This window comes from Diceros bicornis, chromosome 35, assembly GCF_020826845.1.
Source record: "Diceros bicornis minor isolate mBicDic1 chromosome 35, mDicBic1.mat.cur, whole genome shotgun sequence".
Lineage (NCBI taxonomy): Eukaryota > Metazoa > Chordata > Mammalia > Perissodactyla > Rhinocerotidae > Diceros > Diceros bicornis.
The window spans coordinates 2,254,209-2,542,566 of NC_080774.1; the positions used below are offsets into that span (position 1 = coordinate 2,254,209).

General features: G+C 46.8%; 2 protein-coding genes across 2 annotated transcripts; one reads left to right on the top strand and one right to left on the bottom strand.

Annotated features, from left to right (window-relative positions):
- Positions 1-91,383: 91,383 nt before the first annotated feature.
- Positions 91,384-204,551, top strand: RIMBP2 (RIMS binding protein 2). The gene is made up of 21 exons (XM_058531230.1): positions 91,384-91,493; positions 100,698-100,820; positions 127,736-127,840; positions 137,103-137,153; positions 149,309-149,513; positions 153,822-153,967; positions 155,277-155,353; positions 159,135-159,244; positions 161,639-162,448; positions 165,719-165,870; positions 167,245-167,706; positions 170,053-170,196; positions 173,165-173,323; positions 176,415-177,125; positions 178,662-178,779; positions 185,070-185,254; positions 186,554-186,722; positions 195,722-195,825; positions 197,071-197,142; positions 201,832-201,966; positions 204,090-204,551. The coding sequence occupies exons 3-21, from the start codon at positions 127,739-127,741 to the stop codon at positions 204,276-204,278; spliced, it is 4,101 nt and encodes a 1,366-aa protein (XP_058387213.1). The 5' UTR covers positions 91,384-91,493; positions 100,698-100,820; positions 127,736-127,738; the 3' UTR covers positions 204,279-204,551.
- Positions 204,552-215,707: 11,156 nt separating this feature from the next.
- PIWIL1 (piwi like RNA-mediated gene silencing 1) lies at positions 215,708-242,309 on the bottom strand. The gene is made up of 20 exons (XM_058532264.1): positions 242,232-242,309; positions 241,519-241,630; positions 237,136-237,261; positions 236,429-236,643; positions 236,039-236,160; positions 234,881-234,961; positions 234,011-234,208; positions 233,476-233,587; positions 229,041-229,167; positions 228,689-228,806; positions 228,029-228,143; positions 226,694-226,881; positions 226,260-226,332; positions 224,066-224,266; positions 223,845-223,948; positions 222,606-222,676; positions 222,294-222,447; positions 218,366-218,491; positions 216,025-216,172; positions 215,708-215,874 (listed from the first exon to the last, which is right to left on the bottom strand). The coding sequence occupies exons 1-20, from the start codon at positions 242,307-242,309 to the stop codon at positions 215,758-215,760; spliced, it is 2,586 nt and encodes an 861-aa protein (XP_058388247.1). The 3' UTR covers positions 215,708-215,757.
- Positions 242,310-288,358: the final 46,049 nt, after the last annotated feature.

The window sequence follows — 288,358 nt, forward strand, 5'->3', positions numbered from 1 at the left end:
ATAAGTAAACAGTCTTCCAGCTTGAAGCCGAGCACAAACATCGGAGGCCCGGAGAGGCTGGCGGCCACGGGGAGAGGGAGTGGGTGCTGCCTGGGGGGCCAAGACGCGTCCTCCTGATTCACTAGAGCACTGAGCCCTCGCATCTTGTAAGTACCTGCTTCTGGGGATGGGCAGAGTCTGGTGGGTTAAGGAGCTATGGCTCAGATGCAGAGGCAGGAAAAGCCACCTCCTGTATGTACCTGGCTCGAGGATGGAGAACTGCCCTTACAGACTGAGATGGGAAGAGGTACTTTGCAGCCTTGGAGTTTGTGATAACTCGTGGTTCCAAAGCCTTTGGGTCTTAGTTGTGGCTGAGATGACGTTGCTACCCTGTGGGTGTTTAGCGCTGAATTTGCTCAGGAGGGATCCTCTGCATCAAGGGTCAGTTCGTGGCTAAACTGTGAGCAGGAATCTCGCAGGATGACGTGGCTCAGGACGAAGGCAGCAGAGTTCCACTTGCTGCAGGGTGGGAGTTCCATGATTTCTCCGTTCAACCTCACCGCCTCAGGGAATCCCTGTCCAGTCTGAAACTGAGTTCGTTTTTGCTCGTTTAAGCATCACATAATTGGCATGAAAACAGCACATATTCAAGTTCTGATGTCTCCGGTAGAAATTTTCACTCTTGCTTTACATTCCATTTTTGGACAGCATCTGCCAATTCCTTAAGTCCAGCTAAAGACCAGGTTTAAAATTGTGAAAGTTTTAGATGAACGTAGTTAGATAATGAAGATAATTGTAGCAGTTTTATTTTATATAAGTCCAATATTGGCTGAAATAATATATGTGAAAATGTCAGGCGGCTCATGCTGGCCATAAGACCAGTGCATTCTTTTTTATTGTTTCAATGTAGGGAGAACCTTGTAGTAAATAGATAGATAAACAGAGCTGAGTGTGTTACTAACATTAAGTGGTCAGCACGGGATCTTCCCTCACGACAGGAGAATTTATTTTGTACTCCGTGAAGAACACGTTTACAGGGCGGAGCAGGTGGGCAGTGTTTTCTGTTGCTTGGCGTTTGATGGCTGCAGTAAAACGAGCATCAATGAATCGTGGCTTTTCCTTCCCTGTCTGCCCAAACAGCTCTGTTAATTAAAACTTTGTACAAAGTGTTAGCTGAGTTCTCTATTCAGTTTTACTTCAGAGCCATTAGAGTTGGTTATGCACATCCCCTCAAAGGCACTATCTTGTTGGACCAGTTTTGAACTAATAATAATCATACTTCACATGTAACCCTACAGAGTAGCTCTTCATGCTTTACAATCATTAACAAGCTCTCCAGTCGGCCTGGTGTGATGGAGAGATTTGTGAGCCACTTGGCCCCTTTTAAGAGCGGACAGGAGAAGGGAGGCAGAGAGAAAAGGATGGAAGGTGGTTGAGGAAGCACAGCCCCAGAGCCCGGAGAAATGAAGGAAGAAAAGATAAGTAAGAAAATTTACTTACTCTATGCAGAGACCACTGAAATTCTCTACAAGCTTTGGGAGACTAGGAATATTGTCCTACCTAAAAATCTTTTTCTCTTTTATAGAATTAGGAAATATTTTCCTAACTTGCAAATTATCATGATTTCCTGTATTCTTATTTTTCATATCATCCTTAACTGCTTCTCTGAGACAACACGATCCCTTAGAGGGACAAAACAGGAAGTGGGTTGGTGGCCGCAAGGTCTTGGGTGATTTGCATTACGAGGAGGTGGTTCACACACATGAGGGGCTTCTGCTGGGTGGGGCTCTAGAGGGAGGTCTCTAGGTCAGACACACTTTTTGTTCTGCCCATTTGATTGTGTGCAGAGACCTCCCCAGGGCTTTCATTGTTTACAGCTGTCATTCCCACAATGTAGTAGGTGGACCAGTGGGGTTACATCAAATGATTTTACGAGTTGTATAGGTTTTTTTTAAAGAAAGGTGTTGTTATTTGATAGCTCTTTGTTTCACGTAATTTAAAGAGAAGACCTACACATATCAAGTGGGTTAATGTAATAGTGTAAGATCTCCTTTGAAACAAGATTCGTATGTGAGGACTTTCAGTGAGTTCCCAAAGTAGACAGAACAGGCCTTCTTTTGAGCTCCGACTGTATTTTTAAGTTTCAAGTGCGTGCACGTAATTAAAAGTCAACAGTGCCTACAGGTGTGTAATAAAACCAGCAACTCTTGCCTCGTCTTCCTTCCACTGCCCAGTCCCTCTAACCCACTTTTAACACTTCCAAGTGGTTTCTTCTTTAAATTACCTCAATAATCCTGAATAATATGCCTACACTGCTATTTCTGACTTGTCTATTCTCATAAATCAAAAATAGCACTTTCTGTGATGGTGGATAAGTAGTTCTCAAGCAGGGGAGATTTTGCCCCCAGGAGTCATGTCTGGAGACATTTTTGTTTGTCACAACTTGGGGTGGGGGGTGTGCTACTGGCATCTGGTTGCTACTAGCAGGGATGCTGCTACACATCCTACAATGCACAGGACAGTGCCCACATTAAAGAATTATCCAGGCCCAAATGTCAGTAGTGCTGAGGTTCAGAAGTTCTGTGGCAGATGATGATTTTGCTTTCTCAGACCCCACCCCCCGACCTATGCATATAGTTAAATTGTTACTTTAGTTAAGTCGGTAATTAGTGTTTAACTTGTTATGTATAAATTGTCAACTGTAGAACCAGTTAGTTGACTGTGATTACATTTCTTTCCCTGTACAGATTTTTACTTTTCCTGGAGTTATTGATTGCCTCATTTTCCATTGTGCCATTTGCAATCCACATACTGAAAATTCTTTCCCAGCTCTTTATCATATCAAAAACTTTTCTCACATCTCCGTTTTCACTAGATACTGTACTCATAAAACCCTCTGTCTTCTTGCTCCAATCTGACTACTCTAGATCTGAGGCCCAGCTGTCACCCTGGAGTTTTTCTCTGCCACTAGGATCTACTGTTTCTTGGATTCTGTGGCTTTCTCTTTTAGGTTTTTTCCTCTTATTTTACTGCAGCATATTCTCCAGTCATTTCCTGAGAATGAATACATTGGAGGTAAATTTTGTCTTTGCACGTGTGGCGATATCTCCTCTTTGCTATCCCGCTTGATCAACTGCTTGTTTGGGTGTAGGATCTTAAGCTGGAAATAATATTCAATCAGAATTTTAAAGGCATTCTGCTAGCTTCCAAGACTGCTGCTGAGAAGTCTGATGCTCTAACTCATTTTGTTCCTTTTTAAAATTCCACATCATTTTTTGTTACTGGAAGTATTGAGGGTCTTCTCTTTATCATTCATCTTCTCAAATCTCCCGATGCTCTTGGTGTGGTCTCTTCACGCATTTTGCAGAGCACTCATGAGATCCTTTAATCTAGAAAACTTTCTTATATTTTCCTGACAATTTCCTTCTCTACATTTTCTCCTTCTGGAAATTATTGGGAAAAGTTGGACCTCCTCGATTGATCTTTAAAATCTTTTTTCTTTCTTTTATATTTCTTATCACTTTGGGAGATTTCCTTGACTCTATCTTTCACACCTGCCATTTACATTAAATTTCATCTTAGCAACTACTCTTTTCATCCACAAGATTCTTTTTGTCCATCGCTGGTCCTTTCATAGCATCTTGTTCTCTTCCCCTTTGTAGAGATTCTTTGGGTCGCCTGCACCATCTCTCTTTCTTCTGGGTTTTATTTTTGGTTTTACTCTTCCGCGTTGGAGGTTTTTTAATGTAGTGAGGAATCCTTGGATGGTTGGTTGGTTTTAGAGCAAGGTCTTGACAGCCTGGTGGTTGTCTGTGGGGCTTGTATGGGGTGGGCTCACTCTGGGGTGACCACAGGGAACTGAACACTTGGTGGTGGAGGCTCCTGTTGTCACTACATGGAGTCTTTGCCTTGGATTATTGTCTTCTACCAACATGGTGTTTCCAGTCTCCTGCCTGGTTTGAGGGCTGGGCGGGGAAATGCCCAATTACCTACACTGTGCACGTGGGGCTGGGGAGCAACCTCCACAGGCAGGCCCTGCCGATTTCTGTTTTCAACATGCTGCTGGGAGCTCCACCTGCTGCCTCTGCATCCTGAGCGCTGTCATTAACCATCTCCAGGAAGCAAACCTCCAATCTCCTGTCTAGACATCTTCCCCTCGCATCTCCGCTGCACATCATTCTAAATCTTATTAAAGTCTACCTTGAATTAAAATTATACATGAACGTTCCGGCTTCCCCGTCAGACTGTGGGTCCTGGAAGGACTCGATCTTATTTATGCTTGGGTCTAACGACTGCCAGGAACTTCACAGGTCTTCAGAAGATGGCTGCTCTATTGAACCAAATTGAATTTTGGTCATGCAGACTGTTTTCCAGGCTAAAGCCCGCCTTGCCGTTTGTTCTCCCACTCGCCCATGACGGCTGCTTTGAACAGTGGACACTTGGGAGCTTTTGTATGAAATCTAAGATAATTCAAATGATCACCTTATTCTGTGATTCTAAGAAGTTTAAAAACATTTTATTAACAAACAAAGAGAGAAGTAAAACAACTTCTGATATTTTGATTGTTTATGTTAACTGGAAGGTCTACTGAAATCCAGGAATTTCTGTTTTTAAATATTTGGCGGCAAGATGGGAATTCTCTGAGAGTTCGCGGCGTGCTCATTGGTTTTTATATTGATTTTTATTAATTAATTTGACGTATAGTAACACTTCTCATAATCCACCGGGCCTCAGTTACGTTTGTATGATTAAGGATGTGTCCAAAGCAAGCCTGGATGTTGACATGTGGTCTCCATCGTGTCCCCCATTGTCATAGCCAAATGCATGTCACAATTATACAAAGAGGGATAATCAGCCCCACTCACATCCAGGAATTTGGAATTCTACTCAAAGAGTCACGGAAGCTTCATGTCAGGGTATGCAGGTATTTTTGCATTCTTCTACACCAGGAAATTTGGTTGAAGAACAGTGGAAAGAACACTGTCAGGCTGGGAAGACTATGAGTTCAGTCTTGGCTCTGTCACCCTCGTAGCCTGAGGCACTACGAACTGGAACATGAGAGCATGTTCTCTGACCTCCCCTGCGTCTTAGGCATAGAGGAAGGTGAAAGAGACAGAGAAGCCAACTTAGAAGCCGTTCTTTTGTGACAGAAGATTGTAAGCTTCTTTCTACAGTTCAGAAATGACCCATCGTACCTGAAGCCTGTGGGTCCAGAAGACGCATTTGGTCAGACCCGACCTTTGGAAGACCCACCCACCCCAGAATTTCTTACCTCGTGTCCTGAGACCAGAACCCAGCAGTGGAACTCTGTGGTAAGTTGTCCTTTCTTCCTTCTGAGGTCCCGTCCTCCTGTGTCAGTCAGGGGCAGTGTCCATCTTCTCATCGTTTAGTGGTCTATTTAAGAGATGTTTATCAGAGCCAACTGTATGTCAATTAGTTGGGGAGGGCAGGTGGCGAACAAAGCAAGTGTCTGTACTTCGTGGAGAGACCGGTGCCATGGGAGGAATGGCGGTGCCAAGGCACTGAGGCAGGAAAGAGCTTGATGTGTGAAACGCGGTTGTCTGGACAGATGGGGAGAGGTGGACAGGGGCAGCTCATGCAGGCCCTTAGAGGCTGTGTTGCGATGTTGATTTTAAATCTTAGGAGCAATGGCCAGCCGGTAGTGACAGATGTTAGGTAGGAGAGCAGCATGATCAAATTTTCCTTCTAAAAAGATCACCCCAGATTCTGAGTACAGATGGAGGCAAGTAGAGATGGAGAATTAGGAGGCCACCCTGTAGTCCAGACGAGTGGCAGTGGTGGCTTGGACCAGGGTTAGTGGTGGAAGTGAAGGACCTTAGAGAGATTCTAAGTGAGTTTGGGCAGAAGGATCTGCCAGTCACTGTGATGGACTGGGCTGGAGAGGGGCAGAAGCATGACAGGCATGGCTTTCATATTCTTAAGAGGGACACCAGTGGAGGGCAAGTGCGATTTCCTAAGACGAGAAAGATTGAAAGAGAATCAGATTTGTGGGAAGATTCAGATTCAATTTTGCACTGAAACTCGGTTTTTAGTTTGAGTTGCACCTAAACATAGGGAGAAATTAGCAGTGGGGTGGCTACGTGGAGAGTTCAGGAGAGAAATCTGGGCTGGCTCGCTCACTCCTTTGTGCGAAGTTTGGTTTGAGGGCTCCTGTGCGGAGGCATGATCTGAACACAGGGCAGAAATTCTCAACACGTGATCATGGGATGGTTGTAGGTGGTAAGGATAATAGCTGCTTCTTTCTGCCAAAGATTTTCATGTGGCGGGTGGCTGGCCGGGTGCTGGTGGCTAGTCAAGCATTTTGAGCATGAAGCAGAAGATGAACCAGCTGGACCTCTGGTGCCCCTGCCTGGGCTTGGCATTGGAGGTTGCTCCTGATGGAAACAAATGGGTCTGAATCTCATAATCCAGTCAACATGATGGTGGGGGTAGTGGTGGTGATGGAGGTGGTGGTGGTGATCATGGTGGGGTTGGTGATGGTGGTGGTGGTGATCATGGTGGGGTTGGTGATGGTGGTGGTGGTGATCATGGTGGGGTTGGTGATGGTGGTGCTGGTGATCATGGTGGTGATGGTGATGGTGGTGGTGGTGATCATGGTGGTGATGGTGATGGTGGTGGTGGTGGCGGTGATGATGGAGGTGATGGAGATAGTGGTGATCATGGTGGTGATGGTGATGGTGGTGATGGTGGTAGTGATGGTGACAGTGGTGATGGAGGCGGTGGTGGTAGGAATGGGCCCAGCCAGAATGTGTTCCGCAGACTTAAATTCACACCCAATCGTGTGATTTCTTTCTTATGTGTTCATTTTCCCTGGCAGGAGGCAGAACGAGTCTGTATGTGAAACTCAGCTGGTTCAGATATAGGGTATATGCTTGTAACCATTCGTTTTCCATCGCTATACAGCTGAAAAAAAAATCATTATTTAATTAGTAAAGGCAGGGTCCTTAGAGGTGGGGAGATGCCTGGAAAATTTTCCAAAACCCTTTATCTGTCGTCACTTTCAATGTAACAGTATCAGTTCTTCAATGGATCTCATTTATAGAAGAAGTGTTTATCTGCATGCTCTCAGCAGACAAACTGCGTCATTAAGAGCCCTTTCAAAGAGGATACATCTCAACTGAGTGATGCGGGTTATTATTTGTGTGTTTTTTTCAAGTTCATTTTTCTACATGGCCTGTGGGACCCAGAAGTTACTCTGTTCTCTTAGGGGTAACAGGCAGGTTATTTCGAGAACTTATTACTTGATTTTGTTTATTCTGGCCGTTCTGGGGTTGAGAGCTACCAAGAGGAGTGATCTGCGTGCGTGTGAATCTCTCCTATATTCGGAATGGGCTCATTTTTTTTTTTTTTTGATAGATTGTTGGCTGCTTGGAAGTGCAGATGCATCATTAAGTTATTGCATGAAATTTAGCTCTTGTTCTCACTTTGGAAGGGAGTGGAACGATTGAATTATTCCACCACGAAGGGAAAGCAATTAGAAACTAGATCCTCATTGCTTACCGAAACAGGAGGTCCAGCCAGTGAGTCCCAGAGGGGCTGCAGGTCCGACTGGAGGAGGCAGTTCTCTGAAAGCACCCGCCATCTGGAGGGAGTTAGAACCCCCTTAAACGCACCTTCACCATTGTTAAGGTGCAAGCTCTCCGAGGGCAACGTATGCATAAATCTGTAATGATCATTATTCTCAGCATGACTGCAACCATCCCTTGAGACGAGGGCCAAGGCCCCGCTGTGTAAACAAAACATTAACATTTTTATTCATAGACCCAAGTTGGAGAAATTGTCTCATTAACAACATGTTCACAGAGGTGGTGAACATGTAGGAGCATCTTTAAAATCATTTTCCTTTGTCAGATTTCAAGGGCAATAGATGCTCCTTGATGTCACATCAAGCATAGGTGTATAGAGTAAAAGGTTAAAGTCCGCCCGTGTAATTTTCCCATTCCTAGTCCCCATCAACCATCAGTATCACCAGACTGATGTTTCCTTTCAGAATTCTTAGACTTTTCCCCACGCTTATGTAAATACACATGCAAACACAAGGCCTGGATCCACAGAGGCACATGCGTATACAAACCTGGGATGGGCATGTATGTGTGTGTGCACATTCATGTGTGTGTGTGTCCAAGCACGGAATACACTGCTCTGCCACTTTTAAAGTTCATTTTTCATTACTCAGGCAGTGAATTGATATAGTCAGTTTGTAAAAACTTGAGTGTCTTTGTCTCCCTTCCACCAAGCCAACCGCGGTCATCAGTTTGATCCTTCTGGACCTTCTTCTATATATTTATGTGTGTGTGTGTGTGTGTGTGTGTGTGTGTGTGTGTGTATAGACGGCCTAACAGCCTGACTTTGTACGTTGTAGGTGCTCAGTCAATATTTGTGGGAACCAGGAATCACTGACCCTGGCAGGAGATGGACCGACAGGATCTTGGCATGTTGGCTCGCACCATCTGTTCTTCCACTGCCCCCTTAGATGAGTGTCCCCACCTCCCGGGGTTCCTGCCTCCTGGGGTTGGCAGGAGTGAACTCTTTACTCAACGCCGTGAGCTCTTGGAACGGATTGCACCCAAGCCGTGGGTAGGGTCAGAGAGAGATTTTGTCGTCTCTGCTGCTGTGGAGAATTTGTGACTGTCAGCCTGCTGAAGGCATTGCCTAAATCCATCAACCAACCCAATATTTCCAGAGTGTTCTACAGGCCACAAAATAGACAGACCCAATCAACAAAACCCTGATAAGGTCATACAGTTACTAGAAAAAAACCAGAGTTATTTATTATAAAAAATTATAACTACACATTAACCCACGGTTTCATGATAGTGACGTAAAACCCGGTCACCTGAAACCTCAGATGCAACATTGTGAGTGGCCGGCGGTTCCTGTGCTCCAGGCCAGGCCCCAGGCGACCCTCAGACAGAGCCGCCGCCTGGTTCCGTTCCGGCCTCACTTGTGGTCGAGGCCCCAGCGCAGACTGTCTCAGCATAATATCATTTGTGCGGAAATGTCTGTCCAAATGGCTCTTAACGTCATTACTCTTCACGACTAACACAATTATGTATTTTACATTCCATTCTGTTTCTTTCTTTCTTTTTTTTTTTTTTTTGAAAGCAGACAAGTCAAAACGGAATGGGCTCTGTTAATGTCGAAGGCTTGGTGCCGGTTACAGTCAGTGGTCATCGGTGATGTCCTGGGCCTGTCGGGAAGCACATGTGGTACTGCTGTGCCGACTGCACCACGGGGCCTGACGCAGCGACGGCTCTCTGTCCTCCTGCAAGGGCAGTGAAAGCAGAGAAAGTGCAGATGTGTTTGTCAAGGGCTTCAGGAACTGCTGTGAAACTCAGCCTTCAGCTGTGGCCTATGGGTCTTGATAGCATCTGTTTCACTCTGGTCTCTTGGCAAATCCAGACCCTAGAATTTGTTTTCCTGCTTCTTTTGTCCTGCAGAATAGAGAAATGAGGCTGCTGATGTGGCCGTCCTCTCAGAAAGGCCTTTGGGGCCTGCTCTGCTCTATCTGTTGTATTTGTCAAGGCCCTGTAGCTTGTAGATGACAGAAAACCAGCTCAAACTAGTTTAAGCAAAAAGGAGAGTTTATTGACTGGTGTAATTGAAGAGAGAGTAGATTCTGGCTTCGGGAATGGTTTGATCCAGGAGCTCAAACAATGTTTTGGGAATCTTAGTCAATTTCCTCTGTATTGGCTTTAGTTTTAATCAGAATCTCTTAATCACGCACTTATAGTTCCCAGTCCTGATGCTGTTTCCCTACTGTCTTGACACATTTATGGTAAGGCTCAAAAAGGCAGGCAGAACTTCATAGTATCTTTGCTTGGGCTCCGTATTTTTTACTCATGGGAAGGATCCACCCAAAGTCTGCCACCTTCACACTCACCGGTCAGAAGACCCATTTGCTGAAAGCTTGTGATTAGGAACAAGAGTTTTCAAGTTCATCTAAGGTTATTCCCCATGTAAGAATGACCATGTTCCCAGGAGACTGGTGTAAAAAGATGAACTCATCGTTCACTGTGAGACCACCTCTTCCTCCTCACAGAGGTGTGTTTTTGTGTTTGCAAACCTCTCCGTCCAGCCAGATCTCAAGGCGTGTTGCTTGTCTGCCCAGTGCTAACATAACCATTCCACGGTATGTGAGTGGGGTCCCAGCCTCACCACGGGATCCATGTGCTCACCAGGCTGTACAGGGTGGTTCACTCTGGATCACTTAGAGGTCTTTTATGAGTTGAATTGTGTTCCCCCTAAAATGTTGGGAGTCTAACCCCAGGTACCTCAGAACGTGACCTTATCTGGAGACAGGGTCTTTACAGAGGTAATCAAGTCAAAATGAGGTCACTAGCATGGAACCTAATCTAGCATGACTGGTGTCCTTATACAAGGGGACGTCTAGACAAGCACACAGGGAGAAGGCCGTGTGAAGTTGGAGGCAGAGATCGGGAGCGATGCTTCTATAGCCAAGACATGCCAAGGATGTCCCAGGAGCTGGGAGAGGCCCAGAGCAGATCCTCCCTCACAGCCTTGAAGGAGCCGACCTGCAGACACCTTGATCTGGGACTTCCAGCCTCTGGAACCGTGAGACAATACACTTCTGTTGTGTTCTTGGCCTGGTGTGTGGTCCTTTGTAACGGCGGCCCTAGCAAACTGATACAAGGTCTTTGGATGCAAACAGCAGAACCTAATTCCGGCTGTCTGGAGAAGAGGAATTCTCTATGAGAATCAAGGGGAAGGGGAAGGACCTAGGAATGAGGGAGCAGATATTAATGGATGGGCCTCAGGATGACCTGGCCAGGATGAATCTGCTCCAACCACTGGTTTGTGTCTTTGAGTCCCTGTGCTCAAGATTAAATTCAAGGGACGGATTGTTCAACTGGCCTGACTTGGTCTCGTTCTCACCCTGCGGCCGGAGAAGGGGGGGGCACCCTGCTTGCCCTTCTCACCAGACCACATCTGGGTGCGTTGGACGGAAGAACGGTGAGGGCAGCCCCTACAGTCCCTGTGCCCTGTGGTTGCCAGATCCGGGAGCCTCTTTCTTTCTCCTCTCCTACGTCAAGTCCTTGTGCCGGTGGGCACACTCCAGTGAAACGCTGCCGTGCCACGTGCTGCCGTGAGCGGGGTCCTCGGTGCCTCCAGGAGCCCGGTGGGGAGGACAGTTCTCTCCCACGTGTCCCTTTGTCTTCTCCTGGGTGCGAAGAGTCAAGGACGGCGTGCTGTCTGCAGGGCCGTCTCCTTACCGACCCTGTCCAGGCACAGCGTCCAGTGTCCAGCCTTTGGGCGATTTGGACCCGCTGTCCAGTCAGGGTTTGTCCTTGTCACCAATTAGTAACCAGGCAACAGAGCATTTGCCGCTGGCAGATGCTATCAGCAGAGAGCAGCCAGCTGCCTGGTACACATGGGAGGAGGAGATTGATAAGGGAACATTACCACTGGCGGGACTTAATTTTTAACCAGTGGCCGTGGAATAAGTCTGGTTCCCATGACGACATGGCTTTGTTAGATTAAGGATACATGCTAATCAGTCACTACGTCAGGAAGAAAAAGTGCTCGCTCGTTGCCTGTTTTCCATGAAAATGTCCCAGGCCCCCTAGTCCAGATCTGTGGCTTTCCAACATCTCCACTTGACGTGTCTCCCCGCTTGACCAGTGTGGATGACCCACACACAGAAGCTCCACTCTGCAGCCTGGGGAGCTTTAGGTTTCTTTGAATTTGAAGGGTCTGTTTCCCAAGGAACTAAGAAATCGATAACGACACAGTAGGTAAAGGGCACCGTTATTTCGGTCCTGGAAGAGAGGAGGGAACAAGAGGTCTCGGTCAGGAGCTGCAGCAACTGGTTTTGTAAAGCACTGATCTTATTTCATAGCACCGGGCATGACCTGGAGCCACGTTTATCTGTTTGTCTGTCTGCGGTCTGTGTGACCCTCTGTAATATACACTTCACGAGGGCAGGATTTTGCCTTATTTATTCAGTATTCCCAGCACCTAGAGTGTTTCTCTGACACATAGGAAGTTGAATAAATGATTGCATAATTGAATGAATAAATGAATGAATGAATACTAACATATTAGAAAAACATATTTTTTTCCAGTTTTGCCTATTTGGTGCCATAATTCAAAGGTAGCTTCCTGCAAAGTAATTTTTTTTTTTTTTGTGAGGAAGATCAGCCCTGTGCTAACATCTGCCAATCCTCCTCTTTTTGCTGAGGAAGACTGGCCCTGGGCTAACACCCATGCCCATCTTCCTCCACTTTATATGGGACGCCGCCACAGCATGGCTTGCCAAGCGGTGCGTCAGTGCGCGCCCGGGATCTGAACCGGTGAACCCTGGGCCGCCAAAGCGGAGCACGTGCACCTAACTGCTTGTGCCACTGGGCCGGCCCCCAAAGTAATTTTTTTTAAACATAGAAACTTCATCAGCAAGAAAGCTGTTCACTTCTGGCTGTTGGACAAAGACCCGTCTCTGATGAGAGTCTGGGGTGGAGATTCAGGCCTTCTTTCTGTTTCTCTCTCCCTCCTTCCCTCCCCCTCTTTCCAGGTGGGCTGTGACTTACATTATTAGCAAGATCACTATATAATTGGATAAGACCGAAAGATCTCTTGTCCATCCTTTCCATGCATGGTCTTCTATTTGTTTCTGTTGCTAGAATTTTGACTTCAAGGTTATTTACACTACAAAGCTGTAAGGAAATATTTCCATCTCGACGCTTTTGAAGAAGGCATTTTGCCTGAATTTCTGTTTGAAACTCTGTTGGCCTCCAGGTTGTTTGTTTAGCTGTGGCCTTGCAGGATAAACAGCCGCCAGGCCCCCGGGAGTGGGGCCCCCCCGCAGAAAGGAGGCCACCCAGGCCTGTTGAGATGACAGAGCGGGAGCCCCTCCCTCCAGCTGCACAGACCCTGCCCCAGGGAAGTTGAGGCGGGAGAAACCTAAGAACAAGGAGGCCCGATCTTTACCACCGGGAGAGGGTGGGAGGCTCCTGGGTCCCTGGTCACTGTGCCCAGAAATCTGTCCTGCTTTGGGGAGACCGTCCTACCCTCACGAGAACAGAAACTTGGGAAACTCTGTACCCATTTTAGTTACACCGCATTTTGTCAAAAACAATAGAAAACCCATTCAAATGGGCTTAAATAGGAAGGAATACTTGGGAGGCAAAGGAGAGGGGAGTTGGGATGTCATGTACACTTCAGGTGAGGCAGGTCTGGACGTGTCACCCATGTGTCCAGCTCGTTTCTCTCTCTCCTTCCTGCCTTCTAAAGTGTGGGCTTTGTGTCTGACTGACTTTCCTAGTAGTTGCAAGATGGTAGCTGTAATGAGTTAAATTTTGTCCCCCCAAAAGATATGTTCAAATCCTAACCCTTGGTACCTGTGACTGTAACTTTATTCAGAATTAGAGTCTTCGCCAATGTAACGAAGATGTGAGTTAAAATGAGGTCTTACTGGGTTAGGGTAGGCCCTAAAGCCAAGGACTGATATCTTTATAAGAAGGCCATGTGACGACGTGGAGACATGGTGTCTTTCTCTGTTCAAATGGTTAATACAGATAAGATGAACTTCTGAGGTTCAAAGGATAGTATATTAGTCCCGACTCCTTTGGTTTCAAGTTAATGAACAGTCAACTCAGTCTGGCTTAAGCAAAACAGGATATTTATTGAAAGAAGGACTTCAGGCATGGATGGATCCAGAGGCTGAAGCAATGTCTCTTTCTGTTTCCTAAGCTACCTTTCCCTTGTACCAGCTTCATCTCGGCAGGCTCTCTCCACCTGGTGGCCACCAGCAGCTCTAAGCTAACCTCTTTCCCAGCAACCTAAGCGGGAAGGAAGGGTGCTGCCTCTTCCTGATAGTTCAACAGAAATCTCGAGATTGTCTCTGATGGGACCAACTTGGCAATCAACCTGAGACATAGTCTGTTCCTTGAGCAGTTATTTGGCTGAGGACAGATGACACTTTGGCCAGGCCTGGATTGAGTAGGAGAGCAGTAATTTCCTGAGGGAAATTGGAATATTAGAACTGGAAGAATGGGGAATGATGCAGAGAAAACCAAAACAGATTCTTCATAGAGATAAAGACACTATGGGCCAGCGTGATCAAGGAGGGCTTCCTGGAGGAGGGGGACCAGAGCTGGGCCCTGGAAGAGAGTTTGGATTCATAGAAGAGGCAGAGGGAACAATTTAATTAGTCAAACTTTATCCAGCGCTTCTGCTCTGTGTACTGTGGAATATTTAGGGATGAGTCAGACGCGATCTAGCTGCTCAAAGACTTTGATATTGTGAGTTCAGGAAAGTGGTAACTTGCCATGCCAGCCGGCACAGGCAGAGGGGAGCAGCAAACATTGTCGTTATGACATTAGAGCAGGGGGTTGGACACCTGTGGTCTGGAAGACAAACAACTGTGTTATTTGCTTCACAAATATTTATCTGTGAGAGTCACCACCTTCCTGGATTTTGCCCCATCTGCTTAGTAACGTTACCATCACTTATCATATTATTATGTTCTCTTTAAATTGATGTACTAAGTCTATTTGAAAAAGAAACTTTATGTCACTACATTAAGTGGAAACTCCTGCTAGAAATAGAAGGTTAAAAGCAGTAGTAAAAATAAATACAAGGAAAACAACACTGTTATTCAAACCCAGCTAGATTCTGGGGACTACCCGAGGCTTCAAACCTGAGCTCGCTCACACTTACTCCAAAAGGGAGATGACCATGTGAGACAGAGGTGTAAATACATTTAACACAAGTGGAGCCTTTCTCATCGGAAAAAATAAAGAGTGAGAAAGAATATTAAGTTGATGATGATTATGTGATTTACAAATCAATGACTAGTGAAGTGCCTGCCAGGTCTGTACCTGAAAACATCGCGGGTGCCATGAAGGACCGTCCTGGGCCCCTACTTGGGAAGCTTGGGGGGTTGGAAAGCAGTGGAAGGTGAATTCACCTATGTGACGTTCTGACCAGCAGGTGTGAGTGGAAGTGCTTGGAAAGCTGTGTCTGTCAGGATCCAGGAGAAAGCAGACGCCACACTGCAGGAGTGACCGGGAGGATTTGGGGGACTGTCGCAGCCGTGAGGGTGGGCTCAGGGGCCACGAGGAGGGATACAGCCCCAGGGCCTGGCGACGTGGGGAAGCTGTTACCACCTGGGCTCTGGGGCCAGTGGGGCAGCCATAAATATCCCAGCTTCTCACCACCTCATCCGCCAAAGAACCTCAGGAATGAAGGGCGAAGGGCAGAGCAGAAAGGAGCAGAGGCTGCATCTGCAACACAGAGAGAGAACGTCCACCACAGAACCCTGCCTTTCCAAGTAAAGAGACGGGCCTCACAGAGAAAGCCCTCCCCTCTGCCTTTCCTTTCCTCCTGGCTGGAATGTAGACGCGGGAATCTCCCGACCCACCTCCCGGGGACGCCCCAGCCCAGCTCGGGGACTATTTAGTTGGTCTGACTTAGTCTGAAGGCACTGGCTGACATGGAACATGCTTGCTTCCTGCTGCTCAGGCTTCCAAGACGGTCTTTGCTCCAATTCAGGATCACCCCTGTTTGAAGGTCAAAGACCATTAACAAGAAGAGGAAAGCCCAAAGATCAGTAAACACCTGTCGTCAGGGAGACAGAAATTAGATGAACAACGTAAACAGACGGACGAAACACTCTCTCCTAACAGAACAACGTCACACGTTGCTCTGCAGCAAAATTGAAGAGCGATCACTCCCCGTGCTGGCAAGCATGTAAGGGCTAGGACAGCCCAGGCGTGACCGTAGGAAGGCCAAGACCTAGAGTCTGCTTAGACAGCGAGCTGTCAGAGGCATAAATTAAAAGAACATACACATATTTTGACCCAGAAATGTCTAGAAATGGATTCCATACAGTATAAACCATAAGAATATATGCACAGGATCTGTATTATTGCCCTGTAGAGGCAATAAAAAAATAAAAACAAACACTTGAATGTCTTTTAATATAATGTTGAATAAAACTGCAGTGTATCCACAATGTTATATGTCAATGATACCTCAATAAAGCTGGGAAAAATTTTTCTTAAATTGTGGTGTATGCATACCATGGACTGCCACAGAGTAATTAAAAATATTTAGAGACATGAAAAATGTACATGGCATGCTTTTAAGTGAGTAAAACGAGTTATATGTATACATACACACATAGGAAATTCCCGTTTTTAATAAACCAGCCAACAAAACCCAAAAGGATCTAAATGTGGGCATAGAGTTGCTTGCATTTGATTATATGGTGGGGAGAAAAGTGTGGAGGCAGACACATTGGTTATCTGGGCATATGGAGTGTGACGTAGGAATTCTGGAGGGGAGAACTGAGGGAAAAAAATGCCTAATAAATAGAAGAAGCACCATTTTTCATGAACAGTGACAGGCATCTCCCCGTGGTGATGGATGCAGGTTTCAGTCCTCGGCCAACACGCCTGTAAGACCCAAGTAATCCGTCCAGATGAACCAGGTGGAGAAGCTGCCCCCTTAGATGCCCTGGCCCTTCTGCTCCAGGAGGGAAGTGCTTCAGGCAAAAGCATTTGCTTTCTCACCTGTGACAGGCACGGATCCCTGTGCCCAGCAGGAGAGTGAAGCGGTCGGGTGCACACACTCACACAAACATTTTGAATTTTTAAAGAAACCTACAGACTGGTGCTGTGTCCAAGAGCAAAGGACATCTTCTGTTACAGGCGCTATTCTTTCTGCACGTGTCCCAGGTGGGAGCTGTCCAAGGTACCTGTTCCATGCCCATCGTCTGAAGAGGACCAGACACACACACGCGCGCACACACACACGCACACACACACAGACTCTGTCTCTCTCTGGCTGTCCCCTTCTCCCCCTCCCCTTCCCCCTCACCTCCACACCCTCCTCTCTTTTCTTCCTCCTTCCCTCCCCTCTCCTCCTCTCTCCCTCCCCCTCCTCCTCGCTCCCTCCCCCTCCTCCTGTCGGTCCCTCTCTCCTTCTCTCCCTCTCCCTCTCTGTCTCCCCAGTTTGTCCCTCTGTCCCCTCCCTGCCCTCTCTGGCTCTTGCCATCTTCAGCAGGGCACAGGACTCGGGCTGGTGCACAGTCACCTGAATCTCAACCACAACAGCATGTACCGAGTGCCTACTCTTCTGTCCTCAAAACCGCCTACAGACGGGTACTATTGTTAAACACATTCAACATCTGAGGAAACTGAGGCACAGAACAGTCCACTCAACCAATCAACAAATGTCTACCAAGCGCCCACTCTGTGCCAGGACTATCCCAGGCAGCAGTGCACGAGACAGAGGTCAAGGACCCCCAGCCCAGTCCATCTAGAGAGGAGCCTGCAGCCGGCGGGAAGACACGAATGTCCCGAGCTGGTCAGCATGGCGCTCGGCGCTCCTGCCCCAGGCCAGGACAGCTCTCCTGTCACGTCTCTGTGAGGAGCCCGCAGAGGGCTTGGCTGGAGGGGAAACAGGACCCAGAGGAGCAGACAAAGAAAGGGCAGCTTGATTTCCAGCATGGAAGCCACGAGAGCTTGGCTAAAGCCCGTCCAAGAAGGACAGTTAGTGCCAGCCTGGACAGACAGCTGGTGCCCCGGACACCGTGTCAGCCTCCAGCCTAAGCTGGGTGCAGGGGCCCCACTCCTCCTCGCAGCGCCCATGGCTCAGATGCCCCATCCCATCTCCTCTTTTTCTAGGACCCCAAGCTCATATCTCACGGCCACCTGTGCTGAGCCCCCCTGTGGGCCAGGCCTGGCACTGAGACCTTCCCAGGCTTCACTGGTTGAACTCTCACAAACAAGTCTCTAAGACTGATGCCAAAAATCCCATCCTGATTAAACATACAGCGACGTGAAGGCTTAGGGAAACAAAGCACAGGCCCACGTCCGACAGCTGGTAAGTGATGAAACCAGGATTTGAACCCATATCTGTCTGCGTCCAAATGGCACATCTCCCTTCACTGGACTGCAATTTTCCCTAGCAAACACTGCTCTAGGGGTAGAGCTTTGAATAAAAGCTCTGGTCACACTAGCTCTAAGGACACGCCAGTTTCATCTCTCAGCAGAAATGACAAGTAGGCTTCATCCTGTGTCAGCTTTGTTTAATGCTGAGGCTGCCAAGAGCACGGCATTGAGAAGGACGCAGAGGCTGTGACCAGGCTTGGCAGAAAAGGGTGCATGGAGAACCAGTGTTGTGTGCCAAGGGTGAGAGGTCAGTAGTGTCATGTGTGTTGGTTAGCATATCTTAGGGTCCAAAGAGCAATGAAAGGGCTTCAGGTAGGGCTGGATCAAGTGGCTCCCATGATTTGACTCAGTTTCTTTCCATGGGTCTGGGCTGCCTTCCTTGGAGTTGGCTTCAATATCTGACTCCCCCACATGATTCCAAGCTAGCTGCTAATTGTTCCAGATGTTTTAAGCTTTCTTATCCACATCTGGCAGGAAATGGAATATCTTTATGGCAGCATGGCAACAACATTCCCAAAAGTCGCTCTGATTGGACCAGCTGAGGCCACACATATAGATCTGAAGGTGGCCAGTGGGAGAGAATGCACCAAACAGCGGGCCAAGGTCACACGCTCTATCGCTAGAGTCGGGGTAGAGTCATCTTCCTCTGAGCCTTGTGAATCGAGAAACTGGAGGGAATGATGGAAGGGGAGTGTGGACAGGCTCCCGACACGCCTCCACCATGCTCTGTATGTGACATCTCTCCCTTGGAGGCTCAGCCCTCCGTTCCAGAGAACACGGGCACGAGCCAGAACGCCTCCTGTCCCCTTTGTGTGAACTGATGTTGGTGAAGACAGAACCCAGGAGACACCCTCTCCCTCTCTGGTTACATCCTCTCTGATTCCACGTCTCTACCTCTGCAGATAAAGGGGGCTGCTGCCGGGAAGCACCTTCCAAAGTCCCTATAAGACTGATCTCCGTATTGTTCATCTGACTGGGGCCCAGCCCGAGGGGTGAGATGAAGCACCCAGGACATCCAGCTTCTATATATTTTCTTAAAAGGGCAATTAACACGTGTAACATTTTAACTCAATTTTCTCCAAGAAGGACTTTCTGGGTTGATCTGATTACACAAGGGTGGAATGTAGTTAAGGGGAAGCGCTGATTACATAAGAGGCGTAAACGATTCTTTAGACAACCTATGAAGCCCATCGCTGATAAGTTGTGTGCAAACAACTGCTGACTCGGGGCCTGGAGAACGTCATCAACTCTTCATCTGTGGAGTTGCCTGGGGCTGCGTGTTAGGAGAGTTACACTTCTTAAATATCTTAGAGCTGGAGAAGGGTCAGAAATCTGCAGATCAGTTGATACGTCCAAATTTCTCTAACCATTGGATGACATCTCCAAGTTGCCCAGACAAGTAAGCTATTCTTGCTCTGCTGAAACAATTTGATTCGTGTGCCTCCTGTTAACTCAGAACTTGGGTCCATCTGCGGGCCTTTGAGGACTGGAGGCTCTCTGCTCTGAATGTCGGAGCACTGACACTGAAGCGACCTGCTCACACGGCCAGGAGCCCTCTCTGCTCACTTCACTGACCCTCCAGCTGAGACGAGAAGGAAAGGCTTCAAACGCTCACCCTCCATTCTCGCTGATCTGTCATCAGCCTGACTTTTGAACAGGAGGACGTTGCCCATTCTTTGAAACCAAGGGCCTGGTTTATTTCTCAGGGGCGTTTCCCCTTTGGTACAACTGCCGCAGAAGACAGAAAGAATTCCACATGGATTCTACTGAAAAGATTCATTCTTTGGTCTTTGCCTGTGATGAGAGCCAGAAGATTTATCTGAGAGGAAGGCAAGGGAGCGATGGGTGTGAGCGGCCTTGTGTCAGTTCACTCACAGCGTGTGTGTGAGGAGCCTCGAGCAGGCGGGACCGCAGACCAGAGGGGGTCGGAGGCTCTGGTAATGATCAGGTGTGAAGTGGGGAAGGGAAGGGCTCTGTGCTGTAGGTGGCAGTCTCAGACCTGCGAGCTGTGGCCTTGACTCTGAAGGGGCCTGAGTCCAGAGCTAAGGCCCTTCCAGGGGGGAGCCTGGGGTGACGCTGGCCCTGTCTGGTTAACGGGGCAGCCTGTCGTTTACAGACAGAACCACTCTCGGACAACCTTCTCCAGGTCTCTCCTGATCTTCATTTGCCACTTCCTCTAAAGTCTTTCCACCGTAGTCTTAACAGTCCCGTCAAAACGGTGCCTTAAAAATTATTTTAAAAACACCATTCTTTCACAATGTGCGGGAGTAGCCACTGTTCCTCGTCTTCTTCCAACCTGCGGTTGTGTTTTGGGGTAGAATGAGTGAGCCTAGGAGGGAGAGAGAGAGAAAGTGCACACCGCGTGCATGCGAACCACCCGTGTGGTGGCGGTGGGGCTGGGGTCAGGAGTCTTCGGATGCCGTGGTGGAGACGTAACGAGTGAAGAAGGCTCGGTGTGAATATTGAGAGGGGGTCTGCCGCAAGCTGGAGAGCACGTACTCTCCCCAAAGGCATTTGATGCCTCCTGATGTAGAAAACAAGATGACAATCCAAGTTTAAAATATTGACATGTTCTTTATTAAAAACTGCATGGAAGAAGGACACGGGCGAGGTCCCTGACTGGCCAGAGCTGGGGGTCAGCTGGCTGAGCCGACAGCGCTCTGCTGTGAGCGGGGCCCATGACGCGTGACTTGGTTCCTTGTCCTAATCTGCACGTGCACTGGACGTGCAGGTGGAGCCGGAGACTGAAACATGGCTCTTGGCTGGGAGCCCCGGGGTGTGCGCAAGAGAGCTCGCTCCGCAGGCCGAGGCTGCCGTCCTGGGAGAGGCCTGCTGGAAAGGCCAGCCCTCGGGTGGGGTCTGGGATCTGGAATTTCAAGAGGGTTCCCACCTTTCCCCAGCTGATGAGGGTGCTGGCTGTGTCCAGACTGTCTGCACAGACCATGTCGTTCGTGCTGACTGCCTGCTTCCTTCTGGGGTCAGGAATTTTGGATGAGCCCAGAAGAGGTGCCAACGTGACCAGCCCCAATAAAACCCTGGGCACTGGGTCTCTAATGAGCATCTCTAATGTGAAGGGTGACCACACTTCACAGGTGCTCTCACAGTTTAATGCTGGGGCATTAAGTGTGTCCTTTGTGACTCCCCTGGGAGGGGAATCTGGAGGCCTGGGCCTGCTTCCCCCAGACCTCGTCCCCACACATTCCCCTTTGCTGACTGTGCTCCGTGTCCCTTCCTATAATAAGTCACGGTCGTGAGCACGACTAGACCGTGTGCCGAGTCTGTGATTCCTGCCGGCGAATCTCTGCCCCCAGTTCACCCCGACACAGGGCTGCTTCTCCTTCGCTGAGAAGCCAGGTCAAACCCTTTCTGGATTGGGCATTTGTACGTAGCAGAGCAGCTGGCACGCCGTGACCTGCCCACCGTGACCCGAAGGTTTGCCAAAACCAAGTAAATATAAGAGATGGAGAAAAAAGGTGGAACCTTATAAAAAAACCAAAATAATTTTAAAAAGTCATTTAAGTACAGATGAGAAAAATATCCTTTCCCTGGCCAGCTGACACACGCTGGCCACGGACCACTGGTTTTTAGCTGTGGAAGAGTGAGGCTGATGGCACCCACAGGTGAGGGTCAGTTCTCCAATCTGGGCAGGCCCACGGGTCATCCCAAGCAGATGCTCTCTGCACAGGCCTCTTCTCTGGCCCAGGGTGACCACACACCGTGCCCAGCTGTGCAGCATGGCACGCCCCCACCTGCCCTATCAGGCTGTCTCCGGAAGGCTGGTGCGCATCTAGATGGCCTCAGTCCCATGGCCTCTTTTGGGAGGGGCTCACGACCCCTGAACTCTCCAGGAGTTGGTCCTCAGAGGATGCACTGGACCTGTTTCAGGTACAAACAGCAGCCAATCACAGTTTCCCCGGCTTCCTACTTCCAGGAGCCTTCCTTCTGTCTGGAGTCGTCTCTCGGAGGCGCCCTGCAGGACAGAGAACTTTTCAATGAGGGCATTTAAGTAGCTCCTTGATAGGCAGTGGGTGGACGCGCATTCTGTGTCCCGCTTGCCAGGCGTCAGCTCTTCATAAAGTGTACACTGACAGCATTTCAAGCAAGAATACAAGACTTTCTGTCCGGTGTGTGCCAGGGCTGGAATAGAGCTGTTTGAGGAGAAAGTGATCAGATTGCAGTAACAGATGAAGGGCCTTCTAAATCAAGACTGTGGAAACCTTCTGAACTTTCCACAGCCCTCGCTGCCACAGTAAATCCTGTCTGTAGGAGGTGGCTTCACTGCCAGCACGGTTAATATCTGCAATTTATACCTGCAGTGAAGGTCTGTAAGCGGCAGCCAGCATCTTCCAGCCGAGGACCAGAAGGCAGCACTGATGATAAATAAAGCTCCATGATGCTCAGTCTTCCAGTGGAGAGAAAGATGAGGGGCCAAGAAAACAGCCCTGTGATTTATTGTGTGTCACGCTGCAGCCCAGAGAGAGCGAGGGAGGGAGGCCACCATAAATGCAGGAGGAGACAGCGGCTCTTGAGAGCCGAGCGCTGATGCTGGGTTCCTGGAGAAGCTGGCACAGAGCGAGCACTGGATGAGAGATGGAGATGGAGCTCCAGGAAGCCCGGGCGTGCCTGGACCTCTGGTGCTGAGCAGCGATGCTGGCAGAGTCCCCGAGACGCTGGTGGAGTGGAGGATCAGCCCCGAGGCTGAGTCCGGGCTCTACCCCTACAAGCTGTGCGGCTGGAGGCACGTCACCCCTAGCCTCTAGTTTCCTGGCCTGTGAAACACGGTGTTTGGATTTATGAGTCGATCATACTGGAGCCTATAGAAATGAGTGAACTCGGAAACCATCATTGGTCAACTAGAACTTCTGACAAATGCGTGTTTCTGAAGCATCATAGGTGTCCCAACGCAGGTGGGAGGTTGACACTGAATTTAAAGGAGGAAAACTTTTTTTTTATGAGTCACAAAATGTTCATTGTTAATCTCTTGTAGATTGCCAGGAAATATTACTTTGTTTTTACACTTTTGTGCTTGCTTATCAAAGAGACAGATGTTTATTGATTAAAAAACCTAAGTAGAGTCATGCGTCACTTAATGGGGACACGTTCTGAGAAATGCATCGTTAGGTGATTTCATCGTTGTGCGAACATCACAGAGTGTATTTACACACACCTAGATGGTACAGCCTCCTACACACCTAGGCTCTGTGGTACTGATCTCATGGGAGCACCGTCATACATTTGGTCTGTTGTTGACTGAAACGTTGTGATGCAGAGCATGACTGTATATATGAGCATGCAGAACCTTTTAAAAGTTATACAATTTGGGTCCACATAAGATGGCATGGACCCTCCCTGCTAAGTACCCTGGAAACAAAGCCCGAGGCACCGCAGCAGAGCCCTGAAGGGTAGAAGCAGCAAGGTGAGCTGGTTAGGGAAGTCAGGACTGGAGGAACAAGATAACAGCAGAGCATTTTACGTTCCCCATGTTTTCTCACCTCCAGTCTAGAAACAGAGGCAGCCAGACAGGCTCATTCCTCCCACAGACGGGACGGGGGTCCCTGTGACAGTACCAGGTGAGCCCTGCAACATAATCTGGGGGCATTGACGGGAGTCCTGAACAATGAGTGGCCAGGGGTCCCACCCAACAAGAGTCTAGGCTTGGGGAAGCCTCTTTATCCTGCAGAGCTGGGACTGCCTTCCCCATCCCAGGGGGACCCAGCCACACCAAGTGGCCCGGCCCAGAAGGTGTCTTTGACCTCTCAGGGTTGAAACTTCCCTGAAATGCCCAGAGACAGCAGAGTAGCCAGGAGACGGCTTTTGAACAGCTGGGTGGGTTGTGCACTGCACGACTCCAGGTCACAGAGGATGATGTAAATGGTGCCCACAGCTGTGTTGTTGGCACCCTGCCCAGTGTCCATCCTCTCCTCCTTGGTGCCCACTGTAGGCTCACCCCCTCCACTGTTGTCTACAGTTTTATTCAATTATTTATCCAGGTACCAGGCCCACCCCCTGGAGAAACCAAAGAGTTTTCTAGAGGCTCTTTCTGCCAGATTTTTCCCTTTTCCTGCCCTGGTCCTGAGGCGGGGGAGATTGGACATGTAAGCCTGACCAATCAGTGCTCTCTCCTAGAATTCTGAGTCTTTGTTGAGTGAAGCAAGGAAAAACGAAAGAGTGGGAGCATACTCATTTCAATGATGAGTTCCAGGTTGGGGGATAGGAACTATCTGGAGTTCCTTCCCCAAGACTGCCTGGGGCAGCCCGACCTTCCTGAGCCTGGTCCTCCAACCTTCCTTTTATTCCCTCCGTATATCCACATCCTTCCTGTAAACTCCCTCGTTGGTTGTCGGCCATGGTTGTCCTCTGTTGCTGGTGCCCAGCGCAGAACCCAAGCCTGGAAGAACGATGGAGGAACGATGCTTCCCTTTGGTCAGAGTTGAGAGAAGAGCGCGGAAAAGGCCCCTAATTTACACTTGGCTGAGTGACCAGCATTCCCGGGGCTCCCCGGGAAGACTGCCCTGTGCATCTGACCAGCAGCGTGCTCCTCCTGGGGCGTCCCTGTGTCTGTCTCACCCTCGGGCTGAGTGGAGAGCAGTCGTCTCTAAGGATGACATAAGGAGGGGGTGTTTTCATACCTCTCTCAAAGAAACTCACAGGAGACGGTCGAAGCATCATGAATGAGCTGTGTCTTCATGTGGGGTGTGTGGAAACACGGTCCCGGGTGTGGAAACGCTGCAGAAATCCTGTGAAGGGAAGCTACAAACACCCGGGAAGTGACAGTTCGCTGGGGCTGTGGGTGGCAAACCTGAGGAAATCTACCAAGCAGGGGGCCCAGTCTATTAAATATAGTCCTGATCAGCCCGTTGAGCTGTAATCCTCGCACGTCCAGTCATCTGTAGACTCCTTCTCCCTCTAGCAGGAGCATTGTCTAACTCCATCAGCAGTTTTCGGATGCTCAGGTTCAGGTCGAACACTCTGTACATGGTTATTACAGGATTTCAAGTGCGTCCACATATAGAAATTAAACTTGAATAAGGAGTGCTTTCAACAACTTGGGCTCCTGAGTCACGACAAGCCATATTTACATTAAAAAATTCGAGTTGTCATGGTTGGTTGGAATATTTCTTGTAGCCTTTAAATGTTTTACTTTATTTATTTTTGACTTTGCTTAAACAAAAGCCATCCTCTGGCATCAGGACAAAGGTCTGCACACGTCGTAATCTGAAAGTGAGAGGAAGGTTCTAGAATGTCTCCAGTTCGTAGTCTCTAGCTTGGTCGGAAAATGTACATTTTGCGAAGTGCAGGCCTTCAGACAGGGTTGGACGAGAGCCTCTGTTAGTTTCGCTGTAGTAGACGGACGAGCACTGAGAGGGGCTCTGCAGAACCCTTTCTGGAAGGTCCCTGCTCAGCCTCTGCCTCCCCAGACTATACTTCTCCCCACGTCCCCACCCTGGTGCTGTCACGGCCGTTTCTTGGACAGAGTCGGGAAACCAATCGGATGCATGAATGCCTTCCCCTGCACCATGCTTACATCTCTGGAGTCGGTGCTTCTTTCTATGACCTATTCTGGGCGTTAGTGGTGGAAAAACAGGGAGATGGTGGGATCCCGGGAATGCAATGTTCTCAGTGCTGTTTTTAATGAAGAAAAGTACAGAGAAGAAAAGAATACACATGTGCAGTTCCCATCACACAGAATCTCCGGGCCAGTGTTTTACCAGATTTGCTTCCAGGTATTTTCATTGTTCATACTTTCAACAAGTTGCTCTTTCCTTCTTAACTTTCTCTCATGAAAAATTTCAAGCATTTTGAGAAATTGGAAGAATAGTACCATGAACACTCACATGCACACCACTTAGATCCAATCATTTAAAAACTGTATCATATTTGCTGCCTGCCCATCTATCAATCTATCATCCATCTATTTTTTACTGAACTATTTCAAAGTCACACATATTGTACCACTGCATCATTTCAGCTTGCATCATCTAAAAATTAGGTTATTTCCTACATAACTACAATATTATTATTATACCTAAAAATTCACAGTAATTCCCCAATATCATCCACTACCCAGGCCACATTCAAAATTTTTCAGTTGTCCCTAGGATTTGTTTTCTTTCTTTTTTTGGTGAGGAAGATTGGCCTTGAGCTGACATCTGTGCCAATCTTCCTCTATTTTTTTGTACGCAGGATGCTGCCACAGCATGGCTTGACAAGCGGTGCACAGGTCTGCACCTGGGATCCAAACCTGTGAACCCTGGGCTGCCGAAGTGGAGTGTGTGAACTTAATCACTATACAACCGGGCCGGCCCCCTTAGGATACTTTTGTACTTTGTTATTTTTGTTGAACCAGGATCCAATCAAGCTCCACATATTACATCTGCTGCCGTGTCTTCTTAGTCACTTTTAGTTGAGAACACCTTTTCCCCGCATCACTGATTTATTGACGAGACCAACTCAATCGTACATATTGCCCTTTAAAAAGAAAATCAAGCATTATAAATAAGGCTAAATTCCTCTTTAATTTATAGAATCTACCCAATACCACCTCAAACCCCAGAAGCATCTATTATATTATTAGGATATTGTATATCCTACCAAGTTTTTATTGATTGATTGATTGATTGATTGATTTTATGGAGTGGGGTTTATTTTATTTTGTTTTATTTTTTTTGTGAGGAAGATCAGCCCTGAGCTAACATCCATGCCAATCCTCCTCTTTTTGCTGAGGAAGACCGGTCCTGAGCCAACATCTATTGCCAATCCTCCTCCTTTTTTTCCCCTTTTTCTCCCCAAAGCCCCAGTAGATAGTTGTATGTCATAGTTGCACATCCTGCTAGTTGCTGTATGTGGGACGCGGCCTCAGCATGGCCGGAGAAGTGGTGCATCAGTGTGCGCCCAGGATCCGAACCTGGGCCGCCAGTAGCGGAGCTCGTGCTCTTAACCACTAGGCCATGGGGCTGGTCCCCCTACCAAGTTTTTAAATGTAATTTTACACATATCTATGTCCCTGTATATCTATATCCATCTGTCTATTGTCTTAGAAAATACATGAGGTTTTTAATGTAGATTTTTTCGTAACTATATCCCAGGGGGCGCAGGATTCCATATCTTGCTGACCTCACTCTGCATTATGTTTGGAAGATGTATTTGGGTTGGTGAACTTTCCTTATCCATTTCTCCATGGATTTTTCCCATTTTCTGTGATGGACATTCTTATACCTGCTTCCTCGAGTACGCATGTGAGTGAATCCCATTGAAATTACTTGCTTGTAGGACACGCACACTTTTAATTTAGTAGATTCTCCCAACTGCCCCCACTGGGGTAGACCAGTTTACACACTCGCCAGCACTGTGTGAACAGACACGCTTCCCTACCTTGTCAACACCGGATAGGGTCAGATTTGTGGGTTTTTGCACATCTGATGGGAACCTATTGTTGGACTCTGCATATCTTTCATTGTTAGTGAGATCCAACATATTTTCATGTGTTTATTAATAATTTGAATTTATCTTTTGCCCATTTATTTCCTTTTTTATATGTAAGATTTCTTGATATATTCTGAATGTGAACCAGGGTGTCGACTTTGGTTTTAAAATTACAAGATAGACGATTGGAAGTTGTATTCCTTTGCTGAATAATGCCACAGTTGAAAATTTCACCTGTGTAAATGAGAAATATGTCCTTCTCTTTTTTAGGGAGGTAAATTGCTCCTTACAATCTGCATGTAGGGTCAATTCTCACAGGTAAAAAAATATAATTGCAATAAGTCCATTTCGGAGCTGCTAAAATAACACTTCTCCATTCGTGCTAAGGGAACACCAAATTCCATTAAAATGGACGTATGTTCTTAACATGAGTTATTGTAATATAATGCAACCTAACCATTCCTTCACTAATTCTTCTCTCCTGTGGCCGTCTCCATCTGTTTGCTCGATTCTGTAATGGCTGCTACTTGCACATACTTAAGATGATGGTTACAAGTGTATGTTTACCACCTCAAAAAGTGAAGACAAGAAGTCAGTGGCAGCCCTGCCCAGGCTGCCTGGGAAGGGGGCACACACTCCAGGGGGGTGTCCCCTATGAAGCACACTCCACCTGTACAACAACAAGGGTGACCTCGTCTCCGGACATGTGCACACCATCCAAACCAGTCACTGGAGATGCAGGGAAATGCCTCAGAATGGAAGGAGACCATTACAGGACCCGTTCTCATGACTCCAAAGGGAGTGTCTGGGATACGACCAACCCACCTCATGATGCTGAATGTGCAGAACATCAGAAACGTCAGGGCTGAAGTGATGAAGGTAGATGAAGGTAGGTCAGAGTGTGAAGAGAGATGGAGAGGAGAATCCCTATTTCTTCATGTGCAAAATGGGAGCAATGTGAGACCAACCCTAGGATGGTTCTGATGATAATAAGAGTTAATATTTGGGATGTGCCTGGCACAAAGTCAGCATTATATAAATATTCCTTAAATAAAGAAAAAAATCTCTGGAGACCTGTCTTGGCCAGAGGCTATGGGGGAATAATAAAGAGCTGTCTCTTTAATCCTTCTCATTGACACTGCACTTAGCTGAAAGGATGCTGTAAGCTTCTATAGGGATTATATCACACTGATTTGCATACTAAACACATAGTAGCTGCTCAATTAAATGCTTAATTAATTAATGTGCTTCTCCAAAGAGTGGCTTTCTCAACAATGGGATCAAGTTCTCCTATCTTTCCCTTTGGAGACTCAAGACTGCCGAGCGTGTCTTTGAAGAAGCAGATCCATAACTGTATTCCTAGTTACATATGCATAAAGACCCCAGGATGAATTTAGAGTGACTTCAGAGATAAGCCTTCTATGCGTGTGGGAAGATAATTGCATTACAGAGCTCATAAACCTCTCCCCAAACACCGAGGCCTCTGGACGGGGCTAAATTATGCCCTGGAGCTCAGCATCACTGTCATAACGAAACTCAATTAAGGCATCAAGCTGGAAGCCAGACTGGAGAGTAAATTAATTTTTAATCCATGGACGTAGCTCGCTTTTCAGCATGATGGATGTGCCCCAATCCAGCAGCTGCCAATCCAACAAGCAATAAAAGAGATGATCACATCCACCAGTGAGTTTGCTCTCTCCCTCGCCAGCCTCCCCCGCCCCAGCATGAGTGGGTGGCCTCGTGGCTCTGGGCAGCCGATAGCATCTGTCCAGGGCCCCTCAAGGCCAGGAGTTCCGGGCACTTGGACCGATTCTGTTTAGCTGGTGATCTTGATGATTGCTGGTGCTTCTAGTTGGTTAAATCACATAGTGAATTAGCCTTGACAGTAGGGGGTTGACTGGATCCTAATCCTCAAACAGGCTCGTCCATGCAGCAAGGGCGTCGAGCGCCTGCCGTGAGTCGAGTGTGGCTTGTGGGAAATGTCTGGGTCAGGGTCCCGGCAGGAAATGGAGGGCCTCTCAGTTGGGATTCTGAAGAGACTCTAAGGACTATTTATAGACATGTGGGCACGGTTCAGAGAACCAGTAAGAGGTGGGAACGCGGCCGGGGTCTGGTCACGGCAGGGAGATGTGCTCACCTCTAAATTCGAAGGGGAGGAGGCAGCGTTATGACAGTTTGGTTGACCCCTGGAGCGAGGAGAGGGGTCGTCCGACAAGCTGTGGCCGCAGAAGGGGACACTGTTGCCAGGACTGTGCTAAAGCAGAGTGGGCTCAGGGGAATCAGTACTCTGACCTTTCTCCCTGTCCACCTGCTGATCTCCCGCTGGTGCCTCCTGTGGCTGCATCCAGCCGAGGGATGGAGCCCACAGTGGTCAGCCTGCACCCACCCCCAGGGTACAAGGCTGGGTGGAGAACGGAGTAGGGGGCAAATGGAGAATAATCAGCAGAGTAGGTCTATGCCATGAGTGAAACTAGGACCCTACCCTAGCAGATTTTATTCTCCAAAAATGGCTGTAAAAATATCGCCTGCTCTTCTGTACTGTGACCACTGGCTCCACATCAAGGGCTGGAGTGCGTCTCTCCAGCCCTCGGTTCTCAGCGGATCCTGCGGCTGCTTTGACCAACAGAACAGTGCAGAAGGGGCATTGTGCCGACTTGGGGTGTGGGGTCCAATTGGCTCAGTAGCTTCCATTTCCTGGAAGTACTTCCAGTTTCCTGGAATTGAGAAGTGCAACAACCATGAGTCCACGATGCTGTGAGCAGCTCAGGCCACGTGGGAAGCCCTGGAGGACAGTATTATTATAGAAAGAAAGAGAGGGGGAGAGAGAGAGGGAGGGAGACGGAGAAAGAGAGGGGGAGAGGGAGAGAAGGAGAGGGGGAGAGAGAAAGGGAGAAGGAGAGAGAGAAAGAGAGAGGGAGAGAAAGACCAGGACCGCCAAGGCCCCGGACACGTGAGTGAACAGGCTTCTCAGGAGCGGATCCACCACAACGCTTCCCCGTTGCCGTGTGGAAGAGACACGAACCACCCCTCTGAGCCCTTCCTGAATTCCTGAACCAAATAATCCTGAGCAAAAGAAGTGGTTCTTTTAAGCCCCAGTTTTGGGGCTGTTTGTAATGCAGCAACAGATACTGAAAACTACTCTCAGGACATTCGTGGAGCAGGAGTGAGGCACACAAGGGGGAGAGGCATTCTTTAAGCTGTCTTCTCTGTGTGCTTGTTAGCTTGATGGCTTTGCTTGTAACGCATGAACAAAAATACAATTTTTTCAAATTTGTCTTCCCTGTTTCAGGTATAGATTTGTGATCAAAATATGATAATACATTATTACAACATACATCGCTAGGAAGCCTATCATAGCAAATAAACTCCTTTTCTGCTTCCATGGATTTTAAAGAAATGTTTGCTCACCTTTCAGGTAAATGAGTATTCAGATGGACTGCTGTATAAAAGAATTACCTATGGATGTCTCAGTATTTTAAAAATTAACTCTGTATAGTTTTTATTTTAAGCACACTTTTAAGTTCCTTTCTCCAAATCAGGTGTGACTTTACTACTTTTACTTTTTGAATAATTGTTAAAAAACAAAGTGCACATATTTAAAGAGCATCATTTGAGACATGTTGATACACGTATGCATCCATGAAACCATCACCACCACCAGGAAAGTGGAGGAAGTTTCTTTCTGTTGCCACTTTGCTCAGATTTGTAATCAGAAATGGATGTCGTAATTTCTCAAATGCTTTCCTTGGTATCTATTTAGATGATTATATGATTTGCATTGTATTTTGTTACATTGATTGATTTTTCAAATGTTAAATTAACTTTCCTTCCCTGAGATAAACTCTATTTGGCTATGACGTGTTATCCTTTTAATATACATTCTCGGATTCAATTTGCTAAAACTTTGCTTCTAATGTTTGTGTTTATGGTTAAGAGGCATAGTGTCCTGTCTTTTTCTTGTAATGTCTTTGTCTGGTTTTGGTATCAAGGTAATGCTGGCCTCAGAGAATGAGTTGAGTAGTATTTCTTCCTCTTCAATTTTCTGGGAAGAGTTTGTGCAGAATTGGGATTATTTTGTCCTTAAATGTTTGTTGGAATTCCCCAGTGACACCACCTTTGGAGGTTTCTTTGTGGGAAGTCTTTACTACAAATTAAATTTCTTTGGTAAATATAGAGCTATTCAAATTATGTATTTCTTCTCGATGGACTTCGGTCATTTGTCTTTCACGGAATCTCTCCATTTAATCTAAGCTATTTTTTATTAAGATGTGTAGATTGGCTATATAGTTTGGGTATGTTTGAAAAATCTCAAGAGAGCAGGCTGAGGCTGACACGATGAGGAAGTTCCTGATGGCACAGGCATGCCAGTGTAATGTTAGGGGCTCTAAAATGTGCATCCGTTTTTCATTGAACAAACGTTTCCCGAGCACTCACTGTGTCCCAGGCATGGCTTCACTCACTGGGACCACAGCAGCAAATGACACAGAAGAGCAAATTGTTCTTGGCTCCTGCACTCTGCGTACCTGTGGGTTCACTCTTCATGGTTTTCCTGAAACGTGAGTGAGTGCTGCGGAATACGGTTGTGAACATGAGTTTTACAGCCCTGTCGTCTGGGTTCAAATCCCAGCCTTGTGGCTTATGGGCTGTGTACGGGTGGGCGAGGTACTCTGAGCCTGGTTTCCTTGCCTGTGAAATGGGGGGATATTAGCGCCCCTACTGGATTTTGTGAGCAATTGTATGAGGAAGTGCAAGTAATGCCGTTGGCATAGTGACTAGCACACAGTCAGTGCTCAATAAATGCAGGCTGTCGGCATTATCATCCTTTGCTTCTTTATAAGCAGAGTTTCATAGTGATTTCACTAGACACAAAAAAGGTAACTATGTGAGGTGATGGGTGTGTTCATTAGCTTCATCCTGGTGATCATTTCACAATGGATGCATGTATCAAAACATCAGGTTGTACACCTTAAATGGGTACAGTTTGTCCATTACACCTCCACAAAGCTAAACAAAACAAGCAAAGCCTCTTGGGAGGTGACCCCTGGGCTATGGCATTAGGAACGGGTGGGAACTGGCCAGGCAGGCAGAGAACAGTTGGGAAGAATATTCCCGGCAGAGGGGGCAGCACAGGAAAGAGCAGGTGCGCTCAAGGAGCCGAGACCGTACAGAGGGATTGGAGTCCATCCTGATGAAGCGGAGCCCTGGGGGGTTTTAAGCAGAAGGGTGAGATGACCTGATTGGTGTTTGAATCCCTCTGGCTACAGTGTGACAATGAAACCGAGAGGGCAAGAGCAGAAGCCACTGTTCTCCGCTTCTGGCAGCGTTGCAGCCAGAGTCCTCACAGCAGGCAGGCCCCCGTGTTCCCAAACTGCCACCTGGCAAGCCCGCTCCCTGGGGTGGATGTAACCCCACACACCCTGGCAGGTGTGGGTGTCACCCTTCCTCCATGCCCTCCCCATGACTGCCAGGGGGTCTCACACAGTAAAACGAACGCCGGCAGGCAGCACTGCTGTGAAAGCAGAGGGGGATGCGCTCGTTCCTTCCCTGTGTTCACAACCTCCCTGGCGCTGAGACTGACGGGAAAGTCTAGAGCTTCCAGAGAACTCCCACGGGCTGGCTGGGACAGGTGGGCGTCAAGAAGCCTGCTCTGACTCAACTGCACAGGTGGACTAGGACATTCTTAACCCATAAGTCACTAGCACAACCAGTTTGTTGCATGTGCTGGTCATCCAGTAGTGAAGCAATCACGCAAGAGCCTCACATTTCTCACGTGCCTTTTGAGGAGATGCTGGTGACGCCCAGCCGCACATCCCTGGGTCCAACACTGAGTTCACCCGCAGACACGGTGGAGACATCCTGTGTGTGCTGCCAGCCTCCGCCCCAAACACAGCCTCTTCCCCAGACACAGCCTCCTCCCCAGACACAGCCTCCGCCCTGCTTTCCTGCCTCCAGGCCTGTGGGAACCTGCTCGGCAGGTGCAGGGCAGCTAAGAAATGCCGAGACTCAGCACCTCTGTAGGGTTGCCAGATAAACTGCAGGATGCCCAGTTAAACTTGCATTTCAGAACAATGAGTAATTTTTAGTATCTCTGTAGTGGGTTGAATGGTGCTTCCCCACATGTAGGTCCATTCTCTTATGCCCAGAACCTGTGAAGGTGACCTTGGGAAAAAGGGTTTCTGCAGATGTAATTAAGTTGTGGATCTCTAGATGAGATCGCCCTGGAGTATCTGGGTGGGTCCTAGATCCAACAAAGTGTCCTTGTCAGAGACAAAGAGAAGGCCGTGTCCAGACAGAGGCAGAGGTTGGAGTGCTGATGGCTGGAGAAGTCGAGGAAGAATTCTCCCCTAGAGCCCCTGGAGGGAGCATGGCCTGCCGACACCCTGATTTCAGACTCCTGGCCTCCAGAACTGTGGGTGAACACATTTCTGTTGTTTTAAGCCACCAAGTTAGTGGTCATTTGTTATGGCAGCCCTAGGCCTTCTCAGAGATGTGACCGGTCATCTTGGGTTATAACAGGATTTTTATTCTCAGACATCCCCCGAAATACTTCAATTGTGGGTGCTCTGAGGTTCTCTTTTCTCCACTTTTCAACACTCCAGAAGAGTTGGCAAACTATGGACCAACTCCGGCCCACCACCTGTTTTTGTAAACAAAGTTTTATTGAGACACAGCCATGCCCATTCACTTCTGTATGATCTAGAGCTGCGTTTGCTCTATGGTGGCCGTTGGAGAAGTTGCGACAGAGACAGTCTCGCTTGCAAGATCTAAAAGTAAACCTGTTGCTTGCCCTTTTGCAGAAAAAGTTTGCTAACTGCTCTCTGTGGAGAATGGATTTTCTCTGATTCCCCCAGCCAAGGCGTGCTCTGTCCGTGTGAGAACGCGCGGGAGTCACTCTGGATTGTTCTGTCTATTAACCTCCTAATTCTTAAGTGAGTTTCTGGTTCTGTACTCAGGACCCAGGAAAATTAGGCTGAATTGATTTCTTTAGTAGCGGGAGCAAACTAACCCAATGAATAGGACCTGAAGCTATGTACCCTGGGGAGGAGTGAACCTTTCTCTCGCTTGAGGTCGAAATGTGTTGCTGTTGTTTGTTGATGCTGAGTGTTGGAATCTGCCCTCCATTTTCACCCAGGGAGGTTCATGTGCAACTTGCGCCCAGCACTACACCACAGCAGGGTGAGGATTGTTTTGCTAGTAAAATGGAAGGTGGAATCCTTGCAGTTCTAGCCTTTTCTGGATGGTTTTTAAAAATTGCATTGCGGAAACAGTGTCAGAGACAAACTAGAAGGTGGAATTTTCTGGCTGTTCCTCGTGAGAGGCGGTGTCCACAAGTTACACAGACCAGCTCTGTGCTCAAGAGAAATGCGAGGACCTCTGTCTGCAAACTTAGTGCAGGTGCAAACCTTTTATTTTTCTACCCTCATCTGTAATCCTTTAGCTGCACGATTTTCAACTTGATCTCCAGACAAAAAATGCCTGCTTTCCACTGACGAGCAAGGGCTGCAGGAAGGCCTGGAGTAGACTGGAAGTCTTAATGGTGCTGTGCTGGAATTATTTTTCCAGCAGGGGACCTGATGGCGAAGCAGAGAGACGAGGGAGGGCAGGAGCGCGCACTTGTTGCTGTGGGGCTGTGTGGCCTCTGTGCTCCTCACCAGGGAGTCCATCATCTGGCCTCCGGGGAAGATGGCGGCTAATTAGGAGCAATCATGTGTTGTCGGTCGGCGGATGGACTTAAGCTTCGGGGTTGTAGGGACAACGTTCTTCAGGGCGGGTTTCCGTCTCCCGGGTGTTTCGGGATGCACTGGGAGCGCCCATCATGACATGGCTTTTCCCTGGCGTATTCAAACGTGGACGTCCCCTTGTCCATTGGCGGGAGGATTGCCTTCCTGATGTAGAAACTTCGACATGGGACATCTTTTCATGAGTTTCCCTTTGAGATTTCTATCTTCGCATGCTTACTTGGCTTGTATCACAGCGTCAGAACTCCAGCCCCTCCCAGAAACCCACTTGAGAACAGCGGTTCCAAAACATGTCTGCACCTGGGGGCATCGAGACACTGATGCTGGATTTAGTTGGTCTGGGGTGTGGCCCGGGCTTTGGAAGTTTTGAAAAATTCCCCGGTGATTCCAAAGCGCAGATGAATTTGGGAACCATGGCTTGAAGGCAGCCTGGAATTTTCACAAGGTGTCAGTTTCTTCGTGGAGAGGAATGGAGCTGTGTGGGGCACTCCAACGCCTCATCCCCCCATTAGAGCACAGATAAGCCTTCCCTTCCAGCCTCCTCTCCCAGGCCTTCCCCCAGTGCTGGGCAGCAGAAGCAGAAGGGGGCGTTTTTATTCCCTCCTCCCCTGTTCCTCACTGGCCCCTGGAGCCCTGATAACGGGAGTGCACGCTGCTGGGCTGGGTCCTGGCTCTCTTCCTCGTTAGCTGCGCCATGTGGGCTGGTTGTCTGAACACCCCACACTTCAGTTCTCTCCTCTGAAAAGAGGAACAAGAATTGGACCGACCTGGCAGGGTTGTTACAAGGAGGAAATAAGATAAAACATGGGAACTGTTCTGCACACATGGTGTGCTCTCTGCCACTGTTAGCTGTTTCTATTATGTTGTTTTATAATTACTATCTCATATTATTATTATTACAATCACTATTATTAACCTCTGAGCTTTGATCGTAGTTAGGTGGAGGAAATAATGATATTTAGAAATATTTGTAATGAGATGGAGGGTCGGGCTACCGGGTTTTTAGAGACTTGACAGCATCAGTGCGTGAAGGTGAGGCCTCTCTGTCAGAGAAAACACAGCGATCAATCATCCGCTCAGAAAACCAGAAACTTTCGTTGTTGTGGAGTTGTATGAGTTCTTTACATATTTTGGAAATTAATCTCTTATCGGATGCATGATTTGCAAATATCTTCTCCCAATTGGTGGTTTGTCTTTTCTTTTTGTTGATGGCTTCCTTTGCTATACAGAAGCTTTTTAGTTTGATGTAGTCCCATTGTTTATTTTTTCTTTTGTTTCCCTTGCCTGAGGAGACATGATATTCAGAAAGATACCCAGATTGGTGGTTCCTATAGGGGAAGGGGGCAGGGGGAGTGCGAGAGGAGTAAAGGGGCGCATGTGTACACTGATGGGTGGAAACTAGACTTTTGGTGGTAAACATGATGCAGTCTACACAGAAGCCGAAATATAAAGACATACACCTGAAATTTGTGCAAAGTTATAAACCAATGTGATCTCAGTAAAATAAAAAATAATAATTTATTTTTAAATTATGCATGTCTGAGGGATGGAATGTGCATCGTGATCACACACGTGGGTCCTACAGCACTACTGCTCGTATCAGAGCCCACTCATCCACCTGCCAGCTGTGTGACGTTTGGCAAAATCCTTAAACCAGCGGTTCTCAAACTGGAGTGTGCGTTAGGGTGACCTGGAGGGCTGGTCACACCACGGATGGCTGCCCCTCTCCCCACAGGCTCTGACTCTGTGGGTCTGGGTGGGGCCGAGGATCTGCATCTCTGACAAGTTCCAGGCGATGCTGATGCTGCTCGTGCAGGGACCCCACTTTGAGGAGCGCTGACTTAAACTGTCTACGCTTCAGGGTCCTTGTCGATGAAACGAGGTTAACAGTAGGACTCGCCTTGTGCGAAGTGCTCACCCCGGTGCCCGGGATATTGTATGCGTTCTATAAAGGTTTATTATTATTACTGCACAGAAGAATTTGATATTTGAAATTGTTTTCATTTCAAATCAGCAGTGAAAGAAAGACCGCTCCACAAACGGAGCTGGGCTTGAGCACCCGTCTAATCGACTTGAGTAAAACACGCGATTAGATTCCCTCTCCAGACCTCACTGAGATAAATTCCAGATGGACTACAGACCTGATGGCGCAAAATAAAACCCTAAACCTATAAAAACGCTGGGAGAGTTTAGGGGCTTTTTCTAGAGAGGAAAGTGGGTATTGGGGATCTTGTACCAGGAGGAAAAGGAGCTGGGGGTGCTCAGGGCCCTTAACTGACCCCCAGCTGCATGCGGGGAGAAACTGGGGAGTCACAGACCTGACTTCCGGAAGCTCCTGGAGAGACGAACTGTAGGGTGATGAGGAATCAGCCACAGCCGGAGGCAGTTCACAGAGCGCCTGTTGAGGAGTCCGGAGGAAGGCGGGTCCGGGGCCTGGGGGTTTTCAGGATGGCCGGGGGGTTGGTGGGGTTCCAGTAAATGCAGAGGCACAGAGGGCAGTTGAGGTGGAGACAACCCTTGCAGAGGCAGGAATGCCAGGAGTGTTCGTGTGGGTGCCCAGCTCGCCTCAGTTTGCCCACAACTTCACTAGCTTTAGCGCCAAAAGTCCCACATCCAGGCACCCCCCGCAGTCCCAGGTAAACCAGGGCGATGGGTGACCTTAGTTCGTGGGCAGAAGCCCGCCCGCCCGGCTGGAGAGCACGGCGTTTGTCAGGGGCTGAGTGGCTGATGCACAGTCAGCTGGGTCCAGAGCCGTCCGGAGTTACTCGCCTGCGTTGAAGGAGCAGAAATGCACAGGCTCCGTCTGGTCTTGGGGCTGACACTTTCCTCCAGCTAAGAGGACCCCGGTTGGAGAAATGAGGGGCTTTGTTTGAGAAAGAGAAAGGATTCCTTGAGTGCAGAAATGAGTGCTTTTCACTGAGAGCAATTTCTTTTTTAAAAAATGAGTCTGTTTCCACTCATTTCAGCAGAAAGCAACACAAAACAGAACAAAGGTGTGTGTGTGTGCTTGTGAATGTGTGTGTGCGTGCACATGTGTAGGAAACTCTCGGTTAAGGAGATGACGTTACATTGCTGGCATTAATTGGGCTGTAGCCCCTGTCGGGGTCTTCCTGAGGGGGATCGTGTGTTTCCCTGTCAGTGTTGACTGCAGCCGGAGATCAGAGCATCGATTTTTCGATGACTGGTTAGCACATCCCATGTACGTACAGTCACCAAGCTTTCTTGGAGAGGACTTAGGACACAAGGCCAGGCTCCCAAGCGTGGAACCCAGTGCTCTGCACAGAAGTCTGGAGGGAATTAATTTCAGAAGGAATCCCTGATTCTATCTTTGCAAATCACCCCTGAGACTTGCAGGGACTGAGGCAGAATTTTAATCATGTTTGGGACACCAGTTTAATCAAAGCATATACTGAATACCTTCTGTGAGCTCGACTGGTGTGGTCATCTTGGTGGACCCATAGGGGAAGCTGTTCTTCACGGAACTTACTGTTTCATTCGGGCATGAAACAAGAAATTCATATGTTAAACAGGTGACAGAACAATACGGTGCATATCAGGTGACAAAACGAACATGCTGTGTATGGAGTGATGTGTCCCCAAATGCATTCAATCACGTGGTGTTCGAATGGCTCTCTCTTCTACTTTCCTGAAATCTTTCTGATTCTGAAAATGGGACGTCCCAGGTTGGTGCTAACGAGTCTTGCCCACCTCTCCAACAAGAGCCAATCTCCCTTTAGCTCCCGGGTGAAGGACACGTCTGGGGCACAGTAACCGGGGCAGACAGCAGGTTTAGCTAGGATCTAATAATGGTCGGTTTTTCTTGTATTTCTTTTTATGGTTACAGTTTAGAGTAAATGATACTGGTTCTCCATTTCAATGTAATGAAATCAAGTCTCCCTGAAAGTGAGTTTATTTGAGAAAGCATTAAAGGAAAGTGAATTGATTTAAATAAAAAATATTTTATTTAAATTGAGATGAACAGAATAGACGGCATGCAGATGTGGCACAGATAGGGAAGGGGAGCCTGCTTGCCTGAGGGCTGGGAAATACTGATACGGAGCTCAGAGCACGAGAAGAGACTGGAGCTGGGAGCGAGGAAAGGAGGGCTCCCTGGAGGAGGTGAGACTTGAGCTGGGTTTTGAAGATTGGAGAGGAGTTGGAATACTGGGCTAGAAAGGAGGAGAGACATCTCAGACAGGGGATGGGGGAACAACAGGGGCAAAGGCTTGGGACTAGGACTGGTGCTGGAATGTTCTGAGGGCTGAGGAACCTGGGCCCCTGGGTGGGAGGCACTAACGGGATTGTGTGGGAGGGAGAGGGTGAGACCACCTGTGCCTCCAAGAGCTGAAAATTATGCAGTGGGCAGTGCCAGCCGCCTGGTGTGAGACAGGACATGGGGACATGCTTCCCCCGTCTCTTCTCCTCTTAATTTACAAGTTCTCCTCAGGGCCAGCCACAGTTATGAAATATAATGATTTTGTAGGAGATGGTCTAGTGCACAGTCCCTGGCTGGTCCCTGAAAGTGCTTGTGGTCACTTTAATAACCACTTTCAAAATACTTTTAAGCTACCGAAACGCATTTCAGAAAGATTGAGGAAATCGATAATAGGAAACCAATCAGCCACTCTGACACTCTTTACTTTGGTCCATTTCCTCTTGGCCTTTTCTTATTGACACTTTTTTTTATTGTCTCAAGGTTTGCAAACTCAAAAGCCTATGTGAGCCGGGCCAAGAAGTGAAATGAGCGGACCAGGCGGGACGTGAGAGAATTGGCACAAATGCAGAGCAGCAGGGAGTGGTGGGGACTGTGGCCACCAAAGCCTGCCTTCCCTACAGAATTTTGTGGGCTTAGTGTTGCTACGTCTTTCTGAACCCAAGAGTGTGGCCCATGCTCAGGGCAACAGCTACAGCGGAAGACGGGATAGGTGGTCTTCCCAGGCAAGAAAAGAACAATACATCTCAGCCCAGCCTGACCAGATGGACCCAGAGAGGCCAAACCCGGGGCTGGAGCCAGCTGTGTCATCTTCAGCTTTTCACGAGATCATGCAGGAAGGGGCTGGGCCACCCTTGACTTCTTTTTGTATTCAGCTCTGTCCAAAATCTCCTATTCTGCCCACCCACCCTTAGCCGTATTTTTAGGCTTTTTTGACATGAAGATCTTTGCTTCCAGGCCCTGTACCCTCCCGACTGCAGTGGAAACACGCCATTTTGCAATCTCCTCCCTGGTGTGATTCATTTAGGACTCGGGCCTTCAATTGACGGCATGTGGTGCGTGCATATGCCTCTTGGCTCCGCGGCAGCCTCCTCCTGCTGCTCGTGGCAGCTTGTGCTAAAGAGCTCCCAACCATCTTCCCTGCCTGCCAGCTTAATCCCCGGCTCTCTCCACCTCCCAGACCCACTGAGACGCAGGCTTACCCACCACTTGGCTGGAAGACAAGGACAGTTTGGTCTGATTCTCTTTTTTGGGTGGTTGCTTTGGTCCTGCGTATGAGCAAGCGCGCACACACACGTGCACACACAGGGACCATCTGCTCCCTCCGAGGATGCACCTCCCGTGCAGCTCAGGGCTGGTGGGTGGGCTGCTCAAGGCTCCGAGGGCTGTGGGTGCCTGCTGAGACCTCGAACACAGGGGTGTGGGAGCCGCAGTGCAGGCCTCTCTCACCTAGCACTGAGGAGAAACACTCACGTCCCTGGACACGAAACTGCATTTTCTCCTTCTCTTTTGTTTTTCTGCCTCCCTCCCTCCCTTCCATTTTTCTTTCCATCCTCCCTCCCTTCCTTCCCTTTTTTTTGTCTCTGCTTTAGTCTGATGGTTGTAAACTATACATTTAAAGATACAGGAAGGTCAAAGAGTTGTCTCCTCACACTCAGGGTAAAATTCAAAGTTCTCCTGTTGTCTACAAGGCCCCGTGTGGCCTGCAGCCCTTCCTCCTGGACCGCATCTGCTCCCATCCCCTGCTATTCCCCGGGCCCACTGGCTTGTGCTCTTCTCCAGCAGACCAGGCACAGCCCACTTCACTGTCTCTGCACCTGAGGCTTCTTCTGTCTGACACACTCCTCCTCCTGCACACACCACATGGCTCGCTCCCTCATCCCGTTCCTTCCGCCTTGATTCAAGTGTCCAGGGGTGTTCTGGTGAACCATCTCCCCTGGGAAGAAACCCCCCACAAAACTCTGGTGTGTAGGGTTTGCCCATTTCTGTGGTATAAACACTTCCACCGGGATTGTTTTCAAGTTACCGGGTGACCTCGCTGAACACGGAGATGGGGAGAGGTGCGCAGCACTGGCTCCCGTGAGCTCACGTGAGCTGGCTCCAGCACAGCTCTGCTGGCCGCCCCTCCATCCGATGCACTCTCCATCTTCTTACTCCACTTGACGTTTATAGTACTTACCACCTCCTGGCATATTATATCGACTTGTTGCCTGTCTCCTCCCACCACGAGGACAGGGGCCTTGTGCGTTCTGTTCGTTGCTGGAGCCCCGGTGCCTGGAACGGTGCCTGGCTACTGCAGCCATCCAACTGCGAGCATGCAAGGAATGGTAAATAACCATTAAATACAAATACATACAGTGTAGCATGGTTTGTAGCAGTAAAAAAAGAGCCCTGAAAACATCTTGTGTTTTTATTGATAGGGGAGGGCTTCACCTTGATTGAAATTTCACGTGTGTTGCTCAGAGTTTTGGATAGTTGAAATCTATTCCCGTGTCAGTCTGGAAGAGTTAGATCGTGCTGCAGTAACAAACATTCCCCAACCTCAGACACTTATTTCCTGCTCAAGCTGCATGTCCATCCTGGGTTGGCAGGACTCTGCTCGCTGTTGTCCCTCAGGGACCCAGGCAGGTCTAGCAGCCACCGTCTAAACGCTGCTGGCTGCCCTGCCAGAGGCTGATGAGCCTGGAGCACTTGGCACCAGCCAAGTTCCTCAGGCCCAGAAGGGGGCACCTGCTGCTTCTGCTCACAACTCAGTGGTTGGAACCAGTCACATGATGCCACCCAACGCAGGGGTCCAGGGAGTTCAGTCTTCCCTCTGAGGGGAAGGAGAGGAAGGCTGGCCCCAGTCTCGGCCTGGACGACTGCCCCAGTCTCGAGACGGAAGTGTGCCTGTACGCGGGAGGTGGCATGAGAGCAGTATGGGAGGCCCAGGGTGAGGTGGGGCTGCCCATGGCTTCCAGGTGCCCTCTCTAGCGCCCAGGAGGAGAGTCACAGACCACCTGTCCATGCCTGCCTCATGCCCCAGCAGGCTGAATCCCCATGTGCTCTTGGTGGTGCAGCTTGTGAAAGATTTCTCACCTGAACCCCAGACATGAGAAAGCAACCACGGGGCTGGGCCTCAGACACCCGCAGTCTGAACTCAGAGGGGCGCACCTGTAAAGGCACATTCCACATGGAACAGTGCATACCCGTGTGCCACACACACACACACACACACACACACACACACTCGGAATTTACTTATGTAAAAAATAAAATGAGAGCAATAACAGAAATTCTTTGCAAGGAAATAATTGGCCCCAGAATTCCCTTATCTCTCTGGGAACAGAGCAAGATGCGAATTAGACTCTCTAGTGCAAGGATTTTCCTAAACCGACTGGGGGAGAGGCGTTCTTCCCTCTTTGTCTGCGTCTGGGGGTGGTGGCTCCCCCTTGGACGGTCCCTTGGGTGGTGAAGGGGAGAGAAACGCGCGGCTGCCACCCCGCAGGGGCGGCTGGTTCTTGGTTTTCAAAATGCTGCGTCTTGAGTGTTCTCTCCAAGCTGAAACAATGCAGGATGTAGGACGGGATTTCATTTTAATCCACTTGATGGATTTTTTTCCTCACTTTGGTGATTTCCTTGTTTGCTAGTTACGTTTAACTAGAAATCCTTTTGAAGGGAGAAAAATTAAAGCTTGACCTTGTTTCAGGAGCATCACCCTAGCACGGTGATAGTCCATTTAAATGAAAACTCACAGAAAGACGCAGACCCTGCTTGCCATTTCATTCCCTTCAGAAACGGCACTCTGTCTTCTCCTTTACTTCTGAATTCCACCCTGTGCCTGCAGAGACGTGGGCAGAGGCTGGAAAGAGAGCCGAGAGGGAGGCATACACGGGGGCGACTTGAGATGAAGGGGAATTTCTGCATCCAACGGTTGGCCCTGAGGCCTGGAGCAGCCCCAGGGAGGTTTCAAAATGACACACATCTCAAAGTTCTGCAGCATGGCAGCGCTGCCTGGATCCGCTTCCCGTGCTCCCTGCCGGCATCACCCCCACCACTCTCCACATCCGGTCCCCGACCGCTCCCCATCACTGGGGACCCGAAGCAGGTGCCTGCCCTCAGCAAAGCCCTGAGTCCCGCCACCTCTGTGCTCTGTCCTAGACCAGTTCTCCAGGTTCCGGAGAGAAGAGCAAGGAAGCAAAGGGGGAAAGAATTCTTTTAAGACCCACTACTAATGTCTGATTAGACCTGGATCATGGGAATCACTCACTTATTTATATGGTTCACCTAGATTTCCATTAAACACCACCCCCACCCCCACCCCCACCGACACAGTTATCTATCTTTAAAAGTATTAAGCCAATAATAAAGAACATTTTTAACTGAAAGAAATTATTTACCTCTGATCCTACCCCAAATCAACAATTGATACTGCTTTATCATCTTCTCTGTGCTCTTTTTCATATATGTATATATTCATATACATATGTGTATATATATATATATTTTTTTTTTCTCTTCTGACAAAGCTGTTGCCACAGAGTGCCTACAGTTTGTTCTCGCCAGTTTCTTAGGATTTGGCACCTGCCTCGTCCATGCTCTGACTGTGTCTGGAGGTGCTGGATTCCTTTAATGGATCCACTGGCTAGGTCCCTGTTGGCCCCCGAGGAAGAAGAGCGTTGGTGCGTGGCCACATCTGCTGTGGTCCTTCCCGTGCTCTGGGTGAGAAGGACATCTGGGCAGGGATTCGGGATTTCTCACCACTCACTTTCACACCATCCCATGCCACTCCCACCACCAGCTTCCGCCTCACTCCGAATTGCCCCTTGCTTCACAGACAAAGCCCCTCGGCCACCTCCCTAGCATGTGGAAAATGACTGCAGTTGATTTCTATTTCAAATAGCGTTTTTTCGCAGTCTCTGCTGCACAGTCAACTCTAAGCTCCACAAAGGCAGGGGCTCTGCCTGTTTCCCCCCATTTTTGTGTTCCCAGGGTCTACAACAGCGCCCAACACAGTAGACACTCAGCAAGTATTTGCTGACTCCATTATCAATTTCTCTACCCACTTAAAAAATCCTGGCTGCTATTAACTATTACTATACCCATTTAATTGCTGCTGTTATTTTTATTATGTGACTGTTGATTTTTCCTAATGATCATTGTAATAATGAAAGTGAACTGAGGGCTTAAAAAGGGCCAGACGCTGTACTGAACACGGTCCTTATCTCACTGAACTCTTGTAACTAACTCTATGTGGTAGGAACTCTCCGAGGGAGGAACGAGGACGAGGGCAGGTAAGAGACCTTTCTAAGGTCACTCACAGGACAACTGTAAGAGCTGGTGCTTCAGTTCAAGTCTCTCTCGAATGCCAGGGTCCAATCTCTTGATTCTTACATTATGCTCTTTCTTGTCTCATGCCGTACTTCTGCAGGCGTTGACATATCCGCATCTTTCTCCTTTCTAACATTTATCCCGTTAAGAGGTTTTAACTTTCAGGTTTTAATGAGTTATGGAGAGAAGGAAGAACAAGAGTGTCTTTCCACCAGGCAAACCCTTGCGTTCTCTCCACAGGGTCTGGATTTTAGAGACTATTGAGATACGTCATTTTGAGGCAGACGTGGTGGTGTTCTCTTCCGGCAGAGTTGTGAGTAAAATGAATTTGTGCACAGCAAGATTGGTGTTCAATGAGCTCATTATTTATATGCACCCTTGCATAGGTTCCATGCCCAGTTAATACGGATTGGATTTCTGTCCACGTTGGAGATCACCGGCTGTCGGTTCTGCGGGTCAGTCCTGGCTTGTTGAAGAGAGTCGGTGGAACGCAGTGAGCTGTTGGGGGCAGAGCAAGGACGGAGGAGCAGAGGCACGGGGATTCCGTTAGTTAGGTGGCCAGAGAGAAATGCTCTGTTCTCTAAACTATTGAAGGTCTACTTTTCTCCGGAAGGCTCCTTTTGAAGGTCTCTGTGTGTGTTAGATGCCTGTCCTGTAGGTTTGATCAAGGGCATTCCACCTCACTGATGGCATGGGAAGAACCAGATGAGGCTGTTCCAGGTGTCCAGAGGGTTGGCGTGTTCCAGGCCAGCAGTGTGCTGACCGCCTAGTAGATGCTCTCAATGCTTCTTCATTTCATCCCGTGTGAATAGGAGTCTATTCATGGACCTGAAGACAATCATAGAACACACAGGGCACCTGCCCAAGCTCCTGTGTGGGGGTCGCAAGGGAAGTAGACGGCAACTGATGTTCTTGTCATTAATAGATGCTCAGACATTTGGTCTCGCTGTGTGAGAAGGGCATGTGGCATTTTGGAAGTCGACTCTAGGAATTTCTATGTTTTTTCTCGTTGGAGAACCCCCTACTGTCTGGAAATAGTTTTTATACCTCTGCAAATACCTGTTTGGCACTCAGGTAATTCTGCCCACCCAATAGGATCTGGCTGGAAGAAAGAGCTTGCAAAATAGGTTGTATCAAATCATTTATATAAGAAATGTGACTACGGGGTTGGGGAACTGGAAGTGTTTTCAATAGAGCTTTCAAAGCAAAGCATTTAGCTTTAAGCACCTGGGACGAAGCATGCATGTCAAGTTCACAAACGGTCTGTTAGTGTGACAGGTACTCTGATTGTGACTGGAGTCTTGGGGGCTGCTGAGTTCGTCGCTCCATTGCTTCTGAGTTTCCCTCGAGGGGCATGTCATCCTCACCTGGTATTAGAAATACCTGGTATTAGGAATTAGGATCAAAGGGCTGAGTGTCTGGCTCACGACAGTTTTCCACTCTCTCGACTCTCCAGGGTCCGTGTGGGTACCATGAAATCCTGTCCACTTGCAGAAGCTGATGTGAGCAGAGACACCGCTGATGGAAGCCTGGCTATCAGATTCGGGGTCCTGGGAATTTACTGTTTAGAACTGATGGTGTTTGGGGAGGTGCAGCCCTCTGGACAGTTCTCAAACTCCTGTTGCAGGACACCCCTGAGACGTCCTGTTTCCCCTCTTGCAAGGTTGGCTGTTGAACTGTGCTTTGGATGTTAGGAGAGACCCCACCATCCTTCCAATAAATTTACCTTCTAGCTTACGATAGCCCAAGGCTTCTATCACTTACAACCGAATAAACCTTTACTAAGGGGCAAGAGAGGGAGAGCCGGGTGTTAGATTTCAAATCGCTGGGAAATCTTTGGGAAGAAACACGGCAGATGATGCTTCTGTGACAGCGCTTCTCATTTTCCCTCCTTGACACATGGCAGATGATGTTGACAAGATGGCTCCAAGGCACAGGGAAGAGAGACTGAGGCTTGTTTGAAAGACACAGGTGTGTCACTAGGGGTCGAGCCAGGAGACAGAGAGCACGTCAATTCTTTCAACAGAGCGAATTTTGTATAAATATGCAGAACTGTTAGTGGGGTAATAGAGAACTGAGAAGGCAGAAAGGGGGCTGCTGAGCGGCTGACCCCCTAAGGCTGGGTTATTGACCCTCACAGCCATGGTGGGCGGGACCCAGAGCACAGGGAGGGATGCCGGCTGGCTGTCCTTGGTGTCTCTGAGGGGCATAACGATGCAGCTACTGGAACAATCTGCCTCTTTCCAGTGGAGTGCCTGCGCAGGGACACAGCGACAGGAAACCTAAGGGACGCCTCCTTCCCCTCCTCCGTCCTTCCCGTCTCCCTGGTGCCCCCTACTGGCAGAGCAGGACAGGGGGCAGAGGGCTGATGGACTTGAGCGAGAGACAACGTGTGTCCCCCCCCCCCCCCCCCCCCCCCCCCCCCGTGAAGGACATCAGAGTGCAAATGAATGGCAATTGTAATATAGCAACATTGTAAACCCTAATTTATAAGAAAAGCAACAAATTAATCAGTGTCAGTGTGCTTTATCAGTAGTAACATCTTTGTTGTGGGACAAGTGGCCTTCCTCACAATGGTACGCCTGTGTGTCAGACCCCGTGCCTGAAAACCTCAGGTCGGGAAACACATCTTTGTGTCTTTAAATCACTGTTGTTTCTTGTGAATCGACGGGGAATAATTCTATGAATACACTCATCACAAAATTTTCTACAGTTTAGATATTTCAAAAGTTCCCCTTGTTATGAAGAATTTTAGTTTTCCCGGGCTGTATTTTGTGATTCTGCCTTTCCCAGAGTGAACCACAGTTCACATAAGCAAGTTACATCTGGTCACAGCTCTTTATACCAACTATCCTCACTTCTCTTAGTCTCTTTACTGCCCCCCGCACCCCGCCCTCCCTGCGCCTAAAGGTATTTCCTATTCTCTCCCTCCCGTCCTGCACACTTAACCCCACCCTAACTCCCCACATTGCAGGTGTCCTGTGTAGTGTAGGCGGGTCACAGGTTTAACCCTCTTTACTGATGACAAATTCCACCGCATAGGTCTCTTTAGGAGCTGGACAGAAAGCACCTTATCTCCAATACAGGTTTTCAGATTTTTATCGCTCCTTGTTGAGAGTGAAAGCAATAGTATTTAAAAGATAATTGAATATGGCAGTGGAGTGGTTCCTCCTGCCCACTTTTCCAGCAACGTTGGAATATTGTGTGGCTGCAACCCAGAAATAAGTGATTTCTATTTATTTCATTAACTTTCTTTTTCATATTAGCTTTTGTGCTGCTTTGTGAACAAGCGTGGCTCCAATAAATAAGAAGATCTACAAAGTAAGCCCCCACACATGTTTTGGAGCCAAAAAAATTCAGAGAGAGGAGAAACGGGTGGGCTCCGTAGCTGGGCTATTAGCAGGAAGCACCGAGTTAATGGGGTGCTATTCTACAAATACCAGGAAAATGGGGGATGGCTTCGTATTTTTCTAAGATGAGACTGACGCATCATCCACATGTTTATCTATTTAATTTACAAATATGTATCAATCCCCAATTCTTTTCTGAGCTCTGCTGTAGGGGCGGGAATCCAGCAGAAAAACAGAACGCCGTGCCTCCTCACAGAACGCACATTCTAGTGGGGACAGACAGATAATAATAAAACATAATTAAAAAGCAAGAGAATGGAACTGCTGGGTCATATGATAATTCTGTTTATGAACCTCCAAACTGTTTCCACGGCAGCTGCACCATTTCACACGCCCGCCAGCCACGTACGAGGGTTCCAGTTTCTCCACATCCTTGCCAACACTTGTAATTTTCCGTTTTTTTAATTATTGCCATCTCAGTGGGTGTGAAGTGGTATCTCATTGTGGTTTTGATTTGCAAATTTCACTAATGACTAAGGATGTTGAGCATCTTCTCATATGCTTGTTGGCCATTTATTGTACTAAACGCCACTGAATTGTTCACTTTGAAATGGGTAATTTTATGTGAATCTCACTTCAATTAAAAAGTGTTTTAAAAAAGTAAAAGGTGTTGCATGCTTTAACGGGAAATGCTTTGGGAGAAAATACAGTGTTAAGGGGACTGGGGACATGAGACGGGGAGCACATGGCTGGGAGGAAGCTTGAAATTTTTTTTAAAGGTGGTCGGAGTGGCCTCAGTGAAGAGACAGAATATGAGCAAAGACTTGAAGGGTGAAGGAATTAGCCAAATGGATATCTAGGAGAAGAGCTTCCCAGGTAGAGAGGACGGCAGTGCAAAGGCCCTGAGGCAAGGACTGCCCGGCATGCTTTAAGAACAGCAGGTGTGGCTGAAGCAGAGTGAGCAAAGGGGCAAGGTAGCAGGAAATGAGGTCCGAGGAGTCAGATCATACAGCGTCTTGTGGGCCTGGGGAGGACTTAGGCTTTTCTACATAATTGCAGCGGAAAACCATTGCAGGGTTGTGAATGGAAGAACGATGTAAGCTGACTTACAATCGAAAGGATCACTAGCTGCTGAGTCGGTGGAGGAAAGATGGCATTGCAACAACGCAGGAGAGATGGTGCTGGGACACCCGCCCCAATTACTCGTCAATCTTCATATGGGGTGACGTAACCCTGGGTTTGGAACAGCTGACCTGCTTGAATGAACAGCATGGAGGGTTTAAGTAAACATCATGGAAAAAATAATTGCGCCTAAATCAAGCCCCTGCTGCAATAAAGGGTATTTGTTTCTCCTTTCAAAGGATATTAACATTAAAAATGAAAGCTCCCAACACAGTCTCCATTATGAGTTACCACTTTCATATTTTATTCCCTGTGTGGTTTGACTACTCATTCCTCTGAACGACTTCATTAACAATTGGAGATGAATCCCAAACCTTTTCCTATTAACTTTTGATCTGGAAATTCAGCTCCCCTGACATTCAGACGCGCATTTGATCTTTCCTTCCGTTTTGTATTTGAGCCAATTTATAGCTGCTTCACGTTCAAGCTAATTATTGGACTTCGAACTTGAGACGCCACCCAGATATCTCGACGAGCAAAAGACTCGGCAAGACGCAGGAGCAGGTTTCAAGTGTCTGGCCGTTCACTTATTTGTGAAAGAAAAATGTAGACCGGTTTAAAGGGCGATGGAAATACGAAATTGACAGGGTGGGTCGTTTTGTGTCACTTAACACTTAAGACTTTTGAACGGTTTCTGAAAAGCCCTTTTAGATTTTGAACTGCATACAGCATAACAAATGTATCTCAACAGATACATTTTATGCAGCGTGCACGGCTTCCAGCTTCCAGTTTAGTCCTGGAGATTAGATGAGGCAAGTCAGAGGCTGTCTCCCCGAGCCGTCAGTCCCGCCGAGTCATGCTGTCAGAGATTTCTGTTTAGATTTTATTAAATACACAGGGAGTTACTCCTAGCTCAATGATTTTCCACTGCCTTTCACATTCCCTTCGCTCTTGAAGGTGCCCCGTGGAATTCTGACAAGCTGTCAGACACAGACAACTCCTCTAGAGTTGACAGGACACTTGGTCACCTTTTAACATCCATTTTCCCCTGATTCCTACCAAACAGACCTCTGTTTTTTTCAGGTATCCACCGCTTTTCCCAGGCGGCCCATGTGCCTCAGGGTCACAGACCCACCCTGCAGCCAGCATCCAGCTCCGCTGGTCTTGAGGAGCCCTCAAGTGGTCCTGGACAGGGTGTGATACAGTCACAAGGTGTAGGTGGCTTCTAGAAAAGGTGTGCCTTTCTCCTGCGTGAGCTCCAAGAGGTACCCTCCTCTGGCTTCCCTTGGGTGTGGTCACGCAGAGATAACTAGACCTGCTGAACCATCTGGATTGCAGCCGAGGGTGATGCGGTACGTGGGAGAGGAGAAGCCAGTGCTCCAGGGGACCCGGGATCAAGTCAGCTGCAGGCTGCTCCACGGGGACTTGCCGTCACGTGAGCTCGTGGTTTTCCTGTTCAATTAAGCTGCTTTGAATTGTTTTTCTGTTTCTTGTAGATTTTGTAGAACTATTGTTCCTTGTGGATAAGGCACTCCACGTTTCTTGGAGGATGACTTTGAAGTAATTTGACAAATTTCAATGTTAGGTTAGACGCAAATGTTTCATTTGCCGACAATTAGGAAGTAAATGGGCTAAAAGAGGAGACGTAAAATTTAACAAGGTTTACAAACTGACGGTGTATCTGGTCTACCTGTCTTCTTTCACGCTTCATTTCACGGATCAAAGACTGCCACTTTCCTAGAGTCTGATCGTTTTTCAGTTGTCTTCTGCACTTTTCTATATTTTTAAAATTTTCTACAGGGAACATCTATTACTATATTGATCAGAAAAAGTTATTAATAAAAGACAAATTCAGATAAATTTAAGACACTTTTCAAACTTTGGAGAAAGGAAGATTGTGTTCTAAAGTCTGTTTAACAGACATATAGAACAAGGGGTTGTGTGGGTGCATTTTAGGTTTAAAATTAAAACAGGATAAAAACCTTATTAGAATTGCCTCCACTGCTCCCTGAAATATTTTGTTATATTTGGCAAACGCTCACCCTTAACTGAGAATGAGGTTTGAGAGGTATTTCAGAGCTACCCAATATCCACATATTTTTAATGGTCTGTTTTGAATTATAAAAATCTGTTTTCTGCATTCGATTTTCTGTAAAAATCACAACTGATACCACAGGAGGCACCAGCCCTAGGCTCTCTGCATCAAGGAGTGAAGGCTTCAAACAACTGCAATGAAGAGGAAAGTGGATGTTAGGTTTGGGAGACCTTGTTCCTATTGGGCTGGTTCCCAAATAGCTGTTTATTCCATCCTTCTCTTTTGACCTCATTGACCTGGGCCTGGCTGGCGGCCCCAAATATGTTCAGTTAACCCCTGATTTGAGACCTCAAAGAAATTAATGAAGACCTAAAATATGCCAGGCTTTGGGAAAAGAAGTGCCTTGGTATATTCATTTGCTAGGGTGCTATACCATGAAGTATTGCCAACTGGGGGGCTTAAATAACGGCAATTTTCTCTCCTGCTTCTGGAGGCTGGAATTCCAAGATCAGGCATTGGCTGGTTTGATTCCTTCTGAGGCTGTGAGGGAGAACTGGTTCCACTCGTCTCTCCAGCATCTGGGGGCTGTTGGCCGTCCTTCATATTCCTCATCTTATAGACGCATCACCCCCATCTCTGCCTCCATCTTCACACGGCGTTCTTCTTGTGTGTGTCTGTGTCTAAATTTCCCCTTTTATAAGGACACTAGTCATCTTGGGTTAGGGTTCACCCTCCTCCAGGATGACCTCAATACAACCTGAATAATTATATCTGCAACGGCCCTGTTCCCAGGTAACGTCACATGCTGAGGTCCGGAAGTTTAGGAAGGATTTCAACATATGAATTTGGGAGGCACTATTCAACCCATAACACTTGGTTACCAGGAAATTTCCATATGGGCACAGGGTGGGAAAGTGATGAAGCACCCCTGGCAGAGTCTAGAAGGTTGGTTTACACCCGTTGAACACACTTCTTCCAGAAGGGGTTTTACGTTTGGTGGAAAGAAGTGTACTTTACGCGTTGCTCTCATAATCATTAAGCTGGATCATAGAAAGGAGAAGTTGACAGTGGAAGGAGTGACTGTGGCTGTAGATTAGACCCCGTGGTTCTCAAAGGAGGGAGTGGAGGGAAGGGAGGCGATTCTGCCCCCAGAGGACATCAGGCAGAGTCTGGAGATGGTCTTGGTTGTCCTTCTGGGTGGTTGGGGGTGCTGCTGGCATCTGGTGGACGAGGGCCAGTGACGGTGCTGAACGCCCTGCCCTGCGCCTGACAGGACCCCACAACAAAGAACTAGCCAGCCCAAATGTCGATAGTGCCAAGGTTGAGAAAACCTGATTAGCCCCTTCCTCCCCTAAAAATTGAATCTGCAATGAAGTCAAAAAAGGAGATGAAGTTAAGGGAGGAGGGCTTTGATAAGAATGATAGCCTGGAATCTAGAACATATGAGTTCTTCCACACGGTCACTGAACATAATGGGGAAAATAGAAATTCTACGTTGCAACTTTCTAGCTCCATCTATGAGAGCTGTAATTCCCACTTCTTGGATTAAACAAACCTGATTTTGGCATGGTGCTGTATCTGAATTCCGGAGCTTTGTGTAACAGCTGTGTGCCCTTAAGCAAATTACTCCTTCTCTCTAAGCCTCAGTTTCCCTCTCCATACAGTGGGTGCGATGCTAGTGATAAAGGCTAACATTTCATGAGTGTTTCCCACGTTCTAAGTGCTCACCGTAGATTTCCATACAGAGACTATCTGTAAGCAACCCCCTGAGGGAAGTATTACTATTCTTCACTTTACAATTGAAAATGTGAAGCATAGAGCAGTGAAGTAACTTGCTCAGGGTCATCTCGTGAGAAAGCAGCAGAGCTGGTGCATGTCCACCGACGGGGTGAATGGATAAAGGAAATGTGGTGTATATACTATGGAATAGTATTCAGCCGTGAGAAAGAAGGAATCCTGCCATTTGCAACAACGTGAATGTACCTTGAGGGCATTATGCTAAGTGAGATAAGTCAGACAGAGCAAGACAAATACTGTATGACTCACTTATATGTGGAATCTAAGAAAAAAAAAAAAAAAAGCCAAATTCTTAGAAACAGAGAGTTGACTGGTGGTTGCCAGGGCTGTGGGGTGACAGAAATAGGGAGATGTTGGTCAAAGGTGCAAACTTCCAGGTATACTATGAGTAAGTTCTGAGGATCTACTGAACAGCAGGGTGATTATTGTTAACAATACAGTGTTGCATACTTGAAAGTTGCTACAAGAGTAGATCTTAAATGTTCTCATCACAAAAAAAAGGTAATAATGTGAGGGGATGGAGGTGTTAACTAGCCTTATTGTGGTAATCATTTCACAATGTAGACACGTATCAAATTATCACATTGTATACCTTAAACTTATACAACGTTATATGCCAATTATATCTCATTAAAGCTGAGGGGAAGAAAAGAAAGCAATGGAACTGAAATTTGAATCCTTGCTAACTCCCGGCTACTCTGACTTCCAAGCCAGAATCCTTGGTCACTACAGCCCGTGGCCTCAGAGCTGCGAGGATGGAAGGACCTCCTGTAAACCCGGCACTTGCCAAGGGCCCAGCACGCAGTCTGCCGATGAGTGGGGATCGTGGTTGTTAGAGACGCCTGGTTCTAGCTCACTTGACAATCTCAATTTCATGACCAAGTAAATAAATTATTTGAAAAAATACAGTGTTAACAGTAAAATGCTATTTAACATCATTTCAGCAGGAAAAATACTCGTGTGGAAGCTTGTTAGAAATGCAGAATCACAGGCTCCTCCCCAGACCTACTAGACCAGATTCTGCCTGTTCGCAGAGAGATTCAAGTGCCCGTTGGAACCTGGAAGGTCCCCGGGGAAGCCCTCCTGAGAAAGGCTGCCTGCTCTTTGGACGGGAGCCCAGCGCAGCACGTTAAACCTCGAGCTGACTTCACTTCTGCTCCCCTCTCTCCTCTCTGACTCTCCCTCCTGGGCTAACATCACGACTTCTCCTTGGGCCCCCGGGGCTAGCCCTGAGCTACATCGCAGCGCCTGCTCACGAACACTGGGCCTGCCCTGGTGGAAGGTGCCGGTGGCTGCTTTCTGTCCCCATCACTGGGAGGAGGAGAACAAGCACACTTAATCTCAGGATGTGGGAAAGTGGGGCCCCACCCCGGCAGCTGTGTTTGTTTGCAGAAAGAGGTGTGTTTGTTGGTGATCACAAAATATTATGATCCCATATGTCCAAACTGATCGTAACTGTGGAAACGTTTATTTTCAGATATATCTGTGGTGCTAATGGCTCCCGTGTCATTAGTGAGCTATTCTCCCGGAGACAATGAGGGAGGATTCGATGGACTTGGCCAGCTGAAAAACACTCAAGAGCAGCCCCAGGACAATTCAGCCTGCCCTTGCAGAGTTGTGTTTGTCCCACTGCCGGGTGAACAGAATCACATCATCGTTGTCGTTAACAGTAATAACAACAGCTAGTACCGACTGAGCATTTACTCTGCTCTGACCCAATTCTGAGCTCTCTCTTCAGCACGTATTTACACCTGTTTATTTATTTCTCACAGCAACCTGACGAGGCAGATGCCATTATCACCCTCACTTTTCAGACGAGGAAACTGAGTCACGGGGGCTTAAGAGCTTGCTCAAAGCCAGCTACTGAGAGGGCAGTGGCAGAAAGAAGGAGGCAGCTGGACTCCAGCCCCCATGATTTGTCCCCAGATGCAGGTGGGGTGATGATCAAGGTCACGGTACTGTCCACAGATAGCTCCAGGAGCAAAAATGATGAAAAATTTTTTTTTATCAGTCTCTCAGGGTAGCTGTTTAATCCCCTATTGCTCCGTAATAAGTTACCCCCAAACCAGTGACTTAAAACAGCACTCGTTTATTGTCTCACAGTTTCTGAGGGTCAAGAATCCAGGCGCAGCTTACCTGGGGCCTCTGCTCAGGGCCTACCTGAGTTTGCAGTCCAGGTGCATCATTGGGGGCTGCAGGCATCCCACAGAGGAGCGTCTGCCCCCCCAGTTCATCCTACTGGGTGAGATCCACTTCCCAGTATACTCACCTGGCCGTGGGCAGGGCAGGAGGTCACCTCCAAGCTTGCTCACCTGGCTGTTGCAGGCTCAGATCCTTGCTGGCTGTTGGATGGGGACATCCGTGTGGACCTCTCCATAAAGCAATTCACAACATGACAGCTGGTTTTCCCCAGAGAGTGGGCCCAAAGAGAGAGAGAACCAGAGGTCCCCAGGACGGAAGCCACAGTCTTAACGACCTAGTCTTGGAAGTAGTATGCCATCAATAGTGGAACTGGTAAATAAAGAGGTATATTGACACAATTTTGTATTAAAAAAATCAGAGAGAGTTAATGAGCTACATCCCCCCACTTTATACCCCTCTGTTAGTTAACAGAGACTGCCCTCTCTTTGAAACAAGGAGATGTGAGACTCTGGAAGGAAGAAGTCTGGGAAGGCTCTCACTGCTGCCCCAGGACTGTGATACCACCTGGAAGTGGAAATCACACACACAGCAGGGGCCTTGGCTTCTGACACTTAAACTTCTTGAATGACACCCCAGACCTGGCTTCACCCCACGTCCTCAGGACCTGCCTCTTCACGAGGCACTTTTATAGTGAAGGCTCTTCAGTCTGCAGTGCGGATGGCTTGGGTGGCAGGACACCATTGTAGAGTCATCTGTCCAGTTCTGGGTGGCAGGGGGATCTTCTACCCCCGGCTGCCCGGTCCTCTCGGGGCCGGGGTGCATGAGCGCCTCCCCCCAGGCACTCGTGCCCTGGCGGCAGCTGACCCCATGCACGTCCTCTTTCACGCTGTAGGACCAGCTGCTGCCAAAGATGGAAAGTTTTCTCTTAAAATCCAGTAACAAAAACGAACACCTTTGCTGTGTGAGTGGCCCAGGCTGAGGGCCGTGTGGAATCCTGACTTACAGGTGACCAAGTCCATCCCCATTTGATCAGTTAAAAGTTCTCCTGGTCCTATCCTGGAAAGCCAGAGGAGGGTGCACAGGAAGTCATTTCTTGTGTCCCGGCCATTGCTCTCCAAACTCCTTGGTGACAGAAGGTGCATTTTGGTTAGTCCCACCTGCAGCTGCCTCAGCCCCCCGAAGTCTCGAGTCATCGCCGGGGAGGCAGATGCGTGGTGGGGACCAGGAGCAGGCGCAGCGTCTGGCTGCCAGGTTTACATCTCATTCCATCCACCAGTGTGCGACATTGGGCGAGGGGCCACTCTAGGAGCCTCGGTTTCCCCATTCATCAAATTTGGATAAAATAGTGCCCTCCTTAGGGTGTCTTGTGGACCTAAATAGATATGTGTAAGAGGCTCAGAACAGGACCTACTTCTAGGTTCAGTACTTGTCAGTTATGGTTCCTGCTTCTCCAACCAGACAGAGGGTAGACAGGAGAACTTGCCATCTCTTCCGCAGGTGGAGAGAAAGGGACCGTTGAAAATATTCTCTCTGTATCTTTGTGGGGATATTTTAGATAATGAAGTGGGCACTTTAGTGTTCTGAGGAAGTGTAAGTACACTCCGTTTCATGTTCTCTAATTCAAACCTTCTAATCCGAGCTGGCTTTGCCCACAGAGCACACAGGTGCAGTTTATGGTCCGTGGTGCCTTTCTCCTGCCTGCCTCCCGCCCTGATCCACAGCTTTCCTGACTGTATTTTCACAGACAGGCTGATGGATATGTACCGGTTTGCTGGGGCTGCCATAACAAAGTCCCACAAAGTGCGCGACTTAAACAACAGGAATCTACTGTCTCACAGTCTGGAGGCCAGAAGTCTGAGATCAGGTGTCGGCAGGGCTGGTTCCTCCTGAGGCTGTGAGGGAGCATCTGTGCCAGGCCTCTCTCCAGCTTCTCCGCTGGTGTTGCTGGTGATCTCTAGCATTCCTTGGCTTGTAGATGCATCACCGCACTCTCTGCCTTCATGGTCATGTGGCCTTTGGTGCATCTGTGTCTGTGTTTGAATCTCCCCTTTCTATAAGGACAGCAGCCATATCAGATTAGGCCAACCCTACTTCAGTGTGACCTCATCTTGACTTAACTAATTACGTCTGCAATGACCCCATTTAAAAATAGGATCACATTCTCAGCTTCTGCAGGTTAGGACTTCAACATTTGAATTTTGGGGTACACGATTCAACTCACAAGACGATATGGCTGTCTCATGTGGATCAGCACGCTGAGACTCACAGAGGGGAAAGGATTTCTTAGCTTTGTCCCTCGAGGCCCAGGATGCTGGCTCACTCTCCCCAGCCTCGACTCTGGCATTCTCCCCTTCCCCCTGCTGACCTACTCCCCACCCTTCTCCATCCTGTCCTGTGACCCCGGGGGGCTGATCCTCTGCACTGCCCCACCCGGGCTCCTTTCCTCTGCCTTCCAGCGGGTTTGGCTGATGGGAGGCACCCTCGAGATTGAAGGGCTGGGGAGAGAGAGGTTGGGAATTTCCTCCCCTCTCCTTTCCTTCCTGGGGGCAGTGTTTCTGGCAGCGCTGCATTCTCCCCCCACGGTTCCTGCTCATCCCCTTGTCCCTTCAGGTGCAGGGGTGGTAACGGCTTCTGAGCACGGTGCGGAGCATCCTTTGTTGGGCTCTCCTCTACCCACATTCTTCTATACAGTTCCTCCCTTAACTCATCAGTGTCCCGGCTGGAGGAGCCATCTGTTTCCAGACAGTACCCTGATTGATTTCGCTTCCTAAGTTCCAATCATTTGTCTTAGACACACGGTAAGAGAAAAATGATGCAAATAGCTAGGAGGATTACAGCTCTCCAGGGCTTCCTGGAAAGCACCCCAATCCACTGGCCATGAATTTATCCTGTGCAAGCAATGCAAAGAAGAGGCCTTGGGTGCATCGCTTCTCATCCCTTAACCTGTTAATGAAGATCCAGCCAGACAGAGTGCATACAGAGCCCGCAAGGGCAGTCCTACTGTGGTGGGATTTAAAATAAACAACCCTACTTTAAAGCATAGAACCTCTCACAGCGGGGAACCCAAGTACGGCAGGCCTGGAACCCCAGTCAGAATGGAACACAACGCTGTTGATTCTGTTCATTTTCTCTCCTCCTTTCCAAAGTACAAGGGGGCAGAGAAACTCACCTGTGGTGCCACGCCGTTGCCATGACAACCACTAAGGTTGCTGATGGTGCAGCTTCCTCTCTGTGCGCGGCGATGAGCCCGGCCCGCCGAAATGTATTTCTGCGAGCTGGCCTGCCGGGTCGCCTTTGTGATTATTGCTCACAATGGAACCAGATGATTATTAAGTTTTTGCCAGACACGGAGCGTTATTTTCAAGGTCTCAGACAACCTCCCTCCTCTGGTTTATGCGACTGGCTTTTGCATGAGCAGTTTCATGTCTTTGCTGTTTTATATAGAAATTCCTCCAAGGTCAAAGTCACAAAAACATCATAAAAATGCCTCCTGTGAGTCAGAGGCGAGGCCGCTGTTGAATAGCTCACCCTCCTTCCCACCACCACCCAGACAGACCCCTTGGTAAATTTTAAGACATTTAAGTTTTTTTTCTGGGAAATTGATATATTTACACTTTTGAGAGTTGCCACTTCATATATTTTCCTGTAGTATAATCATATCTCTGTCCTCAAATGAAATGCAGTGGTGTGTGCTCAGAGCTGCATTTATGATCCTTGAGTTCATTAAATGGAATCAACTTCAGAGGCTCAGATATACATATTAAAGGTCATTTGTGTCCAGGACAGAAAGTGGTGCGTAATGTGAAACCCACGCTGTCCCTTATTTTGTCTAACAGCTGTCATAACCAGAAGCTGAGATGGGCTTTTGGAAATTTTTTTTTCCTGCTAGCCCTTTATGTTGAATCTGATCAACAGAAGCTGTTTCCAGATTTATCTTAACAGAGGCAGGAGTTAGCCGAGGGAGCCAATAGAGGGTAGTGGTCAAGTGTTCAGACTCTGGTGCCAGGCTCCCTGGGTTCAAGTCCCAGTGTGTGACCTTGGGCAAGCCATTTAGCCTGTCTTGTGTCATTTTTCTCTCTATAAGATGGAGGGAGTGATGACACTTACCTCGTAGAGTCATGTGATCCTTGGCTAAAGTAATGTATATGAAATGTTCAGAACAGCACGTGATAAATGAATTTAAATATTTGTTAAATGAATAAAATAAACATTTAAGAATTCTGTTCAACTGTGCCTTCGCTGACAACTTCCCTCATTTTTAGTTTTATTCTTTAGCCTAAGTGACTGTCATTGAATCCTGAGAGTGATGTTAATGTGGTCACTTTAGGAGGACTGTATATTATGTCCATTTTTATAATCTCAGACATGAGATTTCACATCTTGTTTATATTTTTTCTCTACCAGTTTTTGGGGGCTCAGGAGAGTCACTAAAGATACTTGAATGATGGGACAGAAAGATAATAACTTCTAGCATTTTTCTGAGCACTTGCTGTTTGCTAGGCATTGTAGCAAGCCTTTAATCCGAATTATGTCATTCAGGCCCCAGAGAAGGCCTATGAGGTGAGTAGGAACCGAGGAAACTAAAGTTCACAGGGGTTGTGACCCAAGAGGGTACAGCCAGTGAGTGGTGGGATGGGGATTTGAAACTGGAATTACTGTATCTGCTCCCAGAGTCCCTGTCATTTGTTATTACACGTATTTCCTCTGTTTTGGGTCTATATTCAACTCTCTGCTCCCCAAGAGCAATGGGTTAACAGACTGTTACCTGTTTATACGCTAAACTCAGAACATGGCTGGCCCACAATAACTGTTTGCTGGATGTATGAATGGGTATTGATCCCTTAACCCCTTGGAACTTTTACCATGACCTCATAAATCTGGAGTCCTTAAATCCCACACATTGCCAATACTCTTAGATTCCACCACCAACCAAGTGAGTTTAAGTATAGTTTCCTCACAGCTTCTCCATCCTGATATTGAGTTTGGGGAGAGAGAGATTTTAGATCAGCTCCCAGAACTGCCATTTGGTAGCTCTATGACTTTAGTCAAGTCATGTAACCCCTAACATTCAAATTCTACACATTAAAATGGGAATAATCATCATAATAATACTTGTCTTTTAAGATTGTTGTAAATGTTAAAGAGAAAATGTAGGTAATGTGTTCAACACAGCGTTTGGCACACAGAGGCATTCAATAAGTGTTAATTATTATACTATTAATGTTAATTATATTTTATCAAACCCTCTTTGGTGTCGAGCTAGCCAAATATATGTTGCCCTTTGTTTTTCTCCATGTTTTCCCTGAATCCGTTCTGTACCTTTTACCCAGAGAGAACTCTTGCTGCAGAATGGAATGGCCCTGGCCATCTTGCAATCAGCACCTTGGACAGTGCACGAGGCTCAGTCCAGCTTGGGGTACACAACCTCACTTTCCTAATCAGTTTCAATGACCAGTGCAGACAAAAGAGGAACATGATACTTTTTATCACTAATTTGTCTACTGATTTTTATACTAAACTGGAAGAATCAACAAGTAGATTTGTTATGAAAATATGACCTTGCTATATTAATTCTTAGTGTCAGGACTAATGTTGCCCATTTCCTTATCAGCTTACCAACGGCTTTTAATATGTCATATTTTAGTAGAGTACTATTTTGTAAAAGAATGCTCTCGCTATTGTTTTAGCCATTATCTTCATTGCCATTCTTATGTCTCATTATATTTTAGACACAAATCTTGTCCTAACTTACTGCAGTTGTGTAATTGTCTTGGAAAATATATTAATATGCTAATTTTATTTTCATGAATTTATTTACTTATCAAGTCACTTTTGGAAAGAAGAGATAATTTGTGTTAAAGGAAGCACTGCTTATGTGATTGCCGTATCAAAGGAATCTTTTTTTTTTTCCTGAGCCTGTGTACATTGCCCACTCCCTCCTTCCCCAACTAACCAAAATTATCCCAGAGAATGTGGACTTCATGAGTTCTCAGTTGTTATTCTTTCATTTATTAGAAGCTTTCTTATTGATTTTATGTCACTGCCCTGCCTTAGCATCATGCCAGTGAACACATCTTTATAGGTGTTGAAGAAATTGTTAGTACAAGCAACCCATTATCCAGTTTAACCCAATGCCTTGGAAACAACTTTAACAGTGGTTTCATGATTCATGTGGTTAATGTGGGATGTAGTTCTGTCAGTCAAAATGTTTTCCTTTAAGCTTGTAATTCATAGTTTATTGCTAACATTAAGTGAAATTGCTAGACTGTTTGGTGTTTTGGTGTTTTAATATATGAATAAAATTCTGTAGGATAACGGGAAAGTCCCTTTGTGGAAAAGAATTGCCTTTAACTGGAAATCTTACTTGAAGCATGCTCTAGGTCTCTGCAGCCCTAGAGGTACCCACAGGAGTGCGTATGTACTGAGGACCTGCTCAATTTTCTCTGGTCCCTTTTTCCCTTACTACATTTAGGAATTTTCTTTTGTCAAGAATACATACTTCTGTGAATTGGACACAGACGACTAATCACAAGGGCTGTCTTCACCCCTACAGTTCACTATTGCTGTAGCAGTCCTTGCCAAAGCAATAAGAGAAGAAAAAACAATTAAGAAATATAAGAATTTGTAAGGAAGAATAAAATTATTATTTGCATTCTGCTATTTTTTTAAAATTTTTTGTTTATTGCAGTTAAATTGGTTTATAACATTGTATAAATTTCAGGTGTACATCATTATACTTCTATTTCTGCATAGATTACATCATGTTCACCACCCAAATACTAATTACAACCCATCACCACACACACGTGCCGAATGATCCCTTTCACCCTCCTCCCTCCCCCCTTCCCCTCTGGTAACCACCAATCCAATCTCTTTCTCTACGTGTTTCTTTATTGTTGTTATTATCTACTACTTAATGAAGGAAATCATACAGTATTTGACCTTCTCCCTCTGACTTATTTCACTTTGCATAATACCCTCAATGTCCATCCATGTTGTCACAAATGGCTGGATTTCATCATTTCTTATGGCTGAGTAGTATTCCATTGTGTATATATGCCACATCTTCTTTATCCATTCGTCCCTTGATGGGCACTTAGGTTGCTTCCAAGTCTTGGCTATTGTGAATAATGCTGCAACGAACACAGGGATGCATGTATCTTTACACATTGGTGTTTTCAAGTTCTTTGGATAAATACCCAGCAGTGGAATAGCTGGATCATATGGTAGCTCTATCCTTGATTTTTTGAGGAATCTCCATACTGTTTTCCATAGGGGCTGCACAAGTTTGCACTCCCACCAGCACTGTATGAGAGTTCCCTTCTCTCCCCATCCTCTCCAACACATATTGTTTCCTGTCTTGTTAATTATAGCCATTCCGACGGGCGTGAGGTGATATCTCATTGTAGTTTTGATTTGCATTTCCCTGATAGTTAATGATTTTGAACATCTTTTCATGTGTCTGTTGGCCATCTGTCTATCTTCTTTGGAGAAATGTCTGTTCAGGTCTTTTGCCCATTTTTTAATTGGGTTGGTAGTTTTTCTGTTGTTTAGATGCATGAGTTCTTTATATATTTTGGAGATTAAGCCCTCATCAGATGTATGGTTTGCAAATATCTTCTCCCAATAGTTAGGTTGTCTTTTCGTTTTGTTGATGGTTTCCTTTGCTGTGCAGAAGCTTTTTAGTTTAATGTAGTCCCATTTGTTTATTTTTTCTATTGTTTCTCTTGCCTGGTCAGACATGGTGCTTGAAAATATGTTGCTAAGACTGATGTCGAAGAGTGTACTGCCTATGTTTTCTTCTAGAAGTTTCATAGTTTCAGGTCTTACATTCAAGTCTTTAATCCATTTGGAGTTAATTTTTGTGTATGGTGTAATGTAAGGGTCTACTTTCATTTTTTTGCATGTGGCTATCCAGTTTTCCCAACACCATTTGTTGAAGTGCCTTTCTTTTCTCCATTGTATGTTCTTGGCTCCTTTGTCAAAGATTAGCTGTCCATAGATGTGTGGGTTTATTTCTGGGCTTTCGATTCTATTCCATTGATCTGTGTGTCTGTTTTTGTGCCAGTACCATGCTGTTTTGGTTACTATAGCTTTGTAGTATATTTTGAAATCAGGGAGTGTGATACCTCCAGCTTTGTTCTTTTTTCTCAGGATTCCTTTAGCTATTCGAGGTCTTTTGTTGTTCTATATAAATTTTAGGATTCTTTGTTCTATTTCTGTGAAAAATGTTGTTGGAACTTTGATAGGGGTTGCATTGAATCTATAGATTGCTTTAGGAAGTATGGGCATCTTAACTATGTTAATTCTTCCAATACTAGAGCACGGAATATCTTTCCATTTCTTTGTGACTTCAATTTCTTTCAGCAATGTTTTATAGTTTTCAGTGTACAGCTCTTTCACCTCTTTGGTTAAGTTTATTCCTAGGCATTTTATTCTTTTTGTTGCAATTGTAAATGGGATGGTATTCTTAATTTCTCTTTCTGCTACTTCGTTGTTAGTGTATAGAAATGCAACTGATTTTTGTATGTTGATTTTGTATCCTGCAACTTTACTGTATTCATTTATTACTTCTAAAAGTTTTCTGGTGGATTCTTTAGGGTTTTCTATATATAAAATCATGTCATCTGCAAATAGTGACAGTTTCACTTCTTCCTTTCCAATTTGGATCCCTTTTATTTCTTTTTCTTGCCTGACTACTCTGGCTAGGACTTCCAGTACGATGTTAAATAGGAGTGGTGAGAGTGGGCATCCTTGTCTGGTTCCTGTTCTTAGAGGGTTAGCTTTCTGTTTTTCACCATTGAGGATGATATTAGCTGTGGGTTTGTCATATATGGCCTTTATTATGTTGAGGTACTTTCCTTCTATACCCATTTTATTCACAGTTTTTATCATAAATGGATGCTGTATCTTGTCAAATGCTTTCTCTGCATCTATTGAGATGATCATGTGATTTTTATTCTTCATTTTATTAATGTGGTGTATTACGTTGATTGATTTGCAAATGTTGAACCTTCCCTGCATACCTGGAATAAATCCCACTTGATCATGGTGTATAATCTTTTTAATGTATTGTTGTATGCGATTTGCTAGTATTTTGTTGAGGATTTTTGCATCGGTGTTCATCAGTGATATTGGCCTGTAGTTTTCTTTTTTTGTGTTGTCCTTGTCTGGTTTTGGTATCAGGGTAATGTCGGCTTCGTAGAATGAGTTAGGGATCTTACCCCCCTCCTCAATTTTTTGGAAGCGTTTGAGAAGGATAGGTATTAAGTCTTCTTTGAATGTTTGGTAGAATTCAGCAGGGAAGCCGTCTGGTCCTGGACTTTTATTTTTGGGGAGGTTTGTGATTACTGTTTCGATCTCCTTACTGGTAATTGGTCTATTCAAATTCTCTACTTCTTCTTGATCCAGTTTTGGAAGGTTGTATGATTCTAAGAATTTATCCATTTCTTCCAGATTGTCAAATTGATTGGCATATAGCTTTTCATGGTATTCTCTCATAATCTTTTGTATTTCTGAGGTGTCTGTTGTAATTTCTCCTCTTTCATTTCTGATTTTACTTATTTGTGCCTTCTCTCTATTTTTCTTGGTGAGTCTAGCTAAAGGTTTGTCAATTTTGGTGATCTTTTCAAAGAACTAGCTCTTGGTTTTATTAATTTTTTCTATTGTTTTTTTAGTCTCTATTTCATTTATTTCTGCTCTGATTTTTATTATTTCCCTTCTTCTACTGATTTTGGGCTTTGTTTGTTCTTCTTTCTCCAGTTCCTTTAGGTGCATTGTTACATTGTTTATTTAAGATTTTTCTTATTTATTGAGATAGGCCTATATTGCTATAAACTTCCCTCTCAGAACTGCTTTTGCTGTATCCCATAAATTCTGGCATGTCATATTTTCATTTTCATTTGTCTCCAGGTGTTTTTTGATTTCTTCTTTGATTTCTTTGTTAACCTAGTCGTTGTTCAGTAGCATTTTGTTTAATCTCCAAGTATTTGTGGCTTTTCTGATTTTCTTCCTATAGTTGATTTCCAGTTTCATACCATTGTGGTCAGAAAAGATGCTTGGTATTATTTCAATCTTCTTAAATTTATGGAGACTTGTTTTGTGGCCTAATATGTGATCAGTCCTGGAGAATGTTCCACGTGCATTTGAGAAGAATGTGTATTCTTCGGTTTTTGGATGGAATGCTCTGTATATATCTATGAGGTCCATCTGTTCTAGTGTGTCATTTAAGGCCAATGTTTCCTTATTGATCTTCTGTTTGGATGATCTATCCGTTGGTGTAAGTGGAGTGTTCAAGTCCCCTACTATTATTGTGTTACTGTCTATTTCTGTTTTTATGTCTGTTAATAATTGCTCTATATATTTAGGTGCACCTACATTGGGTGCGTAGATATTTACAAGTGTTATATCCTCTTGTTGGATTGTTCTCTTGATCATTATGCAATGCCCTTCTTTGTCTCTTCTTACAGTTTTTGTTTTAAAGTCTATTTTGTCTGATACGAGTACTGCTACCCCAGCTTTCTTTTCATTGCCATTTGCGTTGAGTATCTTTTTCCATCCCTTCACTTTCAGTTTGTGAGTGTCTTTAGGTCTGAAGTGTGTCTCTTGTATGCAGCATATATATGGGTCTTGTTGTTTTATCCAATCAGCCACCCTATGCCTTTTAAGTGGAGCATTTAGTCCATTGACGTTTAAAGTAGCTATTGATAAGTATGCACTTACTGTCATTTTTTTTTTTTTGTGAGGAAGATCAGCCCTGAGCTAACATCCATGCTAATCCTCCTCTTTTTGCTGAGGAAGACCGGCCCTGAGCTAACATCTATTGCCAATCCTCTTCCTTTTTTTTTCCCCCAAAGCCCCAGTAGATAGTTGTATGTCATAGTTGCACATCTTTCTAGTTGCTGTATGTGGGACGTGGCTTCATCGTGGCCGGAGAAGCGGTGCGTCGGTCCATGCCCAGGATCCAAACCTGGGCCGCCAGTAGCGGAGCGCGAGCACTTAACCGCTAAGCCACGGGGCCGGCCCCCTCACTGCCATTTTTTTAACTTTTTTTTCCTCAGTGTTTTAGTAGTCCTTCTCTGTTCCTTTCTTCTTCTATACAGAATTGATGGTCTCTTTAGTTTGACCTCTGTCTGAAAGCTCTACTCTTTAACTCCCCTCCTCCCTCCTTTTATGTTTTTGATATCATATCACACCTTTTTTTTGTGCCTTTGTATCCATTACCCTCTTATCATGGAAATAGATAATTTTTCCTATTTGTGGTCTTCTGTTTTTGCCTTAAATCAGTCCCTTTAACATTTCTTGTAGCACTGGTTTCTTGGTGACAAACCCTTTAATTTTTGCTTGTCTGGGAAATTTTTGATCTCTCGTTCCATTTTGAATGATAACCTTTTTGGGTAGAGTATTCTTGGCTGTAGGTTTTTTCCTTTTAGCACTTTAAATATATTGTGCCACTCTCTTCCAGCCTGTAAGGTTTCTGCTGAGAAGTCAGCTGATAGCCTTATGGGGTTTCCTTTGTATGTAACTTGACTTTCTCTTGTGGCTTTTAGGATTCTCTCTTTATCTTTAATTCTGGACATTTTGATTATGATGTGTCTTGGTGTGGGCCTCTTTGGGTTTATCTTGTTTGGGGCTCTCTGTGCTTCCTGTACCTGGATGTCTGTTTCCTTCCTTAGGTTAGGGAAGTTTTCATCTATTATTTCTTGAAATAGATTCTCTGCCCCTTTGTCTTGCTCTTCTCCTTCTGGGACACCTATAACACGGATGTTAGTTTGCTTGATGTTGTCCCAGATGTCCCTTAGACTGTCCTCACTCTTTTTAATTCTTTTCTCTTTTACCTGTTCAGCTTGGGCAGTTTCTTCTAGTCTTTCATCCAGCTCGCAGATCCCTTCTTCTGTATCCTCTACTCTGCTTTTGAGTCCCTCTAGTGAATTTTTCATTTGCAATATTGTATTCTTCATTTCTGATTAGTTCTTTTTTATATCTTCCATTTCTTTGTTGACATTCTCACTGAGTTCATCTATTCTTCTCCCCAGATCGGTGAGCATCCTTAACACTCTTAGTTTGAACTCTCTGTCAGGTAGGTTGCTCATTTCTGTTTCACTTAGTTCCTTTTCTGGGGTTTTGTCCTGGTCCCTTACTTGGAATGTATTCCTTTGCCTCCTCATTTTGCCTCTTTCCCTGTGCTTGTATCTAGGTATTAGGTAGGTCAGCTAGATCTCCTGCTCTTGGATAGGTGACCTTATGTAAGTGATGCCTTAGGAGGTCTGCAGTGTGCTTCCCTCAGTTCTCAATGTTCCAGGGGTGACCCTTATGTGGGCTACATGTGCCCTTCTGTTGTGGCCTGTTTGCTCTCTCTGTAGGTGCCCAGGGAGGCCGAGTTATACTCCTGGCCAGCTGTTGTAATGCTCAGCTGTTTGTAGTTGTTGTGGGCCCTTCAGTCTCTTTATCAGGTGTGGGGAGCCCCAGCACAGTTGGCTGCAAGTTCTAATACCACATTTGTGTTGCAGTATTTCTTTTAAGTGAGTAGGCCCCCAGTATGGCAGGTTGTTAGGCTCAGGGGCTTACAATTGCTATAAGCCTCCAGCCTGTAGGTCTCTTGTCAGCTCTCTGAGGGTTGCAGCTGTGTGGGGCTGGCCTCAGGCACAGGAGCACCCAATTGTTTCAGGCCTTGGAAGGTGGGGCAAACCCCCTATGTCTTTGAGAAGCACAAGTCTTCTGCAGCTGACAAGCCCTGCCGCCCACAGGTCCACACACACAGTCAACACAATCCTGCCCCATGTGCACGCCCCGACCTCCTGAAGTGGACCCAGTCTCTCCACAGCAGGAGCCCCACACTCTCCACCACCGCCCCACACTCTCCACCTGCTCCTTGTACATGCCCTGCCCCACTGAAGTGGGCTCAGTTGCCAGGCTGCACAGAATCCAGTCACCAATCTATGCAGGCCCACAAGTTGCCTGAGGGCTTGTTGTTGGGTGGGGCCAGTCTCTAGGGTGGGCTGCCTGCCCTGGCTGAGCTGGATTAAATTGGTGCTCTAGCGGCTGGGGCAGACCTGGGCTAGAATGCCCCAGGGAAAACTCCAATGGCGTCTGTGTCAGCACGCCCACACCAGGCCACAACCATGGCCGCCGCCAATGTCCCAGTCCCTGGAGAGGTCTCACCCCTCACTGAGATGCACTCAGGGCCTATCAGGTGAGTCTCTTTTCACTAAAGCACTGTGTACCTTTCTTTCTGGTGATTTTAGGTTGCTTTCTGAAACGGGTGAGTTTGTGCACAGGCCCTTTAAGAGCTGGTTTTAATTTCTTTGTGAACCAGCTTTTCTGGGGGTACTCCCCAATATTTTAGTAGCAGGCAAAGTCAGATATTATGTCACTCGTCTCGATTGTGCTGGGTCCACAAAATGCCCACAGCGGGGGTGCTCCCCAGCTCAGGGCCCCTCTCCTCCAGGGAGGGCAGTGTACCTGTGGGCTGCTCCTGGGCAGCTGTGAGGTGCTGCGGCTTGTGAAGGTGGTGTTTTTTCTCTCCAGAAGGGAGTTTCTGCCTCTTCCACCTCAATTAGGACCGTCCTCTGCTGCAGGAGTTCCTCTTATCCAGTTTTCAGTTCTGTCTCAGGGGTAATTTTTCCACGAGTAGTTGTAAATTGGCTGTGTCTGTGGGAGGAGGTGAGTTCAGAGTCTGCCTACGCCGCCATCTTGGCTTCTCTCTTCTACTATTTTTTAAATAACAAACTAAGCAAAACTTGTTTATTTTTTTAATTAATATTTCTTATTCATGCAATGTCTGAGTGACCATGGACCTGTATGCATGAACACAGATAGGAAAGATAAAGTGAGAAATATCTCAAATGAATTAAATCATGGGAAACATTTTGTGGGGTTCTAAGGAGAGGGCACAATTATATAAATTCTCTTCCTGGCATTTAAGCCCCTCCCTGGTCTGACCCCAGCCTCTTCCCTCTTATCTCTACAAATGCGACTTGCCAGGCCAGCTGGCAGAGGGTCTTCTCGGCTGGCAGTGGCTTGAACTTCCACACTTGGAGCTCCTGCCCAAGGCTACCTCCCTTTGTGTAATTCCTGCTCTAGTCAATTCCACGTTAACCCTTGAAGACTTAGATCAAGTTGCATCTCCATTCACTTATGTCCAATCACTCATTTAATAACAATTGACTTAGTGATTATTGGATGTCAGGCATCATGGGGATCAGAAGTAAACAGCACATAAACACCACCCTCTGGGAGGTCACAATGCAGCAAGCCATCATTTTCAGCGTGTGCATGCATGCTTTCTTTCCAATGAATGTGTTGCATCCACTTTTCAGCTCAATAATTTTGTAATTACTCATGTGCAGCTTTGTAAATCATTTATGTTCCATAAATCTCATTTTTAAACAGTTCCTATATTTATGGACCCTGTTTTCCCAAGTAGACCATAAGCTCCTTGAGGACAGAGGATACCTCTTATGTCTTTTAGAATCTCCCCCAGAATTTAATACTTTACCTTAGGTGTAGAAAGAGAACCTTGTTTATTTGTTAAATCATGTGCTAATTGGCAGACAACATCCATGTTCTGTCTAGCATTTTATAGTTTAATTTTTAAAAACTTTTTATTTTGGAATAAGTTTAGACTCACCTAGACATTACCAAAACAGTACAAGGAGTTCTTGTGTACCCTTTATACATCTTACCCCAGTGATTACATCATTCATAAGCATGGTACACTTATCAAAACCAAGAAGTTGACCTTAGTACAGTATGATTAACTATAGTACACACTTTATTCAGAATTATTTTAATCTGAATTTTACAGTTTCAGCCTATCTTCATCTTTGCTATGGGATCATTTTTACCGTTATTCAAACACCAATGGTCCTGGGTTTTTGTTTTTTTTTTGAGAAGGAAAGCTTTCTGAACATCTTACTTTTCTCTCTGCGTGTCTTTTACATTGAAACTTTTTCAGGGGAGTGAGTTGGGGGTCCCTAGGAATATGAGGTAGAGAAGCAGAACGTCCATGGACATCGTGTAAAAGCAGCAACGAGGCAGCAGACATTCCCTCCCTGTCACAAGATAAAAACGCGTGCTTATCCCCTTTCTCTTACTTTAGTCCAAATGTAAATTATAGCTATACTTTGTTTTAAGGATTATTTGAATTACTTTGCCAATGTGTGCTGCTTTATCTCTTCACTGTAGCTATAGATCAAAAGTCGAAGTTCTCACACTAATTTAGAAACTATTTGTCACATCATCCCCAGGATGGGCACTGGGTGCCAGCTTAGTCTGTATGGCAGAGGAAATTTTTATTTGGATTTGAGAATACTCAGTATTGGTTCAGCTTTACGGAAAATGACAAAGTACTCACCAGCCTAGGGTTACATGTTTGAATTGGCCTGTCCACCTCCAAATGGAGATCACATTGAATAAAATGTATTCTGTCGGCATCACTTGCAAGTTTCCTAGGATTGTTTAACTGGGGGGAGATGAAATTATTAGCACTGATGTGGAAGTTTTCCAGAGATATGTTTTCAGAGTCATTGGCACTCAGTCAATTTTGCAAAAGTCCTTTGAAAATTATCTCGCCACACAGCTGCCAACCAAGAGCCCAAGTGCGGGCATCTCAAGAGGGGTCTTACCTGATTGAAACAAAGTCCAAGAGGTAAGATGGATGTGAGCAGCATCCTTCCCAAGAAAGATTAGAGAAGGAATCTTAAGGGCAGTTTCGTGGAAGTGATAGAAAGATTGTCTGAAAACATTCTGTAGTCTAATTGACAGGAGATCAAAACCTTAGCTTCAGCTGTGGAATTGCAATGAAAAGCATTGAAATAAGATATATGACTTTTAAACCAGCTGCTGTGTTTTGTCTACAAAGACAGGACTTGGAGATCATACCAGGATGTGGTGCTAAAAGTGGAAGACCAGAAATTACAGAGATAAGGAAGAAAGTTCAGCACTGTGCCTCCATTTACTTTATTACCATACCCTTCATGGTTCAGAACTGTGTCTATGACTCACGTTCGAATTCTTCATTTCATGGCACAATTGAAACAAGTCATGGATTTCTGTCTTCTGTTCCTTCTCTTCATGCTTTGAATGAGAGTGGTTTTCAGTCTTGGATGGTTTTGGGTAGTGGCCAGTCACTGGAGGATGACCAGGGCAAGTTATCCTGCTAAAGGTGGCTACTGAAGATGGGATTATCCTTAGCCCCGTACATGAAGGTCTGTGCATCATCAACAGCAGCATAAAGACTTCTTCAGTAGGAGGAAGGAGATCTAAGAGAGGGATTATGTCTTTCTTGGTAGAAACGTCGTGTTTAGAAACTTAAATGGGTATTTCTTAAATATGCTGAGTTTCTCTAGTCTATCATCGCTGAGAAGAAAAACAAAAGAATGCTTGAGAGCAGAAGCAGCTTGGGGGGTTTTGTGTGATCAGGCTCTTCCCAAAGATCCCCTGGCATCAGGAGAGAGTTTCTGAGAGCTGGCCTGGAACAGCTAAAGAGGCAGCCACGTCTTGAATCCTCCCCATTTCAGGGTTGACCTAAGAGAGTAAATCAGGCATTTCATCTCGCTGTCGCAGCAGGAAGCCGTGTAATCTCCGTACCTTGTTGCCAGGCTAGGATTGCTTCTGTTGGGTTTTATTATGTCACAAGGACTCCAGATGGAAACTGTTGGAGAGAGATTTCTACAGCCAGTGTTAGCGTGAAATGTAGACCTTCGGTTAACTTTATACTAAGTCCACTAACAGAGTTATAAAATACGATGGTGAGAAAACAGTCTGCCTTTGGTCTCTATGTCACAACCGAAGCTTATACTAACAGATCAGGGGTGGGTATTTATGCACAATCCACACGACTGTGGCCAGGAGAATTTTTCCCATTATTTGGCCCGGAAATCAACTATCCTAAGTAACAGTAAAGAAACTCAAGGCTTGGAGAATTCTTTACATATGAATATACATGAGCTTAAAAATGTTTTTTAGTGTCTTCACTATAAAGAGCCTTAAGCGTCCCGAGTTTTGCTGTGTAAGAGGAAGACAGACAGAAGCATCTTCATTCAAAGAATATAGTAGAGGATACACACACACGAGAAACATTTCATCCTCGCAGTCTCTGTGGAAGTGTGTGCAGAGGGAAATGCTCTCATAAGGTGAGAAATGTAACAGCACAAGTACAATGGTTAGTGAAAACTGCCCCTCTCGTCATCTTCCGTGTCAGGGAGACTATAGGGAAGGGTGGGGATTGTGACTAATTGAAGGGCAGGTATCCCATCTTACGGGCCAGCCTCCTTACTCCAGCCAGTGCATTTTCAGGGCAAACCAACCACGGTTGCCAGCACTTCCAATTTTTCAGGAGAAGACTGAAATTCAAGATATTTTACACGAATTGTTTTGATACTGAAGTATTGGCAAATAACTCTAGTTAAAAAACAAACAAATAAAAATACACCAGGTGGCCTGGTGTCCACGGGCTGTATCCAGCTGGTGGGCTGCCAGGTTCTCAGCTTTATTGTAGGCACAGTGAGCTTAGTTTCGCCCAAAAAGGAGGTTGCCTCTGGGGCAGAATCAAAACATGATAATGTTTTTAAATCTTCAGTTGAAGAAAGAAAGTTGACAGAAGGAAACAAGGCGTGAATTCTATAAGTCTCAGTGATGTCCTCGAAGGGGACGAGACTCTATTCCAGGAGGAGAATGTGTCATGGTAAAGCCTTATTTCCTATGTGCTTCTTATTGATTTCTTGACACAAGCTTTGTTAATTTTTTTTCCTGCCAAGACACTGTGCTAAGAATGGAACTAAGTCCCTTTTGATAAATCCTAAATCCTGCGGCTTTTTGTTTTTTCACAATATCATAAACTATGATAAAAGGAGGATGATGGCACAAAATATAATATTTTTAACTCCTGTATAAAAAAAAAAATCCAAATTCTCGCCTGCCTGCACTGGTGATAAGATGGCTTCCTTTGCTGATACAGAGACTGGGGGCCTATTAGCTTAAACGAAGCCTTTTTCAGAGGGGCTGCAAAATGGTCCCCTTTCTCCCATTGATGCGATATTTTATGGTTGTTCTGAATTGGGTTTGTTCCTCTGTCACGTTTCCTAGCTAGGGTCTAGAGGAGCACTGTCTAATAGACACACAAGGGGAGCCTCGAATGTGAGCCACAAATAAAGTCTTAAATTATCTAGTAGCCACATTACAGGAAGTGATGAGAAGGAAACAGGTGAAATTAATTTGAATAATATCTTATTTAACCCAATATATCTTAAATATTATCACTTCTATATGAAATCAATATAAAATAGTTAATACTTTATTTTACATTCTTTTTTCTATTAAGTCCTAAAAATCTGGTGTGTACTTTACACTTTGTGCACATCTCAGTTGGGACTAGCCGCTTTCCAAGAGCCCTGTATGCACCGGTCACTAGCAGCCACTGCACCAGACAGCAAGGATGTGTGCGATTCGGATACACACGGGCGTCTGCTGCGCTCACCACTGTGCCAGGTGCTAGAGACTCTTTAAGAGAAGGTTTTGCCTTTGACTACCTAGTTAGTAGACTTGTTTTTTTTTTAATTGTAAATGAAACAGTTGCAAGACAATGCTAAATAGATACAATTTAGTCCCAAGAATCTTGTCCTACCAACATGCTTCCCAGTGGTTCCTGAGACAAATATGCCTCTAGGAGCCCAAGGACTGGATGACAGTTTGGTCACTGTTAGGTCACTGCGCGATGTCACGACTCAGAGATCGGGGGTCCTTTCTGGGCCAGACCACTGCTCTCTCTGCTGTCACCCGTCCATACTGAGGACACAGCAGGCAGAGCAAACCTGACATAGGTCACAGGTATTAAACGTTTATTTTAGGAGAATAGTTTATGACCTAAGGAAATACTTCTAGTATTTTAAGTTTTAAAACAGTGCATACAATATGATCTTAATTTTGTAAAAAAAAAAAAAAAAGAGTATTAATATTTAGACATCTAGAGAGAAGAAAGTCTGACAGTAAGTACAACTTAATGTTAAGAGTGATGTCTCTGAGTGCTGGAAATACAGCTGGTTTTTCCTTTCTTTTCTATGGTTTTCTAGATTTCTTTTTTCTTTATAGTGAAATTTATTATTTTCAAAAGGAAAATGTTATATAGATTTTAATGCCTTTGCTCTCTGGCTTACAGGTCTTCAAAGAAATCACTAATTTCTTTGTTTACAAACATTCGGAACTTATCTAAATCAATAGTGACAACCCTTTGTGTGTATGTCATATTTTGTAACTTTCAGAATGGTTTCACATACTCGTATCATTCCGGGCCTGAAACCACTCTGATTTCAAACACAGGAGTTGGTTTAGCAGCCGGTTTCTCTGTCTAGGTTTACAGGGAGTTCCTGGTCTGCTTCTGTGGGCTGCTTCCAAGGACAATTTGGTTTGTCAGAGCCTTTGCCAGGTTATTTTGGTTTGCAGTTTACCTGGTCCCCTGGGGCAGTGCTGCTGGTACACCTGTCAGGGGGAAGGACCTTCCCTGGCCGGGCTACCTGGTGTCTCCTAGTCAGGTGCACTGGCTTGAGTGGTGTCCCTCAAAAATTCATGTCCACCAGAACCTGTGATTATGACCTTATTTGGAAATAGGGTCTTTGCTTGAGTTAAGATGAGGTCAAGCTACATTAGGGTGGCCCTAATCCAGTCACTGGTGTCCTTACAAGAAGAGATCAGAGACACACAGGGGAAAATGCCACGTGACGATGAGGCAGAGATTGGAGTGACTCAGCTCCCAGCCCAGGACTGCTGGGAGCCTCTGAACCAGAAGAGGCAAGGAAGGACTCTCCCCTAGAAACTTCAGAGGGAGCAGGACCCTGCCGGCACCTTGATTTTGGACGTGTGGCTTCCAGAACTGCGAGAGAATAAATTTCTGTTGTTTTAAACCACCTAATTTGTGGTATTTTATTAAGGCCACTGTAGGAAAGTAATATAGCAGAGAAGCAGCTCTCCAGCCATGCCCCCTGGCCAGGCCGAGTGCTGAGCTGGGTTTTCCTGCTGATGCCCTAGGCCAACAGGTGTCTCCAGGTGTCAAACACAGGCGATTTAATTCAGGATATTGATGATACACTGTTGCAAATCTAGAAGAACCAAAAGGGAGAGCTGACGGAACTTACAGGTTAGTACTGCAGGGAGCAGCCACCACTCCTGGGACTGTGGACGAAAGAAAGGTAGGGGGATCATGGGACCTAGCAGTATGGAGGAGGGACTGTCTCAGCATCTGGCCCCCTAGAAAATGGGGTGCTACTATGCTGGGACCACCAGAGTGATGCCATGGAGCCAGTGCTCAGATTTTCAAGGGAATGTTGCACATGTGGCAATGTATAAGTATGCTGGAGCTGGAGCTGCTCATTGCTGCTGCTGTTGCAGAAGGAACACGGAGACTGGGGGCAGAGAGCCCTCTTCCTCTGCTCCCATCTTCCATCTCCTGCCAGTGTCTCCAGTGGCCGGGACTGTAGTTTTCAGTCTTCTAGCCTTCTGTAGAGCAGAGTACTGAAGAATGACCATGGGCTCCAGAGACTGTAGGAAGACAACCAGCCCATGTATTCTCATTTCGTCACCAAAACCCTGAGAGGTGGAAAGGGCAAATTGTGTCACCCCATTTTTTATAGGAAGAAGTGGTGCACCCACTGGTCGAATACTCTCCCGCGGATTTATGATGGATCAAGGCCCAAAAACCAAGTCACCAGATCCATGGGAATGTTGTTTTAATGGATTAATGACAAATAATGGCAATGCGGAGCATGATTTTTCATTTTTTTAAAGCATCCTTGTAAATCAGTTTTGCTCCTACTTTCAACAGAATGTCTATTTTTCCCTTTCACAGTGTTAAAAATCCCATTGGAAACCCGGGGTCTCATTGGATGAAACTCATTGTCTCTGAGATCAAACAGCTTTTGTCAAGTCAGATTATGTTCTGAGTCACAGGAAGCCGTTGGAGGCGCGCATCGCGTTGGGGCTGCTGTCTCATGGCGCTCTCCTGCCTCCGACTGTGGGGGTCGGAGTGTCGTTGTCATGCAGAACGAATCCTTTTTGATAAGAACGGTATTATTCCTTTAATAATTCCCTGAAACTGTCGAGTTCAGGAACTCTTCCTCACCCACCACCCTCTTTTCTCAAAATCAATTCACTGTTTTCTTTTTCTGCAGCAGGATTATGTGTGTTTTCAAAAGCAAAGGATTAAACAGATACTCTGTGATAAAAATTCATGTCGGGTTGGAAAAGCCTTAGGGAATTGATGGAGTTGGTTTGAAGGTTAGCGGAGAAATCTTAGACTGGAGATTCTGCTTCACGGAAAATGTGCGTGCGCTGGGGTCCTCTGGAGGGTCCTCTGGCCCCAGTCCTCTTCCTCCTTCATCATCCTTTGGTCAACCCGCCCTCCTCTTGGCCAACTGCACTAGCCCCCAAGTGGGTCTGCCCAGTCCCTCCATCATCCCCCAAAACCCATTCTCCCCTGTTGATCCTCGTCGTCAAGGGCATCCTTTTAAGATCTGTGCTAGATCTTCCCCTCCCTGCTTTCAGCCCTTCGCTGCTTCCCGTCAGCCTTTGAATAAAGCCCCAACTCCTCCGTGGCCTACACCCGGCTGCCCCTCCTACTGCGCCTTCACTATGCTGTCCTCCCCCCTCTGCTCCATCCTGGGACATTTGCGCTCGCTGTGCCCTCTGCCTGGAATTCCTTCCACGAGATGTCCATGTAGCTCGCTCCCTCACTTCATGTAGGTCCCTGCTTAGATGTCACCTTCTCAGAGACACATTCCCTGGCCTTGTTTTCTAGAAATCTCTGTTTCCTTCTTTACTTCTCTGTATAGCATTCACTGGTGCTATGTCCTATGAAACAGTGTCAGGTGACGCAGCGTCAGTGAATGCTATGTAGAGAAACAAAGAAGGAAACAAATAATATACAAATCATACAGTGATAGGGATTTTTGTAAATAAATCAGCATGGCTGTGCTCCACTAAAACTTTATCCACAAAAACAGGAGGCAGGCTGGATTTGTCTTGTGAGCCACAGTCTGCTGTCGCCTGGTCTAGAAAGTCACAGAAGATAATTAACCACCAGCCCCAGAGGGTCTGCAGAGCCACAGGCGTGCCCCAGAGTTTTATCCCCCTCCCTGCCCAGCTCCCTCCCTCCTCCTTCCTCCCACCTCCCTTGGGACTAGAACTGCACAGTGGTGACCCCCACATGACCCCCTGGCAACGTGACATGAGAAGAGTGGGAGGGAGAAGCCACGGTTGGCACTGCCCGTGGTTCAAGGGCCCAGCCAGGAGGGCACAGGAAGTCAGCTGGGAAACAGACACTGCTGGGTTCTCTGCCGCCCAGCTGGCCCTGCAGCAGATCCGTAATGCTCAAGACTCACTCTATTGATGCGAAGCCTGTAAAATCTACTTTGCTGCTTAGAAAACACGCTTGCTTATCATAGCTCAGACGTTCAAAAGCTGAAGTGTGCAGACTCTGGCGTGCAGGGGGGCACAGAGACGGGTGCTGTTCACAACAGTGCACACTAATGTAAGTGTGGGGTCAGTCCTATGTGTGGGCGGGACGGGTGCAGGATGTGGGAGGAAGAGGTTGAAGGCTCAGATAGAGACCTGGGCTCTGAGGTGGATCCACTGTGTGACCTTAGTTAAGTCATCTCACCGCCCTGAGCTGCAGTTTCCCAAAGGAGCCCAGAAATCTGTAGGAACAGTTAGGACCAAAGAAAAATAAGCATGGATGTTTCAGCTAATTGTGACCACATGGAAATGCAGACCCAGAGCTGCCAAATCTTCTGATGTTTCACCAGAGAGTGTAAATCCTCATTTTTATATTAAATTCCTAGTTTTAAATGTTGATAACTATTTAGATGCCCTGGGGCCACATGACAAATCCAGTCTTATGCTGCCACTTTGAATAATCTCCTGCAAACAACACTGTGAGAAATTTATAAAATCTTCTTTTTTTTTTCACATTGAAGGGTTCTACAGCCATGCATTTTGCTTTTGGAGTCTAGTGATGCTGCATGAATGAGAATGGAAACAGCAAATTTGTTGACAACTCCATCTGGAGAGGGATAGAGCAAGAGCGAGCACGCTCGTGACTAGCAAGGCTTGAGTCCAGCCTGAGCGAAAGGGGAAATTTTAAAAACGATCTGGACCTGGTTCTAAGCACTAACAGAGATCCTGTAATGACTACTCCGTGCTAGACAGCCAGGCAATCTCATTTCCTCCCATCAGAAGAAATCAGGATGTGTTGCTCTGTTCCCCGGGGCTAATGAATTTATGATAGAAAAAGATTTTCTTTTGCAATGTGAGCTCACCATGTGTGCACAGCCTGGGTTGAGAATTCTGCACGGGGAGAACAGAAACTTACATTTATTCTCTTTCTGATCTGTACCAGGATCTTTCACGTAGGCTGGTAATTTCAGTCTTCCCAAGGACCATGAGTCATGATGCTCACTTCCAGAGGCGAAGGAAGTGAGACAGAGAGAGGTTAAGTGATGTGCTGACAGCAGCACAGCTAGCCAGTGGGAGAGCTGGGGGCCTCCATGGTCGAGTCCCAACCTGCCTTTTCTGAATCTTCACTAACCTGAGACCGTGGGTATGATAGAGCTGCCTTCTTCCCAGCCCTGCGCCCTACGTCCTACACTGCCAGGGGATTCATGGAGGACATGTTCCACTCATATGAATGTCAGCCACAGAGGCAGAAGGTAAAAGTTTTGAGGCAGAGCCAGTAAGACAAATCGTGGTCTCCTGTCTGCTCAGAGAATCTTCCCCTGGACCAGTCCCAGCATTTGCAAATATACAACTTCAGTTGACATTGTGTCTAACTAGAGCAGGGACATAAAATGCTTTGGTGGCATCACTGTTCTGTTCCAGGACATCACATTTCATCTAGTTATCCTGCCTCCTTAGTCTGCCTGGATTTCTTATAGTTTCCCAGTCTCTCCTTATATATTGTAACCTTGACACTTTTGAGTAGTTCTAACCAGGTAGATGATAGAATATCCCCAATTTAAGATTGTCTGTTTTCTCATGATTAGACTTGGGTTACAGGTTTTTGGAAAAATACCACAGAGATGAAGTGCCCCTCTCGTCACATCTCACCAAGGGGCACATGACACCAGCATGATTTCTCACTGGTGCTGTTGACTTTGATTTCGTGGTTAGGGTGGTGTCTGCCAGGTTTTCCATTACAGAGTTACTATATATAACTACAAAGTTCTCCTCCTCCCACATTCTAGTCTCTGGAAACAAGTCACTAAGTCCAGCCTACCTCAAGAGGAGGGGAATTAAGCTCTATGTAGTGGGATTTTATTTGATTTAAACGAACTTAAATTTAAAATTAAACAGCTGGATGTGGCTGATGGTTACCATATTGGACAGTGTAGACCCAGATAAATTTTTGTGTTAGGGCTCCAGATTCAGGGGTAGACTTGGGGATAGTTTATTGTGATAGTTAGCCAATCCATAAGTGCCCCAAATAAATAAAAGTCCAGACACTATCATGTAATTGGAGTGAGATGAATTTTTTTGATGCTACAAAAGGATTCTCAAGCCCTTTTGGGAACCACTCCCAGAGGACGATTCATAAAATCAAGCAAGAGCTGGGTTTTCCTTCATGAGCTTCTATTTGGGGATAAATTGAGTCAATTATTGTTAAGTATAGGGATTAAAAGTGTCAACCTGTTCTGGGCTCATCTGCCTTGCAGACGGCAATAACCAGGGGATGATGGTTTTTGACCCAAAATAATATATCTGTGGGTGAGAACCTCCCCCCAGCTCCACAAGCTGGACAAGCCAGTCTGTCTATCTCTCTCATTCTCATACACACCCCTGGCTCTGTCACATAATTGCTCCATGCCTCAGTTTCCCCATTTGCAAAATGGGGTAAAAATTGTGGCCCATTTAAGGACTTGTTGCAAGGAGTCAATGAATTGGTCTATGTAATGTTGCATAGATCAGTGTCTGGTGCCTAGATCAAAATCTATAAATAATATAAAAAATACAAAATACAAAAAATATAAAAAACTATGTTTATTGTCATTACTGAAGCTCTTTATTTCGCCAAAGCACTTAGGTTTCCCAATAGCCATCTGTGATAGATGTAGCGGATGGCCCCAACCCCCTCAGACGGAGGAGAGAACTGCCGCACAGAAACCTGAAGCAATTTGCCTACAGTGTCCAGCCACCCTATTTCAGAGTCAGGACTCAACGGGGATCCAGTGCTTTTCCCACTAAACCAACATGTCCCAGCTCCACGGTTTGTGCTGCATCCTCACCATCATCGCCACCAGCTCTCACCAAGAAGCACTATTAATTAATATGTTCTAGTCATTTCATTTACAAACTAGATGTAATTTTTAAAAGAACCTTTGTATCACTATTACAAAACAAAAACCCGTATCACTTATCGTATATTTAATCTAACTGGAAAATAGAAAATAGAAAAAAGGTCATTGAAATTCTATGTGTGGTGCCCTGACTGGGCTCAGAGCCTGAAGCTGCTCTCTATGTGTAGATGAGGAGATGGGCCAGGAGCTCAGCACCCTGCTGAGACACTCTGCAGAAGGACTTCAAGGGGTCGAGGAGGGGAGTGACTTTCTCAGGTATGAGTCAATTGTTTAAAATGCCAGATCCATGCACCACCTAAAATTATCAGAGAAACATGCTTGGTTTGGGAAAAGCTTTGCCAAGTGACTACAAGGGTGGTTTTGCCAACTCACCCCCAGCCTTTACCCTGAGTCAGAGCCCAGGAGGCCCAGGCCCTGCGGACATGGCTGGGCTTGTATGTTAAAGGAGCACAAGTTTTTAGACCATACAGTCTGTACTTCCACTTCTGCACTGTGCCCACATTCCCCAAGACCTTGGATTGCCCTGAGTTCTATCTGCCTTCCCGTCTTCACAATGGGTATGCCGCTAGCAACGGAGAATTCAAGCAGACCCCTGCAGCCGCGGGATAGGGTTCATCTAAGAGAAGAAGAGGGGCTTCACCTACTCGTTCAAAAATAACTCGATTTAAAGTGATTTTGAGATGTGATGTTTGGAGAATCAAAACAAGAGCACCTAACCTTCGATGTAGAGACCACTCCGCCTACAGAAGGTGCAAAAATGACACAGTCCCATTTAGAAGCTGAACAGCCGCTGTTCATTGTGGAGTCCCCCGCCGAAGGGAGCCTGCCTGAGAGCAGGTCAACAAAGATGTGAACGTGAGTTTGGACAAAAATCATTGAGTAGAGGTTGCAAAATGGCAGCCAATAACCCTCAACCAGGTCAGACAGGGTTTCCTGAGTTGTCAGCATCTTAAAATGGGGAAGTTTTACATAAAAATATTGATTCTGGTGTCCCTTCGGAAATAGAAGCTGTGGCGATGCTAGCCTACGTTTAGTGTCAACGATGAGCTAGAGCTGAGTGATGGATGCTTCCCTCATAGGGGCGGACACTCTTCTCTTTGCCCCAGTCCTAACCACTGCCTGTGGTCTGCAGCTCAGGTTGTGTTACTTGCTTCTGTAGCTCCTAGGCTCCTGGAGGCATCTGGGGTTGAAACCTGCGTGCAAGGGAAGCTCCGTCTGAACCTCTGAAATCACTGCCCCTTGACTTCCAGAACAAGGACTCTGTGACTTGGGTGAATGCGGCTGTCTTCCCACAGCTGCAGGGCACCCCTGTGTTCCACAGAGCAGCTAGCATGGAAGAGAACTGTTGGTACCAAACGTTGGCGAGGACATGGGGCTCTGGGGACACACACACACTTCCCACTCTTCAAAACTGGCAGTTTTTAGAAAAGCTGAACACATGCCTATCCCATGCTCCAGCAGTTCCATCTCTAGATAAATACTAATCTGAATATACACACACGTCCACCAAGAGACATGTTCAAGAATGTTCTTTGCAGCGTTATTTTTAACGGCCCAAACTGGAATCAACCCTAATATTCAACAATAGTTGAATATGAATAAATAAATTTTGGCATATTCGTACAAGAGAATACTACACAGCAATGAAGGAGGACACACTGCTGTTTCACACTCATGGATGAATCACGGATAAAATGTTGGGAAAATTGTCCAGACATTAAAAAGATATTTTTATTCCATTTGCATGGAGTTAACAAACAGGCAAAGCAAATTTATGGTGCTAGAAATCAGAACAGTGGTTACATTTTGGGACAGTCTTGCTTGGGAGGAGGCAGGAGAGAAATTTGAGGGCTACTGGAAATGTTCTGTTTCTTGATCTGGGTAATGACTATGCCATTGTGTACACTTTGTAAAAATGAACAGAGTTGTACACCTATGACATGTGCACTTTTATGTATGTGTGTTTTACTTCAATCTAAAAAGTGAACTTAAAAATATCTGAGAACATCCATGTAGAAAAGGAGTTTGGTCTGTTTTCTACGGCATTATATATGCCATGATATGAACGAAAGACAGATTTAGGACCTCAACTAAAATATGTACTTTCTAACACCTGGAAGTCTCTGAGTCATAAGGCAAATTCAGTCAGTAACCAAGCGAAGTGATCGGTGTTTGGGAAAGAAACTTACTGAGTCAGCAGCTACTCAATTCGTCCAGGTTTACAGCCTGACTCTGCCTCGTGGGGCCAGTTTGCAGAACCCCCACTTTCATACGCTCATATAACTCAAAGTTGCCGTGATCAAGAGTGTGAAATTCGGTGAAGGAAAGCCCCTAGGTTGGAAGGAGAGAGCGGAACACTGATGGTTTTTAGGGAGCAGTGCCATTTTGCAACAGTACTGATAAATCATCTCTTGAAATAGCAAATGCTTTTTTAAAAAGGCACTTAAATACTTTTCATTGCGGTGTCATTTGTAGAAGGATCCTAGGAGGCTCACCCCTTACATTAACAAAGTTAAAATTGATAAGTTTTCCTTTCGCATTAGCAGCAGGCAAGCTCACTGCTTAAATGTGATGTTCAGTCAGTGGGTAAAAATTCTTTCTATATGATTTCCTGGTGTAAATTTGTCTACATATTGTTCCCCTTTTTTTTATCATTATTTTTGACTTCCTCATTGCATAAATATTTTTGTTACAGGCATCCTTGAATGCTTTTTTGGGAGTACGTGGAATATAATTGATAAATTATTACGCATTACATATGGTGAACAAGTGTGTGTTAGAGTCACATTTTATGAGGGAATTCAGTTCTAAAGTCAGCAGGTTATGCCAAAATCACATAGAGAAAAAATTACCCGGAAAGTTCCTTCAGCAGGAGCCATATTGGAGATAAATCTAACAAGTGTCAGCTTTTCCCCGAGAAGGGAAAAGATTGGAAAAGACTGCTGCTTACCAATTGAGGACCCGATGCAGTGGATGTTTGCGTCCGGGGACCAGTTGTCCAAAGTGGCCCACGGTGAGGGGAGACACTTTCAACAGGAGACGCTTACAGAGACACACTGTCGGAAAATACTTTATCTCTTCCCTCACAGCACTTCAGGCTCTGTTGATGGAGGGTTGGGCAGCACCCTTTATTTTTTAATTGAGGTAAAATTCATATAACATAGATCAACCACTTTACAGTGAACAATTCAGTGGCATGTGGTACATTCACAGTGTCGTACAACCACCCCCTCTGTCTTGTTCCAAAACATTTTCTTTGCCCAAAGGGAAACCTTGTCCCCGTCAGCGGTCACTCCCATTCTCTTCTCCGCCAGCCGCTGGCAACCACCAATGTGCTTTCTGTTTCTATGGATTTACCTATTTTTGCTATTTCACATCAAATATATGCAGTATGTGAGATTTTGTGTCTGGCTTCTTTCACTGAGCATGTTTTCAAGGTTCATCCACGTTGTAGCAGGTATCAGTGCTTCATTCCTTTTTATGGCTGAATAATATTCCACATCTGGATAGACCACATTTTTGTTTGCTTATCCATTCACCAGCTGATGGCCCAAACTGTTGTTTCCACCTTTTGGCCATTGTGAATAGTGCTGCTGTAAACATTCATGTACAAGTATTTGAACACATACTTTCAAATCTTTTGGGTATACATCTAGGAGTGGAATTACTGGTTCACAGGGTAATTCTATTTAACTTTTTTGAGGAACCATCAAACTGTTTTCAGAGCAGCTGCACCATTTTTCATCCCCACTAGCAACGTACAAGGGTTCCAACTTTTCTGCATCCTCAGCCAGGTGGCGTCTTCACTGTTCTCTCTGCCTCTCCCCTTGCTCTCAACCTTTGTCAATCTCATGCAGAATAATTCTCATGCGTTCAACCCCACTGTTTTCGGTGCAGAAGAGCTGTCTTCGGGGCAGCCTATATTCTGATGATAGTGACCAATGGGAACCAAACATAAATTTAACTGTGCTGGTTTTCCAACAGTAGGACAGAGCATACATTGTAGGTACATGGAAGTTGATGAAATACAATCATCGAGAGAAGCCTTATTTAAAATGCAAATGTGTCTCTAGGTCATGAGCTTGCATTAGAACCTGCCTAGTCTGTGATATTTTTCCCCTTGAGCTTGTCTCTAACCTGTGTTAGAAAAATAGCTTTTAAATAGCACAATGTACTTCTCCATAATTATTGGCATACATACTATGCCTGAATATCAAACAGCTGGGGAATAGCGTGTTTCTGTTATAGTTAAAGCAAGTGCCCATTTATAGATTTTTCTGAATATAGAAGAGAACTGAGAGGTTTGGATTTGTCTCTCACTTCCCCGAACACCAAAGCGTTACAGGGAACCAAAAACAGTTGCTTCCTAGCAGTTTCTTTATTCACAAAGCAATCTTTCACATTCAAATTGCCCTTTGCCTTTTGCAAAGTGCATTTGTATGCATATCTCATTTAAATGGCCAAGAACGCTCAGAAGGATTAAACAGTTTGCCCCAAATCACACTTGCAAATGTTAGGTTTAAGCCTCAAACTCAGGTTCTCCAGTCTCAGTGATTTCTCCACCTCATATGATGACTTAGCCAGCTCTCCTGGGCCTTGACCACCAGTGGCAGGAGTGGGGCTCAGCAACGGTCAGGACCCTAGACAGGGGCAAAGCACTCCTTCCACCTCTGTCTCCTTCTCCCTCCCCTTCCTGCTCTCTCACCCCAGGCTCCCACACACTCCGCTGTCTTCTTCTCTTCCTTCCTCTCCTCCGTTTACTCCATCCTCCCTGCCCCTGCCTTTAGCTAGAATCACTTATGAAGCCTTTTCGGAAAGAAAAATATTATCAAGCACATCCCAGCACTGACTTAAATTATTTTTATATCTTATTGTAATTGATGATAATTACATCATTCTTATATAATATGATTATACTAGACTTGCATATTATAACTACATAATCTATGTTATATTTGAACACAATATGGTTGTATATTTATAATTCATAACGTAATTACATGTGCCCAGTGATAAAACTGGTTTATAAAATTTTTACAGTGTTTCTAAACCATTAAGCCAAAATGAATGAACAGATTAGAGGGAAACAAATGCATGAGGCCAACAAAGTTCAAAATTCAAAGTTACTGTCATTTAATGTGTCAGATGATATTATTTTACTTAATAATAAATGTAATAGTAAGTAAATTATTTACTGAATAATAAGTAAGTCAAGACAGTGTCATTTGACAGTTGAGTCAACATTTCTACCGCTGATCTCTTTCAAACTCCTGGAAAATGTTTGGTTCTTAAGCGCACGTGAAGTCATTTGGCTTCCCTTCTGCACAGAAGCACCGTGTATATTAGCCCTTGTTGTCTTTTCGTTATCTCAGGGCAGTGCAGATGGTAGTTGTTCGAGCCGGTGCAATAATACACAACACAAATGCAACATTGACATGCAGTACTGCGTGATAAGGCAGTACAGAATATGCTTCTATTTATTCTTTTCAGATTTCATGGAAATAAAAAAATACCGATAAAATATTTTCATAGGCCACCCAATCCTGTATCTGCAGTCCCCAGCCTGAGGAACACTGCCCCAGGCCTTCCAGAACCCCCACCCCTCCCAACTGGGGGCATTTCTGAGCCTCTTAGCAGCTCTCAGGACCAGGAAAGCTGCTGGGCCTTGCAATTCAGGAAGAGAATGAGAGGCCCTTGGGAGCGCAGAGAGCAGAGTGGTCCCACGCTCGTGAGCCGCCCGCCCAGGCTCCCATCCCGCCACCTGCTGCGTGGAGGCTGATGGCTCAGGTTCCTGAAGTCTTGGTGCTTTAGTTTCCTTATGCACTAAGTGGGCATAATAGTGTCCACCCCATAGGGTTGTTGTGGGAACTCGAAGAGATTTTAAAAAGAAGAAGAAAGCAAAGAGCTCAGATCAGCTGCTGGCTCAGAGGAGAAGCTCCGTAAATCTCAACGTTTGAGGCAGAGAAAGTGTATTAGTCAGCTCAGGCTGCCATAACGAAATACCACAGACTGGATGGCCTAAACAACAGAAACTTATTTTTTCGCACTTCTGGAGGCTGGAAGTCAACGTGCTGGTGGTTTGGTGTCTGGGGAGTCCTCTCTTCCTGGCTTGTAGGTGGTCACCTTTTCGCTGTGTCTTCACGTGGCCTCTGTGCGGGAGTGGAGAGAGCTCTCTGGTGTCTCTTCCTCTTATGAGGACACCCATCCTATTGCATCAGGGCCCCATACTGAGGACCTCATTTAACTTTAATTACTTCCCTAAAAGCCCTGTCTCCAAATACAGTCATACTGGGGTGTCAGGGCTTCAACATATGAATTGGGGGGGGGGCACAGTTCAGTTCATAGTAGGTAGCCAAGGCAGAATTAGGTGCAAGTGGACAAATTTATCTGTGGTAACCCCACATCTCCCCCTTTTTCTCCCTTCCCCCCTGGGAATTACATGGCCTTGTGGTTTCCTGCACCCCCACCTCACCCCACCAAAACTTGGACTTTCATCAGGTCTGACTTCTATTACAAAGTGCCCCATTTTGAAGCCAATTCAACCTTCAGTCGTGTTTATTATAGGAAGGAGTACGTGGTGTGTATTTTTATTTGAATTAATAGCCAACATTTAAAAACAGGGATATTTGAGATGGGAACCCAGAGTCCCAGCTCCTAAAAGCCCAGAAGAGCCGGTGAGGCTGGGTTCTCATTCCTACGTGGCACCAAGAGTTTGGAGCCAGACTGCAGCTGCTCTTTAGATGGGCATGAGCCTCACCAATTGCTGCATTCCCCATCACTCTAGAATGTTCTAGGCCCCGCCCCATCTGCCCCTTCATATTTGCTGCTGTTCCCTGGGGCGTTTGAATTCTCAACTCCTGCCTCAGCTCTTTCCTCCCTTGTCCTCATTGGAATATACTTCTGCCCACAATTTTGCTAAACAGGAGATAGAAAATCAAACAAGGTTATCCTGATTTAATGTTAGTGGATATGAATGGATTAAATCTCCTTAACTGGCCCTTTCTGGAGCTGCCCTTTGAGGGAGGTTTCAGGGTACCCGGTCCCAGTAGTCCCCACGTCAGATCCCAGAACTCTCCCCTCAGCCTGCCTGGAGCTGGTCCTGACCTCTGCATGTTCAGCTGTGAAGTGTGTCACCTATAGAGATCTCATCGCTTCCTATCTGTGGTTGCAGACAATTCAAGTCAACAAACTGTGCGTTTTGATTCATAAGCCTGTCTCATTATGCTTGACTGTTTGGTAAATCCTAAACCCTCTTACTTTGCATGGCTTTAAACTTAAAGGATCCAAGACTCAAACCGTTCCCGCTGCAAAGCTTGAGAATTCTCTCTTGGACAGGAAAGCTGTTACATTTCTGAAGACGTGCACAGATGTACAGAAGCTGCTGCTTCTCTCTTTGCAGTCACTGTGTCAGGTCAAGAAGACTGGGCTGGAGGGCGGTTTCACGCAGCTAGCGTTCAGAGAGTTCTTCCTTATCACAGTCCTGGCGATGCATGAGTCACCACTCCCCGTCTCCAGGCTGTGGGTGTGTGTTGTCAAACTCCATTCCCAGGCACTCAGATGTGGTCAGTAGTCAACAGTGTCAACCCCCACAAAAGGGGCAGCCAACAGGGGCATAAATTACACTGCAGCATGGAACCATGCGAGTCCACCTGTGATCGGAGGCCCCGACGTGGCTGGCCGCCATACCCCAGGCTGTGAAAACCTCGTTGTTCAGACAGGAGTGTCAGATTATCTCAAATCCACCCCATCCTCCCCCTCCTCCTTCTCCTGTGAATTGTCATAGCAGTGCCACCCGCGCCTGTTGGGAGAGTCTCGTTTTGTCGTGTTGCGACTACAAGCCCACATCTTTTGAGGGACTTCTGGTCTCAAGCATGCGACCAATACATAGGGTGATCTGTATTTTGCTTGCTGGCATTTCTTTGGTGGTGCTGATTAATTCAGAAAGGCTGGATTTAATTGGAGCGGTGACAGCTTCCCTGGGTGGGCAGCTCTGGTCCTGCACTGTGTCAATGATGAGAGCTTCCAGGGTAAGTCTGCTTGCTTTTCAGCATCTTAATAGGATCTGAAGCGTGAGCAGTATCCATTTTCTGAAATTTCCCCTAAGCACTGCAGATACATGCATGTCAGAGCAGCTTCCCTGCCCTGTGACTATGAGGGCGGGGAGGACCACTGTGCTGTACCTGCAGCCCTGTGGACGAAACCTCAGGTATCCCCGTCCCATACCCACCTCTGGGCTTTCCTCAGGGGTGAGCAACACGTATGGAGGAAGCGAGATGCTCATAATTTGGCGGATAAATCACATAGTCTGTGCAGGTTCAGACTGGCATCTTCACTCTTTTCTCTGGGCCTTTCCTGGATGGACGTCTTGTCGACGAGTGGTTTCAGCATCATTGTGAAGGGCTCTGACACTCTGCTCAGGTACTTTGTGACTGGAAGCACGGGGCCGGGGATTGTTCGTTTGGGGATGATTTTGCCTTTCAGCAGCTCTTTCTGTGACTGGCTCTTGCAGTGGGGGGACCACTATAGTAAGTGGTACCCCGAAGCACCAAATCATGCTCAGACCGATTTGGGGAGACTGCGTTGGGAAGAGATGGCGGCGTTCCTCTCCCTTTGCACAGTGACGCCGTGGATCGGTTTTTCCTGGACTAGATTTAGATCTTGAGCTGTTTTCCTTGAGAAGGTTGATCTCATCAGGTTAAGCAGCTGACTTTGACTCACTGAGATGGAATATAAATAAAATAGATGAATGTAACTTTTCTACAACCACCAGAAAATTGGATGACTGAGCCAGCCCTGTTTCTCTGCCTGATGATCCTGTCTTACAATCCACTCCTCTAAGGGAGACTCAAAGAGGGGTGACGACCTGAGCTGAGTGGTCGGTGACGGCAGAAGGTAGAAGATGAGGGCATTGGTGGTGGTGCTTTCAGCAGGGAAGGGGACCACCCGTCTGAGCTGTGATTGTGTGCAGTGGAGTGTGCTTGGAGCTCTACAGGAATTACCTCATTTAATCTTCACAACATCTGGTTGAGTGGGAGCTATTACATCCTTAGATCTAGAGAGTGTAGAGATACCAGGCGATGCATCTGAGGCCACACGGCTCACAAGTGAAGAGCTAGAGTTTGCATCTAGGCAGTTGGACCTCAGAACCCATATCCTACCCCTATTTAAAACTTCTCCTGTAATTCTCTGATATATTGCTGCCTTAGTTGACCTTGGGGCATCTAAAGCCTTCAAGGTCAGGGGTCAGGTGCTTTGATGAGTACTCCCATCCCCTGAAGATCCCAATCGATTGTCACACTTGAGGCATGCCCCACAATGTCTACAGTTCTCCCAAGGAGCCAGCAGGGGACTACGTTGTAATTTACTTTACTTAAGAAAGACAATGATGAACATAGACTATGGGGGACATCCCAGAAGAGGGAAGGTGTTCGCCACGTTATCAAGCACTTTCCTCTAGTCTGGGGAATCACTGTTTCCAGAACAGAGCAGCGTGGTGAGTACGCAGAGGTTACCTCCTTGAGTTTCACGCCTGTGGAACTGTGAGGTTACAAGGGACTGGGGGAGCTCGTGGTGGCCGCGACCAGGGGGAAGGGAGGTTGACTGAAATGCGGAACCTGAAAGTAGCCAGAAGGGGCCTTCCTCCTTGAGGAAGGTGTCTGAAACCCCACAATTCCCTGCCCAGGTCCTATTGTGCGTGTGAACAGAGCATAAAATCAGAGCCCTCAAAGTATTACTGAGGAGATTTGCCCATCAATCCAGGACGTGGGTTCACACATGGGAGCTCATCTGGGAGGCGAAGAGAGAGCAAACTTGTAGATACAGGCAGGCGAGGAGCCTCAGACCTGCTGAGGAGGGGCAGCGCCTTCCACTGCCGGCTGTGAACTGTCCCTGGTGCTTCCTTCCTGTTCCCTTGAGTGGACGTCATGCCTTCGTTTATCCTCGTGAGGATCCTCAACTTCCTTGTTGAAGTCGTTTTCAGGTTGCTTGATTATCTTCATTTCCTCTGGGGTGAATTCATCTGATTATCGATTTTGTTGGATCTCTTTAGTAGCATGAGTTTTCTTTATGTGTTTGGAATTTCCATTTTCAGACTCATCTTTGATGGGAAGATTTTAGCCCCAGTTTCTCTCTCTCTGTGCTCACCCCCACCCCCCTCTTACCTCTTTGGAGTAACTATCCCACACCCTGGATGCTCCCAGGCGTGAGTTATGTTCTGTTATTGGCAGCTCAGAGTTCCTGAACCACTGATATTAGGGAGAAACCCAGCACAGACACTGAGCCAGGTCTGCACATGCTGCCTCTCTAGGCACCACCCTATATAGACTAGAGCTCCGGGCAGAAGTCACCAATTGTTTTCAGCTCTCTTTGGGGTTGGGGAGCCTGACCTTAGCCTCAGTCAGGTGGTGACATTTGCTCAGGTCTCTAGTGTCATGTGGGGCACTTTAAGTCCCACATATCCTAAAAAAAAAGGGACCCTAAATTCTGGACTCAGAATCTGGCAGGTCTCAGGTGTTCCACTGACCACACGTGTCCCAGCCATTCATAGTCCTTACAGATTTTTATCTCGTTTTTGAGCAGGGCAAACCTTTTCACATTTTCTGTATTGTTTATATGGCAATGTGCTTGGAGTGTTTGTGAGGGAAGGGGCAGGTCAAAGTTTGACTTAACAACTCCAGTGGAGGGGAGTTCTGTTGCCTCTTTAGGATACTAACGTGTAACGCAGGGATGCATGCCACGTATCAGACGTGGTTCATCTGCCGGGCATTTCACTACGTGCATAGTGTATTATTTTATTATATTCTTATAACATCATTGTGAAGTGTCCTTACTCTCGTTTTATCCAATAGGAAACCTATGGTGCAGAGAGAAGACACCAGGCCCACATTCCCTGGCTTGTGAATTGCAGAAGCATACCCAACCCCAGGTCTAATGTCAAGTCAGAGCCCTTGACCCATACTCCACGTGCCCCTGAGGCTGGTGCGTCATCTCACCGTACCCTTTCCTCTTGTCCTAGGAGAGTGAACTGAAGGATGCTGCCCAGGGAGAGCATCGCCTGAGACTCCATTATGCAGGCCTTCCCGCAAGGGCCGGGCATCGCGACAAGGTAACTGACCGCTTCCATTCGTGGGCCCTCGGGACACGGGGGTGGCAGGGACGGGCCTAGGGGAAGGCAGAGAGAGGAGGATCACTGAACTCCACCAGTGGAGGGTGGCCTGGGACCCAGGGTCACGCCTCTTACGTTTCTTCATATGACCGCTGCACAAAGCACTCAATACTCTCTTGTCCGCTGTCTACCAGTCATCTCCACTTGGAAGTCCACTAGGGTTGCATCCTTCACAACAAGACCAGAACAAAACTTTGGATGTCCTCTCTCCCACACCATTTCCTCTCCCAGCTCTTCTCATCCCAGTAAATGGCACTGCCATCCACCCAACTGGTCAAGCCGAGATGCTGGGAGCCACCCTGGACTCTTCCTTTCCTCCCTCCTACATCTAACTCACCCCTAGGCCATATCAACACCAGCAGACCCCAGACCTTCTTCTCCCCGTCTCCACTGCTGTCACATCCTCCAGGCCGCCAACTTCTCTTGCCCGGATGCTGGAACAGTCTCCTAATTGGCCTATCTGTCTCCCTTCTTGGCATCCCCCGGTGACAAGCAGTAGCCAGAGTGACCTTGTAATACAAACCAGGTCATGGTGCTCCTCTGAGCAAACCTTCCAGTGCCTCCCATAGATGAAAGTGAAACTCGTCCCCATGGCCGCCATCTTGCTCCACCTTAGTACCTGCCACTCCATCTGCGCCTCATGAAGATATAGCCACTCTGACCACCAAGCTTGTCTCAGCACTCAACAGTTTCCTCTGCTTAGACCTCTACTGCCTCATCTTCAAAGAGCTGGCAGCTTCTTGTCATTCATGTCTCAGCCTGAGAGCCACCTCCTCAGCGAGACTTTCCAGCCACAGATGGCTGCCCAGTCTGTGCCCCTCCCTCACTGCTCCTTTTGTCTGTATGACCTCACCCACTGGTTATTTTCTTATATCTCTTATCACTTTGTCACGTGTCTTCATTTCTGTGTTTGTCTGTCCCCTCCTACAAGAATGCCAGCCCGAAGGTAGCAGAGGCCTTTGCTGTCATATGTGGAGACACTGGATGTGGAGAAATGGGCAGCCTTGTGCACTGTCGGTGGGAATGTAAAATGGTGCAGCCACTAAGGAAAACAGGATGACAGTTCCTTAAAAAATTAACAATAGTACTACTGTATGAACTCCACTTCTGGGTATATGCCCAAAAGAATTAAAGCAGGATCTGGAAGAGATATTTGCACATCCATGTTCATAGCAACATTATTCCCAATAGCCAAAAGGTGAAAGCAACCCAGGTGTCTATCGACAGATGAAGGGATAAACAAAATGTGGTCCATCCATACAATAGAATATTATTCAGCCTTGAAAAGGAAGGAAATTCAGACTCATGCTAGAACATAGATGAACCTTGAGGACATCATGGAAAGTGAAATAAGCCAGTCACAAAAAGACAAATACTGCATGATTCCACTCACAGGAGGTCCCTAGAGGAGTCAAACTCATAGAGACAGAAAGCAGAATGGTGGGTTCCTGGGACTGGGAGAGGGAGATGGGGAGTTAGTGTTTAATGGGGTTTCAGTTTCAGTGGGGAAAGTTGTGGAGATGAAAGGTGATGATGGTTGCACAATGTGCAAATGAACTGTAAATTTAAAAGTGGTTAAGATGGTAAATTTTATGTTATGTGTATTCGACCACAATATTTTTCTAAAAGATGTGCTTTTAGTTCATCCCCAACTCTCCATTTAGTGCCCTTTCCCCCATATTCCTGTCGGCCCCCCTTTCTCTGTCCTCTTTCCTTTCCAACCTGCTCTCAGGAAAAGAGTCTGATAAACTCACTCACACTGAGGTGTGGATGCATAATGAGGCTTAGTGACCTTCTCGGCCCAGGAGCATTTTTCTTTAAACAGGAACAAAATGTAAAATCATGGTGGTTTTCAGGCATCCGATGCAGGCTGACAGTGTGGCTGGTGGGAGCTGGATGTAGGGAGGGTTGATCCCGGGATGGCCTTCTGTCTTATACTCACATCACAGTTCCAGCTTTGTGAGGGCAGAGCCAGACAGAGCCGAGCACAGTCACGGCATTGCAGGGCTAGTCAGCTGGGTAGAGCCACAGCCCGTGGGCATCACCGCCAAGGCACGGGGCTCCTTTCCTGGACCTAGTTTATGGCTATGCTAATGGCCATCCCTGTTCCCATGGGATTCTCACAAAATCCGACATTATTCTTCCACTTAAGATTTGAACCTTCTTCCTCTGCTGCCTCCCCACCTTGGCCTTTGAAGCAAGGCTTTGAGGCACAGACCACGAGCTTGCCTTCCCCTCAGCTCTGCAGGGGTGTGTGAGGGCGCCAGTGACTCACGGCACAGACGGGAATAGCAGAGCTCTGGAGGGGAGGTGGGGAGACTGGCAGGGCCTCACGGATCTGTCCTGCCCCGTGCCAGCTTTTCAGGGCACAGTGTTTCTTTAGAGTGCCCGGATGGGCCGTCTGCGGGAGGGTCACCGGGATAAACAGAGGTGCTTGGGGCCAAGCGTCTTTGTGTCTCAGGGGAACTGGAGGCCAACGGGCAGCTGAGTGCCTCTGGGGGGAGTTTCACCCACGGCACCAGGTCCACTGGGATCTGTCCCTGCGACTCTGCAGAAACACAAGGAACCCCTGATTCCCGGGAAGATGTCTGGGAATTCCCGATTCCCCATCTGATTCTGGCTTGGATGTGCAATCTGCTTTTTAGTAGCCCTGATTAAGAAAGCAAAATTAATGATCAGAGCCCTGCATTATGGATGCAAGGAGATGCAAAGTCAGTGTCTTCCCTGATGCCTGCCCAGAAATGATTGCCTCTGAAGTGCAAAGTCTGGTATTGGACACTCAGGAGTATTAGATTGAGTTCCCTCGGGCAGGTGGCCCTGTGGAAAGAAACAGATGAGCTGGGAACTCAGGACACAGGTCAATGACTGTGTTCAACGCCCTGTAAGCCTGCAAACCCAACTTTCTACGGATTTCAGGAAAATAATTTAAATTTCTTATTCACCTGGGTTCATCAAACTCACCCCGTGGGGAAGCTGTTCCCGTGGCAGATCAGAGGTTCAAGGGTACTTTCTCCTTGGGTAACTGCTGCCAAATGTTTTAGGCTGTGTTTCCACTCAGAGCACTGTTGCTGCCACCAAGATCTGTATTTCAACATAAACGTGAGTCAAGTGGCTGGATCTGGTGCCCCGGTTATTAACGTGTTGCAGTGTCTGTGCGATGAGGGGGTCTTGGGCAGCTACAAGACCTGGTGGCACCCTAGTTTGGAGCCAGGTACTATGTAGGTCATTAAATTCATGACCTTGAACCCATGACCTGTGAGCTCCTCTTGCCTGTTGGCCAGAATTCTGGGTCCAGTTACGAGTCGCTGGTGTGAACGATGATCACACAGCTCAGTAGCTGTTGGTCCCTCTTCTTTATCTTACTGTGAGAAAATTATGGGCGTTTATAGGTGTGACCCCTGGACATTTGGGATTTCTGGTGCTAAGCCCCTCTGGTTGGAAGGTGAGGGCCTTTGCCCAGTGGACTTACCTGAATATCATCTATTTTTCCTTAGTCAAAAAACAAAGTTTTGGGGGCCGGCCCCATGGCTCAGCGGTTAAGTGTGTGTGCTCTGCTACTGGTGGCCCTGGGTTCAGATCCCGGGCGCGCACCGACACACAGCTTGTCCGGCCATGCTGAGGCCACGTCCCACATACAGCAACTAGAAGGACATGCAACTATGACATACAACTATCTACTGGGGCCTTGGGGAGAAAAAGGGAAAAAAAGGAGGAGGATTGGCAATAGATGTTAGCTTAGGGCCGGTCTTCCTCAGCAAAAACAGGAGGATTGGCATGGATGTTAGCTCAGGGCTGATCTTCCTCACAAAGAAACACAAAAACAAAAAACAAAAAAACAAAGTTTTGTGAGAGCGGACTATTCTTATCTTTCCATTTAATCAGGACAAAGGAGAAACTGTCTGGGCCCCTGATTTTGAACATCGAGGAACTTTCTTTTTCTTCTTTTGGGTGGGGGGTAGTTTATGTGTCTTAGTGAAAATCTCTCCGATTCCTGTTTGCTATTCTGAGGCTTCTCTCTTCGTTAGAAGGAGAATACCTGGCTTGGTTCCCAGGAGAACGTTCTAGTCCCAGTGTAACTGACAGGGACGTGGGTTGGCTTTACAGGAGCGCTCTCTGTTCTGCGAGTGACCAGCTTTGAGCTCCGACAGCAGGCAGCCGGGGACCAGGGCACGTGTGAGCCAATGGGCCTCTCCACCGAGGCCCTGGCACCGTGAGGGTTGGATGGGCCAGCTGGGCAGTGAAGCAAAGGCCCTGAGGTGCCAGCCTTGCAAGCGGCCCGTTTGAGCTGATATCGAGAGGGTTTCTGTCTGGAGGCATCAGCCCTGTGTCCAGGCAGGAGCAGAGAGAACGCCCATCTCCGGGTTTATCAGCTGGGATCTTTCCAGCTGATGTAGCAGGGACCCAAGCTTGGTGATGGAAACACCAGGGGCGTCGTTGTTCTCACGAGACAAGAAATCCAGAGCCCAGGGCAGAGGCAGCTGCTGGAGACTGACGAGGACACAGGCTCCCGCCCCCTCCAGCGCCGTCCGGCGGGGCCGTGGATCTTGTGAGCTCCACAACAGGGTGGCCATCCAGCACTGAGAATCATCCTCGCCGCAGCTGGAGGAACAGCCAAAGCCTTTCTTACGAAGCCCCGTGTTCATGAAGGCTTGTCGTCCCCCAGAGATTTCTGCTCACCTGTCGTTGGAGAACTGTGTCACTTAGGGTCTCAACCTGGTCCCAGCAGGAAAAAGACGGCACACCCCAAAAAGCAGTGGGCAGCGTGACCAAGGGCCGTTTCCACAGGTGTGGGCCGAGTTAAGGGGGCCGACAGGGCGGCGGAAGCCCCGCGGCCAGCAGCAGTACCGAGTCCTCATTTCTTGGGAAAGAGAGGAGATTATCACAAAAAAGATATTTTTTCATGTAACAGGTTGGTCTTTGAGATTTCTAAGACCAATTTTAACCTAAGGTTTCCAACACTCCTTTTTTTCCTTCTCCTGTCTTAACTGTGGAGACACTGGAATCAGACCGTCCAGGTCAGAAGTCCTAATATCTAAGTGTCGGCAGGGCTGTGTTCCTTCCGGAGGCTTTGGGAGAGAATCATGTCCTTACCTTTTCCAGCTTCTAGAGGCGCCTGCATTCCTTGGCTTGTGGGCCCTTCCTCCATCTCCAAAGCCAGCAGAATAAGGTTTTCGAAATCTCTCTTCTGACTCAGACTCTCCTGTCTCCCTCTTACAAGGACATTTGTCGGTACCCTGGTCCCACCTGGATATCCAGGACAGTCTCCCATCTCAAGATCCTTGACTGCATCACACCTGCCAGTCCCTTTTGCTGTGTAAGGTCACGTGTTCACAGGTTCTAGGATTAGGATGAGGACATCCTTCTGGGCCCATCATTCAGCCCACGTCAATCTCCAAAAACACCAATCCCTTTGTCCATCCCCCCTCCCTCCTTACCAACAGACCTTCCTGCCACTGGTGCAAACCAGAGAGACGACCGTAATCATCCTGATGAGCATAAAGGGGACACGACGGAAAATTTTAAGTGGAAGAAATAAATGCAAAACCACAATCTTGGTGTGCGATGAGGTCTAGTAAAGAGTAAATGCCATCAAATTCTAGACCCTTCTAGCTGCCCAGAAGCCCTCTGCATTTTCAGCCTCATCCTCTTCTACTCTCCTTTAAAGCATTGACTTCAAGACCAATGAAACTTGGTTTTTTCCCCCAATGTTATTGCTTTCTGTTAAGTTACCGTGTTGAACGCAGTATTTCCCTCTACGAAGCTCAGCGTCTTGGCTCCACTGCAGGGTAAACAGGACTGACAGGCGGACGTGACCTCTCCCTCTGCCCTAACCACCCTGTGGCGTCCCTGTGGGAGAGTGTCCGTGCCTGCCAGTCGGTTTCCAGATGCACGGTTAGGCTGTGACCTGTCTGCAGGTTGGGGATTGTCCATTCTTGACCAGAGCCCCTGGCGGGTGACTCCTGACTGCTCTGTGCTCTTATAAGGGACCGGATCATAAATAAATGTCCATAAATAAATGAGTTCTGCATACGGAGCCTGACACCCAAGTTGGCCTCCCTGTGAAGCACGAGTCTGAATGCGTTTCTCAGAAACACCTGACTCGTGTGGACTTTGGGCTGTTCAGCATGCTTCTCTGCTGTGGGAAGATTTTTTTTTTATGATTTTATCCCCGGAGGCCCAGTAGAAAATAGATGACACCTTCAAACTGGGTGATGGAGGGGAGTTTCAGAGTTTTGGGTGTGGGCGGGGCCGGGGGGGCCTGGGGCAGCAGCAGCCAGGGCGCTGTGACGCCCCCCCACCAGGGGCACAGGGAGAGCCTGTGGGAGAGGCCCTCCCGACGGAGCTGTGGCTGCAGTAGAAGGACACCGTGTCGGGGTCCCCGAGACCACCCCCAGGTTCGAAGAGGCGCGAGAAGGACTAGCAGGACGCAGCACACAGTCACGCTCACGGCTACCATTTATTACAGAGCAAGGATCCAAGGTGCCAAGAGCAAAGGGAACAGCGCTGGGGTGGAGACCAGGGACAGGCTTCCAGAGCCCTCCTGGGGGGCACACAGGACGAGCTTGATTCCTGCAGGTGTGACTGCACCTGTGAAGTGCCACCTCCCAGGGAAGCCCAGGAGAGACCCAGCGCCCAGGGTGTCTATTGGAGGCTGTCACGTGGGCACCTCTGTCTGTACCCCCCAAATTCCCAACTCCGCGAAGGAAGCAGGTGGTCAGCATAAACCACATGGTCTGTGCAGACAGTCTGCACACAGTGAGCCCCTCTTATCAGTCAGGGAATGGTGAGAACCTTCCGGAAATCCAAGCCCCAGACACTTGCCAGCAGCCCTTTTAGGGACGGCAGCCTCAGGCCTGTGGGGTGAGTTCTCTTCTGCACAGACGACCCTGCAGGCTGGGTGAGGGGGAGGGAGCTGACACCGCCCGCACTCTTCTCCATGCCCCCGATTTCCAGCGGGTGGTCCCCCCTGGCCAAACCTAATTAGGAGCTGGATGGTTTGGGAGGTTGGCCTCCTGAGGCCCAGAGCAGACGGATGAGGGTGGAGAGTGGATCTGGAAGGACCAACATAAATAATCCACCCAGGAACGCAGGCCACCTTTCCATCAGCTCGTCTATCTCTACGCCTTTCCATTCAGTCCACCACATTCCTGGACCACTGACTCTTCCAGGCTCTGATGGTAAAGAATTGAGTTGCAAAAGAAAACTCCTATCCAACTGGAACTTACACTCTAATGAAGATCAACCACAGGAAAAATGTAAACAGCTCGTAGAATAATTTCAGATGGTGATAAATGTGGAAAATAACTCATGGCAAAGCGGTGAGGGGGATGGAGGTGGGCAGGTGGGGAGGAGGATTTCAGTACCTCAAGTGGGTTGGGAAGGCCTGTCTGAGGAGGTGACATGGTTGATGAGAAGGGTCTAGACCTGCAAAGATTGGGGGTGGAGTGGGAGGTGGCTAGGTATGTGCCGCATTGGAAACAGTACATGCAAAGGCCCTGGGGTGGGAATAAGGTTGGCCTGTTTAAGGGACAAAAAGAAGGCCAGGACGGCTGGAACGTGGTGAATGGGGGTCACAGGGTAGCAGTTCAGATCAGAGAGGTGGGTGGGCCAGATGCTGCAGGCCACTCTAGGGGTTTGAATTTCATCCTAATTTCCATGGCGGCCACGGGAGGCTTCAATCAGGGAGTGGCACGATCTGATCTATCTCTCAGAAAGCTCACTCTGGCTTCTGTGTGCACCAGACTCCGGGCTTTTGAATATTACTCCCAAGCCCAATTTTCTTGACCAGTTAGAACGTGAGAAGTGATGGCTTTCCGCAGACCCTTACCCCGGTGTTGAGGATCAAATGTGAGTTCTGTTTAGTGCCAATAGCTCACGACATTTTCACCTGGAGCATGTGAATTGTTCCAGGTTCCTTGCCTGATGTGTCACGCTGTAGCAAAACGGCACTAAAATACTCCTGCGAATCAGACCTCTCGCCGACCCCTTAACAACAGCTTCCCCGTAACCCTGTTCATTTAGGAATGCCAAGTGGGCGCCTGCCTTTCTTTTGGTGCCACAGAAATCGTCAGGTTAAACTAACACTGGTATGTAAAGTGTTTGAAACAGAAAGGACCTCTTTTGCAGCTGACAAGCAGGACTTTGTGACAGCCTGTTATTGAAGCCGTAATTCGTGTTGTAACATTTGAGGGGAGGGAAAGAAGTGCAAGTCTGTGGTTGGGTTGAACTGTGCTCCACAATGAAAAGCAACAGGGATGAGCCGCGGCAACTCCTCTCATGACAGCAGGCCCTCCTCTGTTTCAAAGAAGCCGTACGAGGGGTTGAGAATAAGCGGTATCTCCCAGATAAGTTCCAGACATGGCCCTGGTGGCTGTGGTCTGAGAGTGGACGTGGCTCCATCATTCTAATCCACGTGGAGCCTTGTTGCCATTTTATCCACTTTTAAAACAGGTGAAATTTTTAGACAAAAAGATTAGGATCTGGGACAATTTGGTTAACACTTTTGTATCTGTTAGGACTTTCAGTTCAAAGGGACAGAAGACAATTTAAATTAGTGTAAGCAAGCAAAGGGAAGCTATTGGCCCAAGTAAATGGAAAGGAAAATATTAGCTTCAGGCTCAGCTTGATTTGGTGCTCAAACTATGTCATGAGGATCCTGCCTCTCCCTCTGCCTCTCTTGGCTCTATGTCCATTTTCTTGGCTCTGTTCTCAGATGGGTTATTCTCTCACGACAGCAAACCGCGCTGTCCCTCCAGCCTCTTGTCCTCAACCTTCCCAGGGCAGTGGGCAAGTCTCATTTCTCACTCTCCGGGGATGCACCTGGGTCACGTGCCCCTCCGCAGCCAATCACTGTCTCCATCGTGTGTTACTCTGATTGGCCAGGCCTGGGGCACGTCCCAGTGCTGAACCAATCACTGTGGCTGCGGTGGGTGGGGAGGGCGGAGCGGACAGCCCCGGTCACACGTGTTCGCCCGGGAGGAGCGGACTGGCGGTCAAGCGCACGACCGAGGAGGGGGAGGGGCAGGTTCTCCGGAGGGAGACGAGGGAGGGAGACGAGGGGGGGTGCGAGACGCTGGCGGGGCGGCGCCCCGCGCTCCCGGGCGCCTCGTGACCGGCGCCTGCTCTCCGTCCTCGCTCCCGCAGGTGAGAGCGGAGCATGCGCGCCTTCGCCACGCGCTCGCCGTCGTGAGCAGGGAACGCGATCTGGCCGCGCGGGAGACGCGCCGGCTCCAAGCCAAGCTGGAGAACCTGGAACAGGTCCTGAAGGTAGGCTGGGCTCCCGCGTCTGCTTTCCCTAGGGCCAGCGCCGAAGGAGCGGCTGCACGGCCCGGGGAGACAGTGGTTGCAACTCTTCTGGAAGCCGGCATCGGAATTCAGGGCTCTGGGGGCTGTTTTTGCCCCTTTTTATGCTATAAAAAGTGATAAGTAACAAAATCCGAATGTTTCTAGAAGCCATCCCGTAAAACCAATTATGCATTTCCATTTCTTAGGATGTTAAACACAGCTGAGCGAGAGGCGGGAGGCAGCGCTCCTGCATGGAAATCAGGCTGTCTTAGGTTGAGGACCAGAGGTGTCTACACTGGTTTGTCAAACTTCATGAATTTTAAGCGCCTCCTCAGATGTTTAATGACCTTTATTATAAAGAGAATAGCTAAGTCAGAAAATTGTTTTACCAGGGACAGGTAATTGGATCTTCCTCATGCATTTCTGATGAGCTGGGATCTCCTTCAATATTTCATGGGTGGGCTGATTTGCTGTTGATCTCGCTGAGTTAAGCGATTGAATTCTTTGCCCCCCTTTTTTTTTTTGAGTGTTAAATTTTTATTGGATTCTTATTGTGGGAAAATTTTTTAAAACATAAAGAATAAAATAATAATCACCTCCAGTCCTACAATCTGGTACCTACATGACTTTAATCGTTTGTATTTCCCAAGCTTGGAACATGGTGCGGTGCTGCCCACCGGCCCACCTTCATCAGAACTGATTTTTAACTCCATCTCTAACATTTGGGGCACTGCTGGAGCTCGGGGCAGGGGGGAGCAGATGAGGGTTGGCAGGACTGGGGGAGGCGGGCAGTGGGGAGTGACCACTAAGGGGGACGGGGTTTCTTGGGGGGGTGATGAAAATGTTCTGGAATCAAATAGTGTGATGATCACTCAACCTTGCGAATATACTAAAACCACTGAATTGTGTACTTTAAGAGGGTGAGCTTTATGGTGTGTGAATTATATTTCAATTTAAAAGTAAGGTGCCCTGTTCTCTCACTACCGGCCCTGAATGTGAACCAAGCTCGGGCTGTGGTTCTCACCTCCACACCTCCGTGTGCCCCACCTGCCGGCCGTGGGTCAGGCCAGTCTTTCCCCCCACCCGGAGTGGGTGAAGTTCTGACCGGCTTTGTGGGTCACGCAGCCCTTCCCGTCTGACCTCGGGTTTGAACCTCAGCACTCGGGCCTTGCACATGGTGGACACCCCAGGCTTACGTCCAGGTTCTGTCCATCGCGCCCTGCACACAGCCCTCGCCTGGCTGCCTGCCCGCCGGGGGGTGCACACACCAGGGTGTCATGTCCCCTTAGGGGGACAGGCCAGGAGGAGGCCTGTGCAGGACCTGGGGTGAGCTCAGGGAATTTGGTTCAGGGAACTCCAGGGTCTGGGTAGCTGGCTGTGGTCCAGGAGGGGAGAGCAGGGGACCTGGATGGGCACGTCCCCTTGGCCCCATGGGATGGGGACTCAGTTGCCAGAAGGACGTCAGCTGGGCGGGCAGCCTGTCCACTGACAACAGTTGGTGGACACGGTCATCTGGAGAGCAGCAAGAACGGGAGAGATTAGTGGCTGTGAGGCCCCGTGGGAACAGTGACAGGGTGATGGGGCCAGGGTTCCGGCAACTGCCTCCCCTTGGTCAGCTGGCCCACGCTGTTTTGGCCTGTTCATCACGTGGCAGCCAGAGCAGTACTGTTCATGGAAATCATATCCCAACGTCGTCCCCAAACCCTCCCCGTGACCCCCAGCTCCTTCACCTGAAGCCTGAAGCCCTTCCCTGGCCTCGGTCCTGTGCGTGCGGCCGCCCTCCCCGGGCTCCTGTCCATGGCTCCCCAGCCGCTCACTCCCACCGCTCTGTCTGTTCCTGCTCTGGTCTCCGTGCCTGGAGCAAAGCCAGGCCCTTGATACCTACGCCAGAAAATTCTTCTTCTCTGTCCAGTGTCAATGAGTGCGTGAACGGCGGGGCTCGGAGACCAGCGTGAAGGCCCTGCAGGAGGCTGCACTGCAGGACGTGCCAGGCCCAGGCCCACTGGGGGGGCCCTGTTGGAAGCAAACAAGCTCTTTCTCAAGGATTTTGCTCTGTGGAGAAAGGGAGAGAAGGAAGAAATGGAGATGAAAAGAGCCTGTCCTTTTCAAGGGGTGATTCTGCTGCAGGTGAAGGAAAGTGCATGTCTTGCAAATTTGCAAAACCCTCTGTGATCTGGCCGTTTCCCACACCTGGCGCTGAGAGAGCCTTTGTGACTGAGAGAAGGCGGGAGAGGTGGGGAGGTGACGGTCCCCTGCGGGCGTGAAGGAATCCCTGTGCTTTTGGACAGAACCTGCTAAGCTTGGTGGCTCTCAGAGAGTCCCCTCCAGCGGGGTGAGCGCACGCACGTGTTAAAAGCATCGCCTCGACTGGTACCGGCTGAAAAGCACAGCAGCTCTCATGCTGTTCTGCTGGTATTTTTGTCGTCATAATAAAGAGCTATTCACAGTTCGTCTTTTTTCCCCTGAGCAGCAAAGCCCATCAGTGCTGATGGAGGGGGGAGGCGGTGAGCTGGGCTGAGATGCAGCTGACTTGATTTAGAGAGTCGTGGAGGCCCAGCCCTGCCCTTTCTGCAAACTTGAGTAGAATGATGACCTTGCATTTCCGGAAGTGGCCTGGACTCGCCCACAGCCCGCCGAATGTGGTGTTTTGGTCTCCTGCTGTCGGCGATTTGAACTGAATTGAAACCCACGCCAGATCAGTCAACCGACTTACTGAGAGCCAGAGAGGACTCCACCAGGCTCGAGGCCAGCCGGGGAGGACATGAGGCGGTGCGGATCCCATCTCAACGTACCTGGAGCCAAACCTGGCCCGACAGCCCTGCTCCCAACCCCGAACCTCCATCTGGGAGGAGTGGAGATGCTGAGTGCCAGTGTGGGGGAGAGCCCAGTGACTGGCTCCCAGAACCACGCCCATCATGGGTTTTTACTGAATTGCAAATGGAATCTATTTTTTCCTTCAAAATATAAAAGCTTTTAGTGAAACCCATATTGAAATTGGTGCCGTTTTCTAAGACAATCCAGCTAGAACAGTACTGAAACTGACCAGAGCCGCCGCAGGGACCAGACCAGAGATGTTTAACCTGATCTGAATCCCTCCTGATTCTTATATTTCTAAAAATAATAATTGACAGATTCATTATCTGTGTGTGTGTTTTTATCATGCTTCTTTCCAAGGATATGGTCAAATTGCCAGAATCGTCACATATAATAACATGCTCAAATGACATGAATGGAGGTACAAAATTCAGGTAAAGAGAAAGGAGGACTCCAACAAGCCAGCTTGGAGGACAGACATCCTTACTCTCAGCTTCTGATTCGGCCTGAGTTTCCCAGCAGCCCCGAAATAAAAGGAAAAGTGAGCAGTTACATAATTCTCACTCCTAAGAGGAGGGAGCCTAGTGTTTCCCCTGGAAAGCAAAACGTGGAATGCTGAACTTGATTATACTTGGAAATTTGTGTTAGAGGACGCAGAGTAACATAGTGGAAAACACCTCCAGGACCATCTTCACAGCACTGGAGGGCGATTTTCCTACGTGCCCTTCTTTAGGGTTATCTCTGGGGAAGAAGGACAGCAGGCCAGTGGCTTGCAAGGAAAACTGGGGAGACTCGCTGAGGCCGGGTCGCCCACATGTGGGGAGGACCCGGGAAGAGTCCTTTTCAATGAGAACCGGAGAACAGGAAAAGTCGTATTCCTGACACATTCCCGGTCTGTGGAATTTAAAACGCCAGGAACGGAAGAGTGTCAGAGACTGAGCAAAGTGAGACGGGACGAGGGGGCTCGACAGACTGTCCGCCTTGTTTTGGTGGGCGTTGCCTCACGCCAGCATCCTTATTGAGGGAGAGGGGTGTACCCGTGCGTCTCGACAGGGGTCTACACAGTCAAAGGTACAGGGGTGTCCCTGGCCCGTGACGATTCGTTCGTTCCTTCGTTCATTCCTTCGTTCATTCCCAAGTGTAGATGGAGCACTGACTGTACCAGACCCTGTTCCAGGCACCAGGGATGTTGCAGGTAGCAAAACAGACCTGGACATCCTACTAGGAGAGAGTCAATGGAGAAGAAACCTACTGTGTCTGGAATATGGTGCCAGGCGCTGATAAGGGCTTTGAAGAAAAACAAATTAGAGTGAAGGAGTAGGAAGGGACGTGGGGACCCTTCAGGTGAGGAGTGGGGAGGCCTCTCCGACATATCAGTGGAGCAGAGGGAGTGCTTCTGAATGGAGGGGGGGAGGGGCCCGGTCAGCATACAGGGGAGGAGGACCCAGGCAGAGGGAGCTGAGACGGGTGGATGCTTGGGGTGTTCGAGGACCAGCGAGGTGGCTGGTGAGCGGGGGGGGGAGGGGGGTGGCAAAGGTGAAAAATGAAACCTAGATTGGGGCTAGCTGGGGCAGGGTCTCATAGGCCAAGTGGAATTCCAAGACTTCTGGAATGTGTTCCAGTGCCATCAGATATTGCATCAGTTACCTGTTGTCACAATACTGCTGTGTAACAAGCAGTGCCTTACAACAGTAACCCTTCATATTGCTCACAAGTCTGTGGGTTGGCTAAGAGGCGCTTGTCATCTCGGCTGGACTTGGCTGGATATGTCTCTAGTCTGGGGCTCAGGCAGTTGGCTAGCTCTGGGCTGATGTAGGATGGTTCTGCAGGGTGACTGGCTTTGGTCCTTGCTGCTTCATGCTCCAGCAGGCTGTCTGAGACCTCCAATCATGGCACGACAGGCCACGAAGGAAGCAGACACACGTGAGACCTCGTGAGGACGAGGCTAGCCTGGCGCAAGTCCCTTCCATCGCTTCCCATCGGCCAGAGCGAGTCTCAGGCCAGCCCAGTTCCAAGAGAGAGAGAACCAGACTCTGTCTCTAGCTTGCAGGAGCTGTGAAGTCACCTCACCCAGCAAGTGGGTGCAGGAGGGATGGAGAATTGTGGCATAACGTGTCGTCAGTTTACCACAGATGCCGCTGGATGGTGGAGAGGCGACGAATTGCATCTGCTTTTCGTGTGTAAAGGGTCACTCCTGTGGCTACACAGAAAAAACCACGAGAAACAGGAATGGAGGCAAGGAGATGGGTTAGGAGCGATGCTCTAGATACGAGATGACGGCAGCTTCAACCAAGGTGGGAAGAGGCGAGAGAGTGAGGGGTGTCAGGTTCTGGGTATATTTTCAAGGTGGAATCTACAGGATTTGCTGATGGGTGGGATGTGGGGTCTGACACACGGGGAGGAGCCAGATGACGCCAAGGGTTGGGAGGTAACTTTTTGGGTGAGAAATGATGTCATTTGCTGGGATGCAGAACATTAGGGGTGGGAAAATGGGGTCCAGGAGTCACCTTGTGTTGGAGATGGAGTGCACTGTGACCACAGGATCCTTGTTGTAGAAGAGCCCTTGGTCCTTACTCTGGGAGCCGCCCTGCTAACCATCAAGAAGGTGGCTTCCTTCAACCATCAGACGAGGCATAAGGCAGGAGGAATCCATGTGGGTTGAAGTGTGATGCTCAAATGGCGATCACTGTGTCTTGTCGCTTGAACATCTGGGGGTCACTGTCGACTACATTGTGTTACTTCGTACCTGACCCCGTCTTCAAAGTCCTTAGAGTGATTGGGGGCAGAGGGGACACGACGCTCAGTAAATTAAGGATGCTCACTTTGTGTTAACGGGTGTAATTACAGCTCTGGAGCTGTGCCAGTGTGCACTCAGCGTCTGAGCTGGTAATTGGTCTGCTGGTTGAGTTCCTATGCTGGCTTTTGTGTTTCCAGATATCGCTGATGTGGCTCTTGTCTCAGTGCCGATAGTTCAGTTTAGCAAAGACGATGCATGACTGTTCTCTGACGGTCTATAGTCGGTCATGAGGCCGCCAACAGACGGTTCTCTTCGGAGGCCTTTTTCGTTGCATCGGGGTCTGCCGAGTACCTTTGCACTTGAACAGCCGGGAAAGGACCATCTATCCTGATTGTAAGAGGAAACAGGCTCCCAGAGGCCTCGGACGCTGGCTTCCTGCAGACCCTTCAAGGCCCATGGTAACTGCCCCGCTGAAAAACCAGATCAAACCCACACCTAAGGCACACTCATTCATTCAACAAACATTTATGGAGACCTAATACGTGTCAGACACTTTCTAGGTGCTGGAGAAAGTAGCCTGAACTGGTGCCCGTATTCTGGCAGAGAGCTAATACCCAAATTCATGTGTCAGGTCATGTATCGAGGGCAGGGAGACAGAGTGTGGTCAAGATGAATGCTCTTTCTATCCAGTGGTCGGGGAGGGCCTCACCAACAGTGTCACATCTGGACAGAGACCAGGGTGGAGGGAGGGAGCTGTGCAGAAATCTGGGGAAAGAATGTTCCGGCAGAGGGAACAGCAAGTCCAAAGGCCTAAGACAGGCGTGGGTGCCTGACATATTTGAGGACAGTGGGGAGGCCAGAGCTGCAGAAATAGAATGAATATGGGGATAGAAGCCCAGAAGATGAGGTCAGGGAGACACAGAGGCACGAGGTCACTTAAAGTCTTAGAGGCCAAGTCTCCTCCTCGCTCTCAGCCACCCTGGCCTCCTTTCTGTTCTTCTCATGGGTGTGCTCCATCCACCCCAGGGCCTTTGCACCTGCTGTGTCTGCTGTCTGGATGGCTTTGTCTTGGTCACCCTCCAGGAGACTATGAGCACAATGTGGACAGGTTAGGTATTTTTTTTTTCTCATCAGTGTATCCCCAGTGCCCAGCCTGGCGTGAAGAAACCATATAAGAAATGTGTGTGGGCTGAATGAATGAGGGACAGACACAGTATATTCTCATCTTCCAAGTGAAACCGGTCACTTCTAAGCTGCCTGCTTACAATGGCCAAGAGTGTGAGGCCTCAGCTCACAGGGCTTCTGGACGCCCTTCCGAAGATGACTGTCCCCTAGAGCCCACCCTCCCTGCAGCGCCACAGCCACCTTGATAAGACAACAGTCGGATCTTGTCCCTGTGCTGCTCACACCTCCTAGCTGCTTCTTATTGTGCAGAGATTAAATTCTGACCTTTACCACAGGGCCCTGCACTCTCTGGCCTCCCTAACCCTTCACCCCTGATTCCTGCCATGACCCCTCTCCACTCTGTGCTCAGCTGCACTGGCCCTCTCTATCTTTCTGGAACATACTGCACTTGGTTCCACCCCAGGGCCTTTGCACTTGCTGTGTTTTCCACCTGGAATGCTGTTTCCCTCAGCACATTTCTGTCTCCTGGTTAGTTAGGTCCCGGTTCCTGTGATGCCTTTCCTGACCATCTTATCTAAAGGGGCCACCACCCCGCCAGTCGCTATCACATCACCCTGTTCCGTTTCCTTCAAAGAAAACTGATCTTGCTTGTTTTAATTGTTTACTTGTGTACTGTTTGTTTCCCCTACCAAAATGTAACATCCTTGAGAGAGACTGTGTCTATTTTAGTGCCCAGGACAAAAGCTGGCATATGGTAGGGACTGAGAAGTGCTGATTGATTGATTAAGTCAGTAAATGAGTGAATGCATCCATGAATGAGTGAGTGAATGAGTGAGTGAATGAGTGAGTGAGCAAGAGATTGCGCGACTGTCGACCTGGCCTGTCGCTGCAGACGCTTTCTGCCGTGACGGAGAAGAATCGAGCGGTTGAAGGCCTGCGGTCAGGGATGCTGGTCTAGCGGGATTGCTCCTCGGGGGCTCACAGGTGCTTCTGCAAAAACGCAGCCGCAAGTCAAGGGCAGCTTCTTTCCGGCACAGACAGAGCCTCCAGGAGGACACAGGGACTCATGATTTCCAGCGTCTGCCGGGCCCAGGCTGGTGACCGCCAGACGAAGATGTCCTCGCGCCGACTCCGAGCCTCCAAGCCCGACAGCCCTGTTCAGGTCTCGGCACAAGTGTCTAAATTTGTGATAAAGTAGAGTAAACCAAAGGATTTTTTTCTCTAGCTTCTCAGACTCAAATCCTCTGCAGAAAAAGCCCGAAGTGTTTTTCACGTGAGTTTCCTGTTCCCGACATTCAGGGCATTCTAGATCCTTGCGTTTGCCAGCTTCAGGGAAAAGTGGACGCCACTCGTGCCGCTCCGGTTACCACGAACGCCCCGGGCGCCTCCAGCCTCTCTCTGCTGTGTCTCTTGCTCAGGACCCGCACGACTGTTCTGTCTGTCAGGCGGAACGGAGACATCTGTCTGCTTTAGGACAGGATTAGGGTCCTGGCAGGGGAGAGGGGTGCCTCCAAGAGTTCAACTTAAGGAGGCTCAATTCAGAGACGTTTGCAGAGACGGGCGCTGGGGGAGCCGGCCGGGGCGGCGCAGCAGAGAGACCAGCGGCCGCGGCAGCCGTCCACGGCCGCCTGAGTGCAGCTGCTGGGGCCCAGGGGGAGCCGCAGCCGTGGAGGAGAAGCTGCTGGGCAGCGGTGGTGGGGCGAGCGGGCCCCCAGATTCCTGTTCGCGCAGAACCCGTGTTTGTGACCTTGCTTGCACATAGGGTCTTTGCAGGTGGAATCAAGCTAGATGAGGTCCTGCTGGGTTATGGTGTGCCCTAATCGGTGACTGGCGTCCTCGTAGGAGAAAGCAGAGGAGGATTGGGACAGCGACATAGACGGCGAGGGACGAAGCCCACGTGATGCTGGAGGCGGAGACCGGAGTTCCGCGGCCACAGGCCAGGGATTGCCGGCCACCACTGGAGGCTGGCAGAGGCGGGAAGGAGCCTCCCCCGGGGCCTTCGGAGGGAGCGCGGCCTTGCCACACCTTGACTTCAGATTTCCGGCCTCCTCAACTGTGAGGGATGAACATCCACGGTTTTAAGCGCTCCAGGGAGTGGTGCTGTGTCACGGCAGCCCCGCAGCCACTGCCACAGTGTGGCACGCGGGAGGAAGGAGGCGGTAAATGCCCCACCTCTCGTTTCTCCTGCCTCCAATGTCTGTGCCGCGGTGGCCTGCTGAGCAGGGAGCCTGATCCAGGGTCCCATCCTTACCGAACGTGAGCACAGCCGTCACGTGCTCAGAGTGGGTGACATCGCTTGTCACTTCTTGGCGGCCCACGGCTGGAGAGACCGAGCGAGGCTAGGTTCTGACTCAGAGGGGGGGGTCACGTGACGGGAGGGCATTACCTCCCGGGGGTCTCTGCCTGGTCCTCATAGCTGCGGGGGGCAGGACACAGGGTGGGGGCAGGGGGACAGGCACGTGGTCTTTCCTAGAGCACCGCCTGTGGGGGCTTCTCCGGGACTCCAAGGCGCTGGGGAGAGGAGCCTGTCACCTGCGCTCCCTCCCCCGCTGTGTTTCTCGGTAGGGGCTCCGCTGGCCTTCAGGTGGGACGCTCCCCTTCTGCACGCTGGTGGTCGTGCAGCGTTCTCTAAACTATGTGGCGTGTCAGTTGCTGTGGTGTCCGCCAGCGCCCGGGGGTGTGTTCAGGGCCCCCCTCACTGTGGCATTTGTGTGTATTAGAGCCACTGCTGTGATACATATTCATCATGTTACTTCCTGCAAATACGTTATCTTCAAAAAGTTGTTGAGAAAGCTACTGCTTTTGGAGAATGAGCCAAAGGGAAATAACTACCCCCTGGCCCCACCATCCCAAACTCCACACCCGTCTCTGCTGAGTTCCTGGGGAGCGTCACTTGCCGGGGTGGTGGTCCCTCCCACCCCACTGACCACTGCGAAGCCCCCAACCCTTTACGTGTTAGCACATCTCCAGGAAGACTGTGGAGTGAGGCAAGGTGCAACTGGTTCTTATTTCATGTTTGAAATCTTGACTTAATTAGGACCATCCCGTTACTTTAAACGTTCCCCAGTATCGCCCGTCGGCCTGCAGGCAGGCAGCGCCGGGAGCAGATGCACGAGTGGACCTCTGTCCGTCTCCCTCTGGGTCTCTGACCCGAACAGCGCTAGCGTGAACGCTAGACATTTGACCCAGGCACATAAAAGCATTTTTGATTGAGTAAACTTAACATGTTATGTTTTATGATTCAAAGAAAAAGGAAAAAGTATTCAGGACCACGTTTTGTTCTCATAATTAGCAGATTAGTCCACTTGAATATAGGTAATCTGAGGCTTATTTTGTGTTAATGAACAACTGATTATCTGGGATTAATAAGTAACTCTCGCAGTGACAATTAATCTTCCTTTATCTCCAGCTCCTCTCCTCGGCCCCTCCATTGCCTGGTCTCTGCACATAGTTTTGTCCCCACACCTGCGAGCCCGAGCCTGCCAGCCGGCCTGTTCAGGCTTAATCAGTGTTTCTTGCTCATTTTCATGTTCTGATGCTCCAACTCCAGGATCTCTGGAACCTGAGAATAGCGTTCGGGGCTCCATTTCCAGCCAGACTCCTGCTGGGCCTGATCCAGCGGCTGACAGCATTATCCAGACGCTCAGATACCAGCAGGAAATGGGAAGTTTAGGCTCTGGAAGCTTCACTCTCCATTTCCATCTCCGTGGGGGTAGATTTTGGCCGGAGGCACTGACAGTTCGTAGGCTGCTCCTGTGGGACACACACGTCTGGTTCTTCACCCAGCGAGCGGATGGGACCCGCTCTCCTGAGACTCTGACCACCACCCCCACCGTGGAGGCGACAATTTTCTCCGGTTCCCGGAGGCGACAATTTTCTCCAGGTTCCCTGCTCTCTGCAGGGAGCCCCAACCAGCCCATCAGGTCGAGCTGCTGACATATAAGATGTTCAACCACACAAATCATCAGGAAGACGCAGATTAAAGCACAGTGAGCTGCGCGCCCCTCCGTCAGATTCAGAAATGCCCAGGAGCGACTGTGCCCAGGGAGCAGGGGCGTGGGGAGCAGGGGCGCTCACACAGGGCTGGCCCACCGTAAATTGTGACAGCCTTTCCGGGTTCTGGAACTGTCCATTTGTATTTAACATGTGTGTACCCTCTCCCTACAGTCCCACGTCTGGGAGTCCACCTAAAGTCATAAAGCCCCCACTATGTGGCCCGGGATACTTATCCTAGCGTCATCTGTGCTGGCAGAAACAACCGCCATGGTCACCAGAGTGGAATGGCCAGACTGCGGATCACTGTGCAGTGAGTAAAAACTGCCAGGTCCATATCTAGTGACCCAAATGTGTAGTCTGCTGAGGGCTTCAACGTGTCGTTTTGGGAGACACAACTGATCCCATAGTAGGGGGATGGCCTCGCTTGCTCCCCATCTGCCCCTTCCCTCCCTCACCTCTTACCAGCCTCCCCCCCCCCCCGCAGACACAGTGGACATGCGCCAGGCTGGCTCCTGCCTCAGAACTCTGCCTGACCAGCTCCTCGTCACCGTGTGGGTCTCAGCTGAGTGTCACCTCCCTGACCAGCGCGAGTAGGGTCTCTATCCTCCCTCCCCCTGCACACCATCCTGCCTCGTCATCACCTTCTCCCAATCTCTGACATCCTTAGTCACTTGCTAGATCACTTGTTTGTTTTCTGCACGCCCCTCCCCAGTAGAATGTAAGCTTCACGAGGACAGAGACAGTCTTTGACTTATTGTCATTCTGTTCTAAGCTTCACGCATCTGGCACAGAGTAAGTCTTCTGTCATTATTTTTGGATAAATGAAAGCATGTGTCCAGGAGGTAAACTCCATTTCAGCACAAACCCACGGTCCCTGAATAAGAAACCCAGTCTGGTTCTGTTTCCTTGGTCCACGGTCCACCCACCCAGCAGCTCGTCCTGGGACCCTCAATTCGTGACAAGTCCTCTCGATCTCAGAGAAGTAACACAAGTATCCCCAGGCCAGTCTGCGTCTCCTTGCCTCCACTTCCACTGCCTGAGACCACACGGCCACTCTCGGTCACTCTGCTTACATCGGAAGCTTCCAACTGGTCTTCCTCCTCCCATCTTTTCTCCACACAAACACAAATCCAGTGTTTATACCCCACTCCAGATCCTCGCACAGCTGCCCATCGCTCTGAGAATGAGGATAGCATTCCTTCACGGCCCTGGTGGTCTGGTCCCTGCCAGCCCCCTTGCCTTCCCTTCCAACGTTCTCCATCTTGCTCTCCCCACTCCAGTCACACCAGCCTTCCTTCACCTTCACTCACTTTGATCCCTTCTGCCACAGGATCTTTGCACATACCATTCCCTCTGTATAGAATGCCTTGCCTTTCCCTCTTCTCCTACCCAACTCCTACTGATATTCAAAACTCCTCTCATCTGTCACGTCCTCAGGGAAGCTAATGTCCCTAGGACTCATCTGTTAGTGACTGAAGACTCAGCATTGAGCACTTCTTCTTCATGGCACTTGTCACAACTTGGCATTCTTATGTGCTTATTTCATGAATACTTGTCTTTTCCACCAGAACGTGAGTCCCACACAAGCAGAGGCCACTTTTGTTTTTTTGTCCGTATTGCGTCTCTAGCACCTGTCACATAGTTGATGCTCACTGAAATTTGGGTGGATGAGAGACAGACGTGGTAAATAGCTGGGAAAATATAATGGACTATTTCCTCCTCTTAGATTCTTTAGAATATGTATGATGATCCAGAGAAAAATGATCACACTGTCGGATGGGGTTTTCAACATGTGTAGATGTAATAACACACAGGGCAACCACGACATAAAGAGGGAAAGTAAAGACACCGAGATGCTGGTACTGTTTCTGCGTTCCACCTGGAGTGGCAAATTTTAGTTCTGAATAGATTATTGAAATTTAAATATGTATATTGAGATCCTTGGAGCAACCACCAAAAGTTATATAAAAATAGTCAAACTCTCAATAGATACATAAAATGGAATATAGTCATGCATCACTTAATGATGGGGCTATGTTCTGAGAAATGCATCGTTAGGCGATTTTGTCGTCGTGCGAACATCACAGAGTGCACTTACACAAACCTAGATGGTGTAGCCTACTACACGCGTAGTCCGTATGGTACTAATCTTACAGGATCACCGTCCTATATACCGTCCATCCTTGACCGAAACGTTGTTATGTGACGTATGACTGTACTCAGAAACATTCAAATCACCCAAAAGAAGGCAGGAGAGGAGAAATAGGGTGAAAAGGACAGGAAACAAACAGAAACCAAATGATAAAATGACAGACCTAGACCACAGCTGATCAATAATTATGTAGAATGTAATTCTGCACAGGTCACTTTGAATCTAATATTTCATCGGTCCTCATGATAACCTTGGGAAGGCAGAGTTCTTTTCCTCCATTCGGAAAATGAAGAAACAGACTCAGAGAGGTGCGTAACTCGCCCCGGAGCACACAGCTGGCAAGGGGCGGAAATGGCATTTGAAGACAGGTCCGGCTGGCTGCACCCCCTCTGTCTGGCTGGCCTTAGTCCCCAAGCCAGACGGTTGGGGGCCACTGGACTCGATGAAAGTTGTGCTTCAGAAAGTGGTCTTAATAAGCATTCAAGATGAAAATGCCAGCGTACCCATCAAGCGGATGAGAAAGAGAGAGGCTTGCCCAGTGGATTAAGGACGAATCAGGAATCAAGAAGGCTCCAAGATTTTGTGAAAGGGGCTTCTACCTTCCTAGCTTTTTCCAGTGTGAGAATCTAAGATACTGTGGCTAAAATGTGTTCCAGCTTCCAGAATTCCCACGGCTCCGTTTCAAGCTAATTCTTTGTGAATGGATCTGACTTCTGTAGAGGGGACGGGAAGTCACACGACGTGGAGAACAAACAGCTTTAAACGCCTCCCTTTCTTGCTTTGAAGACAGGAGCTCAGCGAGCGCTCATGTTCTCTTCACCACGTGTCATGCAGAAGGAAGTCATGTGCACAGAAATGCTTCATTATTTCTGCCGTGCATAACAGATCCCGCGAATGTGACATGAAAAGCGTGGCTGTTAACTGCTATTCAGGGAAGTTACATTTCCCTAATTTCTTCGCCCAGGCAGGGCAGGATCCACACAAATCCCCCTTTGATCTGTCGTCAAGGAGATGATGCAATTTGCTCCGCGTTCGCTTGCTCGCTGCGTGTCACAGCCCAGCTTTCCTGGGGAAGCGGCGTCTTGACACGTGTAGGCTACTCACGCGCCTGTGTTGATGTCGACGTCGACTATAAATATCACCGCTTTAAAAATAAATCCTGCCACAGGCAGAGCACTTTAGACAGGCGCTTCTTGCTGTGGTGCATAATCCTCAGGACTTCTCAGATGTGAAGTGTGCCCACGGGACGTGGCATGTGCCCTTGGGATCGGGAAGATGTTCATAAAGGGGGTGGAAGCCAAATATCAGGAATTTGGTGGGAGTGTGTCTTGGGGTGACAGCCAGGGGTTTCACACTCTCTGTGAGAACCCAGGGGCCCCTCGAGCTCCCAGGGACAGCCAGAATCATGATGGTCTGTGGGAATTACAAGAATGACAATGCAAATTGCCTCCCAGGAGAAATGCCATTGCCCTTTGCGCTGGCCACGTGGCCGAGGGCAGTGTGTTCAGTGGCCTGAGAACTGCAGAGGGACTGGGAGTGACTTCAGGGCACTGCAGGAAAGGTTCTTACGTTGATTCTCTTTCAGAAAGTCTGCTGAATATCAGTGCATTGCACAAATATGGGTGGGGTCCCCTAGGAAGTCTCCCATAGAGCAGAGGGATAACAGCGTGGAGAGAATGTGAGCACAGATCAGGGAGCTGGCCTCCCTGGGTTCAAATCCAGGCCTGATCATTTACCAGTTGGGGAACCTTGGGCAAGTTACTTAACCTCTCTGGGCCTCAGTTTCCTTCTCTGTAAATGGGAATAAAAATATTACCTGCCTCAAGGGTTGTTGTGAAGATCCAATGGGTTACATGTGTTAAATACTTAGCACAACAGTACTTCTAGAACTTGGTAAACGTTATGTGCACTTAGACGAGGATGAGGATGTTGAGGTCTGGGGCTGGTGACCTTGGGCAGGGCTCTCTGGGAAAACCAGCCATCTGCTTACAGGAGTGAGAAAGACAAAGTTTGTTCTCTAGTTGTACAAGCTACAGTAAATACCACTGAGGGCTTAATTGCCATGGCCCCACACGCGGGATCGGGAGATGCCGTGTCGGCTTGTGATTTCCCACCTGCCTCCCCTCGCCCACCTGAAGCCCGAGCACACTCCCTGTCTCTTTCCCAGTGTGGCTGAGTTCCAGTGTGGGTTTCACTGTGGCCCGTGTTTCAATCCAGCCCAGAGGTTCACTGACGCCCCCCAGTGGGCTCTGTCGCTGGACTCCTGGGTGGGTCTCAGCCTTCACACACGCAGGTGCCTGTGGGTGAGGTCATGTCCTTGAATAAGGACATTTGCTGCCGGCGACTGTGATCTCAGGATTTGGTTTCTGGTCCTCGGAGAGAGATGGTGGCTGGTACCTAGCAGGCCCACCCTGGTCCCTCTAATGTCATAACTCTCCAGTAAACCAAGCACATTGACATCCCACCCACCCACCCCCGGCTCCCTGCACCACAGCGGATACTCCTTCTGCTGCTGAGAAGCTGTCGTTGTGCTTCCGGAAAGCTCTCCGCCTGTTTCTTCCCTAAACAGGGAATTGAAACAGCCCCCAAAGCTGTCATAATCCACTAGCTGTCTCTTTATTTTGAGAGACAAGACTCAAAAGTCATGAAAGCTCAGTGCATAATTTGAGACATTATAGAATTAAGTTTTGTAGCAGTCATAAATGCTATTTAAAAATATTTTAGTTAGGACCATTTCGAATAAAGTTCACATAAACCTATGTCAAATAGTTTTAAGGAAAAGAAGAGAAGTCATTGGTTTATAAAGTGGGAAATCTGAGAGATAGGTTGGGCTTCAGGCAAAGCTGAATCAAGGTGTTCAGATGATGTCATCAAGAACAGTCTCTCTTCATCTTTTATTTATGCTTTCCTTTTTTTTAAAATTTTTTATTTGTTTATTTTTTCCCCCAAAGCCCCAGTAGATAGTTGTATGTCATAGCTGCACATCCTTCTAGTTGCTGTATGTGGGACGCGGCCTCAGCATGGCCGGAGAAGCGGTGCGTCGGTGCGTGCTCGGGATCCGAACCCGGGCCGCCAGCAGCGGAGCGCGCGCACTTAACCGCTAAGCCACGGGGCCGGCCCCTATTTATGCTTTCTTCTGTGTTGGTCCAGTTCACAGGCAGGCTCACACCAAGTCAGGTCACAGGTGGTACCCTGGCTTGCATTCTACCAGTCTAGCACCCATAGAAGAGAACACCCCCTTTCTTCTCAATATTTCTGGCAAATGCCTCAGAATTGTGACCCATTATTCTAGCTCTGGATTTGTGTAGCCAGAGGAGCGCAGATCACATGTGAACCCTGGAGCCAGGGGTTGGGGTTACTCCCCCCGAGACACAAGGCTGAGAGTAGGGAAAGGTGATGTCCTTGGGAGAATTCAAGATGCTGCTATCGTCCGAGCAGGTAATACCTGCCGGGCAGATGAGGTTAGCTGACGTCCACTGTAGAGATGGACATCAGTAGGATGAGAGTGATTCGGAAGACTGGAGAAAGTGAAGTCTGGGTTGGGCCTGGGGCACAGGGGGATTTGTGAACGTGTAGGAGGAAACTGGACCATTAGGGCAGAATGAACATCTTAATCGAAGTCAGGGAGGCAGAAATGACCTTGAAATGTTCCTGGGACACGACAGCTGGCCTGGCATGGGCACTAAGCGGCCTGCCACGGGGCTGATGGGTAAGCCTGCACGGTGGGAGAACTGGGGAAGGCTAAGGTTATGAAAGTCGTTCATTCATCCATTGGGTGTCTTCACAGTAACTGTGAAGAGAAGATGAGTAACGGGATGGAAAGATGTGTTTGCTTCCATTTTACATCATTCCTAAAGTTTATTCAGCAGATGAGTGCATGTCAGAAATCAAATGGAAAGGAGTTCGTGTCCTGACCCATCTCTAGTCATTCTTGGCTCGCTGGGCCTTCAGCCTTTGGTGTTTTGGCAAGAAGGTTGCCTACACAGAAGCCTGGGCCTGGGCCCAGGGAGCATCTCCTTGAACCTCTTCCATCCACTCTGCGTAAACCACTGGCTGAGATTACGTGTCCGCGTCTCGCCATCGGGGCCAGGAGACATCACAGGCTTGTGACAGTAGCCATCAGTCCAAATCAACTAACAACTGAGAATGGAAGGAATAACTTTCCTAGTTGAGAAGAAGCGTCAAAACCTTTTTTCTTTTTTGTAGGAAATTTTCAAGAAAACTCATTAAGGGATATTAAAACAAACCAGCTAAAGTGTGGATAAAGTAAAACAAGCCATGCTCAGACTGTACATTTTCCTGGACAGATTCATTTCTACTTTGCACATTGTCAGCTAGGTTCAGATTTCAGTGGGTTTTCATTTTTTTCTACCATTTGTCACAGTCAATCTATGATCCAGGTTTGATTCTAACTGTAAAAACTCAAGTGAAAGAAATATAACATTTTTCTCCCATAGTTACTTAATTTTCTTCCAAGACACTCATTTGAGACTGCTAGAAATGTAAGGTCAGGGTGGGGTCGGCTTCCTCCTTTTCTGTCATTCTCTCAGCCAGACTTTGGTAGAAAGGCAGGAACCAGGATAGGTATTTCAGATGGAGGGACTTTAATGTGGGGGACTGGTTACACAGCGATGGGAGAGCTGAGACGTCGAATGCACACAGCAGGACGCTGACACCAACTCTCAGGCTGAAGAGACAGTGGGCGTGACGATGTTCCCCAGAGCCAGACGCTGAGCCATGGGTGAGGGCTGCCCAGCGTGACCTAGAACCACCTCCGGAGACAACACAGGAGGCAGAGAGAGGGAAAAATACCTGGCTTCTCTCCTCCCCCTGCCCTCTGGTGCCTCCTATTGGCTAATCACATGGAAACAGGAGCAAGGCAGCCTGGGAGGCGTAGTTCTCCATGATATGGGACAGAGTGGGGAGACACAGATCTGAGGGCGATAGGACAGTTGACTGGTGCATAAGGTTAAACCTAAGTTGGGTGGGGGACACATAACACCAAGGTGTCAGGGATTCCATCTTGCCCCGGCCCAAGCATTCCTATGCTGAGATTCCCATCATTCTGTCCAGTTCTCATTATTTACATGTAGCCTTTAAAAATACAAAAGCCACAGTCTACTAGTTCTTTCCATCATTTCGGAGACAAGGTTAAAAGTTACATGACATTATTGTAAAATATAAGGCGAAAGGATTTACTAGTTTCCTTGCATGAGTTCATGTGAACTCTTGGTTATCCCAGTATGGTGCAGAAATCTCTGCCAGGCTGCTCAAAGCTCCATTTTCTAGACTCACCTGTTAGCCCTAAGTTTTCTATGGCCTCACCTCTCTGGAACTTTCTAGAAAGCAGAGGCAAGAACCCTTCTCTCCAGAATCCAACAGTGTCTGTACACGCGTGAGTTCTCAGTTTGTCTGTCGACCTCTGATGAAGCAATATTTTTCTGCAGATGAGGAGGGAAGCTCCAGTGTCAGGCAGTTCCCATAAAGAGCTCGTTGGTGTGTTGTCTTCTCAATTCACCTAAGGCTGTGGGGTCTGTGCACCAAAGCCCAGGAGAGTCCTTTGTTTCTGCCCTTCCCCTGTTCATCCCTCCCTGAGGCAGTGAGCGTAGAACAGACTAGCCATCTGGGTGGGCCGTGGGGAGGAATGGAGGAGAAATAGAGGGTCGTGACACAGGAAACATTTGTTAATATCTCACAAATATTAACCTAGCAACACCGTGATTCTCTATGGGTGTTTCAACATAGACATATACACTGGTTATATTTGGATAATTAATGCTGTACAGAATGAATCAGTAGTGTGTCCTATGCCAGAACATATGAGTAGATTTAGTATGAGTCTTGTCTATTCCTCTGTTTTGGCTGGTTCAGAGATCTCACTGATATTCATCTCACAGCCCCCAGCCCATCCACTGTCTGAGTTATCTTTTCTCTCACCATCCACTTAACTCCACAAATTTCAGCCTTCAAAGCTGATCTCTCTCCTATTTTTGGATTAAGCTTTTTTTCCCACCATCCACTTTACTCTCCCCTTATCAACCTTCAAAACCCATCGCCTGGAGGATGTTGGATAAATTTATGACACTAACTCTACCAGCATGGCTTTCCTCCAGCAGAATTCATTTATGTGTCTGGTTCACAGTTTTGACTCTAGGTTTGGTTAAAATGTGGGATCCCTGGTAGTGAGAATTCTCTCTCTTCTAATCTCCCCAAATATAAAACAGGCACAGTGCAGATCTTCCATCCATCCTCATTGGCTCAGTTCCATTTGGCAAAGTTGAATTAGGCTTCTATTGCCCATGGAGTATGCACATGGAGCAGGGGCGGTGGTGGGGAAGGCATTTATGGTCTATCTGGGAATGTGAGAATTACATAAAATTAATCAGAACAGTACAAAGCTGACCACAGTCTATACGTAGAATAATGATAATAACACATACATAATAATAATATGCATATATTATATGCAGAATAATGATAGAGACAGTAAGTGATGGAGAGGCAAGGTGGGTGTGGGCTGGAGCTGTGGGAAGATGTTCTGGACGAGTGGCTTCATTGCACCACCATCAATTCCATCGCACTATACGCCAGAGACAGTTCTAGGCCCTGGGGTGTTCTCAGCAGATGGAGACGAGTTCCTAATCTCACGGGTCTCACAGATAAGGGGTGAGGCAGGAAGACACAGAATAAACATGTAAGTAAACGAGATAATCCCTGGCAGGGATAAATGCTGGGAAGAGCTGGCCATGTGAAGAGACAGGGACAAGACTTTCAGGCCGTGGGAAAGGCATGTGCTAAGATGTGGAGGTGGGGGTGGTCTTGGCTTGACTTGGAGCTGAGCAGAGGCCAGCGTGTAACAAATAGTGAAGAGGGGAGAGGTGAGCGATCAGCCAGAGAAGTGGCCCCATCTCGGAGGAACCTGTCAACTCTGGCAACAAGTTTGGATTTTTTTCTGAGGGCAATCAGCAGCCATTGAGTGCTTGAAACAGAAGACAGTGTATTAGTGAGGGTTCTCCAAAGAAACAGAACCAACAGGATATGTAGAGAGATGTGCATGTAAGGGGGGATTTCCTATAGGAATCGGCTAACGCGGTTACGGAGGCCAAGAAGTCCCGCAGTCTGCCATCCGCAAGCTGGAGACCCAGGAGAGCTGGTGGTGTAATTCAGTCCAAGTTCAAAGGCCTGAGAATTAGGGGGGCTGATGGTGTAAGTCCCGGTCTGAGTCTGAGCCTGGGAACCAGGAGCGCCGGTGTCCAAGGGCAGGAGACGATGGACGTCTCAGCTCAAGCAGAGAGAGTGAACTCACCCTTCTTCCACGTTTTTGTTCTATGTGGGTCCTCACCACATTGGATGAGGCCCACCCACACCGGGGAGGGCCATCTGCTTTACTGTTTACCAATTCAAATGCTAGTCTCCTCCTGAAACACCCTCACAGACGCACCAGAGACTGTTTTCCCAGCTCTCCGGGCTTCCCTTAAGCCCAGGCAGGTCGACACATAACAGTCACCATCACAGGTGGCCGAGGGGTGATTTCTGTTTTGGAGAGAGCACCCCGGCCGCTCTGGCGGCCCTGTCTGGGGGCAGCCAGGACTCTAGGGCTAAGACCAACTCTAGGTCTGGCTGTGGTCCAGCAGGGAGGCTGGCCTGGGGCTTGTGGCAGTGGGTATGGAGACAGAGGCTGATCCAGGAAAGGATTTTCTAATGATTTGGACGTTGAGGAGGAGGGAAAGGGGGCTCCAGAATGACTCCCCGCCTTTTGGCTGGAGGAACCGAGTGGCCGACGGTGCCGTTGCTGAGACGGGGCAGCTGGGGAAGGAAGCGGTTTGAGAAAGAAAATCAAGAACTCTATTTTGAACAGGCTATATTTGAGATTCCTCCTGTCCATGCACGTGGAGATGATGAGTAGGCAGTTGGATGTGAGCGTAGAGACGAAGATTTCACTTGGAAGCGTGAGTTTATAAATGGCAGTTAAAACTGTGTTGCGGGATCAGATCAACTAAAGAGAGATTATAAATAGAGCAGCCACCACGCCAGTGCTTAGAGATCATGGTGGCAGGGGGGCAGCGGAGGAAGAAGGAGGAAAACCGGGCGAGTGTGGGGTCCCGGGCCAGGAGTGGTGGGCGTTTTACGAAGGAGTGGCCCACGTGTCCAGTGCTGAGAGATTGAGTCACTGGGGCAGAGAAGTGAGCACTGGCTTGGACAACAGGGAGCTTCTAGGTCATCTTGGCAGGAGGGTGCCAGCTGAGTGGTAGGAGGGAAGACAGATTGAAAAAACTCGAAGCGTGAGTGGTCACAAGGAGACAGCGACTAGAGACAACCTTTAAGCGGTTTTGTTGAGAAAGGAAGCAGATAAATGGGCCGCGGCTGGAGGGGACCGTGGCTTTGAAGGGACAGGTGAGATCTGAGCTCCCGGCTCATCCTGTGCTCCCAGCCGGGCAGCCGTAATTACCCGCAAACACGGCTTCCCTCGACGGGTGTATACTTCTACACATTGATGCTCTTCTGACAACTACTTCACGTTGACTTGGTTCATCAGCCTCAGAAGTTTAAAAGCTATTTCCATCCCAGGTGTTTCCATCCGTCTAACCTACCAGCCCTCGTCTCCCTGTCGCCTCTAAGCGCCCACAAAGGTGTCCGTCGCTCATTATCCTCCAGTGACCCCAAAGCCGACAGCAACACGGCTGGAGCGATTTCCAGATTCAGTTAATGTAGCTAATGAATCCTTGTAAGGAAAACGGTTTCCTCCTTCCACTAATAACTTCCTTCCCAAAGCTAAATAAAGATTACGCAGGCTGCATCTGGCAGTGCCCACTTCCAAAATAAACACAAGCATAAAAATGAGCTGGAACAGTAGTGTGATTAAACAGCTGCACGATCGTTCATCCAAACCAGGTTGGCTGCTTGGAACCTGAGGTGCTGATCTGCCCCTGGGAGCGTTTCAATGGCTGTTGGTAAGTGTCAGTGGTGAGGGTCAGTGGTGAGGTCTCTGCCAGCTTTGAGGTTTGACACTCTTGGGACGGCTTCCCGGCTCTGCCGCACGTGTGCTGTGTGGCCTTGAGTAAGTTTCTCAGCTTCCCTGATACTGTTGCCTGTTGTAAAACAGTTACCACCGCACCCAGCTCTCAGCGTTAGACGCGATGGTGTGGGGACCGGAGAGTGCCTGGTACACAGCACGCGCTCAACAAATGGTAGCGCATCTTCTTTTTTTTGTGAGGAAGATTAGCCCTGGGCTAACATCCATGCCCATCTTCCTCTGCTTTATATGGGACGCCGCCACAGCATGGCTTGATGAGCAGTGAGTACGTCTGCACCCGGGATCTGAACCTGTGAACCCCGGGCCGCCGAAGCGGAGCACGCGAGCTTAACCACTGCGCCACTAGGCCGCCTGCCCGCCCCGTACATCTTCTTCTTCATCACCGTCATCTCACTAATGCCATTGTCCTAGTCGCTCGTTGTCCTGCTGGCAGAGACCCTGGTCACGGCGTACGTCCTGCCCCCCCCCCCACGCACCTGGAGTTTCTTTCCAGAGCAGCATTCCATGATGTGGTATTACATACCACTGCGCAGAGTCGGCAGGACGGGGCTTTCTTATATTCAGAGTGGAAGATAACGCGGGACCTAGTTGATGCCAGGTACCATTCTAACTCGTGTGATGCTCAAGACACCTCTAGAAAGCAGGTGTTAATTCATAATTAACTAACCAACATTAGTTATTTAATTAACTGTTAATTAATTAACCGTTTACATGTTGATAATAATGCTGATGAACAATTTATCCAGAAGGAGAAAATGGAGCACAGAGAGGTTCAGTCGCTAGCCCGGGGTTGCAGAGCTGGGAGGCAGCAGAGCTGGGATTTGAACCCAGGCCGTGTGGCTCTTAAACGCTGCACTCCACCCTTTGCTGACCTGAGATGCCGGAAGCACACATCCACCGTCACTGTGGCACCTGTGCTGTTCTGTAAGCACCTGACGGGGAATGCCTGGAAAGTTCCAGGAGCTGGGAGATGCCGCAGTGGTGGGAGAGTGGGCGAGGGGGAGGGGGGGAGCTGAGCTCCGAGAAGTCACAGGGGCAGATCCCAAAGGGCCGTGTGGGCAACACTGAGGATTTGGCTTCTGTACTGAGCGAGTTTTCAGGGGCGGGAACCACAGCCGGGGACAGGTTCGCATCCTAGGGTGGAGAAGCAGACGGTGTGCAGGTAAAGTGTATGGTGTATTAGATGGCGGTAAGCACTCTGGAGCCCATTACAACAGCTGGAGAATAAGGACGGCTGAGGAGGGCGGTGGGCCACTCTTTTAAGTATGGCGACCAGGGGGCTTCACTGAGAGGAGGTATTTGGGCAAAGACTGGAGTTTGACAGAACAGCTCTTTCAGTATCTGGGGGAGGAGTGTGGCTGACGAGGGAACAGCATGTGCAAAGGCCCTGAGGCGGAGGTTTGCCTGGTCTTTGGAAAGAGCAAGAAAGCCCTGGTGTCCACAGCAGAGAGAAGAGATGGAGAGTGGTAGAAGTGAGGTCAGAGAGGAGGCAGGAAGCAGGACCCGCAGCCCCACGGCAGCTCCCTGGTTTTACTCCGGGCGATGAGGGCCACGGGAGGTTCTGAGAAGGAAAGGACCTGACCCGCCTTCTGTGTGCAGAGACCCTTCAGGGGGCTGGCTCCCAGAGGTCAGCCCCAGGCTGGGCATCTGGCCAATTCTGACCACTGAGATCGAAGTTGACGTGGTCCCAGATACTCTTGAAAGATGCTCCTCCTTGAAGCGACGGAGGAGAAAGCCCTCCTCCCGCACATCTTTCCTTCCTGCGGGACATCGCCCAAGCAGTGAGCCAGTGTCTGAGCAGAGGAATGTTCCGGAGGCTTCTGGGAGCTCAGTGCAGTCTTCACACCCTCACAGCCCTGTTGGCAGTTGACTTAGTGCCGCGTCCAGGTGAGAATGGGCAACATTGCAGCGCCGTGCTCCCTCTGCCTGGAAGACCCCCCACAGCCAGCCCGACGCCCTTCACCGGCCTCGGTCTCAGCCATCATTCCGTCTGCTCGGGGCAGCTTGCAGACACCTCACTGAACCCCGTGAGCCCCTGCCGCCCTGCAGCTCCACGTGTCCCCACGCTGGCACCTAGGACCACCTGACACGCTACATACTGTTGAATGGACGTGGATGTGGTCTGTCTGCCCACTAGAACGTGAGCCCCGGGAGAGCTGGTTCTGTTTGCTGTGTGTTGTTATTGCCTTCAGAGCCCAGCGTGTGCCTGGGCATAACAAAGACCTGGTGATTATTTGATGACTGAATGAATGAATGAGTGAGTGAGTAAATTTTCACCGTCACGTTACACGGGCATTTCATCCCCGTATCGGGCTGAAATAGTATCAGTGTTGGGCTGTGTGAAGTCGCCATTCTTGTAAGCGAACAGTGGTTGAACAGCAATTCAGTGGTTCCTCCGCACACCTCTGCTACGAGCTGACGTTTTCTTGTTTGTTTAGTTGTTGGTGCCTCCTTCCTCTGCTGTTGTGTGTCACGGGGTCTGTTCCTGAAGGCAGACTCCTGCGGCTCTGTGTGCCTAGCTTCTTGTGCATAGCAGGTGCCCCATGAGTGCTGGCTGACTGAGCAAATGCACAGGAGGAAGAAATGGAATAGAAACGTTCCTCTTAGATCTGAAAGCCTCACACAGAGGAGTCCCTGCACTCGGCAGCGACCCCGTGAAGGTGGAGGACAAGCAGTGTTAGTAACTCGGTACCTTAAGAAGAAGCGGAACGCTGGAGAAAAGTCACAGCCCTCCCAATCAGCGTGCAGTGTTTGGGGAAGAATTCCCGAAGCGTCTCAGAAGCGCAGAGAATTCCTGGTGGCTCTGTCAGTTTGTCCTAGTGGCATGTCCCCATGCTCCTGAGCATGCCCTGTGTCCTGTGCCCGGGTTTGTAATCACGGTGGGCTGGAGGTGGGCAGGTGGGAGTGGAGTCTGTCGTAAGAGATTGTTAGGAATTGCTAGACCCAAATTGGTGATCACAGCTCTGCAGGGCCAGGAGAGCAGCAGTCAGGACTGGCTCCTGGGAGGGCCACACAGCAAACGACACTCTTCCTGCCCAGGAAGGCGGGAGCTGGTCAGGCCAGAGGCCGGAGCACGAGGACACGTGTGCTCTTTCTCTGTCTGTCCTGCCCACAGATAGACACGAACGAGCCATTCCGGCCCAACCTGAATGGGTTAGAGTAATTGACAGACACGCCCGCTTCCACGTTTTATGGGACTTTGTTCGTATTTTGGGGGGTTCTGTTTTCCCGGGATCCCCGGTTCTAGTGCAAGTTTCCACAGCAACAGTGAAACCACCACTTGTCTCCTGAGGTGCCGGGTAATTGCAGCTTCCGAGCGAACTCGAATCCTTTTCCGGAGATGATAGAGGGGACTTGAAGGTTGTTCAGCTCAGAACCGGAGACAAATCCAGCACAGGGAGAGACTTCACTTTTTCAATGCAGACAAACCTCAGAACTTTGTGAAAACTGAGACCTTCACCATCTGCAGCTGAAATGGTTCCACTCCGAGACCCCTCCCAGAAGAAAGGAGCTTTTGGAGGCAGACGGTGGGGTGGACTTCACAAAAATGGTGAAAAGAATAGAATTTGCCCCTCTGCCCTCCGACCTTATCTCCCCACGCCTACTTCCCCAGCCTGGGGAATAAAAATAAGTGAAAGAATTAAACAATAAAATTTTTAAATAACAATGAAAATAAGTCACTTACAAATCCAAGCCAAGGGGGAAGGTACGTTAGGTGCCCCCATTGTGACGGGTGCCTCCCGTCTCTATGCCACAGTCACCCTCACATGTCAGGCCATGTGGAGGAGACACTGGTCCATGGGGACAGTGGCAGACAGGAGGGCATGTGTCCCGTGAAGGGAAGAGCTCTGACTCCGCTTCTGCCAGCTGCTTCCAGGTGGAATGCCTGGCTAAACCTTCCCATTTTTGAAGGAATCTGGGCTTGTATATCAAAGATCCAGATTTTTAAATGTTGATTGCTAAGTCGCCTTTTGCACATATTTCATTATACAAAAAAAAAAAGGAAATGAAATGAAAACTAAATACAAATGCTGTGGCCCTGGTTCCCGAGCCCTTTAGGAGGGTGGGTAGGCCACGTGAAATTCTGGTGCGACTACCCGCTCTGCGAAAGCCGGCCCCGCGTCGCGCCTTTCTCCCACACGGGTCTTTCTCGCTCATTTCCTCGAGACACCAGAGCTCACAGGTGTCACTGTTCACAGCCTCGCGGTCCTGGTGGCCTCTGCTCCTCACTGCTGGGCTCTCTGGGGGCGACTCTGGCTGGTGAGGAGTCGTCAGAGGTGAGGAGATGCTCGGAGTGAGAGGAAAGGGTCCAGTCCTGGCGCTCTCGGGGCGGAGCTGCACTCTGCGTGGAGGACAGAAGGGGTGTCCCGAGGAGAGCACAGCGGGGAGCACGCCCCTGTCTCTGCTCCAGAAAGTAGACCTGGCTGGCAGGGGCCTTGCGGGGGCTGAGCACCCTGGTTGAGCAGAGCGAGCAGACAGGACCAAACCCTGCAATTCAGAGGCTCCACTGAGAGCCTCTGATTTGAGTCCTAGACACACTTACCTGCTATGTGACCAGCAAGGGCAGCTTCTCTGAGCCTCGGTGTCCCCTCTGTACAATGGGCCAGTTATGGCACCTGCGTCCTGCGATTATGATGAGGACTTTATGATTTAAATAGCAGTAAAAAGCTTGGGACAATACTCAGTACACGGGAAAAGATTGATAATCCTTGGCTGTTGTTTTCAGAAGACCTGGGAAAAAATGGAGAGAAGAGAGAGAGAATTTTTTCCAAACAAGGAGAAAGAGGAACTCACCTCTGCATGAGAACCTCTAGTTCTGCTCCAATGCTCGTGGCATTTAAAACATAAAAAGTAAAAACAGGAGGTGGAAGCTTTGTTAGTACCAGGGTTTCCCGATTCCTCCTGCCACCCTCAGGAAGAGCCCGGGAGCGGGGTGGGGTGGTGCTCTGGAGCAGGCGGGTGAGTCAGAGTGGGGAGCTCGCCGGGCGCACAGACCCACTCCCTGCTGCGCCTGGCCTGACCTGCCCTGTCCCCCACAGCACATGCGAGAGGCCGCGGAGCGGCGGCAGCAGCTGGAATTGGAGCATGAACAAGCGCTGGCTGTTCTCAACGCCAAGCAGCAGGAAATCGACCTTCTGCAGAAGGTAAGCGGGCCTGGGTGCTGGGGGCGGAGGGAGGGGGCAGGCCGTGGGCTGGGGGGCCCGAGAGGGGCGCTGGCTCGGGGGTGGGTGGGGCTGGCTGCTCACCCTGAGACCTCACAGGCTCCAGGGCGCCTCCTGCTCCCTCCTGGAGAGATCTGGTCATCTGCGCCTCCCTGTGCCCCTAGTTCCTCCTGAGTTGACGTGTGTTCGTGCTCTATACTGCGAAAACAGACGGAAAGCTCGAACCCCCTATGCTGGCGAGGTCGTAGGGAAGAGGACACTCCTGTGGACGCTGACAGCGGGTGAATTGCTTCCGCTGTGGGGGCGAGCAACCTGACAGCATCAGTTAAAAGCAAACACACACATATATTTTGACCCTGCAGCCTTCCGTCCTGGGAATGTGCCCTCAAGAAGCGTGGGAACCAGTTCAAAAGGATTTGGGTGTTTTTTGCTGTGCTGCTGTGAGGGGTAGGGGACGGGGAACTGGATTAAGTTGAATGTCCATCCAAGGGCACGCTCCTGTAAGTCGAGGTACATCCACACCATGACCAGGATGATGTCATTAAAGGGAATAATTTGGATTTGTGTCTGCTCTCTCGGGGAGATTCACATGATATGTTACCAAATGAGCAAATCAGGATTCAGGGCAATATTTATAGTGCGATCTCATTAATAAAGCAAGAGAGAGAGAGAAGGGGAGAGAGACAGAGAGAGAGGGAGAGAAAGAGAGAACACGAAAAGCAGAAAGAAAAGGAGAGAAATGGAGGAAAGAGGAGAGGAAGAAGAAAGATGAGAAGCTGGAGGGAGGGGAGGAGGAAGGACTGACTGGTTGCACATGTGTCCCCACAGCACTTGTGATGTGAGGGAGGCGGGGAAAGTTAACGCCCCCATCTTTAGTCATCAGCCTTGCTCCTCTCTCTCTCTCCAAATGGGTGTGAGGGTCCCTTCCAGAGCCCTGGGGCTGGGGTCCCTGTGTATAGTTGTTGCAGTATTTCCGTCCTGAAGCCCAGTGTCCCCCACCCGCCCCTGCCTGCTCCTCCCCCGAGGGCAGCCGGCCCTTCAGCCAGAGCATCTAGTTGAGGTGGACAGACAAATGGAAACACAGGCCGCAGGCTTCTACTTGGCCTGTGGGGGGCCCTCCTGAGCTGGACCGCTGGCGCAGGTCCTCTCCCACAGCCTCACCAGGCGTGGCTGGGATGGGAAGCAGGCCCCTCCTCCTCCCCCTGGCTAGGCCCCTCTGCCATCTGACAGCCTCTCCAGGTCTTTGATCTCAGAATAAAGTCACACGATTGCTGGCCCCACCTGGCTGGCGACAGGCATCTGTGGGATGGAGTGTTTTCTCCCAAGTTTATTAGCAGAGCCAGTCGCATCGGGCAGATAACTGCTGACGCTGTTTCTCTGATCACTTATCGAGGCCTCATATTAAGGACAGACTTCATTAAGCTGACACTGATGGGGACCGTCACGGTGCTTATTACCTGTCATAATACGTTGGCTGGAACACTGAGACGCAATGTTTCATTAGATGTTATCCAGAAAGGATATTACTGGACACAGGCAGCAATATTACTGTTATCTTCTCCCGCTGTGCAAAAGCAACCTTCCAGTGCCCGGGAGATGCCCGAATGGTACCTGCGCTCATTCTCTGCCACCTCAGACGCCATGTCCCCAGGCTGGGTGCGTCTGAGATGGATCACAAGCTTGCAGAAATACAAATATTGTCCAGCCGGGGTGGCAGGTCGGTTTTTTTCAACAGAGCCTCTCTAGGAGCCTGGAGTTTTATTTACCAATCATTTGGTGCCAAGGAAAATGCACTCGAGCCAATGGTGTTATTCAGCTCCCATACTCTCCTCTGAGGATCATCCAGTTCCCTTCGCGCCTTTTTCCCTGCATCCATCATTGTCTCTGTTTTGGATACACTGATGCTTCTTCAGTGTGGGGAGCAGAGGAAGAGACACTAATGAAATACAAATGTGCCAATTCTGTGATTTCTTAGAGCTCTGATTTTTTAAAAAAAGCGTTAGAAGAGGAAGGTTGAGCCTTGAGCGGAACGAGATTGGCAAATTCTTTCCAGGTTCTCATTTCCATTTGATTTCCACCATGGACGGCCATCATGCTGCACTTGCTGACTGAGATTGCCGTTCATTCATTCATTCTTTCAGCAAACGGCTGTCTGTTACCTGTGTGTCAGCCATTCAGCCGTTGTTCTGGAAACCAGGAACGCAGTGGCGAGAAAGACCGGGCCTCTGCCCCCCAGAGTGAGAGTAAGTGGACAAGTAGATGAAGAATTAATTAAGTTTAGATCATGAAAGTGCTGTGAAGGAAACAAACAGGATGAAGTGATGGACTGACGGGACAACGGCTTTAAATGGGGTGACGTTTAAAGGAGCAGCAGGCGTGGCCCTCGAGAGTGCAAGTCCCATGGAGGGAGCAGCCCGCGTGCCAGGAGAGAGGGAGGCCCGGGGCTGGGAGGCCCGGGGCTGGGAGGCAGGCAGTATGATGTGGGCAGGAGATGCTGCCGAGGGCCGACTCCTGGGGCTTTACAGCTGTAGGGAGGAGCCTAATTTCATTCCAAGGGAGAGTGAAGCCCTTAGAGGGATGAAACAAGATAACGGGATCTAATTCAATTCTTGGAAAATCACGTTGGTTGTTTTTCGGGGTTGATTTGTGGAGGAGCGAGGGGGCTGGTGAACCACACTGAGAAGCCTGACATCTAGGACTGGGCTGGCGGCAGTGTTAATTTCAGTAATGATTAGGAGGGGGAGTTAATCAAGTTTGCTCAGGGTGGGTGGTCAGAGCCGCAGTGGGGGGCGGGGCATGAAGGAGAGGAGGCTCCAGGCTGACTCGGCATCTCAGTCTTCAAATATTAGTGCAGGTCTGGGCAGGAGGGACGGTCCACCACAGCTGATTTGTTCTGGATCCATCGAAATTCAGTCACAGGGGCACTGAGATGTACGTACGCTTGTGAAATGCACGTTTTTCTGATTGTGTGGAAAGTTTAAAAAATCATTGACAGCCATGACTACGGTCAAGTTATTCCAACAGGGAGTAGTGATTTAATTTAGCTTAAACTGTTCACACAAACAGAAAGATAGGAGGGGGGTGCGTGTGTGTGTGCAACTCAGGGATCAGTCTGGTCAAACTCCTCTCTTTTATGCACTAAAAAACCACAAACTGAATTTTCAGATCTCAGAGTTCTGTGAAGCCCCAACACACACGGTTTCTCTCAGATGTGCTCAGCTGAGTTTACTAGTGGGGAATTTTCAGAGGAGGGAGGAGAGACTCCGAGTTATAAAGGGAGGAACATATATGGACACCGTAGTGCTCTCAGGCCAGCAGGCATCTCCGTGTTTTCATTTTCTGAGAAAAACAGAGTGGAGGGGCATTTTCTTTACGTGTAACCCTGCAGGGGTGGCACAGACCCCGTCCACAGGTTGTGGGGTGCGTGGGACAGGGTATTAAGACTTGCCTGTCTTGACCTGGGACGTCTTGGGGGAAGACATCAGAGTGTTCAGGGAGTGCTAAGGAGACAAATGACATTTTTACGCAAAAATAGACTAGGTATCAGCTGGGTGCCGGGGACTCTTCATAACGTGCAACGTCTTGCCTAGTCCCCAGTAGAACCCTAGGAACCATACTGTTATTATCATCCGGGTTTCTAACGGAGGAAGCTGAAGACTAAAGAGATGAAGTAACTTAACCAAACGTCACCTGGCTAGTAAGCAATACAGACTGGATTTGCACTTAACCCACTAAGCCATAATGCCTCCACTGTAAGGCTAGGGATCGACCAAAGTCTGGCCCTTGTCCCCTTACCACGATAAAAGTCCCCAGAACTATCTGAGGTCCAAAGATGCTCCTCACGAGGCAGCAGTATAGATATCTCTGAAGAGCTGCCTCTTCTCTCTGACTGCAGCTCCCACTTGAGCCCACTCCAGCGGGTCCCCCAGCCTCACCCTGTCAACATGGCGGCTCATGTTGAGTCACCGTGCATGGAAGTCATGCCCAGTGGCTAGTTCTCAGCCCCTTCATTGACCCAGAAGCAGTTGAGGCAGTTGATCCCTACCCCTGCAGGCTTCCAGGCCACCATCCTCTTTTGAGTTTTCCTCCTTTGACACAGATCCCCCCTAAACATCATGGGTGTACCCCAAAACTTGGTCTGCAAGCCACATCTCTTTGTGTACACTTGTTCCCTCAGCGACCTCGTCTGCTCCTGTGGGTTTAAATACCATCTATGTGTGGCTACCCCCAAATTTAGACTCCAAGTCAGATCCCGCCTCTGAACCCCACTTCTTCTATCCAACCTTCCCCTGCATGTCGCCGCCTGGATCATCTCAAACATCATGTCCCATGCTGGACCCCTGTCCTCAGCAACACTGCTGTTCACGTGTCCCCCCAGGATCTGCAATGGCAGCATTTCCTTCTCGTACAACTTTTTCTCTTCCCTGCCAGTAATCACCTCGTTCTGCTTGCTTGCTTAGGTCTCCGCGTGCCCGTCTCCCTTATTCCCAAGCTCTCTGGCAGAGCGAAAATTCCTCTCAAGATGGCCCCACTCCCCAGGGGATGCTCTCACTCCTCTTCCCCGAGAGACCGCCGCCTGGAGCCCTGGCCCTTCCTCTAGGCCAGGCTGTTGCTCCTGAGGCTGAGTGGGGCCTGGGAATCCCCTTCACCGTCGTCTCGGGCGTTACCTTCACACCTCGCTGTGCTTTGTTGCACCTTCTGCTTCCTGGATCCGTAATATTCTTCTTCTCCATGTACGGTGTGTGAGTCAGCCAGGAGTATGTTTTCCCATGCCATAGAGCTGGGTTTTGCCACATTTTACAGGACTCGGAGATTCCTTTGTGGTTTCAGCCTCACCTCTAGACCTGGCCACCCTAAGGCAGTGCCGGCATTCATCCATCTGATACCAGGGACCCGGAATCCAGCACCTTCTCCAGGCGCCTCCCTCTCCGTGCAAGCTCAGCTCGTCTCTCTGCCCAATATGGTGGTTGGGAGAAGCGAGCGAACTAATGTGCCAGTGAACACAGGCGTCGAATTAAAGAATGAATGAACAAACGATCCAAATGCCCAAGGCTGTTCTAGTGGGGATGGGGTAAGATACGTCTGTCCAGCCAACCCTTTTCTCTGGGCACTGGTTGAAGGCATAGTTTAGAAAAAATAGAAGGCAGCCAAGCAGAGCGCCCGCCCACCCACCGGCTGCCATGGCCCCCTGGCTCTCCTGTGGGACCCCTGCTTCGTGGAGATCATGGAGCCCCGAGCTCAGTTGAGAATCCTTGCTTTCACTCATTCAACAAACAGCTCTTCAGCACCTTGTGTCAGCAATGTTTCAGGGGCTAGGGACATGGCCTTCAGGAAGACGGGGTGAGAACAGGCTATGAACAGTGACAACAGTAAGAAAACCTGCCCTGTGAACGTTTATTCTAAGTGTAGAATGTTCCGGGCCCAGCATCTAGAATGCACGTGTCACCTCCTTTAATCTCTCGCCTGCCTCTGCCTCCCCCTCTCCTCCCACCCGCCCTTCTCTCCACCTGCTGCAGCCACACTGGCCCCCTCTGTCCCTCGACCACATAAAACCATCCCCCTTCCTGGTCTTCGCACAGAATGCCTGGTCCCCAGGCAGAGCTGCCTGACTTTTGTCATTGAAGTCTCTGCCCGGCCACCTGCCTAGATGGACTCCACTCCCTGCCCCGTGCTCTCTGCCACATCACCCCCCTTAGTGATGCCAAAATGCGCTCGCTCACTTCTTTATCTATTTGCCTGTTGTCTGTCTGCAGAGGGGAGTGTCTGCACTCCTAGAGCATTGCCTGACACAGAGCAGGTACTCAACAAGTATTGAGTGAATGAAGTGCTCAAGAGCACTGAATTAATGAAGAAATGAGGGAAGGAAGGACGGAAGGACTGAAGGAAGGAAGGAAGGGGAGATCTAGCAGCTTCTGTCAGTTGATGCGGTTTGTGGTTCAAGTAATATTACTAAGATAACCATTGATAGATTCTAAGCAATATTCCATCAATGCCTGATGAGGAAAGCAGTGGAGACACCCGTCAGCCCTCACCATAACCTGTGGGGTGCAGGCCCATGACAGATGAGACTCCTGAGGTTAAGGAAAGTGCTCCAGGTCCCCTGGGGGATCTGACTCCGAAACTGGTGCCTTCTCTTGAGGTAAACGGCAACCAGGTCCAGTGCTCCTGTTCCTCAGAGTCTCAGTTTCTTGTGCAGGTTAATCCTTGTCGATTACGAGCAGCAGTTCTAATGATCCAGGGTACAAGCAAAGGAGGTTCCACAGTTAGAGTCCATCTGCAGACCTGACTGGTTGTCCTGTTGTTTACAGTCTCTCCGGAGTGAAGTGATTGCTCTTGGTTTTCAGGCTGTGACTGAAATGTGCGATACTAGGAGAAGCTAAGGTACTAAGAGAACTCGCCATGCACTTCATAATCAATGCTTCGCCTACACTTCAAGGGCCTCCCCTGGACGCTGGGATTTAGTTGTTGTGTGTAGATGGCGAGGGGATCACAGACTGAGCCTCTGCATTCATTCAGTGCAGCATCAGCCTGGGTCTTGCTTTCTCCCACAACACGCTCCTGGAATGATGGCGTATGTCCATCTGCTTCCCCAGGGCTGCAGGACTCAGGGGCCGGCTCTGAGGGTCCTTACAGCCCTCAACCCAGCTCCATAAATCTCATTTGCTTTTCTGTGGAGCTGACATTATCAGCATCCATAGATGACACTCACCCTGCTCCATCCTAACTGGCATCCATCATCCCAGCCCAGTCACCGTGGTGCTGGGTGGCCAACTGTCCTGAGTGCCCAGTCTATCTAAGCCGAACGTCCAGAACTCTGCCAACAGGAGACCTACCGTCCCTTCTGTGCACCTGTGCCTCCCTTGAAATCACTGCATCTGCTCCGTGTTAACCCACCCCCTGGACACTCGGCCCCCTGGATGACAGGCTTCTTCTTCTGACAGCAGGCCTCTAGGCCCCTGAGAGCCCTGGTCCCTCTCCAGTTTCACTGTGCTCTGTCAGAAATCGTGTCTAAACGAAGGTCACAGCTTCTTCACAGATTGACACTGGCCCCCAAAATGAGCCTCGCTGAAGCTGTTGCTTAGGTTTTTGGAAGAATTCAGCACTGCCAATTTGAACTGTTAATTTTAACAATCTATTCTGATTGCCCAAACGGCCCAGCTTGCAAGTAGCCTACGAAAACGAACTCCTGATTTTCACTTGAAGCCGGAAACGAAGTTGTTCTTGCCAACTTGGCTGGGTTCTAACAGCCTGCGCTGGAGTGTTCTGTTGTTTTTTCATCCTGCCGGTTGAAAACGATCTTCCACTCGCTGGCTCAATGGCGGTGTTATTTATATAATCCCTATATGTTCTCTCGTCGTTTGTCTTTTTTTCCTATTTTGTTATTTATTGTCACTCTTGTGGTTTTTGCTTTGAAAGGAACAATTTGAAGCGTTTGAAGATGGAGCTGAATTCAAGAATGGTGTAATTAATTTGCTGTGTTCTGTTCACTTCCCCGGCTCTTAAAAACCTCCTTGGAATCTGTGAGAACGAAACGCCTGTGTGTGAACGCCACGGACAGCTCAGATGATGTTTCCTTTTTGGTCTGTGCTGGGGAAGCCAAGCCCTCCCCCTTGCCGACCCACAGAAGTTTTCGAGTGAGAAGCAGAAGCTGCTAAGATGAGGCTTGTTGACTTGTTTATGACGTTGAATAATCCGTTGCTAATCAGTCTCCAGGCCCGCGGAGGACATATTCCTCCAGAACCCAGAATTCTAGATGTAAATCTCAATTTAATGTAATGGGTTCTTTATTAGCGCTCGATATCTTAAAAGGCAGGTGCCCCGTGGGAGATAATCCTCTTTAAAAATTCGTGTTTTTCTGCTTCATTGGGAACATTTGTGAGACCAGCAAAACAAATTTGACGGGATAGTGAACGTGGGCTGTGGTGCAGGCTTTTCTTCTGTCTTATGACATAGACTCATACTGAACTTCGGTGTCTCCAGCTTTAAAATGGGGAGTGTCACGTTCTTTAACAGTTGACGATCATATTCCGTAAGACTCTTGGTTCCAAGTGACAGAAAACACAAAAAGAGAATTTTAGTTGTATCCTTCAGATATGGCTAAGCAGGGCCCAGACCATCCAGCCTCAGATATGGCTGAGTCCAGTGCCCCCCAAATCCCATCAGACCTTGGTTGCTATCGTGCCTCTCTCTCCCCTGTGTTGGCTTCGTTTTTGGTTTCCATGTGGAGGCCCCTGGCTGCTGTAGCCTCGCCCCTCATGGTGGCAACATGTCTGCAGCTGCTCCAAACTCCCCTCCACTCAGGTTCAAATCCACTAGGCAAGGGGCCTCCCTCTCTCCCAGCATTCTCAGACAAAGTCTCATTGCTCTACTCGGGCCGTCCACCCTGCTGTAAACCAATCACCGAGAGTCCAGAACTGAACTCATGGGCTCGGTATGGGTGTGCTGGGTCCCCGGCAAATTCAGGGACTCTTCCCAGGAGAGAAGGACATGAGTGCCCGGCAGGCCAACGAACAGATATTCACTGTCATCACAATGCTGGAGCTTCAGAGTACATATGGACAAGAAATGATGATGTTGCATCCAGTTTTGTGTGAATTTGCCATTTGGCCCAGGCAGCAGCCATCCTGAGAAATGTCTTTAGTGAAACTTGTGAAATGTCTTATTCTGTGGAGCGGGTGGCTTGGCTTCAAGTAATTGGAAGCGGGCAGCCCCCCTGCCTTGGGCTGAGCTGTTGGGAGCCTGTGAGGTGCTCAGGACCCCCGTCGCGGCCTCTCCAGGGCCTGGTGAGATCTCCGCCGACCTGGAGCTATTTGGGGGTCGAGTTCGTGTGACTGTGTTTTGTCCCCAGACAGTTAAGATGTCTGGGGAAGTGATGGCACCACCCGAGGCTGTGGGAGGAGTTATCCTGCTGCTCTGGGTTCGCCGCCTTCTGCATTCGACCCCTTCTCAGGAAGAGAGCCAGCCTCCCCCTCACGCCCCGCTGACGCCCACCAGCCTCTCCATCCTCTGCCAGATCAGGGTGCAAAGAGTGTTTTTACAAACAGTGTCAAACCCAACCAAAATCCACTCCATCTTGCCCAAGATAAGGATGAGAAAAATGAGAACCGATTAAGACCCCTAGAATTTAGAGGCTTATCAGGGGATGAAGGTTAGTGACCCACTCCCCGATAATTTAGGCTTTGATCTGATTCTCTTGTTTTCCCACCTTTAAACGTTTATTCTTTTTTCTTTTTATCATAAAAAGGCTCAGGTTGAAGCTAAGAAAGAACATGAAGGCGCTGTGCAGCTGCTAGAGGTGAGTGAGGCCCTGCCGGCGTCTCTCTGGGGCAGGTGAGGGCAAGAGAGTCACGTTAATGCCGAGTGGAAACAACAGCCAGCATTTACTGAGCGCCTACTGGGTACCAGCACTCAGTGCCGTCCACACATCCTCCCATGTCGGCATCACAAGCAACCTACACGATTCCCATGTAGGAATTGGGCACAGAGAGGTTAAGCAATGTTCCCATGGCCACACAGCCAGCATCAGGACTGTGGGTCTCAGGTGTGGTCTGCTCTCCTCTGCCGGCTCCTCTCGAGGGGAACGCAAACAGGATGGGCCCGCTCACTGGCGTGGAGTGATTTCCCCGAGGAGAAAGGGTGGCTAGACCATTCCTGTGGGTGTCCTGCCGTCAGATGAAGTGTAGAGGATAAGTTTCAAGGGCCAGCACATCCTGGGGAAGCGTGTGGCGGTTGGTAGGTGGGGAGGGATTTGCAGGATTAGAGAAAGGACCACCTGGGGAATTGAGCAGCGAACGCCATCTGAGGCACCGCCCCAGGTGCCATCCGCAGTGAGCACGATGTGAGTGATCCTCCTCAGCCACCCAGAGGCCTTTCTTACCCACCCTGATGGTGGGGGCTGGGCAGGGACGTGGCGCCAAGTCCCACCAGCGTGCGTGGGTGTCAGGAGTGACCAATCCTCTGTCCCTGGCTTGTGGCCTGATGGCAGCTTCCGAGGGAGCAGACGGGCAAATCTGCGTGGAACTCATAGGGTCACCCCGGAGGCCTTGCTGTCTGCATCCTCCATGAGTAATAAACAGGCCATAATGAGCAGACCAGGCCTTCTACCTGCCAAAGACAGAGGTCATGATATTACTGACCCCTTAGTGACAGACACAGCAGCAGAGGGGGGCTGCACAGTGTGGGTTGGCCCCGCGTGGCTTTCTCCCGGGCCTGCCATCCGCAGGTATGGGAAGCAGTTGTCTCCTTTAAGATGACCTCGTCCCTTGTCCCCAGGGGAATAGCAGCCACTTAAAACAGAATATATGCATCTCTTACAGTGCCTTTTAAAATCTATTCCTCCCGCAGGAAAAGGTTTCACTATCATCATATATATTAAAATTGATTTTTTGAAAGCGTCCATTAGCTAATGAATATCTGGAGGGATGAGGGTGATGAATAGCAGGTGGGAAAATGCATAACCTGGGAAGAGCGGCAACAGAGCCCCCATTCCCCATAAATCTTCCTGAAAAGTCGCTGGCTTCCCCTTGCCTGAATCGCCCACCGCACTTTCATTTGCATAGTCTGCTGGCTGAAAGTGTAGTTTCTTTTTTCCAGTGGCCCGAAGCCCATTGATTTGATCGTCTGTGTTGTTTTAATCCGCCTTCTGAGCTGCCACTCTGTGACAGTCCCGCTGAGGTCACGTCCCCTGGGGCTGGTGGCAGTGCATGCTTTGACATGTGGCAACAGTCCTGACGTGCTTTGACTTGAAAACGGAAAAGGCAGTGCAGACGTGCCGAGAACCGTGTTTCTTCTTTATTTACACATCTTCTTGTAATTGTGTCTTGCTTTGCTCCTCACCCAGAACACCTTGGACAGCATGCAGGTATTTTGGGGAAGGATGTGCTCCCGCCCCCTGTGCTTGGTGGTGCTTTCCCCATTTCCCCGTGCATGGGAGCAGCCACGGGTCCCTGGGCCCGCTCAACCCACCGGGTCTTCCGAAACTGGGCAGCTCGAGGTTCTGACCCAGCAGCAGCGTTCTGATGAGGTAGTGGGCGGTCGGGCTCCTTGGGGTGGGGGAGCTGAGGAGCTGCTGGCGGGAGCTCCTTGGGGGCTGTGCTGTAACCTGGGTGTTGGATCACACGGTTCCGTTCTCTGAAGTGTTGAGCAGGCCCAGCGAACCTGGTTTCCCGTTTCCTGCCAAGGCTGTAACTTTCAGGCTCCCTGAATTCAGGTGACCACAGGGGGAGACACTGCTAGGACTGATTCTACCCTGGGGCCAGCCACGTGATTGATAGCCCGGCTGAGAGCCCAAAATTCAGTCGGTAGGTCATCAGGATTCACACCTGGCGCCTGAACGTTCCACCTTGTTGTTCTGTGTCTTCTGTGAGTGACAGTGGGCTCTCCTGGCAGGCGTGGGTGGCGGCTCCCGTCTTCCCTCTAACAGGCAGCTGCCTTTCTCGCTACCCGGGGAAGAGGAGAAACTGAGCTGTCCCTCGGAACAAGGTTTTGAGTGTGTTCCAAAACTCTAAGTTTGATCATGAATTCGTAGAAGATGTGGCTTTTCTCATTTCTAGATAAGTGGTTCTCACAGTGGGGTTCCCAGACCAGCAGTATTGGCATCACCTAGGAGCTTGTCAGAAATGCAAATTTTGGGGTCCTGCCCTCAACCTGCTGAATCAGAAACTCTGGAGAAGGGGCCCAGAAATCTGTGTTTTTACCAGCCCTCCGGGTCGTTCTGATGCAGCTGGTGTTCGAGAAGCATCGTTTAGAGTAGTTACGGCTAGTTACGGCAAGGAGAACACAGGAGCAGGAGGAGCCCCAGGGGTCTTGGCCAGTCCGTGGTCCAGCACCTTAGTGACCTGAGCCTCCACTCCCGCCCCCACCTTCCTTCATGAGGAGTGTTGGCTGAGAAACCACAGGTGTGAAATCCTGCCCACCAGCTCGTCACAGAGCAATCTGAAGCATGCAGTGTAGCTATCATTTGGAAGTGTTCGTGTTCCGGGAGAGCGTGGTGTTTCCATCCTACACGGCACGCTGGTGACCCCCTTCAGTCGGATGTTCTACTAAGCAGAACAGCCACTTCCTCGGGTTGTTTAGATATAATATAAACAGCTAGATAGAACTAGAGTTACTGGATAAGGGTTGTCTCAGAAAACGTGTTAAATCAAAACCCCTCAAAACACTCATCTACACAAATCCAGTTCCACGGATGTTTCTAAGCCCCGGTTTCTGGTGAACCAGGTTTCTGGTGAATGAAGGGCCAGGATGTTTGGGGATGATGGAGGGGAGGTGTCTTTGCTCTCCACGGGGAGAGTAGTCCCAACACCCGGGGAGCAATCGGGGCTGGCTGGGGGCTTAGCGAAGAGGGAGTCAGGAGTTAACTGAAAATAGAAGGAGACGGAGAGCTCTGTGTGCAAACCTCACAGCCAAGAGAAGAGACCTCTCCAGACACCGTTAAGCAGTTTCTTTGGCACTTTATGAAGGAGCTATTTCAAGACAAAGAAGCAAGAGAAAACAGTAATAATATAAACAATAACAGTGACAAGGACGACAGCATTTATTGAACACCTACTCTGTGCTGAGCAGTGTTCTAAGGGTGCAGCTAAGGGATATCTAAGGGACAGTACACGTTATGTCACTCAATCTTCACGACAACCCAGGGGAAACCGAGGCACGGTCAGGTCGAGTGACTTGCCCAGGCCTCACTGGTAAGGGGCAGAAACTGGACTCAAACCCCAGGAGTTTGGCTCCGGAGTCCAAACCCTCAACGGCCGCGTCACAGCACGGCTCCCCTTGACCCCAGAATGCTGACCCCCCTGCAGACGGGGGCCGCTCTCCTGCAGCCACACTGTACTGAACGGTGAGCTGGGAGTCGGCTCACACCAGCTACACTGGGAATCACGGCCTCCTGGGGCGGTGCAGCAGCAGAAGATGACAACATGTGTCACGAGGTCACTATACACCAGGCACTTGGCGAGTGCCCTCAGACTGAACCCTTCAGACCGCCCAGGGAGGTTGTTACCATTGTTACCCTCATTTCACTGATTAGACCACCAGGCACAGAGACACTGGCCACTTGCTCAAAGACACACAGCTCGTAAGAGCTGAGCCAGGCCCTGAGGCCAGGAGGTCTGCCTGGGAGCATCCTCTCAAGTCTCTGAGAGGAGTGTCTGCAGGGAAGAAACGCCCCCGCGACTGAGGTGCTCGTGAAGGTGTGGGTTCGGGAGGCAGTGAGCTCTGGGGTCCATTGCAGGGGGACTTGCCCGTGGAGAGCTTGCTCCTGCCAGCGTGCCAGTGCCGTGTGCTTTGCGTGTGCGTTTGGGTTGCTTTTGGCTGATTCTTCAGGGCGCCTTCAGAAGACATCACTCCATCACTCCCAATGCTTGTGCTCCTCTCCTCCAGCAAAGCCTCAAAGTGCGGCGACCTCAGCCCTCGCTCGTCTCAGCCAGGGGAACCCTGTGCAGGCTTCTTCCACCCCTGGGTCTCACTTAGGAGACTTTTGAGAGCAGATGGGCTGCACCCTGAGACAGCCTGGGGATCTTCTCTAGGCCAGGGTCCAGCGTCCAGCAGCTCTGTGACTTTCGTGGGCCCTGGGCCCCTTTGCTTTCATAGGTCTCCTCCTCCATAAAAATTCTATTTCATATTTGCTTGAGTGTGAAGATGAATATAATCCAGGTTGGATTCATTATCACGTATTCATTATTATTGTATTTGTTTTTTTCTTCTAATTTTAAAGGAAATTAAAATGAAAACGTTTCTGTGAGTCGCTAATTGTATTGTGGCTCCAGGGACCGTGCTTCTGGGCCTCAGGGAGAAGTCGGCGCTGCCAGGCTGGAGTTACAATTCTCCATAATCATTGGCAAGTGAGCGTGGTGTGGGTGAATGAATGTGTGAAGGAGTGCAGCTTTGTCCCACCAAAGAGATGAACCGGTTCTCAGATGTGTTCATAAGGTTGGGCTCAGGTGTGCCTACATCTCGCGCTTAACGTGTAAAGGTTCATTTCTCGTCAACAAGGTCCACTGCAGATCTGGGAATGCTCCACACAGCTCTCCTCCGAGCGGTGACTCAGGGACCCAGGCTGCCTGTGTCTCGAGACTGTGCCGTCTGGAGCACAGGGCTTCCTGGTTACCGTGGCTGGGACAAGTGGCACGGAAACCTCCTATCTACTCTTCTGTGCCTCAGCTACGGAAGCGACACACGTCACCCCGGCTTGTGGGCCATTAGCCAAAGTTAGCGACACGGCCCAACTGCGCTGCCAGAGAAGCCCAGGTGCAGACTCCCTGGGCCCAGGAAACGAAGCCGAATGCGGTGGAGCCGTAGCATTGTCTTTGCCACATCTGAATCCTGGAATCCTTGCAAGACAAGTCAGTTTCGACACTAAAGGTGACAGAATGTTAGCCAAGTTGAGGATCTGAGAAGTGAGCAGGTGAAGAAGATTTATACTTAATGTTTTGCATCCTGTATCTCTTAGGAATTCTCTTTCCTCCGGTGGGCACGGGAGAGCAGAATCCTCTGCTCTCCGGGGCAGAGCCTTAGCCACCCAGTACCCGTGAGTCTTAGCTGGGAGGTAAGGTGGTTAGGGACAAGAAAACTCTGCACGCTCCGGTATTCGGGAATTCAGCTGCCCAAGGACTTACTCTGACTCCATCTTGGTCTCCCTAACGCCTCCCCTTCCAGGTCACAATCAGCCCCCGAGGGCAATAGCTAGTCAGTGGGCAGCAGAAGAATTCTGAGTTCCCATCAATGAATGTGCTTATCTGCGCATGCGCTACCTGTGTGACAAATGGGAATCAGTTCAGAAACCGGACAACGAGGGATCTGACCCACCAGCTTAGAGTTCACTGTGCTTTAGTTGGACAATCTGATGGATGCCTTAATCATAGGAACCAAAGCACATGTTTAGGACACTGGTGTTTTAATAGAGCTGAATCCATACAAATTATAGAATGCAAGATGTTAATTCAACAGCCACCTTCACTTAGCAGAGTCTCCCCTGGCTCCTACTTTGTTCCATTTCAGTAACAAGATTGCATTGTCCTGGAAAGATTCCAGAACTCAGAGCAATTACCTGTAAAGATCCCGGAATCCAGAGCTTGTTCAGATGAGTTTATAGGGTTTTTCCGTGTATGTTATAGCTGCAGGCAAGAGCCAGAGCAGGTCTGAGCATTAAACTGACCGTGAAGGGTATTCCTTCATTGGGGACCACCGTGAAACTGTCAAGAGATCCACAATGCCTCTCGCTGACGATAAGGAGTAGGGAGTTCTGATGTGCCTGCCCGGGCTCAAACGAGCCATCGCACTTTGCTGAAAACAGACGTCCAGTCTACCGAGGAGTGTAATGGAGCTCAGGTGATTGAGTTACCAGTCAGCCTTCCCTCTGGCAAGTCACAGACTGAGCCTCTGCCCTTGGAGGATGGAAGGTCTTAGCTTCTGCTCATGGAGCCCTACCATGCCTGCCAGAGTCTGTACGTAGAATTTGCCACTGGATTCTGGAAGGCACGCTTCACCCCATTTTATAGATGAAGAAACTGAGGTCCACTGAGGTTACGTGACTTGCCTCCAGGTCCCCTAATGAGTGAGTGGTGGACCAGGATCTAGACGCAGCTCAGAGCTGGACTCAGAGGCCTGGGTTTGTCCTGCCCATTACTGGGCGTGTGACTTTGGCCTTGTCTTCCTCAGGCTATGATGGACCCATACCAACTTACCCCCTGGAGTCCCTCTGACCATAAGCAATGATGCAGAGAAAGCCCCCGGCAGTGCCTGCACACACAGTAGGTATTCAGCAAATGATAGAGAGCATCGCAATCCTTGTTTCCACAATTTATTCCCAAATCGCCCGCATGCAGGGTGACCGAGTTCTCCTGGGAGGCTCCCTGGTCTTGCCTGCTGTTTTTATTATTCCCAGCGTCCCTTTACTCTCAAAACTGTCCTGGTTTGCACACTAATTACAGGGCACAGGGCCCCACTCAGAGGCTCCTGTGTGTGGAGCCCGGGAAATCGGATGAGAAAACCACATGGAGGATCCTGGGAAAGTTCGCAGTCACGTCTCGGGATTGTTTTCCTCTGTCTTTATAAATACCCATGTCCAAATGTACAAGTCTCTGCTCTTTATTCCAATTATAGTTTTCTTGCCTGATGACTGCACCATCTGCTCCTGCCTCGATCAGAACACAGTGGCTCCCAAGCAGCCGCCCTGCGCTCGGATGCTGCAGGTGGCCGGGGCTCTGGGGGCAGAAGCGGGGCTGGAGATGCGCACGCCGCCACTGGGTTAACTCACGCAGAGTGGTCCCCGCCCCACCCCCCTCGCCGCCCAACCAGGACGAGACCATGCTCTGAATCCTGAAATAAATGGTGACGTCCAAACAAGCCAGCCGGGGCAGAACAATGGGGTCGCTGCTGTCTTTCTGCACCCTTTGGAAGCAGTTCCTTCTGCTGGTGACTCAAGGACCATTGGAGGCATGTGGCCCCAGCTGCCGGGCCTGGCATCAGCAACCCACGCCTCCACCAGCTGCAGCCAGGCCTGGAGACTCTTCCTGGAGGCTCCTGCAAAACAACCCGCCTCTTTTCTGGAAGAAGGAAACAGCAGGGGGCCTGATGAAGTTTCCCGAGGGAGCACTGGCCTATGCGATGTGCTTCGAGTATAATGGGTCTCTAGTTCTCATCCACTTCTGTTTCAGCTTTTTTTCTCCCTGAGCCTAGTGCGAACAGGAAAGCTGCCTGGGTTCTGAGAGTCGGCACCTGCTGTCTTGAAGCCACTTCCTCTAATACCAAGAGGAGGAACAAGGCAAGGAATTGCAGAGACAAGCAAACTATTAGGTGTGATGGGCACAACTCGCAGATTCTTTTTGGTAGACGCTTGAGGTGGGAGAGGCTCAGCCAGGCTCCTACAACGTCGCTCCGGGTTATAATGAAAGCAAGTCTCAAACCAAATTGCCCCACACGTGCAGACACGTATGGAGCAAACACTCGTCGACAAGCAGGCACAGAGCGGTACATCTGAGTTTGTTCGGTAGCTCAGTGAAGCCCCAATTGTCTGTGCTGTTAGGAGCGTCCACCACCAGCTCCCGTGGAAGGTGTACTCGAGGGAAGCGTGTCAGCTTGCCAGGGCCTGGTTCCGGCAGCCTCGGGCAACCAGAAATCCTCCGAATTGTATCCGGACACAGGACCATTTAGAGACCCAGCCTTGCCCGTGCCCAAGAGCACGCGGGCTAAGGACTTTGCCAGTCTTATGCTCTATTTATTAAGGGCAGGATAGCACTAAATATTTGAGCCAGTTAATGGATCTTGAATACCTTTTATTTCACCAACGAATACCTGTTTCTCCCATTCATCATGCTTAGGAAAAAGCTGATAATTTCACCATTTTTTTTCTCATGTTGGTGAGCATGCCGGGGGCATCCACGGCAAGACAGGGAGCAGACGTCTTTGGGGCAGCCGCCTCTGGAGCGTAGCCTTCCTAACGTGCACTGACCACCCCTGGGGTGGGATCCTCAGTCACGGCCCCAGAGCAGAAGTTCAACTCCCCGGACGTACGCTGTCCATCCAGAAAGATTGTAAAGTATCCATCCCAGAGCCCCCGGAGCCCCAGACCCTGGAGGGATTACCCTCTGTGTCTGGGACTTACGTGGGCACAGCTGGAGGCCAACCACAGGGCCACAAGGTCACAACCCGACCCAGTGCCGGGAATGTTATCCACGTCCTCACCAGAAGGAGATTCACAAAATGGCGCCACGGACCATGTCCACCTCGAGATGGGCCTTGTCCCCAGACTGTTTATAAGCCTTCGAAATACTTGCCAACATTTAATGATTGAGAGATTTTACATTAAAATGAAGATTCCTGCTTCTCGCAGGAGACTGGAAGTTTTGCCCACAATGGGTCTGGACGGATGCTGAGAAGTAGACTCCTCTCTAGACAGAACACACTCACCCTGGTTCCCGTGTCCCCCAGTTTCCTAGGTTTTCCCTGCTCCCTTTCCCTCCTTTGCGTTCCCCACCGCCTCTGTGGACGGCCACTTTAAACCGATGGGTTGACGTCGGCTCCAAATCTACCTGCTCGCAGGACCCTCCCCGCGTCAGTCATGGCAGGAGCCTGAGTGAGCTCTTCAGAACTGACACGAGTTTCTACAGGCACCTCCTGTGCCAGCTGCTGGGGCAAATGGCACGTCATGGGCCCCATCAGAGAAGGGGACCCCAGAACAAAGAAATGCTCCCTGGAAGGAGGGAGTGACTGATGGGGGCCCTTGGCGAGCCCTGGTCCTGGGCTCTGCCAGCGGTGGGTACCAAGGACATCATGTTAATAGTAGCAGGTGAAATGTGCTGCCGTCCAGCTGCCTCTGCATGACCCCTGGCCTCTCTCCCCCAATCACATCTGGAGTCCTGTGGGGCGTGGCAGAGAGCAGACCGTCTACCCGCTCTGTGCTCCACCCACCACCTCCCCCAGCAAATCAGGTCAGACAGCTCAGCCTGGGGACCTCTGTTTCAGATGTGTGTCCAACGCCAAGCCCCAGTTCAGGCTCACTGAGACCTCGGCTGCACTTCATCTGGTATAATGTCCCTACACCAGCCATTCATGTGCCACCTCTGTGAATTTCACCATAGCTGCGTCTTATTATTATTTCATATTTTATTTAAATGTGTTCACTTTTTAAAACTTTTTGTCTAAGAGCCAGCCCTGATGGCCTAGTGGTTAAAGTTCAGTGTGCTCCACCTCGGTGGCCCGGGTTCGGTTCCCAGGTACGGAACCACACCATCGTCTGTCAGTAGCCGTGGTGTGGTGGCAGCGGCTCACAAAGAAGAACTAGAAGGACTTAGAATATACAGCTATGAACTGGGGCTTTGGGGAGGAAAAAAAAAAGAGAGAGGAAGATTGGCAACAGATGTTAGCTCAGGGCGAATCTTTCCCAGAAAAAAAGAAAAAAAACGACTTTTTATTTTGAAATAATTTTAGATTCATGAGAAGTCACACTAACAGCACAGATGGTTCCTGTGGACCCCTCACTCAGCGTCTTACGTGACGAGAGTCCGCTGTCAAAACCAAGAAGCCGACGCTGGCAGGATACACGGAGCCAAACCTCAGACCTTATCTGGGTTTGCCAGTTTTCACCTTCACTCCTCTTTCTTCCTTGGTGTGTAATTGCATGGGACTCGCTGCACACGTAGGTTCACGTAACCAGTCAGGAATACAGATGGCGCCACCATCCTAAAGAGCCTCCCTCATCACCCCTTCGTAGTCACACCTTCCACAACCCCAAACCCTGACAACACTGCTCTGTTCTCCGTCTCTGTACTTTTGTCATCTCAAGAATGTGACATAATGAAAAATCAATTCGCTTTTCTCGTTAGGTCGTTTCTCACATGTACGTGATATGGTGGAGTTGGTGTGCCGGTCGTGTTTGTCCTAACGCACATCGACATGAATACGTGGCCCTTAAACAGTGTCCACGCTCTTCCGCAAGCCACCTCACGTCCCCACTCACCACCGCGAGCCCCGGGAAGCATGACCCAGGGAGCTCTAGGCTCTTCTGATGCCCTCCACGCCCGAGGCCAGGGGGTTGGCAGCTGCTCCTCTGAGACCTGCCTGTCCCCCAGGGCCCTCGGCTCTGCCCTGGGGCACACTCACGACTTAGGGCTGAGCTGGGGGAGCCGGAGCCCTTGGCCTGGAGGCAGTGACGTCGCCGTCCTGCTCTGGGGCCAGAGCTGCTCCGAATCGCGTGCGTCTCCCTGATGGGCAGGCCTGGGCAGGATGCCCATCTGGCCCTCTCCACGTTCCCCACCTGTGCCCAGGAGCACCCAATTCAGTCCTCTGCCTTCCTCGGTGGAGACAGCTATCGCAGCCAAGCTCATTCAGCTTTTTAAAAGTAGAATCCTGCAGATTTTTTTTTAATGAATCGAAGAAATTAATTATAGGTTTGGGATTTGTTACGTTTATTTTTAGAAATCCGTGATCTCAAGCATAAATAGCACTTCATTCTGGACTAAGGAGCTGAGAAGCTTAATGCCAGTGGAGTGGGGAGGAGGAAGAGGAGGAGGAGGATGCAGAAGGAGGGGAGGGGGGAGGGTCTATTGCTGAGTCAGGTTGAGGGCCCGTCCGGCCCTGTCCCTGCTCTTGCTGAATCCCTGTCTGCACACCTGTATTAAACCCAGCATCTGTTGAGGTCCTATTCAGTGCCAAGGTCGTTCCCAGTGCTGGGGACACAGCAGGAAAGAACAGACACAAATTCCTGCCCTCACAGAGCTGACATTTCAGTGGGAAAAGTAGACAATATACAAAATTAATAATACAGCCAGTGGGGGTTTCCATTTATCATCGAGTGAGGAACGGAGACAAGGTGGGACTCCACACAGAAGAAACTGGCCACCACTACAAGTACACGATGCCTGGTTCACTTTCGTTGACACCTACTGTGTGCCTGTTCTGTACAGAGTATTGAGAGTATCAGGAACCAGACAACAAAGACTTGGATCTTACCGTCCAGTCCTGGAGAGACGAGAGATAATCAGGGGCTAATACAACGTTGGGGGGTTGCTAAGCACCATGAAGAGGACACCGCATGGTGAAGAGGCAGAGGGACCCTCGATACGCGCCCCCTTATGCGGGCGCCCACCTGTGGACGAGTGCCTGACACACTCGTCACGGGAGACAGAGCCTTGCTTCTGCACCAGGAGGGGGAGTGTAGTCCGTGAGTGTCTGTGAGTCCCTGGAGAGGAGAGAGGGGCTTGCTTATGCCCACCCAATCTGAGAACCAGCCAGGCAGGAGCCGCAGAGACAGGAGGGAACTGGCGGGTTCACCCTTCCCTGACACGTGTCCCCGAGGGAGACTCCCGCCCTCCCTCGTGCTCCCGACATGCCTCTGGATTCCGCAAATGGCAGCAGTGGTATTAACCAAGTCCAGCAGATAGAAATTCGCTTCTATTGCTAAAACCATGTTCTTTGGGGTTTTGCAGCACGAGCGGCACCAGCCCCCAGGAGAAAAATGCATCAGTGAGTTAGCAACTGAGCTGTTCCCCCACGTCCGGGCTGTGTCACAGTCTCATACTCCAAATTTCAAACAGCTCTGGTGAGGCATGCCAACCTCAAAGCGCCCGGGCTGCACACAGAGCCCAGAACAATCCGCTGTTGGCTGGGATCTGAGTGTTTGCAGGATTTCTTGGCACCTGTGGTTTCCCACGCTCACCCTGTGAGGGAACTCAGCCGCCAGCCAGGCTGCACAGGCACTTGTGTTACCACTGTTCTCCTGGAGGTAGGAGGCAGCGCCTGCCGCACACATGCACACACGTGTGCGCACACACAGTACATGTGCACACACACACCACACAATATACACTCTCATGTGCGCACATACACATGCCTACAATGCACACTCACACATACACACAGCACACATGCATGCACACACCACACACTCTCACACGCACGTCCCCACCACCCAGCGCCCCTGGCTGACCGCATGTCCGTGCCTCTCCCGTGCAGTGCAAGGTGCGAGAGCTGGAGGAGAAATGCCGGACGCAGAGTGAGCAGTTCAGCCTGCTGTCCCGGGACCTGGAGAAGTTCCGGCAGCAGGCGGGCAAGATCGACCTGCTGGGCGGCGGCTCTGTGGCCTCCTTGGATGCCCCCACATCCCCCAGCAAGCCTTTCCCGCAGTTCATGAACGGACTAGCCCCCTCCCTCAGCAAAGGTAAGTGGTGGAGAAGGGTCGCCAGGGAGCTCCACACGAGGTCGGTGTCTGTCTGATGGCGCTCTCCCCGACGAAGGTTAACCCGACACACAGGTTAACGGGTGGCAGGCCTGGTTATATCCATCTGTTTAAAAAGTTGACTTTTTTTTAATTTAGAGGAGATGAGTGTCAGAACCCCACTTTGGAATTCCACAAAAGAGAGAGAACTTCTAAATTTCTCCGAGTTCTTATCAGATGTATGATAAGCTCTTTTTTGTGTGTGTGTGAGGAGGATCAGCCCTGAGCTAACATCTATGCTAATCCTCCTCTTTTTGCTGAAGAAGACTGACCCTGGGCTAACATCTACTGCCAATCCTCCTCCTTTTTTTTCCCTTTTTGTGCCCAAAGCCCCAGTAGATAGTTGTGTGTCATAGTTGCACATCCTTCTAGTTGCTGTATGTGGGATGCGGCCTCAGCATGGCCGGAGAAGCGGTGCGTCGGTGCGCGCCCGGGATCCGAACCCGGACCGCCAGTAGCGGAGCATGCACACTTAACCGCTAAGCCACGGGGCCTGCCCCTCATTTTGGTGCTTTTTATCGTTAAAGCGAGGTGGTGCTGCTCGTATCTTGATAAATTACATTTTCCCTGCTTACCCGCTTCCCAAGTCCTTCCCTTCCTGCTCATGCATTAGCTAGAGTGCTAAGGGGCTATGGCAACAAGACAGAGGGAACAGAAGGTCTGAATGTCCCCCACACACGTCTGAGCACACGGTGCACCCAGGCCGTGTTCGAGGTGTGAGGCTGTGATGTTAAGTGGATGGCCAGACCTCTTGTGGGTGGAGGCAGACAAGAGACAAGTGGACAGATGGATGACCAGAGGTCCTCCCACCAGACACATGTGTAAAGACAGGTGATGAGATAGAAAGTGACCCAGCGCTGCTTAGAGGTGGTGTCCAGGGAGGACCACCTCTGGGAAATGACGTTTGAGCTGTGAAACCTGACAGGTGAGAAGTGGTAAGACAGTTTCAGTTCTTACTAGACGAAAAAGGAGTTTTGGGTTGAGTGGTCATATGAGGTTGGCCAACGCGTGGTTTTCAAGGTCCCTAAGCCCCCAGTACAACCGATGATTCCAGGACTCAGTGTATAGTTGAGCTCATGGCTCAGATCTATTACAGAGATGGGGATGGGGACACGGTCGGATCATAAGGGAAAAGAGACGGGCACGTCTGCAGGAATCCACGTGCAGGAGTCCCTCCCGCAAGGGCCACACAGAGCACCCGCTGAGCATTGAAAAATGCAGCCACACGTGTGCAGTGTTGCTCCTTAGGGATGCCCATTAGAGACACGGTGCCCAGGATTTCATGGGGGGCTGGTCATGTAGGCACCTCTGCCTGGCACGCACCAGAGTTCCAGACTGCCAGAGGGAAGGCAGGGCCCGGCATAAACCACGTTGTGGACACAGCCTAGTTAATAACAAAATACCCTCATCAGTTAGGGAACATTGTAGAAGCCGAGTCCCCGGATGCAGCCAGGCCCATGCTTGCAAGCAGGCCCTTCTAACAACGGGTCTCAGCCTGCTCTGTGAACTCTTCCGCGCAGCACATCAGTGTTCTTCCAGGGAAAGCTCGCGGCTGGGTGGAAGGGGAGCAGTGATTTATCCGAGAGAATCGGTGTCGAGATGGGCCTGGAAAAAGGGCTCTGACTCACGATGATGGAAAACGGACCTGACTAAGAACAGAGCAAAACAGGACTGCGTCTACACTAAGCTAATCGCTCGGATCCTGGTAGCAGAGCAGGTTTGTACCAAGGCTTCCGTTTAGCCATTGGGAAGATCGTCATCCTAACAGACCCAGCTCATGTGATTCATTGCTACCTCGCCCCACTCCGGGCCCCTGGGGTCAGGGCCCTCGAGCACTTAGCATCTTCCTCACTGTGCTGGCATTGCTTATCAGTGCACGGGAAGAATGCCTACGAGAGAGCTTCCTCCTGCAATCCTGAAATCTCCCCAAGGTGGCTCCCTGACTGCAGAGGGCAGGGGCGCCTTTAAGAGTGAGCAACACAGGAGAACTCGGCCGCTGGGCTGGGCTTTCCTCTCCACGGATCTGAGGGCGACAGGAACAGGCAGGGCCAGCACAAGACCAGAGACTGACCCGGGCAGATGTGTGCTCTCCCCTTATCTCCCTCCCGCCTGAGGCCAGGTGGCCCCGAGGTTGAGGAGGACGATAAAGGGTTGATCAAGAGCCCTCAGGGGACTCGCGTTCTGTACAGTGGAGTCACATCTGACAACAGAGAAGGCGACAATTGCACATGGACGCAATTATCCCTGGACTCTCCTAGGAAGGGAGCATGCTGGAAAGAGGCACGCCACCTCCCAGGACCACCCCCTGCACAGCCAGTTTTCCTTCCAGTATGGGAGCGGGTTTTGGTGACGCTCCAGGTAAAGTCGTTGTTTTGGGCTTAGCGGCCATATTTTCCAGAAAATATGACTCTTTAACCATTCAAATCACAAGGATGCAATGTTCACACCACGTGGGGCCCACAGGAGCCAGTGCTGCCCAAGGGCACAGCCTATTTCTGCCTCTAATCTCACATCCACTCGGAGTAGGATAGCAGGGAAAATCCGCCACGCTAATTAAATTATTTTCCTCTAGGGAGTTGGACTGTGCAAGTTACGTGTGAATACGAGGTGACTCTGCTATGTTCATTTCCCCTTTATTGGTTACGTCATCCCACGCCATTCACTGAGCCGTGTATCGGTCAGGGTGGGCCAGGTTCTGCTGCAGTAACAAACACCCCCAAATCTCCCGGGTTTAAACAGCCACGTCTGTGTCTTGATTATGCTCCTTGTCCTCCTCAGGCTGGCTTAGGGAATTGGCTGCACCTTATCTTTACTCTGCAGTGCTGCAAACAGAGCCTCCTCTGTCTGGAATGTTCCGTTGCAGGGGAAAGGAAAAAGCAGATTACACACCGGCTCAGAAGGGCTTCTGCCCAAAGCAGGACATATCACTTCCAGTCACAGGCCACTGGCCCGGGCACGTCCTGTGCGGGGTCCCGCTCCTCCATCGCCCGGCGAGGGGAGAGGAGCGGTGCTGGTCTGCGGCCGGGCCTGCTCTCAGCTGCTTTTCTGAGGCCTACGGGAGTCGACTCGTTCAACACATGCTTACTTGGCACCTGCTGAGGGCGTTAAGGTACAGCGGTGCACAGAGCTCAGCCCTGCTCTCCGGGCTCTGACATCCCAGCAGGAGCCCGTGTCTATTGCAGCATCAGTTCCCTGTCTCGCTGGAGCGTTCTCGCTGTTTCCTCGGTCAGGCTGGAGCCGTGGGGGCTCTCTGGCGGGTGACTTCTGCACAGCCGTTGTGGGAACTCTTCTCACGCTGCTTTGAATCACGTTGTGTTTCCTGATTTGGACTCAGTAAGTCGTCTTCTTCAGGGAGGCAGTGCCAGGATGTGACGGCTACAGCCGGGGAGGAGCATCTTCCGCCCACCGCGTAGCCGAGGAAGCAGGGAAGGGAAAGAGCTGCTTCTGCATTTCACATCTGGGTCCTAAAAAGAATGCCCGACTTTGATCTGACCGTCGAGGCCAGCGCTGGTCAGAGAGCTCAGGGCTCCCTCCGTGCGAGGGCAGCGCTGAGAAGCCCAGCAACCCGGTGAGGACAGGAGGGCAGAGAATTATCTTAGTCCTTGTAAGGCTCTTACCAGAAGTACTTTCAGCTACAAACCTGGCCCTTTGGCCAATTTGTACGTGAGTTGGGGCTCTTGTCATAAGGGGCAGCAAAGCCTGGAGTGAGCACAGGAATCTGCTTTTCAGCTGAGAGATGAAGAGCCGGTAGGTTAGCTTCAGGCACAGCTGGATCCAGGGCCCCAACGTGTCACCAGGACCCAGCTCCTCTCTCTCTCCATCCTCTCGCTCCTCTTTCTATGAACAGGCCCCAGTTTCCGACAGACTTTCCTCCTCCTGGTGGTGATATGGCTGCAGCATCACTGAGCCTCATATCCTCTCACTATTAATACAGGCCAAGGGAGAGCCTCCTTGCCAACGGCTCCCACCAACTTCCCTCTGATTGCACCTTCCCATCTCGCGTGCAACACCGCCATCACTGCCAAACGCTGGTTATAGCCGGGAGTGGACTCTATCAGATGGATGGCACAGAGCAGAGGTGGGGTCAGACCAGCCTGTGTAGCTTGAGAGTAGGAGACGGGTGGATCCCAAAATGAAAAACCCCAGGCTGATGCCCATGAGGGGAAAAGGCACACGGAGAAGGCAAATGACCAAGGCACTTTTATCATTTCATTTGTGTCTTTTTCAAATTGTTTTGATACTCGTGGCCAGGTCAGGAGAGCACTATTGGAAGCCGCACTACGATTGGTGAATATATCCGGCCCCTCCCGCTCTCCGGTGACAAGCCGGAGACTCTGTCTGTCAAGCCCACCTTTCTGTCAAGAGCCGGGAGCCCAAGATGCAGATTTGAGTCAGAGGTGAGTCCTGTCCTGGCAGAGGGCCAGCCGGCCTGCCTGTGCCGTGGTGTGTGGGGTGGACATCGGCCATCCTCCCCCAGTCTATCTTCCCCATCCTCCTCCTCTTTCTTCTTTCTCCCCGCTTCTTCCCTCACTCCCATTGATTCCCTCAACCCGTCCTCACTGACCCCCTGCTATGTGCCAGGAAGTGAGGGGCCCCACAAACAGACAGGTGAGGTCCCTGCTCTCATGGAGACGGTGTTCTCCTGGGGAGATAGATCATAAACAAGTCAACGCTTAAAAAGTTGGGTAACAGTGAGTGCTGTGAAGACAGCACAACAAGCCAGTGACCCAGAGTGGTGAGGCAGAGGAGAGGGCGGCCTTCCTCAGAACGGCCACTGGGCTACTTATGTTGCATTGACGAAGGAGCCCAGGGGTCCACTGGGCTGGCGTGGAGCTGGGAGGAGGGGGAGACAAGTGGGGCCATACACCAAAGGGAAGCTCTTGATTTTTTGTCCAGTTTCAGTGGCAAGCCACTGAAAGGTTTTAAGATGGAGTGACACAGTCTAATTCCTGTTTGAAAAGCCACTCTGACTGCGGTGTGGAGAGTGTAGCACTATGAGGAGGGACAAGAGCAGACAGTGCCTTCCTCCCCAGGAAGAACACACGCTCCTGCTCCCATTCACTCCTGCTCCCGTGAGAAAAGACGACTCGCCCTCCTCTACCCCATTGGCCAACAACGGGCCTATCCTTCACCCCCCGACCCCCAAGATTGCTGTAGCCGGTGTAAGGAAACACCCGTGGGCAGTCCTCGTGCTCTGCAGACTCTGGGACAGCAGAGAAGAGTGGGATGGACCCCTTCTCATGCAGTCTCCCTGGACGTCTGGGTCCTGAAGCCCTGCACACCATCCAACGCGCTTCTGTCTCCCTCTCTGGACCGAGCCCTGAGGGCGGAGGGCACAAATCATTGTCTGTCTTTTGTTGTCCAAGGAGCGTAGCAGAGTCTGACACATACCCTGGGTCTGGCTCAGTGAGCATCCCATACCTTAAATTACGTTGGGGAAGGTCCTCGCTTGAGTCCAGTCTTGGTGTGGGGAGCTCTTTATAAACGTCCTTCTGTGTGACCAAGGAGCCCTCCCTGAGGCACCCGCTTCGTCTCTGGGCTCAGGCCCAAGACTGAGAATACGGATGTGGCAGCATCCATGGGAGTTCCACCTTCTGAGGCCGAAAAGCCCAGCGAGACTGTGGAAGGGATTTCCTGTGTGTTTCTGGCATAAAATGTGAAACCTACAGCTTCAATAACCTGAATATCCATTTGTGTCTTTAATAGATGGACAATGAATGGAATTCCAATACCTCCAAGCAGAGATACTCGGGGAAGGTCCACTTGTGTGTCGCCCGCTACAGGTAAGAGCGAGGCTCCTCTCTGCACCTCTGAGCCCCCGTGAGCGCGGGAGGCCTTGGGCATGTGAGGCGATGGGTCTGGGAACCCTCCATGAGCTGAGGATGTGCCTTCTCCTGGGCAGTTCAGCCAGCTTTGGAGGATGACAAGAGTTTGGCTGTTCTGATGGAAAGAGTTTGGATAGCGTATTAGTTTCCAGGGCTGCCATAACAAATTATCTAAAGTAGGTGTCTTAAAACAACAGAATTTATTCTCTCACGGTTCTGGAGGCCAGAGGTCAGGATCAAGGTGTCAGCAGGGCCTTGCTCCCTGAGGGCTCCAGGGGAGGTTCCTTCCTCCTCTTTTCCAGCTTCTGGTGCCTCCAGGCCCCCGTGGTTATAGACACATCGCTCCAATCTCTGCCTCTGTCTTCGCAGGCCTCTTCCCTGTGTGTCTCTTTTATAAGGACACCAGCCACTGGATTAGGGCCCACCTCACTTCAGGATGACCCCATCTTGTCTTGATTCCATCTGCAAAGACCCTATTTCCAAATAAGGTCACATACACAGGTACTGGGAGTTAGGACTTGAACATGTCTTTTGGGGGACACGTTCAACCCATGACAGGTGGCTGAAACTCAGAGGGGCCCTCTTGCCCAGAGCCTCCCGTTTGGAGCCTTTCTGGCACGCTGCTGTCTGTCCAGGGCCCGGGCTCCACCGCAGCGTTACAACCGACAACTCATCTCTCCTTGGAGGCCCTTCGGTATCCCTGCTCAGCGAGAACTAATGAGCCAATCTGGTCACACACGATGCTTGGATTCTTTATGGTAGTCGTCAAAAAATTCAAGCTGGCTGAGAATTAGCTGCCCCCCGCAACTTCACTACCTGGTTATCATGAAACAAGCCTCAGACCACATTCTGCCATACGGAGACATTTATGAATTAAATAGTCCCAAACGAGCAGACAGGAAACAGTTCAGACCTTTTCTTTACACTCAATGAAGACGCAGACCTCTGTCCTTCTAGACACTCCAAGGACTCTTTGCACGCCAGGTTGGCCCGAGGCAAGCACGGCGATATTCTAGAGGCACGTGCATTGTCCTCTTGATTGGCGTTTGGCGGCCAGAGTCCTCCAACTGGTGGCTGTGCTGGGAACTGTTTAGGACTCACACTGCAGGGGCCGTTCCCGAGGGCGTGGATGCCACCCTCCTAGACCCTTAAACTTTGTTCACGCAGTGGGGGAGTGAGCTTAATCTTAGCCAACCCATCCGCCTTCAACACCTTTTGCTTCCAATAACTACTACGCTGATTAGTGGATTATTTTCTACTGATTGTAATGCGCTGAGGTCATCAATGAAAACCCACTTCCGACGTTCAGATAACAGAAGCACGGGAGCAGCTGCCCCTGGGCTGTGGGCTTCCTGATTAGGATGCCAGCTGACCCCTGAGGAGAGCCCACCCCTGATCTGAGTGCTGTCTGCACCCACATACATGTCCGTCACACTGTCCGTGGGGACACAGCCACGGCGCTGGGAGAGATGTGAGGCCACAGTCAGCGGGGCCTGAGGAGGAGGGCCCAGTCCCTCCGTGTGTCTGAGAGGAGAGGGGCTCTTTTTTTTTTTTTCTGTCTGTGGGTCAGGAGGGGGCACGGCCACTCAGGCAGAGACCTCAATGCTGCAAATTAGGGCAATGGCCGGGATGCTGAGCTGGTTTATTTTTCTAGCCAAGCTGGGCCCTAGTGAACCACACCGCCTCCCTTCCCAGCGGTGTGCCTGGTCCCTTGGAGCTGCGCTGTGCAGTGTGCAGGGCCAACTGCAGAGTGCCCGCTGGGCTCACAGTGCCTCCACTGTCGTGGAGAGGGACGGCTTGTCCTGGAGACAGAGGCCCAAGAGCTAGCGCACCCTGAGGACAGATTCCACAGCCAGTGTGACACCAGGCAAAGAGAGGACTATTCACCACGAGTTGACGGGGTCTCCCTCCTCCGCACACCCCGTCACCTCCCCTGGACCCCTGCTTAGCAACCGTATCCACATCCACTCTCCCTGAAGCCAGAGAGCTTTGAGTCATGCTGGACCCTGGACCCTCACCCTTATGTCCAGACAATCCCCATTTCCATCATCTCCGAAGTCACCCTCTAATCCAGCGTCTTCGTCCACCTCCTCTGCCAGCCCCCCATCCACACCGCACCCAGAGAGATGTCTTTGTAAAGTGCAAACGTGATCATGTCATGCCCTAACTTAACACTCCTTCATGGCACCTCATAGCTCTGGAGATTGAATCCACACTGATCTGGACCCTGCCAACCCTCATGTCTCAATGTTCCTGCCTTCCCCGATCCTTCTCCAACAGGCTGGCCCCTCAGCTCCCCAAAGGGACCCTGCTCCCTGCCTCCAGGCCTTTGTCCACGCCATTCCTTCTACCAGGAACCGTTTTCCCACTTCACTTACCCCCGGCTTTCACCTTATAGGTCCATCTGTGTTCACGCCTTATGCCAATTGCCCCTGGCAAAGACTGACTTGGTGGAACCATCAGATGGTTGGATGGCGTTCTTAGACCTCTGGTTGTGGACCATGAGGGACAGAGTGACTCGGCGTGGTTAAACCTGACAGACGGGGCCAGAAGGCCTTAACTCTGGTCCACGCCCACCACATAGTGATCCTGTGACCTTGGGCTAGTCCTCCCACTTCCCTTGGTTATTAAAGTTGGCAATAATAATACCTTCTCCTCTTCCCTCACTGAGAGTCAGCGGTGATCCAAAAAACATGTACATGAAAGTGTCAGTGCACTTCATGGTGCTGCTGCTGTGGGTCATTGTGGTGTGGTTATTATCATTCTACAGGGCATGGCTGTCATCTCCGACCATCAGTAATGTTATTTGAATTTTCTTACTGAGGGCTTTTCTCTTATTTTAAATTAATAAACTTTTTCATTAGAAAATCCAAAATTCACCTAACAAATGTTTTATTTGCAAGCTGGACATGACTTTAAAAAATGTTAATTCCCATATTTGGAGGACTTGAGAATGTGGACACTTTTATACTCCTAAGGGGAGGAGAAGGTAAAACAGTGCATCATTTTTCAGGCCATTTTGGCAGTATGTACAAGACCTTAAAATGTGCGTGCTTTGACCAAACAAACATACTTCCTAGGGATTTGTCTTCAGGAAAAAAGTGTGGAAGTGTGCAAAGATATGTTTATAAGGATGTTTGATGCAACACTGATTATGTTAGCCAAAAGTTAGAAGCAACATCAATGCCTCACATCAGGAAATTGGGTAAATAAAGTATGTCAACCTATTCAGTGGAATATTATACATCCATTAAAAAGGATATGATAGAATATTTCATTAAGTGAAAGGATAGTCCTGCCATATTGCAAAGTGTAAGAAATAAGCAGATTAGTAAATAGTATATATAATATGATTTTACCTTCGCTAAATAATACATATTGAAAGATCAGAGAGTTAATTTTCTTATTTACTTATTAATTTGGAAATTTCTAGTCATGGTAGAAGTGACAGGTGTGAACAGAAGTATCAGAATCCTAAACATGTCATCTAATAGGAAGGGCTCTGAGTTTTCAACTTGGTTTCAGAATTTTCTTTTTGTTTTGCATCTGTGAGCAAGGCAGCAATGGCCTGAATTCTCAGAGGGCAGAGGACTCGTTCGCACTGAACCATCATGTGGGTCTGCAATTTCCCAGTAAGAGGAGACAGGAGCCTCGTGCCAGGCCCGCACTCTGTGAGGGAAGGGCCGGGATCCGTCTCCATCGAGCGCATCTCCTGAATGAATCTTGTTTCTTCCTCTAGTTACAACCCCTTCGATGGGCCAAATGAGAACCCAGAAGCCGAGCTGCCCCTCACGGCGGGGAAATACCTCTACGTCTATGGGGACATGGATGAGGATGGCTTCTACGAAGGTCTGTGAGGGTGTGGGGGATGGTCGGTGCACACGGGGCCGGTCCACCCACCAGACTAATTTGTCCAGGGGCCCCATAGACAGGCCAGGTTCCCAAATTACTCCTGGCTGCCCCGGTCCTCTACTCTGACCCTCCCGCTTGCCAGAGTTATGGGGTTTCCCCTTTCTGATGATGAGTGGGATTTCCCATATTCAACTCCAAGCAGACCTCTGCCCCTCGGGGGATATTTTATAACGTTAGTCTCTGCAGAGCTTCCCGGCACGCGGGGCTGACGGACCCTCTTGTTCCCAAAATGTCTCTCCTCCCCCTTCCATCTTCTGCCCAGCAGCCTCGGGTCTCCACGTCCTCTGCAGCAGCGCCAAGGTGCCTTCCAGGTGCCTCACCTGGCTCAGCGCCATCCCACTGACCTTCAGCTTCTGTTGTTCGCTTAGGGTGGTCTGGCCCCACGTCTTCACAGCCACCGCCCACAATCCGAAATCAGGAAGTGTGAACCCCCACCCGAAGTGCCGACCTTTTGTCACCTTTTTAGCTTGAGGATGAGCGTGTGACGGCAGAGCAGCTTCGTGAATCAAGATCCCTCAGTCGCCTAAGCTCTCCAGTTGCCCCGTAGAGATAACAGGGTCTTGGTTTCTTCCTGGTTCCCCCGAGCAGAGGACTAATTCTTGCTAAATCAACAGGTTTCTCTCCCACGACCTTAGGGAGTCTTCTTAGAGCTGACGATGCCCCTCAGCCCTCGTCCTGGGTGATCTCGGGTGTGAGGTCCAGCCGCCCTCGGGGATGCTCAGGAGCCTGTGGGCTGAGCCGCTTCCCGCCAGTTCCCAGGAGTGTTGTCGGGGGCTGTGGATCCTCCACCGGGAAGTTTCACCACGACTGGTGGCAAAAGAGTTTGAACTTTTAACATAAATTCACGTTACTTTCACTGGTTTTCACACCAGTGTAGAAATATGTGCCCAAGGCAGCTGCCAGAAAAGCCTCACTGGAAATGTCTAGAACGTTTACATCAGGCTTGGTGCCCACGTAAGCTTCCCAGAGGCCTGATCACACACAGGCTGCCAAGCTCAGAGTCCCATTGTCCGTCTGACAGCAGGAATCTTTACTTAACCTCCCCGTGCCTCAGTTTCCCTGGCTGTAGCATGGAGACAGTGGTAGTTCTCACCTTGTGGGGTGGCTGTGAGGATAAACGAGCTCATAGGTATGAACAGGTCAGAACAGGGCCTGGTACACAGTAGTCGCTCAATAAATGCTAGTCATCGCACCATCATCCTCATCATCTCCCTTGTGTGGAAAGGAGGCTGTATTTATTGAACATCCTCGAGGTGAAGAGTCACTGTCTCAGGACCCACTCCCTAGGTGGGGTCGGGAGCAGAGTCAGAGGCTTTGTTCATTCTGGTGGAATACGGGATGGGTTAAATGGCTGCATCCTCCCCTGGGCCAGTCGCATAGCCCCTGAGTCAGGGGTCTTTGGGAGCAGACCATAATGCTCAGCTCTTCCCAGCCTCCCTGAGTCCCTTAGCCTCCTTCAAGCTGTCCCTCTGCAGACACCCTGCGATGTGGCGGGGACGGGGCCCTTGCCTGCTTGTGCTGGAAGATTACTCAAACTTCGTCATCTTTGAAACTCCTCCAATGTTTCTCAGTTTCCAGGGCCACTGCTGTTAGCAGGCTTTCGAGCCCTGCTAGCAAAGAGAACACACAGAAGTTAGGCCATTTCACGAAATAAAAAGGGGTCCCCACTGTGACTACCTGTTGCCACAAGAACTGGTTTGATGGCATCTTTTTGCCACTTAACTTACAGGTGGTTCCGGCACCAAATTGATAGTCTGGTTTCACCCCCAGTGGACACGTCGGGAACTTCATTAAGATGGACACAGTGCTTTGCAAGGGGGAAAGTCACTGTTAATCCCTATTCGTGTGATCCCCCAATCAAAAATAATAATGAGACGTTGACTTTTTTAACCTCCGAAACCCACGTATTTACATGTTTGTTCGTCCTTCTAACAAACATTAACCAAGCACCTACTGTGTGCCTGATGTCGCTCTAGGACGGTCCGTTGTGGTGACAAAGGTCCCCGCCCCCGTGGGCGTAAGTTACCCCAGCTGGGAGGGCTCGTCGACACAGGCAGATAGGTGAACACGGAAGTTTCAGATTGCGGTGAGCACCATGGAGAAAACCAGATGAACTGATGGGGGGTGAGGCAGACGGCAAGAACGGGGTGCAGGTCATGGGGGCGAGGCCCTGAGGAGGTGACGTGAGCGGATTCCTGGAAAGAGCTGAGGAATCCCACTGTACCCGAGCGGCTTTCCCGCATGGCCCATCAGAGAGAGGTGCAGAGTCTGCTCCAGGACTCAGGGCCCGAGGGGGCGGTTGGGGGATAACGCTGTCCCTCTACCCTACAGGCGAACTCCTGGACGGGCAGAGGGGTCTGGTGCCCTCCAACTTTGTGGATTTTGTCCAGGACAATGAATCGAGACTGGCAAGTGTGCTGGGAAACGAGCAGGATCAGAATTTCATCAACCATTCCGGCTTCGGCGTGGAGGGGGAGCGCATCTTCGACCTCCACTCCCCGACTCAGACGGACTCCGTCACCGACAACGGCGCGGGGACGCTGGATGTGAACATCGACGACATTGGAGAAGACATCGTGCCTTACCCTAGAAAAATCACCCTTATCAAACAACTCGCCAAAAGTGTCATTGTGGGCTGGGAGCCCCCCGCGGTGCCGCCGGGGTGGGGGACGGTGAGCAGCTACGCCGTGCTGGTGGACGGGGAGGCGCGCCTGAGCCTCACGCTGGGCGGCAGAACTAAGGCCCTCGTCGAGAAGCTTGACATGGCGGCCTGCACCTACCGCATCTCCGTGCAGTGCGTGACGAGCAGGGGTAGCTCGGACGAGCTGCAGTGCACGCTGCTGGTGGGCAAGGACGTGGTGGTGGCCCCTTCGCACCTGCGGGTGGACAACATCACGCAGATCTCCGCCCAGCTGTCCTGGCTGCCCACCAACAGCAACTACAGCCACGTGATTTTCCTCAACGAGGAGGAGTTTGACATCGTCAAGGCCGCGAGGTACAAGTACCAGTTCTTTAACCTCAGGCCCAACATGGCCTACAGGGTGAAGGTTCTGGCCAAACCCCACCAGATGCCGTGGCAGCTGCCTCTGGAGCAGCGGGAGAAGAAGGAGGCCTTCGTGGAGTTCTCCACGCTGCCTGCAGGTGAGCCCATCCTTCCGGGGGCCCCAAGGGAGAGAAGGGGGTGGGAGGGAGCAGGGGAGAACACTGCAGGCAGCCACCATTTCCCTGGAAAATGCCTTCAATCACCCAGGAAGCGTGGAATATGGGCGCGTGCGCGCGCGCGCATGTGTGTGTGTGTGTGTGTGTGTGCACGCATGAGAGGGAAAGAATACTTGGATTTTGTTTAGGGGCCGTGTTGTTGAAAATATTTCTTTTCACACCTGCATCTGCAAGAGGCTCATCCTACAAAAGACGGGGAAAACGAGACCATCCTGGGTGACTCGGCGTCCTCTCCCAGCCATGGGAGAGTGAGTGAAGCGCCCACACTCTTTCCAGAATTGCTCCTTCTCCCTCTCCCATGTGGGCGGATTTGAGAGAAGACAGGGAGTCCCATTGTCCACGCTATTCTGGGTCTGGGCACATCTCCTACGTAAACTGCTGGCTCCTTCTCGGCGTTCTCCGCTGTAACAGGAGGGGCGATGGGCTCCCTTGCCTTCCCTTCCCACACGTGCTCCCGGGAGATTATGAGGAGATGGGATAAGGGGGACGAGACTGCTGGGCCTGCTTGTCCTCTGATTTATCGGAATCCCAGTGCTAAGGGGCAGCTACCACCTGGACCCACAGAAATTTCTGTCGTGCTGATCTTTGCTGGGCGCACACACAAGGTGGCCCTTCTGAGCGGGTCAGCTGTGCCAGGATGGGGGCCCCAACATCGGGGGAAGAGTAGCCTCCTTGGCAAATATTTGAGGGCATGCTGTGTGACCTCTAGGCTGCCTCAGTCCTGGGACAGTCACATAATTCCCTTGACAAGCCTGTCTTGATGCTCTCCTTGCTGGATTTCTCTTCTGAGATTAATTAACCCAGCCCTGCCCATCCTCATTTCTCAGCAGGTTCACAAACAATCCAGTCGTCCTCCGGCATCATTTTTACCAACCGCATAAGGTCTTCCGTCTAGCGCAGGATTGGCTTCTCAATTCATGACGGATTCAGTTTTTCTTTCATTGAGCTCTCCATTATTCGAGAAATCCATAATCACCAGAGTCTGACCCACAAGGCAGGAAGGTCAAGGGTGGGTGGGACAGCACTGCTTTAAGGAGAGGAGCGTCTGGGTAGGAACTAATTTATAAAGGGTCAACTTATCCATGTTCTGCAACGACTTTTGGTCTCCTGCCTGACCACCGGGACGTCAATCATGATACTGGGATATTGAGGACCCTCCTTCCACTGCTGCCTCCTGTGAAGTCTTGTGATCGGTGCTGGGGGTGAAGAAATGAGGGGCACCAACCACAGGGACTGCCAGGGACTCCGAGGAGAGATGAGCACATCCACTGGGACAGTCGGGAAGGGCTTCCTGAGAAGCTCACGTTGAGATGGACGGGAGTGGGGACCCAGGAGAAGACCCCGAGCTCAGGGCGTGTTCCCGTAGGCTGACTCCCAGTGATGGGGTATCCTAGTCCACTGGGGCTGCTACAAAAAATGACCATAAACTGGGGGCTCCAACAACAGACATTGATTCCTCACAGCTCTGGAGGCTTGAAGTCCAAGATCAAGGTGCCTGCAGACTCGCTGTCTGGTGAGGCCCACTTCCTGGTTCATAGATGGCATCTTCTCGCCGTGTCATTTCATGGCGGGAGGGCTGAGGGGCCCCTGGCCTTGTTCCATAGCAGGCTATTTCCACTGCCTGCCCAGAGGAGGAGGATCTGGACTGTGGGTGGGGAAACCAGTGGAGGGAATGGGGGGATCTTCCCTGGGAGGAGAGGAGAGGGGCAAGCCTCGTGATCCTAGCTCCATCTGGACTCAGGTGTCGGGGGGTACTGCACTGAGTGCCCCGCATGGTGACCTCAGAGCATGTCCCGGGTCAGCCGTCTCTGCGCCCGTGTGGAGAGACAGGCTACAGCTGGCAGAGCAGCGCTCCCCGAGTCCTCCTTCACCCACAGAGCCCTGGCCCTCTGCTGTGGCCTCACTTCACCGCAGATGGGTGGGAGAGAAGTCCCAGACCAGGTTCAGTGCTTGACCTTTGCCCTTAAGGATACTGAGGGACTGTGTTGTATTTAATGGAACTGTCCGGGCAGAATTTAACCTCTGAGCCGGGCTGTGAAGAGGTTCTAAAGACCTTTATCACAGCTCATTATCAAGAGTGGGGTCGATGTGCCGTTGGCGGTGGGCTACAGGCTCGTGCTGGGGTGAATGCTGCTTCCCACATGTAGGAGCTGAGTGACTTCCCTCAGTGTCCCCCTGTGCACAGTGGGGATGTGTTGAGACCACAGGATGGAGTGAGGATCAGCAAGATGAGGTATGAGAGTGAGCAGAAGGCTCGGCACACGGAAACTCTCAGTGAGCAGATCCCTAGAGATCTGGAGCCAGGGGCTTCAGCCAGGCCATGGGGCGTGTCAAGCCTTCCCTCAAGGTTACAAACATGTTCCTTCCAGATGAAATGCTGTGTCCTTCCAAGCAGGCGGATGTGGGGAGCCGTGCACAGACCTAGAGGAAAGGGGCCCACCGTGGGCTCAGTGCAGAATGGGTCCTGCTGTCACCACGTCACCAGTGACATGAGCCCTGCCTCCTTGTTGCTCAAATCAGCTGCTCAAGACTTTCTCTCGGAGGGTCCAGCCAGCACAGTTCCAACCGGGTTAGGCACAAAAGGAAGCATGTCGGCGGGTGCAGCTGGAAAGTCCGTGTGCAGAGCTGGATTCTCAGGTTCAAACGGCCTCATCAGGGCCCGTCTCTCTCCATCTCCCACCAGGTGGCAAGATGGGTGCTCTGCTGTCCAGGCTCACGTCCTCTTAAGTCCAGTGAGGGGAGGGAGAGAGAGAGAGAGAGAGGGACAGAGAGTAGGTGGAAAGAGGAATGGGGGAGCAGAAGAGGAGGGGAGAGGTGGAGGGAGGGTTCTCTTTTCTCTGCCAAACGCTGGGATCTCCTTGGCCCGTCCTGAACCGATCACGGGGCTGACTGGCCAAGCCTGAGTCACAGGCTGGCCTGGAGACGGGTCCAGGTAGCTCTGTCCCATCGCACAAGCTGAGAGCCAGGGAGCAGGTGGTTCCGGAAGCGACAGTGAATGCCGAGGTTAAGGTAACCGTGCGGCGTCGTATCCCAGGAGTTGCTGCTTTCCCTCGCTCTTTCTGCTTTGCTTCCACACCTCGTAATCTCACCTCCTTGCCCTGGCGACTTTAACGGGTGACGCGTGACTCCGTTTCCAGGTGAGACCAGCCAAAGGCCATGCCGTGAAACTTCTCTGCCTTCTGTCCCCCCTAGGTCCTCCGGCCCCCCCACAAGATGTCACTGTCCAAGCTGGGGCCACCTCGGCCAGCGTGCAGGTCTCCTGGAAGCCGCCCACTCTGACGACCACCGGGCTGTCCAACGGAGCCGACGTCACGGGCTACGGCGTGTATGCAAAGGGGCACAGGGTGAGTTTTTGTTGGGGGTGCACCCAGGACTGACCTGACACTGGGTCAGTGTGGGGTTGACTACTGGAAGCGTCTCCTCTCCCTACTCAATCCCCGAGACCCACCAGCACTTATTAAACACCACCTACACCGCCACGCCAGGGCCCGGCCACAGAATGCGGGGAACCCCCGTCCATTTTTGTCCTCCCTCCTTCCAGAATTCTCACTGCCTCCCTCCCACTCTGATTATCTGCCCTGCTCTGGACGTTTCTTGTTCTCCTCCTCCCAGTATTAAAAGTCCACCAAAGTCTTGAGTCCCACAATACCAGAGCCCCTCAAGACATGACTGGCTTGTGAATTCCAACAAACTGATTCTTGGCAAGATGGTATTAATGCCCAAGGGGAGCCCTCCTGGGAAACCCTGCAGGGTCTGCACATCGACAAATGGCCAGCCTTGACTCTGAGAAACAAGCCTGTCCTTATGCTGACTGTAGGGAAACCCATAATCTCAGCCCCCATCCCTGTCCTGGAACATGAAATAGACACGACTGCCTTTGGGGAGGGCTTGGGGAGGCTCCTGTCTGTCCTCCACCTTCCCCACCCCGTTCCCCACAAGGAGCAAGGGGTGAGGTATCAGATAGACAGATGTGAATATCTGAGCTACCTCCTGCTCTCTCTGTGAGAGCTCCTCCTGCAGATAAACGACTCCCCTCTTGCCCCCCTCCTCCTGCAGGTGCACGACTCCCCTCTTGCCCCCCTCCTCCTGCAGGTGCACGACTCCCCTCTTGCCCCCCTCCTCCTGCAGGTGCACGACTCCCCTCTGCTCCCCCTCCTCCTGCAGGTGCACGACTCCCCTCTTGCCCCCCTCCTCCTGCAGGTGCACGACTCCCCTCTGCTCCCCCTCCTCCTGCAGGTGCATGACTGCCCCCTGCTCCACACTCCGTGCGGGAAGCCCACACAGGCCCTGCTGGTACAGAAGAGGCTGTAGTCCTGTCCTCTCCACTGCAGTAGGAAGCCCAGTTTGGCCTCTGCCTCGCCCCTTCCCTCCACCCAGCTTTGGCAGTAATAAACCTTATGTGTGGTCCCTCTGCAGCCCTGCATCTCTTTCTGAGTTGGTGCTGAACATGGAAGAAAAGGGGTGTGCTTAATTGCCCCTTCCAACTCCAAAAGCTGAGCAGATCCTGGGGCGGCAGTCCTCCCCCCAGCCCGGCCCCTCTCTGAGACTTAGCTGATTTCCAGGCTGTGCAGCGTGGTTTGAGTCGGATGTAGTTGGGGCCCCAGTCCCTGGTCAGGAGAGGCAGTCCCAGGGCTGGCCTCTCCCATTTCACGGGTGCAGGGAGAGGAGCTGCCCGCCATGCCCAGGGCGGCCTGTGAGCTGGCTCTCTCTGTGCACAGGTGGCTGAGGTCATCGCCCCCACGGCGGATGGCACAGCCGTGGAGCTGGTGCGGCTGCGGAGCCTGGAAGCCAAGTGTGTGACCGTGCGGACCCTCTCCGCACAGGGCGAATCCATAGACTCTGTGGTTGCTGCCATTCCCGCCGACCTCCTCGTGCCTCCAACCCCCCACCCGAGAACTGCTCCCACACCGAAGCCATTAGCAAGTGCTGGAGCCCCCGATACCAAAGATGAACACCTGGGTCCCCACGTCAGAGTGGACGAGGCCTGGGAGCAGAGTCGGGCGCCTGCCCCGGCCCACGGGCACATGCTGGAAGCGCCCAGCCTACAGGGCCCGGGCCCAGGGAGGCGGTCGCCCTCGCCCAGCCGGATCCTCCCGCAGCCGCAGGGGGCTCCGGTTTCCACCTCCGTCGCCAAGGCCATGGCCCGGGAAGCTGCGCAGAGAGTGGCCGAAAGCAGCAGGGTAAGGCTGGGTTTTTCCTCGTTGGTTCCACTGCTCCTGGAATGCATTCCGTCCCTGCAGCCCAGCTGGGATGGAACATTCCAGCAACACCCGCGAGTCTACAGAGAGAAGCACTCGGAACGCTCAGAGCCACTGCCTCGACTTGGAAGGAAGGATGCCACGTGTGTCCTTCACCCTCCCCTTGGGCTGCATTTAGGCCTGATCCTGATGGAATCAAAATGCTGGGTTTGGGCTGGCCCCGTGGCTTAGCGGTTAAGTGCGAGAGTTCCGCTACTGGCGGCCCGGGTTCGGATCCCGGGCGTGCACCGACGCACCGCTTCTCCCGCCATGCTGAGGCCACGTCCCACATACAGCAACTAGAAGGATGTGCAACTATGACATACAACTATCTACTGGGGCTTTGGGGGAGAAAAAAGGAGGAGGATTGGCGTAGATGTTAGTTCAGAGCTTGTCTTCCTCAGCAAAAAGAGGAAGATTAGCATGGATGTTAGCTCAGGGCTGATCTTCCTCACAAAAAAAAAAAAAATGCTGGGTTTTTTGCAAATATGGACCCAGACAATCAGAGGAAATGGTTATCTACCAAACTGGCTTAGAAAATGGGGGTGAATAACCCACCAACCAGGCTTTGATCTGTCAGGGATCTGAAAGGGGCCTTCTGGAGTCGGCTTGGGGACCCATGTTCCTAAAGCAGGCACACCTCCTGGCTCTGCTCACTTCAGGGTTCTGTGTGTGTGTACACACACACACACACATCTAGATATATCTACATACATGTGTACATATCCACATACATACACATATAGACATACGTACACATAAATATATTTGCATGCCTGTTACTAGAAATTGTCTGGGCCATGGGGAGAAGGCATATTTAGATTATGGTGGGGCCATATTCCAGATGATATGGGCAACGAGACATGAGATTTTAAGAAACAGCTGTGAAGTTATGCCTGGGAGTTGGGGGGGAACTGAGCTGGGCCAGGAGCCCTGCCCTGATGGGATAAATCCCCATCTCTTCCCGGGGTGCATCCGTCTACCAGGTGCCCAGCGTGTCTGCTGCGAGCCCGTGCTCAGGGCCCTGGGACAGGGACAGCAGTCCTCTCAGCCCCGGCTGGCTGGACTGCAGGGTCTCACCAGGACGTGACTCCTGGCAGCACCTTCGCTGAGGTGCAAGTGGAGATGTCCGTGCCACCGCTGGGAGACCCCAACTTCCTGGGCATCCCGGGGACTGGCGGCCGTGCCAGGGAAACTCTGGAGGGGCGCAGACCCTTAGAGGTCAGAGCTGAGTGACGCAGGCCACGTCCAGGATACCAGGAGGGATGTGAGCTGCAGTGACAGCGCTCCAGCACCTCTTGAAAAACTGGAAATCCAGGCTTTTATGTGATATCTCCTAATTTGGTCAATATTGGCCACTAATTCTTAAGGAAACAATTCAAGAGGCCAGCCCGGTGGTGCAGTGGTTAAGTTTGCACACTCCACTTTGGCGGCCCGGGGTTCGTGGGTTCAGATCCTGGATGCAGACCTATGCATCGCTCATCAAGCCATTCTGTGGCAGCGTCCCACATACAAAATAGAGGAAGATGGGCACGGATGTTAGCTCAGGGCCAATTTTCCTCAGCAAAAAAAACCAACAACAATTCAACACCAATTTGTGGCTTCTGACTAGAGGAAGTCCTTCAGAACATGCACATTTATGTCGGGCCCACTGCCCCACTGCTCTGATTTCCCACAAAGCAGAAACCCAGGCCCCAAACAGCAGTGCTTGGGGCTTCAGGCCAAGCTCCAGGGGCAGGAAGGGCCTGGCAGGTGAGCACTGCCCCTCTCTGCTCCTTCCGATGGTAGCCACGCATCCTGCAACCCTAAGACCCCCAGAGTGGGCTGGAGCCAGAGACTGGGCCCAGGAAAGCCCGGGGCTGTGGGGTCCTGGCCGGCCCACCTTCCAGGAGGTGTGGAGTGGAAGCAGATTCCTCTGAGATTCATTGTTGAAGAAAATGTTAATTGATGAGATTTAGAGCCAGGCCAAGGTGTCAAATGGAGGGAGACGAGAATGTCATTGGTGTCCATAGGAACCCAGCACAGTCGAGAAATAGTTGTGGTAAGTGGGAGGGGACGGCAGGGGAGCAGCCTTGTCACAGCAGGCATATCAGAAAACCCGCCCGAGAGCCAGCGTGGTGGGTCATGTGACCCCGTCCCTCCACGAGGTGGCTCCAGGGGGCTGCAGGGTCAAGAAGGAAAGGGTGGGGCCCAGGAGACTGGAGCCTGGAGGCCTTCTTCCCCTCGGCCGCCGCCCTGCCTGCCCCCCCACAGCCTCCCTCAGCCGTTTCTTCCCCTTCTCCTTCCAAGTTAGAGAAACGGAGCATCTTCCTGGAGAGGAGCAGCGGACAGTACACGAACTCCGACGAGGAGGACAGCTATGAGTCCCCGGAAGTCAGGAGGAGGGGCGCCTCGGTGGACGACTTCCTCAAGGGGTCCGAGCTCGGCAAGCCGGTGAGTGTGGGAGCTGAGCCCCGTCAGCCCCCAGTGTGGCTCCTTCAGCCCTAGTGTCCCATCCCTCAGCCCCTAATGTCCCCCCAGTCAGCCCCCAGTGTCCCCAGTCAGTCCCTAGTGTCCCCACATCAGCCCTGTGTCCCCCAGTCAGCCCTGAGTGACCCCTAGTCAGCTTCGAGTGTCCCCCCGTCAGCCCCAGTGTCCCGTCCATCAGCCCCTAGCATGGATGTCTCTGTACAGGCCTCTGGAGACCAGGAGATCCCCGGTCCATGAGAAAGACGAGGAGGGGCCAGGCCCGGCTACAACCATCATGGTCGAGTTGGAAAGTGTACATTTCATGATGCCTGTGCATTGGTGACCTCATGTGGGGACAGTTTCAAAAGTGTAAATGTGAAGCTTCCACCCTTCCTGACTGCCCCATGCTGGTCATAGGGGCAATTTTGGGGTCAGGTAAATCCACAGAGGACCACCTGGCCTCAATTTAGGCAGAACCTACCATTTGTGAATTCACTTTCATTAATCAGGCAAAGGTTTTTGGACATCTGCTCTGTGCTAGGCATCATGGGAGATTCAGAAATCGAACGGTCAGCATCCTACACTCAGAGCAACAGTGTCAATGCTTGCCTTCCCAGACCAGGCTCATAAGTAACAAGTCCATCCAATGTGGGTGTGGTCTCCAATTGCTGGTCCTGCATAGTCTAATGGGAATGTCCTTCAATGGTGTCAAGGACTAGTCCTGGACAACAGGAAGGGTAGGGCCTGGAGAGTCCTAAAGTCTTGGGATGTCAGAGGTGGAAGACACGTCAGACATTGGATCATCCATGCCCTCAGCACATGCTTCTACAGCAGGGCCGTGTCAGGGCCTCAGTAAGAAGGCAGCTCACAGACTTGGAATCACATCCCGGCTCTGCCGCTGCCAGCTGTGGCACCGTAGGCAAGTTACCCGACTTCTTTATCGTAAGATTAAAACAATTCTAGCTGCATTAACTTTAACAAAAGAAATGGAATGCCCAACTAGTAATGAGTAAGACAATGAAGACAGGTGATTAGCCCACGTCACAGGAAGGCTCAGGTGGGAGGTTGCAAGGTTGATTCAGCTGCTCAATCGTGTCCAGGCTCTGGGTTCTGAACCTTCCATTCTTTTGGCCTTTTATGGTTACAGAGTGACTGCCATTGCTCCAATAATTATACCCTCATATGACAGCACCCCAAGAATGAAGGAAGACATGGATGAAAAAAGGGGGGGCTTTGTCCTCAGGCACTTTTCTCTTAGCTGGGAGAAAAATCTTTTCCAGAAGCTCCATCAGACTTCCCACTACATCTCAGTAGGCAGACCAGGGTCACAAGCCCACCACCAAGAGAGGATTAGGATTCCTATGAATGGCTTGTCAATGATGTCTCTGGCAAAAAAAAGAGGCCTCCTTCCATCCCATGAGTTTGTCCCTAACTCATCCCTGGGTTTGAATCAATGAGACTGTTCTCATCGGGGAGAGCTTTCCCATAAGCATCAGGAAGACCTCAATAAAAGAAGTCTGATCTTTGTTTATTCATTTAAAACCAATTCCCTTTTATGCTTCTGCTTGGCGCCTGATTGAAAGAACTAGGGCCGGACTAGCTCAAACGCTGACACAGCAGCCGCTCAGGCCGAGAACGTTCCAGCCTCTCTCACCGGGCAGCTCAGGCGGAGCCTTCTGCCTGGAGCGTCACACTGCCTCCTTCTCAGCAGCGTGAACTTAATGTGACTAGCAGTGCTTATGCGTCCTCATCTAGGGCAGTCATCAAAACCAGGGTGTTTTTAATAAATATGTCGCGGGATGCTATTAGATACATCTGTCATGTCGCCCACCAGGAAAATAAAGAAACTGCTCTTAGTCAACACCATCCAGCAAAGACAGAGCATCTTTATGGGTGTTTTTCCCTCATAAATCTGAGCTCGTCAGGGTGTGCAGTTTGATTTGTGGCACCTTTATTTTGCTTTAAATACTCGAGATATTGGATAATGGAGCACTTTCCTTGTACGTGAGGACGTGGCTGCTAAGTTGACATGGCACCATCACTGCAGGCCCCCATCAGGGCTGTTGGCATCTCGGTGTGCGTGGTGCCAAGTGTACTCAACTTGGGGGGAGGTCGTCATGTTTCATCGCCAGTAAGAGGTCAGCTGGTATCCACATCATGAATTTGATATCCCTAGCTTTCAAATTCTATAATATTTCCTCTTAATTTTAAAGGCGGCTTTCCTGTTAAACCTTTACACTGTCCCAGCCTCTTCCCTGGGTCCCTCCCCAATGGCACCGTTTCCTTCTGGTGTCGGTGACCAAGCTGGGCACAGAGTGCACACAGCCCGCACAGGGGTTCCACCTCCTGCCCGGACTAGGCTGTTCTCCAGACAACCCTGCATGCGCGTGTGTGTGTGTGTGTGTGTGTGTGTGTGTGTGTGTGTGTGTATTTTAGACTACCTGGTATTGTTTAAAATCTGAAATGCCTTTACGTTGTGCATACACACCCACACTCCCACATCCCCACCCCTCTCCAGTGCGTGACCCTGGATCTGGTGTAGACAGGACTGTGCTCTGCGCCCTTCTGCACTGAGTGTGCAACCTCTGGTGGAGCCTTTGTTCAGCCCCTCAGCTGGAGATGCTGGTGGCACCCAGAAAGTCATGTTTCCTCGTGTGTCTTACAAGTGGTGTTCGGTCCCGCCCAGGGCCCAGGGCCTCTGTGCCTGTTCCCGCCTGGGCTCGGCGTTGGGAGACCCGGTCTGGTCTTCCCGGTGCTTGATGAGCATGTGGACGTCTAGGCCCATTTCCTCACCTGTAATGTGGGAGCACACAGACACCCAGACTCGTCACGAGCTCACAAGGGAGCGAGGAAGGGAAGGGGCAGTGAGGAGGGCCTCGGGGCCTCCGCTATCTGGAGGAGCTCCACGGCCGAGAGACGCCCCTCCATCCGTGTCCCCTTTGCCTGCCCCCAGCCGCACTGTTGCCATGGAGACGAGTACCACACGGAGAGCAGCCGGGGGTCCGACCTCTCAGACATCATGGAGGAGGACGAGGAGGAGCTCTACTCCGAGATGCAGCTGGAAGACGGGGGCAGGCGGCGGCCCAGCGGCACCTCCCACAACGCCCTCAAGGTCAGTGGCGAGGGGCACCGGCTCCCTCTGCGTCCTCCCCGCAGCCGCCCCATCCCTGTCCCTTTGCTGGGGCTGTGGAGGCCGGCTCCAGAGGGGCCTGGCCCTGCCGTGGGAAGCCCACGGATTTGGACAGGCTGCTCTCTCGCTGTTGAATTTGCATTCAGGAATCCCCTGAAGCCCTCCTCTTTGCCAAAAAGTCTGGGTGAAGGAGTTTGGGAGAATGCATTTGGCACCCCCAGAGGACACCCAGCTCTGTACCAGGAACTGACTGACTGGGAGAGAACAGAGCAGGGAAGCTCTCCCCACCACACACACACACACCCACCCACACACCCACACACACAGTCCTAAGGGCTCATCCACAGACAAGCAGAAGCTGGGAGGAATCAGCCTCGGAGCCAGAACCAGAGATTGGGGATGTGAGGGGCCAGCTCGGGGGATGGAGCCAAGACTCTCTAAGAGGAAGGAAGGGAAATGGCCCTGCCGGAGGGTGGGAGGAGGAGCAGGAGAGGGAGAGGGTGGGCGGACACGGGAGGTCAGAGGAGGGCCGGGTGTGGAGGGATGGCGTCCCGGGGGACAGCAGGTGCACACACAAGCCCCTTCTGGACACGTCCCACCAGAGACCCCGGCGTCCTCTGCTCCCAGCTCTGGTGTGGCCGTCAGCGGGGGGTTTGATGGGAGGCCACCTTAGTGGACACTGGGCTTGAGGCTGCTGTCAGGCCACGAAGAGGCTTGCCCTAGGTGTGCGTCCCTCTGTCCTTGCCTTGGGGGCTGTCCTGCCGCTGCTGCTGACTGTGCCAGCTAGGGCATTTATCCACTCCACTGAGCCCACGAGCTGATCACCTCTGTGCGCCAGGCCCTGTGCCAGGCTGGGGGCTGCACGGACAGATGTGGCCCCAACCTGGGTTGGGGGACAGACAAAGGGCTGGGCAGCTGGTAGGACCTCTGTGGGATTTTCAAATGAAAACAGGCTTGGCGAGGGACAGTCCCCTGGGGGATAAAGCCCCGCCCACCGCGTTTCTGTTGGAACACAGAGGCACGCATTCTGAATGGTAGACAGAGGCACCGTCCAGATCTGCTGCCAACCCAGCGCCTCCCGCCCAGAAAGACTGACCAACGTTCTCCCCCCCAGAGGCCCCAGGCAGCCAAAAACATGCCAGACCCTATGCGAATCCTGCATGGTCTCGGCCCCTGCTGCTCCTACTGGCTCCTCCCGCACCCCTGCCACCTCCCAAAGTCACTCGGAGCAGGATTCACAACGGGCCCCAAGCTGCCCCGTGGGTGGTCTGTGTGACCTCCCCCACGACCCCCCACACTTTGCCTAGAACCAAGAGCTCCCGCACGTGCTCCCAGTTGGTCCAGGAGAAGAGCATCCGTGTTCCCTAGTGTCCACCAGGCTTCTCCTGTGGATCGACAAAGCTCCGGGGATGGTACTTCCTGTGAACTGTCCAGCAAAGAAACGAGAGGTCACCTTCTCTCCAGGGGAGGCGGCCCGGAGGACAAGCCGGTTCCTTATAAACCGTATCCCCAAGTCCCACACCCACAGGCACGGCCGACCCCCTTAGGGACAGCCACGTCCCACATGGAGATGAGATCACAGGCGGTGGGAAGTGGGGTCCACGGCAGCTGCATGCTGACTGCACTTTGCCCACAGCGTTCCCACGTTCTTTAAAAATCAGGAGGTTTTACAGGCTGATCTGGACTTCTGGTTTCTCTATAGAAATTCCAAGACACAGTTTGGGGATTGGGCCGCACTGCGCCCACCTTCCCACGTGGCAACACTTAGCTGCAGCCGAGCCAGTTTCCTGACTGGACGGTTCACTCAGGCAGGGTCCCGGCCTGGCCCTGGGAAGCTCCCAGGTTAGACCCCTGTGCTCCACAGGTGGCTGTGCTTCGCTGTCCTTCTTCACCCTAACATCCCCAGAATAGACGCCCTCCGCATCACGTCAGCAAATGGGAGATGTTGGATCAGCTGGCAGAGCACGTTCTCATTGGCCCCCTCACCTGCCCTCAGTGAGTTCTGAGCACATGCAGACACGGCATTGGATAAACCCACCAGGATCCCCGTGCTGGAGCCAACGGGACGTGGGGGGCAGGCAAGGCAGCAGATCACAATGTTCCCACGAGGTCTGTCTCTACTGAGCCTTCCCTGGAAGCCAACGGGAGGAGAGGCAGGGCGTGGCTTGCCAGGAGAGTCCGTGACTTCCTTCCAAAGGACAGACACTCCGTGGGGGGTCGTTGGATGGGCGTGCACGTCTTTTGGGGGAGCATGAGGCTGAGGGACATTCCTGGCAGAGAAAGTAGTTTCTGCAAGGCCATGCAGACTCACAGCAGATGTTCCACGAACGTTCACTAGGCACCCACTGGGTGCCGGCCATGCGCCAGGCCCTGGAGCCCAGGATAGCTGAACATGGCTCTCCTCTGGGGCCTCGAAGTCCAGGACCCAGGAGAGACAGACAGACCCCCGGCCTTTGCAGACACTGAGAAGCATGACTGTGTAGCAGGCGCCTTCCCGGAGCTAGGATATGGCGCTGAGCCACAAGGTGCCCGGTTCCCACTGTATTTTAGCCAGGGAGAAAACAAAACAGGAAGGAAGGATTTCAGAGGGTGCTGAGAGCTAGGAAGAAGATGACACGTCCAGTGGCGGGGACAGTCACGGGTTGGGTCACTGTTGGGTGAGTGGTCTGCAGTCACACCCGGCATCCGGTGGCAGCCGGCTTCTGAGTTTCTGAGGGCACAGGCAGTGTACATGGGGTGGAGACCCCCTCTGCTCTGGGCGCACTGGCCCACAGAGCCAAGGAGCCTTGGCCACGTGACGCCTCCTGCCTCCATCCTCCCGGGCCGCCGCCGCCGCCTCTCGGTGTAGCCGCATGGTCCGGTCCTGACAGATATCCGGCCGTCACTCGTTTAACCCATTCTGTTCTCATTTCAGAGCCCGGCCAGAGCATGCACTGCCCCCACGAGAAAGCGGGCTTTCTGTTCCTCCCCGCCTCTGAGACTAATTCTGTCTTTATTTTCTTTCCTTCCCTCGGCCCCACTTCATGTCTGATCATGCACTGCTCCCCGGCACCTGTTGTAATCCCCCAATCAGGAAGGCTATCAGAATAGGACCACTGAGGCAGCTTTCTCGGAACAGCCTGAGTTCCCCCGACAAACCCACCGCAGTAAGAAACTATCCAGTATCCCTGAAGTAGCAGAGGAGGACGGAGAGCACTGTGAGTTCCTGCACAGACAGGGCTCAGGATACTCCTCCAGGGCCAGAACTGTGCTGGCCAGAGAGCCCAGGCCCGCCAGGCCCTGCGGGGCACATGAGGCCCTGCAGGGCTCCCGGTTCCCTGTGAAACCTAGGGGCCTCAGGGCCGGCACCCACGCCAAGGACTTCGTTCTCGAAGACAAAGACTGCTGGTTCAGCCGCTCTGCCACCAGGAGCCCAGACAGTGGGCTGGACTGTGGGAGCGAAGAAGATGAGCTGCGATTTAGTTTCAGAAACCCCGCTGCCAAGTGCAGCCCGGGACCCGGGCAGTGCCCGTGCAGGAGGAGCCCGAGGCCCCTGCTGGCCCGGCGGCGGACGCTGACCCGGCAGAACAGCATCGAAGAGGACTTTGGGGAGCAGGTGGAGGCCATCAGGAGCGATGAAGCCCACCTGAGCCCAGGGAGACCCACCCCCAGGAAACACGGCTGGGACGAGCCCGCTGGGCACGAAGACTTCCGGGATGTCCAGCAGAAAAGCATAAATGCGCCCGAAACTTGCGCAGCCGACAAGCGTGCGCAGCCAGCTCCCCGGGCTGCCCAGGGGGCCCCGGTGTGTGAAGTACACTCCCTCCTCATGTCCGCTTGCCAAACCAATCTGTTCTCATCCTTCCACCTTATTTCTTTTGGTGTCCGTCCCTGGGGATCTGTCTGCTGGCTCTCTTTAGTTTTCCATGCATTTTTGATTTATCGAGTCCCGTTGCTTCCCAATCTTTTGACGGTGCTGAAGATTTCTTTACTTTGCTTTAGAACAATGATTCCCCCACCCCAGAATCAATAATGAGTATGGCTGCTTTCATTAAAGGACAACTGAATCTAAATTTTAATTAAGGGTTAGCTGAACTACGATTAGCCACACGTTTGGTGACACCATTCTCTCAAAATGAACCCAGGGACTTACTTGTGACTGTGGGCATTATTGAAGGTTTTCTTCTTGTCGTTGTTTTGGGTTTTTGTGTTTTTTTGGCCTTCATCCATAAATGAAAAAAAAAAATTATTGAAGAGATCCATTTTTGCATATTGTTTGCAAAGTTGCTTTTTTTTCCTGTTTCTTTCCGGTGTCCAGTTTTCAGAATGAATTTTCCATCCTCAGCTCCAGACACACCCCCCGCCTTGTCTTCCAGGCTTGTGAGTTGGTTTTCAAGAGCAGGGATTCATGCAAGCCTTCATTCATTTCTGGGCTGTGTCCTCTCTGCAGAACATTTGCTCCTGCCATGCTGAACTTTTCCATGAAAACAGGTGAGACGTGACGTGGGCCGGGCTTGGGTCTGAGCCAGTGCGGTCTGTGACACGTCCACAAGAGAGCGCCGCTCCACGCCTGCTGCATCCCCACAGGCCCCTGCAGCCCCAGCCTGTGCCCGCCTGTGCTGAGCTAATTACTGGAACTCCCTAAACCCTGCTCATTCCCTGTGCCCCCCAGAGCTTCCTGACTCAAATTACTAACCCGGGAGTGGAGGTTTTGCCTTGATTCTCTGATATGACTCTAACCTTGAGTGCAAATGAGAGGCAAACTTACCTACAAAGGAGGACCATTCCAGTGAGCCCTGAAGTGGGACTGGTGTCTTCAAATTAGGGCCAAGACGTTGCCATGGGTTTCAAAGCTGATAAGGCACAGAAGATTCTGTCTCTGAGCTTTCAGTAACCTCACATACAACTTGTGCAAGCAGGACATTTGGAAAGGCAGTGTTTTCCCCACTTTTGGGATCGTCGGCAGAGGGCAGGCTGAACTGAGACTAGGGAAGGGTTGTTATGGGTTAGAGGTGCCAAGGTGTGGGGAGTGCTAAGATCCTCTTACTCTGGCTCAAAACATGCGGCTTCAGCAGCAGTAGCAGCAACCAAAAGGTGCCCCCCAAGGAACTCTCTCGCCCCACCCCTACCCGTGGGTCGAAAAGCAACTCTGCCGTGGAAGACAGGTGCCTGGGCGAGCAGCTTTCTTCTCTTCCAGGTTATTCAGCTAACCTTTCAGTTAAAAGCTAAGTTTAGTTGCCTTTAGAGCTTCTGCTTCTAAGTTGAACTGATTGGGCTGACTCGGTTCTGTCCTTCCCAGGGCTGGCAAGACTGATGACTGTCATTGTTTTTTTCTCTTCAGATTTTAGGAAACCCGGTGTTGGCAGGACGGGCCGAGAGGGCAGATCACGGGGGCCGGAGGTTTTCCCACGGCGGTGCTGGGCCCCACAGGGCCCGGCCAGTGATGGTCCCGTCCATTGGTTAGTGGGCCTGGTTGGCGCCTTTCTCTTTCTTTCCACTGCAGAGCACATGGCTGCTTAGTCCTCGATCTAAACATTTAAAAAATTATTAGGAATAGCATTTTTAACTAAATACAGAAAAGTCTCAATTATTTACGGCCAAAAGAAGGCAGACACAGTACAAGATAAATAAAACTTATTTGTAAGTATTCCCAAAACATCATATTGATTCTTTACGTCAATCTTCTTCCTACCAATTGTTTTCCCTGGAGAGGCTGAACCACGTAAGCACTGAAGAGATGGCAGTGTGTCGTCTCTCCACGTCCCGGTTCACGCTCTCATGAGATGCTCACGGTCAAAGACGCAGCAGAGCAGGGATGGTGGCCAAACTCAACATGCAAACAAGCCCTGAGTAATGGAGAGTCACTTTGGCGACCAGGGTTAAAAGTTATGAAAAGCACCACGAGGCCTGAGTGTGTCTGTCCCCTGACGTGTGTGCTGCCCTCATCCATCTGGCCACCTCCTCGCTCATGAGTCATCCGCTGGCGTCCCATTTCCATTCTCTTAATTACTTTTTGGAATTCAGCCAGTCATGCTGAAAGCTGTCATTTCAGTCATTCTAATCAATCCGCTGAGAGGGGAAGGTGGCTGAAGGTCAGATGGGAAGACTTCTGTTATTGGAATGAATCTCAGCAAAGACAATTCCAAAAAGTATTATTATGCACAAGATAAGGGAACCTGGAAATGAGCACAGATAAACTAGCCTTTTGTGAACACACACACACACACACACACACACACACACAGAGCAGGGAGAACTGTTAATGGGGTAGAAGCAGATGAGAGCAAATATCTTGGTGTGGCGGCACAGGGGGCTTGAGGAAAATGACTCATGGACGGTCTAGATGCTTGAAAAGACAGCTCTAATCGCATTTAAATGACTAAAGTTTAAAAGACAATCAATCTGCTTTCACATCCACTAAAAGTAAAGCAAGTCTGTCTAAAGCAAAACAGATGCTTTAAAATTTTGCCCTTCTTCCAGACCTTTCTTCCTCATCGAGTCCAAACCATAGGTTAAAAAAATTTCCTTTTCCATCTTTACAGTTTTTAGAACATTTTTATCAGTAAAAATTTCATAGGATGTTAAAGATCCTTAAAAACGGTATTTTCAGTTGACTGAAAAATAACAAATGTGCACAGTTGGAAAACACTGATTTCTCTTATTACAGATTGGCTAGCAGAGTTACGTATCTACTGAGCCTAAACTACCTTCGAGGGTTCTAAGTGTAGTGCCACATGGCTCAGGTCTTCATCTAGTCTGTGTATAGTTCCCTCTGTAACCAGCACAGCACTTGAATAGGTTCTCCTGGCTTACAAAACAAATGACTTGTCAGGGACCAACTGTCCTTAGAGACAAGGTGGAGGCAGGGCCGGCCCGAGTTCACGACTCTGATCTGCGTCTGCTGTTGACCCTGGTCTCCGAGTCTTCATTTCATAGTAACTTTAATGAGCGAGGACCGCAAGCATCGCTGGTTAAATGAACTGCTGCTGTTCATGCAGCAGAACAACTAACGTCGTGGGCGCTCTGAAGGGTGTCCTTTGGGGACATCTGGTGCGTCTCCTACCCCACTCTCCTAGGATGGAGAAGGAAAGTCTACAGAACTGAAAATCAGGTGATTCAGACTGCCAACTGGACAAGCAAGTAAAGGGAAAAGATCAGTGCATCCAGTCTTGCCAGGTGACCCTCATCCTCAGCGAGTCTGACAATCCTTCAGTTGGGTTTGTCTTAAGGTGAAGAATTCAAAAGGCTGCACATGTGTCTTAATTTTAGTGAGACACTACTTAAATTAGTTATTCATTTAAATTAGTAAATTTGTAAATTAGTAGAAAGGGAATAATGCTATGTTAACACCTTAACAGAAAAAAGCCTCTTTAATAACGTAACTCAGAAAGTGTTAAATAACTCCGTGATAGATTTGCTTTCATTGTACCTGACTTCTTATCATGGAGCAATACAAGAATCCACACAAAAAGCCTAATTAATAGCAAGCACTTCACATATTCATACACATATGTACACGTACGGAAGGCCCCATTATATTTTCAAAAGACGAAAGTGAAATGTGCTCAGCAGCCACCAGAAGAGAGGAGCATCATGCCACTGACCCTGGGAAACGAACATCAGTGAGTGTGAACAAACTGTTTTCCTCTAGTGCCGATTCACTTATATTTTTCTTGTGCGAATATCAGTAATTAATATTTTAGAAATCTGCTGTACTCCAAAAGTATCAATTTTCTTTTTCAGAGGAACTTAAGTCTGTAGGCCATATACTTCCTGAATATAGTTTTAATAAGCAAAGCAGTCACGATTAAATAAAAATACTATACTTGTTAATAGTCTCAGTTTTCCTAAATTAACAAAACAATACCCCTCCTGATTTAAAAGACAAAAATTATGTCGATCCGCATGTGGTAAATCCTAAATCATGTAATCAGCATAAGGAGGGCCTCAGCGCATCGGAGCATGGGTATGTGGCTCCAGAGAGGATTTCATTGGAGTTAGTTTCTTCCTTTCCAAGTTTTGGTCTTTGCATCAGTCTAGTTATTTACCGTCAGACAAGAAAGCCTGAGGGTATATATCCCCTTCTAAAAATGAAGTACCACATTTGAGAGGATTCTAATCTGACTGTGAAAATCTCCACGTTCTCCCATTCCCCAGTTATTTTGGCTACTGAGTTTAAAGAGTGAGGAAATGCAGCCCATTTTCTCTACGTCCAGAGAGGAAACATGAACATGAATAACTAAAGAAATGAAACCTGGCCTTTAGAAAGGAGACCCCTCTTGCACGGGTTTCCTTGCAAGGAGAACGTGAAAAGCGGTGAGATCTGTTTAATTACGTGATTTGCTTTTTCTCCTTAGAGCTTACAGTGGACGGCAACAGTGGGGGTGGCTGGTCTCAGTCAGGTGATGAGGGAGATAGTCCACCTGTAGGAGATGCTGCTTATTCTTGCAGCTTGGGCGGACTCAGCAGCCGACAGGGCGGGTCGTGGGCCCTGACTTTGCACATGGTATGCAGACCCCTTCTCCTTCCCAACAAAGACCCACTTAGCCGCCCCCTGGTAATAACCCCCAGGGCCAGGACCCTTCCACATCAGGGCAGGGGAGGAGGGCCCACTCCCGGGTCAGACCAACAGCTGGAGCTAAGTTCTTCCTTTAGTTCAGCCTGCCACCAAGAAAGAGAAGGCCCTCCCAGTCGCTTACCTCAGGCCCTGGTGAAGCTGGATTTCCGTGGACACGCTCTACAGAGGCCACTCTTCTCTCCCCTTGGAGGTCTGCTTTTCATAAAGTGTCTAATGCACCCTCTTTGGAAGAAAATACAGCCGAGTCCCTCATACTCACACTTTTATTTATACACAACCAACCATGAATGCTCAAACCACCTCCACCCCAACCCCACTCCCCCCTCCCAAAACCAAAAAGAGGTCACGCAACAGTGTGGGCAATTCTGCCCACTGTTTTCATTGAACACGTACACTCTGGATGGAGCCTTTGATGGGACACTAACCTCAGATCCCCTCATCGCTCTCCATGCCTACATGCCTCCCATGGTGTCACCACTTGTCATGCTCGCTGTGATTCTAGACTTACAGACATAAAGACATGATTTTCCCCATATCAAGGTCCCTGAGCATGAGCCACCTACTGAGAACGTTCACTCCTATGTAGACTATGGGAGTGACTTAAAAGATCTTCAAGGATTGTGTGGACCACACCCAACCCTCCCCTGCTGAGCTGACCTAACCCCACCCACAATCACGCCATGTCAGCTCAATCAGAGAAGCACTGAGAGCTCCCTGGGCGAATGCGGCAGAGCTGTAGCCACAGTTCTCCTTACTGATGTTTTCCCACAGCAGACACAGTGTTCTCTAGATCCACTGCCAGTGGCCTTACGTTCCTTCTGCAAATCTCCGACAGATATCCAAATGAACCAACAAGCACCTACTCCCACTGCTCACGGTCTTCTCTACCACCAACCATGTGCATGAGAAACCAGCGCACCACTGCATACACTGAGATTTCCATAGGTCACGGCATGGCTTACCATTAGCTTCCAACTATTTAATTTAGATAACATTTGAAGCTAGAAAAAAGTTATGAGATCTTTTCATTGACCATAAACAAAATCAAAACTAGTGTGAAGAAATGAATGAGGCGACTGTTTAAAAAGCGTGTTCCCTAGCAGAAGTGAGATTACTGATTTTTTAGATTATCTAGATATCCTAAAAAAGATTCTGAATTTAAATAATGTCAGCAGTTGGGGCTGGCCTGGTGGAGCAAGCGGTTAAGTGCGTGTGCTCCGCTGCAGTGGCCCAGGGTTTGCTGGTTCGGATCCCAGACGTGCACCGACGCACTGCTTCTCAAGCCATGCTGTGGCGGCGTCCCATATACGGTGGAGGAACATGGGCACGGGTGTTAGCCCAGGGCCAGTCTTCCTCAGCAAAAAGAGGAGGATTGGCAGATGTTAGCTCAGGGCTGATCTTCCTCACAAAAAACAATAATAATAATAACGTCAGCAGTTCACTGCATTTTAAAGATTAAACTTTCCTACAGCTAAAGGGCTTATTTGTCAACTACAATTTTTGCTGGTGAAAGATGCCGATCCCTTGGTTCTTTCTCCACCCCTTCTCCTGTCTCTTCCACACGCTTGTGCCATCTTCTCATCCCTCCTCCTGTGCTCCTGGTGCTGGTAAGAAAAGTGTCGACTGGCTGCTTCTTCCAACCCTCCCCTCTCTCTGATGGGTGGAGTTTTTCTCATTTGCTTCCCCCTGATATTCTGAGTCCTTCTCATGTGATCAGAACAATATTGTCTGTCCAGCAGATTCTCTCTCTATATATATATATGATATATATGCATATATATAATGATATCTAATAATATATATGCATATATATTAGGATTTCAAAAAGAAGAATTTTTAGAGGCTGGATAGTAAGTGGAGTTGGAACTCAGGAAGTCATTAATTCGTGGTGATGAGGAATGCATTTGTTACCACTGAAACATTCAGAGCTAGGTGAACAGCTTGTCACCTGTGTCAAACATTGACTGATGGACACATGCACTTTAAATCTCTGATGTGCTTGGGCTCGCCTGTTATGGAAACACGTTCAGGTCTCTGTGCACAGCCTTGAATGGCCCATCCAGCATGGCACTCTCTGAACCCCCTAGGTGACCCAGGGACTTGCCCACCCGGCCCTTGAGCCTGGGCCCGCTCTCGTGTGCGGTCACTCAGGCAGAGGTGTGTATCTCTCTTGGCCTTCACATGCAATGTGGTGAGATTCACACGGTGCTCGTGTTTATGAGTTATTTGCTTTTCAAATCCACCTCTGTCAAGCTGGCCCATTTCTGCCTATGTATTAAGCACAAATTTTTTTTTACTGATGTTTTAATGGTTTTTAACATTGTGAAATTTTGGGTTGTACATTTTTGTTTGTCCATCACCATATATATGACTCCCTTCACCCCCTGTGCCCATCCCCCACCCCCACTGCCCTTGGTAACCACAATACAGTTTTCTCTGTCCATGTGTTGGTTTATATTCCACGTATGAGTGAGGCCATACAGTGTTTGTCTTTCTCTTTCTGGCTTATTTCACTTAACATAATACCCTCCAGGTCCATCCATGTTGTTGCAAATGGGACGATTTTGTCTTTTTTTATGGCTGAGTAGTATTCCATTGTATATATACACCACATTTTCTTAATCCAATCGTCAGTCAAGGGACACTTAGGTTGCTTCCACTTCTTGGCTATGGTGAATAATGCTGCAATAAACATAGGGGTGCATGAGCCTCTTTGGATTGTTGATTTCAGGTGCGTTGGATAGATACGCAGTAATGGGATAGCTGGATCATAGGGTATTACTATTTTTAAGTCTTTGAGGAATCTCCATACCATTTTCCATAGAGGCTGCACCAGTTTGCATTCCCACCAGCTGTGTATGAGGGTTCCTGTTTCTCCACATCCTCTCCAACATTTGTTGTTTTTTGTCTTGGTGATTATAGCCATTCTAACGGGCGTGAGGTGGTATCTTAGTGTTATTTTGATTTGCATTTCCCTGATGATTAGTGATATTGAACATCTTTTCATGAAGTACAAATTTTTTTTAAAAGACACAAATTAAAGTGCCATAAATATGCTCCTCATTTTCCAAAACCACATTTCATGTCATAGCACAAGTTTCTGAGTAAAATGGGGGGACTTGCCGGCAGGTGTCACCCAGCACGCTGTCCTTTGTCCCCACGTGCTCCCAGATGAATACAGCGGGCGAGACCATCTCTCTCCAGATTTCTATGAAGAGTCCGAGACTGACCCTGGAGCTGAGGAGCTGCCAGCCCGGATCTTCGTGGCTCTTTTTGACTATGACCCGCTCACCATGTCCCCGAATCCAGATGCTGCAGAAGAGGAGCTTCCCTTTAAAGAAGGGCAGATCATCAAGGTGGGAGGGGCGAGGCCGGAGGGGGCTGCGGGCTGGGGCTGGGACCTGGGACGGTTCTCGCTAAGGGGCTGCGGATCCAGACAGGAGGGAAGAGAGAAGTCAGCTGACCTTCTCCAACAGACCTTCTCCAACAGTGAAAATACAGCCAGGGGTGCAGTGGTGGGGGAGGCCTTTAGGACATTAGGAGCCGACCTCGTGAAAGCCCCGAGGCCGTCAGAGGAGCTGCTGGTGCAGTGATAGTCGTGGAGTCCGACCTCTGCCTTTAATGACCATTGTGTCCTCGGGGATATCAGCTCCCTAGTGAGCTTCATCAGTGACATGGGAGCAATACTCTCACCTTGTCTGCCTCGTAGGATTGTGCGTACATGTGCACACACACCTAAATACGTCCTGTAAACTATAGATTCTGTTAGGTCCCGTATTATACAAAAATATACTACAGACTGTGAATTTAGAAAGAAGACTTTGATATGTCTAAGACCTAAATTTCAGGAAGGAAGGAAGGAAAGAAGGAAGGAAGGAAGGGAGGGAGGGAGGGAGGGAGGGAGGGAGGAAGAAGGAAAGAAGGGGCAAGGAAGGGAGCCCTCACCAGCCAGAGGCTGGGGGCACCATACCTTAGTTCCTTAATACATCTGCCTTCTGATCACTGGAGGAAGAGCAGCCGTGAGAGTCTGAAGTAGGAAAATGAGAAAAAGCGTGATGCTCAGGAGGAGAGGAGAAAAGGGGCCTTGAATCCTAAGCTTGCAAACTGCTGAACGGGCACTGAGAACTTGCATTTCCAAGTGGTTATAATATTTGTCCTATAAAACAGTTAGGGCCTATAAAGGATAGTGACGCTCACCCTGGAGAAGAGTACATTAAGAATCTCTGTTAGTCGAGATTTTTAACTTCTAGAACAGCCGACACATTGCCCTGTCTTCTTAGGGAAGAACTTGTTTGTTATGGACAGAACACCTCTACGTGCTGTCTACGTAGCACTTCTGTGTGGGGCGGGGTATCACGTACCCCTTTACCTCGTGTGAGCTCAAACACACACACTCATCCAAACAAAGCCGCAGCCTCGCTTGCAGACCCTACGTGATGGGAAGCCCAGCGGGTTGTCCAAACCTGGGGGAATAACTGGGCTGAGAGTTGTGGATTTATGGGGGCGGGCCACATGCACACATCTACAGGGCACAGGCAGGTGATTTATGGTATTCTTAAAGGATATTTTTGGCTGTAGATGACTCTACTGTAGTTGAACTGATGTATTTCTGCACAAACCAATCACAATGCTTTGACTTCTTCCTGTGGCTCTAGGTTTATGGTGATAAAGATGCTGATGGATTCTACCGTGGCGAAACCTGTGCCCGGCTTGGCCTTATTCCTTGTAACATGGTCTCTGAGATCCAAGCAGATGATGAGGAGATGATGGACCAGCTTCTTAGACAAGGCTTCCTCCCTCTGAACACGCCCGTGGAGAAAATAGGTAAGAGATGGCCCCCTGCTCACCCCTGAAACTGCTGGCGGGCTGTTCCTGCCTTCCCAGGTGTTTCACAGCACAGAACACTCAGCAGGTGGCAGTGCTGAGCAGGATCCAGTCTGCGCCATTTAACTATACCAAAGGAATCTGAGAAGTAACCATCGACTTCTCTTGGGCAAAACTCACTCTGCAAACCAGGATTGTGATAGTCCTGCACATAAATATTTATGAAAACACAGGTGATCTTCTGGTGGAAGATGAAGTACAGCCTTGCTTACTCAAGGTCTGTCCCATCCAGAAAATAAACAACTGCTTTCTGGTTGTTTTGGACTGTCTGTGTCACCCCAAAATTCATGTGTTGAAACCTGATCCTCAAGGGGATGGTGTTAGGAGATGGGGCCTTCGGGAGGTGATTAGGTCATGAGAGTGGAGCCTTTATGAATGGGATTCATGGTCTTATAAAAGAGACCCCAGAGAGCTCCCTTGCCCCTTCTGTCACATGAGGACACAGGGAAGACACATCCAGGAACCAGGAGCAGGCTCCCACCAGACACTGAATCTGCCAACACCCTGATCTTGGACTTCCAGCCTCTAGAAGTGTGAGAAATCATTGGGTGTTGTTTACAAGCCCCCCGTCTGTGGTGCTCTGTTATAGCAGCCAGAACAGACTAAGACAGTGTTAATATACTTTGAACATTCCCTATCTATGATAAATCTCCAGGGATGATGGGGTAGTGGTGTGCTTTCCATTCTTCAGGTGGAGTTTGCTCATTCAAAAGACAAAAAAGATTTTCACCCTTGAATTTGGGTAGATACTAAAGTCCCTCGTTTATCATGAACCAATCTGCAGGCTCCAGTGATCCAACAGCAACACTATTTTCAGTGGGTTTTAAGCAACATGACGTTTATGATCTTTCATTTTTCCCAAGTGCATGGAAAATGTCCTCGTTAAAAAGGCCTCTGCTTTTTCTAAATAGCTGTAGAAAGAAAGATCAGCTTTATGTCATTCGTATTTAAGGTTTTAATACTCAAAACATTAGATTCACTTCTAAATCAGACTTGAAAGACAAAATTCAATGGTTCAAAGAATATGCATCATTTTAAAGATAAACACAAAATCAAATAAAATGTTTCAACCTTGTTGGTATTCATGAACTCATTGTCTCAAGTTAAAATCCCATCTAATCCTCGAGGTTTCGTATGAGTATACGCCCCACGTTGAATCTATGAGACTGAAGGTCTCCGGGCCCCTTATGCCATCAACTCCCTTTCATGGTTGATCTCCCTTCCCGAAGTCAACCATGACCACTGCAAAGAGGGGACAGACCTAGGAAGCCAGAAGAGGGCTGCTAAGAAACAGCAGCTTAATTTACATTATCAATTAGACTAAACGTCTCTTTATTCTATTCTACTTTTCCAAACATGACTAGTTAAGGGAACCCAGCTGAGATATCTACTTGCCCATGTGTTCCTAGGAACTATCATTCTCAATGGTGAAAGACTGAAAACGTCCCCCTGAAGACTGGGAGGAAGGCGGTGATGTCTGACCTCCCCACTCCATGCCACATCCCGCCACAACTCCTGACCAGTGCCGGACCTTGAGAGAAAGGAATAAACGGAATACAGAATGGAGAGGAGAAATCAAACTTGTTCTACTCACAGATGACATGAAAATCTACTTTTAAAATCCCAAAGAATCTATTTAAAAAGTTCCCAGAATTAACAAGTGAGTTGAGCAAGGTCAATGTATACAAAACCAATTGTATTTCCACGTTAGCAATAAAAAATTTGAAATTTAAATTTAAAAAGTAATACTATTTACAACAACATGACAAAGATGGGAAATACTTAGGGTTAAATCTAACAAAATATTTGCAGGATCTGTAGCTGAAAACTACAAAATACTGATGAAAGAAATCAAAGAATTCCTAAATGGAATCAATAAGCTAAATCTAAAATTTGTATGAAAAGGCAAGGGAGCTAGAATCGCCAAAACAATTTCTAAAAGAACAAACATGGTAGCCTCATGTAACCTGATTTTAAGACTTCCTGTAAAGGTGAACTAATCAAGACAAGGTGGTGGTGGAGAAAGGACAGACACACAGGTCAGCAGAACAGAATGGACTCCAGAAACAGACCCACACATAGACGGTCAAGTGATTGTCCACAAAGGTAAAAAGGCAGTTGAGTGGAGAAAGGACAGTCTTCTCAATAATAGGTGCTGGACATCCATATGCCAAAAATGGATCTCAAGCCAAACTCACCATGTTAAAAAATTAACTCAAAATTGAACTTTGTCCTAAACATAAAAATAAAGATTAGGGGCCGACCTAGTGGTGTAGTGGTTATGTTCTCATGCTCTACTTTGGCAGCCCGGGGTTCACAGGTTTGGATCCCTAGCAGGGACCTACACCACTCATCAAGCCATGCTATGGCGGCATCCCACGTACAAAAATGGAGGAAGACTGCCCAGATGTTAGCTCAGAGCTAATCTTCCTCAAGCAAAAAGAGGAGGATTGGCAATGGATGTTAGCTCAGGGCCAATCTTCCTCATCAAAAAAAGCCCCCCCAAAAACAAAGACTATAAAACTTTTAGAAGAAAACAAAAGAGAAAACTTTGTGATGATCAGGCAAAGATTTCTTAAATATGATACTAAAAATGTGATACATAAAAGAAAAAACTTGATGTCAGACTTCATCAAAATTAAACATGAGCTTAGAAAGACACCATTGAGAGAATGAAAAGAGAAGCCACAGGCTGGCAGAAAATATCTGCAAGTAACTCAGTTGAAAGGGATTTGTATTTAGAATACACAAAGAACTTTCAAAACTCACAACAAGAAAACAACCAACCAGTAAAAACTTGGACAAAAGATTTGAAGAGATACTTCACCAAAGAAGATATATGGATGGCAAATAAGCCTACGGAAAGTTGCTTCGTAATATTATCAGTGAAACACAAAGTAAAACCATGATGCGAAACCAATACACACCCACTAGAATGGCCACAGTGAAAAAGACTGGCCATACCAAGTGTGGGCAACGATGTGGAATGACTGAAACCCTCATCTGCTGCTGGTGGGAGTGTAGAATGGTTCAGCCACTTTGCAAAACAGTTGGGCGATTTCTTATAAAGTTAAACATACACTTACAACACAATCCAATTCCACTCCTATATCCTTACCGGAGAGAAATGGAAACTTACGCTTACACAAAAAACTGTACATGAGTGTTTACCGTGGCTTCACTAATAATCATCAATAATGGGAAACAACTCAAATGTCTTTCGACTGGTAAATGGACAAAATAACTGTGGTGCATCCATACAATGCGATACTACCCGCCAATAAAAGGAGAACAAACTATTGACAGAAGCAATAATGTGACTGGATCTCAGACACATTGTCCAAATGAAAGTAGCCAGTCTCAAAAAGCTACATTCTGTGTGGTTCCATTTAAATGATATTCTGGAAAAGGTGAAAGTACTGGGACAGAGAACAGATCAGTGGTTGCCCTGGGCTCAGGTGACAACAAAGGAGCATGAAGGAATTTTGGGAGTTAATGGAACAGTTCTATATCTTGATGGTTGTGGTGGTTATATGACCATATGAGTTTATCAAAACTTACAGAAATGTACACTAGAAAGTTTTTTGTAAAACGAAAGCAGGTGTTGCCATACTCATATCAGACAAAGTAGACTTCAAGATAAAACAGGTTAAGAAAGACAAAGAAGGGAAATATATAATGATAAAAGGGACACTCCATCAAGAAGACATATCACTTATAAATATATATGCACCCAACATAGGAGCACCAATGTACATAAAGCAACTATTAACAAACCTAAAAGGAGACATTAATAACAACACAATAATAGTAGGGGATCTTACTACCCCACTTACATCAATGGATAGATCATCCAGACAAAAAGTCAATAAAGAAATAGTAGACTTAAATGAAAAACTAGACGAGATGGACCTAGTAGAATATACAGAGCACTTCATCCAAAAACAGCTGACTACACATTCTCCTCAAGCGCGCATGGAACATTCTCAAGGATAGACCATATGTTGGGAAACAAAGCAAGCCTCAATAAATTTGAGAAGATTGAAATCATAACAAGCATCTTTTCAGACCATAATGCTATGAAACTGGAAATGAACCAGGAAAAAAAGCTGGGAAAGTGACAAAAATGTGGAGATTAAACAACATGCTACTGAACAACCAATGGATCACTGATGAAATTAAAGGAGAAATAAAAAACTATCTGGAAACAAACGAAAATGAAAATATGCCATACCAAACCATATGGGATGCAGCAAAAGCGGTCCTGAGAGGGAAACTCATAGCTATACAAGCCCACCTTAACAAACAAGAAAAAGCCCTAATAGGCAACCTTAAATTACACCTAACAGAACTAGCAAAAGAAGAACAAACAAAGCCCAAAGTCAGCAGAAGGAGAGAAATAATAAAAATGAGAGCAGAAATAAATGAAATTGAGACCAAAAAAACAGTAGAAAGGATTAGTGAAACAAAGAGTTGGTTCTTTGAGAAGATAAACAAAATCGACAAACCCTTAGCCAGGCTTACTAAGAAAAAAAGAGAAAAGGCTCAAGTAAATAAAATTAGAAATGAAAGAGGAGAAATTACAACAGATACCACGGAAATACAGAGGATTATAAGAGAATACTATGAGAAATTATATGCCAACAAATTGGACAATCTAGAAGAAATGGATAAATTCTTAGACTCACACAACCTCCCAAAACTGAACCAAGAAGAAATGGAGAATCTGAATAGACCAATCACAAGTAAAGAGATTGAAATAGTAATCAAAAACCTCCCAAAAAATAAAAGTCCAGGACCAGATGGCTTCTCCAGTGAATTTTACCAAACATTCAAAGAAGATTTAATACCCATCCTTCTCAAACTATTCCAAAGAATAGAGGAAGATGGAACACTTCCTAAATCATTCTATGAAGCCAACATCACCCTGATACCAAAGCCAGACAAAGACAATACAAAGAAAGAAAATTACAGGCCAATATCGCTGATGAACATTGATGCAAAAATCCTCAATAAAATATTGGCAAACCGAATACAGCAATACATAAAAAAGATCATACACCATGATCAAGTGGGATTTATACCAGAGACGCAGGGATGGTTCAACATCTACAAATCAATCAACGTGATACATCACATCAACAAAACAAAGAATAAAAACCACATGGTCATCTCAATAGACGCAGAGAAGGCATTTGACAAGATACAACATCCATTTATGATAAAAACTCTCAACAAAATGGGAATAGAAGGAACGTACCTCAACATAATAAAGGCTATTTATGACAAACCCACAGCCAACATCGTACTCAATGGGGAAACAATGAAAGCCATTCCTCTGAGAACAGGAACGAGGCAGGGCTGCCCACTCTCACCACTCCTGTTCGACATAGTACTGGAGGTTTTGGCCAGAGCAATTAGGCAAGAAAAAGGAATCCAAATAGGTAATGAAGAAGTGAAACTCTCAGTATTTGCAGATGACATGATTTTATATATAGAAAATCCTAAAGAATCTGTTGGAAAACTGTGAGAAATAATCAACAACTACAGCAAAGTTGCAGGGTACAAAATCAATCTACAAAAATCAGTTGCATTTCTGTATGCTAATAATGAACTAACAGAAAGAGAGCTCAAAAAGATAATACCATTTACAATTGCATCAAAAAGAATAAAATACCTAGGAATAAATCTTACCAAGGAGGTGAAGGACCTATACAATGAGAACTACAAGACATTACTGAAAGAAATCCATGATGACATAAAGAAATGTAAAGATATCCCATGCACATGGATTGGAAGAATAAACATAGTTAAAATGTCTATATTCCCTAAAGCAATCTACAGATTCAATGCAATCCCAATCAGAATCTCAATGACATTCTTCACAGAAATAGAAAAAAGAATACTAAAATTTATATGGGGCAACAAAAGACCCCGAATAGCTAAAGAAATCCTAAGAAAAAAGAACAAAGCAGGAAGCATCACAATCCCTGACTTCAAAACATACTACAAAGCAAGAGTAATCAAAACAGTACGGTACTGGTACAAAAACAGACACACAGATCAATGGAACAGAATTGAAAGCCCAGAAATAAAACCACACATATACGGACAGCTAATTTTCGACAAAGGTGCTAAGAACATACAATGGAGAAAGGAAAGTCTCTTCAATAAATGGTGTTGGGAAAACTGGACAGCCACATGCAAAAGAATGAAAGTGGACCATCTGCTATCGCCATTCACAAAAATTAACTCAAAATGGATCAAAGACCTGAAGGTGAGACCTGAAACTATAAAACTCATAAAAGAAAATATAGGCAACACACTATTTGACATTGGTCATAAAGGAATCTTTTCGGATGACATGCCTACCCAGACTAGTGAAACTAAAGAAAAAATAAACAAGTGGGGCTTTATCAGATTAAAGAGCTTCTATAAGACAAACGAAACCAGAATCAAGATGAACAGACAACCCATCAGCTGGGAGAGAATATTTGCAAAACATACATCTGACAAGGGGTTGATCTCCACAATATATAAAGAACTCACACAACTGAACAACAAAAAAAACAAACAACCCGATCAAAAAATGGGCACAGGAAATTAACAGACACTTCTCCAAAGAAGATATACAGATGGCCAATAGGCACATGAAAAGATGTTCAACATCACTAATCATCAGGGAAATGCAAATCAAAACAATACTAAGATACCACCTCACGCCCATTAGAATGGCTAATAATCACCAAGACGAAAAACAACAAATGTTGGAGAGGATGTGGAGAAACAGGAACCCTCATACACAGCTGGTGGGAATGCAAACTGGTGCAGCCTCTATGGAAAACGATATGGAGATTCCTCCAAAAATTAAAAATAGAGATGCCCTGTGATCCAGCTATCTCACTACTGGGAATCTATCCAACGAACCTGAAATCAACAATCCAAAGAGGCTTATGCACCCCTATGTTCATTGCAGCATTATTCACCATAGCCAAGAAGTGGAAGCAACCTAAGTGTCCCTCGACTGACGATTGGATTAAGAAAATGTGGTATATATATACAATGGAATACTACTCAGCCATAAAAAAAGACAAAATCGTCCCATTTGCAACAACATTGGATGGGCCTGGAGCGTATTATGTTAAGTGAAATAAGCCAGAAAGAGAAAGACAAACACTGTATGATCTCACTCATATGTGGAATATAAACCAACACATGGACAGAGAAAACTGTATTGTGGTTACCAAGGGCAGTGGGGGTGGGGGATGGGCACAGGGGGTGAAGGGAGTCATATATATGGTGATGGACAAACAAAAATGTACAACCCAAAATTTCACAATGTTAAAAACCATTAAAACATCAATAAAAAAAAAACTTACACAAGTGTACACTAGAAAGTTTTTTTGTAAGTTATACAAAATTTTATTTATTTATTTATACTGAATGTTATTGTAAGTTATACCTCGAATAAGGAGTACATGTGTATCGTTATTGCCACCTTCAGAAATTCATACTTGTAATATTCCCTGTGAAATTAACAATCCTTAGCAGCATTGTAATTAACCTCTGGAATAACTCTATACAGTCACGTGCTGCTTAAAGATGACAACACATTCTAAGAAATGCGTCGTTAGGCAACTTTGTCATTGTGTGAACATCATAGAGTGTACTTACACACACCAGATGGTACAGCCTACTACACCCCTAGGCCATATGGCACTAATCTTATGGGACCACTGTCATATACGCGGTCCGTCGTTGACCGAAACGTCATGATGCAGCACCTAACTGTACTGTAGCTCTGCTTCAGTTTCACATCTGCTATCTGCATGCAGCTCTTACACGTGACAGCCCGTAGAGGAATTCCCTCTGTGCCCCCTTCTTGTGCTCTTGAGTATGCTGATAATGCCCAGGGCACAGTCTATGGCAGAACACAGCCAGGCAATGAGAGGGAACCTCCCAAGAGCATTCTCCAGAAGTGGCATCTTTTCAGTGACAGCTGTTATAAGTGCAGGGAAAGGACACTGGGGAAGCCATGTAAGAAGCCCTTGAGATGGGAGAGAAGGTATCCCTTTCCATATTCTTGCTTCTCCTGATGACAGACTCGTGGCTATGCCTCTGGTCTATGGAGAATAACTTGATTTTTTTTTTTTTTTTTGGTGAGGAAGATCAGCCCTGAGCTAACATCCATGCTAATCCTCCTCTTTGTGCTAAGGAAGACCGGCTCTGAGCTAACATCTATTGCCAATCCTCCTCCTTTTTTTTTTTTTCCCCAAAGCCCCAGTAGATAGTTGTATGTCACAGTTGCACATCCTTCTAGTTGCTGTATGTGGGACGCGGCCTCAGCATGGCCGGAAAAGCGGTACATTGGTGTGCGCCCGGGGTTCCGAACCTGGGCCGCCAGCAGCAGAGCACGCGCACTTAACCGCGAAGCCACGGGGCCGGCCCAGAGAGTAACTTGATTTTGTTGCTTCATAGTAGTTACATGGATGAGCATTTTTGAAACAGTGTTTGTGGGGCCTGCTCAGAGCTATGGCCACAGCCTCCAACTGGCCCACCTGGCCTCCCCAAGCCACACCTGCCCTGCGCTGCCCCAAATCATTTAGATTTACTATTCCAGAGAATTCCCTGCTTCATCTAAGTCTTTCTTATATTTAATGGACACACTGGAGAAAGAACAGTGTTCTTGCTATACTGTAAGGGGGACTGTCCTAGAGCTAAAACATAATACTAGGAAGCCCAAGGCGACTGGCCTCAAAGTCGAAGCCTTTCCTGTCACTAATGCCCACGAGCATGAGACCCTTGAGGGGGGGTGGTCGTCTCTGTGCCACCAACCAAGTGCGACCTGGCTCCATGGCCACAGAGACAAGGAAGAGGGGCACCACTCACTTTGAAATAACTTCACAATGGCTTTCTTCTTCTCCTTGTTATGTAAACAGAGAGAAACAGGAGAAGTGGCAGGCAGCACTCAGTGTCGACTCGAAGAATGGTGGCCCTCTATGACTATGATCCGAGGGAGAGCTCACCTAACATCGACGTTGAGGTACGAGCCAAATACCATCTCACTATGGACAGAAAGCCACGCCTGGTACCTTGACCCACAGGGCTGCTCATGACCACCACGCTTAACCTCCTGACCCCAGCCTTCTCTGCCCTTCTCTGGAGCCGTCCATAGAAGGGCTCCCACCCCTGTAAACAGCCAACAGAGCACTAGGCGGGCAGGAGAGAGGTAGTGAGCCTGACGCACTTGGGGGCACACTGGCTACTGACAAGTCCTTGTCCCTGTCGCCCAGGTCTCCCTGTGCCACCCCTGGAAGAGCAGTTTGGGGTCCACATCTAGTGGTGGTGGCCCAACAGGGTCATTTTGAAGGGAGAAATAGAAGCCCAACGCACATGGTCAATGAAAAAGGCAAAGCAGTAAACCCCTCCTCCCCCCACACTCAAGGCAAAGGAGAGAAGAAAGGGTTGATGGTCTGTGTACACATAGCCTGGTACACATAGCTCTGTATAAACAGTTTTGTGTCCTGGGTCCATTATGAAAACTGGAAAGGATGTGCCTTCAGAAATGAGAGTAGGTTTTCCCTCTATGGAGGTACTTAGATGACAAGACATATCTGAATCCACAAACCAGTATTTCTGTTATACCTGATGCGAGACCAGCTCGTGGTTCAGATTCAAAGCTTAGTTATTCAGAGATTTCTGGACAGGCCTGATTTATATATGATGCCTGATGGCTCTTAGAGATGAACTTTCTTCCCTCATTTTCATGTTTAGAGATAAAAATGCTTTTTTTTTTTGCATCCTGTACTACATTCTATGTGCCTGTCTCTAGGCTGGTGCCTGGCATGTAGCGGATACTTAATAGACATTTAGTTAATAACGGAGTAAAGATTTTTTACACTCAGTGAAAGGATATTTATATAATGGTCCTTACACTGCAGAGAACATTTTCCTAATGTTCCAGGTTTTTAAGGTTAACTATCTGACTAGTTTGAAAGACGGGCTTCCAATACAACATGGTGAGGATCTTGAATTCTGGCCGAGGATCAAGCCTCCACAGCACTTTCCCTTTAGGTTGGCCTTATTTTGAGGTGTAGCTACTTTCTAAGAGGTTATCAACAGAGGCATTCACTAGTTTTGTACCTTTCTTCCTTGTTTCATTGAGAGAGTAAGTTAATATAACCAAAATAACAAGAAAAAAGAGAAATAAGAAGTCATGAAGAAATTTTTTAAAAAACTACTACTTTGTACAGGAAAATACAATTAACTTTATATTCTGTCTCTATAGGCTGAACTTACGTTTTGCACGGGAGATATTATTACTGTTTTTGGTGAAATTGATGAAGATGGATTTTACTACGTAAGTTTTTGAAACATTAGGAAGCACCATTTCATTCATTTTGGTTTTTTTTTTCTTTTTTTTGCTTGTCTGTTCTTTCCTCTAAGATTATGTATGAACTTTACACAGCTTGCTGAAAGTTTTGCCTAATTTCCGTGTCTCTCTTCACTGAGTTACATATAATATGGTGCCGCCACCTTCATTGTTCTGTTGACTTGAAAAGCTTCAAAGTGAGTTTATTCGGGAATAGCCAAAAGAATTGCAATTCGGGATGTGCATGCTATGGCGAACCATACGCAAACCCAGAGAACAAATGAGGGGAAAAGGGGAGCTGCTTTTATAGAGAAAAAGGGGGAGCAGGGAGGGGTTATTCTAAAGGAAAGTCCATTGGGGGAAAGTAACAGTTCAGGGCAGAAAGGGCTTCTCATTGGCTGATCTGTGGTGTTTCTCATTGGCTGGGCTGTTGCTGGGTGGGGAGAGAAGTCTTCCTTCAGTAGTGAAGTAGTTTTACTTCCTGTGGAAGATGTTTCCTGTTTGGTATAATTGACCATGTGTGATAGACCATGTGTGAGAGCTCCCCCTACAGGCTTTCCCTACTCCAATTTAGTTAGGGTTTCTTTTATTAATTTCCACAGTTCTTTCTTTTCTAATAGAGATATTTTTGATGTATATAAGGTGTAAACAAAGTGAATGTATTCACATTCTTACATTTAAAAATTTCTGCCATCCAAACATTTACCAAACAATTCAATTTTGTGGATTATTTACTGCATAAGTAATAAACACACTTTTCATATAGGAAAAGGAAGAAATACAAATAAGCAAAATTAACTAATTAATTAAAACCAATAGAGTTTAGAATGCCTCCCTGACCTCTGTCTTGAGCTGACAGCTGTCAGTGGTGTGGAATCCAGCCTTTGGGCGAGGGAGTCCTGGCTCTGGCCACCCCTGGTGCCAGACACCTGCCTCTGTGCTCCTGTGGAGTACCTCCCTCAATATTCCCTGAGGAAAAGAGGGAAGGAATGTCGGTGGGGGGTCACCTTAGCGTTTCTCCAGCTGGGTCACCTCCTGTGAGTGGCTGCCCCTTCCTGGCCCAACGCCCACTGGGCCACGAAGGATGTGGCTGGTAGACCTGCTGAATGGACATCCCCTGCAGTGGTGGGTGGGGAATGGGGTCACCATCTTGCATCAGTGTCCCCCCACCCCTTTATCAGAACAGCCAAGAAACTATCAAGTCCTGATGTGGTAGGTGTCCTTTGAGTAAAACAAATTTTACAACCTGGGCACATATGGAATCCCAAGGCTCTCTTCTGTGCAGGTTCCGAATATTAAGAGTACAAACAGCTTTTAGTGAGGCTATTCATACTTTGTCCCATATTTCTTTCTAGGTCTGTCTTTCTAGATCAGACTGTAAAGGGTCTGAGAGTGGGGAAAGGTCAAGATCAAGTTTTCTTTTAGAGAAAGTCATTCTGTCAAGAGTTTTGAAAGTGGACTGTTGAAGGGAGGTGGGAGTCCCAGGAGGCCAGCTGACAAGTGATAGAATCATCCAGGTAAGGCACACAGGCCTGAGCTGAGATGATGACAGAGGAAGGCAGACAAAAGGCGGCTTCAATATTATCCGGAGCTCAGCTTGTTAGCTGGGGTGAAAGTGTCGTCGGGTGGCCAGCCTGGTGGTATAGTGGTTAAGTTCCCGTGCTCCACTTAGGCAGCCTGGGATTCGGGGTCCGCAGGTTGGGATCCTGGGCGTGAACTTACACACTGCTCATCAAGCCATGCTGTGGCAGCATCCCACATATAAAATAAAGGAAGATTGGCACAGATGTTAGCTCAGGAACAATCTTCCTCAAACAAACAGACAAAAAAAAAAGAGTGTCATTGGGAGGATCCCCAGATTCTGCCTTGGTGATGGGTGCCCTTGGGAACGCAGGAATAGGAACACGGTTGAGACAAAATGTGATTTAGAAAACGTTGAGCTTGACGGGTTTGAATAGGACACCTGAGCCTCTCCAAGATGGAATAGGGTTCATGCCAAACTCGAGGTGCCGTAGACTTCTGGAAGATTCTTGTGACCACACCTGATGTAGTGGCGGAGGCAACAGTGAAGTGGTGTCAGGTGCACTTTGGACGTGTGCTTTAATAGAACTGTGTGTTGGAGGCCCAAAAGAACCAGAGGGAAAACAATAAATAGTGCTGGCAGTTCTATCCATCATTCTACTCAATGAGACCAGAGCAGGGGCAGCTGGAAGCCTGCATATGCAGGACTGTGTAGGTCTCAGCTGGCACAGGGCTCTTGTGATGTGAACATGGTACCGATGGGGATTCGTGTGCAAAGCTGTGCATTTTCACAGAACATAGTCCCCAAACACAAGCCAACGACTCCAATCTGGTGCTCACCCAGAGAAAGTCTTTTCTGGTGCTGGAGGAAAAATCAGGCTGTGTTGGACTTACTGAGAGAGGTCTGGACTGGATAGAAATTTGAGTGTCTTTGTGCACAGATGTTATTTGCAACCCTTGATGTGGAAGAAATCACCAGGGGGCATATGTACAGTAAAAAGCAAATATGTCCTAGAAAAAGTCTCTCAGTGACACCAAAAGAGAAAAATAAGCCAACAATGGAGCCTGAGAAAGAAGAATTAGAGCAGTCATAGGTGCACAGAGAGTGGAGTCTTCAAGGTCAACGTGGGGGAGAACTGGGCATGTATGCATTGGGCTTAGGAGGGATTATTGCACAGGAAGATGGGAAGTCCCTGGGGCTGCCTCGTTTTCTTAAATTAATTTTTATTTTTAATTGTGGTAAAATACACATAACATAAAATTTTCCATCTAAGTCATTTTTAAGTGAACAGTTCAGTAGTGTTAAGTACACGCACACTTGTCGTGCAGCCATCACCACCATCCATTTGCAGAACTCTTTTCATCTTGCAAAACTGCAACTCTGTCCCCATTAAACACTATTTACCCATTACCCGCTCCCCCAGCCGCTGGCAACCACCATTCTACTTTCTGTGTCTCTGAATCTGACCACTCTAAGTACCTCATGTAAACGGAATCATACAGTACATGTATTCTTATGACTGGCTTATTTCACTGAGCATCATGTCCTCAGGGTTCATCCATGTTGTAGCATGTGTCAGAATTTCCTTCCCTTTTAAGGCCAAATAATATTCCACTGGATGTATAGACCATATTTTGTTTATCCATTCATCCATCAACAGACACTTGGGTTGCTTCCACATCTTGGCTACGGTGAATAATGCTGCTGTGAACATGGGTGTGCAAATATCTCTTTGAGACCCTGCTTTCAATTCTTTTGGGTATATCCCCAGAAGAAGAGTTACTGGATCATATAATTATATTTTTAATTTTTTGAGGAACTGCCACACTGTTTTTCCCACAGTGGCTGTGCTATTTTACACTCCCTCCAACAGTGCACAAAGATTCCAGTTTCTCCATATCTTCACCAACACTATTTTGGTTGTTTTTAATTCTGCTTTTTTTTTTTTTTTTTTAATAGCAGCCATCCTAATGGATGTGAGGTGGTATCTCATGGTTTTGATTTACATTTTCCCAATGTTTAGTGATGTTGAGCGTCTTTTTATGTGCTTGTTAGCCATTTGTATGTCTTTTTAAGAGAAATACCTTTTCAAGACCTTTGCCCATTTTTTAATCATGTTGTTTTTTTTGTTGAGTTGTAAGAGTTCTTTATATGTTCTGGATATTAACCTGTTATTAGACGTTTGACTTGCAAATATTTTCTCCCATTCTGTAGGTTTCCTTTTCAGTCTGTTGATTGTGTCCTTGGATGCATTTTTTAATTTTGATGTCCTAGGCTGCTTCTTTCATATTGTCATTTCCTGGACCTTGTGAACAGAGAAACAGACTCCCATGTTGTCTGAGGCCAGCCAATTTTGGACTTGGCTTTGGGCACTTCTGGGGCAGTTAGTGTTGGGGGGGATGGGGAAGAAGTGACATGGTGAGCTGTGACTTGCTCGGTACAGATGTCCAGTGAGCAGTTGGACCTATGGATCGTGACCTTAACTACGTACATGTATGGATATGTAAATGAGTAGAGAGGTTTGGAAGGACATATACCAACTTGAAGCAGTAATCTCTGAGGAGGTGTCAATAGACACTTCCATTTTCCTCATTTTGTTTGAATTTTTATAATGAGAATGTAGGCTTGCATACGAGGGATGAAAAATACAAGGTTGAACAGATAGGTACTCTCAATCTTGCCTGCACAGCAGATCATAGCAGATCACTGCCCCCTCCTCAAGATGGGTTGCATCTGTGTAGGTTGGTGTGCCTGAACAATGGTACTTTTAAAAGCCCCCTAGGGATTCTGAGGTCAGCCAGGGTTGAGAAGCACTAACTGAGATGATCCCAAGGAGTGGTTCCTAAACATGCCTGATCCTAACAATCTCCTAGGCCCCTTGGCCAAGATACAGATTCCTTAGCTCTGCCCCAGACAGGCCAAATCAAGTCCTTGGGAGAGCGGCTGGGACCCTGCACTTTGAGCATGTCTCCAAGGGTATTCTATGATCAGGGTACTTTGGCAACACTAGAGTCCCTTTAGGTTCTACCACTTTTGAACCAGAATAAACTCACCATGCATCTCTGCTCTGAGCTACATTCCTCTAGCTCAAGCAAGAAGTGGGTTTCTGGAAAGACAGAGTAAATCATTCTTCTGCCTCATCCCTGTGCTTTTAGGGGGAGCTTAATGGGCAGAAAGGCCTTGTACCTTCAAACTTCCTAGAAGAAGTGCCTGATGACGTAGAAGTCTATCTTTCTGACGCCCCATCCCACTATTCACAAGACACGCCGATGCGCTCAAAAGCAAAAAGGGTAAGCAGACGTGTTCATTGTTCTTAACTTCTGTCCCACTCTCACATAGATGGTCTAAATCAGTCTTTGCACTGATATTTTTATATCTTGGGCCGATCAGCATATACCCTGAATTTTTTCTCTGCCCTTCCATGGGGGTTGTGCCTAAAAATTCTTAATTCTAAATCTTAAGTTTATTTATTCCACAAAAAATGACCCTCTCAATTCTAATCAACCTGCCTTTCATCACAAAGAAACTTCCCGTCCAACATTATAGATGCACATTCCAGCTTGATTAAGAGTGAAAGGGGACGGCTAGTCCTCAGATTCGGTGGGCAATAATACGTATTTGCCCTGTGAGGATTTCAGCCCTCTTACCAAAGATCAAAGACCTTCTCAAGCATATTTAACTATTAGATAACATTCATGTTTAGTATCTCATTTTTATTTTATTTCATCACTGCGAGTTTTTATATATTATATTTTTATATATATATTTTTATTTCTTTGCTCATCTGCTTGGAAACAGAAGAAGAGTGTTCATTTCACACCTTAATCAGGCAATGTAGCCTTCACGTAAGTGAGCAACTGAAGATACCTATAAAGATACCAACTTAAGCTACCTTAAACGGACTAAGGCGGTAGACTTAAGGCTTCACTGTGGGGCGAAAAAAAAAGGAAAAAAAAGAAATATGTCTCAAAAAATCATTGGACCTAAAGTCTCAGTTGTAAAGCAACTGAATTTGCAGTGAAATACATCATCTTTTGTAATCATTTCCTACTATTGACATTAAGACTATTTGAAAGGCCAACATTTGGAACATATTTCTTCACAGGCTAATTGTTTGTTTACATGGAGAGTGTTCCAATGTCTACTCATAATGAAAGCTGCATATTGCATTGTTAGCCACTCTTGGAAAAAGCACAACCTAACAAATATGTTTACTAAAGGAAATTTTACTTTAAGAAAACATAACTCAAGATCAAGCCGATAAGTCACGAACACAAAGTGATGTCGGCTCTTAATATCCCACACGCTGGCTTGAGTACTAGGCGTGTTTTCCTTAAGTAACTATACCTCTATCTTACAAGAGAGCTTATGCTTCTCCTCAAAGCACAAATAAGTGTTCTGAACACGCACGTTTGGTGAAAGACTGATTTGTTGGTATACCAATGCAATACTAAGTTTTAGGAAACACGCAGCTCAAATGATTGCATCAGACGGAATAGATGGTATCTTCAGGGGTACTTTGGGATGCTTTACTAGGTGTTTTCCATTAGAATTAGACCTTGATTTTAAATCCAAGCAAGCTTGAAGCCCCTTGGCTTATATCATTTGCCTGCTGAATAATGAACACTCATATTAGGAAGAGTTTGCTCTGGTGAGGTAAGGGAGTGAGAGGAGAGATGAGATGATCTAATCTCAGGCATGTGTCCAATGTGAGCGAGGCAAAGTCACCATGCACCATATTGGAATACAGCACTGCTCCTGTGAAGCACTGCTGACTAAGCACTGGTGTTGAAATACTACCCTGTGCTCTATACTGAGAAAAATTAATCTTCAATTACTTGGAAATAATGAAAGCATACGATAAGGGCCTTTAAGCTTTCTTTGATTGTAATTAAGGTTCATTTTAGTTTTTTTTTCTTTCAACCGGTGTGCCATCTCCAATGTCCCTATAGTATATCAACCCAGGAATGCACTCAACAGTATCAGGATTTTACAGACCCAAGTAGTTTTCAAATACAACAAAATTCCCTTTAAGAACTTTTGCTTTTAAGATTATTGATGGGTACTCGGCCAATTTTACTATCAACCTAACTTAAAATAACTTTTTTTTCCTGCTTTTGGTCTTAATTTACAAGGCAAATTATTCCCTAGCTTTGTTTTGCCAAAGCAATGGCCACCCCCTTCCCTAAAGACAAAGACACTGAAAATCAAACACTGATGGCTAGATCCTCTGTCTTAGATACGCTGTGGGAGAGGGTGTGTGTGCTTCTCATGGCATACTTTAAAACTTGAAAGAAGAAACGAACCCCCACTTTCCCTTTCCTGGTGGGAGACGGGGCAGTAGGATGTTACCGAGTGGATTGATGTTGTTGGCACTCACGCACTCAATAAACTGTCACAATGTACCTACTAGGTTCCTCCTGAGGGTTCAGGTACAGCAAGGAGAGCGCCATCCCCCACAGTCCATCTCCATTCGGGGTCACCTACGTCATCTATGGGTACTGGTAGTCCTGGGAGAGGCAGGGAAATGTCCTCGAAAAAGAAAAAGGGGCTGCTTTCCAGAGGCAAGAAACTGCTGAAAAAACTGGGTGCAGTGAAATGATTCATGTGCTTCTGGACAACTTCCAAATCTATGTAATTTTCTTTAATTCCAAACTAGGGCTTTCATGACTCAAGTACTTCCTATAAAAACAATCTTCTCCCCTGACACCAGTAGAGAAATGCTCTTTGCACTACCATCCACTTTAACCAACCGCCAGGACAAAGAGCGGCTGTTGCTCTCTCTCCCAGCCTCCGTGCCAACCTGCTCTTATTGCCCGAGGTCTGACGGGAGGTGGGGTGTCTCATGAGCACACGGGGGGCCAGTAGCTCTTGGTAGCTCACTCCCTACATGTGATTCCAGGCTTTGTGCATTTGTCATCTGCCCTTAAAGGAATGATTTCGACCTTTCTCCCTTTTCAAAATGCTTGCCTCATGATGCATAACTCTCACGTCAACTCTGGTCTTGAAATTCCTAGTTTAATCGCCTTGATGTTCTGCCTTATAAATGCACAATGATTTGTACTGTTGAATAAAAACCGCAGTGTACACTTTGTATGTGTTGTGCATTCAGTGCTCTCATCCTCACAGACACAGGGGTTTGAAATCGAGTTGCACAGGCTGTGCATTTTAAGATACTGGTTTTTCATCTTTCAAAGCAAGCCAGGCAACACACAGAAAATGTTTACTTACTCAAATCACTCAAAAGAGGGGAGAGAAAGTAACTTTGTTTGGTAAAGTACCACTCCTCCAACCTGCCAGAAAGCTAATTTTCATTGCTTTTAGTGTTACATTTTTCGGCATATGGATTTATGTTACTTTCATTATTTGTCAAAATGCCATACACAAACACAGCAATGAACAGCACACACATAAATTAATCCACATAATGCATAAGGCACACCCAAAACATCCTAAATTTAAGTCTGTTCAAAATGACTCCACACCAACCTTCATCATTGGCACTTGAACAAAAGACTTACAAAGTTGCTGGCAGATGTATTTGATGGTTACTATTTTGTAATTCTTGTCCACTTGTAAATTGTTTTTACTCTTTATACATACTTTTCAGACTGCCTTTCTTTTGTAATTTATGGAAGGTTTATAAATGAATGACAAAGCTTTCCCCATTGTGTCTTCAAGGACTATATTGTAAATTGTAATATAACAGTATGTGGTAGATTTATTAAAAGGAAATAACTCAATGTGTGGTTAAGTACTGTGTGGGTGTGTGCATGTGTACAGTTAGTGTAAAATATTTTATAGGAATAAAATTTGTTATTTTATACAATGCCGTTTATTCTGTATCTTTGTTTTAGACACTTTTTATCATAGCAGCATAACTGAATTCCTTTTTCCTATATGTCTAAGAAAAACTATAACCATAACTTTTCTGGTACTCCTTTTTTTCACTCCTTTTTTTCTAAGATAATTTTGACCTATGTTTTGGGAGTCATTTACAAAGTGCTGTCACACTCACATTGCTGGTGGCAATCCATTCAGGGGCAAGTAAAAGGTAATTAGCACTGAGTATTTCTTGTGAAATACTCACGTACAACAAAGACTTCGAGAGTGAATTCAAACTGTATTTGTAATATGTCCCTTTGGCAACTTCAGAATTGAAATGATCTGAAGAAAGAGCTACACCAACTAAATACAATAAAATACAACTTAACCTCTCAAACATAAAGAATTTTCCTAAAAGTCTTAATCATTTTAAAATTCTCCAAATAATAGGGTTTATTCTAATCAAGAGGTAAAACCAACAAGCTTATAGCAAGATGAAATATAATTCAAATGCATAACTTCATGAAACTGTATGTATAGGAGTACATAATTATAACTGCTGCCACAACGTCAGTGATGGTGAATTGTGTTTTCACTTACCGCACTTACAAAGTGAAGAACTGATGACAGAGAAATACTGCAGGATCTCACTCACATGTGCAATCTAAAATAGTCAGACTCCTAGGAGCAGAGTAAGACAGTGGTTGCCAGGGGCTGGGGAGAAGGGGAAATGGAGAGATGTTGATCAAAGGTACAAAGTTATAGTTATGCAAGATGAATAAATTCTAGAGATCTAATGTAAAAAAAAAAAAAAAAAAAAAAAACACCAACCCTGAAATTCTAGATTAAATGGAATGTCTTAAATTTTAAAAAAATATTTCAGTTTAAGAAATAGTGATATAAGAAATTAAAGTCTACACAACAGTGTGAATGTACTCAAAGTCACTACACACTTAAAAATGGGTGAAATAGTAAATTTTATATTACATACACTTTACCACAATAAAAAAAATGATGCCAATTTCTCCCCCCACCCCCCAAAAAAATCAGCAAAAGTAGCCAGGACTAATGTTTCTCTAAATCTTTGAAAATATTTATAAATTTGCTAAAATATGAAAATGTGGACAAACTCCAAGCAATATAGAGCTGGACTTAGCTTGATGAATACTACCAAACATTTAAGGAATACATAATGCCAACTGTATACAAATTCTTGCAGAGAAGAGAGAAGAAAGAAAATGCCCAAACACATGAGGCCAGCATTCTCCTGATACCAGAACTAGAAAAAGATATTACAAGAAAACTACAGACCAAGAGCATCATGATCATAAATTTAAAAAAAAGTCCTTAACAAAGTATCAGCAGATTGAATCCAGCAATATATAAAAAGGATGATATATACTATGCACAACTGTGGTCCCAGGAATGAAGGTTGGTTTAACATTCTGAAAAAAAATAATGTATTTTACTGTATTAACAGAACGAAAGAGAAAAGCTATCCAATCATTTCAATAGATGCAGGAAAAAGCATTGGACAAAATTCAACACCTATTCAGGAAACTAGGGAAAGAAAGGAATTTATCTCAACTTGATAAAGTTAACAGCCAAAACCACAGTTCATGGTGCAAAACTGACCACTTCCCCTCTTCCATCAGAAACAATGCTGGGGGATCCATCTGACTACTCGTATTCAAAATTGTACTAAGGCTTCCAGCCAGTGCAATAAGGAAAGAAAAAGAAGTAAAAGTAAACTTTGGAAAGAAGTAAACTTTGGAAAGGAAGAAGCAAAATAGTCTTTATCTGCAGATGACATGATTGTGTGTGTAGAAAATGCTAAGGGATCTACAAAATGCTATTAGAACTAATAAGTGAATTTGGCAGGTGATGGGGTACAAGGTCAACATACAAAATCAACTGTACCTCTACAAACCAGCAGGGAACAATTAGAAACGGAAATTAAAATACAGATATAAATGATACAATAACAAATAAAATATAATATGTAATTACTTATATTAGCATGAAAAACATGAAATAGGGATAAATTTAACAAAATATGTGTAAGCTCTGTATACTGAAAAGTATGAAACACTACTTAGAGACTATAAAAGCACCTAAATAGAGATATATAATATGCTCATGGTTTGAAAGATATAATATTGTTAAACTGCCAATTTTCCCCAAATAGATCAATGACTCAGTGAAATGCTGGTCAAAATCCCAGGAAACTTTTTCTAGAAATTGAAAAGCTGATTAAAAAAATTATACAGATATGCAAATAATCTAGAATAGTCAAAATAATTTTGAAAAAGACAAGGCTGAAAGACTCACACTACCTGATTTTGAGGCTTATTATAAAGCTACAATCACCACGGCAGTGTTACTTTTGTGTTAAATAGAGACACATAAATCAATGGGACACATAAATCAATGGGACAAACTAGAGAGTCTAGAAATAGATGCATAGATATACAGTAGGTTAATTTTCAACAAAGCTGCCAAGGTAATTCAATGGGGGCAATATAGTCTTTTCTAGAAATGTTGCAGAAAGAACTAGATATTTATGAGAGGAAAAAGTGACCCTTCTCTCTCATGATACACAAAAATTAACTCAAAACAGATCACAGTCCTAAATTAAAAACTTGAAACTATAAAATTTCTAGAAGAAAACATAATAGAAATTTGGCTAAGAAGATATTTTCTATACGAAAAGCACAAACTATAAGAGAAAAAAACCTGATAATTGGACTTCATCCAATTTAAAAATGCCTTCTCTTTGAATGATACTTAAAGTAAAACAGTAGCCAGAAACTGGGTGGAAACATTCATAATGCGAATATCTGACAAAAGATTTATATCCAAAATATATAAAGAACTTTTCAAATTCAATAAGACCAACCAATTTAAAAAAATGTGCAAAAGACTTGAACAGACACTTCATCTTTTCAGATGTAAGAAAGGCCAATATACACACAAAAAGATGCTCAATATCATCAGCAGGGAAATGCAGATAATAACCCAAATAAGATAACATTACACACCCACTAGAATGACTATAATTAAAAAGACTGATATCATCAAAAATAGTGGTGAGAATGTGGGGCAACTGGAACTCGCACACATTCCAGGGAGGAAGAGACAGGAGTACAGTCACTTTGGAAATGTGTCAGCTTATTATAAAATCAGAAACACTTAGTATATAGATCCAGCAATTCCAGGTCTTATTTACCCAAGAGAAATAAAAATATATGTCCACACAAAGGCGTGAACACAATTTTTTAGTTTAAATAGCCCAAAATAGGAAATATTCAAAATATCCATCTGTTGATGGTGAATAAACAATTTGAGATATAACAATACAGTGGAATACCAATTAGCAAACAAACCACTTACACAGACAGTAACATAATCTTTGAAACACTATAATGAGCAAAAGAAGCCAGACACAAAGGAGTACATACTATATGACTCCATTTACAGGAAATCCTCGAGTAGGAGAAAGGCAGATCGTTGGTTGCTTGGGGTCAAGGTGGGAAGGATTGTTGGCAAAGGAGCAAGAAGGAACCTTTTGTGGCAGGGAGGGAATAGACATTTTTCTAAATCTTGATGGTTTTAGAGATACAGGAGTATATAAATTTGTCAAAACTCATCAAATTGGGTTCACTTATACGTAAATTATACTTAATAAAGTTGAGTTAAAACAATGATATGTAAGTTGGTAGCAGAGAATGGAATTAAAGTGTTCAAAGATTCTTGCATTGTCCAGAAAGAAAGTACATATACTAACCCATCCCCCAACCTCAGAGGTCCCTGGGGCCAGATGGGAAGGGGTTGGCCCTTAACAAAAGGTGAAAGCATTCAAATTCCTAAACAGCTGCTTTGTGGCCCAGGAACGACCCTCTGTGGCCTGGTGGCCTCCTGGGCAGGTGCAGTCTCCATAGACCCCAGGACCAGGGCCAAGTACCTGTCTGTGCTACAGCAGCCCTGGCCATGCCACAGCTGAGGACATACGGTCCCCCTCTGAAGCACTTCTTCCTGCCACCCCTCATCACACCCTTGCACTGGACTTAAGCCAGGTGAGTGGGGAGGATAGGCAGGGATGGACTGGGTTGGGCCTACTTTTCCAGGTGCCCATGAAGCAAACAATGCAATGGAGCAGAACTCCTAGTGCTGAGTTGTGGCCAGAGGCTGGGGCTTAGGATCGGATCTCTTGGAGGCCTGACTGGTTGTTGCCCACAATGATAGCTTCATCTCTCCGGCCGGTAGAACTCTATCCCAATTGTTGCCAACCCTGGGAAGATTTCTGAGGGTACCCATGTCCAGATCCTAAGCCAAGATTCTCACTTAAGAGAACTGGGTGGGGCACGGCCGGTAGTTGTTTTTAAAGCTTTCTGGTGACAGGAATGTACCGCCGAGGTTGAGAACCACTGGGAAGTATACAGGGGCCGACTGACAAGAGGTAAGGGTTGTATGAGTTATTTATCTACTCAACAAATATTTGAGAACCTGCTATGTGCCCGGCATTGATACAGGCAGTCGGGAGACAACAGTGAACAAGACACAGAAGTCAACTGTCCTCCTGGAGCTCACATTCTAGTGGGGGAAAAGATAAAAAGTACAACAGGCAATCTATTATTGATACCTGTAAAGCTACGGAGGAGAACAGAGTGGGTGCATCTCTGTGCTTGTGGGATGTTGAAAATTTGGAAAGTGGTCCCTCTGCTGGTGACATTTTAGCCAAGACCTGAAGGATCACATGGAAATCTGGGCTCGGAGGACGCCAGGCAGGACGAGGGTACCTGGCGGTCTACAAAGAGCCAGGACACCTGGCCAGGCTCTCGCAATGACTTGATTTTTCTCTGAGTAGGAATGGGAACCCATCGCAGGAACTTGATCACCCCGGTTACTTGTTAAAAACAGATCAAAGCGACAGTAAAGCAAATGCAGAAAGATGAGTTGAGAAGGCCACCCCAGTAATTCAGAGGAGACAGAGGGGGCTTGGGACAGGGACAGGAATAGTGGTGGGATACTCAAGACTTACTGAGGAATCCAGGGTGTGACATGAGAAATACACGATTCAAGAAGACTCCAAAGTTTTTGGCCTGGACATCTGAAAAAATGGAGTTCCAACTGACTGAACTGGAGCAGGTCTGAGGGACACCAGTTTAGTTTTGGACACATTGAGATATCTTTTCAACCAGAGGTTCTCAAAGTGTGGTCTGGGTACCCCTGGGGCACCCTGAGACTCTATCAGGGTTCTGTGGTCAAAACTTTTTTTATACCGTTGAGGTTATTTGCCTTTTTCACTCTAATTCTTTCACAGGCATAAGGTATTTTCTAGAGGCTACATGAAGTGATGACAGCATCATTCTAATAGTTAATGGAATGTGGGCTTCTGTATTTTGTTTTTAAAATTTAATTTTTGGCAAGTCTCAGGAAATATAGCTCACATAAACAAAATCCCTTTGTGCCCTCAGCAATTTAAAAGAGAGTTCCGAGACCCAAAGTTTGAGAACCACTGTATGAGACACTCACTTGGAGAGGTCTAGGAGACAGCTGATTATACAGGCGTGAAGTTCAGGAGACCAGGGCTGGAGATGTAAAGTCTGGGAAACACTTTCATAGAAATGAACCATGAGACTGACTGAAATTACCAAGAGAGGAAGAGTAGAAAAAGAGATCCTAGTTCTGCACCTGGAAACACTCCAACATTTACAAGGCGGGGAGACCATGAAGAAGCAACAAGAGAAACTGAGAAGGAACAGTAAGGGCAGGGGAGCCCACAGAGTATGGCATCCTAGAGGCCAGGCAAAAAAAAGTACTTCTCGGAGAGGGGACAGAAGCGTCAGATATGCCAACAGGTTAATTGATGGGGGCTGAGAATTGACCAATTACCAATATGGAGATCCCGAAGGATCTTGAGAACACTGGGTTGAGAAAGAATGGGGAGGAAAGGAGTTCAAGACAATATAGGAACTTTGCTTCAAGGGGGAAGAGAAAAACTGAACAGTAGCTACAGAGGACATGGGCGCCCAAGAGCCCTGTTTTTCAGGATGGAGAAAACTAGGTTTGTAGGCTGCTGGGAATGAATAAGGAAAAGAAAAAACTGATGCAGAACAAGATGTGATTCTAGAGCAATGTCCTTGAGTCAACAGGTGTCTGGTGCACCAAGTGTCGTTAACTTGAGCCAGTGGCACAGACTCCCACGATAATGCAAGGGAGAGGAACATACCCGGCGCCTACAGGCCGCTAGATGGATGTGGGAGCCTGTGAAGTCCTCACGACTGCTTGCATCTCCAGCGCAACAGAAAGCAGGGTGATCAGCGGAGAGTGAGCATGCAAGCAGTGCTGGTGGTCTAGGCAGAGGGGAGAAGGTACGACAGACAGAGAGCCAGGAGCCAGATGGGCTAGACATGCAGTGTGCTGAACATCATTCAAGACCAGTCATATGAGTTCCAATGTGTATTAGTGAAGCATGCTGCCTGTCTCCAGCCATGTTCGTTTGCAGGGGAACAGGCAACTAGGCAAAACGTTGGATTTAACTGGTGTGTTTTAGCCAGGACTTGGACCAAAGTACCACCGGACAACGTGAGCAGGCCAGAAGCTAAAGCTCCTGCTGAGAAGTCTGAACTCAGGGGGCATCAGACTACTAGAGGGAGGGGGAGTGGATGATGTGTCTGATGAAAAACACCTCCCCTACTTCCAGACCCAGACGGACTAGAGGTATGCGGGACAAAGGTGCCACTCAAATGCGGGAAGTGTCCTGGGAGAAAGCAAGCTGTGTTAAAGCAAGAAGGTAAAGGAACCTGTCAAACAAGAAGCTGCTGATACGACCATCAATTCCACAGGATACGGTAAAAGGTCTTAATAGACGATGCTGTCAGAAAAGGCTACCTAAGCAGCTTGTTGGAGACTAGTCTGAGATATCAGGGATTGCATGGAGCCCTAAGCTCGCGATAAGACTTCAGGGATAAGGGACATGCCACTCATCCTAATGGTTCCCAGGCGTGTATGTGGGAGATCCTGACTGACGAGGGGGAGGGTTGAGAGGTCGCATCAGAGGCTGAGTTCTAGAGTTCCCACCTGAATTCGGCTGACGGCAGCACAGGGTGCTAGAAGGGACAGTCTTACCTGGAGCAAAGGCACTGCAGCCTCCTGTTAACCGTGGCCTATATAGAGGGGCCCTCTTACTATACACGTAGACATGGACTCTCCACTGACTTGATCACTTGAAAATTTTACAATTTCTCTATTTTGCACCATGGATTTTTTAAGTAATTGGGTTGGAATAATGAATACAAACAGAAATAAACCTAGTCCCTGAAATCTTGTATCTGAATGACAATACCAATTACACAAACTTGAATTAAACCTCAAAAACATAGAATACCTGAAGATTCCTATCATAGCACCAGGTTGAAACTGCTTTTGAAGAACTTTATTTGACACAGAGGACAGAAAGAGACACTATTTGTTAACAGAAATTCCAGAAAAGAGAATACTCAAAATTTCTGTGAGTTCTAGGAAATCTCTTTTGAAACTATTACATAGGAAGCTTCAATGAGGGGAACATTTGGGGATTGAGAGAAAAAAACCTGTGCACCCAGAAAAAACTAGGTAGATTTCTTGCTGTAATGCACTTTTGAGGAACCAGCCAAACCACTTGGTCACTTCAGGAACTGCCATGTTTGATGGTCAGACTAGGCACCGGGAAGGGAGAGCTTGAAGTCAATGTCTTCAACGCTAAAGCCTTAAGAAGCAGAACTCAGGTGTGCATATTTCTCTTTAAAGGAAGAAACCTGGATTTCAGTCTGAGTTTTTGCTTTGTTCTTTGAAAGTGCTGCAATGGATTCCCTTATACATGTTCTGTGTACTTGTCTCTCTAGGGACAGTTGGAATTACTACCTTTATCCAACAGTTGACCTGCCTTTAACAAGTACAGTAGATGACATCCACTGTGGTTTACCTATCCATTTCACCTTCTGGTTGGAGCACCCGAATTTTCCTTTGGGGAACTATTCTTTTACCAACTCCCAGATGGGCCTCATCTTACCCAACCACTCCAAGTATACAGCATGTGAGCCAGGCTCAAGCGATCAGGACAGTGCATCTCTCAGGTTCAAAGATGTGTAAACAGCCTGAGTGTTGCTACAATCAAGGAGGAAGAGGTGTTTCTTTCATTGGGGTGAAGCTGAGACACAAACCTAGATTTTGTGACCATTTTGGTCACCCCATGAAGGAAGTCTACTGATGAAAACGAAAGCAGGACCAACAGAGAGACATCCCCAATATCATTTCATCAACTAGACTCTATATACCTTCTCAATTGGCATTTGCCAAAATTCCTGGCCAAACCACCTGGGATATGTTTAATAGACAGTTCACTCCACCTCTCCCCTAGACGTTGATTCCCAGGTGTGGTTTGGAACCCAGTAGTCTATGTTACTACAAAGCAAAGTGATGTTTAACAGATTCAATTTGGGAACCAATGCCTAGGATGAATGAGAAAAACAAACAAACCCTCTTCTGGCTTAAATTAATTTGAGGTGTTTTTGTCCCTTGCAACAACAAAGTCTTTATGATATAGTGAGTCTCTTGACTACTGCAACTTTTACAGAATTTACCAATTTTTCATATTTTAAAGACATTAAAGCCTTTCAACTTTAAGGGATAGTTTAAAATCTGCTAAGGAGGAGACTTGAACGACTTCAGTTACTGACTAGGCATAAAAATCCATAAATAAATGCCCCAAATCAATCTTTGACAGTTGTACGATTAGATTTTCTTATACTCCTTAATATTGTCACAACCTTTAGCAACTTCTATTATCGATTTTTTGGTCTTCGTTTGGCATTCTTCTGAAACTTCACAATCCTCTGTTTCTTTTCTCCTGATGTTTAGAAATCAAACAGGTCAAGGAACCTGGGCTAATAGCCAAGAACAATGTTAAAAACAGGTATTAGCTCAAAGAACTGAAAGGAAAATAAAATGGTTTTCATTCATAATATGTTAAGGCTAAAACCAAAACGTATTTATTTGATAAGACCAAGTACAATAATGGTAAGACAAGTAACTTTACCGAACTACATTATTTTAAATTACAGTTCTAGTGGCTTTTGTATGATCATTAATGTCTACATTCATTACATTTATAAGGAATGTTTAAAGGAGTTCTCATGACACACAATTAATCATTAACTTCAAGCCTGCTCTTTGCAAAATTTCCTGAAAATTCCTATAAATATGTAGATGTGAATAATAACAATTATCAACTTCACAATAACAAAGGACTTCTGCATTTTCTTACAAGCTATGGATATCCATTCTTATACTAATAATATTGCAGGTGGCAATATCTCCTAACAGAATTTTACTCTGACACTGAAGTTTATAAGTGACACTAATTTAGCTTTCATAAATGAAAACTGTTTACTTTTAACTGAGTGTACTCTCCAGCAGTTTAAGAAATACATTAAATGGAAAGAAAATGCATATGCTTTCAGTAAAAAGAAAAATTACACTATTACTCAAAGTGACAATCACTTTAATTTTATTTTATAACAAATAGAATGACATCCCAGTTGCAAAACAAAGTAATAGTAATATTAATATAGACTACTGGACCTTTCTGTTAAAGAGTCTTAAAAAGGTTCTTTGGACAAAGATATAAAACTTCTCAACTATCTTTTTTACCACCTCGCCCCCAAAATTAAATAAAAAATAAGCATATTTCTCTATAGGGTCTCACACCTTTCCTATACCTTGTTAGGGTTATTTAATGGCAGCTTTTATCTTTAAAATATGAGATATCAGATACCCAAATAAAACCCTACCTTTCGATTGTAGTAAGCTTCCCACTTTATGCCTTCTCTCTCCTTTAAATTCAAAATAAATATTTCAAAAATAAGGTTAATATACGTTTACAAGTAGGACTTGCTCACTCCTGAAAGTACTTTCAAGTGAATCTCCACTTTTCAAATAGTTTAAGAGAGTCTGTTTATAATACAAAGTACTTTATCCACATTTTTTTCAAAACAAAAAAAAATCCTTACAACATATTTATGGAAGCAAACAAGATAAAATATAAAATCTTAATTTTTACCTAAAAAATAAGTCAGTTAATAAGCAATGTTAGAAATAATTCCCTTCCTAAGTTTCATCTAGAAAGAAAACAGTTAAAAAAAAACAGCTTAAAAAAATCCCAAAGTTATAATTTCAAAAAGAAAAAATAGCTACATCTTGTCCTCTTCTGTAGGTTAGAGGTAGTAAAGACGATTTGACAGTGACAGATTTGGTTCTCTGTGAATACTCTGGCCAACAAGGAAAGCCAGTTTGTGGGCATACTGGCAAGGAGCAGGAACGCGAATGACACCCTTTGAAGAAAAAAAAGGTTCTATTACTCTAAATCTAGCTTCTCTAGATTGTAAATCTCAGTATTAACAAGCCTTTGAAAACATAGCAATTCCATTTTGAAAAGTGAATCTCAATGATGTGAAGAAATATCAATAGATAAAAATACTTACTGGCCAGTTATAATAGATATGACATAGCTTGTAAGTTAACCTCTGAATGTGGTCTGGCTTCAGGCCACTGCTGTCATAGATGACATTATAATGTGTGGGAGAAACACTACCACTTCTCACAGCCTGGCTCACAATAAAAAAATCATACCTGGAATTACAAAAGAAAAAACCATATGTATGTAAGGCATATCTTTTTGAAAGCTAAAATTAAGATGATTACAGTTTCTTAGAGTGAAAAGATCCTGTATGTAATCCTGTAATGTAATCTCTTCAAGACATAATGTGCTTCCTTGTAGTCCAGGAACTTGTTATTCATGAAATATTTTGGAACACTTATGAGTGAAAGATGTTTTAGACACTACTATCATTTATATTTTAAACATTTGTCATGATGCCTCAGGGCATTAACAACCATTTGACATGGCTGCTAATTACAATGGTGTACACTTAGTTCATTGTTTCCACCACTCCATCTGAGGGAGATGACTGAGCAGTAACAGAGGCTCTGGAAGGCAGCAACAGTGGGGGAACTGGAGGAGGTCTAGCTTCATGTACTGTCATTCCCAAAACATGCTTTTACCACAGAACCTCCCCCTCTTGCTGTTCCCAGGGTTATTTCACAAAGACCTACTTAACTAATTGTAATCATTAAGGATTTAAAGCAAATCTTTAAGAGGAATAGAGAAAATGCAAGAATATAAACAGAACTAGTATAGGACCCAAATGGTAAAACAAAAACCAAGTAGTGCAAATATAAAGAAATAACATCAGTTTTTTTTTCATTTTCTTGGTACCAATAAAGCATCAAGCCAGAGATATTGTAATTTAACCTGATAAAGATAAAACGAAATTAACTTTGCAACTTATTATGTCCACTGAAACTAGAGAAATTATAAAATCAGAATTGATCTACAACAGATTACAGTTTTTTTAGAAGAATGAGGGTTTCAGAAATGTTAAATTACTTGCCCAAAGAACAGAGAAATGACGAGAGAGCCAGAATCAAAACCTTAGCTCCCAATTTAAGCACATTCCCAAAGTGCTGGCAACTAAAAATGATTCTGGTATTCATTAAAGGAGGACTTCTCCAAGTATTTGAATAGCACCTGATAAAAAGTAATAAACTTTTTCATACTCCATAATTCAACTTGGATTTTATGCAGTTTGTTTAAATCACTTGTCTTCAGGTCAATGTTACTCCTGAGCTTTGGTTATCAGAGTACCAGTAATGTTAGAAAGTATCAAGAGGTCATTCTGAATGGTTGGAGAACCCTGCAGGAAATGAATTTGCTAAGTTATCATCTTAGCCATTTTGTCGTCTTCAGCTGACTTTCCCCTAATAGGTTAGCATCCTTCTGAAGAGCTGCCATAACTAACATCTGTCTGAGAAAAAGACAAATCCAAGATAATGCTTCTTGAAATAAAAATTTCTATCCACTGTCACAGAACTGATTAAAAAGAATGAAAATTTGTGTTCTATTATCATTTGTCTACATAAAGTTAGTACAGTAATGCCTCATTTACCCAAGGTTCATACAAGTGTTCCACAAACTCTGCACATAGGCCAACCCTTTATCCTGATTAAAGTTGCCTTTTTTAAAAAGGCTCCAAAACGTTTACATATAAAAACTGAAATCGTCCTAACTATTCACTTTCATGAGGAGGGCATTAATTTCAATTGACCAATGAGTTGCTGTTATGAACATGACTTACCACACTGTACATCTACCCTGACAAAACGTTTTTGAGAACTAAGTTTCATGACTTTACAGATGAACCCTGTGTGCTAAGATTGCCATGTGCCCAGTATGCCCTGGAATGTTCTAACTGGCTTTCTGATTTTTGTATGGCACAGCGTAGTCCCAGGTTACATAAAAAACTTTGTTTACTCAGAAGCTACTTCTCTCATCTGTAACTGTCTTTCAGATGAAACTTTTTGGTCTTTGAATAACTATGTGCATTACAGAGCTAAAAATTCTGATGAGAAAACAAGAATCTGTGGATGAGGTTACAGATGTAAAAAAAAAAAAAAAAAAAAAGCAAAAGCAATCTACAGCAGCAGCTCTTAACCTCTGTATGTATAATGGATGCCACAGACAATAACCCTCTTCCTCCGAAGAAAAACTGCACACAGAAACCTCTGTTCATCATTTCAGACACTAAGTTAATAAATCATGGGCTTTAGTAATAATATTAGATCAAACTAATTGAAGACTTAAGTATTTATAATAAATATAGCATGAGAACTAAAAAGTAAATGTGTTAAAGTTGATCAAGTATAGAGGCCATGCTCAAAAAAACAAAACAAAAAACAATCTTCATCTAGTCATACAGAACTTACCATTCTGGTCTGGTAACCTCCACGTCAATAACTGTTCCAGGAGGTGGATTTTGAAGCCTTCCTCCAGACTGAGCAAAAAATCTGGTATTCACTCGTTTCTTCACCACAATTACCGTCAGTCTTGGGCTTAAAGATGATGATGAACGTTTATTTTCAGAGCAATGAATCATTCAGACATTCATATACTCCATTTAAAAGAAACACATATCCCTCTTGGGGCATATTATCTATCCAAGTTGTGAACTAAGATGCCACAACTTGTAAGAACCTGGAGTAAGGATCAGGAACAAATTGTGGGTAGAAAACAAAATGGCATATATGTATGTCCTGTAACACAAGGTCACGTAGATGTTTCATCGATAGACCAAGCATATTACATACCTATCACGCTAAACATTAAATCCAGCGTGTCTTCAAAGTTCACAATTTGAAACACTCTTCAGTGGGCATTTTCTACTATGTGGAAAATAAGATATTAACTCTAAAATCTTTCAGTAGTCTCAAAGTCTAACTTACTGCTTTTCAAAATTACTGGTTCACAATGTGTCAGGGATCTCTGTCTTTCTCTCGTGGCTCAATCACTCCTCAGCCTACCACACATCGACACCAGCATTCTCCCTCTTTTATCCTTTCCCTCCCCAATTCAATTCTTCAGTCGGCTTTCCTATGTCAAGACTAACCCCCTTCTGGAACCTGGTGAACTTCTAGCTCTGTATCAGATTGGACCCACTGTCCCTCTCACATGCCTTTTGACGCGGAGAGCAGCCCTTTAACTGGCAGTATGTATGTAGTCGGCTTGAATATCCTGCATACTCTTTTCTATCCATCTCTTAAAGGTTCATTTCAAATCCATTGTTTGAAACAGTCACTCTTGAATGCACACATCCATTTGGGAATAAATGAAATGACAAAATGGAAAGCACTTGATAAATATTACGATTATCAGTGCCTCAATTTTTCCTGTGCCCTTTCTCCAAATAGAACATTAGTTCCTTGAGTACAAATACACTTTACTCCAAACATTGGGAAGCAGAGGGCTTTACATGTAGTATGGACCTGGTAATGTTTGACTGCTGTAGGTGGGTCAGGGTATACTCTCTGGATAAATGGTCAGAAAGACCCCAAATTGGGAATTTCTGTTCAATGATAATCCTAACTGTGCTCCCCTTCATGGTAGTAGTAGCCAGGTACAGAAGGGACAGGAAGGTGATTTTACTTAAATAAACAGGAAATTTTTAGAAATATCACCATCTACCCATGTAGATCTATTGCTGTCCAGCTACAACAGCTCTGGATAAAACAAAGCCACAGACTCAGGCACCAAGACAGTGGATTTTAGTCCTGTGACATCACAAGAAACAATTTAGCAAATGCAGTGACAGAAAGACAAGTCACAAGTACGCAAAGTGACTTTTTGATTTCTTCTTATATCAAACATCCTAAATGAGCTAACCCACGATGCATCTTTACAAAAACTTAACACCAACACCTCAAGTAAAAAACAAATATTGTAGTTCTAAGGATAACTACAAATATTTAAGTTCAAACTTTGCATTTCTTCAAAGTGAGGAATAATTCTTGATACTATTTTACTTTTATATGCAATTTTAAGCTCTTTTCTACACAAATTATTTACCATTTATTGAGTGCTTATTGGGCACTGTGTGAAGTACACTAAACATTCTCATTTATTCCTTTCAACAATCTTGGTTAGTTGCGGCCTGTTTCACAGATGGAGGCAAAGCTGGAATTAACCCAACTCTGATTTTAAGACATATTGCTCGTGATCACTAATCTCTGCAGTCATCAATAACAGCACAATTGAAGATGTGAAATCTATTTTATCCAATAGTTTGTTACACATTAGTCCAAGCAATCAATTTAAATTCTCTTTCCCTGCAACAGTATATCCTATGAGCTGTAGAGCCAGGCAGGCAAGCCCCCCCAGCCTCCCCAAGCTCAACACCGCACACTGAGGAGGACCCTACTCACAGATACTCACTCACTAGGGCTAGAATCTCCTCTTTGAGAGCTATCTCTACCAGTCCTCCTGGGAACCAAACCCAAAGGGCTCAAAGACTCAAAGAGATGCAGGCCCCAGCATGGCCAACAGTGTTTATTCCCAGTATCCCAAATAGTCAGCTCAAGCAAAGAAGATCAACTTGCACTTTTACCTCCACTCTCCACTTCTTGAAAATTTCTCTCTCTCTACATATGAGAAAAAGGCAATGAAGACTAGAAAATGCTGATTGCTAAAGTAATAAACAATAAAAAAAATAAAAGACTCAGGAGCAGTCCATTTTAGACCTTCCTCTACGCCCTACCACAACATCACACCTCCCCAAAGAGAAAACCTAAATCAGAGAAAAATATAAAATAAAGCTTATAAAACTTTAAAAAACAAAATAAAATAAAATACCATTATTTTAGTGATAAAATACAAATTTTAAGGGGATAGGAAAGAATATTAACCTTCATTTCCAAAATATTAACAAATGGTTATCACCATTTTAATCTGCAACACAATTACTTCAAAAGAGATGAACATCCCTGACTTGCTCTGAGAACTTACTGGCATAATAATCTCATTTTAAGAAACGTGTAGAATCAATACTTAGAAGGAGTCTTTTAGAATCTGGCTAAAGATGACTTGGAAGTACCCTCCAATTTAGCTAGAAATAAGAAACAAGCTCTTAACTACTCAGCCATGGGCCACATACATCACACTGAGCCCAGTTATAGTCAATGGCTTTCAGTATCTCTCATTTCTATAATGATACCAAATGCTGGCTGAAAAGGTCTCATAAAAATAATCAGTGTTTAAATATGCATACGCACACACACACGAACAAGCCTCCCAGATTTTCTAAGTATCCTGAAAAATCAAATCCACAGATCTTTAATATATTATGCACTAAGCTGTTAGTACAATCGTACTTTATCTCAACTTGCTCACAATCTGATAAAGACCAAAAGTTAAACAATGCAACTTATTAAAACAGATATCTTAAGATAGTATACAATTTACTGCCAAATGGCATGGTCAAAAATGTCTCTAGGAGAGCAGAGGAAGGCAAAAACGAGTGTGGGTTTCAAAAGAGGACAAATGTAGTATTCAGCACTACCCTTGGTTCTGCGTATCATCTAAAAGGAGGAAGTAAAACCATTCCTCCTAGGAGACCAAACAAGTGCCAATCATCTTACTGATCAAGTACAAGTCCAATCGAGTTCACAAAGAAATTAAACAAGTATTCACCATACAATGAGGCTAAGAAAGAGTAAGTTAAGGGGCTGGCCCAGTGGCATAGTGGTTAAGTTTGCACGCTCTGCTTCGGCGGCCTGGGGTTTGCAGGTTCAAATCCTGGGCACGGACCTATGCACCACTTAAGCCATGCTGTGGCAGGCATCCCACATACAAAGTAGAGGAAGATGGGCATGGATGTTAGCCCAGGGCCAATCTTTCTCAGCAAAAAAAGAGGAGGATTGGCAAGAGATGTTAGCTCAGGGCTAATCTTCCCCACGAAAAAAACCAAAAACAAACCAAAAAAAAAAGAGTAAGTTAAGACTACTTGGAATATTTATTCCAATAACCAATTCTGTGGATGCCTACAGATGTAGTGGAATAATCAGATCCCTACACTTGAAGGCTTTAGGTGAGAAAGAAAGCAGGCAGATGATTGGTAAAGGTGTCTCAATGTGTCATTCCTTGAAGGAATGGATACACTACATTACCACTCTCCATTTCCAGACTCTCCTTCTCCATGAAAAATCTCCAGGAGAAATTCCCACCCCCACGCCCCATTATTTCAAGCCCTACTGCACCTATCAGGTTAGGTTCTTACTTACCTTCTCATCTTGTGACACTAATTTCAAAGATAAAAAGGTGTGATTTTATAAACAAAAAATACTTTACAATTTGCATGCTTACTTGTAACCTCTACCAACAGATTTTAGGCAATCCAAAAACTGTGGTACTTCATAGTTAACCAATGTTTTAAGCTGACCGTCTCCTACACCATCCCGATACACAATAATTCGACTAGGCATGTATTCATTGCAGCTATTCCAAGCCCTCAGAGCAGCTGAAAGAAAGCCAGAAAAGTTTTAAATAAATTAACACAGAACAAAAATGGTGTGTTTCTATCAGATTCTGGGCACATTTTTCCATAACATAGCTCTCAGGATAATTTCTTGAAGACCCCAGTTCAGAGACAGAATGAAAACACCACAGGAGACTCACCTTGCAAGCAAACTTTGAGCCCGTCTACTAGCTCTTGTCCTCTATCTTGAAATACACAGCGGGAGAACCAGCTATTCAGAGAAAAACCATGACCAAGATGAGAACTCCACTGTCTAGAAGTTTTCCCTTTTTGAATTATTCTATGGTGTTTATTTTGCTCTTAGGAATCTGTGATCTTTAACTTCCTTTAAAGGTATCTGCTAACATCTCCAAAAACTTTATGAAATCTCAGAAGTAACAAGATACAATAAATCCCTCATAGACGTCACATAGTTTTCTTTTATTATAAATCAATACTATAATTCCATTCCTGAAAATAAAATTTAAACCATAATACCCAGAGATGCCTCCTAGGTTTACACCTCAACACACGTGGAAGCACACTCATACTACTATACTCGTGAGAAAACATTTCTTATAGATTTCACTCTTCTCCAAAGATAAAAGACCTTGAAATATATCCATCAGTAATGCTAATACATCGATATACCTTCAATTTTCATTCCTTCCTACTCTAGGCAATTCTCTTAGTTCTAAGGAAAGCACTGGAAAATAATTTCACTATGTTGAAATACAAGTAACTGGGTAAACTCAAGTGGTTCTTCCAAAATAAAGTCAATGTGAAAACTTGAAATTACATTCCAATGGTCAGTAAAAATGATTAAGCAATCAAGTTTTTAGAGATGGTCACATTTAATGAGATTTACCCTCCCCCCAAATATAAATAATAATAAAATAGCCTAAAATGCAGTTTGACTATTACAAATTAAGGGCCAGTGAATAAAGTTAAAAATGGTGGGGTAGGGGGCCAGCCCCGTGGCACAAGCAGTTAAGTGCGTGCGCTCTGCTGCGGCAGCCTGGGGTTCGCCGGTTCGGATCCCAGGTGTGCACCAATGCACTGCTTGGCAAGCCATGCTGTGGCAGCGTCCCATATAAAGTGGAGGAAGGTGGGCACAGATGTTAGCCCAGGGCCAGTCTTCCTCAGCAAAAAAAGAGGAGGATTGGCAAATGTTACCACAGGGCTGATCTCCTCACACACACACACAAAAAAAGATAGGGTAGCCATAATTATTTTTCTTTCCTAACTTTTTTGCTGGATATAATGTAAGAGAAATCAGTAGGTTAAAAACAAAAAATTAATGCAACTGCTATACCTCACAGACCTCCTAGATACCAGGCCCTGGATTCATGTCCTTTTTTTGTCTAACAGTTCATCTACAGGTGTGAAATCGCACTCACCGGGTCATCCCTTCATTGATGCTTGCAACAAATCCTGCAATTGACCTCCGTCCAGCTGTGGTATCATGGTAACAATCAATGCCAACTATCATCGCTAGCTTCAGCTTTAATAAAAATATTGTAATTTTAAATACAACAGAATACCGACAGTATTTAAAAAGTAAATCCATTTCTCTTAAATAACAATTAAAAATTTTATCTTCCAATTAAGTCAAACTTACAGGCATATCAACCCTCCAAAGCTCTCCTCCCATCTTGCAGTTCATCTGTAGGGCGATCTTTGTGGCAATGGCCATGATAGTCTGTTGTTTGCCTAAGGTTCGAGCCACCACACACTGACTTGGAGTAGGGCAATCTGTACATAAGTATTTTTTAATAGCATCATATTTGTCCTTCCGATTACTTGACAACAGACAAACAACCTAAAAACCAACAAAATGTCCTCATTACAAAGAATTAGGAAACTGATGTTTAAGTTCAAGGAAGAAGACAGGAAACCAAACCTATTTGTGGGGTATAAAAGCCAAACACATAATCATTTATTTTCCTATTCATCTTTTCCATATAGCTAAAAAGTATGACATTAACTTTTAGATACTGCTCATTACATTCAACTAAGTGATAGATGCTAATAAAGGGAAGAAATCACGTTAAGCAAACAACAAAACTGAATACCATCAAAACCTGAGAACTCAGTTAAATATGCTCTATTACCAACTTGGAATAAATTCAGAGATAAGGAAGAGGGCAGGGCAAAAAAATATTATTTTAAATGCTCACAGTTTTTATCTACTCATGATCCACCTAGGATCACGGCTTTTAAACTTTTTTTTTTTTTTAAGATTTTATTTATTTATTATTTTCCCCCCCAAAGCCCCAGTAGATAGTTGTATGTCATAGCTGCACATCCTTTTAGTTGCTGTATGTGGGACGCAGCCTCAGCATGGCCGGAGAAGCAGTGCGTCGGTGCGCGCCCAGGATCCGAACCCAGGCCGCCAGCAGCGGAGCGCACACACTTAACCACTAAGCCACAGGGCAGGCCCACGGCTTTTAAACTTTTGAAGCTCAGGCTTGAGTATCTGATCAAACTATGAAATTTCCTAAGAGCATGGACAATTTAGGGGACAAAATGGAGTGCCTGATCTAAATATACCCCTGCCTGAAATGGGAAAATGTTAGTCGAATGGTACAAACTTCCAGGTATAAGATAAGTAAGTTCTGGGAATCTAATGTACAGCATGGTGACCATAGTTAGCAATACTGTATTATATACTTGAAAATTGCTGAGAGTGGATCTTAAATGTTCTCACCACACAAAAATTTGTGATTATGTGAGGTGATGGAGGTTTAGTTAACCAACCCTGTTGTGGTAATCATGTCACAATATACACACGTATCAAATCATCGCACTGTACATTTTAAACTTATAATGTTATATGTCAATTATATCTTAATAAAACTGGAAAATAAACAAACCAACCAACCCCTGCCCAAATTCTGCGGATCTAAGTTTAAGCTTTAGAGCTGAAGTCAGCTCTTTAACTCATTGCTTGTATTCTCCAATTTACAGTTCTAGATTCTTATCTTTCTTTTCTATAGCCTCCAACAAAATCATTTTCCCATCATTGGTGTCTCCATTATTCCAGACAACATAATAATAATCTGATCTATGGCATTTAAGTATGAGATTAAGGGCTAAAAAAAGGAACAGATTAGATGAAGTCAGTTCCTTAGGTTTAAAGCACCATAGATATGTTGTTTATTGTTAAATTTGTCTTTGCCACCTCATTAATTATACTTCCTTGTGTGCTGAACTAAATACTGATTTTTACTGTTGTGCCTTTGTTTTTTCCCAAATTTCCTAGAATAATTAAAGCCTTTCAGTCCAAATAAATTTAAGGTAGCTTTGTTTTTCCTCTATCCCTTCCTCACCATTGGCAATGTACAATAACAAGCTCCTAGGCACAGAACTAAAGTCAGCATTAATTCAGCTACCTTATGAAGGTAAAATACAGATTTTGTGGCCAGTTTGGGAACCTAACTATAACATTTGGAAAATGAACTCAAGTTCTAAGATTTGCAAATGCCACATTAAAATAACTCATTCCCAGGGTCCGGCCTGGTGGCGTGGTGGTTAAATTCGCATGCTCTGCTTCGACGGCCCTGGGGTTCACAGGTTTGGATCCTGGGCATGGACCCACGCATGGCTTATCAAGCCATGCTGTGGCAGGCATCCCACATATAAAGTAGAGGAAGATGGGCACGGATGTTAGCCCAGGGCCAATCTTCCTCAGCAAAAAGAGGAGGATTGGCAACAGATGTTAGCTCAGGGCTAGTCTTCCTCACCAAAAGAATTAAAATAAAATAAAATAACTCATCCCAGGACAATCACCTATGTATCAATTAGCTACTTACTATCTGGGTATCTGATGTAACCTTTTGCTGTAAGACTCTTAAATAGGCTTCAGTTCTATCATCCACTTCAATCCTAAAATGGAAACATGTAATCCAACCTTCAGAAAAAGTAATGAAAAATGTACCATGCATAAAAAAGTTCCTATAGATTATAACATATGACACACTTGAAATAAAACACCAAGAGTAGCCCTTTAGGCAAAATGTTGTTTCCAACACATACAGCAATAGTTTGAGAAACAGTCCTGCTGGTTCTCCCACCCATTCTGAGTTACTAAAATATGTTTGTTTATCTACATTATAGGGAACTAAATCAGATCTTTAAACTAAGATAATCTAGTTATGTTTTTAATAGTTTTATCACTTTTGAGTCCCCATGCCCTCCAAATGACTACTAATCAATTTTCAGAGTAGAAATGACTTGATAAACTTACATTATTGCTTTTTTCATTTGTATGCCCATGGCTGGTGTAACTTTAAATAGATTTTGTATCAAAGAATTGGCTGCTTCATAATTTCTTCGAGTATAGATCAACAGCCAGTTATCTAGTGGCTTAACACTAATTAACGGTGCACCTCTTGTTTCTTTTGACCAATCTGCAAATTGTGGATTGTAATCAAACTAGAAGAAAGTTCAGAGACACTGTAAATTCCATTGTAAATTCCCAGTGATAAAGCCAAAAAGTCTTCAATAATTCTATCATGGCATAATCTGTGCCTTAGAGTACTACTCTTAAATTTGGACTATAGTGACAGACAAAATGCCCTCAATGTAGGAAAAAAGATATAAAACGTATCCAAAGGATGATGGCAACTTTATTCAAAGCATATTCAGATAAACAGCTGCCACTCAAGTGCCTACTCACACCACGCACTCTCCCAAGTGCTTTAGCTGCATTCTCCTTAATCTTTCCTAAAATCTTACAACAATAGGTGTTACTTACCTCATGATAAAGATATAATAAATTAGGCTTTGAAAGTTAAGCAACTTGACTGAGGTGTCAGATACTAAAAGCAAGCTGCAAAAACATCTGTCAGCAAGGCAGAAAGCTAACAAACTCAAAGATATTTATCAGAGGAAAGAACCCACTGCTTTCTACATGTCCTAGCCCTACTCCCCAACAACATTTCTACAGGGATTTTTATTATTTCTACAAGAGATAATAAAAACAACTGCAACTAAAATATTAAGCTACAGGATTAGGTTGTTATTCATACAACATTTAGAAGGCAGAAGGGCATAGTTTTCTATGAAAGGATCTTTAAATTTCTGGCACTTACAGTGCCTCAATTATAGGAAAAATATTTTTAGAATACTTGCTTTCCTTTCCTGAAAATAAAATATAAAAGGTATCACAATATTTAATACATATCCCTCAAACATATGGTCCACGAAAAAATGAAGCCAAATAAATCAGGAATTTTCCATGTAAAATATCACTTTTGTGGCAGACAAAATATCAACCCAATTGGATGCACAGAATTCTTCTATACCTTAAATGTAAGTAACTCAGGTTATTAAAAAAAAAAAATTAAGCCACCTTTTAGCTAAGTCTCACAGATTATTTTGAGGACCAAGCTACAAGCTTCATACCCTCTAGTGCTTCCACATTTCCTTCTCTTTTGCTGACATTAGCGGACAGAGAGTGGAGGTACACTAGGGGGAGAAGAGAGAGGTGAGGACAGAGCTATACTGGCATGTGACCAGGTTATTCCTGCTTGCTTTATTGTGAATCTGACTTGACTGACAACTTGAAGAACTGCCTTACTGTTTTTCCACCTTGGTGAATCTTTTCTGCTTGCAAAATTCTTCCTGAGAAGGACAGTAAGTTGGAGTCAAAGCTCAAACCCCAGTCTCGAAGCTCCCTCTGAACATTATCATCTCTGTGAATTTAACATATTTACATACAATTAAATTTAAGGAAACACAGCAAAAACGAAAAGACAGAGGCAAACAGAGATTCATCTCAACCTACAATAAATTACAATATTTCTCTCAGGACTGAAATCCTAGCGAGAATGTGAGGAAACAAAGGACAACCTATTTTTCTCTCATCACATCTACGTTTCCCTTTACGATATCCTTTAACTTAAAATTCTAATGCCCACACTATCTCCTCCTCAAAGTAAACCCCCTGAAGTTACAAGAAAGAGAGAAAATAGATATGTCCAAAAACATTTCACTTTTCTATTACCTTTTTCTAATAGAAGAATCAGAAAGGCCATGGGCTACAAAATTTAACTGTTATTCTCTGACAAATAGTAGCCTCACTTAGAAACATGAAGAATAAACCCATCCCAAATACTGCAAATACAAAAGGAAAACAAAATTACTTTCTGTCACTTCCCCCAAAGGAGCCGCTCCCTGAAACCCACACAAAATAATTAAAAAATTGAAACCATACCCCAGTGAAATGCAGATGACTTACTTATGAATATAATCAATGAGTCTTCCTACTTCACGTTGCCTTTGTTCTGGAGTTAGTCTTGTATGAACAGCCAAATCTTTCATCACATTAAAATCATTACGCATTTTATCAGTTAGACCTTTAAGTAAAACATTTAGAGGTGTACGGTTAAAGAAACAAGAATCACGTCTAAACATATGGAGTGTAGGGTGGGGATAAGTGAAAGAGAATTTCAAGGAGACAAAGCAGCTTTAAGGGCTTTATAGGGGGAATGGGTGGGTGGGGGGAGAGTAACAGAACATTTAATGGCTTCTAGAAAAGAACGGGAAAATAATCCAGTGGTTTCATTTCACTAAACAAAATTCAACAGTACCTGTAAGATAGCAGAGCTCAGGAATGAGCATTGCAGGTCCTGGTAAAGTGCCACCAGGGCCTCTCCTTCTCTTAGGCTGACTGACCAAAACTGGTTGTTTCAAGTCAGTGATTTCTTGATTATATTGCTATTCAGGAGAAGAAAGGTATCACTAGTAAACGCCTTTAGGAACATGCCAATAGACAAGCGTTCTGATTTTTTTAATTAAGAATTGATGCCAAGAGCAAAGCTGGTATCAGTTTCCAAGTAAAGTTTAAAAAATGCGTCTTTAATCCTATTAAAACAGGTTGTGATTTTTATGTTTTACTGAGTACCTCATCTTTTTTCCTAAAAACTTAGTCAAGGACAGTAAGGTTCTAAGTTTTTGACTTTTAGTCACAGTTTTATTTACTTCAATTTTTGATTTCTTGGTTTAGAAATAGTAGTCTGTATAATTCCTGGTCTGCATAGCATAATTCCTCTAAAACTACTCGTATTATAGTAAGAACTAGCTTCTGAAAGAAGTCTCGCTATAAGAATAAATTGGGGAAGGGAAGGGGTTTGCATGCTACAGGACATTTTTAATTAGGAAAAGTTTTTACAAAATGTTCACACTTTGAATAAGTTGAATTTCAATTTAGTAATATTAAGAACCCCCATCTTAAGATTCCCCACATGCAATCACTGTCTAGGAGAAGTTTTTACAACTTGTAAAAAGAAAAAAAACGTTGATGTTCATGATATAATGTATGAGATGGCTCTCTGGCCACCAGCTCAGCTCTGCAATTCTACAGACTTCTGCTCAGTATCTTCATGAGAGCTTCTGGCCCTGCATCTTAAAGACTCTCTTTCCTATCATCTCCTGTATACTATCCTAGTATCTTTTAACATCCTGGTTAATTTAGCTCTAACTTTTTATTAAAAAAATCACACCTCTCCATAAGGCACACAAGAGAGTAGTATCATCATGGCCATTTCCTTAGTCTTAGTCTCTCATCCACAGACTGAGAGGTACTTGCCCATCCCTTACTCCTATCATATGACAAGGTCCTGGCCACCTATCCTCATGAATTAAGAGACCATGAAGTCTAACCTGTCCTTGACTTTGTCATATATTGAATTCTTTACTAATCATCTATGAAAAAAGTTAATTTTCTTATTTCAGACAAGAAAATTTCAAGTAGAACACTCATATCTGACCTCTGTTCCATGTATCCATACTACTTATTTTATCACACTATTTTCTTTCTTGGGAGTCTGTTCAGTTATCCTCCTTACACATCATTTATTTCGGCACACACAGGTAGAGGTGTGGTAGTGATTTCAGAAGTGTTCCTACTCTCACCCTATTTCACCAAAAGGCCTTAAATACACAGTTCCTCATTACAGAACTTTTGGATCCCCCTTTCTGTATTCTTAGAGCCTAAACGAAAGCCTGTCAATGCTTTTAACATTTTCCTCTACATCTAAAAAAACTAGCACGTTCACTTCTGATTAATATTACTGTCAAACCTTTTCTTTTCAAAACTGATTGACCATGATCTTCCCTTCCAAAGGCCTTTATCTGTTTCCGAGATATTATCTTTAATATATCCAAGCCATCACTTATGACTAAAACTGTATTTCTACTAGGCAATCCTAGGAATGCCGCCTTCTTTCAAATATTTCAACTCCATCCCCTTCTGATTAACTTTATCTATCAAAGACACCTGGTTATCCCTGGTGGCGAGAGAAGTCTTCCCTGAAGAAATAATCTGAGATCTAAGCCTAAGAGCAAAAGTCAAGCATTCGGAGTGTTTCAGGAAGAGGGAGCCCTATGGTTGGATAAGATGGCCAGGGTGAGTGATGAGATGAAGATAAACAAGCAGGCAGGGGCTATATCATTCAGGGTCTCACTGGATAAAGACCAATGAGCTTAAGACATAGGAGCAACAGGAAGTCACTTAATTACGTTCAGTAGAAGACGACTAACATCAGATTTGTATGAGTTCGAAAATGGATCAGAAGACAGGAGAAATGAAAACTAAGACACTAGTTGAATGAGTGAGAGACATGGGGCCTAGAAAAAAGATGGTAGTCACTTCAAAAAGAAGAAAGATGAAGGTATTTCAGATAGCAAGGTAGAGTCATACGATTTGACAAACAATTAAGCTGTACAAAGTAAGGGAGCAAGGCATGGAGGTCTGAGGTTTGAATTATCCATTATTCATTTGTTCATTTACTCAAATACCTGAGTGCCTACTTAGGTATTGGGGGGTATATAAACTACAAAATCCCTGACTTCATGGAAGTTACATTCCCTGCATTGATCAAGAGCACTGCATAGTGGCCAGGTTGGGGGATCTAACATGCTCAGCGGTGGTCACATGAAAGGTGTCCTTGGGACGTCCAAATATTTAGAACAAGTAGGCTTATCCATGTCTAGGCTAGAGCTAGAAATTTAGGAATCATTAACATATTCTACCTGAAGTCTTAGCATAGACGAGACTGGAGATCACCTAGTGAGTAAATATATAGTAATGGGGGGCCTGAGGCAGAACCTTTAAGTGTGTCAACATTTAAAAAATACTTACAGAAGAATAAGCTGGCATCTAAGATTTAATACTGGGCAGAGGAAGGGAGAATCTTCCCTGACCTTGCTTGCTTCAGGTTTAAATCAAACTTTCAACTGATGTCTCCTTTATATTTGCTGTTGATATATACCAACTCTTCCCATCCCTGGTAGGGATTATTAAAACAAACCACAGAAAACGCTAATACTCATTTCTCAAGAGTAACCTCCGAGACCCAGAAGAATCTAGGTTAAACATGATTGGTTTACATCCTTAAGTCCTCAAGGAGTTGAGGCTGAAAACAGCAGTAGAGAAATCAAACTGAGATGACCCTTGGCCTGTTTTCATTTTGCCCAGAATAAAATCAGCTCTTAAGTGGACTTATCAGAGAATTATTTGCCTCCAGAGTGACATGTGACCTTCCCTTCATTGCACAGCAGTGAAGACCAGGCAATAATAGATACCCAGCAAGAAGACATTTCAAAAGTCAGATGTATACTTCTGACACAAGATATAAACATATAACAATTCACTTATCCAGCTTTTTAGAAAAACAAAATAATCTACTCAGGGCCAGCCTGGTGGCGTAGCGGTTAAGTTCACGAGCTCTACTTCAGTGGCCCAGAGGTCGTAGGTTCGGATCCTAGGCGTGGACGGAGGCATCGCTTGTCAAGCCATGCTCTGGTGGAATCCCATTTAAAGCAGAGGAAGATGGGCACAGATGTTAGCCCAGGGCCAATCTTCCTCAGCAAAAAGAGGAGGACTGGCAACAGAGGTCAGCTGAGGGCTAATCTTCTTCACAAAAAAAATTAAAAAAAAAATGAAATCATCTACCGAAAGTAGAAAAAAATGAGAAATTTTAGCACTCCAAAGACAAGTTTTAAGATTTTCTTTTTTTTTGCTGGGAAAGATTCACCCTGAGCTAACATCTGTTGCCAATCTTCCTCTTTTTTTTTTTTTTTTTCCTCCCCAAAGCCCCAGTACATAGTTGTACATTCTGGTTGTAAGTCCTTCTAGTTCTTCTATGTGAGCCACCACCACAGCATGGCTACTGACAGATGAGTAGTGTAGTTCCATAACGGGGAACTGAACTTGGGCCGCCAAAGCGGTGAGAGCGCCAAACTTGAACCACTAGACCATCAGGGCTGGCTCTACAAGTTTTAAGATTTTAACTGACACGTATTCTGCACTTTAAACAGGGCCTATCAAGTGGAATGTGACGGTCTAAGGATTCAGAAGCCAGATCTGCTTGTCTTTGAACACTAAAACAAGCTTAGTATGCATTTCTATATAAACATTTTATTTTCTTCTAGTCAACAGTTGTTCTTTCTTGGTACTATTTGCCTCTGGTGTTTTTTTCAATTGCGTGATTGTACCTAAAGCCAGAATCATCTTTATAAAACTAGTATCAGAACATCACCCAACAGACTGCTCTAGTCTACAGGAAACAAGCCTGTCCGAATTCTGTCAATATGCAAAACAAAAGTTCAGAGTTAAACCCATTGGCTGATTTCGCACCACTGATGCTGCCGGTTCAGAGATGTTCACCACCCACCCACCCAACCCTCAGCTAAAGTTAAAAGAAAGTGTCGATTACAGAACAAGGGACAGCATGGTAAGCTGTTACCTTGTTATTGTTTACCACCTAGTATGCTACCTATTTGTCCTCCACATGCTTAAATTCAAATGTAATCTTTAATTCTACTGCAAAAAAAGAATGAGGACACGGCACTTCTCATCTCATGAGCTACAATTAACTATGCTGTGACTGCCTTAATAAACATTTATATACAGCTTTAAAAGCAACTTGTTCCAAGCGTACACGTGTTAGAAAACTCTACTGAAGATATCCTAATGTCTAAATATTTCATATTAAAAAGATAAAATCAACATGAACTTCTTACCTTCCGGTAGTACTCTAAGAAGCTAACTTCAGAACCATCTGCTTTCTTAAAGGTACTCTTTGGATTCTGGTCCCAGTCAATATCATCTACTCTGTATGTTTTATTGTTATACCTACGGAATGGTTGAGATTTATTGGTATTTGTTTAAAATGTGTAGAAATATTAAGAGAGACCAGACAGTATGTACTCTCTAAAAAAGAAAATTTCAAATTGCTTAGTAATATACAATATTACGGAAAGAGAAAGGGAAAAGAATTTAAAAGACTACGCTAGATAGATGGGGAAGCAGCTAAATTACTATTAGAAAATAAAATTAAAACTAAAAAGGATAAAAGTCATTAGATATTTGTCCTTTTCAGATGAGTATATTTCCCCAAAAAGTGTTCTTAAGAAAGGTTACAAATATCCCTCCCTCAATTTGTGCTCTTCCCACCACTCAACTTTAAACCCTACTATCTAACATTACAGGACTAGAAAGCCACACTATCTTAAGACTTGCAAAATGACTATTTTGCATTTTGAAAAGCAGTCTTACTTGGTAAGAACAATTAAACCTATTAGTTCCTTAGAAACTTGTTCTTGAAAGTTATGTTCTTCTGTTTGATGATATAAGTTGAATATGAAATCTAAAACAGTTTCACTTCTAAGGACTTTATGACTGACATCAGTGCAAAGCATGATGTTATTTTCATACTGAAGAATAGAAGTAGTGAATCCAGGCCAAATCACCAACCTGTCAAATAAAATGAAAGCCATGAAGTAACCTCTATGAATACCCAAACATGTTTTGCATGTATCAAGTTGTGTTTTTCATCTTTATTAACTGGGTCTACATTACAAAAGTTTTTGATTGAGTAAATTTACTTATTTCTAAGTTTTACATGGTTCCAGATAAAGACCTATCTTTTTAAGATCTTCAACAATGAATGTTATTTTACAATAATAATTTTATAAGTTTCATTTTAAATTAATATACTAACTTTATTAAACTATACTTCATATGGGCCTAAGACTTTAAAAAGTTGCCAATCTAATTGAAAGCATCTCCAATTACTATAACAAACCTAAAAATAACCTATAATAAACCACTTGAGCTGCAATCTTGATACACTACAGTAACTTCTGAAGCAATCATTAGCTGATGAATTTTGTTTCCTAAGAACAAATACAAACTTAGTGCTGGACACCTCTACGCTTCCCCAGTGACAGACGAATAGCATGTGATTTTTTTTTCAATCCAAGTTTTCTGGGATGTCTCCATTATTCAAGCCAAGTTAAATGTTCACTTAACCTGAAGGGTACCATTAATAGCTACAGCAGAAAATTTTATCATTTCAAATTAGAGCATCACTTTCAAAGTTTGTCATTAAGCCTAAGGAACAGACACTTTCCACTTCATACCAACCTATGATTTGGAATATCAATTGGGTCACTTGGGTTATAATAATTCCGTCCAATTTGTTGCAAATTCATGATCTTCAAAAGCCTAGAAATTCAAAGGTCAGAATAGAGAAGTGAATATTGATAAGTATCTCTGACACTACAATCAGCATGGCATGTTGTTTAGAGCAGCAGCTGGCAAACTGTGGCCCGTGGCCAGGCCAAATCCAACCTACCTGCTGTTTTTCTGTATGGCCTAGGAGCCAAGGATGGTTTTTCACATTTTTTAAAAGTTGCGGGAAAAAATCAAAAGATTTAATTAATGATGCATGTATCATATGAAATTCAAATTTCAGTGTCCATCAATAAAGCTTTATTGGAACACAGCCACGATTTTTCACTTATATGATCTATGGCTGCTTTTGTGCTCCAAAAGCAGAGTTGAATGGTTGAGACAGAGACCGTACAGCCTGCAAAAACTAAAATGTTTACTGTCTGGTCCTCTGCAGAAAAAGTTTGCCAACACCTTATTGAGAGAACAATAAATCTACCAACAGCATTAACTCAAACCAAGTATCCATCAAAATGAATGTCATATCATCAGTAACAGATATCTTATGACCAACTTAAAAAGGTAAAATACAAATTCAAGTATTATATCTCATTATTCTCATGCAAATTTCAGCCTTATCAAGATTGCTTCTCACCCAAGGGGAAAAAAATCTTTGCAGAACATGTCTCCTAACTGTGAATTTGGAAAGTACAGTATCTGCACTGAAAGTAAATTACAGAGCATGCAATATGTGTTCTATGACGGCACAAGTAAATCTGAATAGACTTAAACCCTGTGCTGCTTCCTGAATAGGTAGGTACCCCTTGTAGTGGGGAAGGAATATAAAGTTAGTGATAAGCTCTAAAAAGTATGTGTGTTTTTAGCACCAGCTCAAATAGTTTTCGAAAGATCTAATGTCAACACAAATAGGGAAGTTAAAGACATAACACTTACTTACAGCAAATAATTGAGTTTTATATCAGTACACCACAACTTAAAATGATTACCATTAAGAGTAACCCAAGGATCCTAACAAACCATTATAAAATCTGTACGGGTATTCCCTGTATGGGTCTTTCAATTTTTTTGTGTTTTAAATTTTTCTTAGTGTTAAAAAAAATACTAACATACCTCCTGAAAATAATATTATAGAACTGCAAGCAAGTTGGTGATGTAGGTGGGAGTTCATTTGTTAAAGTGATTGTTATCCTCACATGCTCTCCATTTCGAGTCTGACTAAAAACTTCAGTAACCTGAAGCCAGAAGGTGGAAAACCAAACTTTTAATTGTTAAAAGAAAACTAAGCCCAATCATATAACGCCTGTTTAATAAGGCAACAATGAAAAGCACAGAAAAGTTTTAAATTAAAAAAATAACATCAAAGCACCCTTTGGGTTTATTAGAAGTTATATCAGATAGCAGACCACTGGGATTTCTCTAGAGCTACACTAGATCGTGGTCATTTTGATTTGAAGTAGAAAGCCCCCATCTCCCTCTTCCCATCCCAGCATTTGAAATAACCTTGTGCTGTAGTCTTTTAGGTAAAAATAATATTGTTCCATCAAAAGCGTGACACCTTCCAATTAAATCTTCATGTTGAAAAAGAAGAGCTGAGCGGAGTCTTCTGGCTTCCATCAATGGGTTATAGTCAATGTGATACTGATATAAGGCCCATTGGGGACGGGATGTCAATCGAAAATGGTTAGTGCTTAGCCTTACTACAATACCTGAAGAACCTGTAAAAGTAAGTCACATTCAATTAACAAAATATCAAGTTTATTTTTCCTTGAAATCTTTCCTACCATGACAAGGTAGACATAGTTCTGTAAACAAAAGACTCAGAGCAGCAGACAACATGCAAGTTCTCAGACATCTGACTCTGGGGACTACTATCCTATCTAAATTCCTAAAAGCATACATTTAGAAATAAATCCTCCTTAGACTAAATAATTTACAACAGAACCAACCAAATCTCTTTATGATGAAAAGTTTTAAGAGAAAAAGCGATCTGTGTAATGTTCCAGTACAACTAAAGATAACCTATTTCATCAAAGCCAAAAGGTAGAGAGAGGAAAATGGAAAAGCCACGCAAGATCCTTGACCAAATGTGGTTCTTCTTCCTAGTAACGCATCATACAAATAAATAGGTAACATAAAATGCTTCAATTCACTGTGCTGTGTACATGAAAAGTAATCTCATGAAACTGCATTCTTAATAATTAACCCACCTGTTTTTGATTCTTTAACATGGTCCAGGTTCTGTCTTGTATTCACACCAAGATCATGAAAGTCTCTACGACGACCTCCTCTCTCTGCTAAGGATAACTCCTGAAATCCAGCAGATATCTGGAGTTCTTAAAAAAAAAAAAATTATACACCTAAGTAATACGAAACATGAAATAAAGAATGACAACACTAATTCCCAAAGTACTACTATATGAAACCCAAAGACTACTGAGGTGCTCCAGATAATAACAATCCCGTCAAAAGGTTTTAGGTATCTGCAGGCCAAAGAGGAGACTAATTTCACAGCTATAACTTCTTCCATAAAGGCTTTCCTGTCATTGCCCGAGGCAAACTCAGCAGCTCCCTTACAAGACAAATATACCTTTAAAACATTAAGATGACCTGACTGTGATTCAAGAACCCAGGAGCATGTTTGTTGACTGAGAAATTGTTTTTCTGTACGATAATTCTGAGAACAACCTAAGAGCCCTACTATTAGTATTTTTCACAATTTTTATGATGCAATTACAGCCATAGCAATTGGTAGTTTATACAGTTTAAATGTATAACCTGAATTAGAAAATTTAAGCCTAAAATGTGATTTCCTAATTCCCTTAGGAACCAGCAGAATGCATGGGATGGGCCTATGCATACCCCATGACCATGATACACATCTCCTATTGGGATAGATTATCAGTTCATGCTTAGTTACAAAAGCTGTGGTTATAATATCCTAAATTATGGAGGCCTTCAATTTGCAGAAAATATATAAATAAGTATCTCACATTGATAGTATGATGTAGGCCAAAGAATGAATATGGGCTTTGTAGTAAAGTATTAAAATTCTAGCTTTCAGTTGACAAGTATGTTATCTTGTGTGGTAGAGACTATTAGTTGACTAACGAATAACAAAGTTTATTTGGGGAGTAATGTACCTAATAGACTAGAATTTCCACTTTATATGCAGGTAAGGATGGCCCATGAGATTTAAGCAGAAATTACTGGATGAAACTTCTGGGAAAGTGCTTTAGAAGGAGAGTCGATAACTGGTTTTTATGTTCTCCATGTTCCTCGCTCTGCTAATCTTGCCTGGAATCTGGATGTGATGGCAGGAGGGAGCTCAGACAGACACTCTGAACCAAACATAAGCCTTAATGATGGAAGTCATGGACTCAGGACGAAAAAAATCAAAAAAATCAAAAGAGCCTAGTTCTCTTCTGACCACAAACGCCAGAATTAGCCCAGAACTGCCAACTTTTGGACTTCATTAGAGAAGTAACAGTGGCTTAAACAAAATATATCAGTTCCTGATATACCTTGGAAACAAATTATTTTAACATGAGCTTCAATTTCTTTACCTGAAAAATTGACAATAAACTTCACGGCCATGTAATAAATTTTCAACGAGAATATTATTTATAATGCACTTTAAAGGTGCTGCTCAATATGTTGCTTGCTGTACCTCATGATATTCAGGGGCTTTACTTAAAAGTCCTTTAAATATGTAACTGTTCATATTTGTCTCTCCGTGAACTTTTTATCCCAAAGACTTTCAGTTTAAGTATCCATGGCCTTGGGTGATAAACTGTACTAAGACAAGTCAGGTATACTGAATCCAACCTTACAGCAATAATGGGCCATAAGGGCTTGATTTGATGATTTTCATTTTTCCCTGAAAATTTTGAATTTTTCTTAAAAAAATTCAGTTCTGGATGCAAAAACCTGATTGCAAATTTCAGAATATAAACACTGATGAAGTCTGTTCCCCTCTCCACATATACTACTGCTATTATTATACTTAGCCAAAGCTTGATGAGCTGTCAATCTATAAAGATGATAGATTTCAGAATGGACAAAATTGGGAATCCTGCTAATTCCCCCTTCCGTGCAGCTGACAAAGTGATTTATTAAAACCACAAATCACATCTTGCTACTATTCTATTTAGGAGTCCTTCACTGTATGCACACCCCCTTTAGAGAATGAAAATCAAGGTCCTAAACAATGTCTCATTAACAATAAACTTGTTAAACTTGTCATTTTAATTTCTAAAACACAGCAGATATTTGAACATTTACTATGACAAGCACTTCTCAGATATAATACTTACAAAAGCAGTGAAAAGTGGTAAAATAGGGCCTTGCATTTGTTATTCCGAGTATTATTTAATCCTTACAATGATCCTTATCTATAAAGGTAAGTAACTACCTTTTTACAGATGGGGAATTGAGTTTCATAGAATTAAATCTAAATTCATGATTAACTGCTGAAAAAACAATTAGTGAAGATCAATACAGAGAATGTTTAAAAAATTAGATTTAAGTATTTCCCACAATTTTATTTGCATGTCAAGGCTGCATTAATAACGTAATGTTTTTAAAACAGCTCCAGCACATCTTTTTGTACAAAGTTTTAATTCAATGGAATTTTGCTGTATATGCTGAACACAGCTGAACATGTCAAATATCATATGTTTCAAAAGAACTGAGGCATCAAGATTAGAGGAGGAAGGGACTGGGTAAAATCCTATCAACTTAGAGAGATTAACACCCATAAATGCATTCTCATTAAGCACGTTAATTTAAAAAATAAAGCACCTCCTACCAGAAAAATAACACGTAATAGCATATATATAGTAACAAATACAAGAACTTCTGTCTCCTAACTCTTCAAATGAAGCACTATGAACAACTGATGCATTTTTCCTCAAAATTTTCTACAGAGAAATATACATTTGTTCTTATTAAAAATGCAAACATAATGCTCTTTTACAACTTGCTTTCATTTGACATAACGCAGGTGGGTTGCTCCTTTCTTGAAAATGGTTGAACGGCACTCTACTGGTAAAGTATGGTAGTTTTACCTGACTCTTATTGGTTAGGGGTCTCCAGTTTTGGGGTATTGAGTGTTGCAGTTAACATCCTTACACAATCACGTTGTGCCTATCCAGTGTCTGCTGGATACATTCCCGTAAGTGGAACTGCTAATGAAAGGGCACCATTACAGTTGTTACACGTTACAAAATGCCATCCAAGTTAGCACAATTACATGACACGGAGCACAACTGCCAGTTTTACAATTGCCAACATTGGCAAAGAATAAAATAATGCAGAATAAACAGGTAAAAGATGTTCATTTAAATTTCTTTAATGATGAAGTTGAACGTTTTCATTAGCCTTTGCATCTCAGTGCACTGCCCTTTCCTTTCCTTTGTCACTTTCCCACCAGCTTAATATCATGGATTTATTAGAATGCCCTGTGTATCAGAGAAATTAGTTCTCCTATCATTTCAGTAAGTTTCCAGGCTGCCTTTTGACATTGACAGTATTTGTCACAGTTCAAGTTACACCACTTCAAGATTACTTTAGATTCATCCATGTTTTCTTCTAATGTTTATGCATTTCACTAGTTACGACTAAGTATTTGGAGTACATGGGAATTCAATGCAAGGAATAAAGTAGGGAACCAGCTTTGTTTTCTGGTTATCCATTTGCCTCAACACTATTTTATTGAATAGCCCATTTCCCATGCCCACCCCAGAGTTTAAAAGCCAACATTATTACATTAATTCCCCACATGTGGATGGGTCTGTTTTTTCCTATACCAAAACTAAATTTAATTAACGGTAGAAGAATCTTATACAAAGTAGCCAAATAATTCACTTTTGCAACAATGCAGTGAAGACACACAACTTTTGGAATCAGAACTGGTACTCTGACTCTACCGGCTGTCAATTTTGACAGATTTTGCATCTGAGAAACAGGGTGAACCACTACAACACATGAAAAAGTGCTTCATAAATCAAAGTTACAAATGTTAGTTTTTTTTTTTTTTAAAGGCTCCCCTTCGTTCTTTTTTTCCCTCCCCAAAGCCCCAGTACATAGTTGTATATCCTAGTTGTATGTCCTTCTAGTTCTTCTATGTGGGATGCTGCCTCAGTATGGCTTGATGAGCAGTGTGTAGGTCCGTGCCTGGGATCCGAACTCCGGGCTGCTGAAGTTGAGCATGCAAACTTAACCACACCACCGGGCTAGCCTCAAATGTTAAAGTTTTTGACGAAGCTTTTGATGAAATCAGTAAAGATGCCAAGAGAATGTTCTAAAGTGGTTTATTAATGCATAATAAGAGAACTTATGATTAGTTTGGAATTTAATTGCTTTGTAATAGCTAATGTGGGGCCCTGGCAAGGATATGCTCTTTTTCATTTCCAAGGAGAAAAGAAATCCTGTGGCACTCCACTCAGTAGCAGGCTGCACAGTTTGAGAGAAATTCTGTTATACTCTAAAGACCCACTGGGACCCCTTGTTATTTATAAAGAGTTTGTACACTGGTTACCATTTCATGTCTCATACTACACACACACACAGTCTTTTTATTCTCCCTTCACCTTGTGACTTGGCTGCTGCTCCTACTGTTCCTCTCTGTCGTCCACGGCCAACTAATTCCCCCTCTGCTGGTGGCTGCTGAGCTCTAGGCTGAACATAACCAGGTTGCTGACTCTGCAGTTATATGCAAATAAACAGCATTCCTGTTACATCAAGAGGTCACAGATATCAGAAAAAATAAGGAGTTTTAAACAAGTCTAAGGCATTCAACCAAAACTGATCTAAATTAGTAATCAAATATTTTATTCTTTTTTTTTTGTGAAGAAGATGGGCCCTGAGCTAACATCTGCCAGTCCTCCTCTTTTTTTGCTGAGGAAGACTGGCCCTGGGCTAACATCGGTGCCCATCTTCTTCCACTTTATATGGGACGCCACCACAGCACAGCCTGACAAGAGGTGCCTCGGCGTGCCCCTGGGATCCCAACCAGCCAACCCCAGGCCACTGCAGCAGAGTGTGCACACTTAACCACGTGCGCCACCGGGCCGGTCCCACCAAATATTTTATTCTTATAAAGAAATTTCTTCAATTAGAGTCCAGAACCAGATTCTAATATCCTCAGGGAATAGAATATGATCCTCCTCGTTCAGTTCCTATCTCCTCCACAGGACACAGTTTTTAAACTTATTTTCGACAACCTAAGCTGATACAGGTTTAACAACGGGTTTTTTGTTTGTCAAAGATATTTTCCACAGTTAGAAAACGGTAAAGCACTCACTACGGCAGCCCCCACGTGTTGCACCGTCTCCTGCCCACGGGCCCTTCCTCTTGCTCTTGCTCTGGCTCGTCCAGTCATTTTTTTTTTCTTGCTAGGAAATAAACGTGAAGACAATACTCAAATGTAACAATTACACGTGACCGTTTCTACAATGTTACCTTTCAACTGACTTGTTGAATGTGTACAAGCAGCTCCGGAATAACCACATCTTTTTCTAACATCTCAACACACAGCTCCTTGAGGCATCGCTCCTGCCTTTACAAACTGAAGTGCGGCCTGAGGACCGGGGCCCGCGGCAGACGGCAGGGCTGAAGTGGGGGGCTTCTGTCAACACACGACTTCGCGTCTCAGCTGCAGGAGGGAGACCCTCGACAGACGTGAGGTGTTGGTGCCGGGCTCCTTCGCGTCCGCACACGTGACGCACTGCGAAGTGGGGCCGAGCGGCCAGCCTCACGCCAGGCCCTCCACGTAGCTCGCAGACAGGGCTGCCCCTCCCGGCTGCCAGTTCCCCGCGTGGCTCACCCTCACACCCCACTCCCGCCTTCGCTCCCTCATCACCTGTGTCCCACAGTTTCCTTCCTGGCGACGGACCTCACCAGCCACCGCGACTGAGCTCTCCTCCCCCCGCGTCCGCTCCAACAGCTCCCGCGGGGTCCTCAACACCACGTCACCCGGCCCCCGGCCACACGGCCGCCCCCAGCCCTCGCCGCCCCCGGGGAGGACGCGGCGGCGCCAGGCGGTGAGGGTGGGCCCTCCTCCCGCACGGGGACCCGAGCACGCCGCAGAGCCGCGACCCGGCGGTCACCGCGAGGCTCCCACGAGCGCGAGCGCGGCCCACGCAGCAGCGCCACAGGCGGCGCGTCCCCCGGAGGACGCAGCCGAGTCCCCCGCCGAGCCAGCGGAGCCGAGACGGACGCGCGGGGCGCCCGCCGGCTGAGACCGCGCGCCGGGCCGGGCCCCGGAGGCGGCGGCGCCTGGACGGCACCGTGCCGGGCTGGCCACAGGGGCAGCGACGGGACGCCCATCAGGACCCCCGTCCGCGTCGGGCCACCGCCCCTCCGAGCGCGCGCGGACACACCCGCCGCGCGCCCCCCCCGCTCAAGGCCTCTGCCCGGCCGCCGCGCGCCCCCCGCGCCGCTCTCCCTCGGCCGTCTCCACAGCGGGCCACGCCGCGGGGCCTGCCGCCGCGGGCGCCCCGACCGGCTTCCAACGCCGGTCTACACCGCGTCCACCACCACGGCTACACTCGGTGACCCACAGCCGGCACGCCGACTCCACCCGGAGCCCCCCGCTGCCAGCCCGGCCCCCGCGCACGGCCCCCCGCCGGGTTCGGGCCCCCCCGGCCGCGTGTGTGTGCGCGCCGCGGACCCCCCTCACGGGCCCCCCGCCGTGTGTGTGTGTGTGTGTGTGTGTGTGTGTCTGCGTGCGCGCGTGTCTGTGCGAGCCGCGGACCCCCCTCGCCCACGCGCAGCGCCGTCAGGCTCGGGCGTCTGTCGGGAAGGCCGGCTGGACGGCGCCCTCGGGCCCCCGCGGGGCCGACGGGGGCAGGAGCCGGGGTGGGGCTGGGCTCAGCGCCCCGCGGGGTCCGCGTCCCTCCCACGCCGCCTGCCCGCCCCCGCCACACGCCCGGCGCCGACGGCGAGGCCGCAGCCGACGCCGGCCGCCCACGGGCAAAGACCGCGCTGCGCAGGCCCCGCCTCACCGCCAGGGGCTGGAGCCCGAGCACAGGCGGACCTGCCGCGCCGGGTGCGGGCGACGCCCCCGAGCAGCCGCCGCCCTCAGCCGTCCTCGCCCGCCGCCACACTAACAGCCACGACCGCGCCGCCAACGGCTATCCCACTCCGGATCCCTCCGCGCCGGGACTTCGCGCCCCGGTCTTTCTCGGCCCCGCAGAGCCGCGCCGCCCCGTCACCTCGTCGTCAGCCTTGGGCTCCCAGGCGTGGGCGATTGCGGGACACGGGCACCGGCGGAAGTGGCACAGTCCTCCTTTTTGGGCGGATGGACACGGACTTCAAGGGGGTAAACTGCGCTGCACGTGACACCGAGTAACGGCATGGCGGAAGGCGGGCGTGCGCCGCGCCCTGATTGGCTGCCGTGCGGTTGGCGGTTTTCGGCGCCGCGCGGGTGGAGGCGGGGCCAGCCCAGGCCCCGCCCAGGCCTCGCTTGGCCCCTGGAGCGCAAGCGCAGTGGGCGAGGGTTGTGGGGGACTTGGCTCCTTCGCTGCTGGTGGAACGGGCCGAGCGCAGCACATGCGCGATAAACTGAAATTGTGGGCGGGGGACTTCCCGCGCCCTGCTGTAACACAGTGAATTGTGCCGGGTGGCACAGCAGTTACTGTGCGCGCGCCGCTTCAGAGCCCCGGGGGTCCCGTTTGGATCCCCGGCGCCCACTGGGCACCGCTTATCAAGCCATGCTGTGGGCGCGTCCCATATCTACTTCCCCTGTAAAGTGGAGGAAGATGGGCGCGGATGTTAGCCCAGGGCCAGTCTTCCGCAGCAGAAGGAGGAGGATTGGCAGATGCTAGCTCAGGGCTGGTCCTCCTCACGCACACAGACGTGAATCTAGTCTTCAGCTGGCCCTTAAAATTAGAAGCTATTTCACTCGTCAAATAGGGAAATAAGATTTGAATTTTGCCCCAAATAAAACTGCATTCCAAGGCCAGGATGGCAGGTGACTGTGTACCTACACGTTTAACTTTCCAAATAAACAAATTGTGTGCTGGGTGCGCGCATGTTAACGTGTAGGGCAGGGATTCCCAAACTCAACCTGCATCAGCATCAGCTGGAGGGCGGGTTAAACCACAGGCCTCACCCCTGAGAGGCTGGTTCAGCGGGTTCAGGAGGTGGGACCTGCTAATTTGCATCTCTAACGAGTTTCAGGTGATGCTGATGCAGCTGGCCCAGGGTCCAGGTTGAGATGAGGCACAGAGTTAGATGCCTTCAGTAGCAGTTTATTTCCTCATTGGGCAAAAGCAATTCAAGTAAAACTATTGTAAATAGTGTAAAATAGAACAGAATTATTTGTCAAGCTGGAAAGTGGGACTGACAACGGCAAATTATGTGACTACTTAAGTCCAATAATTCAATAGCTTCTTTATAAAGGAATGTAGGGGGGTACTGGCAATATAGTTGCTTCTAGGGACTTGTTTTAAAGCTGCATTCATATAGCAAACGTATTGTTTTTTATTCATACTTAGGGGTGTATACTTCGGCGGGGGTGGGGAGGCTGGAGAGGGCTGAAGTCTCCCCAAGTCCTACAGTCTCATCTGTGGGATGAAAGGAACAGGCTAGTTTCAGTGTTTCCCACACCACCTTGATTGTAAAAATCCACTGGGAGAACTGAGAGACACAGATTCCCAGATCATCCTCGTTCAGTAGTTCTGGGATGGGAGCAAAGAATTTTCTGTTAACAAGAGATGCCAAGTGATTCTTATGTTCAGAGAAGTTTGAGAAATTTGAGGCAAGATCTGTGATCCTGACATCATTCACACTTAAAGAATTTATGAGAAAAAACAAGACATTTGAAGCAAGGAGTAGTTTGGAAAAAAAATGGCTTCACAAAGGTTTTCACTTTTTAAAAAATAAGAGGCGCAGTTTGTAATATGATGTGAACATTAACTTTTCCAGGAAGGATTTAAGATGTTGGTGAAAAAGATGTTCTGTGAACTTGCCAGCAGATGGAGCGATAAAACAAGAAGTTGATCTTCACAGCCTCAGCGCAGGGGAGAAAAATACCAGGAAGGGACGGTAGAGGGTAGAAGTCACGCTCTCCTTGTGTCTGTTTTCTCTATGCCAGACTCCTCGTAACTGCTGAAAGATTTGCGCTTGTGAGTAATGTGTGAAATGATTGGTTTCTAAAGATGTAAGAAGGTATGATACAAGACGTAGGCAAAACCCCTCATTCTTCTGACGGTGCAAGCATCACATTTCACAAATCTCCCCTAAAATTTAGAAAGAAAACCTACAGAAAGAAATTGGGGAACCATTGATTTTTTAAAAGTTTCTGTATTGACAGCACGACCAGGACCCTAGTGGCCTCAGTTATTGGATATAACTTGGTGCCTGAGTCTGGAAACTGAAAAATGAACGAGTGTAGATTCTCCTTCCAGGAGCTGGATCACGAGGGGGTGAATCAACACTGAAAGTGAGCAGAGTGCTCCACATGATCTGAGTGCTTGGAGGGAGGCTGGGAGACGCTTCATGGAAATGATGCTGCTGAAGTCTTAAAGGATGGTTGGGATTTGCAGGGAGCAGTGGGGAAGGCACAGACCAAGCACTGTGGTCCAAGCAGCCAGGGGCCGTTTAGGGGACCGCGAGTGATTTGGTACAGAAGTGACGGGGACATGTAGGGGAGGGGCAGGTGATGACATTGAAAGGACAGACCAGGTTCTAGAAGTCAAGTAACAATAAAAATGGAACATCCAGACTGCCGAATGCACCCTGTTGGGTGCTGTGAATAAAATACAGTCTCTGTCCTCTTGTTGATGATGCTAAGCCCCAGGCCGCCGATGGGAATGCACATCAGAGCTGGGCTGGTCACTGCATAAGAGGAGAAGCAGAGACTGTGACAAACAGGAGCTTAAACTCAGTACCTGAAGGGGTCAGTGGCTTCTGGGTCCTAGCCAGTCTTTACCAAGAGGGAATGAGGTCCCAAATTTGCTGGGTCTGATGTTATTTCATTGCTGCTGTTTGTTTTCACTGAGGGGAAATTCATATAAAATTTACTATTTTACAATAAACAATCCAAAGGCATTTAGAACATTCACAATGTTGTGCAACCACCACCTCTATGTGGTTCCAAAACATTTTCATCAACCCAAAATAAAGCTCCATTCCCATTAACCAGTCGCACCCTATTCCCCTCCCCCACCCCGGCCCCTGGCCACCACAAATCTACTTTCTGTCTCTATGGATTTATCTATTCTGTTCATTTAATATAAATGGAGTCACATGTGCTCCTTGGCCTCTGGCTTCTTTCACTGAGCATAGTGTTATCAAGGCTCATCCATGCTGTAGCAGGTGTGTCAGTACTTCATTCCTTTTCACAGCTGAGCAATATTCCAGTGTATGGATGGACCACATTTTGTTGATCCATCCATCAGTTGAAGGATGAGGCTAATGTTTTTAAAGAGAAGCAGGAACCTTGGACATCTGTGGACTCATTTTCATCTCATGGCCACTGAATTTGTGACACTTGTGCTGAGGAGCATTCCAGTAGAAGGAAATAGGATGAAGGAAAAAGAAAAATCCTAAGTTAGTTCAGATACCGCTGATAATATGGTCTTGGTAGATGGTGGCAGGCGGGATAAGAACTGCTGGCTGGAAAAGAAAGTTGAGGGTCAATCATCGTGAGCCCTGAATGCCACATGCAGGAGTTTTGACCATATTCTATAACCAATCAGCTTCTGAAGTTTTTAAAGCAGAAAACCACATAATCAGAGCACGTTTTGACCTAGTTTCTTTCCTTCAAAGGTTGCAAAACGCCTTTAAACTCATAATCCAGATTTTGGTGGTAAGGCAATAAATGGAGTTGGGAAAAAAAAAACAAAACTAAGGCAAGTTACCAAGAACTCCTTGACCATGATTTTTCAAAACAATTCCCTCCTCCCTTCATATTTATCTTGTCATTCTTTTTGTTGAATTTTTTTTGAAAAAATTTTGTTATTGTTGAATTTTTGTTTTGTTTTGTTGAATTAAATAGCTGTCCAGCTTCTCACCTGCTCCTTAGACACCTGATGTAACTAGAGAAGCAGAACGGAAACATGAGTGTGTGCCCCAAGACACATACACACACACACACACACGCACACACTCACACACACACTCACACACACACATACACACACATACACACTCACACACACACTCACACATACACACACACACATACACACATATACACACACACACACACACACACACACTCTGAATATCTGGGAATATTCACTGAAAGAAAAGGGCAACTGGTGAGGCTGAGTTGGTCTGTTCCTAAGTACAAAATTTTAATTGAATTCTGAATATCAGAGTCCAGCCACAGTGGGGTGTTTTCGGGGGGTAGGCAGAAGACCGCTGACCTGGGTCTAGGAACCTGGGGTCCATTCTGTTCTAAGGAGTGGCTGCAGGCACATCACTTAAGTTCTCCGAGTCTTCTCGGCTCTGGAGAATGGGGACATTGGCCTGGACCAGTTCTTCTCACAGTGTGGTCTACAGACCAGGGGCCACAGTGCACCTGGGAGTTGTGAGAAATATAGACTTTCGGCCCCCTCCGGACCCCCTGAGCCAGGATCTGCTGGGGCGGCGCTCAGGGGTCTGCATTGTAACAGGCCCTCCAGGGGATTCCGGTGCCGATAAAGGTTGACCAGTGCTGGCCCTGCGAGGGTGAACCACCCTCAGTGGTCTCCTCTTTGCTTCCAGGCTTTCTCGTGTGGTTAAGAAGACCCCTCTGACTGCCCAGCGTTAAGCCTCACCAGGCTTCTCAGTCAGAATCAACACCAGTAACCGCCAGCCTGTGAGGCCCGCAGGAGGCCCCTGCCCGCCTCTGCAATCAGCCGCACCCCTGCCACACTGGCCTTCTGTAGGGCCACACACACCGAGCTCCGTCCTGCTTGGGGCGTCAACCTGGCTCTTCCCTCCATCTGGAGGGACTGGCTTCCTCCCACCATCCAGGCCTTTGTCCACACGTCCATCCTCAGAGGGCCCTTCCCTGACCTGCCACCTGAAAAAGCACCCTACTCACCTCTCATTGCCCATTCCTCACCCTGCACGTTAGATCCTAAGTCTGCCATGACAAGTTACCACAGACCTCGTGGCTTAAAACAAGAGAAGGTTATTGTCTAGCTTCTGGAGGCTGGAAGTCGGAGATCAAGGTGTCGACAGGATGCTCTCTGAGCTCTCCAGAGGAAATCTGTCTTTGCCTCTTCCAGCTTCCGGTGGCCCGGGTGTTCGCTGGCCTGTGGCTGCAACTCTCCAGTCTCTGCCTCCATCTGTACGCGACTTCTTCCCCGGGTCTGTCTGTCCTCTTTCCTTACAAGGACACCAGTCACTGGATTTAGAGCCCACTCTAGATCCAGGATGATTTCACGTGGAGATTCTTAACTGATTCTACCTGTAAAGATCCTATTTCCAAACAAGGTCACACTCTGAGGTTCCCAATGGACATGAATTTTTAGGGCACACTATTCAACCCACTACACCTGCTCTGCTTGTTTCAAGGTAATTTCTGTTACCTGACATTAATGCTTATTTATTACCTGTCTAACCTGATAGAATAAAATCTCTGTGAGGTCACAGAATGTGTTGCACCCATATCAATATTCCAAACTTTCATAGCAGTGCCTAGCACCTAACAAGTTTTTAAGAATATCTGTTGACTGATGAGTGAATGAATGAATCTAATCTGTAATCCCTCCATTTATTTCAGCTCTAGCCAGACCTGGAGCAGTCACTTCTCCTCTTGCCCCTGTGCCCTCATCATCTCTGCTCTGTGGTCTTACTGCTAATGGCACAATCTTCAGCCGGGCACTATCCCTGGTCATCATTTTCTTCTCTCCCCCTTGGTTAATTCCGCCTGTCACTCCACCCCAGGGCTATCCCCGACCTTCACAGTCTCCACAAGCCCCCTACCCATTCCTTACCCCCCACTGCTAGCCTTTCTCCTGCTCTGCAAAAAGTGAGGGATTCATTAAGAGCTGCTGCAGGCCACCTTTCCATCTGCCTCGTCCAGTTGAATCCCTTTACCTGTGCGCCAGCTCCCCTTCCTGCCTCCTCAGAGATTTCTCTCTGTCACGAGTCTCCCTTGTCCATTACTTTCAACTCTCCTCTCTTCTGGGGCTTTCTCCTTGGCATGTCAATGTTGTCTGGTCTTCCTCATCTTAAAAAACAGAGCGAAACAAAAGGAAATAAATTCCTATTGCTACTTCTTTGTCTTTTCCCTTCAGAGCCCATCTTCTGGAAAGAATGATGTACTGTTCTTTCTACCCCCTCACCTCCATCCGCTTCTTACCCTCCCACAGTCTGATTTTGATTCTCTAGGAGACCTCCGTGAACCTAGAACGTTCGTGTTTCCCAATCCAACGGACGCCTTTCACACCTGTCGTCTCGGTACCATTTGAATGATGCTGGCTCCATCCATCCCAGCAACATCCCTTCTTGCCTTCTGTGATCTGGATTTTCTTCCTCCAGCTCTGGTTGGTCCTTCTTAGTACAATGCGTGGGAGTTTCTTCTTCTGCCCATCTGCTGAATGTCGATGGACCAAGGCAGCGGTTGTCAAAGTGTGGTCCCTGGATCAGCAGCATCAGCATCATCTGGAACCTGTTGGAAATGCAAATTCTTGGTTCCCACCCCAGACCTGTTGAATCAGGAACTCTGGGGGTGGGGCCAGCAATCTGTGTTGAACCAGCCTGCCAGGTGATTCCAGTTCACTGGTTCGTGATTTGAGAAGCACTGCTAACCACTGGATGAACCACCGAGCTAAGGGATTAAGCCTACCAGCCTCCTCACTCTGTTGGCGTCGTTCCCTTATCACCACGACTTTAAATGGCCTCTTCAGCTTCATGGCCCTGAAGTCTAGGTCTAGTCTATTTTCAGCTCCCCAGCTCCATTCCGGAATATTCTAGTAGCGGCTACTCCACCCTGACTGGTACTGTCCCAGTTGCTTTGGCAGTGGTCTCGTAGGCAGGATGTACAAGACAACTGTAGGGGGTATGGGAAGAGCTTCTACTTATGACTAGTTTTTTCTCAAAATAAGAAAAGAAATTAAGCTTTAATAGTGTTTAAGATGTAGATGATCCTGGTGCCCTCCTGTGGCTCCTGTGTCTCTAGGTGAGGTATCCCCACATGGGGGTGGGTTGACAGATGTCCCCATCTCCCGCCTGTTGTCAGAGGATTGTGACATGTGCTGCAGTTTACGTGTGGCCTGGCAGGCAGCGGCTCAGGTTACGTAATCCGACTCTCTCTGAACCAACCCCCACAAAATGAAAAAGCGGCTTGAAATGAAACCATGAGTGGATAAAAAAGAAAAATGCAAACATCAGCAAACAAGAAAGTGTTAGAGCCAACACTTCTATTCGTCGTACGAGCTTTTTGCAGTCCTAAATGCTGATGATTCAGATTTGACAGTCACAGGGCCTCCTGAAAAATATTATTATTATTAATAATTATTTCAGTGAGAAACAGCCTTTATCAAATAAAAATTTCATTGTTAAAATTTTCACTTTAAAGATGCAATTTTATTTTTTCTCTTTATTTTGAAGTATATTTTATCATGTGCATAATATAGTGGTATGGTGGCAGATTATAAATAAATGTAAATATATTGGGTGTGCTTGCTCAAAATATGTGCTGATGTGGGTGCGTGGTCAAAACTGTTTGGAGGTTACTAGGCTCCAAGGTAAAGTCCACGTTCTGTAGCGTGGACTCTGCATGTCGGCTTTGTCCCTTTCTGCTCCTCTCCCACAACTCCACTCTGAGCTCCTGCCACCGTGAACCCCAAAATTCTGCTCAGATGGTGCCCCTCCAGGAAGTTTTCTTTCCCTAATCTTTCCTGTCTTGTTAGAGACCCTCCGTCTCTGTGACTACACTTTAGTGTCCTTTCTAGGTATGTAAGATGGCACTTATCACACTGTGCTCTAAGTTCACGTTACCTGTCAGTTTCCTTCATTATTTTGAAAGCTCATTGAGGGCAGAATTCTCCTCTTGCTCCACTTCGTGTCCCACAGTTCCTGCACAAATATGAACTCAGGAAATGCTTCCTGAGTAAATGAGCATAGCTAACCGTGTTCAGCTTTATTTAGAGCCTTTGTATTGTAAACACACTTTACTCATTTCAATTCTCGGGCATCTTTCAGAAGTCAGGCAGAGGGTGAAAGTCACGTGCCATTGGCATTCTTAACTCTTTGACACTTGTGTTTATTTCTCCTTCAAATGTGTCCTACTCTCTCAACTTTTTTTTTTTTCTTTTCCTAATAGCTGTGGGTTTTTTGTTTGCGTTGTGTTGTTTTGTTTTGAAGTGGCAATGACGACTGGCTGTGTTGCTCCCGAATTAGATTGAACACAATTTCCTGGTACCTGAGACACTCATGGCCACTTCCTACCTTCCTTGCTTTCTTAATCCAGCTTTTGGTGGGGGTCAAACCCCCTCAAATGACTCAGGGTTAGTTTTAAATTAGTTTAAACTATTTGTGATGCCCCCAAACCTTTGCCAGTGAATGCTTTATTTTATTTATTTTATTTTATTTTATTTTATTTATTTTTTCTGTGAAGAAGATCAGCACTGAGCTAACATCCATGCCAATCCTCTCCTTTTTTATTGAGGAAGATTGGCCCTGAGCTAACATCCGTGCCCATCTTCCTCTACTTTATATGGGACGCCACCACAGCATGGCTTGACAAGTGACACATTGGTGTGCACCCGGATCCAAACCGGCGAACCCCGGGCCGCCGCAGCGGAGCGCATGCACTTAGCCACTTGCGCCACTGGGCCGGCCCCATGAATGCTTCATTTTAGACATGGGCATGAGAAACAATCCTGGCCAAAGACAAATGAGAGGATTTCAGCTGAGGTCATTTAAGAAAAAAGAAGAAAAGAGAGCATAACAAGGGATGGACCCTTCCTGCCTCTGGACTTTGAGGTCGATGATGTCCAGAGGTGCTGTAGGCGTCCTGTGACTATGAGCACAATAACTCGAGATAACGTTTCTTCATTGCTTAAGCCAGTTGAATCAGGGGCGTCTGTTGTTATTGCCCAAGACACCCTAAGTAAAGATGCAGCGGTTCCCACCCCGGGACGTGGGGCAGAGCCTCCTGGGGAACTTGCCAAAGGTGAGGATTCCTGGCTCCAAGTCTGAGCAATGAAGCTACAGGACAGAACTGAGCCTACAGAGTACAGGAATCTCAAGTGTTAGAAGGCTCTCCAGCTGATTCTGATGTCAGTAGATCAAGATCAAACTTTGAGAAACACTGCCAAGTTATGTTTTTACAGTAAGTTTTGAAGCAGAAACGAAATTCAGAATTTAGTCAGGGACACATCCAGTTTGGACAAATATGCAGCCTGTCTTGGTATATTTCAAGGGCAACTATTTCAAGGTAAACAAGTACCTCAGATAAGTGTTCTTGTTGTATTTATCCTTTGCTTATTGATCTCTGTTCTGAACAACACTGAACCTCCACAGATATCCGAGTTACTTTATATGTCAGTAGAAATTGTCGCAAAGGCTCAGCATCCGTAGTATGCAGAGGATACACATGAGAGAATACTTTGACAAATTGTTGTTGTTAGTGCCACCGAGTGGATTCCAACTCCTAGTGACCCTGTGGACAGCAGAGTGGAGCCCTGCTCCGTCTTTTTGCACCATCCTCTCACCTTCTGTCACTGTATCAGACAATGCTCTGCTGCTGCTCATAGGGTTTTCATGTCCGTTGTTTTCAGCAGTGAGCGGCCAGGTCCTTCTTCCTAGTCTGTCTTAGTCTGGAAGCTCTGCTGAAACCTGTCCACCATGGGTGACCCTAGGGGTATTTGGAATACCGGTGGCGTAGCTTTAAGCATCACAGCAACCTGCAGCTACCATAGTCTGACAAGTGACAGAAGGGTGGTGTGGTTCCCTGACCGGGAAATGAACCCAGGCCTTGGTGGTGAGAGCACCAGATCTTAACCACTAGACCACCAGGGCTGGCTTTGAAAAATATTCAGAAAAAGGTTCATATTGTCTCAAACGACAATAATAAAGTCACATACATGTAATTAAATTTGTTGGCAGAAATTTCAATTTCTCCCTAAGTTTAATAATAATAGTTACTCTAAATTTCTAACTAGTATAAAATACATCTCTTTTGGAAATTGTTGAGCATATGAACTGACCAGTAGCAGAGGCAGAAATGATTTGGGTCACGACGTGCAAAACCAATCTGTATTATTACTTACGTATTTGTACCTTTGAAATTTCATCCATCTTCACTTTAATTCTTCACATTCCAAGAGCAAAAATCAAATACTTCCAATTTTGTTTGCTACAAAATCACAATAAATTATCCTGAGCTCTGTGACACGATGCATCAGCAGTATTTTATGAAGAACTGCACATAGGAAGCATTTTCTTCCTGCGTTGATCAGAAGGGTCATAAAGAATCATGCTGAAAATGTAACTTTGAGGTGATATGTACAGTATAGTGAGCAGGGCTCGGACTTCAGCATCAGACAGACCTTGGATTGAGTATATGAGATCAGTGGTTCTTAACCTTTAGAAATCTGGACGCTGTGGACCTAGTTTTAGAAACACACTTTTCCGTACATTATCAGGATGTTCTGGAACCTAATGAATCCCCGGTGCTGGACCATGGTTGTGGACTAGACTGACGGCGCTCAGTATTTTTGTAGCCTAAGCACCCAGCCTAGACCCAGGGACACCGTTTGCATTTCCATTTAGGGGAGGCGCTGGGAGATGCAGAGTGGAAGGGGTCTGGGCCCTTTGGAAGCCTGTTTGCATGGCAAGCACACTTGTTACTAAGTCATATTTTGGGCTGGCTTGAGTGAGAGCTGATAGATTATGGATATTTATGGCTAAAGCTCTCCCAATCCACCACCACTTGTGGCCACTGTTAGCACCTCACAAAAATGGTGGCTCATTTAATATCTGAATGAATAAGTGATGGAATACACATCCGTGGGTGTGTGACCCTGAGCAAGTCATGGCTCTCTGACACCAGTGTCTTATTGTTGTATTAGAACCAATAATTCCAGTCTCATAGGATTGTTGTGAAAATTAAATGAGATAAAATACTTAAAACATCAACGTGTAGTAGGTGCACAATTAATCTTACTGTTGAGCTAAGGATGGGGGTCTGTAAAGCTGGATTACAGGTAAAGTTACAGTTACTTTGGTTTTATTTATTGTAATGAACACAAAACTTATTCATTTGATAAGTGATGATGCATGAGAAAATTTTGCTATGTTAAATTTTGTTAATGAGAATCAGGGATAATGCAATCTTAATTGGGTTGAAGTTTATCTTTGTACTTCAAGGAGAGTTTCAGACACAAATCAATCGTGTGAACAAGATTGCAGAGGCAGATTTAACCTACTTCAGCGAGAAACTCTTCTCAAACCATCGGCATATTGTGTGGCATATAAACTGCTAATAGTACATTACTTTATCTGTTTAAGTTGGACCTATATTTGTAAACTCATCATTGGCAGTTTACCCTCGTTGCCATGTATATCTAAAATTAGTCAAATTGCATTCTAAAGAATACATTCCAGAATTTTCCCCCTGCCAAATCAAACCAGCTGCTCTTCTATTTAATCCTGATTAGTGACACTTCATGTTTTTTAAAATAGTCAAAACAAATAATGACATTATTTAAAGTTTGGGAAATAGAAGGAAAAGCTCATCTATCGTCTCAAGAAACCAATAACACTTTTACCATTCTTATGTATTCTCATCTGCACTTTCCCTAACATTTTTAACACATTTTCAGTTGTAGCTTATGCATTCAATTTTATATCCCACTTTTCCTCTTATCATATAATAATTATGTTATATAAATTACAAATTACCATTTTAATGGCTTTTGCTATTAAGTAGATTTATCATAAGTTGAAAAACTCTCTTTTTGATTGAATTTTTATATTGATTCTAAATTTTCAACATTATAAACAATGTTACATTCCACATGTAGCTTTTTCTTTCTTTTGGAAATGTCTTAAGAGTAAACTCCGTAAAACATGGTGTTCCTTCCCTGGGAAAGGTTCATCGGTATGGCCCTTTGTATATTATAAATTGCTTTCAGAAAGAGTTCATTGGGCTGCTGCCCATTGCCACTAGCCAAGTAGATGTAACAGTTTCACTGCATCCTCTCTAGCTTTGGGCATTATCATTAGCAACAAGTATAGGACCTCTCTGCCAAAACTATAAAACCACATTGAAGGCATAAAATAAGATCTGAACAAATGGGAGGCCATAGCAGTTTCTAGGATGAGAAGACAACCATTTAAAATGTCATTTCTTCTAAATTAATTTATAAATTAAGAGCTATTTCAATTAAATCTTGCTTTAGGGAGATTTGAAAAATGATATTAATATTTTTAAGGGAAGATAAATTAGAATAGCTATCATAAAAAAAGAAATTGATGACAAAGCACTAGCCTTTCTTACCAGGTATGAACACAGGATTCCAAACAATATGGTATCAACATTGGAATAGACAAATAGACCAGTGAAGAATAATAGGGAGATAAGAAATAGATCCCAGTATAAATTTGATATAGCAAAGGTGATTTCTCAATTCAGTGAGAAAAATATTTTTTAATACGTAGCAGGCACAATCAACATAGAATCTAGAGGAAAATCACATTACCTTTCCAGCTTACACTATATAGAAAATCAAATTCCTGATGAATTAAAAATTTACACGTAAAAAGTAAACAATACGAACGTTTGAAGAAAAGTTGGGAGACTGTAAGTTACATCCTAGGGGTTAACATGGTCATTGTTACTTAGATAGAAAACCTAGAAATTATAATATAAAGATGAACATATTAAAGAATCTAAGATTTTTGTATGGTACCATAAATAAAACACATGAATAAATGATATTTTGGGGCAGCTGTCCATAACACAGATGACAGATAAAGGGTTCATGTCCATAATATACAAAGAGCTCTTCATTGCAATAGAATTAGCAAGAAAAGGATATGAATAGATATTTCAGAAAGGAGAATTAAAAAATGGCCAACAGGATGTTAAGCCTCTCAATTAGTAAGATGCAAAAGACAGTAACATCAGTGAAAAAAAATAGATACCTACAGGGTGGAAAAAAGAGATGACAAATCAAGGACTACTAATCAAAATAACAGCAGACTATTTAACATCAACATTGAAAGCTAGGAGTTGGGGAAGAATATCTTCAACCTCCTGAGGGGGAATGGTTTTTAACCGAGAATGCTCTACCAACCCCCTCCATCAATCAAGTACAAGGTGAAACAGAGAGTTTGAGATATGCAGGGAATTAATAATTTACTTCCCTTTCTTAGGAAGCCACAGCAGGATGTGTTTCACCAAGTTAATAAGAGAATAAACCAAGAAAAAGTTCCACGTAGGATAATAGTTAAGGGAAATTCCAGGATAATAGTTCACAGGGGTCTTAAGACAACAGTGGTTGCACAGTCTTGGAGACCCATTGGTTCAGACGTAGTGGCAACCTCTCCTCATGTCTCATTGGCCAGAAAAGTATGACATGTCCTTTTATGAACCAATCACTAGCAAGAGGGTGACAAATCCTAAGATCAGTGAGGGCCGGCCTGAGGTCCATAGCTGGATGGGGAGGGGATACACTCTTGAATAAAGTCAGGCTCTGTCAGGAAGGAGTGAGAGGGTATCGGATGCTGGTTAGGCCAGGGATAATATCCGCTACAACCACTACAGTCGTATATTAACATACATGTGTATGTGTGTATTCCAGGTTATTGATTCTCGTCTAATCAACTGTATATAAAACTTTGCATCATCGCTAAACTGTTTTAACTATTATTATTTTATAATGTATTTTAACATCTGGGAGAACATTTCACCCATTTGTTTTGTTTTCCTTTCCAGACTATTGTTTTATACCATTCTTTCTTCTAGATAAAACACAGAACTGTTTAATCAAGTGGTTAAGGCTATAGATAGGAGTCAAACAGACTGCATTTGACATTGGCACAAGACAGGACTGTTTATTAGTTTTGTACAGTGGGAAAATTTCTAGCCTATGTAAGCTGAAGTTGCTTTATCTATAAGATGAAGATGATATTAGATAACCTAGATGAAATGAACAAATTTCTAGAAAGACACAAACTACTGAAACTAACTCAAGAAGAAATAGAAAATCTGGCAGACCTATAACAAGTAAAGAATTTTAATTAGTAATTAAAAAACTGCTCACAAGGAAAAGCCGAGGCCACCCAGAAATAGACCTGCATAAATATAGTCGAGTGAACTTTGACAAAGGAGTAAAAGAAATACAATGGAGCAAAGACAGTCTGTTTAACAAATGGTGCCTGGATAATTGGACATCCACATGCAGAAAAATGAATCCAGACACAGACTTATACCCTTCAGAAAATGAACTCAAAGCAAAAATATAAAACTCCTAGAAGATAACATAGGAGAAAACCTAGATGATCTTGGGTATGGCAATGATGTTTTTAAGATACAACACCAAAGGCATGATCCATGAAAGAAATAATTGATAAGCTGGAATTTATTAAAATTAAAAACTTTTGCTCAGCAAAAGACAATGTCAAGAGAATGGGAAGACAAGCCACAGACTGGGAAAAAATATTTGCAAAAGACACTGTTATTCAAAATATATGGAGAACTTTTAAAACTCAACAATAAGAAAACAACCTGATTAAAAATGGGCCAAAGACCTTAAAAGACCAAGGAAGATATGCAGATGGCAAATAAGCATAGGGAAAGATGTTCCACACCATATGTCATCAGGGAAATGCAAATTAAAATGAGATACCACTTCATGCCTATCAGAATGGCCAAAATCCAAAACACTGACAACACCAAATGCTGGCAAGGATGTGGAGCAACCAGAAAGCGCATTCATTCCTGGTGGGACTTCAAAATAGCACGGCCACTTTAGAAGACAGGTTGGCAGTTTCCTACGAAACTAAGCACTCTTACCATAAAATCCAGCAGTTGTGCTCTTTGGTATTTACTAAAAGGAGCTGAAAACTTATGTCCACACAAAAGCCTGTGTGTGGATGTTTATAGCAGCTTTATTTATAATTGCCAAAACTTGAAAGCAACCAAGATGCCCTTCAGTAGGTGAATGGATAAATAAATTATGGTACATCAAGACAATGGAATATTATTCAGTGCTAAAAAGGAATGAGCTATCAAGCCATGAAGAGACATGGAGGAAACTTAAATGCATGTCAAGTAAAAAAAGCCATCTGAAAAGGCTACATACTGTATGATTCTATCTATATGACATTCTGGAAAAGGCAATACTATGGAAACAATAAGAAGGTTAGCCATTGCTAGGGATTGGTGGAGGGAGGAATGAGTAGGAGTAGCACAGAGGATTTTTAGGGCAGTGAAAATACTCTATATGATACCATAATGATGGATACATGTCGTTATACATTTGTCCAAACCCACTGAATGTACAACACCAAGAGTGAACCCTAATACAAACTGTGGACTCAGAGTGATGATGACATGTCAATGTAGCTTCATCAGTTGTAACAAATACGCCATCTATGGGGGATATTGATGGTGGGGAAGGCTGTGCATGTGTAGAGTTAGGAAATATATGGGAAATCTGTACCTTCCTCTCAGTTTTGCTGTGAACCTAAAACTACTCTAAAAAAATAAAGTCTTTGTAAAAAAGAAAAAAGAAAAAGGAAAAGCCCAGGCCTAGATGGCTTCATTGGTGAATTTAACCATACACTTAAAGGAGAATTAATGTAAATTCTTCACAAACCTTTACAAAGAAAAGAATAGTAAGAAAAATTTCCCAATTTTTTTATGAGGCCAGTATTACCCTGATAGCAAAACCAGTCCAAGACATCACAAGAAAAGAAAACTATAGACCGATATTCTTTGAGAATATGAGTGCAAAAATCCTCAACAAAATACTAGCCAACTGAATCCAGGGCATACAAAAAAGGTTATGTACCATGACCAAGTGGGATTTATCCTAGGAATGCAGGGTAGATTTAACATCCACAAATCAATTAATGTACTACACCATATCATAGATTAAAGGAGCCAAACCACGTGGCTGTCTTAATAGACGCAGAAAAAGCACTTGACAAAATTCAGCATCGTTTCATGATCAGACACTAAACAAACTAGCAGTGGAATAAACTTCAATCTGATAAAGAGAATCTATGCAAACCCACAGCTAATATTATACTTAATGGTGAAAGACTGAGAGCTTTCCTCCTAAGATCAGGAACAGGACAGGATGTCTGTTCTTATCACCTCTACTCAACAGTGCACTGAAGGTTCTGGTCAGTGTAATTAGGCAAGAAAATGAAACAAAAAGCATCCAGATTGGAAAGAAAATGGTAAAACTATCTCTATTTGCAGATGACATGATCATATTTCTGATAAGGGAGTGGTATCTAGAATGTATAAAGACCTTCTACAACTCAAGAATAATAAAAAGACAAATAACCCAATTAGAAATGGGCAAAGGATCTGAATAGAGAAGGAAGATATAGAAATGGGCAATAAGCATATGAAAAGATGCCAGTCATCAAGGAAATTCAAATCAAAACCACAATAAGATACCCCTTCACATCAGTGGGATGATTATAATAAAAAAGGCAAGAGTTAACGAGGATGTGGAGAAATCTGTCCCTTCATACACTGCTGATGGGAATGTAAATGCTGCAGCTGCTTTGGGAAATCATCTGAATGTTCCTCAATAGATTAAACAAAGAGGTACCCTATGTTCTCGCAATTCCACTCCTAAGTTTATACTCAAGAGAAATAAAAACATACATCCACTCAAAAATATGTACATGAATATCCGTAATAGCATTATTCACAATACTCGAAAAGTGGAAAGAACACAAATATCCATCAAGTGATGCATAGATAAGCAAAATGTCGTCCATCTATACAATGGAATATTATTTGGCAATATAAGGAATTACATTGACACCTGCTACACTGTGGGTGAACCTTGGAAACATTATGCTAAGTGAAAGAAGCCAATCACAAAGGAGTCCATTTATATGAAATGTCCAGAATATGAACATCTATAGAGGCAAAAATTAGATTATCAGTTGCCTAGGGCTGGACAGGTTGAGGCGAAATGGGGAGTGATGACTGTTAATGTGTATGGGTTCCTTTCCGGGGTGATGAAAATGTCCTAAAATTGTGGTGATGATTGCGCAACTCTAAAGATACTAAAAACTATTGAATTGTACTCTGTAAGTGGGTGAATGGTGTGCTACCTCAATAAAGCAGTTATGGAGATAAAATGAGATAATGTGGAGAGATGCTCAGCACTGTGTCTGGTACATCCTAAACTCTCATGAAAGGACAGCCATTGCTATTAATGCTGCTGCTGCCACCACAATGGAGCTCCAGGAGAAGTCCTCTTGTGACTGATGATGTAGGAAAACTACATGTTGATTTGGGGGGAACTGGCATTTTTGTAAAGTGTCATTTTTCGATCCAAAAGAATGGTCTGTCTCTCCAATGTGTGTTTTACTTCAGCTCATTTAGGTCAAATATGTTTGATCATGTCACTGCTCCCCTGAAAATCCTTCCTCTTTGTCAGCTCTCCACCAAATTTCCACATCCAACGCTTGTTAGCATCAGCTTCAGCTTCCAAGATGCCTTCATTGTTTTCATCATCACCATCATCATCACCATCACCATCACCACCATCACCATCACCATCATCATCACCATCACCATCATCATCACCATCACCATCATCATCAGCATCATCACCATCACCATCATCATATATAATTTTTGTGGAACATTGCTCTGCATCTGGCACTAGGTAAGTGGTTTAAGAACATCATTCATTCAGTTCTCCTGCGAGGTAAGCACGGCCATTATCCCTACTTTACAGATGAAGAAACTGAGGCTTGCAGAGGTCAAGTAATTTGTTCAAGGATACATTTGAGCAATTGACAGGTTTTGAGTCCAGGTCTCTCTGAACCTAAAGCACATGCTCTTAATGGCTAAGTGAATCACCCTTCTAAGCACAGAGTCTGTACATGTTTGTATTTATCCACTTAAATACAACACACGTTATTTCAGTGCACGGTAAATCAAGACATTACGACCACGTTGACACACTTCTCAATGTAATAGTTGATAGGTCTTATGTTCTGTATGAGTCTAGTAGTACAAATAAATGATATTTGTAGATGCACATAGAGTAATTAATGTTACTTGCCTACTCCTTGCCTCCCAAGACAAATGGCTGGATATTTGGTTTGTTACAGCTGAAAAAAAACAAAAACACTTTCGATGTGTGTGATACCAAAATGAAGAAGACATATCACTGGTTGAAAATTGAACTCATTGACATACGCAAAATGCACTAATTTTGTAGATATATATTTGATTTTTACCATGCTTACATACGCAACTCCTGTTAGGATCTTAGAATGTTTCCCAAATCCGGCTTCATTCCTTCTCATAATTATTCTTCTCTTTTGGGTCAGGTTCATTTCCTTTCTAGGCCAATCCTTTTCGTTCCTCAAGATTTGGTATATTGAATTAAGAAAATGAATTCCTAAACACTAAGTTGATAACAGTTGAGAATTAGATAACTAATAATTCTATTCAAATTTGCCTTTTATTAATTCACTCTAAGGATAACTGAGTCTCAGTCAACCTCTAACTAAAAATTATAAAGAACAAATGTCATTAAAATGGAGGCTATGTGGAAACAACAGAAATGTGCATTTGCAGGAGCATGTTTGAATAAATTATGGTGTGTATGGTGGTGATCTATAGAGTCGTTAAAAAATTATGTGCAGGTCTACGTTTATTGGCATCAAAAAAAGTACACTATTCATTGTTATTGGTAAAAGCTAGTTGCAAACTAGCCCCTGTAATAGGACCTCTCCTCCCCTCCCCTCTTCTCTCCCTCCCTCTACTCTCTCCTTTTTCTGTCCTGTATCTCTTTCTCTTTCTCTCCATATATTTAGAACTATATCCTGTGTGTGCGTGTGTGCGGGTGTGGACTGCACATGAGTCTATAGATCTGGAAGGAGAAAGACTCTGGATGGTGGCGGTATTCATCATTTTTATTTTCTCCCTTATGCATTTCTGTATCAGGTCAGTTTTCATGGACACACATTCCTTTCAAAATGATAAAAAACAACAGCTTATTTCCATTGAGAACAATCAGACAATGTATGCGATCGGCGTTGGCCCTGGTGGATCAAAGGTTTCAACTGTGTTTTAGTTTTCATCGTAAAGGGCAGGAACCCACCCCACCAAATCAAAATCTCAACCACACTTTGAGAGGATGACATTTCACATATCGAGACTGAGCTCTCCTTCCATAACGAAGAGGTCATGGAACTTTTTAACCATAATTTTTATTGCTTCAATATCAATGTAGATGAATATTTCATCAAAACAGAGCACAGTTATGCAAGGCATGCTCTCTCCTGATTAGCTCTGAACTTGCCCTGGGCGCTCTCCCCACAGTGGGGAATTTTATTATATAGTAGCCTGCCGAGCTCTCCTGTGGGTCAGGGGGTTAAAGCCACAGAAGTATGATTTGAGCATCATCTGAGCTCAGCTTTGTCGGAAAGATAAACAGAAGGATCATCAAAGCCTTTTTACGACATTATTTAAATGCCCAGCCGTGGGAGTGGGGAGAGAGTAGCAGGGCGAGGATGTCTAATCAAAACCAAACCTGTAAACACCAGTATCGAGTTCATGAAATATTGAGGATTTTAAATGCCTCCCCCAACTCCCCAAAGTTACATTTACAGATATGGATTATTTTTAGTTTGGAATTGTTCAAGGTTGTCTTCTCCTGGCCTCTCCCGATCCACTAAACGCTACAAATTAAAATAAATGTCTGCAAATGTTGTTGTTCTTACGAACTTCATTTGTCATGGTGAGGGAGTGAACGGTGGTGACAGCTCCACATTTTCCTTGAGGGGATTAGGAACGGCCATGTGTTTGGGGTGAGTGGGGCTGCCTCCATGCATAGCAAGCAAGCCCTTTATCCTTCAATTTTATGCTCATTTGGGGTGACTCTGATGAGGATGGACCCCTACCTCCATTGCCAAGCCGTTTGTCTTTTGGCACCACCGCTGTCTGCGTGATAGGGACACAGGTCTTCTTAGGGGATGTGGCCGGTTCCAAGGAGACCTGAGGTCAGTATGTTGAAGGGAGGGTGAGGGTGCATTCACAGCTTCTATTCAAGGACACCTGGTGATAATCAGAGACAAAGTAATTTTGAAGCTGAAAGTTCCAGAACTTTGTGATGTGCCATTGTGTATGAAATTTCCCCCAAAGAAGTCCACACTGCACCGTACCTGGTCCTCCACCAGGAGCCAGTGGGTGTGCGGGGATGCTGGCCCCGAGGTTTGCTTTCTCACAGCCTGTGTGCATGTGTGTGTTTTCTTTCTCAGAGTTTGGTTCCTTTTCCCAGCATCTCAGTTGTTGCAATAAGCCATTTCCCTTACATGTCATCTCTAAATGGAAACAGAACAAAGAAAACAGGACAAAAGAAATCAGGGAATTTTCCACAGGCGCATTTGATGTACAAGTATAAACAGGAAAGCGGTGCCTGGGGAGACCGGAACTGCTTGGTAGACAGCTGTTAACGCCAGTCGTCGGCAGCTCTTGGGAGAGAGCCCTCGGTGCATTTGTGGAGGAAGGATGTACGGGAAAGGAGAGGGTGCGAGAAAAAGCGCCTTTTCTCTTGCTATTTTAAGTTTCGTTTGTACTAGCAGAATCGAACGTGCATCTGATTTATTCACCTTCACCAGTAGGCGTTATCGCAGATACTCAGGAAAGGACTTTTGAAAGAGTCTGAACACTTTCTCTTTGTATGGTTTTCAAGGTGTGAAGACCTGGCACTAACTCTAGCTGATGGCATAGGAGCGGAAGACCTTCCACGCTGCTCGGGGGCAGGCTGATGGTGATTTTGGGTTACCAGTGTCTTTGCATGCTGCTGAATCAAGCCGTGTTCTGACACCACCTGGTCCTATTTAAGAAGAGCTGGAACATACAACCGGGCCAGCCTCGCATTAGATTGTCAGTAGTTATGTATAAGAACCATAATCCTGTTATTCACCTGATTTTTATTGGGAGACTGCAGGGTCTCAAATGTCGTGTTAAATATGTTCTAGAAGATCTAGAGCAAGAAAGAAACATTTCTAGTGAAAGGAAATGGTATAAAATTGCAAGGGGAAAAGGGAAAAGGAGGAGAGGCGTCTGCTGATACTCTTGAACCTGAGCTTCCCGCTGCCTTCAGCCGGCACTCTTGAAACCCAAGTCTCCTTACTCCAAGCACAGATGTAGAGCCAGGGCATGTGCTCTTTTCTAAGATAAGTCTTTCCTCTTTGGAGCTTCTAAGGTGACTTTTTACCTTGGTGACAATAAATTAGCAGCAGCAGGTTGAAGTATGGAGCAATGGTCTGCACAATGTGATGTCACAAGCAAAATCTGAGTGCCAGGTGTTGTTGCAGGGCACCTGACCTGTCTCATCTCCCTTCATTCTCACAATAATCCTGCAAGGTAGGTATTCCCGTGACTGGTTTATGGATGGTAATGCAGAGAGCCTGAGGGAGATGAGGCAACTTGCTCAAGGCTACGTACTCGTAAACTATGAGCTGTCATTCAAACCTGTGAATCAGTGTTTTATGAAGAGTCTGTGTTGAATCATGAAGTGTGGTTTCAGTGTCAGCAAAGTCTGTTGGCTTCCTCCCATGACAACGTCATCTTCACGGACAGTACAGCAAAACCACGCTGACTCAGAAGAAGACCAACAAATGAAAAAAAATGCTGGGTGAATCTGGAACACGGCATACCAAATCATGACCAAAGCGGATTCAATTCCGAAAAACAAAGTTAGGGGCTCATGGTATGGAATACGTTTTTAAGTTAAATACTTATTGAGAGGGAGATTAAATCCACTTCTCTCCTCGGTTATTTTATTTGACCTACACTCTGAAGAGCACAGAGGTGGAGTTGTGTCATTAAGTCACGTATTCTTCAGGTGTCAGATTTTTAAATGCCGTGGCTTAACCTTTTTAATGTTGTCGAACTTTGTTCCCAGGCAGCCAACGTCTTCTTTTTCTTTTCCTCTTTTTTCTTCTGTTCACAGGCAGCTGCTGGCCTGCAGCCCTTCTCATAAAGAGCAGGAAGGACCCAAAGCCACAGGCAGGATTAAAGGGCTGATCTAACCCTTAGATCTCAGCTTTAAAGTTGTAATGTACAGTGAATTTGGTTACATGGAAAAGGAAACAGTAATTGTTGAAGTATGTTTTCTTAAGCTACAGAATAATTTTTGAAATGCTTGCCTTTAATCCACAGATAGGCTCGTGTTTGAGAAAATATTATCTTGCTGCTCAGGATGAATCTGAGCATCTGAAACACTGGATCTTGGAGCTACATTTTGTCATTTTTTCAGAAAATGTAAAGATGACTGGCATCGTAGGATAAGATTTGAAAGCTTGCTTTTTCTAACTACTGTAATTCTGGTGCTTTGGCTATGGGCTCTTGGAATGGTTCAGTTTCTCATGCTTCTTACTCAATATTTGAGACAGTGCTCTGGCCTTTTTTTTCTTTAAAGACACTTATGAGTTCACTGTGACTAGACTAGGAATCTGTCTAACTGTGCTTGGACAAGAAGGGCGGGGATGGAGAAAGCAGGATCTGCTCATCAGTAATTAAGGCAGATCTCCCACCTCCACCTCGTTTTACCCCCCCCCCAAGTTCACTGGTCACATGGGAAGAATGGGGGTTTCAGGACCCCAGGAGCTCCGCACCTGAGTTCTGTCTTTGCTGCTCCCCAGATCTGAGCCCTCGTGTGGCTTATTCAACTTTCTGAGCCTCAGTTTGTTGTTGGGCGTATTGGATACTTAAAATGATCCTTTACCCGTGAAGTGCTCAACACATGCCGTGCACCTGGTGTAGCATAGCCCTGCTGGTTGTGACATCATCTCTAGCGTGACCTGCAGCCTCTGAGTTTCTGGAGAGATGAAGTCCAAAGGCTTTTAGAGCAGTCTTCCCATGCTATCTGGAGGGGAGGACCGTGTGGTGGTGTTATTGTTTACTTCCAATGTGCAACAGACTGCTACTTTTGTAAAATATGACAAAAATAGAGCCAGCTCTGATGGTCTAGTGGTTAAAGTTCGCCACGCTCTGCTTTGACAGCCCGAGTTCAGTTCCCCGGGCACGGAACCACACCACTCATCTGTCAGTAGCCATGTTGTGGCAGCAGCTCACGTAGAAGAACTAAAAGGACTTACAACTAGAATATACAACTATGTACTGGGGCTTTGGGGAGGAAAAAAAAAAAGAGAGGAAGATTGGCAACAGATGTTAGCTTAGGGCGAACCCTTCCCAGCAAAAAAATAAATAAATAAATAAAAATTCCCAGAAAAGCAAAATGAGAAAAAACAGAGATATACAAAATACAAGCTCAATTTAAAAAATTGACAAACAGCACCATCAAATTGCAATGGTGCTTACTCCCAATTTCTGTCCTCATCTCTCTCCAACAAACATCTGGATGGTGCTTTGTCATGGCAGCCCCAGGAAACTCACACAAGGGGGTTCTTTTATTCTCTTTTGCAGATCAGGAAACAGGCACAGAGAGGTTATGTAATTTGCTTTTGGTCACACAGCAAGTGGTAGGGCCACGATTGGTGCTTTGGCAGTTGGAATTCACTATTGGACACTAAGACACTTGTGTAGGAGAGTGACTAAGAGCATGGGGTCTGGGCCAGGTTTTGACATGACACCTACCATGAATTTTCCAGGAGCAGAGACTGGAGGCTGAGACACTGGTTAGGGATCTGCCCTGACAAGGACCAGAAGCAAGGGTGACAGGGGGTTGGGAAGAAGGATACACAGGAAAGACTACGTGGAGTTCAAGTTTCCACAACTTGCAAATTCATTAGTTTATATACATAGAGAAAGATGGAATTCTTGCCAGTTTGTTTTACAAACCAGCCTAATCCTGATTCCAAAACCCAACAGTTCAAGAAAGGAAATAGAGATTATTCCCCTTTACAATGAAAGATCTCTAAATCCTAAACACAATACTAGAAAATCAAATTCAGTTCTATGCAGACAGATAAGGCACCATGGCCAATTAAGGCTTATTTTGATAATGCAAGGATAGCTCATTATTTAGAAACTTATTAATATAATTCATCACATGAAATGGCTAAAAAGGAAAACCACTTGATCAGCTTGATAAATCCCAGGGAGGCATTTGATAGCACACAAAGAACACTAGGAATAGAAAGATACAGCCTTGATGTGGTCATGAAGGTTCACCCTAAACTAACAGTCACCTTCAACTCTAACCGTGAAAAGTAGAGGCATTCACAGAGGATCGGAATCAAAGTTAGCCAAGGCAAGAAATAGAAGTAGATATAAACAGCAAAAAAAAAGAGAGACAGAAGTAAATAAACAATATATAAGAAGAACCTAAACCTTTGCTGATGGCTGTACAAATAAATGGAGAGAAATACACGTTCCTAGAGGAGAATACTGAGTATTGTGTCATTTTCTCTAAAATAGTGGAAATATTTAACTCAAGTCCAGTGGTATGAGTTTGGGGACTAGATAAAATGACTCTAACCTGCACAGAGAAGAGTATGCTTGCCAGATGTGCTGGGTGGCAGTTACGCTCTGCCTCAGCCATGCACCCAGAACACACGGTCTCTCAGCCACCTCGAACCCTGGCATGGCCTGGTAGTCACCTCCCGCAGGCTCTTGGCATGGACACCGTGGGCTCCAGGCTGCTGCCTACACTGGCACCTCCCTCTCTCTGCATGCCACTCACCTGGCTGGGGCATGCTGGGGCTCCTCTGCGCCTCAACAGGGGGCTTCCTGCTGGCCCAGTGACGGAGGACCCTCTGGCCTGGCAACTTCTGCAAACCAGGCAACTTCTCTGCCATCCAGAAAGCTGCGCCTGCACCTTCTGCAATGGGGTCTGAGCCCAGGCTGGTGAGGGGTCCTCCCACGTGACCTTCCTCCTGCAGTCCTAGGGTATCCTGTATTTTATAATCTTTTATCATAATTAAATGATTCTTCACATTAACCTTTTCATGTTTAAATCAGTGTGCAGTTTCTGTCTCCTGATTGTGCCCAGACTGATGCAAAGGTAAGTGTGTTTTTAAAAAGACTAATAAGGAAGGACTTATGCCACCAATTATACACATATTTATAGTAATTAAGATAGAGGGGGACTGGCAAGAATATAAAGACAGATCATTGGAACAGGATACAAAGTCAAGGATGAGACCAAATAAGAATAAAGATAGCATTTCAAGTCGGGTAAAGGGTGAATTGTGTAAACTTGTTTTGGGACGATTATATAACCATTTAGAACAAAATTAATTAATTTAAGTCTCTAATTTATAACTTTCTCTAAATGCATTTTAAGTGGTTTAAATATTTAAATATAAAAAATGAAACCAAGGAAATACTAGAACACAATTTTACATGAGTATGTATGTATTTCCATGGTAAAGAATACTTTTCCAAGGACAAAAAGGCAGACCCCTTAAAAGATATTAAGGAAAACATTGACGTACATGACCATATAAAGATTTAAACTTCTCCATAAAATTAAAGAATTTCAAAAGCAAATGTAAAATGCAAATGACAAACAAGGAAAAATAGTTTTGATCAAGGCTTAAAATTTTGAATATATAAAGATTTCTTGTTAATCAATAAAGTATAGCTGATGTGCCCAATGAAAAAAAGATAAAGAATAGAGATTCATACAAATGCCTAATATTAAAAAAAAACCACAATAAATCTCACTAGTAATCAAAGAAACGCAAAAACAAAGGAATTTCATTTTATGCTCATCACATTGCAAAGTCTAAAAAGATAATAGCCTGTCAGTAAGATTCTACATTAGCACAATCTTTCCGGAAGGTATTTTGGCAATATGTATCAAAATTAAAAATATGCAAATCTTTGACATGTGAATTCCACTATGAGGAACTTGGCTTAAGGAAATAGTCAAAGGTAAGCTCAAAGACTTATAGACAAGGATGTTCATTACAGCACTACTTATAATATTGAAAAACTGCAAACAAATTAAATGCCCAATGATAATTGATTGGCTAAATAATGAGCAAAGGCATTGAAGGGAAATCTGTGCAGTAATCGTCAATAAAGTTACAAAAGAATCCTTGATAGCACGTGAAAATGTTCACGATATAGTTTAAATGCAAAGAAAATCATATAAGAGCAAATTGCACGTGTATGAATTATTATTGCAATTATTTTAAGGGAACTGTATGGCCAGGATCAAATCATCAGCATGGAAAGAGTGGGGCTCCTTTCTAGAGGTCCTTGTATGTGTCTGAGTCTTTTTGAACTCACTTTCCTGGGAGAGGCAGTATGGCTCAGTCTGTAGATGCAGCTCAGGGCATCTTCTGCCTCACTTCCCCAGGGGCTATGAACACAAGACCCTCTTCCTTCAGAAATGCATCCATCTCTCCCAGGTGGGCCTGCTCCCATCTCTGGCAGCCAGGCTCACATGTGAAGACAGAGACAGAGATTGGAGTGATTCGGCCACAAGCCAAGGAGTGCCACAGACTACAGAGAACCACCAGAAGCTGGAAGAGGCAAGGAAGGGTCCTCTCCTACCTTCAGAGGGAGCATGGCCCTGCCCACACCTTGATTTCAGACTTCTGGCCTCCATAGCTGTGAGAGAATAAATTCTGAAAGAGCGTTGAAAATATACGTCCACTTAAAAATTTGTACCAAATAGCCAAAAATTAGAAACAACCGAAATGCTCATCACTGGACAAATGAATAAACAAAATGTGATATATCTATAAGATGGATTATTATTCAGCCACAAAAAGGAAGGAAATACTAATTCATGCTACAATATAGATGAAACTTGAAAACGTTACACTAAGTGAAAGAAGCCAGGCACAAAAGGCCACAGACTATTGTAGGATTCCATTTATATGAAATGTCTTGAACAGGCAAATCCATAAAGACAGGAAGTAGGTTAATGGATGCCTAGGCCTGGGGAGAGATGGGAGGGAGATGACTGCTCACGGATATAAGGATCCTTTCTGTGCTGATGGACGTGTTCTAAAATTAGATATTGGTGATGGTTGCACAACTATGTGAATGTACTAAACTCCACTGAATCATAAACTTTAAAGGGGTGAACTTTATTGCATATGAGTGATAGCTCAATAAATTCATTTAAAAAATTCCAGACCCTTGAAAGTAATTTATTTTCTTGTGATCTTGCCAAGATCTTTGTAAAAAAATCTATATTTTAACAAAATCATTTGGAGGTCTTGGAATTTCCCATGAGAATCAGCCCATATCACTGTCACTTTACCATACAATTTATATTCTTCTAAATTGGGTCCTTGTGTTTATTTTCCTGGGGGGTGTCCTCAGTGGGGAGGTGCGGGGGTGGTCTCTTTTTTTGGTGCTATGGTCAAATTTCTTCATGTTACATTTACAGAAACGTAAATTCTTTTTAAATGAATGATACTGCCCCACTGGTCTTTGTTTTTTATCTTCTTTTAAATATTTCCCAGCATATCAATTTTTTTTAAATCACCTCTCAGCAATGAAATAAAGTATTTTTGTTTGTAAACATCAAAGGTTCCTTTTAAAAAATTTCATGCTGCTTACATACCATAAATCTTTTTTAATACCTCTGGTTTAGAATTAATCAATCAGTGTAATATGATCTATAACACTGCATTATATAATAAGGATTTGATCTCTGGGGCTCTGTAGAAAGGGATAGAATATTTGTCACCATAGATAACTATTTATCAAAGGAATATAAATTAAAAATAAAAACTCTGCATGCTCCGTCAATGCATGACTCATTTATGAGTGGAAAGAACTCTCCACGATAGGATTTTTTTTTCTTCAAGGCTAGAATATTTAAAGCTGCATTTCACAATGGAGTTTCATTTGCAAGGGTATTTAAAATGTGAAACTATTTGTGGGTGGTTTTAGGCTAAAAAATGCCTTATTTTTCTAAAACCTTGACATTGATTTTATTCGGCAGTCAAATTTACTGGTTGCATGAATAACCAGAGATGTCTAACTTTGGGAGCCCTGACTTTGATATTTTTGAATCCCTTGTTCCTAAAGCAGGCTGTGTGTCGGACCCTCCCACTTGTGATTACACCTCTGACCTTTCTGTAGCCCGTCTTAAAGATGGGACTTATTTCAGTTAAAGGATACTTTCCACTCTCCTTGCACTAAGTTTTGCTGTCCCTGGGCTAACGGTCCTTGTCATTGGAGGAGGGGGATGATCCTAGCATTTATAGTCCAAATTGGGCCCTTTTGAGGATTAAAGAGATGCTATTCACAATTACACCGGGACAGCAGTTGTGAACCAGGACCATTCTGGACAAACTGGATGTACAGCCACACTAGTCCTGGGAAACCTCCCTGTCAGAATAGTCTCCATGGAATGTCATCTGATGTGTGCCAAGCCTTATGTGAACACGTTACACATGTTGTGTTTCGTCTACTGCCCATGATAACTTTATGAAGCGGACACTATACATCTTGACCTAAGATGAGAAGCCTTACGTAACTTGTTTGTGGGATCCCACCTCACTGGTCATGCCCTCCTTTAGACACCGCTCACTCTGATTTCCCTCCTCCTTGGCCTCTCTCTCTGTCTCCTTTGCTAGCTCGTCTTTCTCTTCATGGCCATTCCATGTTGGGGTTCTTCAGTGTTGGGGTGGTCTTGGTCCTAGACTACCTCACTCCACTCTCTCCCATCTTCTCCACCCACATGACTTCACATAACACCCGTATGTAGATAACTTACAAATTTGTATCTCTAGTCTGAACCTCTCTTCTGGTTGCCAGATCATTAAATATCTGTCTATATCCTTAATGCCTCTTTTTGGACGACTCAAAGGTATCTCAAATTCAATGTGTTCGGAACTGAATTTATGGTCTTAGCCACCATCTCAGGGAAGGACACCACCACCCTCCACCCCTTGCATGAGGAGGGACTTTGGAAGCATGGATGACACCTTTTCACTCTCACCCCCATAGCCAAGTTCTGTCTATGTTATCTCCTAGATATCTTTCAAATCCAACCACTTTTCTCCGTTTCTAACACCATCCCAGATCAGGCTCCTAGCATCCCTCACCGAGTCTATTGCAATAATATCCACATCCTCTCAGCTACCCCACCCCTCCAATATGCTCCACATAACTCACTCCTGCACAGAACCCCCCAGTGGACTTCCATTACTTTTACAACAAAGACAAACTCTATCAATTTTGCCTGTCAAACCTTGCATGCTCAGGCCCACGCCTACTCATCCTGGCTACTGTGGATCAGTTTACCCATCTTCATTCTATCCCGGTTTTCCGGTTGTGTAGATTAGAGAGCTAAAAACTACATTTCCCAGACTCCTTTGCTGCTGGGGTTCTGGTTAAGTGAGGCAGAGGCCACTTGTCTGTCCCTCTGATTGTTTCTGTTATGAATCCTCTGCTGAGGCACGCCGGACCCGTTCTCCAGCTTCCTGGAGGTGTGAGGCAGCTGTAGAGCTCCACAGTGGCTGCAGGCTCTCGAGCCCAGCTTATTCCCACTGTGGCCTCAGAGGTGAAAACTCCCACAGTGGACGGTTGTGAATTGTTCCAGGGGTAAGCAGGAGGCCCAGCATCCCAATCTCTCGCCCAGCCATTCCAATGATTTTGTAAGCATCTCAGCTCCTATATTCATTCCCCTCCTGCATAAAATACCTGAAGAAGTTTGTCTTCCCTGAGTGGACCCTGGCTGGCACGTGCCTCTTCAGATTCACCTGGCCCCTTGTGCCCCTCTCTCCATTTCAGCCCCGCCTGCCTTCTTCCAGCTCATCACCATGTTCACTTTGCCCCTTCCCGCCTCTGTCCTTCGCACAGGCTGTTCCTTCCACCTGCAATGCTCTTCCCTCCTCTCCTGAGCTCCTACTTGTTCTCCATATCTCGCTTCAGTCAGCATCGCCTTCTTGGGGGAGCCTTTCCTGATGACCCTGATGAGATTGCGTCAATCAACCCCCCATCACCGGCCTCCGTGGCACCGTGTCCCACTCCTGTAGTGCTCAGTCACAGTTGCAGTGTTTGATCTGTTTGAATGATTGATCCTCGTGTGTCTTCTCTGTTCAATTGGCCACCCCTTGAGGGCAGGGACAGTGCTTACTTGTTTTTGTTCACAATGATAGCCTGGTGTCTAGTCTGGTGCCTGGGAGGCACTAGGTGAGTTGTCATTTAATCGATCAATCAAGTAAGTAATAATTCATCGATCAACAAATTTATCACTTTGAATTAATTATTTTGATAATATATTAATACATTTATTAATATTAATTATTTTATTAATTAATTATTAATAAATAATTTTAATTAATTGACTTTAAAAACTAATTGATTAATTGATTCTGCCCCAGCTGCATGGCCTCTTCCTGGAACTTTCTAGGCATGGCCCCCTCCTTGGGGCTTCTGCTCTTGTTGTCTCAGAGGGTTCACTCCGTCTCTTCATTCAGTCTCTAGTCAGATGTCGCTGCCTGTGAGAAGCCGTCCCTGACTCTGAAATAGCATTCCCATTAGTGCACAGAACTTGTCCCCCCGACACAACACAGCCTCACTAGTGAGGAACGCAAGCTCCACGGTGGCAAGACCCTGTCCACTCTGGCTCCACCTCTCGCAGCTCAGCGGTGCCTGATGCCCTCACTGTGACACGCGTATGATCCAGTGATCACATTCAGAAGCCTGCTCACTGTGTGTGTGACTGTTTTAGGGGCATTGGCAGCCAGAGGTTAGCCAGGCCCTAATTAATTAGTAGATTTAAAAAAATTAGCCAAATCTCTTTCCTTTCCTTTTTACTTAGTAGGAGCAAGAACCAGATATGGCCCACGCTGGTTTCTCAGCCCTCTGCTGGTGGGATCGGCTCCCTCATCCATACCCGGGGTCGGAGCAAAACTGCCGACCCCAGCACTTGCTCTGGGGAGGGGCAGCCAAGGCCAGCTCCCCCGATATCTGTGGTCACTGCTCCCTAACTTGAGGTGACTTGCCTCCTACCGAAAGGCAGTGATGACATCCAATAAAATTCTTCCTTCTGTCTTCAGGGCACGGAGCATCTGCCTTTGTCAACTCTCTAGCAGAGTCACTAACAGTATGTGAAAATTCTGGTGGCACAGGGAAAAACACAAATCCGGCGGTGTCACTTTTGTCATCTTCCCTGTGGTACCTTAAATCCATTACCTGTGGGATTAATGCAGCCCGGGCTGGTGCGTCATGGTCTCCTGGTGGCAGTGTTCCAATCCCACACGTGCACGGATGAAGGAAGCATTGCCACATTGCAAATGGTCAGATAGCCCAGTGGCCTCCGGGGACCACTGACGGCCCAGCCAGAGAACGGCAGGGCTGGGACTTCAATCCCAGGCATTAAATAAGATGTTTAAGTTGATCGTGCATCTTTGCTGTTGGTACCACTAGGCACACACATTTGGTTTTCTCCACTGCTCTTAGCAGGTAAAAATCTGAAACCCTGCTGTTTTCGTTTCCTGGGGCTGTCCTAAGAAAGTACCACAGACTCGGTGGCTTAAACAACAGAAATTTATTATCTCACAGTTCTGGAGGCCTGAAGTCCGAAAGCAAGGGATCGGCAGGGTTGGTTCCCTCTGCAGGCTGTGAGGGATAGTCTGTTCCAGGCCTCCCATCTAGCTCCTCAGGCCTTTCCCGTGTCTTCACATCGTCTTCCCTCTGTGCGTGTCTGTCCTATATCCACATTTCCCCTGTCGTAAGGACACCAGTCATATTGGCTGAGGACCCGCCCTAATGGCTTCCTCTTCACCTGATCATCTGCGAAGACCCTCTTCCAAACAAGGTCACATTCACAGGTACTGGGGGTCAGGACTCCGGCATCTTTTTGGGGACACAATTTAACTCACAACACTTGCATTATCCTTCAAAGCCTGTCTTGAGTCATTCATTCATTCACTCATTCATTCTACAAGTACTTACCGGGTGCTTTGCATTGTTCTAGGTGATTCCGTATGTCAATGAACACAAGGACAACATTCTTTGCTGTCATGGAGGTTACATTGTGGTGCACAAGACAGAGTTAAATCAACGCAAATAAGTAAGCACATGGCGATGAGTTTTATGGAGAAGAATAGAGGGAGCAGGAAGGGAGGGTGTTGTAATTTTAAATAGTGTGGACAGGAAGGGCTTCATGAGAAATGACGTCGGAGCAGTGGTCTGAAGGACGGAGAGGAAGCCAGCCACCTGGTTGCTAGAGGGAGGAGCGAGCGCAAAGACCTCCAGGCTGAAGTGGGTTTGGAACCAGGAAGGAGGCACTGGGGTTGGCTGGGGGGAGCAGGGGAGTGTAGGGGCTGCCGTCAGAAGGGGAGGGGAGATCCGGCAGGGCCTTGTGGCTGGGTGGGGACTTTGGCATTGACTCTGAGGGACAGCGAGAACGTTGAAGGCTGCTGTACTGAGAAGAGAGTGAGTGTGGGGGCAAAGCTGGAGGCAGGGGGGCCGGTCAGGAGGGAAGGCCATTGCTGTCGTCCAGGAAGGAGTCGAGGTGGCTTGGATCAGTGTCCAGTGTTCTTCACGAAACCTCTCTTGCCTAAGTCCACACCACAGCCAGTATCCCACCCTGATGTCTTCCATCGCTGCTTTCAGAGCTGCCACTGTTACTAACATTGTGTGTAACACCCAACAGTTACTCGACTCTTGGATGACAGTATTTCTCGGATGTTTTCTCCGTGCCAGACCCTCTGGTGATGACCTGACTGAATGGCATTTCCCAGTCTGCTGGCGTTAGGGAGGGAGGGAGCTCAGCCTGGTTGCTGGTTCTTTCGAGAGCTATGACCTGGAAGTTGCAGGGTGCTGAGACCCGAGGCCTGCAGAAAGAGCCACGTTGTGGTCATTCCCTGTGAGCTGCCCTGTGCACTGCGCTGAGCTCCATGCAGGACGGGTGGCGGAGGCAGGAGGCTTACCTTCTCGCTGCTCTGCCCGGGGGAGAAGAAGAATGCTGACCTCTAACTTCAGAGAACTTTATTTGATCCACGAAACCATTCAGTGCTGCCTAGTCCCGTAGCAACAGTGGAAAGTGAACAAGCGTGATTTCTAACTAAAGTCAGACCCTTCACAGGATTGTCTCATGTCCCGCGTCCTCCTCCTTCATCTAGACATGCAGCTTACATCCAGGGGGACCCAGACTTTCTTCTAAGTAACTTAGGGAAAAGGGACCAAAGTCTCAGGCTACTGATGCCCCTTCCCCCCAGAACAGGAACAGCGGTGAATGAAGGGGACGGGGCTGGAAGTCTCCATGAAGGGACTTACCCGGGGTCTCCCCCAATAAATGATGGGAAAAGTAGACATGTCTCTATCTTGACAGAGCCACCGTCTAGTGGGGACATCCATCAAATAATCACACACAGACACACTCACACACATGCATATACACAAATGCGCGCACACACAGACACACTCACACACACACACGTCACCACAATGGTGACAAGTGATATAGGGGAACTCTAGAGAGGCAGGAGAAGGCAGCTCATGGCAGAAGCCAAACCAGGCCTGTGGAACTAGGCGCAGCTTCACCGGGAAGTGGAGCCTGGATTGTGAGCTATGACATTTTCGGCTGCCCTTTGTGACTCAGTGAGTCAGGAAATTAATTGTGTGGGTTGCAGCCAGCACTTGTTACAAAAATCAAGTAAAACAGAATAGAAAATATGAGACTATCTGAGTGCGTATCAGCATGGGAAAATTTTGTTTTAATTATATCTATATCTGCATCTGTATCTATAAAATTGTGATATAAAATGCCTTTCTGACCATAGGTTGTGGTCAGAAACGTTTGGAAAATGCTGATTTAAGGGACGAATAGGAGTGGCCCCAGGGGAAGGGGCAGAAGCAGGAGGGGTTGCAGAAGCTGAGGGCCTGCAAGTGTGGGCGTGGACACGCCGTGGGGCATCGAGGGGCTGAAGGGAGGCCAGCGGGGCTGGAGGCCATGGAGCAAGGGAGGGTAGGCTGTGGCGGGAGCTGATGCCGTGTGTCCCATGTGGGTCTGGGGTGGTGGTTGTGGGAGCAGCAGAGTGTGTGATTCAGGAAAGATGATGCATGTAGAGGAGGAGCCGGGTGGAAACGCAAAGGGGGGAAGCCAGGAGGCAGTGGGAGCAAACCCACGAATGGACAGTCAGGGTCCCAGGTCTAGCGACCCAAGAGCTGGTCATGGAATGAGTGAACACGCATGAGACAAAAGAAGAGAAGGGGAGACGAGGGACACAGTACACAGGACTGAGGGGCTGACCACCCCTTCCCTTCGAGCTGTGGACTCGGTCCTGGGAACCACACTCCCACAGTATCCACGTCACCAGCTAAAACGCTCGCTCTACTGGTGGGTAATATCAGTGAGTGGTCTACCCACGCTGAGATTATTTTACCTACACAGATACTCCCCTGCCCAATTTTTTGGGTACAGATGCTAATTAAAAACTAATTAATCTAATGATTAGATTAAAAAAAAAACTCAGTCCTGGTTTTTCCTTTTCAACAACATCTCCATTAGAAAATCTGTATGAGATTTATTCACTGAATGTAGATTGCAAGGGGATACTTGTCATGATCTGCAAGTCACCTAGATATTTGCATAGAAAAATCAGTTTTTTTGTTTGTTTTTTTTAATTTTTTGTTTATTGCAGTAACATTGGTTTATAACATTGTAAAAATTTCAGATGTACATCATTGTACTTCTATTTCTGCATGGACTACATCATGTTCACCACCAAAATACTAATTACAACCCATCACCACACACATGTACCGAATTATCCCTTTCACCCTCCTCCCTCCCCCATTCCCCTCTGGTAACCACCAATCCAATCTCTGTCCCTATGTGTTTGTTTATTGTTGTTATTATCTACTACTTAACGAAGGAAATCATATGGTATTTGACCTTCTCCCTCTGACTTATTTCACTTTGCATTATACCCTCAATGTCCATCCATGTTTCAACAACATCTCAAACTCCATCATGAAATGGCCACACAACTGCCCTTGGTGGTGGTGAAGTAACAACTGCAAAGACAACAGTGACCCTTGTTTAGTACATGGTCCACCTTTCACTGATTCTGAGGCACGTTTGTTGTCTCTGAAATCCACGTTAGTGTTGCTCTCGATGGCGTCTGAGCATCACTGCGGGCCAGGCGGCAGTTGTGACACAGCTGTCATCACTGACCGCCCGGGCTTGAACTGGGTCGCAGCTGTTCCTCTTTTCGCTACTTCATTGACTTGTGTACATTGTCAGCACGTCGGGTTGAGTGGTCACAAAATGTTATCAAAAAACTACACTCTGATTGGGTTTGGAGAGTGGGCCTCGATGCGATATCACAAAGGCAAATATTTGTCTTAAGAGGAATGACTCCAATTCCACATTTTTCTTCTAAAGCAACATCCAAGTGCTTTAGGAGATCCAAGAAAAGAAGATGCCCACAAACAGACGAAGCTGAGATACGAGCAGAAGGATTAGCCACCACATGTCACGCAGTGCAACTAATGGCAGAAGAGATGCCAAGTCTCTCCGAGATGAAAGATGTTTCACAGCCAAGAGGGGATGATACAACCATTTCTTGTGTCACAGGAGATCATCATTAAGACATTGTGCCATACTTTATCTGGCAGGAACTTTTCTTTCTTAGTTGTTATCTAGCAAACCAACGTCAAACTTTACAGGGTTAAAATACCAGCAATCATTTATTTTGTCATATAACAAGAAGTCAAGAGATAGGAAAGTCAGGCTGATGCAGCAACTCCATGATTTTACCAGTACCTGAGCCTCCTTCCATCTTCCTGCTCCATCATCCTTAGTGAGTGACTTTCATCTCCACGGTCACCTCATGGTTGCAAGATGGCTGCCACTGCTCCAGATTTGTGTCTGTTTCAGGCAAGAAGAAGAAAGAAAATACCAGACAAGAGCTAATGTGAGAAACTGAGCATATATGGCAGTATTAGTCTCTGTGACCTTTTGAAATTAAAAAAGAAACAGTGTTTAGCACGTTCAGGAGGGGCATAAAAGGTAGGGGACTAGTAGCTGCTTACTGACAGATTGTAAGAAACTAGAGTATCAGACAATAGCAAGACTCAAGTATTTACTTGAGGAATATGGAAGGAAATCTGGCTATTTGTATTTATAGCAGGCAAGCATGAGCCATCATACAAGATAAGCAGAGAAGGAGCCCCCGGTCATTCCACACCAGCCGTCTTCCTTGAGTGACCAAATAGACGCTCCTCTCAGGGCCTTGCACTGCCTGAAATATTCCACCCCAGGTGTCACCATTCTCTCACTTCGTCTGGATCTCTGCTCATGCTTGTTATCGAGCTCTCCTCAGCCAGCTGCAAACCTGTCCGTCCACGCTCTGCTGGGCGATGCCAGGGCTGGGGCTCTGCCGAGTGGTTTCTCCTTTGCCAGCTGCTTCAGCCAGTGAAGGGAGGGAGTCAGTGCTGCAGAGAGGCTGCCAGGAGGAAGAGGCTGCTTCTCTGGCTTGCTGGCTGTCTCTGTCAGAATCACCGGTAATGGGACTTTGTCCAGCCGGGGACCCTTCACCCCACAGCAGCGGTTGGTGCCAGCCCCCAACTTTCTTTAGCTTTCCCAGAAGCAGGCCTGTGCGTACCAGCAGCAGGGCCCCTCCTGTGAGCTCCTGAGGTGGCTGCACCAACCGGGCGGCACTCCACTCCTGAAATTCTGGGTGCTGATAACCACAACCTCATCCCCTTGACCCCCAGTCCTAGGACAGCAGTGGCTTCTGCAGCTACCATTGCTGCATTACTCCATGTTTCCTTTGGCTCCTGTCAGCCTCCGGCACCTATGTTACCGTCTCCTGCACTGAGTCCCACCTGTCTCAATGCCTGCTGCAGTCTCTGTGGTTGTGACTGGACCAGATGGATACATTACTCAACTGATACCTCCACAGAGAGGCCTCCCTCACTGCCCCACCCGGAATAATAGCCCCATCACTCTCTTTCCTCCCTCAGCATTACTGTTTTCATAATGTTCCTTATACGTACGCACAAGCTCCCAGGGCGGGATCCTTCTTGGGTTTGTTTGCTGCGATATCCCAGCCTTCAGAGCAATAGTCGGCACATTGTAGGAGAAAATCAACGTACAGTGAATGGACAAATGACTTTGACCTAGGAGGGAATGCCCCTGCTCAGGTGGTCAGGAAGGAGAGAAGTCCTCCAACAGCTCTACCGTCTGGAGACACTCCCTGGACAGGAGCTATTCTGCACGCTCAGATGACGCTCGTCCACGGCCACCGACAGTCCTGCCAAGGTCTCGGCACACCAAGGTGTAGAATTCCCTCGATATCACGTGTGGCCCCCTTGATTTCGCTTCTTATTCATTATCAGAAAAAATAATAGTAATAAATGTTGTTAGTCTGCTTGGGCTGCCCTAACAAAATACCACAGACTGGGTGGTGTAAACAACAGAAATTATTTCTCACAGTTCTGGAGGCTGGAAGTCTGAGGCCAGGGTGCTGGCAGGGTCAGTTTCGGGTGAGAACCCTCTTAGCGGCTTGCAGACAACTGCCTTCTCTCTGTATTTCCACTTGGCGGAGAGAGCGAGCAGGCTCTCTGGCGTCTCTTCTTATAAGGGCACTAATCCCATCATGAGGACCCCACCCTCATGACCTTGTCTAAACCTAATTACCTTCCAGAGGTCCCATCTCTAAAGACCACCACATTCAGAGTGGGGATTAGGGCTTCAAGATAGGAATTGGAGGGGGACATATTCCAATGAAGAGCAGGTTCTCTCTCTCTCTCTTTATTTTGTTTTTAGTAATTTCTGTTGAATGACACATTCTGTTTTCCTTCCCATTCTTTTCTTTAGTTGGATTGAGTCTATTGGATGCCCTAACCTCTTTATAAAAGAATGCATCTCAGATCAAATGGCATTTCTCTGCAGATTCAATTAGTTATGAAGCTAGTGTGGAATCTGACAGCAATCGCTGGAATGAGGCAAGACACCAGCTGTTCATACCCACATTCCTGACTATTCTGCAGAGCAGATTTATTCTGAAGTCCCTTAAAAGCATCAGTGCATCATGAGGGCATAGATTCTCTATTTCCCACATATCATCTCTTCAGAAAACAGAATCCTTATTAATTGTTCACTCGCTTTTCTTGATAAAAAGGGGTTTTTCTTTTTAATCCTATAGGCAGAACATAAAGATATGTGTTCAGTAATGAAGTGGATTATTCAGTATCTTCTTCAAGCAGCCTCATTTGACATGATGGGCTTTTAATCATTTCAACCGTTCAGTCCCACCATTGTCTATGAGGCAGTCAGGATACGAGTAGGACAGGGATGTAGCCACTGTCCTCTAGGCACTTACAGTCAATGGTAGTCAAAGTTTGCCGCTGTAGGAAACAGAAAGCCACTCTGGCTAATTTAAGCAGAAAAAGGATTTACTAAAAGGATCTTGGCAAATCCGCAGAGACAGAAAGTAGACTGGTGGCTGCCAGGGGCTGGAGGAATGGGGAATGGGGAGATCGTGTTTAACAGGCATAGAGTTTTGCAAGATGAAAAGAGTTCTAGAGATGGATGGTGGTGACGGCTGCACAATACTGTGAATGTACTCAATGCCACTGAATAGTTAAGATGGTAAATTATACGTTATGTGCATTTTACCACAATTTGATAAAAAGGATATTGGACAGCAAATAGAATTTGTAGGACAGCCAAAGCACAGGGCTTGGAGGTACACAGGCAGGAGCATAGCGCAGGTTCCGCTGCGAGGCTCATGCCATCGCTAGGCACCAACTCTGCAGTTTTCCTGATGACATCATCACCAGTATGGCTCTGGGGGCTGGATGCCTCTGCTGCCCCATCCCTAGCTGTCAGGGGGAATTCCACGAAATCCCTCCTTCTCTGCGTCACCAGCAACAGATTCCACATCTCCTGTGGATGCCTCTGGTTGTGGGAACCGGGTTCACCCGCCTGCAGCTGGGGACATGCGTATCCACCACTGTTGGTGTCTATAGTGGACGTGGGCTCTGCTGCACAAGATGGGAGTGTTCTCGGACCTTGGAAGGGGTTCGGACGATGGTGGCGAGGATGGCGATTACCAGTGCTCTTCACCCAACTGTTTCACCCTCCTTCTTACACGTGGTCGGATGTCCCTCCTCATCCCCTTGAGATCGAGAGTCCCACCACGTGACATGCTTTGGTCAGCAAAGTGTGTGTGGAATAGGCATGGGAAACTTCTGGCAGGAAGCTTTCAAACCAGTCTTTGGACCCCTTGTCTTCTCTCTTCCCCTCTGCCTGAGGGACCCCTCCCCAATACGGACGAGGTCTGCCCCACCAGCTCCTGGAATGGCTGCAGCCAATTCCCCGTGGACTCCGAACAGAATAAGACACAAACTTCTGCTCTTTTAAGCTACTGAGATTTGGGGTTTATTTGTTACTGCAGCATAACCTAGACCGTCCTGCCTGATACAGGAGCCCAAGGGAATCACAAGTGAATAGTGTAAGTTTCCAATTGTACAGAAAACTGCTCAAGTAAGCTTTCCCTTGAAAGAAATATTGGCTGAGCAATATGTTATTTCTACTTGTTCCATATGATTAATTTGGTGTTCATTATGAGTGTTGGTAGCAGCAGTAATAACAGTAACATTTTCCTGGCCCTTCTCTCGAATTTAGAATGCAGAGTTTGCAACTGTCAAACTGTTTTCAGTAAGGACTGGCTCCAAGTCTATGTGACACGATGCGTCTGTTGTGAACCGGTAATGGTGCTGTCTGCTAATCTGGGGGAGTGACTTGGCTTTCACAGGTCAGGCATTGTTTACTCTCAGGGAACACTTTTCAAAGTAGATTATTGGTTTAGGATTCTGCATTAGGGTCCTGGGAAGGTTTACCACGTTTCCTCATTTACCCTCGAATGTGGTGTTTCCTATGCCCCCAGGTCCTTATCTCAGGGGAGAATGGCAAGAAACAATGAGAGGACTGCAGGAGGGGTCCTCGATGCCCGCCGGCTATCGGCTGTTGGCCTGGCAGTGTCAGCGCGGAGGTGAAAGGGCAGCCTGCACCTGGACAGGAAATCTCTCTTTCCCTTCCCATCGTCCTGCTTCCAGGGCTGAAAAAACTGGATGAAGCAGATTCCCATGAAGCTGGGCACGTCACTGTGGTTGATCCTCCCAAAGTGGCTGAGGTGCAGAGCTACAGGCCACGGAGACAGGCCACGGAGAAAGAGCTGTGTGGTTATTGTGACAGTACTGCTCACACTTCACGGTGAGTGACTGAGGCGTTGAAGGACTGTATAGTTAGCTCAAGAACACACAGGTTCCTGTTACAGCAGAATTTTGACCCAGGCTGTTTCTTTCAGGATCCTGCAACATACAGTGTGTGTGCCTGTGTGTGTGTGTGTGCGCACCTGTGTGTGTGTACTGCAAAATATTTTTGGTTACACCGACATGGTGGTATCTCCAGGTGTACCTGTACTCAACTGCACCAACACTCATGAATGTACTTTTGAATTCAAAGGACAAATTGACTGGCGTTCACACACATTTGGGTGAAAGAGTCTAAACCTTTACTATGTCGTTTCATCATCAGATTTTTCTTTACTCTATTTTCACACGACGTGACATTTGCATTCACATAAGCCTGGGTGAATGTAAGGCTTGACAAAAACAACACAGTATAGTGTACTATGATGCTCATAAAAATAAAGACCAGAAGAGGCAGGATCGCATAGTGGTCAAGACCCTGTATCCTGGAACCAGCCACGTGGGCTCAGATCCCAGCTCTACCACTCATCAGCCACGTGACCGTGGGCCCATAACTCCCCTCTCAGCGCCTCACTTTCCCCATCCCTGGAGTGGAAATAATAATAGTATCTATCTCATAGGGTTGTTCTAAGAATTAAACGAGTTCATCCAGGCCCACAATGCTTTCTCTGCCTGAAACCAGGGAGCTCTGGAAACCCTACATTTGGCAGCAAGAACTGAGATTATTTATAGTCTTATTGTTATTATGCAGTGTGCACACACGAGATCTCACCGTACAGTGGTACTGTGATTACAGATTGCTATCCCACTTCCAAACACCTCTAAGGAGTCTGGGTAAGGGGCAGAGGAATAATCTATGCAAATACTACCACACAGTGAACGCTGTATCAGCGTTAGCTATAGTTGACAAGTGGAAAAATATAGAAATATAGAAAGCATGTAGAGCTAGATAGATTTTTAAAAAAAACATATGCGTGCATGTCAACTTATTCTGTGCTCTCTACAGTCAAACACTCCAAGAATCAAAGTGATCCTGTTTCAGTTTTCTCCTGGACAAGAGAAGGGATGATGGGTGACAATGGCCTTGTGCACTACCACTTACCTGAGCATCTGCGATCTCTAACAGAGATCTTCTGGAAGTAATGCCTGAGCGCGTATGACTAACAGACCGAGGTGGATGCCTCTGGTCCTGGGTGGAAGTGTAAGGCACTGGGTCTAGCAGAAGCCTCTGCTCCAACTATTCCAGGGAAACGGGCAGCCATGTGGGGCCACGGCGTTCTGGAAATGCTAACCACCAGTGAGTTACCTCAGCCCAGCATGCTGACATCTTGTTTATGCAAAGCTTACGCCTGGAGGAATATTACTTTGGTTTGTTTCAAAATAAAAATTTTAGACTATCTCACTGCAAAAAAATTGCCTTACCTTGGCAGCTATAAACATTGGTAATCAGAAATTCTAAGTTTGAATATTTTAGGTTATGTTTTGGCTTGATAAGATTAGTAATATCACAAATAATTTTTAACGTTACGTTGGAATTCTTAAAGAATATAGTCAAATTTTAGCCAAAGATGTGTGTGCATATATATATAAAATGCATATATTATAGGTTATTCTGTATATATGTTATTATGTATAAACTATAAAGAAATAGTTTATCATATATAAACTATTATATATATAAAAGAGGTTATCAAGCTGTAATGTAACCTATTATGTATGTATTACATAATTGTGTATGTAATAATACAATCTATTAGTATGTATATAATCTATGTATTGTGCATAATCTGTTATTATGCATTATGTATACATATGTATATATATGTATTAACAACCTATACTATATATAATCTCTGTTATGCAGACTATGTAAATTGTACATATAATTTAAAAAGAATTATAAATGCAAAAGTAAATTTTAAATATATTTAACTTTTATGAAAAATGAACTGATTAACAAAAGCATAAGCAAGTAAAGATCCACTAAACTGAAACTACACCAGGCTTTACCTCTACTGCTCGGCTGGACGCGAGATTCCGACGATCAGCCGTGAGCAAGAGGTACTTTCATGCCAAAACCTCAGTCGAATGCTGTCCATTACACTAGCCTGATGAAGATTTCTTTTAAAATAGTCATATTCACATGTACAAAATCCAATTTAACTAATTTCTCTTACTTCTCACCCTAAAAGATTCACACCAAACTGTTACCTCCAGAGAGAGAGACAGAAGTGGGAAAGAATCAGGGGGAAGTTTCACTTTTTACCTTAAACATGTTTGATTTGATTTCTTTTCCTAGAGATTTGTGTACGGCTTTACAAATTCCACACACACCCACTGAGAAAGAAACAAACCTGCCTTCTATTGCCATATAATTATACCTCCGCCATAACCTTCTAGAATGTGGGAGTTTAAGCAGATGCAGCATCCTTTTGTAAGGAAGATGCTGCACACGGGTTTGGGATGAGATTGAAATGAGACACATCACATTTTAGGAGAGAAGGCACGCAAGCAGGGCACTAGTCCAAGTCTTCCGAGCATTTCACAGTCGAGACCCCGTGGGTGGGGCAGAAAGAAAGCTGGCCTCCTGCAGCGAGAACGTTCTTGGGACTCAAGTCTCTCAAGTCTGACCCAATCTTTCACTCTCTGGATTGTCAGCCGCTTCAGGGGTGGTCTGATATCTGCCTCCTTTTCTGACTTCTAAGAATTTTTAGCTGGGTGCGTGTTTGAAAACACTTCAGAAAAAGGGTGGAAAACATTGTGTCTCCTTTGAAATGTATTCCTTTGTTAAACCCGCCTCCCAAGAGGACAGAGTCCCCCCATACCTGAGGGCAGCCACGACTGTTCATTCCCACCGGTGACCTCACAGGCTCCCAGCGGCTGCAGAGCAGGATTCTTATCCCAGCTCAGCTGTTTGTAACAAAGTTGTAAGAGGAAAGAAAATAGTAATTCATTTCATCCTTAATTGGGCACTCTTTAGGAAGGAGATACTGGGCGTTTTTTCTAGACAGCTGAATTTAAAAGAATTCTGTATATTGCCCCAAAGTAGATGTAAACAGTCCCTTCTTGAGAAATCATCTCAACAGTAAAAAAAAAAAGAAAAAATTACTTCCAGAAATGTATTTGAATATTTTGTTTTAGGTTACATCCCTAAAAGATGAGGTTATACTGAGTGACAATGGCTAAACCAATAAGGGAGCTTTAGAAAGAGATTTGCTCCATTACATAAGCTGTCATGGTGTTTCAGCTCAGCAGAAACAGAAAGGCAAGAGGCCTGATATTTTCCCCAAGATTTCATTGTGAACTGTTTCAGACATACAGAAATGGGAAGAATTGTAGAGAGAACACCCAATGCCCACACCCTAGATGCTACAGTGAACGTTCTGCTCCATCTGCTTTATCCTCGATCTCTCTATCTATCCACCCCTCCATTCGTTGATTCCATCCATCTTGATTTTTTGATGCCAGGGGCCTAATTTGAACTCTCAGCTGCTCCCCCAGGGAGGGAATTTGGTGATACATTTACTTCGGGCCTATTTCAATAGCATAAAGGGGCAACATATTCCAGCAGCCGGTCGATGGCTTTGACATCCCCCGCAGTAGAAGCCCAGCCCCGTCTTGGGTTGGATTCTGTTCCCTGTCTTGACGCTTGTCTTTTCATCATACGGCCTCTCTACCAACCTCCTCAGCCAACTAAAAATAATACAAGACAGATCTTATTATCCAGTCAGAAATAAACCAGGCATTCCCTGGGTTAGACTGGAAAACAGCGTTAGAAGCTCTAAGCTTTGTAAAAAGCGTGTTTTCTATGTATGTATAACACACATCACACGCATCAATCTCAAGTGTGCAACTCAATGAAGTTTTACATCAGTATGCATTCATATAACCACCACCCTGTCCCAGAGAGCAAGTATTTCCAGCAAACAGAAGGCTCCCTTGGGCCCCACCCTAGTCAGCCCCCAGCTGTACTCCCCACCCCACAAGGGGAATCACAAATCTGACTTCTAAAACCCTAGATTTGTCTTGCCTGTTCTCCGACTTCACATGGATGGATTCGAACATGATACACTTTTCGTGTCTGGCTGCAATCTTGGCGAATTTATCGATGTTGTTGCACATAACAGTAGCTC

Coding starts and splice junctions, on each gene's coding strand:
- PIWIL1 (XM_058532264.1), bottom strand. CDS start 242,309: ATGACTGGACGAGCCAGAGCAAGAGCAAGAGGAAGGGCCCGTGGGCAG. Junction 229,168..233,475: donor TCTTAGAGTACTACCGGAAG/GTAAGAAGTTCA, acceptor TCTCCTGAATAG/CAATATAATCAAGAAATCAC. Junction 228,144..228,688: donor CTCATTGATTATATTCATAA/GTAAGTCATCTG, acceptor TTAAATTCACAG/AGATGATAATGTTCAGAGGG.
- RIMBP2 (XM_058531230.1), top strand. CDS start 127,739: ATGCGAGAGGCCGCGGAGCGGCGGCAGCAGCTGGAATTGGAGCATGAA. Junction 170,197..173,164: donor GGTCCGAGCTCGGCAAGCCG/GTGAGTGTGGGA, acceptor GCCTGCCCCCAG/CCGCACTGTTGCCATGGAGA. Junction 195,826..197,070: donor CACCTAACATCGACGTTGAG/GTACGAGCCAAA, acceptor CTGTCTCTATAG/GCTGAACTTACGTTTTGCAC.